Source organism: Ambystoma mexicanum, chromosome 1q, assembly GCF_040938575.1.
Source record: "Ambystoma mexicanum isolate Mex_15411 chromosome 1q, UKY_AmexF1_1, whole genome shotgun sequence".
In the NCBI taxonomy this organism is placed as follows: Eukaryota; Metazoa; Chordata; class Amphibia; order Caudata; family Ambystomatidae; genus Ambystoma; species Ambystoma mexicanum.
Window position 1 is genome coordinate 437,248,987 of NC_090922.1, and position 288,358 is coordinate 437,537,344.

Genomic DNA, 288,358 nt, shown 5'->3' on the forward strand with positions numbered 1-288,358 from the left:
GCTGCCAGGGGGTGGTTATACCTGAGGGGGTCAGGGGCATGGATCGTGACACATATGGCCTATGCCATTTTGAGATACGTTTGTTGTCTGAGGTAGGAAGAAGTACTAGGCCTTTTTTTCCCAATGGAAAAAGCCCAAAGGAAGACCTTTTTTTATCATATGAGGCCTTTTGTTGGTTTTGGGTTTTACCAAGCCATCTTGTACTAAAGCTCGGACAGCGGTCATGTGTTCTTTTAATAGGTGGCTTTCTGGGAGAGTGGTATTGGAGCCTCTTCTCTCTCCTCCCATGCCTCTCGAAGCATATCTAAAATGTCTTGGGCTTCTCGACCACAGAGTAATTCAAAGGGTCAGAAACCTGTACAGGCTTGAGAGGTTTTTCTGATGGTAAACAAGGCGGATGGAATCATCTGATCCCAGTTGGTGCCATCATTAATTATTTAACTTTCTAAAAATGGTTTTGGGGTCTTGTTAAATCGCTTAACCAATCCGTCTGTTTGGTTATGATATACAGACGTCGTAAAGGTGGTTACATGTAGTTGTTCTTTTACTTCCCCCATGAGCTTACTTTTAAAGGTGGTCCCTGATCCATTAGGATCTCTTTAGGGAAACGGGGAGCAGATGTTTTAGTATCTCTTGAGTGGTATTATTCCAGAGAGGAAATGCCTCAGGATAGCATCTAGCATGATCAAGCATTACCAGCACATATCTGTTGCCCAATTTTGATTTCTCAAGTGGTCCAATAATGTCCATCCCAATCCTCGAGAAAGGTACTTCGATGATTGGTAGGGGACTCAAAAGGGCTGGTGGTAGCAAGTAAGCACTTGTACGTTGACAAATCTCACAGGTCTGGATAAAGCTTTTGGTATCCCCATGTGTCCCTTGCCAATAGAATTTGCTAGCAATATGGGCCTGAGTTTTAGCTTGGCCTAGATGTCCTCCTATAAAATGGGAGTGTGCAATCTCAACCACTACCTGTCTGTGACTTTGGGGAATCAGTAGTTTGGTGCTCCCTCTGGAGTAACATCGCCTTTATATAGGAGTCCATTTATTAAGAAAAAGAATGGACCACCTCCCTTCTAACCCTCAGATTCAGTTATAACTTGGAGGAGGGCTTCTGCCAACAAGGGGTCATTGCGCTGAGCAAAGGCCAGATCTGGGAGCATGTCTGAATTATCATCACTTGTTAAAGGGGGTTGGGAAGAAGTAAGTTGTTTATCAGCATTCCTACAGCCTAAAGTGTCTCTCTCAGTGGTATCTCTCTCGGCCTCCTCCTTGGGAATAGGTAAAATTACCCTCTTAAGTATTCCTTGGGCTATTTGATTGCCTGCCTGTATCTAAACGGTTTCCTCCCCGTGATTGTGGAGCAGTACTTCTACGTTCCCTCTAAAATCCGGATCAATTTCTATTGCCAGAATATCAATATCAGATTTCCAGGCAAGCCCTGACTTGGGGGCTAACCGGATGTATGTACCTGAAGGTGTTATAAGGACAGGATCTGCAGGGATAACACATCTTTCTTTTGGTGGAATGGTTTCTGACCACCTGCTACAAAGGTCAAACCCAACAGAGCCCTTTGAAGCTACTGTGGGGTTGGAAGCTTTGCTGCTTACATTTCCATACTTTAGGGTTCCCCAACTTGTTTCAGTTGAGTCACATTCCACTCCTAACACCATATGTGAGACAGGCATGGTATCAAGAGAGACACAGACTCAAGTGTTATAGTTCCAAAACTTTTGTTTACTACAATAATGGGGTTGATGTAATACCCAACTGGCCCTAACTCTAAAGGGATGGGTCCCTCAACTGATGTTTGTAAGGGCTGTTGATGTCTGAAAGTCCAAAACCAAAATCTGCCTGTGTCTAAGCCTATGCTTGCCCTCACGCTCTGATACAATGTGGAAGGAAGTCTCTTAAAGGGAAAAATAGTGATTAAAAAATACATATATACCAAGGCTGTTTTCAGGTGGTCTTCTCATCAGGTGTGGCTTGGTTAGTATCCTCAATGCTTAGCACAATCAAAAAGAAGTTGTTCATCAGCTCTTCTGCACAAAGTTATTATACTCTGTTAAACAAGTCCCAATGCATTCAGCTCCTGGGGATTACCTTCCCCAAGCATCACTCCTTCCTAGTTTCAAATCAAACAAAAATATAACACAGTTTCTTCCAAACTTCTCAGGGTTCCTTTCCCCAAGCGTATGCCTCCTTGTTTCACCAAATAAAAAATTCACCTTGTTCAGGCCTCATCGGGTTGCCTTCCCCAAGCTCAGGCCCCTTCAGTTTCAAGCACAGGTTCAATTTAACAACACAGTTTCTCTAAGGCCGCTCAGGGTTCCCTTCCCCAAGCTTAGGCCTCTTCAGTTTTAAACAAAAAGTTCAACTTGTCAAGATGTGCCTTTCTCTTGTTACAGTTCCTTTCACATAAAACCTTCTCATGGGGTAACATCAGAGACTTTCTAAAATGCTAGGTTCTTGGCTCATTCTAAGCGTGACCACTCTGATCTTTTGCCCCTCTATGTATTTCCTGTACTTGCTTCTCTTCTATCCTTTCCTCTTCCAGGTGCTTCCTGCACCGCTTGGTTATCATTCACTTGGTTGCGCTCACTTGTACCTTCTTCGTCATGCTTTCTCTCAGCTTGCTGTGCCCCTGACACCTTCCCTTTGAGCTCACTTTCTCTTCGCTGTGCTTCTTGCACATTAATGTATTTGCTTTTGTGCACCTTTGCGCCTGTCCTTTTCCTTTCTGTGCCTCTTGCACACTTGTTTCATTCACTGGTGCTCACTTGCACCTTCACTTCACTTCCGGGTCACTCGCATCCTTCTTGTTTACTTTATTTTACTTTCTGTTGCTCACTTGCACCTTTCCTTCACTTTTGCGTCACTCGCACCCTTCTCATTTATCTTCAAGCCTTTCTCTCTTTCCTTTCCACTCTCTTAGTGCCTCTTACTTGCTTTCTTTTTACTTTCTGCTATCTTTCTCACTTTTCACTTCGTGCCACTTCCAAATTCTGTTTTTTCTCCCTTCCCGCTCCAGCTAGCTGCACGCTCCCGAGCTTGTCATCACTTTCCATTTTGCCACTCACCGGGTAGCATTGCGCTGGTGAGCGGTCCTCTAAGAGCATATGGGAACAAGGTCATGGTCTTGCCACCTGCCCCTCAGAACCCATTCGGACAGGCACACGTCCCAATGGAACGAGCACTCCACACACCACAAGCAGGACACGGGCTGCCTCATTCTGGCTCCCGAGCCACGCTGCAGCCCCTCAGAGGCACCATGCCAGCATCACGGCACGCCGCTCTCCTCCGGATACTCCAGGCCCCTCTCCCTTCAGCTCCCTGCTCCTTGGCTCCTCGGCTTCCTTCAGGTTTCACAGCTCGCTCTCCTAATTGTGCAAAACCACATCTTTTATACTTCACATAAGAGTGAAGTGGAGTCAGGTGTGAGCAGTCAGTGTGAAATGCCTGACCCTGCCTGACCCTATTAAAGGAACAACATAATGGTTGTATGTGGCAGTCTTCCTTTTGTTTCTAAAGGTGTTTCATGCAGGTAATCCTCATTACTCTTGGTTGCCGCTTCTTCTTCCCAGTATTTGTCAGAAATGGGGAGGGGGAGATGGAATGGGATTGCAAATATCCCATGTAAACTGAGGAAGGGGTTTCAGATGGGAAATGGGATGAGGGGGAATACCATGTTCGCTCTCGGGTATTCTCTGCCCAATTCCCTGGGAGCCTCCACTCAGGTGATCCCCCCTCGCTTGCACACCATCAGGGTCGGCATCCAAAAGTGATGACCCTTCCCTGTCAACCTGAATGGAAGATACCGGGGGAGTATGTGAAAGAACACCATCAGGTTTCTCACACTACCCATCGTATGATGAAAACCTACAGTATTTAGAAAAGAGAGTTTATCTTTACTGACCTCCATATGAATTTGACCTGTTCTTCAATCTAATTGTTTGGCCACAAACCTAAGCAGTAAAGATCATATATAGAATATTCACTCACATACAAATCAAATTATATCTTATTGAATGTATCACCAGTATGTTTTTTTTTTATACTGCTCTTTGCTATCGACGCCCAAGGCCCGTCAACAAGTTTTTAGAAAATCTGGATGAGTTCCTGAGAACTAATGTCTTGAAACATTCAAAGTTAATTATTCTTGGGGATTTTAATCTTTGGTATAATATTCCAGACAACCTGGACACAATTACAAAATATCTCTTCACTTATATCTTCTAAATCTAACCATCAAGCGCAATGCCTTGACCTAATATTATATAAAGGCCAGGCGCTCACTTGCCACGAGACTATACCAGTTGCATGGTCTGATCACTATGTCGGGATCTTTAGAATCCAAAATGACTGCTCTTCACTAGGCCCAGTCATATCATAGGCACTGCATCAAAATCTCAGGCCAGGAACTCACTTCAGTGTTGCTGCCCTGCACACCAAATCTTGGATCTGAAGATTTTTTTCAATCAAATGTGACTAATCTGTGTAAATTTTGTAACAGACGTGCCCCTATTAAATCCAGATGTATAATAAATAATAAAACCAACAAGTCGTATTCTACCTCTCTTTGGGCCCTTAAACAGGACTACCGCAAGAAAGAAAAACTGTGGCAAAATAATAACGGCCCTCTTATCGTAATGCTGCAAATATAGCTCTTAATATCTATTAGTACCCCTGAGGGGGGTATCCCAACAAATGAGGTGGCTCGGAGCGGGGGCTTTACCACGCGGTACAGCCCCTGCTCCGAGCCACCTCAGAGCGGGGGGCCACCATCTTCCCTAACTGGGTTTTGCAGGTAAGTGCACCACACCCTCCCTTTCCACACAATAAGGCACCCTCCACCTACTCCCAACTTACCTTCTCCCTCCTTGTCCGCTCCCTGCACCGGGAACAGTAGTGTTCCCGGCACAGCTCTTACGTCTGCAAGGCTGCCATGGAAAGGGATATGGGATAACTTAGACTCCCTCCGCCCTGAGCTAAAGCCGCCATCTTTTTGTTTCTTTTTTGTAAGTTGCGAAAAATTTCACAATGTACAAACTATTAGTATCCGGTACAACGTGCCAGGACACTACTAGCAATAAACTTTTAGCTGAGGGCCATTACTGCGTCCGGTAATGTGGAGAGGCTGCGTTAAGGCCCTCGTTTAACTATGGCCCCGGGGCATTAATGATCTGACGTGGTAATGCACCCCCAGCTCGGGGCTTATTGCTTAATAAAAAAGCCATCCTCTCTGCCAAAGCAAGCTTTCTGCAAAACCCATATTCAAACAGCGATTAACACACCAAAAGAGCGTTTTGACGACATCAAGCAATTGTCCACTCCATCATGTATATTGTCAACCTTGCCACCATCTCCGAAACTGGCAAATGAGTTCAATTTGTTTTTTCTGGAAAAAGTCAATATAATTCGAAACAGCAATGAAGCATGTTTCCCTACTCCTTTCACCCCCATTTCTGAAATAATCCCTGACACATACATTTTGAATTTTAGCCCAGTCACTACTGAGGAAATACTTACCCTAATTATGTTACTGAAACCTACAAATCATAATTATGATTACCACCTACCTGCATGTCTGGCCAAACGTCATGCTACTGATTTAAGGAAATGTGTGACTTGCTTAGTTAATTCCTCCCTTTCCCAAGGTATTGTTCCCAAAGAACATAAAGGATCAATCCTAAACCCCTCGCTAAAAAAATCCTCACTGGACCAAAATATACTTAAAAATGATTGGCTGACATGGCTTTCGAAGATTCTCGAGAAGGTCGTTACCAGTCAATTACAAAGGTTTATGGAGGAATGCTGCCTTCTCGCCCCTTTTCAATCGTGTTTCATGCTCCCTGTCTTGGAAATGAAACAGCACTTCCTACCGTCTGGGATAATATTCTGAGATCGACCGATGACAGGGACCTTAGTTTGCTGGTCATGCTCAACCTTTTTGCGACATTTGACATAGTTGATTTCAATATTCTTAAATCTAGATTGACTGAATCTGCTCACGTGTCAGAAGATTCTTTAAAATGGTTCACCGCTTTTTTATCTGAGCAAACCAGTCATGTCAAGATAGGAGCCTATTACTCTAGCTCTACTGGTCTCATGCAAGGTTCCACCGGGTTTCTCAATGTTACCTCTGTGGTTTAATATTTACAATCAGCCATTCCTGAGTATGTTTTCTAAATTTGATCTGCATTTTCCGTTGTCCGCAGATTTATGTGATTTTCTTAGGCACATTTGTGACTGCGCTTTGGAAATAAAAAGATGGATGATGTATGCTGCAGCTGAACCCCTCTAAAATGGAGGTCATTATTTTTGACCAAAAAATCTCTTGGACAATCCTTCAGAGCTACCATCCTGCTATGACTTATTTGACCTTCCAACATCTTGCGTACATCAGGTAAAAAATCTTGCACTGCAATCAGCATGCCAGTGAAACAGGGAAGGCTATTTATTACCGTCTCAGGGCCTGATTCATGGATTATTTGCGCCAAAAAAAACAGGATTTGCGCGCCATTCTGCCCGCAAATCCCCATTAGTTAAACGGGGATTTGTGGGCAGAATGGCCCACAAATCCCGTTTTTTTGGTGCAAATAATCCATGAATCGGGGCCTCAGACTCCTATGACCTATTCGACCAGTGGTTGTCAGCTCACTGAAAAATTCGAAACTAGTCTACTGTAATGCCATTCTTTCAGGGATCCCAGTGAAACAAATCCACTGTCTGCAAAAAGCCCAAAATGCAGCTATAAGACTTCTTTTTAGTGTAGTACATCTATTTCCTCACACCGCAGAGCAGAGTGCAACAGAGGACATGATACTCTGGGTATGTTGTCAGAAGGCAAAGAACACGTTTACAACAGCCTGGATTGGACCCCTTAACAGCAGGCTTGCTTTGGATCAATCCTTCATGACATTTTGCCTTTCAAAAGGAGTGGAACCCTCTTCTTAGTTGATTCATCTCTGGACTGTCGAAAGAACGAGAAGGATTCACTGGACCTCTAGTGGGAATACAGCCTATTCCAATGTCCTCTACCATAGAGGTGAAGATAGAAGGTATGCAAGGCAGAGGCAAGCTCTGCTCCCTAACCCTCCCCAGGGAAAAGTGGAAGTGCCGCTGATGTGGACCAAGACCTCTCTGCTGGCTTTTCTTTGAATCAGGAGCCTGCACACTGGAGGAGCCAGACAACTTCCTTGAGTGGAAGTGTGAAACAAAGGGCTCGCCTTGTCTCTGGGAACCCTTGAGTTGGCCTCCTAGAAACTCAGACATTCATGCGCAGCTGGAACCCTGCTTCATCAACTTGAGACACCTTTGAGCCAGTTCAACAATGATCGACTCAATTTGAGTTGCTATATCGGCCGCAGTGCTGCTTTTGAAACTCTTTGAATCTTCAAACCACTTACCTGCCTTTCGAAACATCCAGATAATGGCTCAACACATTGGAGCGGTCCCCAATTGCCAGCTCAACTCTGTGGAAGCATCTGATTCAAAAGCTGAATCGACCTGCTGAAAGACATCAACTCATCGATCTCAAACGCTGACTTGATCCAGCAGACGCATTATTTCGCCACTGTTTCAACCATAGCCTTTAACTGTTGGAAGCCATCAATTTGGCACTGTCGAAAGCTGATTCGATGTCCGATAGTTGACACAATGACTCTACGCTGACTCGCCAGTGGGACCGCAATTACTTGAATCTTTCGACACTGGCACGATTGCAGTAAAGGCACCTAGAAGCCCTGACAGATGCTGTCAAGCAGCCAAGACAGGAACTAAAGGTATTTTGATTAGGCCCTGCCGTAAATGGTCCAATTTAAGAGACAATATGGACTGTTAAGTCCCCCTTCTCTGGCTTTTTGAACATCCGTGAACATTGACTTTATTGCAGTACTCTTTTTGCCTGAGCACCCCAGCTTATAATCTGCATTATCTGTGTTTCTCTTACAGGGGTGGGTTTTTTAAGTTTTTAAGTAGTTGACGGCATTGTTTTTTATTAAAGTTCTTAGCTTTCTAGAACCGTGAATTTACATTTTTTATATTTTGGATCCATTGTACTAACGCTGTTTGAGTTGTTACTGTTGTCAGCTCACACACCTACTGAACATATAGCCTGAGCTCAGCCTGTGCTACCAAAAGAGGTGGAGCAGGTATAAATGTCAGGCTGTGGCTGTTTCAACTTTATGGATCAATGCTGGTTTAGTAGCGTGGGGCTGAGAAGACAGCTTTGCTGCTTCTCAACTCTGAACTCCTGCAGAGCAGTAGTAATTTCATCACAGGCTGAGCGAATAGTCTGTCTCATTTAAGATATGATGTATTCAGCCAGCCCTGGCTTGAAGTCTAGTACTGCATGTAAAATGCGGATTTGCACGTGTTAATGAAATGGACCAAGACCAAAGATTTCATATGAAAGAATAAGGAATCTTGGAGACAAATGGTGACAATCCACTTTTTCAAGCATAAGGGTGGTATAATGGATTTAATGACTCCTTTCTTTCAGGTGGTGGGGTTGTTAAATGAATAAAAAGAACCAATGAAAAGGAGTGCATTCCAAAAATCCAAACCAAAATAGGTGCCACTTAAGCGTGAGAGTGCCCCACGGGCAAACATGCCAATAGCTTTCTGTATAGCGCCCAGCTGCTATCGAAATATCTTCTTTGCGGCATTGTTTCATTCCCTGGCCATTTGCTTTTTTGTGACACTGGGTACACATAGATCATGTTTTCCGCTAATCTGCAGAGAAATCACCACGTCTGCGTCCATGGTTAGTTAGGATGGGCTCATTTGGGGATCTTGGCGCCGCCAGTCCCTTTTCTCTGTCTATGCCGCTTTCATCCAGCTGCTGGCCTTCCCTGATTCAGGGGGAGGTGCTGGAATGTTTCCTTGATAAACTGCCCCAGATGTGCTGGGTTGGCAGAGGAAGACAGCGCTGCAGCAGACGCACACAGTGTATGTACCATGTCCACTGTTCTTATTCCCTGTTTCCAGAGTCTATGCAGCGAAGTGAGAAAGTGTGTCAAAGAACACATCTAGTCGCCTCTGTTGTATATTTCTCCGATTTGGAATGAGTTATGCAGCATCGAAATGCCCTTAAATGAAGGGCAGCTTTGCCTGACTATTAAAACAGCAGAATTCTTCAAAACTTTAAAAGGTAGATTTTTTTATTACAATCCTCTCTGTCCCACCCGTTGTTTTTATTAAATTGTTTGTCTTTAGTTGTCGTTCTTTTGGTGGACGTTCCGTGCTTTAACAACTGTGTCCATTTTTGGAATTAAAAGCATGCGCCCTTTATCCTGCGCCCCCCCTTCCCCGCTCCATTCCCCCTGCTCCTTTAAGTAACCCTTTCCCGGGGGTTAGTATTCGGAATTTAAGGCAGATTCAAATTTCAAAGCTGCGACGTTTTATCTGATACAGTTCGACCAGCGAACTGACAGCGTTGGATAAACGTCCCGAAAAGTCCCACTCCTCTTCCCTTTTCTCTTCGGGGACAAAACGACACCCCAGATTCATGTCTTCTGGTGATAGGGTCTGTGTAACTTCTTCCCACCCTATCTTTTGTCATACTTCGTCACATGCACCAATGCTCGGACACGCCCCCGGTATCGGTGTAACAGTCGTATCCCGAAATCCTTAAAAGGCATCGCTTTTGATGAGCTTTGATTTTTTTCCCGCTGTTTTATTTACACATTGACCTTATCACCCCGTCTCTCCACCTTTCTCGGGGAAAAAGAACGCGATGGGAGTAAGAGAGCGATACCCCTTCCTTTAGTGCCATCCTTCGGTTCTTAGTTGTGGCTCACGCAGCCTGGACTGGTGCAGGCGCCTCTATCCTCTTTCCCGAGAAGCGCTTCGGCAGCTCGTGAAGCATACAGGGCTCCAGCTGGCACTGAGGGAGCTTAAGTGGTGGAAACTTTGGTAAAAGGTAAAGTGTCAATTACCCCCAACATTCTGGCAGACTTCTATGTGCACCTGGGGGTGTTACGCGTTGCCCTCCCGTTGACCGCGATTCCTAGAACTACTAGCTGGTGGGGCTGGTCCTTTAAATACTGGCGCCTGCTCTGCTCGTGGCTTGTTTGCAGGCTTGAAATGGTCCCTGCAAGGGGTTTGTGTTGGGGTATGAACGTGTTCAAATGTGTCGCTCTTAGAGGAAGCACTATATTGGTTATTTGCCTGCCCAGTTAAAGATGAGACAGCTACTTCATGTAAGGAGTTCGACATGCACACGTGTTGAAACCCTTACATGGACATTCTGTTATTTGTGTGCATGTGTATGGAAACTCTTGATTCACCGAGCGTTTTCCAACGGGGTTTTGCCATTATAAAATGCTTGTGTGAATTAGGCCATAGGATTTTGAAGCATGCAGTTCTTGGAAGTTCATACTTCCTCTCCCACTTGCATGCCTAGGTTTGTTAAAGGGAGCTACTGCCTTGTAGTTGGTAACCAGAGGCGAACATCCACTATGTAACAACTGGAAGTGACAAGGGTCACTTAAGGACAATAAAATACTGGTGAAAGCCTGGTAATTTAAAAGGGCCACCCAAAAGGTGTTATAGGCCATTATGCTAAAGGAGGTTGCGACCACCGCCATGCTCCGTTTTGTTTGTTGACTCCAATAAAATGTGATCTGCTTTTTCCATTTTTTAAAATGGTCTCTGTGGTCTATTTTGTAAGTGCATATGATCTGTGGTTCTGGGGTAGGGGGCGAAAGTAGGGGATGGCCGCGCTATGCGTGGAGGTCCATTTCTAGGTGCTTTGTGTCGAGAGCATAGAGGCATTTGTGTCTGGATAGGAGACTTGTGTGGCCGTGAAGCTGGAATGCAGTTTGCAGGGCTGTGCTATATAACGTAGTTGCAGTAGAGGAGCAGTGCTTGGATGTTTGCTGCCTGTGTGGGCTGGGTGTTGAATTGACATATGTGGATGGCTTATTTGGTATGTGTATTGCGTGTTGGAACACAGATTTTGAAGCGTGCTAGTGCTGCGATGAGTCGGTGGAAACCCTAATGGGGAGGTTGGTGAGGGGCACAGACAATCTTAAAGACATGCATCATTACTCCTGGGCACCAGCACTTATAGTCTCAGACAGTTGTATTATGATGTGGGATTTTGGAAACTTTTAATTAGAACTGTCGGCATGTTGTAGTCAAACGACAGTGTGCATGGGCCACATGGCTCTGTGTCACCTGCCGGAAGATGGCGGTTCATGCTTCTCAGGCATCCATTCTTATGAATAACAACGCGGCAGCTGGCAGCGCTGGTCGCAGATGCAGACACAAGTCAGCCCACATTACATTGGCACACCTCTGCTACTGTAATAACCACCAGAACTGTTGCAGTAGACAGGGGTGGACTGGCCTATACGGAACTCTGGAGATTTCCCAGTGGGCCTCTGCACCCTGGCCTCTTTCCTGTGGTATTTCCAAATTTTCTCATAGGAAAAGCATTGGGCTTGCTGAAAATGTGTCATTTGGGGCCACTTTGAACTTTATTTCCAGGGCCTCGTTTGGTCCCCAGTAATTATTTCCAGGGCCTCTTTTAGTTCCCAGACCAGCCCTGGCAGTAGAGTGGGTGGATGGACAAGTTTGCAGGTGGCAGCCAGACAGCCACTGTACCAGAGTGTCAGTGGCACAGCTGGTGCAAGGTATGCAGGATGTCATTTAGGGGTCGCCAGGGGCCGCAACTGCGACCCCTGAGGTCTCCCTTGCTACTTGCAAGCTCCTGGGCTGTGACAAGCGCTCTTTAGCCTTGGAGTAGCCGGCTTTCTTGTTCAGGCCTCTTAAAAAAAAGAAAAAAGAACAGGGGTTCCACAAGTCTAACACTTTCTGCGGTGACCCTAAATAAGAAAGAATTGGAATATCAAACCATTTGTCTTTCTGAATTTCTATACAATAATTGCTAGACTCATTAATGGTTTATTTCAGGCACACTTCAGGGGGTGAGTCACTGATTTAATCTGTTCTTAAACACCTCAACTCAGCCTTTCATCCTTCTGAGGTCGATAAATGAGTACCAACACAGGTTGGGTGATATTGTATGTATATTTGTTTTATATAAACCGCTTAAGCGTAAGTGCTATATAATAACACATCATTATCATTTGGCCATCGATGTCTGCTCTTGCATGCAGAGTCATTTGGTAATATGGGCCTATACAAACTGATCTTAACGATACATATGGTGATCCATTTTTGTATGAAATGTATATCAAATTATAGTGATATCGTAACCATATTTTTCGTAGTGTACTTAGGAACAATGCTATATGATGCCACTTCCTGTTTTGTCAAGGGGTGAAAGGTCATGTTCCATCGCTTCCTGCTATATCACTTCGGGCTGGGGTCAAATGACATCACTTTCTGTGATGTCAGAGGTCAATGGTCATGTGATGTCACTTCCGTTACCCCTGGCATTTTGGTGAAATGACGTCCCTGAGGTAGGGGGGACTGTAGGGTTACTGATACAGACCCACTTGCAAGGGTTGCCGGGAGGCAGTGCGGGTGTGCTACTGGGCAGGCAGGGACCTGTGCCCAAAATCAGAGGGGAGCCAGGTGACCAGTATCAGACAGGAAATCAGCAGGGGAGAGGAAGAGAGAAGGCAGAAGCAAAGAGGAAGGTCTCTAGGTGCTTCCGGAACCCGAGATGGTTCTCCTCTTGATTGAAGCCTTAGTGACAGGGGACCAATACAATGGCATCAAGCACAGTATAAAGGCCTATTATATTGCTTTTTCTTTTATTTGCGCATTTAGCTAAACAAAGCTTTTTGCACCATGACACAACAAAAAAGATTAAAAATAAAAGACCACATTTATTACACACACACAAATAAAATCATATTCAGCTTAAAAACAATCTTCAATAGACATTCAATTACAATTAATTCATATTTACATTCCCGTATGCCGGACCTTTGTGCATCCCATTCGAGTTAGGGCTGTGGTGACTTTAAAATAAGTGATTTTTCAATTCTGCTCTTCGTATAATGACATCAATCGCTTTTGAGAGGACAACCAGATGTGATAGGCTGCTGCCGTGATCGCTATCAAATCGGCAGAATATATTGCAGACCAGAATTGGTCAGTTTGCCGGCTGTTCCCTGATCTACCAAAGTCACTGTAGTTCTTCTAATCATGTACCCCGAGCTAGGAACATCCTGTAAGAATGTGCCTGGGTGTCTCCAGCTCAGGATTGCATAATCGTCACAGAAGTTTCTCAAGCTCTATACCACACCACGTCCCGGTGTATTCAAAAACTGGCAATAGATTTAGGCATAGATAAATGATAAAGCGAGGGATCCTGGGGCAGAAAAGTTTTGTTAGGTAAGTTCTAGGGGCACCTGGGACATGGTCCTGCTTGGAATACTCTACGGATTGCTTTTTCCTAGCCAATGCGTCGATGTTGTGGATTCTATCCCATTGAAGCAATTTACTTTTGAGTAATTTCCCAAAAATACCATAGGCATTTTCTGCTGGTAGGGCAAGTCCGAGTTCCTCCGAGTGTTGACAGACAGTTCTAAATTCACTGTATGCTAGAATTATCCTCATAGTTCTTTTGCCCTTTACAAGACCATTGACGTGGTCTGACATGATAGACATTTGAGTGTCACAATGCTCTTCCCTGTGCAGGAGTTTAACAATTAGCTTACAGCGGGCAATCTTCCAATACATATTGAGGGAGGTCTACCCTAGTTCTTACCGCGTGGCCTCCACTGGGACTGAATTTGGCAGACCCAACACTGACCAGAGCTTTTTCCCCTCCAAAACCTTATGCCATCCAATATGCCTTTCCAATAGCATTTCTAAGGCGTATAATATGCAGGGAACTATACCAAGGCGTCCACTGATCCCCCACATTTGTGATTGATGAAGTTCTTTAACTCCTGCCAACACCCAATCACTTTAGCATATGTCATGTCTTTAAGGTGGGACACTGTTGGATATGTGTGGAGTGGATGTCCTACACACATAGGATTTACCAACCTCCAATTTCTCCCTACCAATGTAACAGGTAAAAGGTAGGGTTCGATGTTTACTGTCACTTAGGATCAATATCTTTGTCTTGTTGTGACTTACCCTCAAACCATTTTCTGTCAACCTTTGGAGTCCCACCAGGGTTAGGTCGATCAAGACTGTGTCATCCACATACCATAACCGGCCTATACTCCGTCCATTCAACTTGGGTGGGAAGTTTGAACAGTTCTCTTATTCCATTCCTAGATCAGATATGTACAAATTATAAAGGGAAGGGGCAAGAACGCAGCCCTGTTTTAATCCCACATTTGTGTTAGTATAGTTGGTTAACACTCCATCCTGCGAAGCTCTAACTGAAGCACTTGTGTTGGTATATAGAGCCCGGATAAAATATAACAAGTGTGGGTCAATCCCTCACTTCATGAGTTTTGCCCACAAACGGTCTTGGATGACGCAGTCCAATGCATAGGAATAATCTATGAATCATAGATAAAGGAGGCTGTTTCCTCTAGGTCTTGCTTCTACCACCAGCAGTTGTAGTGCCCATATACTATGCATCGTGCTGCACCCTGTTCTGAAGCCCGTTTGCTGGGTTAAAAGCTACTTTTTTCCTCCACCAGTTTGTTTCTTTGTTTTAACAATATTTTAGCATTTATTTTACTGCTGGAATCCAGCATTACCAGGAGTCTAAAGTTGCTAGGTTCAGCAAGCAAACCTTTCTTATGTACTGGTATCATGATGGAACAACACCAACTATCAGGGATATACACACTCTCAACAATCTGCCTAAAGAAAGATATTATACAGTATTTTAGCCCATACCACCAGATTTTGCTTTATTACTATATTAGGCTGTTTGTCAGTGCCGAGGGCTCTGCAGGATTTGAGTTGCACAATGATCTGATATATGTCATCTTCATCAAATATAATGCTTCTCACGCTCCGTCCCTCCGCTATTTGTACCTTGTGTCCTCCACATGGCGTATTCCAATACAAGTTACTGATGTATTTGCACCATCGCTTCTCCGATATGGGACTTATTTCCTTGGGAACCTGTCTCAGGATATAAGTCTGATACAAGTGCCACATTTTGTTTGTATCACAGGCTTTAATCAGCCTGTTAACTAATTTCCAATTGGCCGGATTTTTGTTTGATTTGTGGGACCTTAGCCATTGATTATAATTCACTCTGCATTTGTTTAACTTTTTCTTTTTCCTCTCAGGGCTTAAGTCCTTGGAAGCCTTTATGCTGCGAATACATCCGCAATGCTCTTTCTTAGCTTTATGTATTGCGATGCCAAATAGGGCGTGATATTTACCCTCAGTTTTACATATAGATCTGGCCTGGTTTAGTGTGTCAATGATATCTCTTACTTCAATATACATGTTCGTTACACTGTCCTTAACTGTCTGGACATTTTGTACAAGAAACTGAGACAATAAATTGTTGGCTCTGGTTATATCTGTGACTGACCATCTCATTCAATTTCCCTGGATGTTACCAAAGGCCAGACCCATCGGCCCACTCCGGGCCACCATTTTGTATGGTGAGAACATGACTAACAGGGCTGCATTATCGCTCAATGTGTTGAAGGAGACATTGTAGGTCTGTATTTGTGTGCGGGCATGATAAGAAGCAAAGATGGCATCCAGACATCTCTGAAGATTCAACAGAACTGACTTATTGTATAAGTGCCTAAAAATGCACAATAAATAAAATAAATTATAATGTTATTACACGGCTAGTCTGGCATAAATTAGTGGTGCCAGTCTGCATTCACTTTCTTACTGTGGCATGGCATTTTTTTTACTAGACATCTAGGTAAAAGCAAACATAATAATTATTAGGTGGCTAGACATCCCTACATTGGTGGTGCCTGTCTGGTCATATATTTTTTGTGTGGCATGATGTTTTTGTACTGGTCGTCAAGGATACAAAGCAAACAAGTCATTTCGTGGGTAGACTGGCCTACATTGTTACAGTCAGTCTAGATATACCTCTTTCTGTGGCATAGAATTTCTTTCCTAGCGGGAAGTTCTGATATGGTAACACTAGCATATATTGTCACAGCCTCCATGGACATGTATCGTGAGGGCCAGCATGAAAATGGTTCTTATACTGGCATTATGTTGTCAGCAAAGGCATCATGAAAGAATGTTGGAAAAGGCTCCTGTGCACTGTTGGGGAGTTGCAACTATTGGGCTTTTTCATGTACTTCCATATAAAACTGAGTGTAAACTGTGTTGCTTTTTACCCAAATTCGCACAGAAAGTGTGCTGTAAAATGTACTATTTTAACCCATTATTTTAAAAATGTTATTGAGGTAGACAAACCACCTTAACCACCTGTTGGTTGGTTGGTCCAGGCTCCCTCGCTATGCTCTGTGACTCCCACATATTCGGAGCAAATATTTACACCCTTCCAATTCAAAAATCACCAGTCGCCTCTACTCATTGCAGTGTTCCTATAAAAAAATTGTCATCTGATACTTTGCCCATCTGGCATTTGAATAATGCATAAATAAGCAAGGGGCTAACCAAATTGTTCATGATTGAATACACTGCATGTGCAAATTCATTTCTTGTTTATAATGTGTAGTTAAAATGCCAAGGCGTTTCTCCAAATATCAAAAGGTAGAACTATCAGACCACTCTGTACAGCAGTATTTGAATGATCCACTGTTTGACCAAAATGACTGGCCTAACATGATTACAAATGCATCATTTGCTACTCTTTCTCAAATATTTCTTGGACAATAACTCTAAAGCACTAGTAAAGTACATTTCAAATTCTATATGTTAAGACCAATGTTAATGGTCTTTTGTGATTACAAATGCTCAATGTGTCACTTTGTCTCCAATTCAGTTATTAACTGTTGCAAAATCGCTTAGCCTAGATTTGGACCTTGATTTAATAATAAATTGCTGCACATTAACACGTTCTATTTGTAAAATTCCATTTACTACAATTACAATTTGGGTTGAATAATGTTGCCACCACCTGAAAGACAATATGTTCCGTCGCAGTACGGCTGTTGCTCACCATTTCATTTGATAAGCAAATATTGCTCATTGCTGACAAAAGGTTGGGGACCCCTGACCAATTTGCCATTCCGGTTTAGACTGTACCACCCAAGTAGTAGCTTATGTTTGAGGGGAATTGCAGTTTAAATTCATTGCATGTGTAGCATTGCTACAGGCGACATCTTCAGATGCGCCGAGGGTGGGGACAATTCCTTTTTGGTTTAAGATATCCGGTCATTGGTCCCCGCTGCAGTTAGAAGTAGAGTTCCCTGCTGAGTCCCTAGATATTTTCACCATTTCTGTTTGGTTTTAACCGCTTTAATTACGAAGACGTGCAGAGTCGCTCGCCCCTTGCAGCCTTATTCAGAGTTGGGCTCTGAATGTGAAAACCCGTTCCATTGCAAGAAGCACAAGAAACTAGCACAACGGAAAATGCAGCCATTTGGGCAAAAGTCACGTGGGGCATTAGGCCACGAGACGTTAGCAATTAGTCCTGTTAGTTCGAATACACGATTATTCTAAAGCAATAACCCAGACCAAAACGACTCAGAATTGCTTTTAAAAATGTGTATGAACAAATTCAGAAGGACAATTCTCCCATTATTTTATATACATTTATTGCTATGCCATTCATTTGTGACTATCCTAAATTGTGCCCATTTTCACCCCGGTTTTAACACATTTGGCCACAGTTCCACTTAATGCGCCATTTGTCCAGAATCCAGATTGTGGTTGTAGGATGGCAGCCATGAGTTGCCTTTGAAGCTCTCCTTGCTGAACTTTGAGGGTGCCTATCAGTTGCATGTTGTCAGAGGTTGGTGGAAGATTAGGAATTATGAGTACTCATGGTAGAGTTATACAGATAACTCCGGCCGCTGAGCAAATGGACGAAGGCCTTCCTTGAAATACATCTTCCTCCACAGGCTGTACTGTCGTTCAAAAGGGGTTGATTTTTTAAAGTTTTTGCTTTTCAGTGCTCTTGCGCACTAGATGTGTACGAAGTGCATCATTGAGTTGCTGTTATTGATTATCTGGTAGAATTGTGTCAGATATTGCAATGCAACCTTCAAAAATAACCTGCTATTGTGATACGCTGTGAAATCGAACAGTGCCAACCTATGTTTCACACAGCATATCGCCAGAGCAGGAGCTGTGATGCATGTAATTTCATTGCAACTATAAAACTAATAGTTCTGGTACTGACTAATGAGATAAAGGAAGTTCAGCCTGACAAGTTCAACTGGTCAAGTGCCCTACATTGGTTAGTGAGAGAAGTCCACGAGGACGGCGCGGTGTAACTCCATCAGTTTTGTCAGGGGATAGTACGCCTACTAATAACTGGTTCAGCTTGTGCTAGAAGAAATCATTATTTTTGTGTTGTATATTGCCACACGAGCGAATGTCCAAGTATGTGTGGGAGCTTGAGGACAAAGGGAGAATCATTTGACAGGGGCTTGGTGAAACTAGCATCTCAGCATCATCGAAAAACAGATTCAAACCACCGTCAGGTCACACAACGTCTACACACCGTCAGGTCACACAACGCCGACTCATCGTGGCCTAGCAGTGGCAGTGCTCTGCCCTCCAGGAGCCAAGCATCCAGAGTCCTGGCACCGTGCCCCAGATGGACTGAGAAAGGCCACCCTTTTAACAGAGGCCAGCAGATCAATATACATGTTTCGGAAGGATCGGCTTCCTTCCAAATTTGGCACAGTCTTTTCTAACTTCAAAATCTACACTCTTTGCAGATGGTCCTTTTAAAGCAGAAGCGGCAGGCACCCTCTCTAGTCCACTAACTATACTGAACAAGGGGGCTCTGTAAACAACTCTGAACTCCTTTAGATGTTATACCTTCAGTGAATATGCTTGTAGGGTCATCAGAACTGGACTTCATGCCTCCCCAACTGGGCTTTGTTGCCCCTACCTCACATTCTTGCTGCCTGCGTCCCTGTAAAGAGCCCCCCTGGGAAGGAATGCCAAGCAGAGTAGTCCTAAGAATGACTTAGAAGCACATCCAGCTGTTCTGCGTTCTCCTCCATGTTGGAGATCTCTGCAAATGAAAGACAACACTGACAAGAATTTTGGCAATGACATAGGGCATGAGGCAAATGTATACTGCCTACATATAAACTGGCACCATGGGTAGGGGTAAGGGTTGGCCAACCCCCCCATAAAAACGCCCCCCCCCCCTCAGGACCAGGACTGGCTCTTTGTGGTGAGGCGGCCCTCTCTTGTCACACATGCTAACCGAAATCCAAGGAACAAAAGACACTTTCCATGTTCTAATTAGTCTCCACTGGTTGCCAATGGAGAAACAAATTCCCTTTGATGCCCACAGTGCTTTTTATGGTAAAGGCCCCAGATTCATTAAATACATGCTGACCAGTCTATTTTACCTGTAATCTGGTTTCACAAATTAATTGTGAAGGCAACTGCCATTTGTCATGTGGTACACATCGATCAACACACCAGACAAAGTCTGGGTTAAGGTTTAAAGGAAGTTTATTCTTGCTCCAGAAATATTTGGAAAAACTTCCGAACAAACGTCGGAGACCCCTATTGCTGAAATTCCACTTGAACGCATTTAAAACCAGAGAAGTACTAGCATACTGGGATAAGAGTACGACCGAAGACAACAAATATCGCTTATGTAACACACAAGTGGAATCCCTAAAACATCTTATTCTATTTTGTACTACATTGTGAGAAGAAAGAACAAAACAGCTAGGCAAAATACTAGCCGAACATCAAACACTGAGAGCAGACGAGCTGTGGGCTCTGTGTTTCGAAGACTCAAAAAGAAAACTAACAATTGCACTAACATTCTTTTTGGAAGACATAATTAAGAGATTTAACGAAAAATCAATTGTCATTTAGAAACCTTTAATTGTGTTGTAAGAACGTATGATCGATGAAAACTGATTTGAACTGTACCTCTGATTTTTGATGCAAATAATTGTGAAATATTTTAAAGGTTTGTATAAAACATAAGCAATTATTATAGAGAAACAACAAAATAATTGTGGTATTTGGACAGAAATCCAACCTAAATTCCTTTTAACTCAGGTAATCTTAAAAACAGATCTGGACTATTTCTAGCTAATAGTTTTACCAGTTCAAGACTAATGTTTCACAGTTCACAAGATTTCGAGTTCCACCCCGACACGCAGCCTCTTTGGTTCTTTTTTAAAAATAAATGTTCTCCCATCTGTCTCATGTTGATGACAGGACAAAAACCCCCGCGGTTCATCCTGTAAGTGCTATGAATGGCCCTTTTTCTCTCTGATGAGCAGTAGAAAGAGCTGGGGCTATTGTGGAGAGAGTGAGACTGGGTTTCCCCTTCCAGTTTCTCCCATGGACATTAAGAGGGTATATCACACCCTTAGTTGCGTATTTAGTTGCGTATTTATAACGCGCTTAATACCCGGAGGTTTCTAAGCGCAGACCCGGGGATCGAACCTGGGTTGCTTCGTGTCGTCTTTTTCCCAAGGCGAGCACGTTGCTGCTGAGCTATCCTCCCTCCCTTTGCTATGGTCCTGAGTTCTATCCTCATTCGCTTCTTTCGTCTTTCTACTCCTGTGCTTGTCCTCTTCTAGTCCTGACTCTCCTTGATGCTGCACCATATGCTTGTTTCTCCACCCACTATGAGTTCAACCTCTTCTGATTTGGGTCTTATCCCTACCCCCACCTTGGGTGATGCATGACCTCTCGTTCTTTCCTGCTCTTGCTAGTTGTCACTAGCACTGGATACTTCCTCTTACTTTTCAGCTTCCTTCAAATGTTTCCCTCTTGTCAACTATGTATGCTTCTCTCCTGCCATCTCTGGTTGTTTCCCTCCAACTGCCTCCTGATATTCTCCTTCTGTAACCTGCTAATAATCTCCTAGGAAGTGTCCTGCTGCCTCCTGACTTTCTCATCAACACCCCCTGACATTCCCCTCCTGTCACCTACTGATGATCTCCTAGTGTTCTCTTCCTGCTGCCTCCTGATTTTCTCCTCAACACCCCCTAATATTATTCTCCTGCCACATCCTGATTATACTCTCCGCTTGTCACCTCCCGATATCCTACATGCACCTCTGGATACTCCTGTCCTGTCACCTCTTGGTACTCTCTTCCCACCACCTCCTGGTGCTCTCGTCCTGCTACCACCTTCTTATGTTTCTTCTCCCCCTCCTGCCTCCATTCTACTCTGTTACCTTCTCTTTCTCAAATCTTCTCCCACTTCTATCCTGAATTGTCAACTTGCTCCAAACTCCTACAATGACCTTCTCTAATCACCTATGCTACTAGCGCTCTGTGTGCGTATTATATATTCTGTTGTTCCCTCCCGCTGGACTGGGCTTTTGGAAAAGACCTGCATCTATATGGCAACATTAATGTTGGTTTGTGATTGGGCTGCTTGGATTAGTTTTCCTGTTTCAGTTGTGTGGGAGTTTTGGGTGGGATTTCCTTCTTTTACATGGACCAAGGCTCTACAAGCATGGTCCAAGGCATCTTGGAATTGTAGTTTTCATCTTGGTGACTGTGTGCACATGCTCAGGGCTCTGGGAGAGGAGCCAAATCTTTATTTGATCTCGTGGCAGCAGCATGCCATGGCCTGTATCATTGTATTGCTGGTGAGCGTTTGTTTGCATGATAAGTTTGCTGTGGTAGTGGCACATCTCTGTTTAGTTCACGTACAATTGAGTAGCGAGTAGTTTAACAATTGCGGTCTACCTATTACAAGATCTGTGGTGCCATAGTTCATCTCAAGCATTCTTATACAAAGGGCCAATAGTGATTTAGTTGTGCATGTGGCCTTACCGTGCCAGGTTTGGTCACAAAGTGAGAGCATTCTCCCTATACTTCACTTGAGCCTATCACCCACTGAGTTGGGGCAGCACCTGGTCTCCTTGGACAACCCACTAAATGGCCCTAACTAACTTTCCTTGGTCAACCCACTACATGGCCCTAACTAAGGCAGAGGACTTGATCACATTGTTTAAAAACCCAGAACAGAAGTTCTCTCTTTTGCTGAACAGGCATCTGTGCTGTGGATCTCCCTGCAGCTTATCTTACCGAACATGGAAGATCACCTAAGGTTCGATAAACTGTTGAAGACGTAGTTATTAATCTGACATCTACCTAATTTGCCTCTATACCAGTGACAGTGTGCCACTAGTTGGTGAACGAGCACTAAATAAGTAATTAAGGACATTTTCCCAGTAAGAAAACAACAGATGACAGTTCAACACCTGTCAAGGTGTGCCGTTCGCTGCACCAGAATACCTAGAAGCTGGGCTCGGGGTCGATCAGAGGTGTCCACAATGTCTTCTATGGTGCAGGTCAGGGTTCATCAGGGTATGGAGAACAGGCAGTGTAACAAGACCTTTAGGTAGATCAGATGTGTAATACCACCTGAACCACAAGGAAGTCAATCTCCCAACACCACGGTACCTACGTCACCCACTTTTAATGGGGGATCAAGACAGAGCGGACACTGGTAGCAGATCAAATTTCCTGAAAATGGCCATTAGCGGCTGCAAATATAGATTTTTAGAACAAACAATCCCCTCTTGATAAATGAAACACCTCACGGTTATGAGAATAATCAAGGTGAAATGTCATACTTTGTTCTGACAATATTTATTCTTTTAAAATCCCAGTTTATAGTAGGAAAATGTATTCATTTTAATATATCTGCACACATACCGTAACCACATATAACATATTGTATAGTGTCCAATAAGTGATATTAAGATCCCACCATCTGTTTAGTGACAGTACAGTACATGATTTTTTTAAAGCATTTAAAAACAATGATGACTCTTATATCGATTTCTTCTAAAGAATAAACAAGACACACCTAGTTTCGGCTTTCTGTATTTAAAGCCTTCTTCAGGGGTACTATTTACCACAAAAGACAGTAGGGGAAAGTCACATCCCCACAATGTTGGGTACTGAGAAGATTCAGGATAATTCACTGCTCTGATGATTCACAATAGTTATGCCTGTAAATAATCAAATACACTCAATTATTATCCCAAAACCCAGCCATCATAAAGAAATGAGTAATGAATGCTATAATGTGTTACCTTCCATATGACCGCAACATGTCTTATTCTTATGGAGAAGGTAACCACCTACAAGAGAGATCATTATAAACCAAAACCACTCACTACTCCTTTGTGATCAATGGCATGATTTACTCAGGGATAGCATTTCCAACAAATACTTATAGTGTGTCTCGGGGTATAGATCTACAAGTATTTATCCATAAATCCACTTAGACATAGACCCTGTTCAAACCAGCCAGTCAATAACAGGATAAATGGCCATGCAATAGATAAAAAAGATATAAAAGAAGACGAAAATACAACATGGAGTGCAAACTCAATAACTATTTTGCTATTTGTCAATTTGTAAAATGTAAAAGGTTATATGTTTTATGCTTATCAAAATCATTACAGCCATAGAAAACGGTGCCTTATGGCATGTGTGTAGCGCACAACATCGATACTAATGGCAGACGTCCTCACCTTGGAAGTATACTCTTCCTAAGGGGGCCGAAAAAGAGGATTATCCAGCTCTCCTAAAGACAATGGAATTCAGTGCTTACTACCAACACAAAGCTCACACCAAATAAACATTCCCCACAAACTGAGTGGTCATAACCCTACTGAGCCATGTGAATATAAATAATCAGCTCACCTCTGGAACAACTGCTAAGTGAACGCAGTCTGCCACAGCCGCATACAAGCATCTATGCTGTATTAAGCTTGTTACTCTGTTTCCCTTCTACTAAATGTGTTCATTGTGGCTCACGTGACAAATGACAAGACGTCATGACGTTACGTGGGTTGTTGCGGCGTATCACATTGATAATGTGTAAATGAGGCGGCCATTTTAAAAAAAAGTGTGGCGTATTTGGTCTAATATGTGATGTGATGTTTTATAAGGTTATTGTTCACCATATAAAGTATGAGTTCTGCTACATATCCTAATGCTGGTGTACAAATACTGCGGCCATTTATAAAAACTGTGGGCATCTAATATCCCATTGTAGGATATGTTGTAAACAGTTATTACCTGGATTTTAATGTGTGAATTCTGGAGTTTAACACTACACTTTTTCATATTATAGGATCCAGTTGATTTCTTCATTAAGACCATTAATGCCGCTGTCTGTCAGAAAAATTAGATGCTGCTCCCATCGCTTAAATCTTTTTTGTGCATTAGTTCCCTGAATTTGTCATAGTACTGTCCAAGATAAATCGTCATCTGTATGATTTTTCAAAAAGAAATGGAATCCCATGAGGGTACTGTGATACCGACACCAGCAAGGAAGTAAGTGTGGCCCCCCAGCGCGTATAAAGGCATTACTTACCCTCCCGGGTGATGTCAAACCAAGTGAGCAGCCCATTGATCAAGGAAGCGGCCCGACCTTTCAACAGCTGGTGTATGAGTGGGGGGTCCACTTCTGGGTATTGCATTGGTAAAGCTCCCCTGAATCACTACACAGACCTGCAATAATGGACCTCGGGGCCTCCCACCCTGGGCCACAATGGGATGATACTTCAGCCGCCCACCAGTTGCAACATACCCTGCACTCCTAAAGGTGAATAAACTCTTCCTGGGCTGGTATCCCCCAACAGCAGTATGACCTCTTGACATTCACTGGCAATTCATGCAGCTGACCCCATGGGGTGAGTAGGTTGGGCCCCTCCAGTTGATGCAAGATCTATAAGGGGTTGGTCCATCTACAGGTGCAGTAGTTCTGGGCACACCTAGAACCCTGGGAGACCACGGAGCACGAGCGGAGGAAATCATGACCAAGGGATCAGGGAATAAGAAGGGAGGCACCATCGATCGTTTTACAAAACCCACTCTAAATCTTTGGAGATGGCAGAAGGAGCGCCAAGCGACCATATGCCCACTGGGGAGCCTCAAGCTTCGGCACCCATTGATCTACAGAGTGTAATGGACTGCATGCAGCAGTGGTTTGCCGCTATAAATGATAAGCGAGACAGTATAACAGCAAATCTATCCTCGATCCAAACCCAACTAGAAAAGGAAACCCAACGTATAACTGAGGCCGAACATCGTATTAGCAACACTGAGGACACAGTGGCATCGCTACAGGAGACGGTAACAGCACTAACCAAAGATATGAAGCACGTTAAGGCCAAATGTGAAGACCTAGAAACAAGATCATGTAGAAACAATGTGGATATTGTTGGTGTCCCAGAGGATGCACTCAAAGGCAATATGGCGAGAGCAGTGGAAGAATTGTTGCGGGAACTGCTGGGGATCCTTGGTGGTCACCACTCTTTACGATTGAGCGGGCGCACATAGCATTGTCAGCGAAGCCCAAGCCAGGCGATTATCCGAGACCAACAATTGCTTGCTTGATGAGCTACTGTGATAGGGACTTGGTACTGCGTGCTGCCTACGAGAAACAAGAGCTCAAAATGGGCTTGAACATTGTGCGCATTTTCCCAGACTACAAAATAGCTGTAGAACAAGAGAGGCACACTTTTTTTAGGCGTTAAAAAACTGCTCAGAGAACGCAACACTGCATATGCCATGCTTTTCCCTGTGAGGCTTCGCAGTCATCACCACAACAAAACCTACTTCTTCATTCGCCGGAAGAGGGAGTGGCGTTCATAGAAGCACAAATCCCAATATCATCAGGACGGGGCGCCACAGAGCATTGATGTATAAATGGAAGTTCCCATCAGCCCAGATCCAGCGGATGGAATCGGAATGGTCAATATCACACAACAATTAAGCATAGCCTGTTACTGGGCAACTGTTTGGTTCCCCACTCGCTGCGGTAACTGCTGAAGGGATGGGGGAGAAGATGAACATAGACTATGAGGAAGGCGGGGTGGGATGGATGAGTTCGTTGGGAGAAAAAGTTACAAAATACACATGGTGAAGGGCATGAAGACTGACAGAGCATGGAAAGATACACTAGCAATTATGGGTATGGCAATGGATACGGGATGATGCATAATGGGAAGAGTGGCTCAGCTATTAAAGTGCTGAGCTGGAATGTTAGAGGCTTAGGCTCCCTGATAAAAACATGCAAGATCATCACGTATGCAAACAGACTAGGCACAACGATTCTATGGGCCTTATTAAGACCCTGGCAGTAGCCGTGCCCTTATTAAGGTGCACGGCTGCTGACGGTAATGATATTTTACCGGGTCCAAGAAAATGGTAATAACTGGGTTATGCCGACCTTGGCGGACCCGGTAATTGTCCTTTTCCTGGACCAGGTAAAAATCAATCCCCATTCCCACTTGAGCCCTATAGGGATCAATGGGAATGTGGAGGATGCTAACAACGGGCCTGTTAATGACGGGCCCGTTGTTAGCATCCTGGCCTGCTAGCGGGTCCCGCTTTTCACGTCTGGTCAGACCAGACGTGAAAAGCGGGACCCGCTAGCAGGCCTGGTAATAGGGCATCCTGCAATGAACGGTGCCGGTCCCGTACTGGCACCGTTCATTATGGGAGCGCCAGGGTCCTGATGAGGCCCTATATCTCCAAGAAACTCAGATGCTTAGCCACCTGGCCAGTTGAGTAGCTCTGGGATGCGGAGAACAGAGATACTATACTTCATACTCCTCTAGGGCAAGTGGAGTGATGATATTGATACATCGCTCCCTTCCATTCAAGCACTTTGAAACAGTAAGGGATGAACAGGGCTGTTTTCTGTTTGTGCACAGTAACTTATGTGGGCACAAGGTTCTGTTGCTTAATGTGTATGGTCCTAATACGGATGACACTGAATTGTTTTAATGAAGTGTTCAACAGGTGTGTGAAATATCCAAAGCTTTGGTATTATGTGGGGAGAGACTTCAACACAATGAATTTTGAATTTTGAAATATTTGTACTGCGCACACAACAAACTAAATCGTATCCTGGCGCAGATGGTAAACAAGTTTGAGAGAAAAAAAAGAGGCAGAACACTAACCTAGCCGAATAGTGTCAGAGTGATCAGGGAATTGAGCAAAGAGCCAGAAACAGTGGATTTACTTAAAGAGATAGGTTTTCAGGCCTGTTCTAAAATCATCAACGATTTAGCCTGTCTCAAACTCGGTGGGAGACTGTTCCATTATCTAGGTCCAGTCACTGAGTAGCACCGGTCTCCTCTTGATCTACATTTCATCCTAGGGATAACAAGAAGGAGTTGATACTCAGACCTAAGGGCCCAGGTAGGTTGATACTGTTTCAATTTGTTTATCAGATAAACTGGTGCCATCCCATGCAGGCATTTATAGACCAAGCAGCCAATTTTAAATTGAATCCGGTCTTCCTCTGCCAACCAATGTAATGAATGGCAGAGACCGGACGTATGACTCTTCTTGGCTACATCAAAAACCAGTCTCACTCCCGCATTTTGCGCTTTTTGTAGGTGGTGGATCTGATTGCTCGGTGCTCCTGCTAGGAGTTCATTGCAATAGTCGAGGTTGGAGTTAGCCAATGCTCCGACCACCGCCGCACGATCTGCTAAGGGAACATAAGGTAGTGCTTGGCGCAAAAGGCGAATGTTATAGAATACGGACTGAACCTTGGCTGAGACCTGGGCATTACATCCCAGATCACTCGGCCAGATACAACCCAAATTCTTTACTTTGGTGGAATACTGGAGGCTATCTCCCAGAAACTGGGGAGCAGGGGGTCATTTTTGGTGCTTAGGCCCAAACAAAATCGCCTTTGTTTTCTTAGGATTTAATTGTATCCAGTTTTCTTCCATCCATGTGCCTATTTCCTCTAAGCACCTTGTGACCAGGGCAAGGGCATCCTCCACATCATCGAGCTTAATGTATAGCTGGGTGTCATCAGCATAAGAATGAAATCTGAGGTGATGTTTCTCCACAATATTCATCAGGGCACGAAGGTAAATATTAAAGAGAAGTGGGGACAGGACCCATCCCTATGGCACAACTCAGCACTGGACGAGAATCTCTGAGAGGAAACCTCCAACCTGAATGCTTTGCTGACGATCAGTGAGAAATGATGTAAACCATTGTAATGCACCAGAATCCACATTTACAAGATCCTTTAAGCGGTCCAGCAGAATGCTGTGGTCTACCGTATCAAATGCGTCAGAGAGATCGAGCATCACAAGTAGGGAGAGTGTCCCTGCATCCCCAGCCTGCAACATCTCATCCCAAATCACCATCATTGCAGTCTTAGTTCCATGCAAGGGGCGAAAGCCGGATTGCAGAGGAGGGAGCAAGCAATGATCTTCGACATAGTCTTGCAACTGTTTAGTGAATACTTTTTCCTGAATTTTACCTGGCCAAGGAAGGCCAGAAATTGGATGATAGTTGCAATAATCCTCAGGATCCAAACCAACCTTTTTCAACAAAGGAGTAACGACGGATGCCTTCAATGCATTAGGGACTGATCCCTGGGAAAGTAAGAGGTTGACAAATTTGGTCATAAACGAGGTAAGTTCCAGAGAGAGTCATTTGGCAACCAGGGCAGGAATTGGAAAGAATTAGTCATTAGTGAGTTTCAGTTCCGACAAAAGAGTTGTGATGTCATTAGCTGAGACTTCCTTAAAGCAAAACTGGGTTGTTGGTCCCAGGTTTTCTCCGATTTGACTAGCATCCTCACATTGCGAGGCTTTATCTGGATTTCTGTGAGTCCTAATGTTATTTTGAATGTTCAAAATCTTGTCTCTAAAAAAAATATTTAACCCATTTGCGTGGGTTGCAGGTGAAGCCTTCACTGGTGCATATGTGTTTTGGTTGACAAACTCAGCAATAGTTTTAAATAACTTTTGAGGATGATTTATTGCTGTTGTAATTTTTGTTGATTAAAAAGTGTGAGTTAGCTGTAAACTATGCTTTTTTGTAATTAGTTAGTGCTTTTCTAACTAGTATACTAGACTTACAACTAGATCGAAACACTACAACAGGTAGATGCCCTACCAATGCAGCTCGCTCAATTCTCACACATATTGAAGACCTAGGGCTAGGGCTAGAGGACGTGTTGCAAGCTTTGAATACAACAAGCCGTGGGTACACATTTTATTCCTCAGTGCATGATATGCATTCATGCATAGGTATGTGGTTTGTCTCTCACATGCTGCTGAACTGAGTTTTAAGTTGCCAGATACTTCCCAGAATATTATCAGACCATTCACCGGTCCTACTAACTATACAACTGCCAAGACACACTGGTAGGAAAACACAGGGGTGTTTTAAACCAGCGGCCTTAGAGGACCTGGTATTCCGGCTAAACATGAGCGAACACATTACGCAATACTTTGATAGTAATGATGGCTCAGCAACATTACAGGAAACATTGTGGCAGGCATTCAAGGCCTACATCAGGGGTGTGGCTATCTAGAAAGAATATGGGGTGTTGCAGGACATCAGAAGGGAACTGGGACAATGTGAGTTAGAGCTATCACGACTACAGCAGGTGCATGCCACTGACCCTTCCACCGAGAAGAGGGTGAACATTAAGGTTGCCGATAACAAATACCCTGAAATACAGGACAAGGAATTGAAGCACTTTGATAGACCTGCTGCTGCTCGGAGGCAGACAGACCAGGCAAAATGTTGGCACGCGCGGTCAGGACTGATAGGGGCAGCCCACATGTATCAAGTATAACACGCACAGATGGTTCAGTGGCAAATTTAGATAGAGACGTGAATATGGTGTTATGACTTCTATGCTGCATTGTACTCCCCGAACGTTGAAACTGTGGCTTCAGCAATTGATGACCTGGGGAAGATACCCACGACACTCCTATCGGATGGCACTAGAATGCCATTAGAGGAACCTATAAATGTGGCTGAGGTTGAGAAGGCTGTTAAAGATCTGCCCAATGGGAAAGCACCGGGATCAGATGGGCTTCATGCCAAATTTTGCAAAGAATTTGGGGATGAACTCCCCCCTTCTTAATGCAAGTATGGTCAGAAGCCCTGGTGTCGGGGTCTTTACCTGAATCAATGCGTGAGGCAATTACTATTCTGTCACTTAAACCCAAAAAGGCTGCAAATGAATGTGGGTCGTATAGGCCCCTATTGTTAATAAGTATTGATGCCAAAATATGTGCGAAAGAAAGTCTGGCAATGCGGCTGACCCCCATGATGCCGCACATGTGACATGAAGATCAGCCAGGTTTTATACATGACAGATCGTCAACATTAAATATACGCAGAATGTATAATATTATCGCACATGTCCCGCAAGATAACCAGGCGGTAGCGGTGGCCTTGCAAATGATAAAGGCATTTCGACACTTTCTCCTGGTCATTCCTTTTTAGGGTGTTGAGAATTATGGATTTGGGCCTAATTTTATAAGATGGATACAGATACAGATACTGTACTCACAGCCATATGCAAGGGTATATACGAATGGTATACTGTCTCCAATACTCCAGTTGAACGGCGGCACCAGGCAGAGTTGCCCATGCCGAGTGGAATTAGTGAAGATGATAATCCTCCCCATATTTCTGTCTTTTTTTCATAATATACTGATGTGGCCGGGAAGGGCGTTCTTCACTGATCTAGCTGGGGTGTGTGCCTCATTTGTGTGGAATGGACAGGTTAGGGTGACTACCTTACGAGATCACTTTCTTTCTGCCCCAGACTTTGAATTATATGACTTGACATGGTAAACACACTTTGTAACATACTGGCGGGATCAAGATCCACGTCTTCCACATGTGAGATTAGAGAAACACTGGTGCAATTGATGGTAGGTAACAGGTACCGCCTCACGCATCAATTAGATCCGTAGAGTGACACACAAGTGGTGTGGAACAAGTTATCACTTTGCTCCAGTGGCGCTGCATCGTATAATAAGGCAATACCTCTTTGGGGACTGACTAGGTTGAACCCCACCCTGGATAAATGAATAGCAGCTCACTGGAATGCTGTGGGCATAAGGGTACTGGGAGACCTGTTTGCTGTGGGTAATTTTATCACATGAGACATGATTAAGGAACATATAGGAGACACACCTTTACAGCAATTTGAATACCACTGGGTCCGCTTGGCGGTGGCATCTAGATTGTCGGTGTTCCCATTGGAACTAGATTCGCATCTGAGCCTCACGTACATCAGGTCCCAACGGACTGGGAAGAAACCCATTTCTGCCTTGTACAAAATAGCACAAACAATCACAACCCTGCAGAGAGTGGACATTAGGGGCAAATGGGAAAGAGACTTTGGTGCACCATTTCAGGACACACATTGGACACAGATTTGTTAGCTTATGAAACAGGTATCATTGAATTCTAGGTATAGAGTGATACAGTTCAAGGTCCTTAACAGAATGTATTATACACTGGCAGGGCTTTAAAGGCTGTTTCCCATGACAGAGCGGGAGTGCCCCAAGTGTTGAGACACAAACTCCCACTTATATCATATTCTATGGGACTGTAAAGCAGTGAGCCCCACACTAGACGACATATTGGGGCAACTCTTGATGCTGAATGCGATTGATTGTGTACTGGGTTATGTTGGGAAATTAAATGTATTGAAGCATACATTTGTTAATGTGGGGCTCCTGCTTGGCCAGAAGGCCACTCTTATGAGGTGGACACGGAAGGAAGCACCATTGCTTACAGACTGGTTGGAAGATGCTATAGGGGCTAATGGCATGGAAGAAATATATGTTAACCTGCAGGCAGCTGTGAGTCGGCCACAAGACATTTGGGCTGACTTCCGAGCATTCTTGGCACAGGAAAAGGAGAGAAATGGGTAGGGCTTATACGTGGGAACGTTTACCCGCATCTTTGTGAGACTAGAAACATGTGTCTGTTCATTTGTGAATATGTTTCTGGAAAATGTTCCACCACCATGTTCAATAAATAAAGTAAAACAAAAAAAAGAAATGGAATACCAAAGGAGCATTGGCATTAGCTGGTCTTATGCAGCCCCAATGTTCCACTATCCTGGTGTGGATTTTTCTTGTAGTCATCCCAATGTATCTCCTAGTACATGGTCATGTAGTCAGATATATGACCACAGAAGAGTAACAATTAGTAAACGATGTGCACTCCTAAATCGTAGAAGGTACTATACACTGCACACCTGTGGAGGACGATATTATGGATATCAATTAAATGTTTTGGTCTTAGTTGGTGGACATTAAAGTCTTAAGGTGCAGTGGAGAAAGGACGGTCCTGGTACATGGGCCATAGAGATATGCAAAGCAATAGGGGAACTCCCACCCTTGCACACTCTGAATGGCCGAAATCAGCCATGTAGTAAAGGCAAAAGTATCTACATGTGTGTGCCGAGTAACTTGATCTAAGTCAATGGGAACTGAGGTAGTCATTAAATAAGGCAAATTAGTATATACATGACAATCAATATATATTTTATAGAAACATTTCCAACAAGGTTCTTTGTTCTTAACAAATTCTCCTTTAATGGGAAACCCAACGCGTTTCGAGTTGGAATGCTCTTCATCAGGGGTTCATATATGTGAAGTATAATTGTAATGTAACAAAGTATATCAGTTTTTGCTAATCGTGTCAAACAAGATTTCAAAGCACCCTATGCTTGATAAGTCACCTTAGGTATAAGAAAATTCCAGAAGTATATAGATATTATGTCCATCCTGTGGACATGGTCCAAATAATTTCATCCAGTGTGTCCACAAAACTATAAGGGAAAGGAAAGGGACTAATGTAACTGTTATCACTGGGTGCATTCTGACTTACTTATTAAATAATCGAAACTATGTGCTAATCACACCTGCGCGGATCTTGTGTTGTGTATAAACTCAGAGAAAACCTCAGGTTCCACGCTGTATAGAAGCTGTGAAGTAAGGAGATGAATGGGTATTGAGTGGCACGTACAGCTCCATATGGCCCATTATGTGCAGGGAGGGGATATTCACATTAACTCACGTGGCATTCTGCAATGTGTGGTGCTGCGTGCCGCAAAGACAGTGCCTCTGGCCGTGTTGATAGGGGAAGTAGATGCAATGCCATGTCCAACCGTAGATTACCGCCCTGTGTGATTTCATCTCAATAGAAAGAAATAGCAGAACACCTGGTTAGTAATCTGGACACTATCTGATGAGTTCTGCTGCCGCTTACTGCGTGCGCCGTGAATGAGGTGTAACTGGCCGCGTTGCTCAGGAAGGTTGTTGCTATTAACAGAACGGGCATCTGACGTGTTAACGTCATCGCACTCGTGTCCCGAAATGTAAGTTAGTCAGTCATGTGGATAAAGGGAATCTGTTCTGTACGGTCTATGGTAGAAGAGCAACAAGGTATAACAATTGTTAAGAAGGATGTTATGCTGTCGGCCCTCAGATATTGGAAATAGTGTTGTGATTAGAGAGACTTGTGACGTAATGATGTCATCACGCTTGATGCTCAGCCGTGTCAAAGCACTGTGTGTATGTAAGTAACGAGTATATGTTGTGTGTAAGAAAAGTCCTCCATCTCACATGGGGTGTGGAGTGATGAAGGTCTATTAGGGAAACTAATAAGGATCTCATAGTGGGTCGGAATGCCCTGGATAGTGTCTGCACGGCTTAACAGATATTACCTAGTGTCACGTTTTAATGAGTTTAGTCACCCAATGTTGGACCGAATTAGAGTGTAAGACTCTCAGAGTGGGTTAGAATCCCCTGAATAGTTTCTATACAACTTAAAGAATATGACAAATCGTCACGTTGTATTGAGTTGGGTCACCCAATGTTATACACAAGTAGAATGTAAGGACAATTCCATGTTTTTCAAATCTCGATTTGAAAAACATTTAGGGAGTGGCTGATGAAACGTTAACCAGACTTTTTTAATGAGATCAGGGACTGTGGAATAGTGGAGGATATGGGGGTCTCCACAACATCACTTTTGCTCAGACCTGGGAAAGACGCGACGGACTGCGCAAGTTATTGCCCTATATCGATGTTGAATGGGGACGCAAATAATGTATACTAAAATCCTAGCAGCCAGGCTGGTGGGGGTGTTGCCCAAACTGATCCACATGGACCAGGCGGGTTTATCCTCTAAAGACACACACAGGGTAATATAAGGCGGGCGATTGATGTAATAGAGCGCGGGACTAAATCTGGGCAGCACTTTTCTGTGGCAGCTCCAGATGCAAGGTGAGCCTTCGATAGTTTGGATTGGGGGTTCCTGGAGCATACACTGAGGGTCTCTGGGTGTGGTCTTACCTTTACCCGCATGGTGCTAGCAAATTTTAAGTTCGCCTCCACGCAATTTGTGTTAAATAACCAGCTCACAGCACAGGTTCCAATCAGGCACGGTACTCGCCAAGTCTTTCCTTCTTCCTCCTCATGGCAAGAGGAGCCTTTGAAGTTTCCGCCACGAGGCAGCAGGGAATTCATCCATCGGCACACGAAGTAAGCCCCGCATGGCTCGTAGCGCAATGTGTTTGCATTTTACACTGAGCGCTGCAAGGTTTGCTTATTGTTGGTGCCTGCCCTGACTGGGCTTTATTTTTCTGATAATGCTGCCCTGTAGCATCAGGGCTGGAGGCCTTCTTGCTGGCCCTTTTTTGTTTGACCTGCCTACATATGCAGTGGCTGCGCGCCTCCCCAAGCTCCATAGTGCTCCGATGCATTCCCTGCCCACCGCTTGGTTAGTGCCCCTGTGTATCTTACATCCTTGCACCTTATTGCGGTATGTACCTTTGGCAAACTCTAACCCTAGGCTTTGCTCTACACCCATACATCCTCTTATCTCCTTCTTGTCTTCGAACTCCTCCTTCTCACCTTCTTCTCCGTCCTTTCCCATCTCCCCCTCTCCCCTACTCTTCTCATTTATGTCACAGCACTTTGCACTCTCTGAAACGTTGTAAGGCCTAGTACAAAAGTTGTATTCTTGTCTGTCCCTTCACTCCCCCCCCCCCTCCGTTCTCTCCTTCATTTGATTCACTGCATTGCACTCTCTGAAGCTCCGGCAGGCTTAGTACAACAGATCTGTTTCATATTCTTCAGTTAAACAATCTCTCTGTTCTGTGTCTGTGCCTCTCTAACAATCATAGCACTTGCGCATTCTGAATGACTCATGCCCCTGTAAGAATGTTTATCGCTTTGAAACTCTGTTCTGTGTAAAAGCGCTTTACAAATGACCAATAAAGAAATAAAATAAATACGGTTTCCCTCTATCTCCACTGATCTTTGCCATGGCAATGGAACCCCTGGCAATTATGATTAGGCAAAATCTGGGGATTCGGGGAGTAGAAAGCAGAAATAGCACAAACAAAGTTGAGTTATACGCGGATGATGTGTTCTATTCATGAGGGACACACAGACGACACTGCCTAGAGTGATGTCAGTGCACCAAGACTTCAGAGAGGTATCGGGGGTTGCTATTAATTGTTCTAAATCTAAAGCCTTGACTATCACAGAGGTATCAGGGAATATTACGATTCTACAAGGGGAATTCCCGCTGGTTTGGGAGGAGAAGGAGCTGGAATATCCGGGGATAACTCTGACAAAGGAATATAAAACACTATATGGGGCAAATATTCCCCTGTTATGGAACGGTTACAGGAAGACCTGAAGCGATGGGATTCGCAAGAACTCTCATAGCTTACTCGGATAGCTGCAATAAAAATTACACTATTACGCCACCTGTTGTATGTTACGGGTTTGCTCCCGGTTGGAATCCCACCCCACATGTCCAAAATGTTGCAGTTTGAAGTCCTGTCTTTCATCTGGCATAAGACACGGCCAGGGGTTCCCAGATGTCATTTTTCGTCCACCAAGGCTAGGGAGGCTGGGAGGGCCTGAAAATTAAGCAGTATGTGTAGGCATCTCAGTTGGCCCCTATGCCATATTGGTTCGGAAAGGAGCAGGGGAAAGGGTGGTGTAGGCCACTTGGGATGTTGCAGTTTTTGAAAGGTCCAGTAGGAGGGGAAGGGGACCCACTGATGGAAGCCACTAAGGCCACCCTGGGTTACTGGGACCAAGCATTGCGAGGGAAGAACATATCCCTGGGGCTTGGACCATAAAGCCCGATGGGTTATTATAAAAACTTTTCTCTGGGATAGAGTAACGCCTTCTGGGAACATTGGGGGGACATGGGGCTCTATCTATACAGGACTTGTATCAGAACGGCAAACCTCTGAGGTTTGAGGACTGCAATGGGAAATGTAATATTGGGGAGAGTGAGCGGTTTTGCTATATGCAGATAAGGCATTGGATTTCTCAGAGGGAGGTAAGGGTAGCGGGCACTGGGGCGCCATCTGGCCTGGAGTTGATGATCTGAGAAGGGTCAGGGGGCGAAAGGAATCTCAAGGTTATACCGGCTACTGGATAAGGCTGAAGTGGGTGACAGGCTCTCATATATGGTTAAGTGGGAATAGTGATTGAAAAGGAGGATTGGACCCAAATTTGGGAACGGGCACACAAGGTGTCTAGGTGTACGGCTATCAAGGAGTCCGCATGTAAGATCTGTTATAGGTGGTACCTGACTCCACAGCGAATACATAAAATGAATGACCAGTTCTCACCCTTGTGTTGGCAGCAATGTAGGGAGGTGACCCCTTGGGACACATGTGGTGGTCCTGCCTGAAGGCACAGTTTTTTGGGAAGGAGATCTTGGGGCATATTAAGCACATAGTTGGGGTTCGCCTTCCGGAAGATCCTAAGGTTATGCTCCGCAAGTGGAGCCTGATCACGCACCTTCTGACAGTGGCCAGAATGACTTTAGCACAGGGGTGAAGGACAAAAGAGGGGCCGGTGGTGGCTCTGTGGCGGGTCAAGATTTGAGGGGTTCTGGCCTTGGAAAAGATTTGTGCTCTGGCACAGTTTGCCTATTTGAAGTTTCTCAAAATATGGTCCCCCTTTCATGATCATGTTAAAGACAGAGAGCAACAGTTCTTCAGACGGGGGGGGGGGGGTGCTTAAAAGTTTCTCCATCGTGTGAAATGGGAAAGAATGAACCTATGATTTAATAGGCGTATGAAGGCCCCCGGATAATGGGAGTCAAGCCAAGCCTAGTTAGTTATTTGTTGTTGGGTGTTGGGTTGGGCGGTGGTGGGAGATTGGTCTGAAATAACTGAAAACTGTGATGGTCACTTGTCACCTGACACTTGTTTATTACTGAATGTCATGCAAAGGGCTGAATTCGAAAATATAGCTCAATGAACAAAACATTGTACTGCTCTGGTGACATCACTTGCTTGAATAAATACAATACAAAAATAAAAATAAATGACACCACATTCAAGGGCCATCTGGACCGTCGTTTCGCATTTCTACCTTAAGTTCTTTTGTGGGGGTCCTCTCTAATGCTGACATAGTATTTGTTGACCATTTGACAATCTCCGTAGGTGCTCAGTGATATATCCTGTGAGTTCATTAACACAGTGGCTCCACTTTTATTGGGCAGTTTTATGGCTAATGTCAGAATAATTTTTGAAGTCCGCCAGAGCTGCTCTTTCTTTGTTGATATTTTGAAAAGGAGCGTTGGACTTTTGTTCCAAAACAACAGGATCCTCTATTATACGTTTTTCAAATACTCTTAGTTCTGATGACATGCAAGACAAGAGAGGCGTAAATGTGGAAGGCCACCTGAAGGCTGTTAAATTTTCAGATAGGTCGGGATTTTCTGTGGCAAAAAATTATTTTAAATTAATTTTACGAATGAACTGTTGAAATTCTGTTCGAAATGAAAAAGGATCATTTGAATTAGTCAACATAAAACCAAAGCCTTTATCTAAACATTGCTTTTCACTAGGAGTGAGCAGGTGCAATAACAAGCTAATTACCTACGTTGTCCACTCCTTGTGATTCTGGGCTCCAGGATTTGCCATTGTTGACCCATCCTTCGGTCTCTGCCTACAAAAGGCTGTGCTAGGCCGTGCCCACGTAAAATACCACCTCGTTGACCTCTGTTACTTCTAAGTTGATTATGGTCTGAAAACGAGTCCTGATTTTCTTCCATTGAACCATCCTTGTGCATCTCTAGTTGAACTGTAAGCAGTACCTCTAAAATAAACCCATCTTTGTTGTTGGATTCTGTGTTTCTAAATCTATTCTGTAGTTTAGTTTAGTTTATTGTTTGCTTGTTAGTTCTACAGTGAAACTTTCATCCGATTGTGGAAAAGCCACTCCATGACTAAACTTGTGTAAATCCTTATGCATGCGTTTTTATTCTATCTGCAGTTGTGTATTCATTAAATTCAGCAATTTCCTTCTCCATCTCTTCTAGGTGTTTCTTGAAAATTTCTAATGGCACTATTTTTTTTTAATTTCTTTTTTTTAACAGATCTGTCAAGATTTCTTGTGTAACTTCCAAGGCAGTCTCTATAATTAACACTAGCCAATCTCTTCTGCATTTGCTTGTCGCATGATTCCACTGAGTTCTAAAATGACTGTTGCCCAAAAATATTCGGGGCTAATTTCTAACGATGAGTCCCTGTGGGAGAGCATTACTTCTTAAATACTTAAGCATTATAGTGCCATGGAGTTCTGTACTAATTAGTCTTTTTTCATCTGTACCATTTCGTCCCATTCTACTATGTTCATGCCTGGTGTAACCACCCCCTCTTCGGATAACGGCGCTACAGAGCCTAATAACTGATTGATATAAACTTCTGAAAAAGATAAACATCTGTCTCTCGTCATGATTAAAGGTGCTACAAGCAACACAGTCCCTTGTAGGAAATGGTTAAATGGGTGTCTGAGAAGCCAGACTACCAAAAAACATCTTCGCAACCAAATGGCTGCACTTCAAACTTCCAACACGATAAGAGGAACCCGTAAGGGGGATTATACTGGGTACACTCTGAATTTTAGAAAGAACAAACAATCCCCTCTTGATAAATTAAACAGCTCATGGCTATGAGAATAATCAAGGTGAAATGTCATACATTGTTCTGACACAATTTATTCTTTTAAAATGTGAGTTTATTGCAGGAAAATATATTCATTTTAATACATCTTCACACATAGACTAACCACATAACACATTGTATTGTGTCCAATAAGTGATATTAAGAATCCACCGTCACCACACCATGGGCCTGATTCATGGAAAGTTTTCCTATGGGACTGCGCCATTATAGAACACTTTCATGAATCAGGCCGAATGTGTTCAGTGACAGTCCAGTACAAACATTACTAAAAAAGCATTTAAAAACAATTATGACTATCAATTTCTTCTAAAGAGTAAACAAGACCCAACTAGTTTTGGCTTTCTGTATTGAAAGCCTTCTTCAGGGTTACTATGTTCGACAAAAGACAGTAGAGGTAAGTCGCATCCCCACTATGTTGGGTACTGAGAAGATACAGGATCATTCACTGCTCTGACGATTCAGAATACTTATGCCTGTAAATAATCGAAATACACTCAATTGCTATCTCAAAACGCAGGCAGCATAAAGAAATTAGTAATTAATACTATAATGTGTTACCTTCCATAAGAACATTGACGCGTCTTATCCTTCTTCTTATGGAGAAGGTAACCACCAAAATACCTACAAGGTATCTTAATCCAATATCACTCACTACTATTTTGTGATCAATGGTATGATTTACTCGGGGGGCATTTCCAATAAAACGTACGTATGTCCTAGGGTATGGATCTACAAGTATTTATCCATAAGTATGCTTAGACATGGACCCTGTCCAAACCAGCCAGTCAATAGCAGGATAAATGGGCATGCATTAGATAAAAAAGATAGAAAAAAGGATAAAAATACATTATGCAGTAGAAACTCAATAACTATTCATTAGCTTGATGCGTCGAGGGTATTAGGCTAGAAGACATGCTTGTGGGTGTAGCCATTTAGAAATAGTAGAGCAATGTTCTCTGTGTTTAGTCAGTGAAGTCATGATTTTTTTCTGTAGAAACTGCCTTAGCCTTAAATATCGCTTTCCTGTACATTTTGCACGTGATGACATTTTTAGATTTTGTTAATGCTCTTTCTTTATATGCAGCTGGTTCATTATAGCTGGGGTAGGTGAATGGATGGATTCAACCGTTTTGTAGATTCTCTAGATTGGCAAGGAGCAATGCAGTCACAAATTAATTTAACCTCTATAGGGCCTTTAGCTAAGTACTCATCACTTATAGAGTAAGTGTTACTGGCTACTAAGGCAGTTGCTACGTCAGTTCCGGAAATCTTAAGTAGATCTTTCTTACTACAGTTTCTTTACACTGCCTTATGTAGGTTGGAGCTATGTGATTTCCTAGCTATAATAAAAGAAAATAATCTAATAGAATTATCAGACCAGGAGGTGGCCACAGTACTGAGCATTGAAATTCGAGAACAGTGTAATAGCACTAGTTGAAGACAAAGCCCAAGTTGGTGGGATGGGGATGTGGTTAAAGGTCGTTGACCATGGCTATTCACGATCTCCCATAGTTCAGCTGAAACAGGAGTAGAAGGATTCTCTAGCCAAATATTTCAATCGCCAATAATCTGTAGTTGGGTATATCTAAGAGCAGTAGTAGCCAAAAACGGGTCTAAGCTAGCTAAAAAAAGGTCTTTGCCGGGCCTGCGGTCTATAACATAGAATAATGTTAAAAGAAAATGTGGGGGATAACGTAAAATTAAAAGAATCCAATTTTTAGATTCCTCGTCCCAATTTAGCATCTCAAAGTGTGATGTATTCCAGTGGTTCTTATATATCATTGCAATACCCCCTTCTCTATGCGTAGAGCGATGTATCCATTTAATAGAATATTCTTGGGGGACCAACATATGAAACAAAGCAGAGGAAGCATCATTGAATTAAGTTTCAGTTATAAACAGAAGATCCAAATTGTGTTGTTCCATCAAGTCATATAGCTCCAATGCATGAGTAACTTCCAATCTAGATTTGATTGGAAGTTGCCTTAACTTGGTTTATCGTGTTACCTATGGAATTAACTGTTGGCTCAGGTGAATAACCATAGATATTATATTCCCGGATCTTATTTAGTGTCCTTAAGGAAATAGATCCGGGATTGTGTCTAGGGACATAGGCATATTGCTAGAGTAACATACCATGGTACCCGGTAAGATGTCTAAGGTCTATACAGCAGTTATCAATATTTCTCACTAGCCAAAACCCGCACTAATGCAGGGTTTGAGACAACATAGAAATGATGGGTCCCCATCATTCGATACATACCACCGCAAGAGTAGAGCTGTGCCGAATGAGCACCCGGGGATTAGAGTGTTCAGAAATCAATGCACAATGGATTATCTACTCCTAAATAAAAACGAGTAAAAAGATCCTACTTCCTTAAGCATACAATACATATAATCACAATTAATTCTTAATAGCAATCCAAACAATAAATACATTTTAATAAATAATACATTCTCGCCAACTGACCTATAGTAGTAAGCTGGCGTCGGAAGAATCCAGCGCAGCGCCCCGCAAGGGTACAACTCTGCCAGAGGCAGTCCCCTGCTCACTAGTGGGAACTAAGTGGGGGTGACCACGGAATCCCCCACACACCACTCTCCAGCCCATCATCCACTAATTTGGGGTGTTGCGTGGCCGCTTTGGTCGACCCACTAGATGCCCCCAAAATAAGATAGGTGACTTTGTCATAGAATCCACCTGCCTGGCAGAGTTTCAGTTTTTGATGCATGGATGTGCAGGCATCTGACACATTTAAATCAAAGTTCTTTCCGTGTAGCTGCCATTCTTTGATCACACATAGCTTTGTGGACTGGTGAGGTGACAGATCTTACCTGAATATTAAAATACCATTACTGCAGTGTGGCTGTGTTTGCCAGTGGGTGTAGTACCTCTATCTTTACTGCTCCCACGTAAGAATATGTTTTTTGGTTCAATTGTGTACCTGAAGATTTCTCACTCAGGTTCCCGCTACTGACCTACTAAGGAAGGTAATGTTTGTGGGTGGAACAGACCTTACCTCATGGAGAGAGATAAGAGGTGGCTGACTATGTATAGCACAGTGGAATATCTCCACATATGGTATGTTACTGTCCTTGTCAGGATTGTTTCAATCATGCTAGAGAGAGCTTGAACTCTGCTAGAGTTCTTGAAGATACATGTGAGAAGGACTCTGGTGCCATTCAGAGTGAGTAGCCTGTCTACGATGGGGGGAGATCTGTTGACTGGAGTGTTTAAGAGCATGTTTTGTGTTCATGCTGCTTGGTATGTTGATATTTGTTCACTTTTGTGTTGCATAACATTGTTATTGATATTACGTTTATTGGATAGTGTGCATGGTATCTGCAGACGTTCCCAAATTCCTTAACCCACTAAATGCACACAATCATCCTTCTTATTCTGGCTCAAGCCCTCACAATGGTAGCTCACTCTTCTTCCATGTTTTGCCATTGTGGCTGTCTTGTTGGAAAAGACAAGTCCTGGTTTATCATGAACCCTGTAGAAAACAGCTCAGCTCTTAGACGTAAGAGACACGGGACTCATTACAAGTCTGGTGGTCTGAAAATATGGGTTCCGGTAGCAACGTCCCAGCACCCTTTCCGGACCGTCAGACTACGAGTATGCCTGCAGGGGCCGGTGCTCCTGGCAGGTCTGACCTCCCCCCATGTTCTGCCTAAATCTCTGAAGGCTTCAACGATCTCCCCGCCCGACACAGACACATGACCCTAGGATCCCAATGAATACAGGATAGAATAGAAACAGGATATCATTTATTTTACCTGAGGGTCCTGTCTAGGCCGTGGGAGGGTGAGACATAGCGGCAGTCTAATTGCTTATAGAGGAAATACCTGCCAGCTTTCAAAGTCACCACCTGAATGCCGCTACCTTCACTTATAAATTGCCCTGTTGATGGCTTGCCTGGTTTCTTCAGAGGAGGCACTTGGCCCCAAGCCCTGTACATCCTTGTCTTGCCTCTTCCATGCTCCAGTCCAAGGTTCAGCAGCTCCTTGAACTCATGCGTTAAACGCTTGGTTGTCCCAGTGGAGATTTGGTGCTATATACGTGTACTCATTACTCATATGATACAAATACTTCAAATGTACAATGCTGTTCAGCGAGCGAAGCTTTCATTTCCCCTTCAGTGTTTGTAAATTACAGAAAAACCCAGTTCTGAAAGATTTATTTTGAACGTTCATTGATCTGTCATTTTCATCTGAAACAGCGTTCATTTTAGATCCGTGTATCACACACGCGTTTTCTGTATCCACGGATTCTTGTAAACATCGTTCTAAAGAGCACGTGCCCCATTGTAGGCTGGTGGGATGTCATAGCACATGAAATGGATGAGAAAGGGCAGGCGTGCATCATGTGCACAGACAGGCTCGGCTCGGACACACTCCATCCATCGGCTCCAAAGAACACATCTGTTTCTTTTATCAGTTGCCTAAAGTTTCCAAGGCCTTTAACCCTTTAAAACTTCTTTATATTCCTATTACTTACATTTCTGCTCATTTTCTTGATATTAGAGTGTGTGTGTATGTGATTTACTCTTACAGAATAGCTGACTGATGACTTTCATGAAAAGTAAAAGTAGGACTAACTCTTGAAAGTGGCTTTCAAGGCACTACACTTCAGTAAAGTTGTGAGAAGGGATTAACGTGTTACTGTTCAATGAAACACATATCATAATTAATTTATCCCAAACTAACACGATCTTAAGTTGTAAAGTGCAGCATTTCTTCTGTGCGAAATTGTGCATTCCTGCCTGCCAGCTACGAAGACCTACTACAAAAAACCGGGACCATTGCAGTTTCCAATGGGAATATAATCATGAGAAAGGGGGACACAGAACCAAACACCGGGACAGTCCCGGCAAAACCGGGACGTCTGGTCACCCTAACTGCTGGGTGGTGTTACATGTCACACCTCCTGGGAGCATGGTAGCTCCCAGGGCTTGTGCTTGGGTCACATGGGGTTAACCATGTGACCCACCTAATAAAAGGGACGAGCCATTTCCGGCTTGTCAGTCTAGCAAAGAACTGACTCTGGTGTAGTTTCTAGAGCACCATGCTGGGGCTGTGGCGAGCTGGGTGCCCTCAGCCCATGTGGCCGGCTCCGGTGATCCGGAGTCTGCAGGGTGACCCTTGCTGGGGCTACGCTGCATGAACGCAGCTCTATGGTACTAAGTCGGGTGATCCTGACATCGGCTGTGACCCGCTCCGGAGATCCGAGAGTGGCCCGCAACAATGGTGACGAGGGGTGGTCCAGGGCTTTAGTGCGTGCTATGCACACGCTGCCTGGTGCCCAATAAGATGAGGGAGTGGCATGAACCGCTGGTGCGCGGGTAGCCCAGGGTCCCGAATGTGTGTTTGCACGAGCCGCCTGGTGCCGGTGTGGAGGAGGCGGCGTCAGCTGTGTGTGTTATGGAGGTGGCGGCCAAGCATTGGCCTGGGGCGGGAGCGCCGAGAACCACTGGTGTTCCCCTGCGGGTTTCCGACGCAGGGAAGTGCACCGGCGGGTCCTCGCGTGCCCACCTCCACAGAACAACGACCAGCTGTTGTCCAGTGGTGGCTTGGCAGGAAAGAGGCATGGCCGTCCTCCTCGAAGCCAGCTGGTGACTCCTGCAACCCTCTAGGCACTAGCGTAACAGGGGCCCCAGTAGCCCCCGCGGTGCGGGGGACCCCACCAGCACATGTCCTGGGAGGGGGCCCCACTTGGAGAAAAAAAAGAACAATATTTCCCCCCCCCAAAACGTTTTTTTTTTCTTTTTGATTTCACTTTGCATTCATGAAGAAATTATTTCTGTAACAGAAATAATGTCTTTATGAAGGCAAAGTGAATACAAAAAGATATTTTCTTTTTGAAGTCTGAGGGATCCCCCCACCCCATGCAATGGAAGACCCTAGGCTGGAGGCCTCCATGTCATGGGGTGGGGAAGCCCTATGACTTCAAAAAGAAACAGTGGGCCTCATTATGAGTTTGCCGGTCTGGAAATAATGGTACCGGTAAGCTTGCTGGTACCGTTGTTTCCGGACTGGCAAACTACGAGCTCTACAAGTGGGTGCCTTTCAGCCCACCAGGTGTGACCTGGCAGGTGGAACGGCACTGGTGCGCAGAACCTTACGGATGTACCGGCACCATCTATGAATGGTGCCGGTGCTTCCAGCCTCCCCATTCCCATTGAGTCTCCAATCAGACTCAATTGGGAATGGGGAGTAATATTTTCCAGCATCCGTGAATGGGCAATTACCGGGTCTGCCGGGGCTGTAATGCACCGGTAATTGCCAATTCCCGGGCACCGGAACATTCATGACTCCGGTATTTACTGGCACGGCCACTGCCAGGGTCATAATGATCCCCAGTATCTTTTTGAAGTCACTCTGCATTCATAAAGAAATTATTTCCGTTATGGTTCAGTCCTTAAAGGAACTCATTTCTTTATGAAGTCAACGTGACTTCAAAAAGAAAGAAATTCTTTTTGAAGTGATAGGGCTCCCCTTAACCCCATGACGGGTGCGTGTGTGAGTGTATGGTGAAAGGGTGCACACTTAAATGTACAGGGGACTGCCTGGGTGTGCCTGCATGGTGAAAGGGTGCACACTTAAATGTATAGGTGGCTGCCTGTGTGAGTGTATGGTGAAAGGGTGTACACTTGAATGTATGGTTGGGTGCCTGGGTGTGTGTGCTTGTATGGTGAAAGGGTGCACACTTACATGTACGGGTGGCTGCCTAGGTGTGCCTGTATGTTGAAAGAGTGCACACTTAAATGTATGGATGGCTGGGTGTGCATGTGTGTATATATGGTGAATTGTGGTGTGTGTGCTTGTGTTCAGGGGTGCAACAAAACCTACATTCCGGGGGGGGCTAACCCTTTACATGTTGGGAGAGGCGCTAACTTCATGGGAGGAGGGGGAGAGGCAAACTTATTTGTTTGGGGGCATCCAATTTCATTACACATTTGAATGAGACTATTCTAGTGCAGCTTCAATGTTACTAGCTGTTAACTCTCTCCTTTAAGGTTTAAAGCTCCCACTTATGGACTGCACAGAGAAGTCAGTGGTCTCCTGTTCCCTCTCTACCCTTCCTATCACTCCTCTGGCATGCAAGTACTAAACCCACATCACAACTTCAATTGGCTAAAAAATGTTGCGTTTTAATGCAGGTACTAACAGTGAAATGCTTTATGTTAGTAATTGCTAGGCTCTTGTTAACAGCAAAACCCAGGTGCCGTTTAACATCTTTGTCCTGTTCTGTCTGGCAACTGCTCTGAAGGTCAGCCAGGTCGAGCAAAACATAGCCTAACAGTTTGGTGGGGAGGAGTGTTGAATCCCAGTCAACTCAATGGCGTTGCACCACTACTTATGTTTAAAGCCTTGATTACTTATTGGTAATCTTCATTACTCCTAGCCCTATTCCTCCTCGTCCCACTACTTGTGTATGAGGCACTCTGCCTCATACGCAAGTACTGGGATGAGGTAGAGGTACATGGAGGTAATGCCTCACTTAGCTACCTGTAACCTTCATTACTCCTAGTCCCACTCTTCCTCATCCCTGTACTTACCTATGAGTGAAGGAGCCTCATATATAAGATCTGGGACAAGGAAGAAGGACATGGAGGTAATTCTAGGCCAAGGAACTGATTTTGCAGGTTGGGGAAGGGGTGTGAGGGAGAGGGGATGTTTGTGGGGGGGGGGCGGGATTGTGTGACAAATCAATAACGGTTGTCCATGTCCAGTCTAAGCAGGCATGATATGTGCTATTAGCGACTAGAGAGGCATTTTGGTGCAGTCAGTCTAGTCATTCCTCAGTTTGGTATGACTTTTTTTTATAACTGGGCATTTCTGACAAAGCAGTCCTGCTAAGTGTAATTACCTGGCTAGACTGGCATTTGGGTGCTGCCAGACTAGTCGTTTCTTACTGGGACATTGTATATTTTTCTGGGAATCTGTGATAAAATGATATGATATAAGTCATTTATAACGCGCCTGTACACAAGTGTTTCTAGGTGCAACAAGACACGGGAGGGAAGATAGAGGGAGGACAACACAAAAGATCTTACTAGGGCTTGTGTCATTCAGATTGTGCATGTGTGAGAACGAGAAGTGCAAGGGGAAAGGGAGGAGGGAAGTGCAAGGGAGAGGGGAGGGAAAACAGGGTAGCAATTCTCTGAGTAAGTGCAGCCAGGGCAGTGCAGCTCTGGGTCGCACAAGGAGAACAAGGGGCTTTAGGGTTACAGTTACAGCTCCTAAGTGCATGGTAACCCCGGAGGCAGTGCAGGGGTGACTGATCAAGAAAGAGTCTGGACATAGTGAGACTCTGAGGGTAGCCCAGCAACCAGTTGGTACAACAGACAGGTAGGTCAGGTACGTCAGGAGGGGAGGGAGAGAGAGAAAGCAGAGAAGAGGAAAGTTTTGAGCTGCTTCCCGATCTTCACGTGGTCCGGCTCAAGTTTGAGAGGGGCAGGGAGGCCTTTCCAGACTGAAGCACCTACATAGAAGAGATATCTACCCCCTCCCCCCACTCTCTGCCAGGGGAAGTGTCTAACCCTTAGAGAGTTGGAGGTAGCTGAGTGAAGGGTTTGAGAAGGAAGGTATTTTGGAAGACAGTGATAGATGTAGTGTGGCCCTGGGCCCAGAAAGCTTTGTGGACAATGCAAAGGGTCTTGAAGTTGATCCTTTCAGCAACCAGGACCCAGTGGAGAGATTTCAGGGCTGGAGGGATATGATCCCTGGGTTTGAGGCCAAGGAGAAGTCTTGCAGTCCTGTTCTGGATTAGTTGCAGAGGGCAGAGAGTAGAGAAGGCAGGTTGAGAAAGAGGCTGTTGTAGTAGTCCAGCCTAGAGAGAATAAGGGCTCTGATGACAGTGAGCTTCTGGGGGAAAGTGAGAAAGGGAAGGGTCCCTTTGAAGAGGAGCAGCTGGTAGTGGGACTTCTAGGCAATGTCCGAGATGTGAGGAGAGAAAGAGAGAGTGGAGTCAAAGATGACAACCAAGTTTTTTGCCTCGCAGGTAGAGGGCCCAAGGTGGGCAGAGAGAGTGCGAGAGGGAAAGCAGTGGCAGGGGTCCCAATGAGAAGGGTCTCCATCTTACTGGCATTAAGGGAGAGATCGGTGGATGTGCACCAATCCTGAATCACGGATAGACAGTCAGTAATGAGAGCGAGAGGAGAGGAGTCTGAGGGGAGCTTGAAGGAAAGGTGAGTGTCATCTGCATAAGACGAGAAGGTAGAGATCAGATGGGCCAAAGGAGCCAAGAAGAGGTTGAAAAATTAGGGTGAGAGGATGGAGCCCTGGGGAACGCCACAGGTATGGAGAGATGTGGCGGAGAGAAAGGGACCAAGTTGCAACTGGGAAGGGCAGTCCAAGAAGGAGGAGGTAAGCCACTCAAGGGCCTGATTTGTGAGCCCAGGTTCTCATGGACTCGATTAATCAGGATGGCGTGGTTGACCGTGTCAAAAGCAGAGGAAATATCAAGGAGGATGAGGACAGAAGGAATGCTGTAATCAAGGTTAGAGAGCAGATCTTCACAGGTTTTCAGGAGAACAGTTTCCATGCCTCTGGCAGCTTTAAAGCCAGACTGATAGTCATGGAGACAACCAACCGATTCAGTGTGGAGAGTAAGCTGGGAGATGGCCAGTTTTTTCCAACAGTTTGCCCAAGAAAGGTGCAATGGATATTGGGTGATAGTTTGCCAGACAGGCAGGAAAGGCAGACGGCTTCTTGAGGAGTGGGTGCACAAGGGAGTGCTTAAGGGAAGAGGGGAACGTTCCAGGGGTGAAAGAGTGATTACAGACATCGGCCAAATCTCGAGTGAGGGTGTCAATATGGTCCTTGATGGTTCTAGAGGAGCAGGGGGGCACCTGTTTGGACAACACTTCAAAGATCGGACTTGTCTAGAAACCTCACCAGGTATTGTCAGAGAGAAAGAGGAGAAAGGAAGAAGAGAAGTAGAGCTGGCCAATGGGGGGGCCAAAAGAGGAAGAAGGAGAAGAAGAGGAGGAGATGGGGGACTGGATGTCCTGAGTTTTAGCGGAGATGTGAGAGAACAGAGCCATACAGAGCGCCTGGGAGGGAACAGGAGAGGTAAAGACCGCAACAGGATTGACCAGTTACTTACAGTTTTTAAGGAGTTTGGCCGTGTTGTTAGAGGCTACAGAGACACAGGCTTGAATGTGTGTTCTCTTCTTGATGAGTGTTATTGCTTCGACTGGCATTTTGGTGCAACCAGTCTAGGTATGTCCAAATGTGGCCTTGCATGCTTTACTGTAATGTAGTTACACTGGTCTACATTGAGCAGCCAGTTTGACATGTTTTCATTGTAGTATGGCATTTTTAATAGCAAAGCATTAATGTTCCTGGGCACTGTTGGTGACTTGCATGTATTGGATTCGTGTTATCCTACAACACCATTGCAAACACTCTGGCTTTTTAGCCAATTTTTCTCAGAAAGTATGCTGTACATTGCATTAAAACACATATTTATATCTTTCTCTTAGTGCAGTGTGTGGCATACCCCTTCAACAGCACATTTGGGTGTATTGCGCAAGCGTGATAATCTAGGCTGGCCCAGAGTGTGGCGTGACCCATGATTTGTTGCTGAGTTGGGGGGCCCCCTCAGCATTGCTTGCAGCGGGGCCCCCACATTTTGTTTTCCGGCACTGCCTGCAGGAGGAAGAAGGAGGCAGAAGCTGCGTCAGCCACTGGTGTTGCGAGGGAGGAGGAGGCGGGTGCGGAGCATGGAACAGTCTAGGCCACAGAGAAGGGATGTGGCCTGCGGAGCTCCGCTGTTGCCGGTAAGGTACGGCAGGCTCTCTCACATCCGCTCCGGTGACTGAAGAAGCATCGGGAGCGGGGCGGGGGAGGCCATGTGTGTGTGTGGGGGCGGGCCGCTCAAGGTCCACAAAAGAAAAAAAAAAAAGTGGGCAGAGTCTTTCTGACCCCGGGTCGCTGTGGTGAGAGTGCGGCACAGTGGACCGGACTGTGGTCAGGACTGCGTGCAGCCCCACTGAGAAGGAAGGGGGCGTGGCCTGTCAAGACCCGAACCTGCAGTAGTGAAATGGAGGAGCTGCAGATGATTGTGCAGCGCAGCGGACCTGTGGGTCCTCCAGCAGCCTTGGCAATGGGCAGCCTCAACAGCCCAGTTGCCCAAAAGGAGACCAGCCTTCAGCAGCCCCGGAAGAAGAGTGAGTCGCCTGTTATCACTGGGCTCGCGGCAGTGAACGAGAAAAAAAAATGAGCTGCCCTGGAGGGAGAGTGAGGCACTCAGCCATGGCGCTGTGCTGGCCATGGCTCCAGACCCGTGGGATGTGCATGCCATGCAGGCACGTGGCGCCCAACATCCCAGGCTGTTTGCAAATGGCCCCCAGCATTCATTCCTGTTTGCATGTGGCCGTCCTGGGCTGCATCAGTGGTGTTTACTTTTGAGGAAAGTGCTCACGATTGGAACATACAAAAGGGGGTGTGGCAGAGAGCGCTGCTGGATGTGTGGAAGTCCTCTTACCTGTGACGAGAAAGGAGTGCCAATGCAGGGACAGTGGCCCCTGCAATACGCTGGGCCCAATTGAAGGTGTGCTGGCTGCCGGCTACAGGAAGAAGCGGAAAAAGGTTTCAGCTCTTGAGAGTGCTTGTGCACCCTCTGACATCAGAAATGTCAGGCCAGCGGTCCCTGTGTGGAGTGGGAAGTGAAGTGTGTGGTCCGCCATCTTGCCACCGGTGTCCTGTCAATGTTCGTCCAACTGTCTAGAGACTCGGCCGAGGTGGCCCCTGGTGCCCCCAGGTGCGGCTTTGCCGGCCCTGAACGTTGAGCTGGCCTGTCATTTTTGCCACCAGCATCCGGCCACGATTTTGTCCCACCATCGAGAGGTTAGGCCGAGGTGGTTCATGGTACCCCCAGGTGCGGCCCTTGAGCTTTGACCTATCCTGAAAAGAGCCCGTGGAGGTTGGACTTGTATCCTGCGGGTGTGGGTTGTGGTGCAAGTGTGTTTTGTCAGTGGTACAAGTTCCACTCACCCAGGTTAATAAAGGGTGTGCTTGCATGTGAAGTTTCCAACAGGTTGTCAGTAACCCACCAACCCTGACTGTCTCCCCCATGGGTACCAAGACTCGTGGGGTGTGTGTGTGTGTGTGTGTGGGGGGGGGAGGGTAACCTGGGCTCCCAAGTGTGTGAAAGTTAGTTGCATTTATATTCCTAGAGTTGTTGTTTGTATTGTGTCATGGTGTCATGTTTTAAGCGTTATTTGGGTCTTATGGAAAAGGAGGAGTGTTGCATGTCACCCCTCCTGGGAGCATGGTAGACAAGCATCCCCGCGAGAGCCTCAGAGACAAAGGCCCCAGGCAGAAGGAAGTGCCGAAATGCTATAGATGCACCAGCACCAAGCACATGGCGAATGATCGCGACTGCCCCGCAAGGAATAAGGAGTGCTCCAAGTGCGGACGCATTGGTCACGTGGCCCCGGCATGTACGTGGCGGGAGAAAACCATTTCCCGCATCGAGGGCGACTGTGCTTCAAGCGATGATGACGAACTACGGGACAGACACATGGTCATCATGGTCAACGCCTCACATGCCAGGAGGGAAAAGCCCCACTGCACCATTAAGGTGGACGGGATGGAAACACGTGTCCTGGCAGATTCGGGATCTGACCTCACTATCCTTCCCATCGACACGTACAAGGAGATGATGGGACAAGCACAAGTAGAAATCAGGTCGACCAAACAATCACCGACGGTGTTTGGAGGTGGAACTGTCGCCCTCCTAGGCTACATCAGAGCCCGGATCGACTTCAAAGGGAGGTCTACCGCCACCAAAGTGTACTTGTCTCCTCAGGAGCAGCGCAAAATTTCAAGGAGAATTTCCCGAGCCTGTTTTCCGAGAAACCTGGGAAAGTGAAAAAATGTGTCCACAAGATTCACCTGAAACCCAACGCGGTCCCCGTGAAACACAAAGTCAGGGCGGTACCTGCCACGGCGAGACCCGCGCTAGATGCCCACCTTCGGAAGATGGTCGAAGAAGGAACCATCGAGACTGTGGAATCCTCAGAGTGGCTGAGTCCAGTGGTGTTGGTCAAAAAGAAATCCAGCAAGGACCTCAGGATACGCATCGACCTGAGGAGCCTGAATGTAGAGGTAGTCACGGATGTTAAACGAGTCTTCACGAGATCGCTGGTTACCTTTTCTTCCTGGAGACCGTGGAGTTGAGGTTGCCAGTCTGTCGGAGTATCTATTGCCGATGAATGGGTAGCGCGAGAAATTAGCCCAATACCCTCCTGACGATATATGACAGGATGGCACTGAACCAACTCCCAACGCCACGGGTGGCACTTCTCAGTATTTACGTGACGTCGGGACAGTGTTTCCACTGGCAGAGAAGGCTTGATGAAGACACCGATAATAGTGGAAGCTGAACTTCGGAACATCCAAGAAGGCAGCAAGGCACAGGTACCGGCAGGGCACAAGACAGGTAAAGGAGGAAGGTCTGCAAGGACAAGCAGAACAGACAGGGGAATCCTACTATCCTAGCAGAAGGGAAGCAATCCAGGAACCCAGACAGAACCTCCCCTTACCCTTAACCAGAAGGCCGGCAAGGACCAAGTAGAACTGGGAAGCAAGGGGTAGGAGGACTAAGGAGCAGGGAGAGGACAAGGAGGAGAGGCTGGACAAGGCAGGATAAGGCAGAGCAAGGAACTGGGGAGGCTGAGGCACGGACACCAGGGCTCCAGCAGCGCATACACAGTAACAACCGTGTTGAGACGCGTTGTCCCTGTGCATGCGGTGCTCTTTTAAAGCCCAGCATCAAAGCGAGGCTTGGAACGCATGTTCCGACACTGCGCATGCGCGGGACGTCGGATACTGACGATCCGCGCATGCGCAGATCCTCGCAAGATGGCGGCGTCCACGGAGCCTATCCGGACCGCGGGTCGGCGTGGGGAAAGACGCCACCGCGGGTATAGCCTCCATGAAGGAGGAGACCGCTGCGGCCATGGACCCGGGACCCTAGGACAGGTAAGTGGCGCCCGCGAGCGAGCGCGCGGTGTGACAACGGATAGCTTCCCACTCCCCAGCATTAACAAAATTGTCCTCATGATGAAAGAGGCGGCAATCTTCTCGAAGCTGGACATGCATGACGCCTATCACCAGATTCCTCTACATAAATCTTCACGCCCCCTGACAGCGTTCATCACTCCTTTCGGCACCTTTCAATATATCCGCATGCCTTTTGGGTTGTCATCGGCAGCGTCCGCATTCCAGAGGATGATGAACTCGCTACTCAAAGGACTCGCAAATGTCTCATTTTTCCAGGATGACATCCTTGTGTATGCCAAGGACAACAAGACCCATGACAAAGCACTTAGGGCAGTCCTGAGCAAGCTTCAAGAGGAGGGCGTTCATCTACGCCACAAAAAATGCGTTTTTGGAGTGAGCAAGGTAGAATACCTTGGGTACTGCATCTCAAGTGAAGGGGTCAGCCCCAAGAAGAACCTCATGGAGGCCATAACAGATGCCCCGGCCCCGATGTCCAGGGAGGAACTACGCTCGCTCCTGGGCCTAGCCGAATATTATGCTAAATTCATCCCGAGATTCTCCGAGACCACGTCCCCCATGAGGGAGCTCCTGAAGAAAGGGGCAGCCTACTCCTGGTGCCCAGAGCAACATGAAGCTTTTGAGGAAATCAAAAGGAGAATTCTACATGCACCATGCCTCAAACCGTTCAACCCTGAATGGGACACCTGCATTACTACGGACGCCAGCGCATACGGGCTAGGGGCCACCCTGACCCAGAAAAAGGGTGACACTGAAAATATCGTGGCGTTTGCATCGAAAGCCCTATCATCGTCGGAGAAAAATTACTCCACCGTTGAAAAAGAAATGTTGGCATGTGCCTGGGCTGTCGACTACTTCAGATCCTATGTTTGGGGCACGAAATTCAGGCTGGTCACTGACCATAAACCCCTCATCCACATGTTGAGCCTGGGCGGCACTAGGACTGCCACCCCGAGGCTGGCCAGGATCGCCGCCAAGCTTCAGGAATATACATATGAGATAGCCCACGTTGCGGGTTGGAGGAACGCACAAGCGGACTGCATGTCCAGGCTCCTGAACCAGAGCGCCCCTGGTACCACATTCTTGGAAGATGAATGTGTCGTAGCCTCCATCAGCGACTTGAGGAACGACGATTACATGGACCTGAGTGAGCGCCACTGGCAGGAGGAGTTCGAGCAGGACTATGCCCTACGGCGCGTAGCAGCTTGGGTCAGCGACGGGTGGCCCAACGAAAGAGCGATCCCTGAAGGCCTTCGCCCCTACTGGAAGGTGAACGAGGAAATCACCACCATGAACGGCCTCATTCTCAGAGGCGACCAAGTAATTCCGCCCAGCGGAATTCGCAAAGTGATACTGTGCAGAGCACACTCGTGCCATCTGGGATGCAACATGACCAGACGGAGGATACGCGACGCCTACTGGTGGCCAGGCATGGACCAGGACATACGACAAATGGTCGAAAGGTGCCATGAATGCACTAACAGTGACAAGCGCCTAACAGTGAGGCAAGCCCCCATGCTGCCCACCGAAGTCCCCAAAGGAGTGTGGCGCAAGCTAGGGTTGGACTTCATTGGGCCCCTAGACAGCATGCCTCCGGAACACAAATACGGGATAGTCACGGTCGACTATTTCTCCAAATGGGTCGAAGTCGATTTCACTTCAGACATCACCACAAGCACAGTCATCGAAGCTCTCACTGCCATATTCCAGCGGGAAGACCTCCCAGAAGAAATTGTCACGGACAACAGAGTCCAGCTGGTCTCTCGAGAAATGGAGAAATTTCTCAAACTCCACAACATTCAACAGCGGAGAGCAAGTCTCCACCACCCACAAGCCAATGGCCTGGTTGAGCGGGCAAACTGTTTCATCAAAGGGGCGCTACAACTGGCGCAAGCCTCGGGCCTAGACCCGTACAAGACAGTCAAGGAAGCCGTAGCAGCCCACCGCATCACCCCCAACGCCGTCATCAGTGTTTCACCATTCCATCTGCTGAGGGGGAGAAGGGTAGCATCCACACTGGTACCACCTTGGCTCCATCAAGTGAGAGCTGACAAAGACGTGGACATGGATGACGTGGTCTTTCGCATGCAGCGCAACAAAGAAGCCATGAAGGCTCAAGGGGACTTGCGTCGAGCCGCCCACCACACAGCAGTTAGCAAAGGCGACCTGGTAAAGATACGCCTTCCCCACAAAGACACTGCAACTGGCTCCAGGTACAGCAGCCCCATAGAAGTCCTGGAGAAAGGGTCAAACCACATCTGCACCAGTGATGGAAGGAAATGGAATTTAGAAAGGGTGGCCATGTACCGCAGGAAAGGATCCATCGGACAGCCACACTGGGAAGTAGGAGAAAATCAAGACCGCCAGGAGACATCCGAAAACCCTCGCCTCTCAGAAAGTGATGCCTCCGAGTCACACTACGGCAATGAGTCATCAAGCCCCAACTCTCCTAATCCACCCAGGGAGTCACAGCGAAGAGCAAGACAAGGAGAACCCAAATCACCTGCAACCCCCCAAGAGTATTCCAGCAGTCCTGCCCCATGTCCAGACCTAAGCAGACCCCAGAGAGAGAGAAGAAAACCCAGCAAGTTTGCAGACTTTGTCATGGAATGACTTTCCATCCTTTTCCCAGCAAAGGAGGTGTCTGGGGCCTCTCAGAAAGTGATGCCTCCGAGTCACACTACGGCAACGAGTCATCAAGCCCCAACTCTCCTAATCCACCCAGGGAGTCACAGCGAAGAGCAAGACAAGGAGAACCCGAATCACCTGCAACCCCCCAAGAGTATTCCAGCAGTCCTGCCCCATGTCCAGACCTAAGCAGACCCCAGAGAGAGAGAAGAAAACCCAGCAAGTTTGCAGACTTTGTCATGGAATGACTTTCCATCCTTTTCCCAGCAAAGGAGGTGTCTGGGGACATCACGTGACGTGCGGGAGCGTGTTCTCGCAAGATCTCGAGAGAACAGGATCTCGCGAGCCCACGCTCCACGGGACAACGCTCCCGCGAAGGTTGGCGCACCGGCAGCAGAGCTGGTCGCGGAACTGCTCTGCTCCTGATCAGGAGCCAACAAGCTCAGGCCCTGCAGAGCTTGGGACCACAGCTTCTAGGGCGTAAGTCCACAGCCACAGGAGGCTACATGGGGGCCCTAGAAGCTCTCAGCGTGCCGTTGTTGTGCACACCCTTCCCACAGTGAGTTAGCTGGGAAGCACTGAGAGTGAACTAAGCTGAACTGTGAGTAAATGCCCGCCCTCAGTTAAGGAAACCTAGGTTTCCACGTTTGTCTTACAACAAAAACATTTAGAACCCAAGTACAGCATCCTGTCGTTTGTAAGGCCACAACCGAGTGGCCTGTTATCACCGGGCTCGCGGCAGTGAACAAGAAGAAAGAAATGAGCTGCCCTGGAGGGAGAGTGAGGCACTCAGCCATGGCGCTGTGCTGGCCATTGCTCCAGACCCGCGGGATGTGCATGCCATGCAGGCACGTGGCCCCCGCCATCCCAGGCTGTTTGCAAATGGCCCCCAGCATTCAGTCATTTTTGCACGTGGCCCTCCTACCGTCCTGGGCTGCAACAGTGGTGTTTGCTTTTGAGGAAAGTGCTCTCGATTGGAACATACAAAAGGGGGTGTGGCAAAGAGCGCTGCTGGATGTGTGGAAGTCCTCCTACCTATGACGAGAAAGGAGTGCCAATGCAAGATGCTGGGCCCAATGGAAGGTGTGCTGGCTGCCGGCTACAAGAAGAAGCGGAAAAGGGTTTCAGGTCTTGAGAGTGCTTGTTAGGCCATCGGTCCCTGTGTGGAGGGGGATGTGAAGTGTGTGGTCCGTCATCTCGCCACCGGTGTTGTGTCAATGCTCGTCCAACTGTCTAGAGACTCGGCCGAGGTGGCCCCTGGTACCCCCAGGTGCGGCTTTGCCGGCCCTGAACGTTGAGCTGGCCTGTCATCTTTGCCACCAGCATCCGGCCACGATTTTGTCCCACCATCGAGAGGTTAGGCCGAGGTGGCTCCTGGTACCCCCAGGTGCGGCTTTCCCGGCCCTTGAGCTTTGACCTATCCTGAAAAGAGGCCCCCGTGGAGGGTGGACTGGTATCCTGCGGGTGTGGGTTGTGGTGCAAGTGTGTTTTGTCAGTGGTGCAAGTTCCACTTACCCAGGTTAATAAAGGGTGTGCTTGCATGTGAAGTTTCCAACAGGTTGTCAGTAACCCACCAACCCTGACTGTCTCCCCCATGGGTACCAAGACTCGTGGGGTGTTTGTGTGTGGGGGAGGGTAATCTGGGCTCCCAAGTGTGTGAAAATTAGTTGCATTTATATTCCTAGTGTCGTTGTTTGTATTGTGTCATGGTGTCATTTTTTAAGTGTTATTTGGTTCTTATGGAAAAGGAGGAGTGTTGCATGTCACCCCTCCTGGGAGCATGGTAGCTCCCAGGGCTTGTGCTTGGTTCACATGGGCTTAACCATGTGACCCACCTAATAACAGTGATGAGCCATTTCTAGCTCGTCAGTCTAACGAAGAACTGACTCCGGTGTAGTTTTTGGAGCACCATGCTGGTGCTACACCGAGTGCAGCAGGCCCAATGGCGGGGCCCTACACGTTGATGGTGCCCCTGCTGGACAACACTGTCCCACCTGAAGGTATTGGCTGTGTGACCACGGCTTTTGGAGCAACCCCGGCCTGGGTGCCCCCAGAGCCGGGGCTGCGGTGAGCTGTGTGCCCCCAGCCCATGTGGCCCGCTCCGGTGATCCAGAGTCTGCAAGGTGACCCCTGCAGGGGCTACGCTGCGTGAATGCAGCTCTATGGTAGTACGTCGGGTGATCCCGACATCGGCTGTGGCCCGCTCCGGTGATCCGAGAGCGGGTCACAACAGGTGGAGTGTTCTCTTAAGGTCATTTGGCTCCTGAGTATTAATAAGGCGGGGCGGTGTTGTCCTCCATGCATCTTGTTCTGTGTAACCTACAATGACAAGAAGAGAATACACTATGTGAAATTGTCTCAAATAAGAGTCTCCAGCATGCATAACAGGACTGACCCCTACTCAGCCCCCCTCCCAAAGGACACAAAAGCATATTCATACTTTCTTTCAACTTCAATAATTGCACAGACTCTATCTAATGTGTATTGGAAAACATAACAGATTACTGCATTGGAGTCATCACATGGGCGGTACTAGCCTTGTCCTGCTCCTGAGCGGTCCTGGCGTAAACCATTCCCGTGCATCCACCAATTGGTAGCCTTTCGCTTCGGTTGTAATGTCCATTGCGTTGAACCCGTCACTTCAGTTTTTTCAGTTCCTACAAGTCAAGCCCATTTTCTGGATGTTATACTGCAAGGACACCTGTATAGAGCGATTCCCTGGGCCACTGCAGTTGGAGAGGAATCCTAACTGTCCATAAGGGTGTCAGTGCCTGTCAAAACCCCAACCTGGTTCCTGCAGCCAGCCGGTAAAGCTTATGGCAGCCTCCACAGCGTATCTCCTCCCCAGCTAGGACCGCCCCGTAACCCTGCCATGCATTGGGGGTGGTCCCCAAAGACCCCTAATGCCCTTATAACCTTTAGCTCACATACACACCTTAGCCTCTTAAATCGTAACCTTTGGTTCACATACTCACCTTAGCTTCGACTTGCATCCTGCCCTCGGGGGGCATCAAAAACATCCAGTAGAAAAACACCATATCTTCTGTCCGATAGGTGCACCCATCCTGCAAGAAATGAATCGGGTGCTTCCCATCCAGCCTCCTATGCCCAACACAGCCCGCAGGAACTCGGTCTGCAGAAAGTCCACTATTGACCAATTCAATCACCTTCTACATTTCCCACTGGATAATCCGATCATGCTCCTTGCCCCTCCTGTCTGGTAATTGTTTCAGACCAGATACTCAGTGTCACTCAGAAATTGCACCGGGGTCCTACATCTGGTGTAGCAGCCCTCCCATGCCAGTGATGCAAGGTCATTAGCCCCCAGGTGGATGCCAAACCATCGGAGCTGCGGTCACTCCAAACTACCATCACACTGTTTACAACACATACCTGACGTAAAATCGGTCACCTACTTGCCATAAAAACAGTCACTCCATCTAATAGTCAACTAACGGCTGATCCCAGCTCCACCCATTGCTCCTGGGTTGCCCTTTGCCATTTCCGTTCATCCACCACCAGAGACACAGGTCTCTTCCGGGTGGCTGTTTACCATTCCTGGGAAGTAACTCCCATACCCTGCATGGAGCTTATCCCAGGGCCACTTAGCAGTTATTGAGGGGTCCAACTGCCCCCTATGGTTAAAAGTGGCAATCGATTATCCCATACTCACTTCCGGGTGGCCCTTAGCCATTCCTGGGAATTCCAGGTGGCACTTTGCCATTGCCGTTGTAGAGTAACCCCTCAACACTCACACCAGGGAAAATACAACCCACTAGGGAAAAAAGCCTAGCCGGCCTCTTGAAAGGAGAACATGGTTTAATCGTACAAAAACACAAATACGTGCCTAAAAAGAACTCTGCCACAGAGCTCTCTAATGAAAAACAGCATGAGCAGTCGTTTTTTAAGGATACACTGCGTCACGCATGATGTACATCACATAGGTTACAAATCTAGGTGATTGGTTGGTGCGAGCCTATACACATATAGCCTGCTCCATATGGGATGCCAGGTGATTGGTCCCATCATTTCCTGTCCATCTTCTTTCTTTTTTTTAAATTCAATTTTTATTGATTTTTAGAAAACAACAGCATAGGTACACAAATCACAAGATTTGGGCAATCGCCCTCAACAAATCAAACTATAGGGCATTATTCCCTGTGTTTATTCCCTCCCCTCCCGCCCACCCCATACAGTATCTCAAGCGATGCAGTCTGCTTATAGAAGTGATGCGGCATAGGGCAGCGTCGATCCAGGTTTTCTCTGCCAGTGGTCGACCGGCTTTCCAAGTTCTAGGGCCATTCGTTCCATGTCAGGGCTTGTTTTTGGGCCGGGCTAAGGACGCTTGAGGGTCTCAGGACGTGGCCTCTGTATTGCCAAACACCTCTTGAAATTGCAGCCAGTCTGTCTCTATTTGGGTGATTGAACCATGTAAGGCCACTGTAAGTCCATAAGGAATATGTCTTTGGCTATCATCACCCATTCTTTCTTCGTGGGGAGGACGGGCCTCTTCCATGTTCTAGCGCAAGCCGCTCTGGCTGCCAACAGTAGGGAGTGTGAGAGGTCCGGTAATTTTTCCCAGTGGTCATCCCTATGCTGCAGGCCAAATAGTATTAACGTCGGGTCCAGTGGGAGCACACCTTCTCCCGCCTCTTTCAGCCAGCTGAGGACTTCGGTCCAATAGGTTCGGACCTTCCCGCATGTCCACCACATGTGCCAATAGTTTGCCCTTTCCCCACACCCGTGCCAGCAAAGGGGAGTACATCTGGGAACATCCTAGAAAGTGTGATCGGGTCATACTGCCATCTGTGCAAGAGTTTAACAGCATGGGTTTTGTATTGGCAGGAAATCGAGGTCTTAAATGATCTACTACAGAGTCGCCCCCAGAGACTGTCTCCAATCCTACAACCCAAGTCTCTTTCCCATTTCCCTCTGAGGCTTTTGGTGGTTCCCTCCCGGGGGGTTAAAAGGGCAGAGTAAAGGAGTGAGATGAGGCCTTTCATTACTACATGGGTGTCTAAGATTTTCTCAACTGGGGTGAGTTTTCTTTGTAATTTGGGCTTTAGTTTTGGTTTCATTAGGATTCCCTTAAGTCTCAGGTAGAGGAGTGGGGAGAGCCTGCCTATTCCCAAGGATTCTTCAAGCTCCTGGATACTTATATAGGACTCCGCCCTGACCAACTGACCAACTCTGCATAGGCCCACGTCAAACCAGGGCTGATAGTGTTCGTGGCCTGGGATTTCCTCTAGAACTGGTGTGGACCAGATGTGACCCATGGGGGAGGGCCAAGTGGTCACCTTCTCACTATGTCCCTTACTCTTCAGCGCCTTCCAAATTGTTACTAATATTGGGTGTTCCCTAATTCTCCTTGGGAGATTTTTCATCGGGACCCATAACCACTCACCCACTGTGACAGGGCTCAGGAGGGAGTTTTCAAGAAAGACCCATTGTTTGTTGGGGTCCTCTCTGAGGTGGGGGCCAGGGTTCGGAGCTGGGCTGCTCTATGGTAAGTTCATAAGTCTGGGAGTCCGACCCCCCTCTATCCTTGGGGAGGGTGAGTGTTTCATAACCTATTCTGGGTTTCTGGCCTTGCCATACGAATTTCGTTATGCGTTTTTTGGCTTCTTTAAGGAGTGCTTCTGGGGCTTCTAAAGGGAGCATCTGGAAAACATACAGGACCTTGGGGAGGAGGTTCATCTTTACAGCGTTTATCCTTCCCATCCACGAGATTTGCCCCCTACCCCTTGTCTCCATAACTTTGAATAAGTTGTCGAACAGCGGGGGGTAATTTGCCTGGCTTAGATCTTTGTGGGGCCGGACGATGTTGATCCCCAGGTATTTGATCCCTTCGGTACAAATTTGAAAACCCAGGGGGGACAGTTCCGTCAGGTCCCTGTCTGCATCTGGGGCAAAGGGGAAGATCATAGACTTCCCTATGTTTATCCTGAAGCCTGAGAATTGGCCAAACCGTTCAATAACCCGGACGGCACCCGGCACAGAACTAGTAGGTTCCCTCAGGTGGAGCAGTATGTCATCTGCATAGAGGCAGAGCTTGAAGGTCCGACCTCCAACGTTAATACCGCGGACCATCGGGGCACATCTGATGTACTCTGCAAGTATTTCCATGGTCATGGCGAACAAGATTGGGGAGAGGGGGCAGCCCTGCCTCATCCCCCTTTGAAGGCTGAATGTTCGTGACAGGCGACCATTTACCGTGACTCTAGCAGAGGCGTCTGTGTATAGGGCCTTAATGGCTCGCCTGATTCCCTTGCCGAAGCCCAGTTGGACAAGGACTCCGTGTAGAAACTCCCAATCCACCCTGTCGAATGCCTTTTCAGCGTCGATGGCCACCAGGACGGGGTTGTCTCCCTTCGGGCCGCTTCCCTCATGAGGCGCAGGGTTTTTCGGAGGGTGTCCGCCCCCTGTCTCCCCTGTATGAAGCCCACCTGGTCGGAATGGATGAGTACCGGCATATGGCTGTCTAGTCTCGTGGCTATGATCCTGGTGAACAGTGTAGCGTCCACATTCAGGAGGGAAATTGGTCTATATGAATGGCAGTCTGCCGGATCTTTGCCCTCCTTCGGGATCACTGTTATCAGTGCTTTGCCAAAAGACGGGGGTGCACTCCCGGTCCTCATGATATTTGTGAATAGGCCCGCCAAGAACCCCGCTAGTAGGCCTCCAAAGGCCTAATAGAAGCCTGCGGTGAATCCGTCTTCCCTGAGGGCCCTGCCCAGCTTAAGACCCGATATTGCCTTGAGTACCTCCTCGCTCGTTATTGGGGCGTCTAAAGCTAATGCCTCTGGGGGGTCCATCACAGGTAGTCTTACTCCTCTGAGGTATGCTCCCAGTGCCTCCGCCTCCACTTCTCCTTCCCTCCCGTAGAGAGTCTCATAAAACCCCGCAAATTCCTCCACTATTCCCTCAGGATCCGTTTTTGCCCCCTCATCCCTGCTTGAGATCCTTGACACCCATCTATCTCTCCGTTGGCCCCGGAGTTTGGCCGCCAACATGGCGTCGGCCTTATCTCCTTTTTCGTAATACCATTGACGTAGGTGTTGGAGGCCCACTACAATTTTCCCCATCTCCAATGCTCTCAGCTCTTGCCTTTTCTCTCTTGCATCCCCCAAGTCCCTGGCCCTCTCCTCTTCACTCTTCTCTTCAGATCCCTCCAATGCTATTATCTCCGCCCGTAGCCTAAGAGCCAGGAGGGTCCTGGTCCTTTTTTTGGAAGCCCCCTCTCTAATCAGAACACCCCTCCAGGACGCCTTTGCTGCCTCCCAAACTGTCTCTATGTTGACTTCGCCCGTGTTGTTCAATTCGAAATATTCATTGATCGCCTTCTCCATCTCCTCCTTAAAAACCACATCCCTTAGTAGGAGGTCATTGCATTTCCACAGGGATTCTCTGGGCTTCAGACCCGATACACTAATATCTGCCCAGACCATATCGTGGTCCGACCAGCTAACCGGGCGGATGATGCAGGACTCCACTCGGCTCATGTTCTGGTGCCCCATGAAAAGGTAATCTGTTCTCGTTCTGGTGCCATGGACCGCTGAGTAAAAGGTGTATCCCTTTCCCTCCGGATGCAATTCCCTCCATGTGTCCATGAGCCCATAGCCCCACATCAGCTCCCGGAATTTCCCCTGGGGTCAACCCCCTCGGCTGCCTAGCGGGATGGCCCCTCCACTATGATCTAATTCCCGATTTGCCCACATGTTAAAGTCTCCACCCAGTATAATGAGCCCCTCTGCCCTGGCCATTATCTCTCCCATTGCCTCTTTGAGAAATTCAACCTGGCCCACATTAGGACAATAGATAGCTGCTAGGGCGACCCTGGAGTTGTGCAAGTCACCCGATATAATCATGGCCCTACCGTCCTCCCTCCCCCACCTGGTTACCTCTGTAAGTCTCTGGTTTCTCTGCAGGATGATCCCGACTCCACTCCGTTTCGTGGGAGCGGATGCCCAGAAGGTCTGACCCACGTGTGCTCCCGGGATGGCCCTCTCCTCTCCCGTGACCGTTCTAGTTTCCTGGACGAAGAGAACATCTATTTTGGCATTCTTCATTTCCCTCCCCAAGAGGGAGCGCTTTGCTGGGGAGTTCAGACCCTTTACATTGAGTGAACCAATTCTCAGTAACTCAGCCCGGCCCCTGTTCTCATTGTCTGCCATTGGGTCCTTGGCTTGTGTGTATCGTCTTCCCGGATCTGTGCTTGCTGCCACCTTCCAATGTGGTTTTGAGACTGTGTGGGTCCCCCAAATCTCCAACCCCAACTCCCTCCCTTCCCTCCTCCCCCAACCCCCTCTTTATCACGACGCCTGCCAACGGGCAAGCCACCAGGGTGAATGCAAGTCCATCCACCGCAGTCCCCTTGTTAAGCTCAGCATCCCCGACCGGGGCCGTTTGATTCAATCTCTCGGTTTCTCTAATAGCAAGCCTCTGACCACTTAGTCCCCTTCGGCTTCCGTTGTGGGGGTGTTTAGTTTCTTGAATTTCCTTCTGCCCTTTATCTTCATCTTTGTGGACCAGGGGCCCTCTGGCTCCCTCCTGGCGCCCCGAGGCTCCTGCACTTCCATCTCGTTTCCTTCCTCTGTGGTATCCCCTTTGAGTACCTGCAGCACTTGGGATGCCTCCTTGCCGCTGGTCACTCTATAGTCCACTCCTGAGCGCTCGAAAGACAAGGCGAATGGGAAGGACCACCTGTATCTTATGTCCTGACTGGTGAGCCACTGGGTGAGTGGCCGGCACTCTCTTCTACGGGTAAGAGTGCAAGCCGAGAGGTCCTGGAAAATCCTCACTGTGTCTCCTTCGAACAAGAAACTCTCCAGCCTTCTCGCTTTCTCGAGGACCTCCATTTTTTCTCTGTAGCGGAGGAAGCGCACAACTATGGACCTTGGGCCACCCCTTACTCCACCTCCTCCTCGGTGGGCTCTTTCCAGCTGGACTTCCTTGCCCCCCTCGAGTGTGAAGAGTTGGTTGATGAGGCCCTGAACCTTTCTCCCCACGTCTGTGGCAGTCTCGCCTCTCTGTTGAGTCACACCCAAGATGCGCAGGTTGTTTCGGCGTTCTCTGTTCTCTAGGTCGTCCATTTTCAGGGCTATGTCCTCCTCTCTGATTTCTAGGTCCGTTAGCCTCGCTTCGTATTTCATGTCTAACAGGTCCATTTGGAGGTGGTTGTTTTCCATTCCCTCCATTTTTTCCTCGAGCTTCTCCACTCTCCCTCTGAGATCAACTATAGAGGCTTGTATGTCCGTTCGAATCGCTTTTATCTCCTGCAGGATATCCTTGAGGTCGTCCTTCGTTAGCACTGCGGGAGGGGGGTCGGCACTCAAAGGCATGGTGACTTTGTGTGGTTCGCCGAGGGGTGCGTTGGACCGGCGGAAGCGTTGGAGGGAGCGGATTGCGCACGTGGGCCGGGTCGGTTCCAGGGCTCCGGTCTCTGGGTGCACTTTGGAGTATGGGTGAGGGCGGGGGCGCCTCTCACCCTGCTTTAATGGCTTGAAGTTTCCTCTGGTCGTCTTGGGCCCTCCCCACTACTGCGGTGGCAAGCTCGCATGTGGGGGGGACCCCGGCGATGGCTCAGGTCCTCACGAGGGTGGCTGAGATTGTAATTGGGGCCTGTTTCCCCAGATGCGTCACGGCTGAAATGTTCCAGGGGGACCCTTGTACTCCAGGGGGGGAAGGCCGTGCCAGCTTTTACGGGGTGAGTTGTGCTGGTCCGTGCCCGGAGGGCGCCGGAGGGGGGCCAAACACAGTCCGCCGAGTCTCAGGTATCAGTTCTCCCCCCTGCGCTCCTCACCTTCTTCGGGCCATGGGGGCCGCCACCCGTCCATTGTGGGCTCGGACCCCTTCACTGGAGGCCCCTTTTCGAGTAGGCCTCCGTGCGCGGGGGATGGGTCGGGAAGCTCCCGGAGTCCTGATTTGCTGCTGGTGGTGATTTCCCGGGGAGGCCCCGCACAGGAGCGGTTCTTGGTGGTGGGGGGCTCCCATCAGGACGCTCCACTCGCCCCCGGCCCCGTGCGATGTCCACACAACACCGGGGCAGAGCTCCAGGGCCCGCTCGGCGTCCGCGCACGGTGGGGGGCGTGCTCCAGCGTCCTCCTCTCGATGTTATGGGCGCGGGCCGCGGAGGCGACGACCGGCGGCTCCGGGTTCCGCGGCGGGTCTGGTCGAGGCCTGGGGCACCGCGAGATGTCACTCCCACAGTCGCTTCGCTGTACGGCGTCCGAAACGGTGTCCTCTCTGTCTCTCAGCGAGCGGGGCCTCAAATCGGGGCCGAGCTGTGTCCACTTTCGGAGGAGCGCTCGATTCGTTGGGCCGCTGCCGCGGGGGCGCACGTTTCCGTCAGGGTTACTCCAAACTCCCGGCCGGGGATTGGCTCAGAGTGCTAGGCCCTGGGATGGTGGAGGAGCGCTGGTCTCACACGTCCAGCATGCTCCACGCCCCCTGGTGGTCTCCTGTCCATCTTCTTTCATCAGCGAAATACTAAGCATTAATTGGTAATTTTAGTTACACACACAACTCAATATTTTACAGTTCTACAGTGCACCTGGTACCAAGGACATGAGCGAGGCGGCTACTTTAGAGGTCGCGATAACTCCTCAGAACTGAATGAATCCCGCTCCCTTCTTAGACACGTTGACGCCTCCCCAACTTTCCCACCGATGGCATACATTTGCTACCTTCTCCACTGGTACCTTGCAGCACAAATTACATGAACTCATGGTGGGAGCAGCCAGTCACTTTACAGTTTTATGGTCAGGGGGCTTAGGCTGATCAGTGTACTGGAATGTTTATGTCTTGTACTTGGGGTCTCGGCCACTATAACTTAAAGATCTGGACTGGCAAGTGCCTAAAGCCCTCACCCGTCTTCTCGTGGGATTGCTCTTCAAATATTCATTTGGCCCTCTCTTGGCCTTGCTGGGCACATTCCTTCGGGGTTGCCTGCACTACTGATAAGATGCAATAAAGGACTGTGTGTATGTTCAAGGAATTAGCCTCCTGCAAAACTGCCGGGGCTGCGTATAAAAAGCGCACGCACACCCTTCTACCTTTCTGAACTAACTGTAAGCATACTGGCATAGCCATGTCACCAGACCTCAATTTCAAAATGGCGTCTACCTTCTAAAATGGAGTTTGATTACACACGTGATTCTAATATTACACTTCATTACGTTTCCATGAGTGGGCCCCCGTTCGTTCTCCTAACGCTCCTGCAACGTTTCCTTCTACAATCGCCTCATCCATTTTTGTTCAAACCCACATTCCAGTTAAAGATCATGAGTTATTCTTTAAATCCCAATTACTCCTTGATATTCTTCCCCTCTCTACATATCAATTAAAACAGTGGGACAGGTCTCCCTAAAGATCCGAATATCTTGAGCATTCATAAGACCTAGTGCCTTAGGAGCCTGTCTTAAAGGGAGAGGATTTTCATTCTCAATTCAAAGGAGGAAATGCCCCGAGAGCTGGATATCTGGCGTTATAATTCCAATCCACAAGAAGGGCGATTGTGTGGATCCGAGTAGCTACTGCCCGATCTTTATGCAGACAGCAAATGTTTTGCAGGAGCAGTGCTATTGCAACTGGTAAAACTGGGCAGAGAGCAGGGGTATCCTGGATAGAGCACAGCTTGGTTTCCGATGTGGCATGTCTACGACCCTTAATGGGTTGGTAATTAATGCACTGAGAGATGCTGCCTGGCAGGCAGGGAGTCCCCCGGTTTACGTGATATGATATGACATTTATAATGCGCCTGTACACAAGTGTTCCTAGGTACGACAAGACAAGGAGGGGTAAACAAAGGGAGGATAAAAACAAAGCACTAACTAGCCCTTGTGTCATTCAGATCGGGCAAGTGCGGGGAAGAGGAAGGAGGAAGTGCCAGGGAAGCAGGGGAAGGGAGAAGTGCAGGTAACGTAATAAGTGCTGCCAGTGGGTGGCTCATAAGTGCAGAGAAAAGGGACTCTAGGGTTGCAGGTACAGACCCTTGAGTGCTGGGGGAGCCCGGAGGCAGTACAAGGGCAACTGGACATGCACGAGCCTGGGCCAGAGTGCAGAGGGTATCCAGGTAACCAGTGCGCAGGGAAGAGGAAGAGAGAAAGCGGAAGCAAAAAGGAAGGTCTTGAGTTGCATCCGGAACCGACCGGAGGTGGTTCTGCTCAAGTTCTGGCCCATTAAGGCCTTTGACACAGTAAATAGGAACAGTTTGTGGCAAAAGTTGAGAGCCTGGGGCATACCCTTGTGTTTACTAGCAATCTTGGTCTATTTACATCAGAATACCAGGACCCAAGTTTGTTTAAACTGCCAGGGAGATCTTTCCAGGAACATTTCTAGAGAGGGGAGTGAGGCAGGGCTGTATCCTCGCTCCTTTTCTCTTTATTTTGTTCCTCGCTGTTCTAAGGAATACGTTAGATAAGCATGCTTTAGCAAGCACTAAAATTGGTGGGCAGAGAATCAATTGGCTAGCTTACGGAGATGACGTACTGCTCCTTGATTTCATCCTCAGGGGAATACAGCAGATGTTGGGAACTATGAGTGAGAACACATCGGCAAACGACCTTGTGATTAATCCTGAGAAGACAAAGATAATGAGATTTTGTAATGGAAAAAAGAAACATGTAGCATATAGCAGGTTTATGCATTTAAATAGTATCTCACCAGCATTAGAAACAACATATTTGGGTTTTAGATTAGCAGCACATCCTAATGTGGGCCTGGTGGAAGAAAGGCTTGGAGCAAAAATGTACCAACTGGCAGCACAAATGACGAACCTCGAAGCTAATTATTGCCATTTTCCCTTGGTTCCCCTAATAAACTTTTATAAGGGTAAAGTAATCCACACCTTGCTATATGGCATGGATGTTGAATCCCAGGCATGGAATCTGGACTGGGATCATCTAGAGGGAAGGACTTGGAAAAATGCTCTGAACCTATCCATGTCCCTCCCTATGGCGGCTACAAATTGGGCCTACTGTCTCTGAAGGCTGCTTTGGAATGGAGACGTCTGCAACTGTATAGGCTTTTTAAGTTGCCTAGTGAAGATTAACTTTATGTAGATGTCTCCAAGGAAGAACAAAAGCAGTCCAATCCTTGGTTGATAGGCTTGAGGAAGAGTGTAACTACCACTTTAACAAATGTTGGTAGAGCAGTGATAGATGTAACATCTACTCCAAGCATTGTAAAAAGAGCTTTGAATGAATTGAATTAGATAAGGACAGTTGACACTATGCGCGTATTAACACTGCATAGGAGTCTTCACTTTATAGACAAACAGCTGGGGGTTCTACTTAGTTATTTATGATATGATATGATAGTTTATTTATATAGCGCTTATACACAACATGCTTCTAAGCGCTTCAAGGCAAGGAAGGGAACAAAGGAAAATACAACGACATTCTTACAGGCCATGGACAGTAAGGATGTGAAATTAACTATCATACTCGGCCTGATGACATTTCAGATAGTGCAAGAGATAAGACATAGATAAGGAAGGGAGGGGGAGAGTGGGGAGGAAATGGAAACAGACAGGCGACTACCGTACTAGGCCTGACGACATTTCTGGTAGAGCTGGAGGAAAACAAAAGGTGAGGGAGAGGGGTGCAGAAAGGTAGGAGAGGAACAAAACAAGTGACTATCGTTCTAGGCCTGACAACGTTTCAGATAGTGCTGGAGGGAGTGGGGGCAACAGTAAGGGGATAGGGGAGCGACAGACGAGGTTGCTATCATAGTAGGTCCAGGGACAATTCTGATAGACTAAGTGCATAGAAAAAAGTAAGGGGAGGAGGGGAGGAGATAGGAAAAGGGAGGGGAGGAGAGAACAGAGATTAAGCAATCAAAAGAGTGGAGAAGCAAGAGAGGAGAGCTAATACAATTGCAGAAGTCAGTAGTAACACATAATGTTGCAAGCCAGGATACAAGATGAAGATGGAATAGCATGATTCAGGGCCACCATGAGTACAAGATGCAAAGGAAGTCCAGCATGAGAGTTGAGAAAGGGTGACGCACGTGAACCAATGAAGTCCATAAAAGTAAAATGCAGCATTGACCACAAGATGATGATGGTGAAACCAGAATGTATCAAGACACATTAACTAGATTCCCAGATGGAAAAGGTCGAGATGTCATGTTAAGATTCATGCAAAATTGTCTCCCGGAAGTGACATTTAAGGATGGTAAGGATGTGTGTATTTACGCTACTTCCTGGCCGAGAGGCGTAGTCCAGCTCCACAAATGAAATGAATGTAGCTCGTAGGATTCTCCATTGAAATTGCAGAATTCTGCCAAACGTGATATCAATAAGGTAGTCGCTGTCTGTAGAGTTAAAGCACTTCAGTTAACACTACCGGCAGCCTCTCGTGACAGCACTCAGCAGGCACTCAAGCCAGTGTGTGCTCGCGGTGCCTGTATTTCGCTACTTCCTGGCCCAGAGGGCGGGCCTAGTCCAGCTCCACCAATGAAATAAATGAAGCTCATAGGCTTCTCCAATGAAATTGCAGTTTTCCGGCAAACGTGAGATCAATAAGGCAGTCGCTGTCTGTAGCGATAAGGAAATTCAGTTAACAATACTGGCAGTCTCTTGTGACAGCGTAACAGCACTCAGCAGGCACTCGAGCCAGTGCACACCACAATTGATGTAAAATGGATCATGGGGCAAGTTCACCTTAAGTGACCCTTTCATATGCAAGACTACAACTCTTCGTGCAAAGCTGTAACGTAGGGGCTGTTAATTTTGATAGCCCATATGCATTTTAATGGCAAGTTCAGACAACAGGTCTCCCAAACGATTTGGTTCATTCGTGAAAGAAAGGGGCCACTTTATATTTAAAGACATCTACAAAGCTGCCTGCTTGTTTGAAAGCATAACAACAGTTTTTTTTCTTCAGAACTGCATATTTTATTTACAGATATGCAAGCCAATATGCTAGGTGCCTGATTGTAATAATAAAAAAAGCACTGTTTATTAATATACATCTCTGCTTCACAACCACCATATAGAGTAAGGAGGCAGTGGAGGGAAAGACGCTGACAAGTCGTCAGTGTTTGCTATTAAGCCAATGCCAATTTGCATTTCATTTGTGGTACAAACATTTAAGTAAAGCTAAACTACAAGTCCCAGAATGCAAACAGCTGTTGAATGAACCGCCAGTGCTTGATGAGGGGTGACAGCCATTTTATAAGATCATTTCTCAATGCTTTAGGCTTTCTTGGAATGTATTCCCCTCTCTGCAGATCTATAAAGCTAATCAACTTCATGAGAGTTAGTCCATTATTATTCACAGTTTATTCGTTGCTATCTAGGAAATGTGTTATTTATATAGACCTTCACCAAAGCGCTTTACATAGACCATATTTACATACAATCTCACCCAACCGAAGTTGGAACTCATCTATCGACCTCGGAAGCATGAAAGGCTGAGTTCGCCTTGCAGGGATTCTAACCTGCGACCTACAGATCACACACAGATCGCAGCAGCGAGTGCTCAACATGCTGAGCAATCCTATCAGTATTCATGGCCTCCAAACCCACATCATACTTCAAGCTGGATACTTATGGAACTGCATTTCATTGGGAAACTTAAAGTTCACTGTTGTGGAAGGGAGCAAGATGTCTATAGTATTCCTCTATGATATGCCTAACGAGTACAAAAACAAAGATAACATGGAGATATTTAATAACAGGTACGTTTCTGCAAAAGGCTTGGAAGGAATGGGAAAAGAATCAGTCAAAAGTCAGTGTAACCGGCTATGCCTCTAAAGATTGCAACAGACCCATTCTCTTATTGCTAAGCACTTTCTAAAATGAAAAAGCCGCATGCAATAGCATGAAAAGGAGTCCAGGAAATTGCGCCTTGTTTCCAGTAAATTTATTTGTATTAGTTTACTTTACAGGATCTCACTTGCCCTTGTTTATTTACACATGTTTCAGCCACCAAAGGCCTTTCTCAAAATAGGGCTTGTCAAATTAGTACGCAAATTAAACTGAAAAACATTAACATAGCAATGTATTACATCATACATATTAGAAATCAAAAAAGGTAAAATACATAATTACCCAAGTGGTGTTGGGGAGGCAGGAGAAACAAACAGGACAAATGTGATGTAAGTAAGGTACAATATCTAATATTATATACGAGAAGACATAGGCCACTGAGTTTATAGGTCCAGACTTACCCACTAGGGTGTTCAATAAATCCTTACTCTTCACAATTATAAAGGGTTAGATCCCGTTGTAATCTGTTACATACGAAAAGAAAAAGGATGGAACAGTATATACCATACTCCTTCAAAATACCATTTTGTTATGTTTCAACAAATCTATTAAATGGTGCAATTCAAAAATGTCCTATTGGTTAAATGATCAAGTATACTACAAATATGGGTAAATAAAATTGTGCCCTATATCTATCCAAACATGCGGTACTACCCCATATGCAACATTCTGTGTAATCTGAACAGAACAGGTAAGTATAACCATAAAAGAAAGTTTATACTTTGGTTAAGTGCGCCAAAGCACTACAATTGTGGGCGTGTGGTAATACGCCATGTATTTATCTAACACAAGCATGCGGTATTACCCAATTACAACATTCTAATATTTCCGGACTCTCAATAAGAGCATGCGGTATTACCCAATTATAACATTCCAATATGTCCAGATTCTAATAAGAGTCATGTTACGAGGAAAATCCTCAACTAATTTAAGAAATATGTGTTGTGAGCTGTACTTACTCGCCAGGTAGCAAAACAGTCTCTCGCGTCGGCTCCTCTCTGAGCCTGATCGGCTCCTCTCTGAGCTGATCTGAGCCGGCGCCATCTTGGAACTACTTTATGTGTCCCCATGGAAACTTGACGCCGTAACCACGCGCCTCAGATTATTGCTTGGCAACATGTCCGTAACGTTGCCATACCTTGTGCGCTTGCGCATGTACTCAATATCTCTCTCTCTATCGACTGCAAAACTAAATACAGTGTATAATTTACTCTAAGTTATAAATTCACTCAGGAAGTACCTGAATGCCTTAAGTAATATATGATAAACAATACTCATTTGTTTAAAAAAAGACTTAAAGGGGTATACACTTTAGCTGGTACTGGATCCAGATATCCCAAGTTAGGTACCCTAAATGCATGGCTATTTCGTCTGCAGCAGAAAGAAGTGATGTTGAATCTCATGATACATTAGTAATATGAAACAACATATTTGAACAGTTAAGTTCACCTTCGTTATAGCATATAGTGATAGATACCTTCACAGAAAAGATGCCATTTCAGCATCCAAATTCAGACCCCATATAGTCGCATTGAAAAAACAAATAATTCTCGCTTCCGCCTGGCGCAATGCCCTCAATCTGTCACCACCCCTCTTATTCATAGTAACATGCTTTATGCCGATGAACTGTATATCAGATTTATCATCTAGTTGGTGGTTCTTTTGCCAATGTACCGCTAGTGGCAGGGTGGTATCCTGACTTCCAATTTTTGCCAGGTGTTCCCTGATTCTAATGCGCAATTCCCTTATAGTGCTCCCTATGTACAATTTCTTACAGGCACATCTGATTGCATAAACCACATATTTAGATCTGCAATTAATTGCCTGTTTGATCACAAAATTCCGTCCATTATTGCCCTCTACATGAGTAATTTTATCTCCAGCAAATTTGCACATGGAACAATATCCACATTTCCTAAATCCCGGCTCCATTTTAGTGAGCCATGTAGTTTGATGGTTAATCGATGGTTCTGGTAGCAAAGATGGACAAATCATTGATTTGAGAGTATTAGCTCTCTTGAATATCATGGTTGGGGTATTGTCAAGGAATTTGTTCAAATGCTCATCCAATTGTAACAGATACCAGTGCTTTTGTAACGTTTTTCTGATCTGGTGGTGGTCTTTGTTATATTGAGTCACAAACATAAGTTTCCTCTGTTGGTCTTGCTCACTCTTTCTTGGAGTCAGTGTATCCTTTTGTTGTACATTTTTAGTCTTCTCGAAGGCTTTTTGGATCCACTTACTGGGGTAACCTCTCTGTTGGAATCGACCCCTCAACAGTTTGCATTCTTGATGAAAGGTTTGGTCATTCTGACAATTACGTCTAGCTCGTATGTATTCTACTAACGGGATGTTCTGGATGGTTGAACATTGATGGCAACTGTGTGCATGTAAAATTTAATTAACCTCTGTTGGTTTACGAAATGTTCTTGTCTCCAGGTGATCTTCCTTCACATAAATGTTAAGATCTAAGAAATTGATAGATTTGGCATTCGCTTCTCCCGTAAATTCAATCTCAAATTGATTGTGGTTCAATTTCTCAATAAACTCTTGCAATGTAGTTACAGGTCCATCCCATATTAAAAAAATATCATCGATGTAGCGGGTCCATAATTTGACATGTTCTTCAAATAATATGTCCGAATATACAGTGTATTCCTCTAACATACCCATAAAAATATTAGCAAGTGAGGGGGCATATTATCTTGTTAATTTGGTAAAGGTGCAACAAATTCTCGCTTCTCCAAGCTAATCAATATTGTAGTCGCAGATCACTGGACCGACGGTAAGCCACAGGTAAAACCGTCTAATATATGAAAAAGCAGCATGCAATAGCATGAAAAGGAGTCCAGGAAATTGCGCCTTGTTTCCAGTAAATGTATTTGTATTAGTTTACTTTACAGGATCTCACTTGCCCTTGTTTATTTACACATGTCTCGGCCACCAAAGGCCTTTCTCAAAATAGGGCTTGTCAAATTAGTACGCAAATTAAACTGAAAAACATTAACATAGCAATGTATTACATCATACATATTAGAAATCAAAAAATGTAAAATACATAATTACCCAAGTGGTGGTGGGGAGGCAGGAGAAACAAACAGGATGAAAGAAAAAGCAGCCGGTAATACCATTGCTGGTATTACCGTACCCAGAAATAATGGCACCGGTAGTAACAGAAGCAGAAATAATGGCACCGTCAGAACAGGAAGTTCCAACGCAGCCAACTTCAAAAACAGAATCCACAATGAATCTACCACTTCCACTTTCCATTTAGTTCTAAAACCTGTTGAAGCACCGTGGCAGAGCAGAAGACACACCTCCCCTATATGCACCAGCGGAAGCCTAAATTCACAGAGGCTGAATTTACAGCACTTGCTGATGCTGTTATGGCACACTCAGAGGACGTGTTTGGGTCCAGGCAGTGCAAGACCAGTGGCCAAAGGAAGACAGCCATCTGGGGGGAGATCATGTCATGGGTGACAGCAGTGGGCACTGCACTCTGCACTGCCGGAGACTGCCACAAGCAGTGGGATGACCTAAAGGTGAGGGTGCGCAGTATAAACGCAAGACACAGGAGGGACACTGCATCAACTGGGGGCAGAACAGTGGAGCTTCTCTGTGAGAAACCTGAAGGTGTCTCCATAGCTAGTCCCCGGGGATCTGTCATCCAGGTGGCCAGGACACGGTCATCGCTATTGGATCCAGTTCCTGGGGAGGACCAGGTAGGGAGGATCACCTGGATGGGAGGTCCAAGGGGAGTGGGATACCAACGGGTGAGACATGGTATCCCCCTTCTTTCAACACATTTTCCCAATCCTACCACATAGGACATTCAAAACCACCACCCCACCCCCTTTTCCGACACAAAAACTTTTGCATGACACAATAGGGAACGGACTAACACCAGAGCCGTTTACCTGACATGTCCCAATACAAGAGTCAGGCAAAGTCAGGCAATTGATCAGAATCACACACACCAGATGGCCCTTTCCCTTCCCCACAGGGATAAAAGGCGGAGCAAGAGAGCACAGTACGAGCAAGGCAGACTGCACGATGAGACAGCTATCCATATGTCCGGCAGTTAAAGAGGAGGAGAAAGGTGGCGAATATCAAGAGGCTGACATGGAAAGACACGACCTTGCCCTTTCCGACGCAGACCCGCAAAACCTCTGCAGAGGGAATCTTTAGACCGAAGACAATAGCCCAAGTGTGCTGCAACAGATGTCAACGGTACCAGGAGCATGTCGACGCTGATAAGCGTGAGGGAGGGAAACTCCTGCTACCATGGTTCCGGCCTTGAACCGTTTCGCGTTCGTCGTAACTGGAGTCATCACAGCCAGTGTTTCGAGAGAAGAGCCAATAAGAGCCAGGCTGTGGCGAATGAAAGATGCAAAATGGCAAATTGAACCAAGTTTAAAGAACTGGAAAAGTGTTGAGGGGAGACTAGCTGCAGAGGGAACGGCACCACGTGGGGGCTAACACCAGAGACTCTGGTCGATCTCCGCATGAGTGAAACTACAGAAACCAGGAGGCCATAGGCAAGCCGCCAAGATAGGTCAAAGTGGTCATACAGAAGGTCAACCAAAATCCCCATACAGTTGAAAGCCTTTGATCTATGAATTATAAAGAAAGCAAGGGAAGTGACTCCCGCCGCATGATAAAGCAAGGGAAGTGAATCCTGTAACCATTTGTGAATGTGTAGTTGGTAAGAGTGAACCCGACCAACGGATGCTGACTAGAAGGGGGCAAGTCTAAAGTCCTAAGAAACAGTGTGTTGACAAGAGTGAGCCCAGCTGAGGGATGTCCACTGGAACTGTTTAAATAAAAAGAGATTAAGATTTGTGAAAGAAGGATCTAGCCCAGAGGAGGGGGATACATGGGCGAAGAATGCTCAACCTAAGTGAAACCAAGAAACACACTTTCATTTTGACTAAGGACCTTCTGTTTTGTTATGTGAACATGTCAGGCCCTCGAAGGCAAGAGACTTTCTAGGAAAATGAGACTTGGCCATCGAGGCTCCTGATAAGCTGCAACAGAACTGTTGACTCATGCCGAGGAAGCTTAAGTGTGTGCTGTGCTCCAAGAACCCACTTTACCCAGTACTTAAAACATGGGGAAGCTGCCACATCCGGACAGATTATTTGAGAACACTTCTTTCTTTTCTTGAAATTTATTCCACACCCCTTTTTGTATTAGCTCTGAGGTTTGGCAATAGGTTTCTTAGTATAGGCCCTTTTATTTTGACACAACGCCACTAGACTGCCTTATGTTCATTTGATGGTCGACGCTTGCTCCCATCTTAGATTTAGGTGTCACACCTCAAGGAACCTGGCGGCTTTGAACTAAATGGAAGCTGCCCCCTCCATTACTGGTTCCTTCACATACAACGAAGCGCAGAGTACGAGTCTAGTCTTTTTCTACGCATTCCGACGCCCGTATATAAGCCACTCACTTCCGGGGTCGGATGCGTTGCAACGAACAGTTTTCCTGATCGCCTGTGCTGCCGTACTCCTTGCACTTCGCTCATCAGTGTTTTGCTCTCTTACTCGCCTCGTTTCCTCCCGTCCTTCCTCTTTGTATTTCCACCTTATCTTTTCGCCTCCGTTCCCTTTACCCTTCTCCTTCTACCTTCCGCTCCCATCTTCCTCCTGTCCCGTCCTCCCGTCTGGTGTTCATTTTCTTTCAGTCTTACCTTCTTTCATTTCTTTCCTTCCAGTCTTTACCTTAGAGTTGCCTTCCCGTGTATCGACCACCTTCTGTGTAACGGACTGCCTTGCCTCATCCCCATTGGCGTTTTTATTTGTACTTCCTGTGTACCGACTCCTGCTTGCCTAATGGATTGCCTGCCTTTTCCTGTACTGTATTGTTGCTATCCAGACTTTCTACTACTGGACCTACACCCAGGTTAACCATCTCCGGATATTCCTTGTCCACTCATCTCTTCAGTTGAAGCATTCCTTTCTGGGGTTTTTTATGCCGCTGGCTTTTTCCCCACTATTTAACGGCTGAGGAGGGTAGCCACAGTTCACCCATTGGGTGTCACTGTGGCGTCCATTCACGGTCGTCCTTCTCTGCTAAAAAAAAAAAGGGAAAGACTCGAACACAAGATAACCCGAAGCTTGCTTTACATCGAAAGATCAGAGGTGAGGAGGAAGGGGAGGACAGGGGATCAGACTCTTCACAAGCAGAAGAAGATATAACAGATATATCTGACATTAGGTTTCGTTTAAGTGTTTTTCCACCCTGTAAAACATTGTTCAATAAGCACCCTTGAACTGCGATCACTAGTGTCTGTCTTTACTGTTGCCACCATGAGTTCCTCACATTTGGTGTCAGGGTGGGATGTGACTCAATTGAAACAAATTGGGGAACCCTACATTTTCAAAAACGTAGTCAGGGATCCTCTAACCCTTCCATCACCACCAAGGGATCAGTAGGGATTTGATATCTGTAGCAGTAGGGATGCTATTATACTCCCTGGGAAAAGAGGAATGATTCCTACAGACCTGGTTTTGATACCCCCTCCAGGGGGTTACATACGATTAGCCCCAAAATCTGGCTTAGCATGGTAGCTCAGGATAGACATCTTAGCAGGGGTTATTGACCCAGACTTCAGGGGAGACGTAAAGGTTCTCTTACAGAATCATAGCGAAAGTCCAATTTGAGGTATGTCGGAGAGATCAAATTGCACAGGAAATTTTGGAAATAGCTTTGTTCCCTCAGTTTAAAGAAAGTGAAACAGATAAAACAGAAATAGGTAACTTAGCCTTTGGCGAAGTTGATAAATCTCTTAACAACGAAGACAGGAAAGGAGAAGAACCCACCATCTATCCCGACCTAGCCTTTGCCCAAGCAATCCCAGAAGAGGAAGGCATAGAGAAGAGACGCCCTTTTTTCTTCTTAAAACTTGGGTTACTTTACGAAAGAGAAACCTCCCCAGAAAGTTTTATAAAGACTCAACTAGTAATACCTAAAAGCCACCAAAAGGTTGTGCTAGAGATCTCACATTCCCATCTCACAGGAGGGCATTTGGGACACGTTAAAACTCAGACACATATTAGTGGAAAGTTATACTGGCCAAGTATCCACGCCGATATAAAATCTTTCATACAAAAATGCGAAATATGTCAGAAGACCAGCGCGCACATCCCAGTACTTGCCCCTCTGAATCCGCTGCAGATCATAGAAGTGCCCTTTTCTAGAATAGGTATGGATATAATAGGAACTCTAGAAACATCTAGATTGGCTAACAAGTATGTCCTGGTGATCGTAGATTATGCAGCCCGATATCCGGGTTTTGCCCATGCAAAATAATACCACTCAGCAGTTCCTAAAACATCTTCTACCGTATTTCTCTATGGTCGGTTTTCCCAAAGAAATACTAACAGATCAAGGTTTGAATTTTATGAGTAAGCTTATGGTGGAAGTCAAAGAGCTACTCCACATCACCACCCTGGAAACTTTGGTGTACCATCCTCAAACTGATGGTCTAGTAGAGAGATTCAACAAGACCTTGAAACTAATTCTACAGACACTGGTAGACAAGGGCGGGAAAGACTGGATCGAATGATACCATGGGCACGATTTGCAGCGAGGAAGTCCCCCCAAGCTTCCACGGGTTTCTCTCCCTTTAAATTACTCTATGGAAGAGAACCGATAGATGCCTTGGACGTGCTCCAGGAAACCTGGGAAGAACGAGAGGATGCTCCCATTCTAATATCACACACCGCAACTAGAATGCGAGAACACATTAATTTGGTTCAGGAATCAGTTTGTACTCAGAGCCAACAAAATGCCAATTATGATAGAAAAGTAAATTTAAGATCTTTTTCTAACGGACAGAAGGTACTAGTCCTTTTACCCACCTCAGAGAACAAACTTGTTTCCAAGTGGCAAAGACCTTACACATCCTGACATATTATTTGAGAAGACTACTTTCATTTCTTGAAAACTATCCTGCACCCCTTTTTGTATTAGCTGTGAGGTTTGGCAATAGGTTTCTTAGTATAGGCCCTTTTATTTTGACACAACGCCACTAGGACTGCCTTATTTTCTTTTAATGGTCGACGCTTACTCCCATCTTAGATTTAGGTTTAGTTTAGGTGTTTTTCGCCATGGGAGGAGACAGCCAGCTCCAGCCTCCACACGGATGGCATTGAGGGGATTGGTGGCGGGGAGGCAGGAGCCGGGACATATGGCGAGGCAGGTGAGTCCAACTGACCGCATGTACATGTGGATATTGTGACCATGATCCAGTTTCCGCCAGCACTGCCACACACCATGGGCAAATGTGACTGGCACCACATGGCCACCCCATCAAATGCACAGTGAGGACACAGGAGGTCAGTGGATGTGGGGAAACAATGCTTTGCAATAGCACCTTTTGGGCGTTCTTTTGCGCATAATGGGATTACCATATTACACGATCTCTGACCCAAATAACCAGACAGACTCAAATAATATGGCAACATACTACTTTATTAGCAGCGCAATAAAGTAGGGAAACCTGTCGAACAACAAATTGTAGCTCACTCATTTTCAGTCATATTTTAATTACACAAAGGCTTTATACTTCGATGTGCGTCAGCTATGATGCCATCCTATGTGGCAAAAAATAAAACCTATCAGAGGGAGAGATTGGTTAAGGGAACATATCTACTTATAGTTTATGTGGGTGTTAGTAACATGATTGGCTGCTCCTCATTTGTCAGGTAGGCCTTAAAACATCCCTCTAACTACATGTAACACAGGTTATGGCAGATTATGGCAGAATAACAGCAACAGATTGGCCCCTGCAGCAATGTATGTTAACCATTGCACAGGCCCTTGTGATTGGTTGGCATTCTTTCCCAATTTTGGACGTTCGGCTCGTTAGCAGCATGTAAGCAAAAAGAAACCCAGGTGCAGTGAACAACATCAGACAACTGTCCACTTGCCTAATTAGTCTAACATCTCTCATCAGTTAAGCCTTCAGCCAAGGCTTCTTCTTTGCACTTGACCTTGCTGGATGCAAGGCATAAATTAGTTTTCAAAAATTGATTAGCAGAATTTTCTAAATAGAATGTTCTTGATTAGCAAACAAACTTACTTGATTAGCAATGTTGTACTATTTTAAATGTAACCAGAAGTTATTTGTACCCAAGAAATTAAATTAACAATATAGCATTTTAGTGTACCACTGAGATAAGACATAAGAGGAGGGTCTGTAAAATGTTAACTGCATGAATGAACTTAAATAGATATGATAAAGGATCTGGAAACATTTTCAGTTCAAGGGCAGTGCCCCAAATATTATATGCTTGACCCATCATTTGCTGTGTAAGGAGAAGTATCATAAAACTAAAAAGTTCACAATGTTAAAGGAAAGCCATAGCATGATACGAAGTGCATAGTATATATTTGTGTCAAGCAAGGTAATTGTCAACTTTAGGTGGACAAGATGGTCCTTGCCAGTCATTGATATCAACTGTTTTCAATATAGCGTTAATTACCACTTTCAGGGGCAGGGTGGGCCACTAATGACCCTCAAGCTAGGTAAGCACAAGTGCAGCATTCTAGCCCTGCGCATCCATGAAAGCAGTATTTATCATTATCGCACTCAGAGCCACCCTCGGGGATGTGGATACATTTTTATGTTTGTTTTTAAGAGGACCCAGGTATGATGTAATTCATGCTTCCTTTAAAAAAATGACCCATATGTCTGAGATTGTAAATGGGTATCTTCAGTACCTGCATGTGAGCAAGGTGGTGTGCAGTGGAGTTCGCAGGGAGTCGAGGTGTGGCACTCCAGTGGAGACTTGGCCTCAGGCACTGTCCAATGACAGGGTCAAGGCTGGGCAGAAGTGCAGCGGCTGGCATGAAATGCAAACAGCTACTTGCAGATATTGTTTGTGCTCCTGGCCTCCGGGTTGGCCAGCTCTCTCCCACAAGTTTGTATATACAATGCAATTTTAATTGTAGACCAAAGCGAGCTCTGAAGGCCAACTACACTATCTGGTATTGCAGTACATCCATAGATGTACAGACTGGATGGAACTATTGAGCACTTCCTTACGTAAACATCTAGTTAGCTTTGTGTATTCATTATATAAGAGGATAGAAATTAAGCAACTAAGCATAGTGGACGGCATAGCCGGCAGAGAACTGGGCAACCTAGGTTGAATATTGTAGTTTTGTGTCTATCTCACTTTAAAGGTTGCTGGTGTATTGCCACAGGTTAATCAAATGGAATGTTAAGGAGTTCGGGATCAGCTCATGGGTTGAGCACCAGTGGCACAGATGAATGCAACCAGAACTAGGTTTTCTACCAAAAGCATTTGGCCATGTGAGCATGTACATTTTCAAAAGTGTTCACCCATCCACATGATGCACCTTCCCCAACAAAATGAAATATAGTTCACACCATGAGATTTAGATAAACTAACCTAAACTTTACTGAAAAACATGGAGACAATGCAGTGTTATACAGTAGAAATACTGTAAGAATGCCTTAAGGAACATACATTTTTAGAAAGGGAATTGCAGCCTGTCTTTTAAAAACAAAGTGAACAAATACTAATCTTTGCCACACAGGATATAGTATGATAAAAATATCCTGATTACTTCTGGTTTGCAGCTATTTGAAAAAGAGAATGTTTGCTACACACGCCGTGGGCACTTATCAGAGTGGAGGAGATTACTGCTGCACTCCCTCTTCATTAGCCTCTTTGAACTTGCAGTGAACATATAAAAGAGGGTGGAGGGAGCTCTGAGGGCAAGAGAGGAATGCTGGGTGAGCTGTGCTTTCATTGAAGGAAATTTAAATAGCTAGCTGTGCTATACAAATGTCAATTTATTTGGTAAACAAACAGAATTGGATAGCAAATTGCTAAGCGACACTGCTCATTTTATGCCTTGTGGATGTTCTCTTCTCTGGGACTTTAAAGGGAGTTGAGGTACATTGTTATCTTTGTCTGAACTTTATGCATAGGCCTTGTTTTCTGATCTTGCAGCACGTGTAAAGAGACCATGGGCCTCATTACGAGACTGGCGGTAGCCGTGCCTGTAATACAGGCACGGCTGCTGCCGGTATTCATTATTGTCCGGTGCCCAGAAATGGGCAATTACAGGGTCATTAGGGCCTTGCTGGACCCGGTATTTGCCCATTCCTGGGCATCGGAAACAATTCTTCCCCATTCCCATTTGAGCCCCATAGGGCTCAATGAGAATGGGGAGGTTGGATGCACCGGCACCATTTATAACGGTGCTGGTGCATCCGACATGCTGTGCTCGCGGGTGCCTATCATTCCGCCAGGTCAGATCTGGTGAATGAAAGGCACCCGCCAGCACAACTCGGAGTTTGCCGGTCCGGATACAACGGTACCGGCATGCTTACCGGTACCGTTGTATCCAGACCGGCAAGCTCGTAACAAGGCCCCATGATTTTGTCCCTCTCGGCTTTCTATTTAGTGTTATTTGATTCAATTAGACTGGGTGTCATTAGTCTCTTTGGCCTCTGGAGACTTGCTTGCTCCGTCTTACATAGGCTTTCTTCATCTTTAACTGTCCAATACTTGGCATTCGCACACGTTCGCTCATTTACTTAATCTAAGAGAAATATGTCCTGTGCACATTGCTTATCCTCGTTGACTCCCGCTGTACTCTGCAATTGCTTCTTACTGTGGCATCTTCGATCCTTGACCAACAGCTATTCTTTGTTGATGAACAAATTTGTTTGTCCAGCGTTTGGTCTCTCTCCTTGAAGCTTTTCGCTTACTTTTATTCAGAGTCGACGTCCATCTTTTCAACATGGCCGCTTTACCCGTGTTATATTTTCTACTGCAGCAAGCTTCTACATAACTCATCTACCTTGCGTTTCTGCGTATATCCATTTACTACAAATCTGGTTACTTATCTTCTTTGTATATATGGTTTCTTCTTACTCGTACGTATGCTTGCTCTCGTTTTTTCAGTTACAGCTTCATTCTTTAGACATTCTAATGTTGTTTCAGTGCATCATCGTGTCTTCTCCTTATGACATCACTTTGCACTTGTCGGATTTCTTGTACAGCTCTTTAGTATCCAGCAGTGTCTGCAGATTTCCCGCTACCACTTCAGTTTGAGGGTTCATTTGGTACGGTTATCTGAGTGCATAATGCTCTCATATACTCAATGCAGTATTGGAATGATACTTATTGTCATGCAGTGTCTTCTTGATCTTCATCAACTATGTTGGAGTTAAGGGAGTGGGTTATATCAGTGATGTACACGCCTGTGTCTCTACATTGCCATGTACATGCACTGTAGGTGACACCTGTATACAAATCCAGGGACACTTGAGAACCACCCATGTGTGCCATTTATGTCCATGTTAGCACATGAAGCCCCAAGCCACACATGAAAACACCCCCAACCTGACAGCTCAACAGTCAGTGAGCACATGCATCCACCATGTACATCCCCAGCAGGCACCCCCACCATGTGTGAGTGGCAGCACCCATTGCACCAACACCACTCATGCCAATCTGGCCAACAATGCATCACTAGAACACGCGTAAATGTTGTATGAACATTGTGCAAGCTCGCAAACGAGTTCACAACATAACTAACGGCTTGTAATTTCATTCTTGAGAGGTACACAGACCACAGACAGTGACAGGACAGGACCCTCCACTGCAGGCACCTTAGCTGGCAACATCCCTGCACACACCAAATTTTTGCCAGTGATGGCAGTCAGCAGAGCAGAGTGTTTGGTTTGTCAGGAAAGGTCCCAATGATGAAGAGGGGTTCATTTTGCATGCGCCATATTTGTGACCGGGGGTGCGGCAAAGTTGATGCGATGTTGCAATTCATATGTATCCAGTGTAGTTAAATGTGAATGGGATATGCTACTTTAGTGTTACTTTGTGTTCAATATTGATACATATTAGATTTGCACACAGGTAGAAAGATAAATGCCAAAACCGTCAAATGAAATATAAAACACGATTCAGGTATGGTGTGCTATGAAGTGGCTAGAAGCTGGGCAACGAGGAGTTTTATAATGCACATGCAAGGAAGGGAACTGGTCATTCAAAACGTTTCATGTCAAACCTCTATTAAAAAAACCTTCCTTCAACCCTCTCGAGCCCAAAAACTACTGCTCCATCTCAAACACAAGGTTCCTTGCCAAACTCATCGACCGAACCGGCTACGCCCAACTAAATGCCTTTGTCGAAGCCAACAATCTCCTAGAGCCTGCTCAATCAGGTTTCAGAGCCCGACACGGAACTGAAACCACCCTAACCTCAATTTAGAATGACCTTAAAATCACGGCAGATGCCGCGGGATGCACTGCATTAATCCTTCTTGACCTAACAGCCGCCTCCAACACAATCAATCACCCTATCCTCCTTGACCGCCTGCACTCCCTAGGAATTAGTGGAACCGCTCTAAAATGGATAGCTTTATTCCTCAAAGATAGGTACCAAATAACGCTACTCTCCACCTATTCCTCCCAAGCCCGACCAGTCGACACGGGAGTTCCACAAGGAGCATGCCTATTTGCCCTCCTGTTCAATCTCTACTTGATCACCCTCCCACCAATAATTCGCTCACACAACATCCTCTGTTACAACTACGCTGATGAAACTCAACTAATTCTAAAACTCATGAACTCAAAACCCAACTGGCGACCTGACCTCGCTTCCTGCCTCCTCGACATAGAGCTCTGGGTGACCAGAAACCCCTCCAAAACCGAAATCATGGTATGTGGCAACCCTGAACGTCTTCCACACCCACTACCCTGGCCATCTGCAATGGGCAATTCACTGACTCCCTCTAAGTCAGTAAAAAACCTTGGATGCACCCTTGACTCTGACCTAACACTCTTGCGCCAAGTCAACAACGCCTCAAAGTCCTGCCAATACTACCTTAAAACTCTTAGGCGCATCTTTCCATACCTCTCCTTTCCCAACAGACTCTCCGCGGTCCAATCAATTGTTATATCAAGACTGGACTACGCTTGCCCACTCTACCTCGGAATCCACGCTTACCAACTGAATAAACTACAAAGAGCACAAAATGCTGCAGCCAAACTGCTACTAGCGCTCGGCCCGAGAGACCACATCTCCCCAGCCCTCAAAACATTGCACTGGCTTCTGGTGGCCAGAAGGGTGACCTTCAAAACCATATGCATTTCTCACCGAGCACTGCATAAAACCGGACCTCAATATCTTCAAGACAAGCTAAAACCCTATCACCCTCCATGTACTCTAAGATCTAGCTCAGCCGGCCTCCTAGTCATACCTAAAACAAACTCATTCAGGTTAGGCGGATCATCATTCTCAGCCTTGGCCCCCACGCTGTGGAACGCACTCCCACCCCACATCCGCCTGATTGAAGATCTAATGTCTTTCCGCAAATTACTGAAAACTTGGCTCTTCCCCTAAAACCAACCCTGTACTAAAACTAACTCAAACTGAATAACAGCATTACAATTACACCAACCCAACAAACTACTAGATCTTGAATAACAATAAGACAAATAACAATACAACATAAAGATCCAAGCGAGAAATCGACAACTAATAACCGCTAATGTAAACTAAAAGGACAAACAAAATAGAATGAGGAAAGTAGATCAATGCAGTGAAATCGATAAAAAGAATAAATCGTACGAAAACAGTAATTGCAGTTTAAATTAATGAAATGGATGTAATGATTGCAATGGACAAATGAACAAAATGAATAAAGAGAAGACGATGGAAAGATGAATACAGGAGACTGATGAGTACACAGACGGATGACATGGAATGTATGAGTGCATGGCATAAATGGAAAGTACAGAATAGACAATTCAAGTACATGAGACGGGTGTAGTGCATGAAACAGATAGAGAGCACGGAACGGATCCAGTGCGTATGGCAAGTGGCATGGCCTGAACCGATAATGCATGATGAATGAACAAAGTGCGTAGAGCGGACGAAATCGGTAGAATGGTTGAAGCGCGTGGAACGTATGAGTGCGCTGAGCGGATGAGTGTGTAGGTCGGATGAGTGCGTAGATCGGATGAGTGTGTAGATTGGATGTGTGTGTAGAGAGAGTATGTAGAACGGAGGAGTATGCAGAACAGATGGGTGTGTAGAGCGGATGAGTGTGTAGAGCGGACAAATATGTAAAGCGGAAGGGTGCTTAGAGCGGATGATTGAGTAGAGCGGACGAGTGTATAGAGCAGATGACTGTATAGAGCGGATGAACGTGAAGAGCGGATGAGTGCGTAAGAGCGGAGGAGTGTGTAGACCTACAGGAGTGCATAGAGCAGATTAATGTGTAGAGCAGATGAATGTATAGAGCGGATGAGTGTATAGAGCAGATGAATGTATAGAGCAGATGAGTGTATAGAGCGAATGAGTGCGTAAGAGCGAAGAACTGTGTAGAACAGATGAGTGCAAATAGCAGATGAGTGCGTGGAAAGGACGAGTGCATAGAGCGGATGAGTGCGTGGAGCGGATGAGTGCGTGGAGCGGTAGAGCGGACGGGTGCATAGAGCAGAGGGGTGCATAGACCGTAGGTGTGAGTAGAGCGGATGAGTGTGCTGAGCAGATGAATACATTGAGCAGATGGGTGTCTAGAGCGGATGAGTGCTTAGAGCGGAAGGGTGCTTTGAGCGGACGAGTGTGTAGACAGACAAATTTGTAGAGCGGACGAGTGTGTAGAGCGGACGAGTGTGTAGAGCGGACAAGTGCGCACAATGGATGGGTGTGCAGAGCCGACGAGTGTGCAGAATGGACGAGAGTGTGTAGAGCAGACGAGTGTGTAAGAGCGGACGAGTGCGCACAATGGATGGGTGTGCAGAGCCGACGAGTGTGCAGAATGGACGAGAGTGTGTAGAGCAGACGAGTGTGTAAGAGCGGACGAGTGCGCACAATGGATGGGTGTGCAGAGCGGACGAGTGTGCAGAATGGACGAGTGTGCAGAGCGGACGAGCGTGCAGAGCGGACAAATGTGTAGAGCGGGCGAGTGTGTAAGAACGGAGGAATGTGTAAGAATGGAGGAATGTGTAGAGCGGATGAGTGCGTAAGAGCGGAGGAGTGCGTAAGAGCGGATGAGTACCTAGAGGAGATGAGTGCGTAGAGCCAATGGGTGCGCAGAGCGGATGGGTGCGCAGAGCGGATGGGTGCATAGAGCGGGTGAGTGCGTAGAGCGGGTGATTGCGTAGAGCAGGTGAGTGCATAGAGCGGGTGATTGCATAGAGCAGGTGAGTGCATAGAGTAGGTGAGTGAGTAGAGCGGGTGAGTGAGTAGAGCGGGTGAGTGCGCAGAAAGAACAAGTGCTTGGAGCCATTGAATGCGCCTCGAGTGGACGAGTGCCTAGAGCGGACGAGTGCCTAGAGCGGACGAGTGCCTAGAGCGGACGAGTGCGTGAATGATGGAACAGGGAAGTATGTGGATAGAACCGGTGAAATATGTGGATAGAAGGGGTGAAATATGTGCATGGAACGGGTGAAGTATGTGGATGGAATGGATGAAGTATGTGGATGGAATGGATGAAGTACGTGGAAGGTACTGGTGTAATATGTGAAAGGTACGGGTGAAATATGTGGATGGAGTGCATAAATCACCTTGGAATACACGGACCGGATCGGAGTACATGGAACAGATTAGAGTGCATGGAACAGATTAGAGTGCATGGAACGGGTTGGAGAGCATGAAACGGATTGGAGTGCGTGGAACGGATTGGAGTGCGTGGAACAGATTGGAGTGCATGGAACAGATTGGAGCGCATAGAATTACGCGAAATACATGGAATGGTTTAGAGTGCATAGAACGTTTGAAAGAGCATTTAAACCATCATATCACATCACCGCGCTTACTCTCTTCCTTACACCACCACTCAACTAGAACACAGAGATACTATGACACCATTCGGTATAGCTGTTCTCATACCTACATCCGCCTCATACTCCCCATCACTCTAACTAAACACTGCTGGTTACACACCCTCCAGCTAGGCGTTCTCCTCAGGCCGAACGCAGCCAAAATCGGTCTGGATAAACCTGCCAGAACGAACACATACTCTTGATCTCTCAACCACCACACCTAATGCTAAGAAGCAGCTACTACACGAATGCCACACCAACTGCACACATATATGGTGCTCACACGCACCTTTGACTCTCTCTACTCTCTCTACTGACTTGAACTTCGGTTGCTGAGGGAGTTCAACCTACCAGCGCCTTGAGACTATACCAATGGTACATAAGGCGCTATATAAATGCAAAGTAACATAACATAACATAGAGAACCCACTGTAAAGAAAACAGGTCAGTTATTAAACATGCATGCACAGTGACATACATACACAGAGAATGTATAGATCTACATTTAGTGGGCATTTTTTTATAAATACATTTCAGCCAGGAGTTCGCAAGGGGAATTCTAAGTGACTGGACAACTAGTTTTGCAAGGTTTCAGAGGCCAGAGAGGAGAAGTAATGATTAGCAGAGCAGATGGTCAGCTAACAAACCGGGCATGTTTTTTTATGACCTGGTCGTTTTTCAGAAAGCAGATGTAATCTTTTTAACAGCATGAGAGTTTGAAAAGGGTTTTGTCCATGTGTTTTCGCCAGCTACAAACATGGGGTGAAGTGACGCTTGAGGCTAGAGTGATCAAAACTCCCCGCATTTCGATTGTTATTCAGGATGCGGCCAGAGGCCATGTGTGTTGAACTGGTAGTCGTATAAATTAGAATGTTCCAATGACGCCAGTAAAGCCGGGGTGGATGAGATGGCTATCGACAGTTCAAATGAAACCTGTTTATTCTGTTCTTCCACATGTTATTTGAAGTATTCGTGCAAACCATGTGCTATTACATTTTAGGGTTAGGAGGTCTCAAACCACCTGGGACTTGTTATGAATTGTGTTTGTATGTGAATGTGTCACTGTGTGATGATGTCATGACCTACCACAGACGAATCCTAAAAAGGGGTGTGCTATGAATATGATTTGAAGATGGCGATTAAGAGTATCATGGCCAATGAGAATGGGAGAATTGGAGAAGGATTGGATTTATTTTGTATATGTCTTGTCCAATCACATGTGGGGGTAGATTGTAATAAAATATATGGGAGTGTTTTAACAGTTGCAAAAATGTTTATAATGTGTCAAGTTATGTGGTTCAGTGAGAGTTGGGTTAGTTTGACTCAACAGAGTCATCTAGCTCCTCCTCAGACGATTGTGCAATAAACTTGCTTTATCGTACAAACGTGCACTCGTTCCTTAAGCAGTGGGCCTGCTTTGGGTTAAGGTGATTAGGGACACATCCATACATTAGCGACAAGGCAACCACCACATGCCCTCGATCACCACCCAGAACTACATTGGACACTCCATCGGCCATTGTGGATGAACCAAAACCTATGGTGGTGCCGAGTGACCCCACCAGCAGCCAGGCAGGTGACACAGCTGTCTCTGCAGCCACCACTCCCTTGCCACAGCCACTACCTGTTGTGTCACAAACCATGGTCGTCCCAGCAGTGGTGCACGGCCATCAGGGTACCAGCACGCCCTCATCCCCAACACATACTTCACAGCCACTGGAACATCGTAGCAGGGCCCATTTACCATCCTCTTATGAGAAAGAGGGGGACGAGTAGATGCATGACATGGCTGAATTTTCTCTGTGTATCAGGACATAGCCACCACAGAGCCCATGCAGCCCGACACCACTGCCTGCGACCAACACAGCAGCAGTATGTGGCAGGCTGGAGGCCATAGAGAGGCACGAGGCTTCCATAGAGGCACTTGCGGGCCAGCCGCTTAGCGAAATGCAGGCCATGCGTGAGTGCCTTCAGGGGTTTACCCAGGGGCAACGCTCTGGTCTTGGAAGCAAGATCACGCAGAACAACAGAGGTTCGAATCCTGGATCCACGCTTAGAAACTGAACTCAGGTATGGTATTAGAAGTGTTATAAAAAACTATTAAATAAACTGTACTGTCACTTCGGCATGCCACCGCCGCCATGTTGGCACTGAGACAGATGGTGCGGGAGCCCACTGAGTCCTCCTCGACCTCTGCAGAGGCAAGCAACCAGGCCATCCAGTTGAACCTGCAGTTCATGCGGGCCAAGGGGTCGGATCCCTCCACCTCTGCAACACCCACTGATGGTTCCTTGCCAAGCACCCAAGGCGCCACTCAGAGCACCACCTCACAGCCAAAGGGCACGAGAAGGCACCCATGCCAAAGAGGTGCAGGAAATGACTGTCGGACACTGCAAGGGTGAATTGAAGGTGTATCTGGGGAGTGGAGTTGGGTAGGGGAGTTGGGAAGGGGTGGTGGGGAGGGAAGTTGGGCAGGGGAGTTGGGGAAGGGTGGTGGTGAAGGGTAGCGGGGAGTGGTGTTGGTGTCCTGTGGAAGGTCACATCACCTTAACACATACATTCCATTAAACCTTGAATAATGTCGGGACATTCCTTATTGTGTCAAAGTGTTTCATGTGACAAGTGACTATATACAGATGTACAAATGATCTCCTGTGGGTTGGTGTCCAGAGGACGTTTTCAATCCGTTCCTGATGAGCCTGGTGCCTCTCCCTGGCCTCGGGCCACTCAGTGCTTGGCCCCACAGCACCCACACGCACTGTGTCGTCCTTCTCTGGGGGTGGCATATCCTCATCCGTGGTCAGGGGAATGTTGCGCTGAACACATGTATTGTGCAACATGCAACATGCGAGGACCACCTGTCACACCTTTTCCGGCCTATATATCAGCTCACCACTGGAGTGGTGCAGGCAACGGAGGTGTGCATTCAGCAGACCAATGGTGCGCTCCAAACACACCCTGGTGTGCACGTGTGCCAGGTTGCACGCCACCTCCTGTGGCGTCTGGGGATTTCTGAGTGGTGTCATCAACCAGGGGAGCTGGGGGTATTCAGAGTGACCTGCAAGTGGAAATGACATAGGTGTGAACCACACCGGTCAGCTGCTATGTTGCAAGTAACAACAGCAAGTTGGTGAACGGTTTCACAGTGCATTTCATGTGTCGATTCACGTAACATGAACTCTGATGGAAGTCCTTGCATATGTGGTGTTTCACTGACTGTTATACTTGGAACGTCTTGCTCACAGCTCATGGCTGACACTCGAGTCTTTCGGGGTCTGTGCCTAACAGGGAAGAAAACCCATGGTGGCTGGTTTGGGCCTGTGCACTGCTCCCATGCATCAGCCTTGATGGGTGCATGGAGTGTTACAGGGTGTCATGTGCAGGTCCCCAGCATGGTGTACATGCTTGGGTCAATGACAATGGTGGCCTCTGTACATGTCATGCCATCTGCCAGTGTGCGTCCTTTAGTACATCTTCAGCATCATGTCATGACATCCATGGCAGTGTTATTTGGCGCTACACATTCCCAACGACCCAGGAGTTACAATGGTGTCAGTGGCCATACACTTAGCCATTTCACACCCCGCTCATCAAGCACCGGGGATGTCGGGGGCAGGGCAGGCTTTTGAGAATTACTGTGTGTCCATGGTGCTAATGGTCGCCATGTGCATTTTTGTTTGGTGTGGTTGAACTTGGAATGGACATCAGCCTTGCTCATTGGTCATATTGCCAACTGTCATCTTCTGCCTTTTTCCCTTGCACTTGGAGGGCCCCCAGAGACATGCTTTAGACACCACTAGGTGGCCTGGAGACCCTCTTTCTAGCCCATCCATGTTTTGGGATGTGTGGCATTGCATTCTGGTACCTGGAAACCAGGCTGCTGTGGTCACACCTTATTACTGCGCCAGAAAAAAAATTATGCTGGAGACTAAGTCCAATTGCTGTTGTGTGATAAGAAAGTTTAATTGATCTGCCCTATGGATTACACGTGTTTCGGCAAGGTGCCTTTCTCAAATCAGGTACAACCGCAAATATTAGCAAATTAGTCTTAACTTCTATTAAAATGGAACCAAGGGCAGCGCGAGCCTTTTAACATGATGCAACCCGCATTCAAAGTAAAAGCGCCTTTTTGCAACTTTAGCTGACAATGTGCATAGAAGTGTTCACAAACCGCCACCTTCTTTCCTTTCTCTCCCACGCCCTTACCTCACAGTTGGGATTGATCCCCGTTATTACACTTCCAGTAATGATCAAGAGAAATAAAGTTGGGCAAGAAATCTTTTCTCACATTACAGCACATTTAGCACGAGTTTGTTCAATCACAACCACTCACCAATTATTAATTTCTAATGTGTTTTCCTTTTTTCCTTTTGACTTTTCCAAACCTAAACATCCATCCCTTATCCCCTACCCTCTCTAACTGGGAATGGGAAACTGAAATGGAAATGCATACGTTTAAAAATGCCATTTGCTTTTGTTTTCTTCTCAATAATGTTTGATTGAATTACTTAACTTTCTTTTCTGGATATTCCGTTTTACCTTGATTTTTACAATGGGCCTCATTACGACCCAGGCGGTAAGTTACCGCCTGGGTCGTACCTTTACCACCATGGCGTAAACTACGTTTACGCCATGGTGGTTGGCGGACTTACCGCCCCATTCCGAGGTGAGTGGGGCGGTAAGTCCCCATTAACCCATTTACCCTTCCCCATTCCCATTTTTGCCCCATAGGGCATAATGGGAGTGGGGAAGGCGTTAATTACGCCAGCGTAAATTACGGTGGCGTAATTAACAACAAGGTCCCTTAGCGCCATGGATTTTAACACCTACCTCCATGGCGCTAAGGGACCTCGGAATCAGGCGGTAAGGGTCGGCGCTGTTTACGCCGCCGTAAACCCCTTACCGCCTGGGTCCTAATGTGGCCCAATGTGGTTTAGTACATGGGGATTGGATGGTGCATTTATTATTTTCACTTATGATGGGTCATAATTAGATAAGCCCTGATTTGAGAAAGGCACCTTGCCGAAACACGTGTAATCCATAGGGCAGATCAATTAAACTTTCTTATCACACAACAGCAATTGGACTTAGGCCCTCATTACAAGTCAGGCGTTAAGGGTTTAACACTTTAACGCCTGCTTTTTGCAGGCGTTAAAGTCCAAGGCGCTAAGCGACCTTGGTGCTAATTACGGTGCCGTAATTAGCGCCTTCCCCATCCCCATTATGCCCTATGGGGCAAAAATGGGAATGGGGAAGGGCAAATGGTGAATGAGGAATTACCGCCCCACTCACCTTGGAATGGGGCGATAATTCCGCCATCCACCATGGTCCACCGCCTGAGTTGTAATGAGGGCCTTAGTCTCCAGCATAATTTTTTTTCTGGCGCAGTAATAAGGTGTGACCACAGCAGCCTGGTTTCCTAATTAAACAAACAGAGTTGAGGAACTCGAAGTCTCCGTTCTATGGCACACAATGCGACAGTGCACATTTTTGCATTGAATCAGGTCGCGGGGGTTCTAAGTGATATCAACCCAAAAGTTCCTTCAAAATCTGCATTCTGGTACCTGTAGTTCAGTGTATGAGGCCGGCCTGTTGGGGTTGCATGTCTTGGCCATTTCCTGCTGCATCTTGGTCCATGTCCTACTCCTGTGGATTGTAACCTGTCATGTGTGGGGTGCGTGGGTGAGTCCAGCAAGTACAGGGCCACGTCAGTGCATGCATTCACAACATGTGCCCCTCCCCCAATTGCATGTCACTCGTACAGCAAGGTCAGTGAATTTGGACATGTACTTACCCAACATCCAGGTCCGTTGGCCACTGTGCCTCTCCATGTGCCCCGACACAGTGCTGTTTCGCAGGACCTTCGTGTTGTGTGTGGATCCTGGAAATCAGGTACAGCAGGGCATGATGGTGAGGGGTGTCATAGGTGGCCTGGATTTTGAGGGAGTGGTACTACTTGTGGTTACAGTACGCCACCAACTCAGAACGGGTGCAAAGCAGGGCACCAAGTGCATTGGGCATGTGTGCCATGATGCAGAATCTGGTCTTGATGGCGTACTCCTGTGCCGGAGTGGTCGGGAGTGTGATATAACGTCCAACATGGCGTAGGAATGCTTTCCGCTCTTGATCAAGCACAATGGAGAAGGCTGGCTGTTAGATGCCATGCAGCAAGGTCACTGTGTGATGAAACGTGCCTGTAGCAAGGAAGTGCTGGACCAACACCAGCTTTACCAGCGATGGAATGGCTGTGCTGATGTTGATCCTACTTCCAATATCCTTCTGGATCAGGGTCAGTAGTTCCACTATGGTCTCCCTGTTGTGACGATACAGGGTTAGTATCTGGCATCTGTTTGCTTCCAGGGCGAGGCCCTGTCCTGGGGTATGGATGCTCTCCTTGTCCTCCATCTCCACCTCACCATCAGCCTCCTGCTCCTCTTCCTCCTCTCCTCTGGTGTATGCTCTCTGTGATGGTCCTGCTCCTGCAGGTCAATGTCCAACTTATACAGCTGCATGCTCATGTACCCTTCATGTGTGCATTGGGTGCACCTGGGTTGAACGGGGTACATGTGGCCTGTTTTCCTCCAGGTTGCAGGTGAAAGTTTCTCCAGCTTGCTTTTGCCTGTATTACTGGCAGGATATGGCGGTATTACCACCGTTTTTCCAACTCATGATCAGCCAGTAATAATGTTTTTCTGGTAACACCATCGGCCAAGGTATCAGCGTCTGGGATTCCGTCACCGGCAATACCGTCACAGTGTGCACAGCAACAGCATTACCGGTGACCGTGCCACCGACTACTCATAATTGGCCGGTATGGTAAAAGTGGTGGTAACCGGTATTACCGTCACTTTTGCTGTATAATGGCAAACTTGTAAAGAGCCCCAATTTGTGTAGATTTGCAACTGCCTGTACATACACTTACCCAATAGATTCCACGCTTAAGGTAGCATTTCAAGTCCCCCTTCCTGGATACTTCATTGCGACCTCGGCGGTAGCCATGCCGCTATTGGCTGACGCCGAAATCGAGACCGGGTCCTCAGAATGAGGAATTACCGGGCCATTCCGAATTCGGAAGGCCCGGTAATTCCTCCCTCCAAGGAGTTGCGGTAAAAATATGAGGGACTCTGGCACAGAAAACAACCTTGTAATTATGCGGTGTTAACCTCATGTAACATTTGTGGACCACTGCATGAGGTAAATACGTCATGAACCCGCAATCCGGTGAACGGTAATAGCAGGCGTATTCGTTTTTACTGGTATGGTATGATATGATATTTTATTTTTATCGCGCCCATACACAAGTGTTTCAGAGCGCGACGAGGCAAGGGAGGGTCTAGTCTAACTCATAATGAGGAATCCGTGTGTCACTCCTCAGGGCTGAGTCAAATGGGCCTCATTACGACCCAGGCGTTGGACCATGGTGCTATTAGCACCATGGTCCATGCCGGTAACTTACCGACTCCGCCATGGCGGAATGGGGAATTACCGCCCCATTCCGAGGTTGGCGGGGCGGTAATTCCCCATGCCGCCATGGCCCTTCCCCATTCTCATTTTTGGCCCATAGGGCTCAATGGGAATGGGGAAGGCGCTAATTACGGCACCATAAATTACGGTGCCGTAATTAGCTCCTAGGTCCCTTTGCGGGTTGGTTTTTTAACACCTGCTTAAAGCAGGCGTTAAAGTGCAACCCGCAAAGGGACCTCGTAATCAGGCGTTAAGGGTTTAACGGCGCAGACACCTTTTACGGCGCCGTTAACCCCTTAACGCCTGGGTTGTAATGAGGCCCAATGTCAGTTGGAGTGCTGTCAATGCTCATCCATTAGTTGGGACAGTGCTTTAAGTGGGATGAGGACTCATGGGGGACTCTAAAATGGGGGCATGACCTAGGTATGGGCAGCTAGGGGGCAGATGGGGAGCTAGAAATTGCTCCCAAGAGTGGAGAGGCAGGCACATTTCTGTAATTCTTTTTGTTGCACCCACGACTCCTTTTGTTTCTTAATCACAGGCGCCAAGCCCCACTGTCAGCTCTTTCATTCAACAGAGATACTCTCTGCCACCTGGTGAAGGGGCTGCCTGCGGTGTTCAGAACCACAGATAAAAAAAAAAGAGGCGAGGCGAGTGCACTAAAATGTAAGATAGCAGTGCTCGTGCCTCTCCTTTTGATTCTTAATCAGAAACATCAACCTGCACAGGCAGACTTTTCACTATACGGCAGAGACTATGGGCCTCATTACAAGTGTGCCGGTCCGGTAACAACTTTGCTGGTAAGGCTACTAGCACTGTTGTTACCGGACCGGCACACTATGACCCTGTGGGTGCGTGCCGTCCCGCCCACCAGTGTCTGACCCGGCGGGTGGAACGCACCCGTCCGCAGAATTTCACGGAAGCCCCGGCATCGTTGCAAATGGTGCCGGTGCTTCCATGGTCCACAAAATTACTGGCACCTGACTTCCCGGTCACTGGGGTTGTAATACCCCGGTGTTACCGGGAAGTCAGGCGCCGGTTATTTTTTTCGAGTCTGGCGGCAGGCCGCCGGTATCACCGGCATGCTTACCTCCAGACTATAAATGAGGCCCTCTCTCTTTTGGGTTAAAGGGCTGACTCGGGGTCAGCACCTCTAGGGCTAGTGGGGGGAACCCATCAGACGGTTGGCTAGGGAGCAGCTTTGGCCCGATTAAAGCCTTAGGTGGTGTGTTGTGTGGTAAATAGGGGAGGTGTCTATTCGCACAGCGTTAATTCTTGGAAGCATGAGGGGTGTCTTTTTTTCCAGACTGCCATTCGCAGGGCAGGAATCGTGTCTTTTTGGGACATTTGTGAGCACATTTTTAAAGAAAAAAAGGGCATCTTATTTGAGTTCCCGCTGAAACCTGCCCCATGTGTGCACTTTACTGTAGCTCTGCTAAATCCATCACCATAGGGTTGGCAGAGTCCTCAAAGCATTGGCGCAGGGACCTTTCTCTCACTAACATGTATAGTTTCTAAGGAGAGTGGTAACATGGTGACAAATCTGCTCTCGAAACCTCAAACGAGCTTGTGAAGGACGAAAGCCCAGAGGCTTCTGTAGCTATACTCCCATTTTCTTAATGCATTCTACTGTGAGAAATTGACGCATCTCTTCGACCAAGAGCGCTTTACTCGAATTCCATTTTTATCGATGCATGTAGCAAGATAGTAATTCTTTTTAACATTTAGGCAAGGCTGCTGCTGGCAGCGTATGCGTTTAAGAGAGCCAAACTAGAGCTCTTTGGCAGCATAAACGAGTTAGTCATGGAAACTGGCACACAACTGCATTCAGAACATGAAGAAAAAAAGAAAAGCGTAGTAAAGACAGCAGCCAGACCTCTGCGACGTGCCTGGATATTGCCAGATTGCACAGTTTGCATGACGAAACATGGATTTTGCATACTTAGGGAGATTCTTGTGCGAACAGTGTTGGATGGATGCAGTGCCGTAACACAAAATGTGGGGGCCCCCCTGCGAGCAATGCTGAGGGGGCCCCCCAAATCAGCAACAAATCATGGGTCACGCCACACTCTGGGCCAGCCTAGATTATCACGCGCAATACACACAAATGTGCTGTTGAAGGGGTATGCCACACACTGCACTAAGAGAAAGATATAAATATGTGTTTTAAAGCAATGTACAGCATACTTTCTGAGAAAAATTGGCTAAAAAGCCAGAGTGTTTGCAATGGTGTTGTAGGGTAACACGAATCCAATACATGCAAGTCACCAACAGTGCCCAGGAACATTAATGCTTTGCTATTAAAAATGCCATACCACAATGAAAACATGTCAAACTGGCTGCACAATGTAGACCAGTGTAATAACATTACAGTAAAGCATGCAAGGCCACATTTAGACATACCTAGACTGGTTGCACCAAAATGGCAGTCGAAGCAATAACACTCATCAAGAAGAGAACACACATTCAAGCCTGTGTCTTTGTAGCCTCTAACAACACGGCCAAACTCCTTAGAAACTGTAACTAACTGGTCAATCGTGTTGCGGTCTTTACCTCTCCTGTTCCCTCCCAGCCCCTCTGTATGGCTCTGTTCTCTCACATCTCTGCTAAAACTCAGGACATCCAGTCCCCCATCTCTTCTTCCTCTCCCTCTTCCTCTCTTGCCCCCCCCCCATTGGCCAGCTCTACTTCTCTTCTTCCTTTCTCCTCTTTCCATCTGACAATACCTGGTGAGGTTTCTAGCCAAGTCCGATCTTTGAAAGTGTTGTCCAAACAGGTGCTCCCCTGCTCCTCTAGAACCAAAAGGACCATATTGACACCCTCACTCGAGACTTGGCCGATTTCTGTAATCACTCTTTCACCCCTAGAACATTCCCCTCTCCCCTTAAGCACTCCCTTGTGCACCCACTCCTCAAGAAGCCGTCTGCCTTTTCTGCCTGTCTGGCAAACTATCACCCAATATCCATCACACCTTTCTGGGGCAAACGGTTGGAAAAAACTGGCCATCTTCCAGCTTACTCTCCACACAGAATCGGTTGGTTGTCTCCATGACTATCAGTATGGCTTTAGAGCTGCCAGAGGCATGGAAACTGTTCTCCTGAAAACCTGTGAACATCTGCTCTCTAACCTTGATTACAGCATTCCTTCTGTCCTCATCCTCCTTGATATTTCCTCTGCTTTTGACACGGTCAACCACGCCATCCTGATTAATTGAGTCCATGAGAACCTGGGCATCACAGATCAGGCCCTTGAGTGGCTGACCTCCTCTCTCTTGGACTGCCCTCCCCAGTTGCAACTTTATCCCTTTCTCTCTACCACATCTCTCCATACCTGTGGCGTTCCCAAAGGCTCCATCCTCTCACCCTGGTTTTTTAACCTCTTCTTGGCTCCTTTGGCCCATCTGATCTCTACCTTCTCGTCTTATGCAGCTGACACTCACCTTTCCTTCAGGCTCCCCTCACTCCTCTCCTCTCTCTCTCATTCCTGACTGTCTATCTGCGATTTAGGATTGGTGCACATCCACCGATCTCTCCCTTAATGCCAGTAAGATGGAGACCCTTCTCATTGGGACCCCTGCCACTGCTTTCCCTCTCGCACTCTCTCTGCCCACCTTGGGCCCTCTTCCTGCGAGGCAAAAAACTTGATTGTCATCTTTGACTCCACTCTCTCTTTCTCTCCTCACATCTCGGACATTGCCTAGAAGTCCCACTACCGGCTGCTCCTCTTCAAAGGGACTCTTCCCTTTCACACTTTCCCCCAGAAGCTCACTGTCTCCAGAGCCCTTATTCTCTCTAGGCTGGACTACTGCAACAGCCTCTTTCTCAACCTGCCTTTCTCTACTCTCTGCCCTCTGCAACTAATCCAGAACAGGACTGCGAGACTTATCCTTGGCCTCAAACCCAGGGATCATATCCCTCCAGCCCTGAAATCTCTCCACTGGGACCTGGTTGCTGAAAGGATCAAGTTCAAGACCCTTTGCATTGTCCACGAAGCTTTCTGGGCCCAGGCCCACACTACATCTATCACTGTCTTCCAAAATACCTTCCTTCGCAAGCCCTTCGCTCAGCTACCTCCAACTCTCTAAGGGTTAGACACTTCCCCTGGCAGAGAGTGGGGGGAGGGGGTAGCTATCTCTTCTATGTAGGTGCTTCAGTCTGGAAAGGCCTCCCTGCCCCTCTCAAACTTGAGCCGGACCACCTGAAGATAGGGAAGCAGCTCAAAACTTACCTCTTCTCCTCTGCTTTCTCTCTCTCCCTCCCCTCCTGACGTACCTGACCTACCTGTCTGGTGTACCGACTGGTTGCTGGGCTACCCTCAGAGTCTCACTATGTCCAGACTCTTTCTTGATCATTCACCCCTGCACTGCCTCCGGGCCTACCATGCACTTAGGAGCTGTAACTGTAACCCTAAAGCCCCTTGTTCTCCTTGCGCGACCCAGAGCTGCACTGCCCTGGCTGCACTTACTCAGAGAATTGCTACCCTGTTTTCCCTCCCCTCTCCCTTGCACTTCCCTCCTCCCTTTCCCCTTGGACTTCTCGTTCTCACACATGCACAATCTGAATAACACAAGCCCTAGTAAGATCGTGTGTCTTGTCCTCCCTCTATCTTCCCTCCCGTGTCTTGTCGCACCTAGAAACACTTGTGTACAGGCGCGTTATAAATGACTTATATCATACCATTTTATCACAGATTCCCAGAAAAATATACAATGTCCCAGTAAGAAACGACTAGTTTGGCAGCACCCAAATGCCAGTCTAGCCACATAATTACACTTAGCAGGACTGCTTTATCAGAAATGCCCAGTTATAAAAAAAAGTCATACCAAACTGAGGAATGACTAGACTGGCTGCACCAAAATGCCTCTCTAGTCGCTAATACCACATATCATGCCTGCTTAGACTGGACATGGACAACCGTTATGATCTGTCACACAATCCCGCCCCCCCACAAACATCCCCTCTCCCTCACACCCCTTCCCCAACCTCAAAAATCAGTTCCTTGGCCCAGAATTACCTCCATGTCCTTCTTCCTTGTCCCTTATCTTATATATGAGGCTCCTTCACTCACGGGCAAGTACGGGGATGAGGAAGAGTGGGACTAGGAGTAATGAAGGTTACAGGTAGCTAAGTGAGGCATTACCTCCATGTACCTCTACCTCATCCCAGTACTTGTGTATGAGGCAGAGCGCCTCATAAGCAAGTAGTGGGACGAGGAAGAATAGGGCTAGGAGTAATGAAGATTACCAATAAGTAATCAAGGCTTTAAACATAAGTAGTGGTGCAACGCCATTGAGTTGACTGGAATTCAACACTCCTCCCCACCAAACTGTTGGGCTATGTTGACTCGACCTGCCTGACCTTCAGAGGAGTTGCCGGACAGAACAGGACAAAGATGTTAAACGGCACCTGGGTTTTGCTGTTAAGAAGAGCCTAGCAATTACTAACATAAAGCATTTCACTGTTAGTACCTGCATTAAAATGCAACATTTTTTAGCCAATTGAAGTTGTGATGTGGGTGTAGTACTTGCATGCTAGAGGAGTGATAGGAAGGGTAGAGAGGGAACAGGAGACCACTGAATTCTCGGTGCAGTCCATAAGTGGGAGCTTTAAACCTTAAAGGAGGGAGTTAACAGCTAGTAACATTGAAGCTGCACTAGAATAGTCTAATTGAAATGTGTAATGAAATTAGATGCCCCCAAACAAATAAGTTTGCCCCTCCCCCTCCTCCCATGAAGTTAGCGCCTCTCCCAACATTTGAAGGGTTAGCCCCCCGGAATGTAGGTTTTGTTGCACCCCTGAACACAAGCACACACACACCATTCACCATATATACACACATGCAAACCCAGCCATCCATACATTTAAGTTTGCACCCTTTCACCATACAGGCACACACACCCAGGCACCCACCCATACATTCAAGTGTACACCCTTTCACCATACACTCACACAGGCAGCCACCTATACATTTAAGTGTGCACCCTTTCACCATGCAGGCACACCCAGGAAGTCCCCCGTACATTTAAGTTTGCACCCTTTCACCATACACTCACACACGCACCCGTCATGGGGTTAAGGGGAGCCCTATCACTTCAAAAAGAAATTGTTTCTTTTTGAAGTCACGTTGACTTCATAAAGAAATGATTTCCTTCAAGGACTGAACCATGACAGAAATAATTTCTTTATGAATACAGAGTGACTTCAAAAAGATACTGGGGATCATTATGACCCTGGCAGTAGCCGTGCCAGTAAATACCGGAGTCATGAATGTTCCGGTGCCCGGGAATGGGCAATTACCGGTGCATTACAGCCCCGGCAGACCCGGTAATTGCACATTCACGGACGTCGGAAAATATTACCCCCCATTCCCAATTGAGTCCGATTGGAGACTCAATGGTAATGGGGAGGCTGGATGCACCGGTACCATTCATGAATTCAGGTCAGACCTGGTGGGCTGAAAGGCACCCACTTGCAGAACTCGTAGTTTGCCAGTCCGGAAACAACGGTACCAGCAAGCTTACCGGTACCGTTGTTTCTGCACCGGCAAACTCATAATGAGGCCCACTGTTCCTTTTTGAAGTCATAGGGCTTCCCCATCCCATGACATGGAGGCCTCCAGCCTAGGGTCTTCCATTGCATGGGGTGGGGGGATCCCTCAGACTTCAAAAAGAAAATGTCTTTTTGTATTCACTTTGCCTTCATAAAGACTATTTTTGTTACGGAAATAATTTCTTTATGAATGCAAAGTGAAATCAAAAAGAAAAAAATTTTTTTTTTTTGGAAAAGAAAATATTGTTCTTTTTTTTTTCTCCAAGTGGGGCCCCCTCCCAGGACATGTGCTGGTGGGGTCCCCCACACCGCGGGGGATGCGGGGGCCCCTGTTACACCAGTGTATGGATGTTATACTCTGGCTCCCGGCCTTCCTATATGTGGAGAAGGATCTGGTTCGCAAACCATTCCCTGATTGAAAGCTAGCTATATTACTAGTGTCATTGTAAGCAGGACTTGGAGCTGTGGCAGCTTTCCGCTCAAGCTGCCAGAAGGAGCTGAACTAAGTTTAGCCGTTTGGGTTCTTCCTTCAAGCAAGCAGACCAACATCAACTGAATGAACCAAAGAATAGCATGAGTCATGGAGGAAGCTTCATTATATCAAGAGCAGCGTTGAATCAGAAGTCTTTCTTCAGTGACATTGGTCAGGTGACAAGACCTGCGGAACGGCAGTTGGAAGAAAATGACTCTACAGCTGCAAAGGGGGCGGGGGTGGTCATCGTTGGGGAGTGGCACGGGTGTACAAAGAACTGTATGGTTTCAGATGTGAAGTGTGAGACTATGCAGCATCAAGGAAGAATGGACCATTTAGCAAAAGTGAGCGGATGCCAGACACTCTTTGCAGCAGGGGGACAATATGGGACCCACAACTAGATGCCAGCAGCCTGGAGCAAAGCAAAGAGGAGGCGAGAGAGAGGCAGAGGAGTGACAACAGACTCCCTTGCCCAATGGAACACTAGAGAGTGTCTTGATAGGAAGGTGTGTTCTCAAGGTGAGCACAGCGGGGCTAACCCCTACTGTGGCCCCACACCAACCCCAACATTATCACATCATTTTCATCTCAATAAATTGCACAGACAATTTTTACATTGGAACCAACCAATCACTTTTATTGAAGTCATCACAATGTGCGGTCCCAATCTTGCTCAGGCCACAAATCTACCTGGCCTAGACAACTCACTGGGTGTCTCTTTGCCATTCCTGGCTTCCACGAGGGTGACTCTCTGCAGCACCGGCTATTTAAGTGCCATAGGAGGCACGCACCTTCCGCCTCCCCCAGGAGAGTGGAGGCGACCGGATACGGGGCCAGGGTGGCAGCCTGCTATGCCGGCTGTACAGTTCCTCCTGCGTGGGCTGTGACATCTGCTGAATGGGAGATGGCGAGAGGGCAGCAGATGGAACTGAGAACAGAGTGAGGGTTACCAGACAGTAGCCAGCTGTGAGAAAGAGAAACCAGGGAGATGTGTGAAGGCATCATGAAGCAAGACACAGACAACAGACTTAAACTTCAAACAAAAGAATGGTTTACTGAATGGGGACTTACCGGGTCCTCCAAGGTCCTCCAAGGTCAGAATGACCCAGTAAGTCCCCATTCAGTCAGACCAGACGCGGACTCGGGTTTGGAGGCAGCCATGGTGCTAATAGAGCCATGGCTACCTCCAAACTCGGAATTACCCACCATGCCTCGCCTGCGGATACCACACTCCTAATCTCCGAGGACCCTCCATCCAGGTGATCCTCCCTCGCTACTCCACCCAGAGGATCAGGATCCAAGAGCGATGGCCTTTACTTGGCCACCTGAACAGAGGATCCAGGTGGGTTAGGCATGAGGATACCTTCAGGTTTCTCACAGAAGATGACAGGATGGAGGAAAAAAGTCTCTGGTCAAACACAAAGTGAAACTTTGAGATCAGTAAAATAAGGAAAATACTGCATGCTGGGACTTGAAGTCAGAGTTCACAGAGAACATTGAGAACATGATTATAATGCTGCCAGTTGAATACTGGGACCTGACGTCCAAGGTGTTGTGTTCGCAGGGACAATGATCCCCGCCTGTGGTGCATGTGCTATTTCGTTAACCCAGTTATAATAAATGGAGACAGAAAAACCCTCTTCAATATGGTGTCTCCCAGGGCTCAGTCTAAGGTCTATTCTCTGTCTACACAATTCCCCCTGCTTTATCATTTCATCCTCTAGTCTTTCCCACTTTTATATGGAGGATACTCAGCTCCTCCTTTCTTTCTCTTCGTCTGTTCATTCTACTCTTACTTCCTGTCTTTTAGCTTTCCATTCTTGGATGGCAGACCATTGCCTCCATCTAAACCCCTTCAAGACTGAGGTTCTTTTCTTTAATGCTGCTACTAAACCTCCTCCTTTGCCTCCTCCTTCCATCTCTTTTCCTCCTACTTCCCTTAATATTTCTTCTTCTGCTCTGAACCCTAACGTTATCCATGACTCTTTTCTTACGTTTTGTTCTTGCATTCCTGCTATTGTCCACTCTTGCAGTTTCCAGCTTATTAACATTCAGAAGGCACGGCCCTTCCTTGCTCTCAATGCTGTGAAAATCCTTGTTCTCTCTCTTATTTTTCTTGCTTATTTTACTGTTCTTCTCTTATCTTCTTCTTGGGTTTCCTGCTACCCATCTGACACCTCACTGTGCTATTTATAATTCATTTATACGTCTTCTTTTTCTTTAGCCTCACGCAACTCTATATCACCAGCACTTGCATCACTCCACTGGCTCTACTTTGAATTGTGCCTTCTCCTTAACATTCTGTGTGTTGTGTTCAAATGTCTCGTAGCTCAGTCCCTCCCTATCTTTTCTCTTTGATTTGCTTCTACTCCATCTCTTGTTTGCTTCACTGTAAATCTCTTTTTCTACTTGCAGTCCTGAGTGCTCCATGCCATGTGCTAAATCCTGCTTTCGTTCTTTTTCTCTAATGGCCCCTAAACATTGGAACGCACTCCTTCGCCCCCTTTGCTCTCTCTCCTCCTCTTTTCCCCACTTCTGTTCCCATGTCAAAATACATTTGCTTACTTGCTGATTTGGTTGTTTCATTTATTTGCAACTTGAATTGTACCATTTTATTTTACTTATTAAGCTCTTTGGCGTATGGCACTCTATAAATAAAATAAAATACAAAAATACAAATACAAATGCCTTGTGACTCTTTCAGCCCTCCCTTCAATGTCTCTGGGCCGCAGAACTGCATTGCTGGGCTTACAACTCAAATGGTTTTTCACTCTTTCTTAGGTTGTCTTTGTCATTAGACCGCATTTCTTAGCATGGAACTTAAATGATTCTTTCTTCTTTTTCAGATTATCTCTGGGACTGAGGACCACATGGCTTGGCCTGAAACTCAAATAATGTGTTTACTTGTTCAGTCCTTTTTGGACTGTGTGGGTCTTTGAGCCACTTTACCCAACATGTGTCACAATTTACTTCTTCTCCTTAGTCTCTCTTCTGTTCCGTCGTTGACTGCCTTCGCATGTCCTGGGTTGGTTGCCTCTCTGGCATTTCCCACTTTCTGGCCCCCCTTCACATCCTTGGGCTCCAGATGATTCTTCCATTGTAGTCATTTCTCAATGACCCGTTTTTCTCTTCCCCTATCTCTCTTCAACCGTGCTGTCCGACACACTCTCCAAGCAAGTCTGAGGGTCCCAGTGTGGTACCTTCCCCTTTCTCAGCTGTTAGTCTCTTCTCTGCTTCTTGGATGTGATGGCATCCATAAGCATCTTCTGCTGCTTCATTGCTGCATGCCTTGTTATGCCTCCTTCAGACTCCCCATTCAAAGTTGTCTTCCTGGAGCTGATGTCTACTTCAGTTGTAAAGCCTGAAGCAATAATTTCTTCCCCATTGGCGGCAGCCCCTCTAACAATGTCTCTCCTCCCTACAGTGAGCCTAGCTGTCTGGAATTTCAGGCATACCTTCCTCTTCTAGTGTTCCCCATTTTGAATGGTTCACTGTTCTGGCCATGTGATCCAAAAAAGGAAAGACAAATTACAACTTCTTCTGTCATAGTGATGACTGCGCTTCGCCTTCCTTGAGTTACATCATCATTTTTATTTTAGTTACAATTCCATTACTTAAGCTCCATCCATTGTCTGCTAGGAAATGGGGGGTTTGCTGTGCGGCTCACTACTGTTTTTGGTAGATATTGACTGGTTTAGCATTTCATCACAATTCAGCTTTATTATGCTGCTGCTTAACCATTTAACATAAAAACCAGACTGGTACTTCTTGGTAGTGAATATTTTTAGGTGAATGTGACAAGACTGACCGACAAATAAAGTCTTTGAGGCGAGACAGAAGAAGGACACAGACTCTGAGGACATGATTCACAAAGATTTATTAAAGTAAAGGGTAATGCCAATATGACAACAGTCTGTGCTTATAATTTGGGTGAATTCCCCTTCCCCAGATTCAATCAGGATTCTGTTCCACAGTTCCAACTGTTGTGGCTCCAACTTTACCACATAAACAAGTTCAATACTACAGTGATTCAACAAAGGTTCTTTGCCTTCTTCTTGTGATAGTAAGACTCACAGTAATGTTTTTCTTACATAACTAAAGAATATTTCCTCAGTTCATCATTGGCAACAGAAATTGTCTCTGTCAGGATGCTTTGCAACAACTAATTATCTCTGAGATATATAACACTTCTGCAGCAGTTTTATATAGTTCTTTCTTCAGCAATGTCAGTTTGTCAGGATAATTTGTTAACACCACTTCATAGCATGTCATCATCAAGTTTAACCTGTTTTACTCCCCTGCCAGTCCTATTACCACAAGTTTGCTATTCCGGTATACTCCCCTGCCCGAATAGTATTTTACAAACAACAAGTGCTTCTGTGGTTAAGATCAGCTTACACACGCTTTGCAGTGTTCATTACTGGTGCTCTTTAGTATTCTTTTGTACTTTCTAAAACCTCTGCAAGTTATGCTCCTCTCCTTATGAAAATTATTTTCCAGAAGGGTAGCCTTCTTGTCAATCTTGTTTTCCCACTGTGTCATTAACCAAACACTGACAAGGAAATGACCTTCTCCTGCTCTTTCCTTGGCTTTGGCAATGTGGGTTTATACCAGCTTTTGCTATATGCTTCTTCAAATGTGGGCAATAAGCATTACAACCTTTGGAACTTTTACTAGTCCACTCGTGACTTTGACAATGTCTATTGGTTTTGAATTGCCTTGCTTTTGCATTCTTTTGGCTTGGGTAATGGTTGTCTGCATTATGTTTAAGAGTATTGCCCCATCTTGTTGCTGGGTTTTACATACACTTGCAGACTTAAAGACACAATCCTTTGTGTTTGAAAAACAATGTTTTCTCTGGTTACTAATAGTTCGGTATTCAAAATTACCTTCTGCTTTAAGTTCATACACACGCAAGCGTTGTCTACTTTGAAAACCCTTGCATCGAGCACGCGAGCGGTCTCGGAAAGCTACGGTGTCACTATCAGCTGATGGACTCTCCGGGTAAGACATGCATGACCGATTCCCTCGCTGCTCACAGGCACTTTGCTTCTTGCGACCCGGCAATCTGCTAAATCTGGTCTACCATCCCCCCCCCCCCGCACCACTTGTAAATGGAGCTTCCTTGGCACAGCCACCCGAAAACAGCCTTACAGGGAAGAAAGCTTTCCCCACTTTCGCTTCCCGCTGAGCAGCCCCTGCAAAACAGGTCTTCGGGGGGCAAGCTTCCCTCTCACACTTACCGCTGCGCAACCACTGCAATCAAGAATACTGGAGGCAAAAACCCTCTCAGGACCAGCTACTGTTCTCTGCTTGTCAGTGGTCCCGGTGTCTTCTCCCTCCTTCAGTTTCTGCTTCAGCTGCTTACACTGCTCTCCCTGCTCACTCTGCTCCCATGGCTTACTAATGGCCTGCACCTGAGGGGGCCTTTTAAGTCTCCCAGCCTCCCTCAGGTGTGGGTCATTTCCACTAACAAGCAGACCACTTCTACAGTTGTGTTCCTCTTTAGCCCTCTTCTTCATCCAGTACTTCGGGAATGATGGGGTGGAATACTCACCTTGTTTCCCTGGGAGCGCTGATCCGTCAGGAGGGCTACTTCTGCTTAGGCATCTGGAATTCCCTGCTACTATGGTTCGCCTAGCAGAGGAAGGTGTACCTGCAATGAGAGGGTTCCTAATCAGTTCAAGCCAATGTTGTAACCTTGGGCCCGCCTCCCTTCTGCCCTTGTACGTGACTTTATTGCTCAAAATACTTCTTCTTACCTTCTTTATAGTGAAGGCGAGCTCTCCATCCTGCTTAATTCAGCAGGGGCGCTGTTTGTCCAGTTACGTCACTGGAGCTTCGTGCAGTGTAAGGTGCCCAAACCTGCTGTGACTCCTCTCAGGTATTAGTTTTTTGATCTTGTAAAGTCTTTCTTGGATTGACTTTCTCACTTCCACGTTCCTCTCACGTGTTGTGTTTTATGAGTCTTTTCTCTGCCAGTCTTTATTGTACTAATGTCTTTCCCCTTTCCTTTGACAGTTGTTGCTCCGGTACCAACACGTATGCCTGCTGTTGCTATGATACCAACATGCGTGACAACTGTTGCTGCGGTACCAACACATGTGAAGCACTTGGTGAGATCGAGACTTCAATACGTGGAAAGTATAGCTTTTTGTTACGAGCGTTAGCAAGTATTTTCCATGTTCACTAACCTTGTTCTTTTTTCTTTCAGGCACCAGGTGCGGAGCCGCGTTCCGGACCGGATCGCAGATGAGCGAGGATGCGGACAGGAAGCGTGTGCAAAATGTAGCGGTTGCTGTATCGGACGCCACTGGTAAGTTGATCCGGATTGTGAAGATGTTGCGGTCATGCAGCGGTGATCCTGATCAAGGTAAGCTGGTCCAGGTAGATGCAGAGATGGCGGATCTTGGATGCTGAGCGGCTGTGAGCGCGTGCTGCTGCTTGGAAGCAGAACGCGAAGCACAGATTGCTGGAAGGGTGTGAATTATAGAGAGGGCCCCGCCCAAGGATGCAGCCACACCCTGAACACTCAAATGCATGAAGGAGTTTATGCAGCTCTCTACGTGCCATGTTGGATCACCAAGAGTGTAGTGCTGAAACACCTGAGCATTTCGTATGAGCCTGGCACCAAAGGTGCTAGGACTGGGTCCAGGTGGGCCCTTTTCCATTCCTAAAGGGGCTTATACCCTGGCCATATTCCTGATGTCGTGCCATGACCCCTATTGTTGTCTTGGGGCAACACTGATTCGTGACATGGGGCTTGAAAAAGTTAGTTTTTCTAGCTTGATTTGTGTTCTCACATTCATTTCTGTTCCTAATAATATTCTTTAAAGGAATATCATAAGGATTAAACATCGGCCTGAATTGTATAGAGGAATGAAGTTCTTTAGAGTGTTAATTGGTATTATTCACAGGCTTCTTTTCACTGTGCCTTTGAGAGTTATAAGTATCCACGGTTTTAGAACGGTTGTCATTTCTCTCACTGCTTAAACATTTATGATTGTTTTTACCCCTATTAGGATGTTCAAATTGGGAAACAAAAAGATTATTATAACAACAAGCCATTACATACTTTGGCATGGAGGCGATGTCCTCCCTAGAGCAAGACAAATATAGCGTCTCACCCAACAGAGTCCTCTCACGTCCTGGCCCTTTTTCCTCCCAGGTGATCCTCCGGCAGAACACTACCTCCAAGGTCAGGATCAGAAAGCATCTGCTTTTCCCTGGCCACCTGGGAGGAGACTTTAGGCCAGCACCCTGTGAGGATTCTGTAGGATTCATCACATTTCATATCACTCCTTCTTCATATCACTCCTTCTTCTACACCCCAACACCCCACCACTAAACTCCACACCAACACCACCAAACACAACCCCAACTCTACCAAACAGAGCACAGACAAACCTTCCCAAATCCAGCTGGCCCTCATCAACGCTAGATCCCTACAAGCACACGGCACAGAAATTCACGACCTAATCTCTGACCTCGAGCTAGACGCTCTAGCCATTACAGAAACCTGGCTACATGAAGCCTCTGGACCTGCCATATGCCAGGCCCTCCCCCCTGGGTACATCATCCTCCGGCAAGATAGACCAACACACAAAGGCGGAGGTGTGGCCCTAATAGTCAAAGAAACACTGAAGGCTAGACAAATTAAACCCATCACATCCGAGAAAATGTTCGATGCCCTATCAGTAAAAATCTCCCTCTCTCCTAACGACACCATGACAATGCACCTTATCTACCGACCACCAGGCCCACTCATGAACTTCCAAGCTGACATCCTACACCTTTTAGGGAACAACTTCAAACCCAACACTAAAGCCATACTCCTAGGAGACCTTAACCTCAGTCTCAACGACACAAAAGACAAACACAGCAAAACCCTTGCTAAAGCCCTTCTAGACCTACTATTCATCCAGAGAGTTGACTCTGCCACTCACACCAAAGGCCGCATACTAGACTGGCTAGTCTACCACAACTGCAGTGTAGACATCAGCTCAAACACGCCGCAACCATGTATCGACCACCACCTCATCCATTTCTACATCCCAACAAAGACAGCTATTAGTCAAAACCCCCCTATGCCAGCTGCTCTAGCCAGATCAAAAAAGCTACTTTCCAAAGAAAGGATGTGTCCACTCCTAGAAGTCTCAGCACTAGCATCACCCACCTCCAACAACCCCAAAGAACTAATAGTACTTTACAACACCACTATCATAGAGATCATGGACAGTATTGCCACACTCGAGACAAAAAAAGCTAAAAAGCTCTTCCACGCAAACTCATGGTTCAACCAAGACCTACGTGACCTAAAAACACTCAAAAGACAAGCACTCAAAAAATGGCAATCCCACCCCTCCGCCCCTCTACGCGAATCATACCTAACTATTGTCAAACAATACAAAAACGCCATAGCCAAAGCCAAAGCTGACGCATACAACACTAGAATCGACAATGCCCAATCACACTCAAAAGAATTATTCGCTATTTTTAACGAACTAGTCATACCGCCCGCATCCAAACATCAAACAATCAAAGACAATAACTGGTGTAATGACATCCAGAAGGCTATGCTCGACAAAATAGACTTACTCCATAAGAAAATCAAAGCCAACCTGTACAATTTACCCAAATCTCCACACAAAATGCAGACTGCCCCTAGCCTTAAGCACCCTCCCCAAAGCAAACATAACAATCCTCCACCGCCTTTCACCTTTAGAAAGGTAACCGCCCAGGAGGTCCTATGCATCATAAAACAAATAAAACCTTCACTCTGCAAGGGAGACATCTGTCCAGCAAACATAATCAAAGACTGCGCTGAACCCCTAGCCCATTTCATTGCCACCTTTATTAATGCCTCATTCGCCACTGGCTCAGTACCTTCCTCCCTAAAGGAAGCTTGGGTTCGCCCATTACTAAAAAAAAAAAAGCTAGACCCAGACTCACCCAACAACTACAGGCCCATTACAACAGTGCCATTCCTGCTGAAAATCCTCGATAAGGCCGCCTATCTACAGATACAAGCCTACCTTGAATCTCACAACATCCTAGGCAAGAGACAGTCTGGTTTCTGCCCACGCCATGGTACAGAGTCAGCACTACTCGACCTAAAGAAGCAACTCTTAAAAAATATGGACAAAGGAAAATGCGCCATCCTCCTACTCCTTGACCTGTCGGCTGTGTTCGACTTAGTCGACCACAAAACACTAAGGACACATCTCACCAACTCAGCCCACTTGTCGGATAAAGCCACAGCTTGGATCTCATCCTTCTTGGAGGGCAGAGCTATGAGAGTCTACTCAGACCAAGCGTCAGCCACCTCCTCCCCCATCAATTGCAGAGTACCACAAGGGTCCTACACCTCCCCTACTCTATACGACCTATTCACACTCCCTCTATTCAATGACTTGGACGAATTTGGCATAACGTTCACCAACTATGCTGACAACACTCAAATCCTCCTCCCACTAACTGGTGACTACGAGCAAGACCTAAAAACCCTACAAAACACGTATGCTATCATCTAAGCATGGATGGCAGCCAACGGCCTCTGTCTCAATGGAGACAAGACTGAGATCCTACTAGTGGGCCCTAAAGAAACCCTCAACAATTTAGACAGCAAATACAGTACTTTCCTAATCGAGAACTCAGTAATCTCTGTCTCCCCTGCTATAAAAACACTGGGGGTTTACCTAGATTCCACCCTGTCCATGGACAGACATGTCAGTTACATCTGCTCCTCAGCAGCTCTTACAACCAAAATAATCAATGAAGTAAAGCCTCACCTGTCCACTACAAACCGCCTCAACATAGCCAGAGCCACAATAGGCGCGAAACTGGAATACTGCAACGTCCTCCTACTAGGTACCTCTGCTAAAAACATGAATAGACTCCAGATTGCACAAAACAACGCTTTGAGAGCAGCCCTCAATATTCCAAAGAGGGAACACATCTCCTTAGCAAGACAAAATTCACACTGGCTCCCAGTTAAAGAGCGCATCCAGTTCAAGACTCTCACCATTACACATAGATGCATATCCCAATCTGCCCCTAGCTACCTCAATGAACAGATACAACCAGTCCAATCACTCAGACCCAAAAGGGACCTATATGCCAACCAACTCGCAATCCCAAACTTCACTAGAGTCAAAGCGGGCGGCTCGAGTGTCGAAGTCCTAGCGCCAAAAGCCTGGAATTCCTTACCGCCCAAACTAAGAGCTGAAACATCCCTCATAGCTTTCAGAAAAGCTCTGAAAACCACCCTATTTAAGTGAATCCCGCTTATAATTCTATTGCATGCAAGAATGTCTGTAAAATTACAACTGTACCATGACCACGGTTCCCCTGTAACCTTGGAACCATAGCCATGCCTGTAACCAAATCACCATGTCAAGTAAACTTTCTTGTAACAGCGCCACGATGCCCGAGGGCAGCTGCTGCGCTTTAAAAATGCAAATAAATAAATAAATAAATATGAGATTTTATCTTTTGTGCAGTTTGAGATGTTGGCAACAAAACTTATTTCTTCTCCTCCCAGGTTTCTTTTAATATATCTAGGATATCTCAGGTTTCCCTTCACACAGGAGCTCAAATGGAGAGTATACTAGGGAGGCTTGGGGAGTTTTTCTGACTGCAAAGAGTGCCCACGGTATCATCACATCCCAATTTTTCCTGTTGACCTGTAAAGGTTCTGCAATATCCTTTTTAAGGTTTAGTGGAAACGTTCAACAAGACCGTTGGTTTGGGGATGATATACTGACTCTTCTCAGAGTTTTGATATTCAGTATTTCTTTTACCTCTTGCATTAGGTGTGACATAAAGGTGGTACCCTGACCCGTAAGGATTTTCTAAGGGAACCCTACCCAGAAGAGAAAAAGTAAAAGGTGTTTCAGAATCTGTTGCATAGTGTTGTTACGCAGAGGACAGGCTTCTGGATAGCCAGTGGCATAGTCAAGAATTACCAGAATGCAACGACTCCCTAGTTTAGAGGTTTCTAGAGGCCCCACGATATCCATAGCAATCCAGGTAAAATTGAACTTCTATTGTTGGTAAGGGTTGTAATTGGGCTGGTGGTACGGGAGTGTTGGCCATCTTCTGACAGATTTCACAGGTGAATATAAAATGTTTGCCTCTTGAGACCATTTGTGGCGAGTCAGAAGAACACACACTAACAGATGATATGTGAGGACATAATTCATAAATATTTATTAAAGTAAAGGATAATGCCTAATTTTTCCTATCACTATGGGTGGTCCCTGCAATATTTCGAACAAAGGTGCTCACCAATCAGTCGTGAAGTCCAAAAGGAAATAGTCCACTGTCCAAAACTATCCTAACTGACCCTACCATTACAAGAACTAACCTATATCCGGAGAATGACTCCTTTCTTCTTGAGGGTATTTTAATACCAATCAGTAGATGTGTTTACTGATGGTATTTTGATCTCTTCATTGCTTGGTAGGTCTTACCCTACGGACTCAGCTGCGACTATGCTGGGGTCCTTTACCTTTAAACTTAGTTTGGTGAATTTTATGAGTCCCCAACTTCTATCAGTTAGTGTAGATTCCAATCCTGAGACCATTTTTGGCGAGTCCGAAGAAATATATGGGGCCTCATTACGATTTGTGTGGAATGCGTTTAACGGTGCCGGTAATGGTGCCAGTGCCATTAAATGCATTCCGCACTATTACGAGGTTCCCTCACGGAACCCGATGTGGACGTCTGGTTTTACCAGACGTCCAGAGCGGGTCCCTCGAGGGAACCAGGGAGCTAACAAGGGGCTGGTCGTAATCGGCCCGTTGTTAGCTCTCTCACCCGTTCCCATTGTGCCCTATGGGGGCTCAAATGGGAATGGGGAACGTCCGGGCCCGGGTTCCCTGAAGGAGGAATTACTGGGCCCTCCAAACTCGGAGTGGCCCGGTAATTCCCCATTCAGGGAACCCGGACCTGATTTTGGAGGCAGCCATGCCCTTATTAAAGGCATGGCTGCCTCCAAAGTTGTAATGAGGCCCATGGACTCTGCGAGGACATAATTCACTAATATTTATTATTATGGGATAATGCCTAACTTTCCCTATCGCTATGGATGGTCCATGCCTATATTTCTAACTAAGGTGCTTGTCAGTCAGTCGTGAAGTCCAAAAGGAAATAGTCCACCATCCAAAACTACCCTAACTGATCCTACCATTACAAGAACTAACCTATATCCAGAGAATTACTCCCTTCTCTTTGAGGGTATTTTAATACCAATTGGTAGATGTGTTTACTAATATGAAATTCTCAGATAGTCTCTTATGACTTCTTTTGTTAGTCTCTGTCATTCTTCCAATACATGCTGTATTTTCCCCTTGTCCTTGGGATCTCCTGTTGGCTGTCTTTTCCAAGATATATATTCTTTGCTGCTACGTTCCGGCGTATCCTAGAGGATACTATTATTCAGGTGGCCTTTCTCTCTGGGCGAATAAGAACACAACTTGCTTTGTCCTATTTGCTTATTTAGCTGGCTCTCTGTTATATTTTCTGATTTACAATGTCCATTCCTTTTGACATCCTCATCTGATATGAAATATCTTATGGGTTCCCCCTTCTCCCAGGATATTGCTATTACTGGTTTTAATACTTCAGCATCCAGGTTTTCAGTCTCTCTGTTGCTGTTTTCCTAATAATTTAAGTTCTGAGCTTTCAGGGTTTGTTTTCTCTCTTTTCCAACAACAGAAGTTCAGCTGATTCAAAGATAAGTCTCTTACATAATTTCTACTTGGATGAGTTATCTGCACGATATAATGATCTCTCTTAGGCCTCCCGTTCTCCCCACTACATTCTCTTACGAACAGCAACGTCTCCGGGAGCCTTGTTCCTTGGTGACCTTTTCACAAGCCTCGGCCCATGTTCATGTTGATGGGGTTGCGTATCGGCGCTGGTGTCCCAGTTTCTCTTCTCGGGTGCCTGTGGGTTTCTCATGTTGGGACTGCACCAGTACTTTGGCGTCTCAGCTTCTTTTATCGGGATCCTGCCCTGATGCTCTCTCGTATCATGACTTTGGCATCTCAGACACTTGTATCGAGCGAGTTCCAAACTTGCAGCTCTCCTCTCTGATGCATACTCAGCCTCCTTCCAATCTTACGCAATGCGGGGCCTGCTCTAGGCCGCGTATGCATTCCTCTCTCTTTCTGCTCTCCATACAGAGTACATTATTTAAGATCCTTGTCTCAGTGAGTTGTATGTTTTGATTAAAAGGAACTGGCTCATTTCAAGTAAGTTAATGGTATCTCTGTGGAGTTTATTTGTCCCAGTCTTTATCTTTATAGGATTCAGATATTGTAGAGCTTATCATGTAGGCCACAGTGCATACAGCTATAGGGAGTTCCTCACGGGAATGGGAGTCCTTGCTTCCTAAAGGGGTGTCTCTCCCAGTGAGTTCCCACTTGCCTCAACCCCTAGGAACGGTGCTGCGGAGCAGGCCCATCTCCCTGGCCTCACAGGAAGGGGCTCCCCCTTGGGGAGAAGGGACGAATTCCCTTGATTCATCATAGAATGTTTAAAGTGACAGTGAGCCTCATTACGAGTCCGCCGGTCCGGAATGCAGTGATTCCGTGATGACGGTGACACAGTTTCCACGTCCGCAAGGTTGCGGAATGAGTGGACGTTTACGGCTTGTCGGTCGCGTGCACCACATCAACGTGAAAACAGTGTCACCGTCGCCACGTAAACACCCACGCAAACAGACATTCTGCCATAAAAATCAGTGCAAAACCCGTGGCCACCCCCGCTGTCACAGACACAGAATCACCGGAAGCGGAAATACCATGACCGCGAAAACCGGAAACAGAAAGGCGGCCATTATTTAAACCACAATCCACTGCCATCCTCAGACACCACAGGCCGGATAACCTCCCTGAGCAGCAAAAACCATCCACCACCATAGCTTCCAGGATCCGAGCACGAAGACAGCGAAAGCAGCGCTTAAGTGAGGCAGAGCTGACAGTGCTTGTGGACCATGTAGTGCAGCATGCGGAAATGCTCTTCAGTGCAGACCAGCGGTGCACCACCTATAAACGCCGCAAGGAGGTGTGGGTTGAAGCAGCACGCAAGTGCACAGCAGTCGGGGTGACAACACGCAGCGTAAAGGACCGCCACAAGAGGTGGGATGACCTCAGGCTCAGAGTGCGCAACCTCATTGCTGCACACCGGCAGCACAGCACTGGCACTGGTGGAGGCCCTGCATCCCCACTGAAGCTGCAGTCGTGGGAGGAGCGCTGCAGCAGTGTCCTCCACCTTGAGGGCATACACGGCATTGGCGACGCAGAGGCAGGAGTGAGCCCACTTGTAGATGCCGGTAAGTGCACAGAGTACAAAGCCATGAGTGTGAATGGACCCCAGGAGTGACCCAATGGACCCACTGGTAAACCCAGCCCCAGTCAGGGCAGGAGTGACCCAATGGACCCACTGATAACCCCCCTCCCAGTCAGGGCAGGAGTGACCCAATGGACTCACTGATAACCCCTCCGCCCCCCAGTCAGGGCAAGAGTGACCCAATGGACCCACTGATAACCCATATGAGAAGCAACACACCCCAATACATGGCCCCTGGACATGCACACAGTGCGTGACTGAGTACAAGCAGAGACACATACACCTGAGTGCATCAACAGTCATATGTGTGTACATGCAAGTGCTCACCGATCGTCCAGTTTGATGCATGTGATGGACCCATCAAGTACTAGCACACAACTTACAACATGCCCTCTGTATCCCCCACAGCTATGTCAAGTGACAGCGACAATGCCCAACAGGTGAGGCAACATCCACCTGCACGTATCCAACGCAGCACCCCTGCCCAGGAGGACGAGGCAAGCTGCTCCGGAACACAGGCACCAGCTGCATCTGGCACGGATGCACCAGCCGATGCCACCATCCCCATGCTGCCTGCCGCCACACAAGTGGCACACACACCCACCGTGTCCACAGATCCCATCCTGGAGACCATCTGCACTGCGGAGGAGGCTGCATGCAGTGACGACAGTGACCCAGCCATGCAGACTGAACTAGGAGGACAGGGGGAGGGGGACAGCATGGATGACCTGTCATCCCTCCACAAACTACAGTTCAGCCCCCCCCCTCAATGCATAGTCCCATGAGGTCACCAACGCCCTCCATGGCAGAGCTGAGTGCCTGCATGCAGTGGATGGAGGATCAGCATGCCACCCTAACGCAGCTTGTGGAAAGGCAGCTGGAGGAGGTGAGGCAGCAGCGGGAGGAGGCGAGGCAGCAGCGGGAGGAGGGGAGGCTGCAGCGGGAGGAGGCGAGGCTGCAGCTGGAGAGCAATGCCACATCAGTGTGTCGGCTCTTCAGGGCCATTGGACGTTTTGCCACCACCATCGTCACCTTGGCACGCCATGTCCAGGAAGGCATCAGTGTCACATCCACCATTGCAGAGTCCATGTTGGTTGCCCAGCAGGTGTACCTTGGACGTGTGCCAACAGTAACACCAGCTGTGCCGTCCAGCAGCACCACCCCATCAAGCGCCACGCCTGCCATCCCACGGAGGCCTGCTAGTCGGCTGACTGGACTCTCCGGCAAAGACGTTCATGCGCACAAGCGCCCCCGGAAATAGTGCCATGGGGGAATGGCTGTCCAGAAGACATTCAGGGATGCAATGGGTGTATGGGGGTGGGTGCGTTTGGGTGGTGAGGGAGCTCCATTATGGGGTGTGTTTTGGGGCCTGGTTGGGGGTGGGTACGTTTGGGTGTGGGTGGGCACGGGTGTACAGCTTTCCTATCAATACACCTTGTTTCCTGCTTTGTTAAAAATAAATCATCTTTGAAAACTCTTTCACGAGTGGACATCCTTAATTTCATTTGCAATCAATCCATTTATTTACCTGCATCTTCATATACATGCAATGCTGTTCTTTGTGCAGTCTGTCAAAAGTAAATGCGAATGAGTGTATCCTGTGCATGTTGTCCATCTTGTGCCCCCCCTCGAGGGAGTGCAGCAAGGGAAACGTGCGCAGCAATGTGTTATCACTTGTCCAGCGTCACATACCATCTGTACATTCAGTGAGTGGTACAGTTTCCTATTGCGGTACACCATCTCCATTGCACGTGATACTGTGAGCTCTATGTGGGTGCAGTCTACTGCACCAATGCAATTTGGCATGGCGGCAATGGCATGGAAGGCCAACTTGGTGGCAATGACCTGGGCAAGGGTACTGGGTAGGGCGATGTGTTCCGACACATGGTGCAGCAGGGCATCCAGTACCTGGCCCAGTATTCTTGAAAAACAGGGTTGTGAGAGCCCTTGCAGCTCACCAACAGTGTGCTGATACGTCCCAGTGCCAAGAAAATGCAGTACCGACACCACCTTCAGAAGGGGGCGGGGGGTTACGGTCGAAATGCCAATGCGGCTGCTGATGTCGTCCTCAATCATGGTGGTGATGTACATGATTGTTGGACGGTCCAGCCGGTATAATGTGTGGATCTGTCCTGGAGTCAGGTTCCAGGGTGAGGCCCTGATGCGGGGCATTGCAGGCTGCCTGCGGGGTCATGCCGCCTGCACAATTGGGTTTGGCATGGGCACACGGTTTGCTAACTGCCGCCTGCACCTCCTCCGCCTCCTCCTCCTCTGCACCATTATTGCCACCATGTGCAGTGCTGCCTGTAGGTTCAATAGCCCCAGTCCCAATGCTGCTACTTCAGCTGCCTGCATAGTTGTGTTTGGAGTTGGCCTGGGTGTGGCCCTTTTGTAGGCTCCCAGTGGCCTGCTGGGTCCAGCTGGGCTCATTTGGTGCACCTGTGGACTGATTCAGCTCACCAGGCACTGTTCAACGCCATGTCCGCGGTGGCGCGGATACCGCCACCGTGTCCACAGAATTTCTGCCATTTTTATGGCGGCGTTTCCATGTCTGTGCTACTTGTAATGCGCACAATGTTACGTATTGCCGGTAACGGGGGGGTTTCTGTGCAGACGCAGTTTTTGGCTACATTGACTCTGCGGTGGCGGTTTCTGGTGGTGGTATTTCCGGGTTCGATGGTTAGAATTTGCGGATCCGGTAAACGGTGCCGTTATACCGGCAACATGAAGTCCGGACCGGTGGACTCGTAATGAGGCCCAGTGTCTTTGCATTTTGACAATATTATCAGCTTTTGCTTAGAATATTTGAAGCAATAAAGTAATCAAACCACAATGAAAATCTGCATGCAGTCACCTATTACTCAGTGCCTTGATTATTGAACACGTCTAAGAGCTGCAGGGTTATGTGGTTTGTAAATGTTCGACAGAGGGGCTCTTTTTAATACACGCAGGGGATGGTTGCATCCCATGCTATTTAAATCAACATGAAAATGAAGTTATCTCCAGTTACATGGGGACGGGAGAGCCTATAAAGAGCAGATAATGCATCAAGTGGGTGACAAAAGACAACATGTTGTAGAGTGAATTGTTGGGTTGAAGCAATAGAAAGGACTGTTGAGTAGGCATTCCTGTTACTATACCTTTATCCCCTGAGCAAACAATGTTTACTGATGTAAGTGAAGGACTAGTGAATGGGATTTGGCTCTTATTCAGTCTGCAGAACCTATTGTTTAGCATTACGAGCAAGAGACTATCTTGACTTTCTAGATACTTCTTATTGCCAGAGTTATTGCTTGTTCATCCTAGAGAGTATAATAATTAGCACACACTAGTTGGTACATTTCAGTGGTCCTTATTACTTAAATGGGCGTTCGCTACTGCCTGGCAGTAGACCGGGCTACCACCAATCAGCAGGGACGAGCCATTGCGCAAGATGGCCTTAATAATTCAAAAAGTCCAACTGAAGTTTAGGGGTTTTTATTTTCTGAAAGAACAAGAAAACATAGGATATGGACTGTTTCTCAAAGCATGGATTGTTCAGCACAAAACAGGCAGATGGTTTAATAGGAATGCACAGGCTGGAAAAGGATTTTGGGAAGTGGCGCTAGGGTTGTTCCTCTCTCTTTCGTCCGCTGTAGGATTCCCTCTCTAACCCAGGTGTCTGTAACCCCTGGTTAGTGCTACTAATAGGTAACCCCTACTGTCTACCACTGCCTTTGGCTAAAGATGTCTCTGTAAAACATTGGCTCTCTAACTCCCTGAGGGACTTCCTAGCTGGCTCTATATTATTAATGCTTAGTTCTAAAGGAGTGGTGGGTGTGTGCAGTTCGATTTTCAAACCCTAACTATCCTATGACAAGACATGCGTGAAGGCCCTGTCAGGAGAGGGAGGGAGCCCAAACAGCCAACAGTGCCTGAAGGCGCCCACCCCACACAACCCACGTACAAGCCCTCTCCCCACCTTACCTGTGATGATGGTTACGTCCCTGCCACAGGAGATCACTGATGGAGAGAAGCCGCACCGGGGAGCAGCAGAAGGAACACACCAGGCAGCAGCAGTCCACACTTTTCTGCAGGATGTGGCAAGCTGCATAAAACCCTCCACAAGAGATATGGACGCTGCAGAGACTCTACAGCATCCAGAAATTGAGGACTTATTAATGAAACTCCAGCCAGCCTACTAGGGAAATTAACATTAAAAGGCCCACCATAAAGCATTAACAAATGGGGACTGCAGTCCCTCAGAAAGGCTTTTTCTTTTCTTTGTAAGAGATACTCCCACAAAAGGCGATGGGGCTTACAAGTAGCCTCCCTAAGTATGTCCCCTGCCAGACCCCCTGGAACAAGTTAAGTGATTGGACAGTGTGAGTATTCAATCGTGGGGGGGGAGGGTATTTATGGCAGTGCTTGTGAGTTGCGCAGTGTGGTTAAGTTGGGTGAGGACATGAGGTGGAGGAGGATGTCCGAGAGACCAGAGGAGGCCAAAGCGAAAGGAGTGCGGAGGCTATTGGTGAGAGGGGGTCTGTGGAATGTTTGTGTGGGAGAGGAAGGAGTGTGTGAAATAGCGATAGAGTAGAAGGTAATAGTTGAGAGTGGTATTAGTTTCAGGAAGTGGTAGTTGGTAGTAGTGGTAATAGGAGTAGTAGGAACCATGGGGAGGTAGTTGTGGTAGCGTGGAAGTAGTGGTAACATTAGAGTGGGCATAGAAGGTGGAGTAGTAAGGAGGAAGGAAGGCAATAGTAGAAGAGGTATTGGTCGTAGAGAGGTGGTTGGAGATAGAGAAATAAGGAGAGTTGTAACATCTAAGGGTGGAGGCAGGAAGGTGGAGTCTGAGAGTGGAGGGACAGTAGTGCAGCGGGAGGGGAACATCCTGCGGCCCAGTGCAGAGAAGAGTCAGGAGAGACTGTGTGTGCTAGGAGAACAAGTGGAACTGGGTGGAAGGAAGCACCAACCCATATCTCCCATAGAGTACAAAGCGGGAATAGGTCAAGGACAGCTGACGGTAGAACCTAGCGGTCACCCCACTTTATCGAGTGTAGACGGCTGTTATATTGGGTGGATGTGAACCAAAAGGGCAGAGGTACAAATTATTACATATTTCCAACTGTACCAACATTTAGGAAAGTTGCCCTGGAACTGGCACTGATACTGGTACACTCTAATCTGCTTTTGTTGTGTTTTTTACTAGTGGTGTGAATACATTGGGTGTTGGTTTTGGTTGGAGGGTGGACAACCCTCAGTGATGCTGCTTTCACCTCTTTGTTTAGTTCCCAAGACATCAAATGATTGATGATTTTATCAGAAATAATGTTTTATGCAATCCATTTTTACGTTTTCTGTGTAGATATATCCATGTATTTGATCCAATGTCAAGCTCACATAGTGCTATTAAACTGTGCATTTTTGCATTTATTAAAAAAGCATTCTAAAAATAGTTTTGAAAGTGCTTGAATATTGATGGGCATGGACCCCACCATGTGTACAAATTGTTTCTAACTACAGGACACCATTCCTGTTTTTGTGTTTCTTGTTTGACCCTACTTTTGGGCTTCTTTTATTTCAAGTAATTACTTGTGGGCTATCTCTTTAATTTTGTTGGCACTCTAATCTGACGGCTGGTCATTTGGGGCTGGAGAAAACACTAAAGACCCTTCTTACGAAATTCTATTAGCCCGGCGTCTGTGCCAAGGTGAAGCAAGTTTGTGCTACCTGCACGGTTTGACAGAAGACATCCCCCGCTGACGTGCCCAGGGCACAGCTACAACCATTCCCCATCAATGAGGTACTCTTCTTTCAAATTGGGATGGACATCGTGGGGCCCCTTGAACCTTCAAAAGCAGGGAATAAATATATTCTTGTAATCCTGGTTTATGCCACCATGTATCCTGAGGCATTCCCTTTGCGAAGTAACACTAGTAAATCCTAAAATCCTAAACGTCTGGATACCATGCTTTACCCAAGTGGGATTCACCACTGAAATCCTCTCGGATCAGGGGACTAGTTTCATGTCAACACTGATAGCAGAAATGAAAAAGTTGATGAAAATTCAGACCCTCCGCATGTCTATCGACCATCCTGAGACAGACAAGCTCGTTGAATGCTTTAGCCAAATGCTGAAGCGTATAATGAGGCGACTCTTTGCTGAGGATGGCCAGAATTGGGCGGACCTCATCCACTGCACCCTTTCTGCTATTTGGAAAACCCTAATCCGTCACCGGGTTCTCACCTTTTGAATAGGTCTTTGGACGTAAACCCCAGAGACCTTTTAGACATCATGAGGGAAGAGTGGGAAGAGCTGTGAAACCGGCAGACCAGTAACCATCCTTTGATTCGAAACACCTGCTAAAATATGATAGAAAATTAAGGGAACTGTTATGGTCCAATCTGCAGGAAGACCGAGATCGCCAAGAGAAGGCCTGTAACAAAGGGGCCAAGCTTCGTACCTTCCAGTCTGGTGATATGGTCATGGTACTATTGTCCAGGCCAAATATAGCTCCCCCATGGACCTAACTAAGGGTTATTGCCAAGTTCCATTTGTCGAAAGCGATAAACCAAAAAAACTGTGTTTTCCACGCCAGATGGCCTTTTACAGTCCTCCCTTTCGGACTACACAGTGCCCCAGCAACCTTTCAAGGGCTAAGGGATCTGGTGTTAGCTCCATGCTGACAGTTTGCAGGGGTCTACCTCGATGACATAATCATCCATAGCAATTCCTGGCCCGACCATCTGAAACACCTTAGGGAGGTATGTGAGCAACTCTGCAAAGCTAACCTTACCGCCAACCCCTCCAAATGCCATTTGGCTCGTTCGTCGGTTAAGTATTTAGGCTTCCAAGTGGGAAAGGGTCAGCCATGCAGTGTGCACCCTAGCCGGTCACCATGCAAGATATACAAGCCTTCTGGGACTGGTAGGTTATTGCCAAAGATGAATCGCACAATTTTCAGAAAAAGCAGCACCCCATACAGATAAACTAACTAAGAACCACCCCAACATCATCCGCTCAGACCAAAGTGCTTGAGAAGGCTGGGATGGACTGAGAGAAGCCCTCTACAAAAGTCCTGCCCTGGTGATGCCAGATTTTGAGAAATAATTCATATTACAAATAGATGCTTCCACTGTGGATCTGGGAGCGGTGCTCTCCCAACTTCAGGGAGGTGAGCAACGGGCCATCATATTTATCAGCAGGAAATGATTTCCTCGAATGATCCCATCATAGGGTTCGAGTGTCTGGCAACCAAATGGGCTGTCTCAAGTCTCTGATATTATCAAGTAGGCGGCCATTGAAACTTGTTACCGACCATGCTCTGTTAGTATCGATATCCCAAAACGGGAGACTAATGCTTGTATCCTCAGGTGGTTTTTAGCCCTACAGCCCTATTCTTTCTGGGTAGAACATAGGGCCGGCAGTAAATGAGCTAATGTAGACTTCCCATCCCCATACCCTCTGCCAGTTAGAACTCAGCGAGAGGAACCTGTGGAAGACAACAAACAAGAAAGGGTGGAGGTATGTGACAAGGCCTGCATACAAGCTCAGTCAGAGGAGTCAGGTAGCCCATCCCAAATAACCCACAATGCCCACGTGGGTGTGCACAGGCCCCCTCCCCTGACCACCTTACCGTTGATGATGGTGGCTTCTCCCCACTGCAGGAGAACACTGACCGGAAGAAGCTGCAAACAGGGAGCGGCAGAAAGAAGAAACCACACAGCAGCGGTCTGAACTTTGTTGCAGGATGCACAAAGCAGCATAACACCAGCCACAAGAGAAAAAGATGCCACAGTGACTCTACGAGTCTATGCAGTGTCCAGAAATAGAGGCTTTATTAAAAAACTCCCACCAGCCCACCAAGGAAATTAACATTAAAAGGCCCACCAAACGGCCTTATCAAATGGGGACTCCAGTCCCTCAGAAAGTCTTTTTCTTTTCTTTGCAAAAGATGCTGCCAGAAAAAGGGGGCGGAGCTTATAGGCCCTTTTTGAAGCCTACCTAAGTACTTCCCCAGCCACAGCGCCTGGAGCCAGGTAAGTGATTAGACAGGGTGAGTATTCCATCCTGGGAGGGGGGTGGTTATTTAAGGAGGTTCATGTGAGTTGTGCAGTGTGGGTTAGTTGGGTGAGGACAGAAGGTGTAGGAGGACGTCCAAGAGACCAGAGGAGGTCGAAAGGAGTGCAGAGGCTATTGGTGAGACGGAGTCTGTGGAGCATTTGTGGGTGTGAGTAAGGAATGTGTGAAATAGCGATAGAGTAGAAGGTAGTAGTTGGTAGTAGCAGGACGTGGTAGTTGCTAGTACTGGTAGTAGGTGTAGTAGGAACAGTGGAGAGGTAGTTGTGGGTGTGTGGAAGTCGTTTTTAACAGTAGATTGTGAGTAAAAGTTCAAGTAGTAGTGAGGAGGAAGGAAGGAAATAGTAGCTGAGGTATTGGTCGTAGACTGGTGGGTGGAGATAGAGGAGTAAGGAGACTGGTAACATCTATGGGTGGAGGTAGGAAGATGGAGTGTGAGAGCAGAGGGACAGTAGTTCAGTGGGAGGGGAACATCCTGCGGCCCAGCGCAGAGACGGGTCAGGGGAGACTTTGTGTGCAAGGAGAACAATTGGAATTGCGTGGAACGAAGCATCAACCCATATCTTCCATAGAGTACTAAGTGGGGCTAGGCAAGGGACAACCAGCAGTAGGACCCAGCGGTCCCCCCACTTTATTCAGCGCAGAGGTCTGTTATATTGGGTGTCAAGTACTAAGCGGGGCTAGGTCTTTGACAACTAGAAGATCACTATGGAGATAGCGAGCCACCATTTTAGGGATCCCCCTTTTAGCCGAAGGAAGAAACACGGGCAGTGGGGGTCATCTTGTGATATTACTTGTGTTACGGACAACTAGGTTAGGGAGGAGTCGAGTTCAAGTGGGATGACCCTAGCGCCAAACATCCTAAGAACCCAGTAGGCCCTAACAGCTATTTTGATGGTTGGAATAGCTACAATAAAGACCCTTGGAACATGTTCCCATCTCCGGATTGGTTCTTTGTGGCGGGTGCCCCCCTGTCACAATCTCCTTGCTACACTCCTCCTCCCCTACTCTCCTCCTATGTCCAACACCACCCTCCTTTTCACCTACCCACATCCTTCTCCCCGTCTCTCCAATGTTCCTCTCTCTCCTTACACCTACCTATGCCCTCTGATGATACTACCTTCTTTCCTACCATTCTCCCCTCTCCACTCTACGATGACTACTCTACCTTCTCTGCACTACTACTATTATCCCTTCAGCTCACTACTCCTCTCCCCACATTACCACTGCTACTACTCTTAGCGCTACTACTCTCCCTTCTCCACATGATCCGCCATTGACGTCCACATTTTTAGTCTGTGCCTCAACATTTTGATGTTACTTCTTTATCTGTCCTACTACTACCATTCCCTGCACACTACTACTGCTCTCTTTTCCCCCAAACCCAGGGATATGGTGCCCTGCCCACCCTCACACTGCACTCACTCTGACTACTCTCACCCCCTTCCCACTTCTCTCCAACACCCTTCTTCTTGCACCCCATTCCTACACCCATCTGTGCTAGCCTCACTCTCTCCCTACTATCTCACACACAATCTCTGTCCCTCTCTCACACAACTTCCATACACTCCCTTCACACTTTCACAAAGACTTCACCTTTACTAAACCCTGCCAAAAACTCTCTGATGTTCCACTCCTCCGTCCATCCTCTGCCTGGTTCCCTCAGTCCACCTTCAGCTCCTCCTTGTACCACACCCTTACAACCCACACTCTGCCTCTCCTACTGTCTGCTTTTATAGTGAGGGGCTGGTGGTTCTGTGCCTACCTCCCCTTCCCATTGGCTGACGCGATCACCTGATGTTATGAACCAGTCGGTGCCTGTCTTTTCCCCATGACCCAGGTGTGAGGCTCCACCCGACTATTCCATCATGGTTTTCGCAACCATCTATGATGTTTCTTTGTTGTGCTTTGAGAGTAACCTGAGGGCGTTCTCACAAGTAGTGCCTGGGGATTCTTTGATCCAGTGGCTAGGAAAGGGCCATCGCTCTTGGATCCCAACCCTGGGGGCAGACCAGCGAGGGAGGATCACCTGGGCAAGGGGTCTTTGGGAACTGCAGGGAGAGTGTCCGAAGACAAGACATGATATGCCCCCATTCTGTGCCCCAATCCTTCCTACCCACTCTCTTCGTTTATGGGATATTATTACTCAAGTCCCATCCTGTCCCTTAACCTTCCCTTTAGAAGCGGGTAGATAAACCATCTAGGGAGACCAAATCCTTCCACAACCATTGACACTAAGCTCATCTCTCCTTCCTCTAAACCCAGAGAATATACTATAAACCCAAATAAGACAGATAGAAAACATCACCCACAACAACTCCCTCTCCCTCAGTCTTAATGGCGTATTCTCAATTACAGCCCATCTCCCCCTCCCCATTTCCAATAAATACTGAGATGAAGAAGAGGCAACCGAGAGTAGTGAGGATTACCTGTACAAAACACCTTGAGAAACAAAAGAAAGAATGCTACTTACTACCATTAGATTGTCGCTTTAATAGAGTCTGTCAGGGTCAGGCATTTCACACTGACTACTCACACCTGGCTCCACTTGACTTGCTGGAAGTATCAAAGGCGTGGTTTGGCACTATCAAGGGAGCTGCAGTTAGGAGCACAACAACAGGGAGGCTGCATGGCTCAGTCCAGCAGTGGATCCCATGGTGAACTGGCATGGAGGCGAACCGCGAGAAGGCAGGAGCAACTGGAGAGACGGTCAGGCTGAAGCGCTACCCTGTGGCCGAACATTACCGCGTGGCTGCAGGAGCAGCGCCTGCACTCTAATGGATTAGGTAAAACCAAATGGGCTTTATCCAGCGAGTTACACTGAAAGTTTCAAATCTGAATGGCGAGCGCTCTTCAAAGCCTGTATTTTGCCATGTGATCCTCTTTACCCTCTTGTGGCAGCACTATTTGTTGTTTTCGAATTTCAAGTATGTACCACCTTGCTGATCTCAGTGGGTGCATCAACAGGATCGATTCCTTTCCGTCACGGCTTTTGACACTCTTCTCCCTGAGGGCTGCACGATCCTCTCCAATCCCAGGCCCTCCCACCCTGGTGGTTGAGTGGCTCTGATCCTCCCTGCGTGGGTTCCTGCCTCCATCATCCCCACTCAAACCTACTCAAACTTTGAGAGCCTAGTCTGTAGGCTGTCTGTCTCTCCTACATTCTCTCTTACTCTCGATACCATCTACAGATACCATCTCACTACTCTCGGTTGCCTCTTCTTCATCTCAGTATTTATTGGAAATGGGGAGGGGGAGATGGGCTGTAATTGAGAGTACGCAATACGCCTCTCAGAATGGGCTGACCTGTCCTCCTCGACTCTTGATGTGGCCACTGTTCTCTTCCATGACCTCTGCAACACTCCTTCCCTCTCTTTGCTTCCCTCTGGCCCAACCCACTTTGCAGACACACCTTGGATGCTCTCATCTCAACAGATATCCCTCTCTCTAACCCTCTCACTACCCCTCTCTCCTGGTCTGACCACTCTCTCCTCTCTTCCCACCTTGATCTACCCTGTCGCCTGACGCCTCCGCCTGCACTGCAGTCTCCTTCTCTGTCATTCGACTGATGACACTTGTGTCAGTCACTGCATTTGCCTCTTCCTTCATCCCTCCTCCTCCCCCTTCAATAGACTCACAGTTTGACTCTGTTCAAGCTAACCACCATCTCTCTATCTCTAACACCCTAGACATCCTTGCCCCCGTCATAAGGATCAGCATGAAGCCTGCCTCCAAATGCGACTCCTGGTATGACTCTGACTTGGCCGCTTGGAAACGCAAGTGCAAAGCTGCAGAGCGGAAGTGGCAGGCATCTAGTTCATTCTCTGACAAACTGGCCTGCCACCTACTCCAAAGGAAATTCTGTCTCTCAATCTGCTCCAAGAAGAGGACTCATGTCCAAGTCTGCATCTCTGGAGCCACCAATAATACGGCTGAACTCTTTCAAATCTGCAAGGAACTTGCCAATCCTACCACAATCTCTTTCTGTCCTCTTCCCTCCCAGGCCCTCTGCTCTGCACTGGCCGACCACTTTTCCACATCCTGTCCTCTCTGTCATCTGGTCGCCCCACACCCCCTTCTCTCGCCTCCTTTGGCCCTGCCCAACCCCCCCATATTCTCCACTTTCTCGCCCATTGCACCTGATGAGATCTCTAGAGTTGTCCACTCTATGAAAGTCTCCTCTAAATAGGTGCTCCCCTGCTCCTCCAGAACTATCAAGGACAACACTGCCTTTCTCGCTCCAGCCTTGACTGACCTCTGCAACCACTCATTTGCCACTGGCTCCTTCGCTCAACCCCTCAAGCACTTTCTTGTGCCCTCTCTCCTATACAAGACGTCTGCTAACCCTTCTTGCCCGGCTAACTATCGCCCTATCTCTATCACCCCTTTCTTGGGCAAACTCATGGAGAAGCTGGTCATCCCCCAACTGACCCTCCACACCAAAATGGCTGATTGCCTCCATGACCGCCAGTCCGGTTTGAGGGCTGCCAGAGGCATAGAAACTGCTCTCCTGAACACCCGTGATGACCTACTCTCTAACCTGGACTCTAACACTCCCTCTGTTCTGATCCTACTCGATCTCTCTTCTGCTTTTGACACCGTTAACAACCCCAATCCTCATAAACCATCTCCATGATACCCTAGGCATCATGGACTGGTGTGGCTGACTTTCTTCCTTTCAAACAGACCCTTCCAAGTGCAAATGTGCCCTTTTCTCTCCTCCACCCCACTCTCTACCTGTAGCAACCCTCAGGGTCCTATCCTATCGCCATGGCTCTTCAACCTGTACCTGGCCCCTCTGGCCCACCTGATCTACACTTTCTCCCCTAATTTCCAGTGTTATGCAGATGACACACATCTCTCTTTCAAGCTGCCTTTCCTTGCCTCCTCCTCCCTCATACCTGACTGCTATTCAGGCATGGTGCTCTGACAATGATATATCTGCCTTAATGCCAGTAAAACAGAGATCCTTCTCATTGGGACACCTGCTCCTTGTTTCTATCCCACTCTCTGGACAGACTCCCTGGGTCCTCTCACCTAACCCAATTGTGAGGCAAAAAACCTTGGGATCATCTTTGACTCCTCTCTCTTTCTCTCCACACATCTTGGATCTTGCCAAGAAGTCCAATTTTCAGTTGCACCTCCTAAGGTGCATTCTACCTTTCCCCAGCTCAATGTCTCCAGAGCCCTGGTTCTCTCTACCTGCTGGCAACCTGGGACGTGACAGCCCTCTATACTTCTATTGGACACACCCTTGCATTACAAACAATGGACTACACATTTAAGGATAAATCAGCATCACACTTCAGCTATGTGTGTATGCTAAAGGAAATGTTGCTTACTGCGCTGGAAAATAACATCTTTATATTTGACAATGACTTCTTCAAACAAACATGCGGCATCGCAATGGGCATCAAATTTGCACCAGCACTTGCAATCTTGTAATGGGTATGTTCGAAGACCAGTTCATCTACCCATTAACCACATTCAAAAACCATGTAATCAAGTAGACTCGCTACATTGATGATGTGCTACTTATCTGGGAGGGCACTAAGACAGACTTGGACAGTTTCTCAGGACAAGTTAACAACAATACCTTTGGGCTAAAATTTACTGGAACATCAAGTGCCTCAGAAATTACCTTCTTAGACCTCACGATTTCCATCTCAGGAGAAACAATAATCACTAAAACCTACAGAAAACAAACTGAGGTTAACTCAACCCTTTATGCCACCAGTTGTCACTATAAACCGGTCATTAAAAATATTCCCAATGGGGAATTCATTCGAGCAAGGAGGAACTGCACCAACTCATCATCATTTGAAGCAGAGTGTGAACTACTTTCCAATAGATTTCTCGCCAAGGGGTACCCCAAAAATACAATAAAAAACGCTTGAATCAAAGCCAAATCCATGGATAGACAAATGACATTGACTCCCAAAACTAAACCAACAGAACAGAAATATATAGTACCATTTATCACCACCTAATGTGAAAACAACAAAATAATCAGAAAGGCATTCAAAAAGAACTGGTATCTTCTGCAACTCGATCCTCACATCGCCAGCTATATCAAAGCTCAACCAACTTTGACCTTCAGAAGAGCCAAAACTCTAAAAATGAGCATCAGTCCTTCACTACTACCTGACCAGGAGAAAGAACAAACACCAACAAATTGGTTACAACAATCACCAATTGGCTTCAGAAAATGTGGATTTTGCACCATGTGTAAACATGCCGTATCAGACACCACTACCTTTACAGATCAAAACAAGATCAGAACATCAATTAAACAACAAATTAACTGTCGCTCAAAATACATAGTGTATGCAATTCAATGCACATGTCAACTTATTCACATCGGAAGTACCATCCGAGAATTAAGAACGCGCATCAGAGAACACATTTCAGCCAAGACAGCAACCTACCTCTGTCACAACACTGGCAAACTGCCCACCAGATGGACAACAAACAGAATATTAAATTTGTGGGTCTACAAAAAATTGCAAGAAATAAGAGAGGTGGAAACCAGGAACTTTTTCTCAGGTGAGCTGAAGCCAAACTCATCTGGAAACATCGTACTGTGGAGTTTGGTCTGAACTCTGACAATGAAATTATCCATTTTCTTTAATATATGCAGACTTTTATTGTCTTAGTACATACTGTATCGATATGCTTTTAAGCAACATATTATCTACTACTACTTTATGGGTTCAGCATCAATCTAACCAGTGTACATACTGCTATATATTGACTTTCTGATCACATAATAGTTACTTTTAAATTACACCATTTGGGATGTTCTCATACTTCCCTGTCAAACAGTCAGCAGAGCACAGCTGTCTGATTAAGCCCATAATTCCTAAGCCCAATGGCTTAGACTATTCTGATGAATTGTATCTGCATTTTTTGGCCAACTCTCTCTGGCCCCGCATCAGCCTATTTTTGAAATCCCAAATTTCCTAACCACCTTGCCATACCAATGACAATTTCTATCTCTTTTTTCCAAATACTTGCAATGCAGCCCCCTCAAACTTGCCGGGTGAGAGCCCTGATAGACTACATTACCCATACTGCTGTTCCCATGGCTTCCCTATATCTTGTAGGCAGCCTAGACTGCCCATGTCTAGATTTTTTCTAACGACATCTGCGTGCACTATTTGTATCTTTCTTTTACATTTCTTGGTAATTTTGAGTCAATAATCCCATTAGTATTATCAGTTTCTATTTTTTTGAACACCAGTTAAGCCTCCATTTTTGTATGGGACATATACTATCCCCAGAACCAGGCAAACACTTTTCGCGGTCCCTAAACCTGGCCGCCAACATAAACACTGAGGTAGGACTTATTCTTCTCCTACTTGCAAGGGTCAGCGTTACCCATCGCGGACCACAGTACGATCGGAGGACACTCTGGCATGAGGTAAGATCCTTCTGCACAACCTACTCTTACATGGGGGTGGTCATAAAGATGCCTCTCTGCATTCTCTTTATGTACTAAGCATTTCAACGCTGAACGCATGGACTAGTTTTCACTCACTTCATTCGTGTAATTTGTAGTCCGCATTATGCAGCTAATGTAATTCTAAAGTAGTTCCATGAGCACTGAATAAAAATGTCTTTATCCTGAGGTTCCGTAATAACATATCGAACCACGATGTACACGAGATTGGGGATCTTTAACACGACGAGTCTATTTGTGATTACCAATCACGGCTGGTATTTCTCTTGGTAATTAATGAAACTTCCCAGCACCCTTTTGAACTGCTATTGACACTATCTCATGACAAACCTAAATGAACCAAGGTTGAACCCATTCTGTTATCTCACTATACTGCATGCCTGCATACCAAATCTGAGCCCAATAATAAATAGATTCACCCCTAATTTTTCTACATAGGTGGGATTGAACCCATGACCTTTATTTTCCCCGCATTATGCTGTTATATACGAACATGAAAATGGGTAAGCAATTTACTTCACTGTGCTACATCACATGCCTTGTATTTCTAAATCACTCTAACTACCCACCTGTCAAAATAAACTCTCATTTAAATAATATGATTTGAAGAAATCTATTTGTGACACTTTTCGGGCTACTCCCCCCCTCCTTTCTGATTAATTCGTTTCCTCCTATTTCCTCACCTCCCCTTTCCCTCACCTCTATTTTCTTTTGGGCGTACTAATCACCGAATATAATATGTACACTCATAATCTCCGAGGATAGGAGTCCTATACTTGGAATCAGTGCCAATATCATAATTGATGCCTTGGAAAAAATGCGTACTAGTGAGCTTACCGATTTTCTTTTTTTTTTCTTCTCTGTATTGTCTCATGTGATTGTACCACTCAGCCTGGATTTGAAAAAGGCATCTTTTCTTGCCGAAACACGTGTCATCCAATAAGGCTATAATACTGAAAAATGTTCAATAAAAAGCAAACACCCAAGTCAATTGCTCAAGACGTCTTCATTAGATCATTTCATGGCGCACCAACCATTGTAAGCTTACCAAACCATTATCAACTTTCAACAAACGGAGTGGAGGGGCTCCATGTCTCCGTTCTAGCTTACACGGATGCGACAACTGCTCTGAATAGACTTTGATCTTAGATTCAATCTTAATCTAAACATACTCATCTATAACAGGTCGCGAGGTAGCAGAGGTGTCTACCAAAAAGTCCCCCAATAGTTATTCTGGTTCTCTCTAGGCTACTGCAACAGCCTCTTCCTCAAACTTTTTCCCCCTTCAACTAATCCAGAATAGGACTGCAAGAATTATCCTGCCCTCAAGCCCAGGGACTGCATCTCTCCAGCCCTAAAATCTCTCAACTGGCTCCCGGTGACTGCAAGGATCAAATTCAAGACCCTTTGAATCATCCACAAGGCTGTCTGGGGCCTGGGACCTCTTTACATCCAGATTTCCCTCCCTAAATAACTCCCGCCCAGAGTACTTCAGTCTTCTGGCTCCAACTCTCTGCAGGTCAAACGTTTCTGCAAGCAGGGAGTGAGAGGTAGAACCCTTTCCTTGGCTGACTCCTCTCTCTGAAACCCCCCCCCCCCCTCACACTTGAGGCAGATCTTCTTAAGTTCCGGAAACCTCTGAAGACTTTCCTTTTCTCCTATTCCTTCCCTCTCCCCTTCCCTTGCTGACTCTCCATCTGCCCCTGCGACTGGGGACTGGTCCCTTCAGAGTCATACATGGGCCAAACCACCCCCTACCAGTCCCCCAAACATCCTTTGCCAGCATTTGCCCTCAGGCTTCTTTCCTACGGACTAGCCCAACTTGGTCCCCCCTGTCCACCGCACTTGCCCCTTTTTCCCCCCTCTTCCCCTGGCACTTGCATTCTTGGCATGCCCAGCACTTGCCACCCCCACCCTGGTGGTACCCCGCACCTCTCCCTCTACCACCTCCCCCTTGCACTTACCACCTTGTCAGGCACTTGCACGGAAGAATTGTCACAAGGCCAATATAACCGTTTTGTTGTTCTACTTTTTGATTCCGATTGTTAAGGATTTCAATCAGGCAACACACACTTTGGTCTCGGCCTAGTATGTAGCGCACAACTGAGATGCTCTTCTCCTTATTTTATGCAGATTCAATTTGAGATGGTACACAACTCGTATCACACCCCCTTTATCAAATACCCCGGGTCACAATGGACCATTAACCAGGCTGGTTGGTAAAATGCTATATTTATTTATTTATTTTAAAATTCAAAAGAAATCATACAATTTTTAATATGAGACATCAATTACCGATGGGGTGATGATTACAATGAGGATGTAAACAATACACTTGGTTTAACCTTCTGGTGGAACATATACAAAACACCAGGGAATACATGAGCACTTTTTGATTTAGGAAAGATAGCTCCCAAGGTAGGATTTCCCTGCTGCAATGTTCCCTCAACCCACAAATGATCAATTTGGAATGGATAGAAAGATACAGCAGGTAATCAGGAATAAGATGCAGAAAACGGAATCCAAATCCGATCTTCCCTCACCAAATAAGAGCGGAAAACGGATTTTAAACCCCTTGAAATGTTATGAAATGACACTCGGAAATGGACAAATAATTAATTAATGTGTGGTTAAAACTTTAAGGTAAATACAATTTCTCACTAAAGCAACAATGCATAGACACCAACAATCACCAGCAATGGATTACCAAGAACATACAATGGAAAACTGAGTGGAAAGTTTAAAACGGATTGCAGCAGAATGACACATGTAAAAGTTACATTTCCTTTCAATTTCTGTGTAAATTTACACAAACGTTTTTTTTAAAAAAAACGGGTGAAATATTGCAAATCGTGGTGCGATTTTTAGTCTGAAGGACAGAGGTACATCAGAGGGATATTACAGAAGTGAAAGAATGGGGGTAGCTGGTGAAGTGAGAGAGATTTGGAAGGTAGAGAGAGGTTAATTTTCAGGAAAATATAGCAGAGAGAAATTCGGTTTTAAAAGTGAAAGGCAAATTTTACTTAAACTATATTTAATGGCTAAGAAAAGAGGAATGCCATCCGTGATTATAAAAGTTAAGCTGCAGTTGTAACCCTTCACGCAGTATACCCCTTTTCATTAGGGAAAATGTATTTATTTAAACTAGGGCTGTACCGAACTTCGGCTTCGAGTAAGTATTCGGCCAAATTTCGGCTGAAAATCAGCTATTCGGCTTCGGCCGAAGGTTCATGAAATACTTGCTCGAAGCCGAAGTTAAAAAAAAATGTATATATTTATATATATATCTTTTTTTTAAGTCCTCTTTCTATGATTGCCAATCATCTCTCAATGTGAGAGACGATAGCCAATCCTAGAAAGTAGGAGAGTGGGAAAAGCAGCAGTAGCCAGTAAGCTAATAGCTTACTGGCTGCTGCAAGCAGCACAAGAAAAATACCCTGCACCGAGGCCGAGAAGAAGACGACCAGAAGGAAGACGGACATCGATGCGGCATCAGGTAAGTCTTTTGTTCGTATATTTATAAAAATGTATAAGTGTGTTGTGACTGTGAGTCTAACTCTACTGACAAAGCGTACTCTCCGTGTCTGTGCCATTCTATGTGCTGTGGCGCCCTGCAGGAGGTGGGGGGGTATGTGGGGCGGGAGGTGGGGGGGTTATGGGGGCAGGGGGCGAGGGGGGGTACGGCATAAAAAAACAGTATCACCTTTCTATTGTTACAAAAGAGACGCAAACGCTGTAAAGCTTCCACATTTCACTGCGAGGAATAACGCGGTCTCCGTGCCGCACATGTTGCGTGTCTCTTGTATGTATTCAAGCCCTTGCTGGTTGGGTTCTTTTGCTAAAAAGAAAATGTGCAAACCCCGTAACGCTTCATTTAAATGTTTTAGGCCACCAGTAGGTGACTAGAACAGAACTACCTGGCTATACGATGGCAACAGCTGGCCCATCGTGAGTGCCTACTCATATAATGGCAATGCCAACTGCTGGCTTTTCCCCTTCTCATTTTGACAGGAGTTAATTGCAATAACACATATTGCTCGTCGGGTGGCTAAAGGCATACTTGGTTAATACATTGTATTACAACAGAAGCTGACTTTCAGCTCCAGAGTCATTACCTTTCAGAAGGTTACTTTGAAAAGGCTGTGGCAAACCCATAAAAGCCTGTTTGGTGTTGCTGAGCGATGTCTTTATCTCAAGACAGCATGACTGTGTTTTTGGACACGGAGGTGAGTAGTGGGTGGCAATGGAGTAGTGGGTGGCCATGGCCAGTGGGATTAGCCTCACTCCCTCCTTAAACCCGATCTACCCTCCTCTCTGCACTCTTATGCTATACATTTGGCTTTATAGGCGGTCCTAAGAAGCCACCTAATAGCCAAAACTAAAGTGTGTTGACTATACTGCCCTAAGCATTCCAAAAAGGGAGCACATCTCCCAAGCCAGAAAAGAAGCACACTGGCTACCTATAAAAGAACACATACTATTTAAATCCATGGCCATCACACACAGATGCCTCTCTGCCAATGCCCCACCCTATCTTTCTGAAAGGATCACCCTCCATACCTCCACTAGACCTACCAGGTCACACCTGACCAACCAGACCTATGTACCCACTTTCAAAAGAAGCAAAGCCGGAGGGTCCAGCTTCCAACACCTAGCACCCAAAAATTGGAACGCACTCCCCACCGCCTTAAGAAGCGAAAACTCCTACCATGCCTTCCGTAGACTACTCAAAACCACGCTGTTCCACTAACCCCGCCTCACCTGTATTCTCACCACTGTAATTATGGAAATAACAGCAAATGTATGAAAAAACGCGTCTATGCTAATCTGTATATCTGTATATTCACCATGTATGCCTGTAACAAGTAAGACTTCTTAGCGCCACGATGCCCCCGGGCAGATGTGCGCTCTACAAATCCAAATAAATAAATAAATAAAAATACTCTAATGTATCTGCAATTTGGAAAAACGACTTGAATAAAATGTTAACGCCCTGAAATCTAACCAAATACGGAAATATATAGAAATGCAAGATGGGCTCCAGGTGGAGCCCATTTCTGTTTTTATGATGCAGAGGCAGAGAGGAAGGTGGTGTTCAGCCAGTAGCCAAAGGGGGGGTCTTCCGGCAAAGGTAAGTGAGGGTATGGGGATTGAGGAGCAAGTGGGTGTGGGATAGGACAGATGGCAGGAGGTGGGTGAAAGGCCTCTGAGGCAGATTCTCTTGTACTCTGGGAGTAAGGTGTTTGTCTTATGCTGGAACGCAGACTTGTATTGTGAGATTCAGTTGTGTTGCTGCAATCCTGACTGGGTACTGCCTTCTCCCCAGTTGCCAATAGCAATTAAGGCAGCATTTTAGGGGTTACGTATGTTGCTTTCAACTGTTCAGGAGCACCATTGACCTGCTGCTCGCCATTGCTTACTTTGTTTGCCTCAGCCTCCAATTCTAATCCCAACCCGGGTCTCGCAACTGTTTGTTAGATGGCTGGCTATGGCCCGGTCAGGAACCAGAGCACACAACATTTTGGCAAGCCACTTGGAGTCCGATCTTAGCAGGATCCTTGCAATGCTTTTATTTTTTATTTTTATGGTGCCCCCCAACCCCTCCGTTGTTCCGCAATGTTCTCCCATGTCCCCCCACCCCCTCCGTTGTCCCGCGATGTTCTCCCATGTCCCCCCACCCCCTCCGTTGTCCCGCGATGTTCTGCCATGCCCCCCACCCCCTCTGTTGTCCTGCGATGTTCTCCCATGTCCCCCCACCCCCTCCATTGTCCCGCAATGTTCTCCCATGTCCCCCCACCCCCTCCGTTGCGGCGCATCACAGTATTGGCCAAATTTTCCCATAGGAAAAGGGTTAGGCTTGCTGAAAATGTGTAATATGGGGCCAATTTAAAAGTTATTTCTAGGGCCTCTTTTGGTTGTGCAAATGCTTAAATGTGGTTGAAAAAGGGCAGCTGAATGTGTGCATCCATGATGCGTGCATTCACATGCTCTTTACTGTCTTGCGAAACAGTATTTCCCATGTGCTGGACAATGTATTTAAAAAACCAACTATTCGGCTCACTATTCGGCTTCGGCCGAATAGTTTTGCTAACTATTCGGTATTCAGCCGAATAGTAATTTCACTATTCGGTACACCCCTAATTTAAACACAATATCGCTAATGACTTATGATCTATGCAAGACAGAAATGAAGAGAAAAGTGGCGCTAACACTTGGAGATCAAGGGCAAGAACACAGAGAATTCTGACCATTTTAACAAGTTACCAGGATAAGGATAGGATGGCTTAGAGAGTGGGATAAGGACACATGCAAGAAAAGGTAGACTATGGATTTCTATGGGGTAGGGATTATACTTACAGTCCACTTTTAGTTTTGGGATTTTTGGACCGTCAATGGTTCTGGTCACTACACGGCAGCGTGCCTGGCCAAGGACAGCTGGACAAGGTCGGGTCACCGGGTGGTTATTGTGGTTACTGGATGGCACAGGTACCTCTGGATGCAGTTAGTGGACAAGCAGTTAGTGAGCAGCAAGCCAGGCTGGTTCAGGATGCAAAAGGTACCACAGCTTTCCCCTTTGTAATGGGAGATTAGTGGGTTGATTCTGGATCAATGGCCTTGCTGGGAATAAGATCAGCAATGCTTGGGTTTTGCAGTGGGCCCTGGAGTAGGGTCAGCAATGCTTTGGCCTTGTAGTTGGAATCTGAACTCAGCAGGATGAATGGAACAGGAACACCGGCGCAGGAAAACCAGGAAGAGTGTGTGTCTGTAGAGTCTTGTCAGGGACTCTTATTTATAATGCATAGTGACATCATCTAAGTATATGGCTGGGCAGGCGTAGCTAGGCACACCTCTAACCCACGGGATTGGTCGGGGTGCTAGTCTCCACCTTGCTCTCAACTGGTTGGATTTCAAAGCAGGAGGGCAGATTTATGATGTGAGTTTACAATGTTCAATACCTTCCCACAGTTATTTTAGCCCAAAATCCCATTTTGCCACGAACAGTACATTTATACAGTGGGAATCTCTTAGCAAATTATATACACAGGTTACATATTTTATATAGAGCATAACACTCCAACTCTGCAATCTGTGAGACATTGTTTCACCCTTCCAATACTTTTTGGTAATTTTGAGTATGAACGATTCGGCGTAAGCTTCCATAACTGTATACACATGTGTGGATTATCATAAGGGATGTGATTATACGAATTTGCATTGGCATCATGGATACACTCCTTGTAATCCCTGATTATTTGCCATTTCTATTCCCAAGGGGTCAGTGAGTTCTACCATGTCTTAAATGAAAGGCCATAAAATCGCTTTTAAACTGCACAAATTTTAAAATGTTTACAAAGTCTTGCTGCAGAGATAAAAGTATTTACATTTTTATTCATAAATAGTCTTTGGGAGCAAATGGCAGTCCTTTGTCTGTCACTGGACCATTTATTTCTTTCTTCAGCTGCCACCAACTGTCATTTCCTCCAGAGCAAGGTGGGGGTTTCCCATCTTGATTGAAGGTTTATTGCCCCCTTCCCCACTTCACACTTCCTTGTCCTGGAAATTCCATTGTCAGTGGGTTCAGCCTAGACTAGATTCTGTCCAACCTAACCATTATCACTGGGGTATTAGTATCTGCTGAGAGAGGCCCTTCTGTTGGTAGCATCCCCCCAAGCAGAAACCTATGTTGCTTTTGGAACTTGCAAAAACCAACAGACAATATAGTTTAACAGTTTTACTTTTGTATATTTTGTTCCTGAATTAAATAAGCCAGTTGAGTAAATAAACCATGTGTGTTTTTTCCCCAGCAACAAACCTCTTCACATTGCTAGATAATGGCAGGCTTTCATTCAACAGTTTACTTTTTAAAATGGGCATTTTTCTCCTTGAGTTTGCAAAGCCCATTTTACATGTGTGGGGAAAAGCTGGCATTTCTTTTTAAATTCGGTTTTGCATCTCCCTCTGGATTTACCCACTGTCTTGCAGCTATAGTTATTTTCTGGTATGCAGGAGTTTTGTTTGAAGCACAGATGCATTGAAATTGACATGGCTCAGATAGCTGGAGTTTCTCTGAACTACTGAGCTTTGGTACTTTGTAAAGAAAATGAACACGTATTCCTGTGCGGGTAAAAGTGGAAGAACAGATGAAAATCGCGTCAGCAGCATTATTTTAAAGGTGAAAAAGTGTCCTTTTTAATGGGGATTTTGGGCTTGCAGCAAGACAACGCTGCTTTTTTACTTTATTCCATTTGTATATGTCAGAACACACTGGCACGCCCCCTCAGTCTGTCCCCTTGTTCTATCCTGCCCCATGTGTGCTTTGCAAGACAGTGCAGCCTTCTTTTTGTTGCTGCAAAACGCAGTTTTAAGCCCATGGTGCTCATAGGAGCCAGCGTGACCATTTTGCTGTTTCTGCACAAATGCAACTTGGTTTTGGCGAAATTCTGTTCAGGGAGGTCAATGTAGCCCACACGATGTCCCCCCTCCAGAGCCCCCATCTTGCCTTGTGGCACCTGGAAATATATGTGTATATGCGCCGTCAAATGTCCAATAAATAAATAAAATGATTGGTTTGTCTTTACAGGGGACTGGCAGTTTTCCGAGGGGAATTCATATTCCCAATAGATGATTGATTATGACAGTTTTCACCACCATCAGGATTATTAGCTTTGGGAAAGAACAGCTCCCTCCTACAACACACCATTACATATTCTGGTATTACAGGTACTACCTCCTCTGAGGAAGACAAATAATGCGTCACTCCCAACTGAGTCCTCCTGTTCCCCTGGGGCCCTTCTCCTCCCAGGTGATCCTCCCGGCTAATACAACCCCCAGGGTCGGGATCAAGTAGCCACTTCCTTCCCCTGGCTACCTGGGAGGAGACTTTAGATAGGGTCTTTGTAAGGATTCTGCAGGATTCATCACAGCACTGATTAAAAGTGGAGGGACAAGTGATCAATCAGTGCGCTAAAAGTGTAGCTAGTTGTACGTTTAACTAACACAAGCTTGCCGTGTAGACGCATCTTAGACAAAACAACTTTTGACTACAGAAGTGGCCCTGCAAATTGCACCTACCGGTTTCTGTGTGTCTTACATTGTAATTGTTTTTCCTTCGTTGAAAGAAAGGGGGAACAGCCCTTGTATTGAAAAACAGATTTGAAATGGCAAGTGTCCGTTTGCAGGGCACAGTCTGTTTTTTTCCTTTCACTTCTGGACTGTCAGTAAGACGTGGAGCTTCTAATCAATATGCTTCTGTCCTAGAGTACCTTGCATTAATTGGACCCCCACACCACAACTACAAAACACAGACATTTCAAGCCTTACCGACGGTCTGCATCACAGTGCCATCTTTTAACAGTTGTATGGACAGAAGCAAAAGACATTTGAGCCTCAAGTGCAAGCGGGACAGTTGGCTCAGCTTGTTTCATCGTTCCCTTTCATGCTCAGCAGTAGCTCCTTCTTTTGAAGCTCAGCCACACCCATACATCTTCAGTGCCTCCCCAACCCTCAGTGACTGCCGCCTGTGTGCTTTCCTTGACTGGCCCCTTCAAGGGGTTTCAATCATCTGGTATTTCAGCTATAGGAAGTAGCTCCAGCAACAGAGGATTCCAGGAAAGTGGGGCCCTGGTTGCTAGGAGTTACTACATAGCAAGTAGCTGCCTCAGTCCAGGCCCCATCTTCTTAGAGTAATGAACAGCGCAAGCGAACACAGTGGGATGATCACAAATTGATGGCTATGGAGGTCGCCACCTTTGCACATTTCAGAGCCACACTATTCTTACTTCGCCTTGTTGAAAATGTTCCTTGTCAATCGCGAGTGGCTACTGCACATTTTACTGCCTGTTTACAGTGACGATTACTGGAACAGATAGTGTCTGCATCCAAATGCAAGTGATTGACGGTGAGCATTACTGACATATATAGTGGCCACAGCCTCATGTGAGTGAATTACAATGACCATTACTTGCATAAATGGCTTGGTGTCGCAACTTAATGAAAGTGTTTTATAATGGCCTTCCTTCTTCCACCTTCTAATGTCACCCTAATACCACTGCCTGATATCTCCCTCCTCCCTCCCTCATTCCCCTGATGTTTCTTCTCCCCTCTTGCCTCCAGCCTCCTTCTAGCTCCTGTATATTTCCCAATGCCTTGCACTGTCATCCTCTTGAATCAACATCTCACTCCAACTCTGGCCATAACATTCTACAAACGCCCACACTGCTCCTTCCTGAGATGTTCCTTTATGGACTAGCGGATCCAGCACTTGAGCTGGCCTGAGTATAAGGGGCTGCACATGTGTATCCTTATTCGTGCAACCATGTGATTGCTGGCTGTGGAAGTGCCTTTGCCCAAAGATGCAGCGTATGTCTTAGTGGGTAATGTGAATAAATGCTGGACTGTGGCTTTAAGAGGTCAGTCCACCATTTTCGATTTCATGTCTCTGTGAGTCTGCGGATACTCATGGGTGACTGCAGACCATAGCAGAGCAGCGTATGCATCAGGACCTGCATTAAGCATGTCAGAGTTGTGAGTATGGTTGTTGCTGAGGTCTTGCATGGTATCTTGATGCATCCTGTTTGGGGAGGCAATGCATTGCTGCACAAGAGGTCATGGGTATCCTGAGATGACCTTTAAAGGGAAAATAGCACATTTTGATTGGAATGTGTTTGTCTCATGCCCGGTGGTGGGGACTAAATGGGGGTGACCAGGGGATTCACTTGGTCACCCAATTAAAAGTCCCCAGAATAAGACGGGGGACTTCGACACAGTTATTAAGAAAAGATATTGTTGAGTTGTGATCAAGTGCTTGACAACCGTTACTATATATTTCTTTTTCTCTTTCAATTATTTGAGTCCTGTTTTTAAGTAACCCCACTATGTGTGGTTGAAAAAAAGATATGGGCCCTCATTACGAGTCCGGCGGTAGAATATGCCGGTAAAACCGGCAGGCTGCCGCCGGACCCGCGGTGAATTACTGGTGCCGGACTTGCCGAATGTATTGGGGCATTACAACCCCGGTGGTCTGGTAAATCCGGTGCCAGCAATTCTGTTAATCCCCATTCCCGTGGAGTCACATAGGACTCCACCACAGGAATGGGGACCACGGAAACACCAGCACCATGCCATAATGGTGCCAGTGTTTCCGTGCATCTCTGTGGGCCGGTGCCGGTCCGCCCACCAGGGCAGACCTGGCGGGCGGTACGGCACCCGCCCGCAGAACTCATAGTTTGCCGGTCCAGAAAATGGTGCCAGTACAGTTTTACCGGCACCGTTAATTCCGGACTGGCAAACATGTAATGAGGGCCATGGTGTTGATTACACCCATTTGGAGCTTGTGAGGCCAGCAAAAGTTGAAAAATTGTGGAGCCTTAGTCAATATTGGGCAATGTAAATTGGTCTGCATAGCCACTCCACTATAGGAAGCCTCTGCATTACTCCCTTCAGCCTCCTCGTCTCAGTATTTTTATATGTAGGGAAATGTACTCTTACTGCACTTTCCCCTCTCCCTTTCCCCTTGCACTTTTTTCCTTCCCCTCTAACCTTTGCACTTGCCCGATCTGAATGACACCTGACCTAGTAGGATCGTTGTCCGTCTCCCCTTGTCCCCCCGCCTCGTCGCGCCTTGAAACACTTGTGTATAGGCGCGTTACAAATGCCATATCATATCATATCATATCATACACTCCTAGGTTTTCTTTCTGCATGATACTGGAACAGATCTTTAGCAGGTTTTGTGGAAAATGTAAGGGCACTTTTACAATAAGCCATAAAAGCTTGGGATACAGAGGGAACATCGCTAAAAGGGAAAAGGGGTTATGTGCCTTCATCTGACGATAACATATTATCCCCCTGAGGGTCACCTTCCACATGTGGTCCTCCCTCATGTAGCTGCCCCTAGGGCCAGGATCAGGTAGCGGCTGCTGCCCCCTTGCCACTTGGGGGAAGACCCCCTAGAGAAAGATTCCTCAAAGTAGACACATATATGAGGGAAGAGCGTTTGAGGAAGCAGGCTTCTAGCTCCCCAAGAGGAGAGTGAGCAGCTCCTCACTCCTATGCTATCCACTGTGTAATACGTTTCATTGTGGCGTTAAGCCCTCTTTTCAGTTAACGGCCGATCAAAAGGGGGTTTAAGGCCACTAGCACTCTGGGCTACCAAAGCTGTAACCCAGGTGCTAAAAAAAGGATTTTCCTTTGGACAACGGGACGCCACGCGCATCCCATTGAATGAAAGAAAATCCTTTATAAAGATGACCGCCATGGAAAGGCAAGGCGGGGCCCGTCTTCCCTTTCCATGGTGGCCTGCGGGAGGCAAGGGAATGGAGCGGATGCGGCGGCGATGCTCGCCACTACCGGATTAAGGTAAGTAAGGGAAGGGGGGATGAAAACAAAATTACAAAAAAAAGGGGACGAGGGTGGGGGGAAGGTGGCAGCAGGGGGAGCCGGCCGCCAGGCGGCATGGAACGTTGGCTTTCACCGTTGGTTGAAGCTTGCGTTCCTAGCCACATGATTGGCTGCCATCCCCTGCCAGCGTGCTAATCACAGTTAAACTGAAATTAATATTCGTTAACCCCCCATGCAACAGGACCTGTATCCCCTTGAGCATATTATCTGACAGGAAGAAATGAAGGCTGGATAGGGATGTAGACTAAAAAAAGGGTGAACGTGGTCAATTTCATAAAACAGATATGCATACATATTCATGGCCGTCGTGGGATAGGTGGGCAAACCAGAATGCCTGACACAGCCCTAGAGGTGAAGTGGTGAGAGTGTTTTCCTCCGATGGCAAGGAGCCGAGTTACATTTCAAACTCTCCTAACGCTTTTTGGAATGAGCCTTTTGTAAAATGGAGTTTGGCGGTTTTGTTTTGATGTCCTAAATACAAGAAACAATAAGACAATAATAATGTCTATGGTAAAAAAAAAAAAGAAATGAAAAAGCTAGGGCAAATGAAAGCCGGAAAGCATTAACACAATATGCTGTATGTGTAAAATGTACTAATTAATTAGCGTGTTAGGATGTAGAAGCGGTGGCCAGATCAAATCCTGAGACCCAGTTGATTGAGGGGCCACCCAATGGATGGGGCGTTTTCCCGAGTTTCTGAGGCTCACAACAGATGTGAACATTGGCCCACAGTCTATGATTGGTACAGCAGAAAGGCGTTCAATCCAGCGTCCACTGCTGGTTTAGAGAATGATGGCTGTATAAGCGCATATCTGCTTGAAAGGATGCCTACTTCACACTCGTAGCATGTCTGTAACCAGGGGCAGAACATGGAAGGGTGGGTGTTCCCACCCTCAGTTAAATGGCAAGGTGTCACCTAGTTGTGAATTGATAATCAGCATTTTAAAAGCCTGTGCACAATCAATATTGTAGATAGACTGGAGCTAAAATCACTCTGAGGCTGATGTGGCGAATGCCCTGATTAGAAAAAGTGATACATTCAAAACTCACTGTGTCTTTCAATACATATTCGCAGACCTTTTTTGACGAAAGCTGCACTTTGGAAGATCTGGTGATCAAACTTCCGAACTAAACCCATTGTCTTATCATACTCTTACGTCCGGTCCCCTTTCCTCCATACTGCATGGACGTTCCTCGCGAGGGACGGAGACGGAACCTTTTTCACCAGGAAAATCTACTTCCCTCTAAATTTAGAGGTGTGTGGAGGTGCGGCCCTGGGAGCATGCGCTGCCCTGACTCTGCCCTCCGGCGCCACACCTCAGTCCCCTTTTCCACGCCGACGGGAACAGGCCGAATTCACCAGCGCTCCTGGGTTTGGCTTCGGCCATGTAATTCCACGTGCAGATTCTTCCTCTATATCTTCTTTTGTCTTTTTGTTCAATAGGTACTTGGTCCTCAGATGCCACAACTCCTCCCTGGCGCATGTCGACTTCAACAGGGTTCAGCAGGTGCCCATCCTGCAACGGGCCTTTTCCAACTTCAGACCCCCACGCCCTCTGCCTACGTTGCCTTGGCCCAGACTACGGTTCGCAAGCCTGTTTGGCGTGCGGCTCGCTGTCCTCGAAAGTGCTGAAGAACAGACTAGCCAGGCGGTCTCCTTCTGAGGACCTCAAGAGTTTCGTGAGATGTTCCAGGCCAGAGGTAGGGCCTATATTTTCATCCGCACCTCGCAAGGGAGACTCCTTCCCAGGGACTCTCCTATGTGGGAGGGACCGGTCAGGTTCTTTTACCAACTGGCGCACCGAAACTGTCACAGCTACCGGCCTTTGGGCTGAGGGGTCCTCGGATCCTCCCGGTGACAGGGTTGAGGGGCTGCTAGGCTCTATTACCGGGCTTGTGCCCGAGGGGCTCTACCCTTGTACCGGCAATGTGTCCAGGGGCTACACCCTGTTACCGGTAGTAGGTCTGAGGGGGTGCCTGAACACAGTTCTAATGAACCCTGTGTCGAGGTTGGTACACCTACCGGGCACGTGCCCGAGGAGCGGGGCAAGTCGCACGCCTCACACATAAGTGACTTGGCAGAGGCTGCCCAAGCGAGCCGCTCAACAAAATGGCCAACGTGTCAGAAAAGGACACCCGTTCGACGCCTCTGCATGACTTCGCCGAAGAACGAGTATCAAGGTGGGACTGGCATCAACCAGGTACGTGGCCTACGGCCTACCCTTCTTATGCGCAAGGCTGTTTTCCTTTGCGTCCATATGTCCAGGGTTGGCAGCGGCCTCAGTTGCCTGTAGTAACCCCCTCAGTGCCCTCCTCCTCCTCTTTGGCCAGCAAGGACCGGATCTTTGAGAGGTTCCTCGGCCTCATGAAGTCTCCAGATATGGGGCTATCATCAAGGACGCAGTCCGGGAAAGTCCTTCCCGCTATGCTAGCTGCACCACAGACGCCTCAGCTGACGCCTCTGGCCACGGCGCAGCTGCCTCCTCCGGCTCCTCAGCCTACTCCACAGGCGGTTCCATACCAGCCTCTGCCTCTTCCTCAGCCTCCGGCGGTGGTCCCCGTGCCCCAGCTGGATACTCCTCCTCCTCCTCCACAGGATCCCCCAGACCCTCAGGGTACTGATGAGGAGGAGGAACCTGAAACACCATCATCGGCCAGCGCCTTCCACAAATGTATCGCGGGCCTGGCGGAATACCTGGGCCTCCCACAGCCCCAGGTCGAACAGCGGCAGAGGGTGTCCTCGCTGAAGTCCTCACGAGGCGCCCTTCTGCCAGAACGGGAATTCCACTGCAAACCGATGTAGTCTCCCTCGCCAAGAAGGATTGGCTCAAACTACACTCTGTCCAGCCAGTCAACTGCCGCCTGGACGCCAAGTACAGGCAGATGGAGGGAGATACACTCTTGCTCTCCTCCCATCCTCAGCCACACTGCTCGGTGATCGTGCAGCATCACTGTACTCCAAACCTCAGTCGTCCTCGTCTTCTTCATCGACGACGCTGTTAGGCAAGGAGGAGAAAAACTTGGAGGCATATGGTAAGAAGCTGTATTCCAATGCTTCCTTGCACCTGTGACAGGCCAACGCAGACGCCATGCTGGCAGCCGCTAACCAGAGATTATGACAGGAAATTGCTGACTTCCTCCCGGAACTCCCCACCCACAGCCAATCACGTTTCAAAGCAGGGCTAGCCGAGCCCAAGCTTGTGGCGCAGGATATCATGGAGTCCACGCTGGCACACATCGATACCTCTGGACGTGCCATCTGTATTGCCACGGACATGAGAAGGATGGCCTTGCTCCGGGCAACCAAGTTAAACCCAGATGTCCAGGAATGTATTCTAGATCTGCCCTTCGAGGGCAGTGACCTCTTCCACTCCAGCACATACGAAGAGCTGGACAAGAAGAATAGCTCTCAGACGGCTAAGTCTTTATCCATTCTGACAAAGGCCACGCCCAAAGCATACTCCCAGTCTCAGCAACACTCGCATAAGGGTCACTCATCTGGAGTCTTCCGCGGCTTCCAGGAACGGAGGTCTAGGCAGCCGGAACGCTCGCCGACCCCTAGTCGGCGCAAGCATCAACAGTGGGGGAGAGCTTTTTCCAGTCCCCCTCCTCCGCCTCTGCCTCAGAGGGTAAAAAGTAATGACAGACCCACTCGGGTCCACGTGTCGCCAGTGGGAGACAGGCTTGCTCTTCATGCACACTTCTGGCGACAGAACTTCGCGGACCCCTGGATTGATTGATTGATATTTTATTTCTATCGCGCTCATACACAAGTGTTTCAGAGCGCGACCAGGCAGGGAAAGGGAACAGGGGAGAACAAAAACAACGATCTTACTAGGCCCAGTGACATTGAAACTGTGCAAGTGCAGGGTAGAGGGAGAAGGGGAAGAAGTGCATGGAAGGGGGAACAAAAGGAGAGTGCAGAGCGAGAAGGAAAAAAAAACAAAAATAATAATGAAATAATAAATAAAAAGGCAACAAACAATGGGAGTGCAGCCAGCAAGTGGCAAGTGCTGGGTTTATGGCAGCAGGCCGTGTAGGTCTGAAAGTGCAGGAAGAAAAGGGGAGGGCTGTATGGGTACAGATACAGACCCCAGTGCAGGGGGTGGTCCGGAGGCAGTGCGTGAGGGTGGCAAGATGAGCAGGTACCTGGGCCCAGAGGACAGAGGGTGGCCAGGTGCATGGTGCTGAGGGAGAGTAGAATCAACAGGGGAGAGGGGAGGAGAAGGCAGAAGCAAAGAGGAAGGTTTTGAGGTGCTTCCGGAACCAGAAATGGTTCTACTCAGGTTTTAGAGTGGCAGGGAGGCTGTTCCAGAGGGAAGCCCCAGCCGAAGACCGAGATCTACCCCCAGCTCGTTTCTTTGAGAAACGACTGACCCTGAGGGAGTTAGAGGTAGAGGAGCGGAGTGCTCGAGATGGGAGGTATTTGCGGCGGGATAGCTGAGGGTATGTTGGACCCAGGCCCCAGAAAGCCTTGTGGACAATGCAGAGGGTTTTGAATTTAATCCTTGCATCCACAGGGAGCCAATGGAGAGATTTCAGAGCTGGAGAGATACGATCCCAGGGCTTGAGGCCAAGGACAAGTCTCCCAGTCCTGTTCTGGATAAGTTGTAAAGGGCGGAGAGTAGAGGCAGGTAGATTAAGAAAGAGGCTGTTGTAATAGTCCAGCTTAGAGAGAACCAGAGCTTGGGAGACAGTGAGCTTCTGGGAGAATGAGAGGAAAGGAATAATACCTCTGAGGAGGTGCAGTAGGAGGTTTGACTTTTTTGATACATCAGCGATGTGGGCAGAGAAGGAGAGTGTGGAATCAAAGGTGACACCAAGGTTCTTGGCCTCGCAGGTGGGGATAGGAGGAGGGCCAAGGGAGGCCGGCCAGAGAGTGAGGGGAAAGGAAGGTGATGGTGTGCCAATTAGGAGGATCTCTGTCTTGCTGGCATTAAGACAAAGATCGTTGGCGGAACACCAATCTTGGATGGCAGTTAGGCAATCAGTGATAAGAGAGGTGGAGGAGGTGGCCGAGGGCAGCCTGAAAATGAGTTGATTGTCATCTGCGTAGCACTGTAAGTTTGAGCAGAAAATGGCAATACAGCGGGCGAGAGTTGCCAGGTATTGGTTGAAAAGCCAGGGCGAGAGGTTAGACCCCTGGGGAACACCACAGGTGGAGAGGAAGACAGATGATAGGAAGGACCTGGGAGGGTTGATCAGAGAGGAAAAGAGGTCAGCCAGGCCAGAGCCTGATCAGTGATGCCCAAGTTATCCCGGAGACGGTTGAGCAGGATGGTATGGTTGACCGTGTCGAAGGAAGAGGAGAGATCAAGTAGGATGAGAACAGAGGGAATGCTAGAGTCAAGGTTGGAAAGCAGATCTTCACGGATGTTCAGGAGAGCAGTTTCCATGCTTCTGCCAGATCTGAAGCCAGACTGATGGTCATGGAGACAGCCGACAGAATCAGAATGAAGGTTTAGCTGAGAGATGGCCAGCTTTTCAAGGAGTTTGCCTAAGAAGGGGGTAATGGAAATTGGGCGATAGTTGGCCGGACAAGAGGGATCCGCTGTGGGTTTCTTGAGGAGAGGATGCACAAGGGAGCGCTTAAGAGGGGAGGGGAAGGATCCTGAGGCAAAGGAGTGGTTGCAGAAGTCGGCAAGGGCCGGAACGAGGGTATCAATGTGGTCCTTGAGAGTTTTGGAGGAACAGGGATAAACCTGTTTTGACGAGGCTTTCATAGATCCTATCAGTAGCATCCCCAGGGTACAACCTACCTATTCCTGCCTCTCCTTCCTCCTCTCCCCCTCTTCCGCAAGTTGGGACAGCAACTCTTTTGGCAGAGATTCGGTCGCTCGTCCTGAGCCAGGCCATAGAGGAAGTCCCAGCCTCAGAGCGGGGATCGGACTTCTACTCCAGGATCTTCGCCATTCAGAAAAAGAACCAGGCTGGCCTGAGAGTTGTGCTGGACTTTTCCACCCTCAACCTCTCCTTACCTCTCCAGAGGTTCAAGATGGTGACGCCTGCTTTTATTGCAGAGACACTATGCAAGGGAGACTGGATGTGCTCCCTGGATCTGAAGGACGCCTATCTGCACATCCTGATCTGGCAACCCCATCGGTCTTTCCTCTGTTTCAGGATCATGGGATGCCATTTTCAGTACAAGGTCCTCCCTTTTGGCCTTAACTCAGCCCCCAGGGTCTTTACCAGACTCATGAATGCGGTGGCAGCCCTCCTCCGGGCTCAGGGCCTCCATTTATACCTCTACCTAGACGACTGGCTCATCAGGGCTACAACTCAGGAAGCAGTTCACCACTCCTCCCATGCACTGATGAACACGCTACACGACCTGGGCTTTTCGCTCAATCTCAAGAAGTCACAACTGCAACCCACACAGTCGTTGACCTTCCTGGGCCTCATCTGGGACACGTGCGCTGAGAGGGTCTTCCCCTCGGAGGACAAGATCTCGGCCATCAGGAGGGCCACGTCTCACTTCCTCAGCCGGGGCTCTACTTCGGCTTGGTGGTACCAGCATCTGCTGGGCCTCTTTGCAGCGGTACTGTTGGTCGTCCCCCACACAAGACTCATGATGAGGAGAATTCAGCTACACTTCGCAGCATCGTGGAACCAGGAGAGGGACTCTCAGGCAGAAATTATCAGGATCCCCATCTCTCTCTACCCGGACCTCACATGGTGGTCCAGGACTGCAACCTGCGGACGGGCAAGCCCTTCCGGCCCCAGACCCTCAGGTGACGATTACCACAGACTCCTCTCTAGAGGGCTGGGGAGCCACCCTGAAGGACCTATCGGTCCATGGCACGTGGACCTGGCAAGAACAAGAATACCACATCAATTGGCTGGAACTGAACACCATCTGGTTAGCGCTCAGAGCCTTCCTCCCACGTATCAAGGGAAGAGTGGTCCTCATCCAGACAGACAATTCGACCAGTATGTACTACATCAACAAGCAAGGGGGGCCCAGGTCCCCTTCCCTGTGCAGACTGGCGATCAGCAGGTGGGAATGGGCCTTGGAGAACGACATCTACCTCACGGCAGTACACCTTCCAGGGGAATCCAACCTGGGAGCGGACAGGCTCAGCAGGTTGGGAGCGGACAACTACGAGTGGCAGCTGAACGACCTCGTTGCACGGGAGATCTTCCACTGTTGGGGCTTCCCCCAGGTGGATCTCTTTGCCACCAGGCACAACAAGAAGTGCCCCCAGTTTGCCTCCTGGCAGGGGCAGGGCCTAGGCTCCCTGGGCGACGCCTTATGGATCCAATGGAACGGCATGTCAGCGTACGCCTTCCTGCCCACTCCACTGATTCACAGAGTACTTTGCAAGTTCAAGGAGTCTCGCCAGCTCAACCTCATTCTGATAGCTCTATGGTGGCCAGCACGGCCATGGTTTGTGGAGCTGCTCAGCCTCTTGGCGGTCCCGCCAATCCAGCTCCCGACGGGCCCAGCACACCTTCTGACACAGCAGGGGGGCAGGATAGTCCACCCCGCCCCCCAGAAGCTGGCCCTCACAACATGGTTCTTGAGCAGGTGACGCTCAGCCACTTCAACCTATCCCAAGCCAACCTGGAAATCATACAGGGGGCTAGGAGCAAGGCTACCAGGGCCTAGTATAAGAGTAAATGGACCAGGTTCTGCCACTGGGCTCACTCCAAGGACATCGACCTGCTGGCTTGCTCATTGGACGACGTGCTGTCATTCTCAGCGCACCTCGCCAACACTAGCGTGCAGGTGGACACCTGCCGCACATACCTCTCAGCCATTGGGGCCTACAGGAACTCGGAGGAAGGGGTCTTCTCCTCCTCCAACCCGATTGTCAGGAGGCATTTGGCCGGGCTCGCTAGGCTCTACCCGCCAATCAGTGTGGGATTTGAATCTGGTCTTGGGCACCCTCGCGCACAAGCCTTTTGAGCCTATGGCGACGGCAGACATCAGGCTGGTCACCATCAAGACGGCCCTGTTAGTTGGCCTCACATCGGCATGCAGGGTCAGCGAGATCCAGGCCCTAGTCGCCTCAGAACCGTACACCACCTTTCACAAGGACAAGGTGGTCCTGCGGACCCATCCGGCATTTTTACTTAAGGTGCCATCAGCCTTTCAATTAAACAAGGAGATCGTCCTTCCTACATTCTTTGCAGACCCGAAAGACGAGCCTCAGAGAGTTCTGCACTGCCTGGATGTCAGGCGTGCCTTGAAGTTCTACCTGAACAGGACCAAGGGCTTCTGCAAGGGGATTCCCTATTTATCACCTTTGGAGGTGCCAGGCCGGGCTATCAGGCCTCCAAAGCCTCCATCTCAAGCTGGATGGTCTCGGCCATCAAGGAAACATACGAGGGCCAGCATAGACCCCTTCCGGGGAACATGCATGCCTACACGGTCAGGGCCAAGGCAACGGCCATTGCCTTTCAGCGCCATGTCCCCTGGCAGGTCATTAGCAGGGCGGCCACATGGGCCTCTCCCTCGGCTTTCTGCAAGCATTACTGTTTGGATGCCAGCTCCAGATCAGATGCAGCTTTCTGACAGGAGGTTCCCCGGAACCTGTTTGCTTAAGGAGGGTCTCCTCTCCACCCTGGGGTTACATTCAGTTGTAATCGCCCATGCAGCATGGAGGAAAGGGGACGGGACGTAAGAGTAATTATAAGTTACTCACCGTAGTGGCTAACGTACTCTTAGTCCATAGTCTCCTTTCCTCCATATGTCCCACCATCCTCCCCCCTAATAATCTGGTGTCATTAGGCAATGGTAATTCTATTGTCGACGTGACTTTGGGGACTGAGGTGTGACACCGGAGGGCGGAGTCAGGGCAGCGCATGCACCCATGGCCGCGCCTCCGCATGCCTCTAAATTTAGAGGGAAGTAGATTTTTCTGGTGAAAAAGGTTCTGTCTCCCGTCCCTCGCGAGGGAGGCCGATGCAGTATGGAGGAAAGGGGACTATGGACTAAGAGTACGTTAGTCACTACGGTGAGTAACTTATAATATTTCTTTCAGATGATGTAGTCTTTCACACCTGCTGTGTACCTAAAACATGTTCGGATACCAGGTTGCACATGGCTTTGGTTGTAACAACATTGTGGAGCAGTTACGGTTACTGCTACTAGGCGGCAAACTTCCCAAGGGCTATAGTACTCAGAGAGTTTTGAGGACTGGGATTACTAGATTGATCTTTTTTGTCCGAGACTACTGCTGGCACACTTCATGAATTGCCACCGGTAAAAACAAGGCAAGGTCAGTAGCCAAGATACTTTAACATTTATTCCCATAAACGGACAAAAAAAGTACATCTCACACAAACAGAAAAATAAATGTGTCTCACATTTCCAGCAGCCGGAGAGGGTCTGCTTTCTATGGGATGGTTATGACTTCACATTAAAGAATGTTAGGGACAGGTAAATAATAACCTTGTAAGATGGTGAAGGTGGTTTATTTGGGCTGTGTTGATGCAAATTAGAGATGGTTTCTTTTGAAAATATTGTGTATATGCCCCTACAATTGTATTAAGACTCTCTCGCGATCTCTTCATTACCATTAATGAATCCATGCATTGGGCGAAACAGCGTATGAGCTTTTTAAAAAAGTAATCTCCTCCACAACATTGTTTGTAGCTAGGTCATACAAACCCCAGAGAAAATAGACGCTTTTTGGCTTTATTTTCTGTTCAGGTGAGATGTACTTTTTTATGGGAAGAAATGTTATAATAACATGTCTATTGACCTTTGCATTGACGATACTGGCTCTAATTCACAAATTGTTAAAATTGATGTTATCCATGATAACCTTTGAGTTTGATACTGCACATTGTTTGTACTAGACTGAGTTCCTCTTTCTAGTGTAGGGGTGTCCAGTCAACATAGCCCATTCTAGGGTAGACCATTGACAGTTCTTCAGAGATGGCTATCAAAGCAGGCGCATTTCTGGAGCTTGAGTTTTGAGGATGGCAGTGTAACATTGAAGTAGATTGAAGAAATGTATTGCCCGCTGTTAGCAGCTGAAAGATGGCTGACTGTTAGCTGAAGGGGTTGAAGATGGCCGGTGTCTGCAGGTTCACCAGGCGGGAATGGATACAGGAAGCGAAGCCATAGTGCCAGACTTTGGATTCACTATCTAAGCCATCTATATAGAGTATTATAACGCTATCCTGTACGCATTCTTTTGTTTAATATATATTTATTTTGTTTATTTTCAGAAAGAAATTGGCATATTGGAATCCTGTTCTGGAAAAATGAGAGTTCATCTGAAGGGGGACGCACTGTGCACCCTAGTGCTCTTTCTTGCACTTTTTACTGTACTCTATTTACACTTTGGCAATACATCTACAGGCAGCAACCAAAAAAGAGATAACCGGACTCCTTTGACTGGGCCAGCTGTCGTTGCAGGCCCCAGGGTCCGTTCAGTACATACAAACGAGCAGTGGACATTACTTGAAAATGAACTAGAGCCAAAGCCAGATTCAATGGCTGATTACAAGTTCCAGCCTACTGTTTCTGCAGCACTGACACAATCTCCCTTTGACTTCCAGCAATACTTAAGGCATAAAGATGATCGCAATTACACTCTACTTGTCAACCAACCCAACAAGTGCAACAAATTCCCCGGTGGCCCTTTCCTGCTCATTGCCATAAAATCTGTGGTAGAGGAGTTCGACAGGCGTGAAATCGTACGAAAAACGTGGGGCCGGGAAGGTCTCGTTGACGGCCTGCGAGTCCGTAGACTTTTCCTTCTGGGAGTTCCGAGGAATAGAACGTCAATTAGCATGTGGGAGACCCTTGTGCACCAGGAGAGTCAGACCTACAAGGATATTTTACTATGGGACTTTGTAGATACCTTTTTCAACTTGACCTTGAAGGAGGTCCACTTTCTCAGCTGGGCAGCCAAGTTTTGCTCAGAAGTTAAGTTCATTTTCAAAGGGGATGCGGACGTCTTTGTAAATGTAGAGAATATCATTCATTTCTTGGGTGCCCACCCTTCCACTGAGGACCTCTTTGTTGGTCACATTATTAATAATGCGAAGCCCATCCGATCTAGAAAGAGCAAATATTATATTCCAGAAACAATGTACGGGCTTGGGATGTATCCAGCATATGCTGGTGGTGGAGGGTTCGTTATGTCTGGAACAACCATGAGAAAACTGTCTAAAGCTTGCACACAAGTGGAGCTCTTCCCCATTGATGATGTGTTTTTGGGCATGTGCTTGCAGAGAATCAACCTCAAACCAGTGCTGCATGAAGGATTCAAGACGTTCGGGATAGCCAAGCCATCCGCGGCACCACACCTGCAAACGTTCGACCCATGCTTTTACAAAGACCTCATGGTTGTGCATAGTTTGAAAGTGGCTGAAATCTGGCTGATGTGGAACCTTCTCCATAATCAGCAACTATCCTGTTCTCGAAAGTTGCGCGTCAGGAGATCTTTTCATTGGAGGAGGAAAAAGGAAGCAGCGAATCAATGAGTCCAGACATTTTGGTTCTGAAACCATAGGCAAGGCCACTTAAGTGAATCAGCTCGGAATCACACCAGTGTGAATGCTCATTGGTTTGGTGTGTCTTGTTTGCACTATTGGAAAACAGGGGCGAGATATTTCATGTGCCAGATAGTTTATGTTGTCTGATTTTGCTAATTCTATTTATGATGTTTAGACCAGCGGCTTCCTATTGCATGGTAGAGTTGCAAAGAAGATGTTTCAGAACAACTGATCACATTGGAAAACTTTGCTCAGATGCTTTCAGACTGTATTAGACCGTTATACATTCAAATCCATGAAAACAGGAGGGGGTACGACTGCACAGCAGGACTGTTGCAGCTAATTAGCCTGATGTCGGAGTTAATACAAGGGTAGTGGAATAATGCTGACGCAGTCATCTCCGACTGCACATTTGCCAGGGAATAGTATGTGTATGTTTCTTATGTATGTAAGCAGTTCTTTGCAGCATCCTTCATTGGAACCTCTTGCTGGTCTAAGACAACCCGCATGTCAGGCAAGCAATGACGTCCGGCCTTACGCACAGTCAGTTGATTGCCTGAGGGGGTTGCCATTTTTTATTTTTGCCCATCCATTGGTTTATCCCTTAGTATGATCTAGGTGGATGAGTGTGTTTCCCCATTAAACAAATATGTTAAGAAATGTTAAGCAGCAACACTCGACCCTGTTTGCACTCTGGTGTATATGCGAGGGATTTGCACAATCGAAACGCCTTGTAAAAATCAACACATTTCCATGTTTTGTATCGACAAATATAAATGCCTAGAACACCAAACTCATAAGAATTGTAACGCCGTGTGAAATGGTTATTTGAATCATGAAATAGGAAGTGGCAGATAAACAAATACAATCATGAAAAACATGTGAGCACACACACCAAGTGTTCATTCGGCCGGTAAGATGCTGAGATATTTGTAATGACTTCCATAGGAAAACCTTTTTGACGGAGTTCACAATGGCTTCTGCATAAATAAACACCGCCACACAGATCATCACCACCACCCATCTGCAGATGTCTTAGAAAAAGTACATATATTTGATGCCTGGTTCTTTTCCAATACAACACGGAGGGGTTTTCGTTTTTCTTTTTGGACTCAAGGCGGTGACGTATCTACAACAAAACAAATCAAGGCCAAACTGAATGCTAAGGACGTGAGAGGGCTATGGGATAGTGTCTCTATGAGGTATCAGCAATCCCTCAGACTTCCGCCAGAAACACAAGGCCAGTCTTTAGTCGTCTTTTATGGAGGCAGAGTTGTAGTCCATCTTCTCTTTCTGAATATTTTATGAAACAAGAGAATAAACAATAAGTCTCTTTCCCTAGAAGTCGTGAATACTATACCATACATGCCAACATTCCGTGACCAAAAATCTGTAGGAATCTTAAAATTTTAAAAATAGTAATTAGCACAATGATGACATCACAGGAAATGATGTCACATCAGTCTGACCCAATGAAATAGCAGGGCATGAAATCACAGGAAATTAAGGCGCATGAACTTTGACCTTATGTTATCACAGGAAATGAGCTCAAGTGACATATGGCCCGGAAGCAATCACAGGAAAGTTCAACATAATGTTTGGGTACCCCCTTGTGTAGAGCAGAAAACAGTCAGCGGCACTTGTGAGGTGCATACATTACAAGGGAGACAAAGAAATACAGCTAGTGGTTAATAGCTGCCGATTATCACAAGATGGCCAGCCAGCAGGAAGCTGAAACAGGAAATACCCACTGAAAAGCTATAAATCCTTCTCTGTCAGCAAGTGCCTGCTGTGGAGGAACCGATGTGAAAAGTCGAGGCATAACACTACTGTATACCCCAAGGGAAGTGACGGCTGCAAAGGCTCCCACAAATGCAGCTTGTAAGGCAAACTCCAGAACAAAAGTAATATTGAGAGACATATATTTGTATTTGTATGTCTTTATTTATATAGCGCGCCTGGCCCAAAGGCATCTGGGCGCTTGGCATAAGGTTACAATGCAGCACAATTTACACGTTACAATTTACAGTTAAGACAGATCAGGAGAAAACAAAGTATATACATTATAGATTTACATATTGCAGTGTAGACTACAAGTTACACAGCAGTGAGGATAAGTGAGAGGAATTAATACCTTGGTAAAATAAATAAGCCAAAAATACAGAAAAGATAAGCCTAAAATACAGGATATATGCAGTACATAATATTAGTACCCAATAGATACTATGGTGCAGATGATTAGGAATAAACATGTATGAGCTGGACTGAGGCAAGGCCCAAGCAGTAGCTCAAGCCAATAGAGGGATGTCTGAAGAGGTGAGCCAGAGTTTCGTTTTGTGTTTGAAGGAAAGGTAGGAGGGTTAGGATCTGAGCAGGTTGGGAAGAGTATTCCAGAGTTTGGTGGCTAAAACTGGGAAGCTGGACCCGCCAGCTGTCTGCAATTTAAACCTAGGGAGGGCCAGGCATTTAGTTTGGGCTGATTTTAGGGGTCTGGAGGCTTTGTGGGGAGTGAAGCGGCTTGCCAGATAGTTGGGTGTCTGGTTGGCTATGCACTTGTGGGTGAGGGCAAGTGTTTTAAAATAGATTCTTTGTGCAACTGAGAGCCAGCGTAGCCAACGTCTGGTCTCAGAGATACGCTGCCCCCTAGGGAAGTTGAGGGCTGACCTAATAGCATTGTTCTGTGCAATCTGTAGTTTGTTTAGATTTTGTTGACTCATCCCCAGGTACAGGGCATTCCAATAGTCAATCTTTGACATGATAAGAGTTCTGGCCAGTATGGTGCAGTTAGCAGTAGACAGGAAACGGCGGGATGCAGTAATAAGTTTGCATACGTAAGAGGAAGCTGAACTGATGCCATTGGTTCGTCTAGCCAGTGAGAGGGTAGAGCTAAGGTAAATGCCTAATCTTTTGGTATTGTCTGAAACTTTGATAGTATTACCGTCTATGATGAACAACTTGAATGCTGGGTCCAGTTTGTTCAGCCGATGATGGGAGCCCAGAATGAGGAACTCAGTCTTATCATCGTTGAGGCACAACTCATGTTGTGCCATCCATGCTTCAATGACTAGATAGACATCGTTCAAGGATCTGGTGTCAGCTGCATGGTCACCTGTGATAGGGATGAGTATCTGGGTGTCATTCGCGTAATTAGTGTAGGTGACACCCAGATAGTCAAGAATATCAAAGCAAGGTTTGGTAAACACATTATAGAGAGTCGGCAAGACACAAGATCCTTGAGGGACACCACATAGGACAGGTGAAGGTTCAGTGGAGGCTATGGTGTAGAAGACACACATAGACCTATTATCGAGGAAGGATCTAATCCAAGATGTGGCTGAGTCAGAAAAGTGAGCGGCAGATTTGAGATGCTTACAGAGAATTTGGTGATTGACCAAATCGAAGGCTGCCGATAAGTCTAATAGTAGTAGGAGCGCTAACTTCCCTTGGTCTTTCAAGTCTTCAATTTGGGTTTTCAAATCAATGAGGGCAGTTTCAGTACCGTGCCTGGGGCAGAAGCCTGATTGCCTAAGGCTAAGTAGTTTATTGCATTCCAAGTACTCCTGAATTTGGAGGAAGGCGGCACAATCAAGTATCTTGAGCAGGAACGGTACCGTGATGATGGGCCTGTAGTTAGTGGGAATGCACGGTTCGAGGGTGGCTTTATTAAGGAGGGGGATGACCCAGGCGTCCTTGGGGTTGTCAGGGACGACGCCTGTTTGGAAGGAAGAATTTATGAAGATAGTGATAAAGGGGGCTAACTCGTGTGCATCCTCTTTGATGATAGGGGCTGGACAAGTGTCCCCTTGGCAGTTGGAGGGTTTGAGTTTGTTAATGATGTTTTCAACTTCGGAGATCGTTAGTGGTGAGAAGGCACAGGGAGAGGGAGTAGGTCTAGAGGGGACAGTGGTATGAGAGGAAGTGTTGGGCAAGTGGTCATAGTGAAGGCTGTTTTGTTTGATGTTAATTTTGGCTTGAAGGGTAGCGATTTTACCTAGGAGTGCGTTTTGAATGCTGGAACACCAAGTGCTGTCTTTGGTGCAGGAGTCTGGAGGGGACGCTGGGGATTCAAGTTCTTTCAGGATATTGCTGGTCAGATAGCACAGGGGTAGAGCACTTGCTTTGACATCCGTACAGAGCCTGCCGACACAGGTTCGAATCCCGGCAGGAGCAAACTCAGCCTTTCATCCTTCCAAGGTTGATAAATGTGCACCACACACCGTGGGTAACAAGCAGCGCTCAGATGCCTGAGGGTTTGTAGTGCTACATAAATGCAAATTATTTGTATTATTATATTGCTGTGTTATAACTGCTGACTAGCAACATGGGGCCGTTGCTGGTAGCTTCCCTGAGGCTAATGGCCCCTTTCAACTGAAAACCTTGAACGGCCCTGATGCAGTTCTTGCCCTTGACAAATCAAATATTTAAATAGGTAACTCATTTACCTGCCTCAGAGAATCGATGTTTGCAGCTGTGTGTATACAGCACAGATGCTGGGAAGTTCACTATTATCCAGTGAGAGACAGAGCACCAGTTCGGAACTCTGAACAAACACAGTAAATTATCCCATGGTAAAATTAGCTCAGGCAGGCAGCTCTCAGAGGCACAGATCATGTGTGCTTGCTTATAAAATGCCTCCCTTTTAGAGTATGGTCGTTCCAGTCTGCAGTGGCTTGGCCTATGTATCCAACAACACTCCCTTTCCAAAATTCTGTTTGCACTCCATTTTAATCACGCAGCAACGGTCACGTGTGGGCAGGCAATGCATTTCCTTCCTGTAGCGCCTAGTGTCGTGTTTGGACAGCGAATGGAAAGCAAAGTCGTATACATGGGATACAAACCTTAATCTTCTAGCGAGCCAATGCTTGGAGTAGCAGAGCCCATACATTTGTAAGAGGTGCACCAACTGAACAGGAGCCTCAAGGTTCTCACAAACCTTTAATTTGAGTGAAATACAGATCTTTAGATGACACCTTCACATTTGCTAAATAAACACTGGTGTCGTGTCGTGTTGTGATGCTCTGACACTTGCCCAGACCTCACGGTGCCCAGGGCCTGGGCAGAGTTGTTTCACGTCATCCACGACCAGGCAGCAATGCATCCATCAAATTAATGGGCCATTTAACACGCCCACATTCATGAATTCCGGATACTGCTCTCATTGCTCACGCTGGAAAGGGTCTGAGGCAGCCAGGCCTGGAAAATCTGTAGGCCGTAGGAATGCGTAAAAAGCAGTAGCCTACTGCCCAAATCAGTAGGGTTGGCAAGTATGCTATACAGGCACAACCTTTGTCAAGACCCGGGGCTAGGATTATGCTTTCTCTCTTCTTTACTTTCTCGAGCAGTAAACTTTAACGATGAACAATATATCAACACAGCATGAAAAAACGACACCCCCCAACGTAGTTTGAAACTCATTGGCCCTTAAAACAAGTGATCCTCTTTAACCAATAGTCCATCACCAGCCATATAAATACAGTCCACCATCTTATTTCCTCCTCTTTCTTTGCAGCTCGGGCAGCGAGTTATGTACACTTTTGCTTTTCATTTATAAATGTGTGAATGTGCTTAAATTGAACTGGTGTCTGCGGTAGCATTGGGGGGTCAGCACGAGTGCAGCGCTTCATTAGTGTGTGTCAGAGCTTATCCGCAATAGGTTATAGGATAACTGTTACGTCGGAGCGAGGGCTCCGAGGACCGCAGTTGCCAAGGACTGCAGGCAGGGGGCATTACGCTCACGGAAGTCGGCAAGATCGCATCAGGAACCTCATAGTTCTGGCACGCCTCTGCCAGTCTCCTGTCACCGTTAGTACGGCAACGGGTTGCATAGTCCTTCGCCAACCCCCCACCCCAGACCTTCCTGAGAGTGGAAGAAGGAAAATCGTGTTTTTTTGATGCGCACACGTGCGCATTACTGCTCTGTGAAGCGTTAAGCTCACGAGACTTGCAGTCCTTTTTTCGATTCCTCAGACAGCTGCCAGAGCGGTTGACAGATTGGGACAGCGCCACCTGCTGGCTGTGGATAAAAAAGTTAAATATAACATTGACGTGCACAGTTACCAGTAAAAACTGTGTTGCAATACAGTTAGCCACTGAGTGATTCACTGCTTAAATATATATATTTCTCCACGTATATTGTTGGAAACAGGCCCATGAAACCTGCGTTGATATTGTCTGTGAGCAAACTCCCTATAAAGTATTTACACAGTGTCCAGCTCCAGTGAAGAACTAAGGGCTCAAGTCAGCCAAAAGAGAGTCCAGCCCAGTATGGGGTAAGTCATACAGAAGGCTCTGGGAGCCTGTTTTGGGCAAGGGTACCACTAGTTGTCTCTCAGTTGTCCTTCCGCACCACTACCTTTGCAACCTAGGCCCTGCTTCCCTGGTCCCACCACTGCTCCCTTGCAACTGTCCCTGCACTGCTCCCACGCAACAACCCCCATTCCACTGGCCTAGCACATCCTGCTCTACATTGCTCCCTGCGCATTAACTCTGCGTTGCTCCCCATGCAACTTGTCAGAGTGCTACTCCCACGCAACTTTCCCCGCTCCCCTGGCCTAGCGCATCCCGCTCTGCGTTGCCCCCCACGCATTAGCTCTCTGCGTTGCTCCCCACGCAACTTGTCCCAGCGCTGCTCCCACGCAACCTTCCCTGTTCCCCTGGCCTAGCGCATCCCCCTCTGCATTGCTCCCCACACATCAACTCTGCGCTTCTCCCCACGCAATGTGCCCCAGAGCTGCTGCCACGCAAAGTTCCCAGCTCCCCTGGCCTAGCGCATCCCTCTATGCGTTTCCCCATGCTACCCATTTCCTTTCCCCTCCTCTCCTTCCTCTTCAGACACCCCTGAGCCACGTCCAGCACATTTCCCTGCCTGTGCCTTGCTTCCTATGCCCTTAAATTCTGTGACCATTGTACTGTTCAGTCCACTGTTTTTGCATTTCACTACTGTATTGTCTTCCATTGCATTGCCTGCATTGCTCTTACTTCCTGGTTTCCTTGGACTACCAGTGTTTTGCTTTGTTGGGTTACTATTGTACTGTGTACGTGCTGCACTGCTTGCATTTGTTTTCTTCCCCTCTAGGGAACCACCAGCTGTGTATTCTGTACTGTACTTGCACGCTCACCCCTTGAGTTCCATTGTAGTGTTTTTTTGCTGCGAGCATTGTTCTCTCCACTCACGCCAGGACCTCGCAAGGCCCTAGTGTGCTTGTCCTGTGTTGTACCTCTTGCTGCCCCTCCTTGTTTTGATCCCCCTGTGTGCCTCCCTCCGGTTTGCTCCTAATGTGTGGTTTGCTCCTAATGTGTGACCCCCCCCTCCTGCTTGGGATACCCCCTTACTCTCTGCCCCCGCACCCTCTATGGTGCTCTGTCTCCCCAATCTTCTCTAACTGCTATTCTATCGACTATCCTATACCCCGCACTAGGTCTGGTAGGAAGAAGCTCAAAAGGGACATCCTGGACTCCAACCCAGGCCGCCCTATCGTTGATACGTTCAACAGTGCTTCCACCAGAGAGACCCTTACTGACATCCTCTTTGTCGTTCCCTCTCCAGGCCTATGGACCCCACATATGGTCTCTGTTCTCTCTCCTTTTTCCTCCTCTCCCATTAATGGTGGTACCCGGTGGGAGGCCCTTCTTGCCCCTTCCACTCCTCCAAGACCATCATTAATGTCTACTTAAATAGTACCATCTTGGTTCAGGGCCCTCAGGCCAATCTCATCCTTTTTGATAGACACTTGACGCGTCTTATCAACTTTCTTTCTTCTCCCGCTACTCCCATCTACCCCCTCCTTCCTTTGCCACCTCTCTGGCACCCTCTGCTGCTTCGCTGACCGCTCAGTGTTTTCCTCCCTCCACCATCCCTCTGGCACCCTCCCCTGCTTCTCTGGCCGCTCTGCCTTCTCCTCCTTCCAGCACCTCACCAGCACTCTTTCCTTCCTCTCCGACTACCCTTCCACCTCCTCCTTCCTCCTCTCCCAATTTCGGGCTCCTTTAACACTTCGGCAAGGAGTATCTCATGCCTGTTCGTCTCCACAGAAGTCTTTCAAAGGTGACAATCAGTTCCACATCGCTAATCTTAACTCTTGCTCTGATGTCAAACACTCCTCAGACATCTGCAGTCTCCTGGAAGAGCTTGATTTGGATGTACTCGGTCTGACCGAGACTTGGTTCACAGCCAGCTCTGCCACGAGTTTTGACACTCTTCTCCCTGATGGCTACAAGATCCTCTCTGAACCCAGTACGAACCGTCCTGGAGGGGGAGTAGCCCTGATCTTCCCGGAGTGGTTCCCTGCTTCTGTCCTTCCTACGCAGGCCTACTCCTCTTTTGAATGCCTGATCTGCAGGTTCTCTATCTCTCCTGTCCTCTCTCTCACTGTAGCCACCAGCTACAGGTCACCTGGCCAGGTCGCCCTCTTCCTCTCTGAGTGGGCTGATATCTCTCTCTCTACTCTCTCCTCTCTCCTCTCTTTCCTCTCTTTCCTCTGTCTCCTCTCTCTATCGCCCCACCCCACACCCCCTCAGGCTAAGCCATCCCCAGCACTGCCACCCACCTTCTCGGTCATCTGGCCCATGAAGCAGGTGTCAGTGGAGGCTTTTGTCGCTACGTTCTCTCCTCCTCCTACTCCTTTGGCTGACTGACACTCTGACAAAGCCCTTTCCAACCTTCATCTCTCTATCTCTAACACTCTTGATGCCCTTGCCCCTGTCATGAGGATCCGTTGGAAGCCTGCATCCAAGTGCATCTCTTGGTACGATTCTGACCTTGCCACCCTTAAGCACAAGTTTACGGTTGCAGAGAGGATGTAGAGGGCATCAAGAACACCCTCTGACAAACGGGCCTGCCGCCTGCGCCAAAGGCAATACAGACTATGTGTCCTCTCTAAGAAGAGAGCACACATCCAAGCCCACGTCTTGGCGGCCTCTAACAACTCGGCCGAACCTTTCAAAATCTGCAAGGAGCTGGCCAATCCTGCTGCAGTCTCTACCTCTTCTGTTATCTCCCAGGCCCTCTGCATGGCCTGGGCATCTCATTTCACCACTAAAACTCAGGACATCCTGTCCACTCTTTGTTTCTATACCTCTTTTTCCTCTCCCTCTATCTCTCCAGGCCACTCTCGGGCTGGTTCTCCTCTTCCTTTCTCCCCCTTCTTGCTGTTCACTCCCAATGATGTTTCTAGACAAGCCGATATATGAAAGTGCTTCCCTGCTCCTCCAGAACCATCAAGGACCACATCGACACCCTTGCTCCAGCCTTGGCCGATTTCTGCAAAGACGGAGGTCCTGGTGGTGGCCCTCCCACACCCCTCTCTCTGCACTTCTGTTTGTTAATTAGGCTCTTCTTTTTGGTTGATGGCCTGTTGGCCCCTGGAACTGGGCCCTTGCCCCTTACCAATGCCTCAGGTTAGGAACTTGGGGTGCATTTTCTCTGAATCCTTATCAGCCACACCCCAGGTTAGTCCCATTTGTAAAGCTGGCTATTTCCAACTCAGAGTACTCCAGAAGGATTTGCCCCTCCCCTTTCCGCCCGCTGTTGGTCTCCTCTCTCTTTTTTTTAAAACTCATTTAGACTATTGCAACCCACTACTCCTGGCTCAACCTATCTATCTTTTGTATCGTCTTAATTTACTGCAAAATTCTACGGCTCGCTTGGCCAGTGATACCCATTATGGGGCCCATATTTCTACAGTTTTACGGACTCTCCACTGGCTGCCGGTGCAAAAATGTATTCTCTTTAAGTCCCTCTGCATTGTTCACCGGGCCTATTATGGCCAGGGAGCCAAATATCTGCAGGAGAAATTCCAGACTAATGTCCCGGCTCGTTCTCTTAGATCCAACAAAGCCTGTCTGCTGACTATCCCTCATGTTCGTCTTGCACAAATGGGTGGCCGCTCGTTCTCTGTGGTGGCAGCCAGAATGTGGAATACCCTCCCGTTTGCCCTTCGTGCTACTGAAAGTCATCTCAGGTTTCGGCAACTCTTGAAGACTCACCTGTTTTAATCATCTGTTTTTTAGCCTATAGTATCCTTAGCGCCATGATGCCTTTTGTACGACCATGCACTTAATAAAAATAACATAACATAACTCTTTTGCCACTGGATCCTTCCCATCCCCCCTTAAGCACTCCCTTGTGCACCCACTTTTTAAGAAGCCTTCTGCCTATCCTTCCTCTCCGGCAAACTATCGCCGATCTTCATCACTCCATTCCTCAACAAATTCCTGGAAAAGCTGGCCATCTCCCAGCTTAATCTCCATACTGAATCGGTTGGTTGTCTCCATGACCACCAGTCTGACTTGAGAGCAGCCAGATCACAGAAACTGCTCTCTTGAACATCCATGAAGACTTGCTCTCCAATCTTGACTCTAACCGTCCTTCTGTCCTCATTCTACTTGACCTATCCTCTGCTTTTGACATGGTGAAACCACGCCATCCTGCACAATCATCTCTGAAACAACTTGGGTATCTCTGGTCAGTCCCTTGCCTGGTTGACATCCTTTCCCACTGATCGACCCTCCCAGGTCCAACTTGGGGTTTTCCTCTCGTCTATCCCTCTATTCTTCTTGTGGTGTTCCACAGGGGTCCACTCTCGCTATTTAACTACTCCCTGGCACCTCTGGCCCGCCGCATCTCTACCTTCTGCTCTAACTTTCAGTGTTATACAGGTGGCACCCACCTCTCCTACAGGCTACCCTCTGCCTCCACTGCTCCTTCTCTCATACCAGACTGTCTGTCCGCTATTCAGGAATGGTGTGCCTCCAACAATCTCTGCCTTAATGCCAGTAAAACTGAGATCCTCCTCAATGGGACTCATGCTCCCTCCTTCCCTCTCTCACTCTGGCCGCCTACCCTGGGCCCTCTATCTGCTCCTTCCAGTGAGGCTAAGAACCCTGGGGTCATCTTCGGCTCCACACTCTCCTTCTCTCCTCACATCTGCGACGTCTCTAAGAAGTCACGCTATCAGCTGCACCTCCTCAGAGGTATTATTCCTTTTCTCACTTTCCCCCAGAAGCTCACTGTCTCCAGAGCCCTGGTCCCCTCTAGGCTGGACTTCTGCAACAGCCTCTTTCTAAATCTGCCTGCCTCTACTCTTCGCCCTCTACAATTTATCCAGAACAGGACTGCGAGACTTGTCCCTGGCCTCAAGCCCAGGGATCATATTTCTCCAACCCTGAAACTGATCCACTGGCTCCCTGTGGCTGCGAGGATCAAGTACAAGACCCTCTGCATCGTCCACAAGGCTTTCTGGAGCCGGGACCACACTACATCAAACATTCTCTTCCTAAGCATCTTCCTTCTTGAGCCCCCTGCTCATCCCTCTCCAACTCTGAGGGTCAGACGCTTATCCAGGCTGAGAGTGGGCGGTACATCTTTGTCCTCGGCTGGGGCCTCCCTCTGGAACAGCCTCCCTTCCTCTCTCAAACTTGAGCAGGACCACCTATGGATCCGGAAGCAACTCAAGACGTTCCTTTTCGTTTCCGCTTTTTCTCTCCCTCTCCCTTGCTGATATCCCTGTCTGCTGCGCATACTGGTTACCTGGCCACCCACTGAATTTACAGGACCAGTCTCTTGCACAACTGGTTGACCTTGCTCTGCCTCAGGGCCTCCCAACCACTTAAGGGACTGTGGGCCTCATTACGACTTTGGAGGCAGCCATGATAAGGCATGGCTGCCTCCAAAACCGTGTCCGGGTTCCCTGAATGGGGAATTACCGGGCCATTCCGAGTTTGGAGGGCCCGGTAATTCCTCCCTCAGGGAACCCGGGCCCGGACCTTCCCCATTCCCATTTGAGCCCCCATATGGCTCAATGGGAATGGGCGCGGGAGCTAACAACGGGCCGATTACGACCGGCCCATTGTTAGCTCCCTGGTCCCCTCGCGGGACCCGGTAAGGACTTCTGGTAGAATCAGACGTCCACATCTAGCTCCCGCGAGGGAACCTCGTAATATTGCGGAATGGGTTTAACGGGTCTGCCACCATTAGCGGCACCCATTAACCCATTCCGCAATACTTATAATGAGGCCTTGTATCTGCAACCCTACATTCCCCAGATTCTCTGCACCTATGAGCTACCTCCCGGCTGCACTTCCTAGTTACTTGCACTCTCCCCTCCCTCTGTCCCCCTGGCACCTCTCTGGTGCACCGCACTTGTGCAAACTGAATGACACAAGGTCTATTAAGATAGTTGTTTTGTCCTCCTTCTGTCCTCCCTTCCTTGTCTTGTCGCGCCTATAAAGTTTTCTCAAGGTATAGAAGACCTCAGAGGAACAGGTGGACATGGGAGAGAAAAAGGGTGACAAAAAAGAGCCCGTAAGGCACGAGAGGTGAAGACCTCTCCGGGGCGCGCTACAGAAATTGAAAAGTAAGAGAAAGGCAGTGAGAAACAGAGCGAAAGAGAGCAGTTGGCAGGATGTATCAACTGAGATCTCACATAAGTATGATGAAGACGGCTGGCAGAGCCAGTCCTCTGAAGAAGTGAAGGTGATATCGTCCTCCACTGGATAGGGGCGTAAAAGAGCTCCCAAGAAAAAGAAGGCTGCAGACGAGGAAGAGGAAGCCAGAGATGATTTTGACCCGGACACCCTCATTCACCCAAGGTCTGCTGAATGGGAACTGCCAATAAAAATAGCGGCATATTTGAAAAAGCATCTTAGAATGCTGCTAGCGAAAGAGGCCAGAAACAAGCTCAGGGTGGAGTGCCCAAGGCTTCATCTCCCGGAAGGGGTAGCAGAGACACCGGAGATTGACGACTGGATGGTTATGTTTATGGGAAGATATGTGAAGGATATCAAGAAAGGTCTGGACAGATCCTGGCAGTCATGCCAGGACAAGATGCTTTATGTGGTTGTACCACTTACTAAAATATTACAAATGGCTGAAGAGGCCAAAGAGAAAATGGAAGCCATCTACCCAGTGATTTTGACAGGCTGGTCCCAGACAGTGGTTTGCCTGTTGGATAATGCTGACAGCACAATAACGACAGAGAGGCGTAGATCAATCCTTGTGAAGATCGACCCTAAGCTAAGTGAATTGGCCATATCTGAGGTAGAGGCTGCTGCTACAGGAATATTCATATGCCGCCATTGACAAGGATCAAGCATCCCTAAAGAGGGTGTTTGGTAAACACATTTTAGGGTGGGCTGGCAGAGGAAGGGGCCGCTCGGCCATCCACTATACATACAACAGGTCCTTCAATGACAGGAACCAGTGGAAACAGGACGATCGGATACCCAACCCATTTTTCCCATCTAGAGGAAGAGGAAGGGGTTGGAGACAGGGAGTTCGTCAGCAACAACACAACTCATTTGAAACCAGAGGCTCATGCGGTTGAGAGTAGAGGAGCCCACGGTAGGCGGGAGACTAGTGCAGTGCATACAGAACTGGTACCTCATATCCTCAGATGCTTGGATTATAGATACAGTCCAGGGGTTCTCATATAGATTTTCTTACCATCCCTGTACAGGAAGGTGGCCAAGGCACTACTAGACACAGAAATAAATGGTCTAGCGCAGAAAGCTGCCATTGTACGAGTGACAGAGTCATCAGAGTGTTTCTTAAGCAATATGCTTTCGTAAAAGGATGACACAAACTCAGGCCAGTCATACATCTGAGGGAGTTAAACAGCTTTGTAGTCTACAGGCACTTCAAGATGGAGGATACACACCTCCTAAGGCACATCTTAGACCTATAGGACTGGCAAGTCAGGATAGAGCTCAGGGATGCTTACTTGACGGTACCCATTGCACTAGAGCAGAGGAGGTTTCTAAGATTCCGATGGAAAGATCAGATATGGGATTTCACATGCTTGCCCTTCAGGCTGCCGTCAGCCCTCTGGTGCTTCACAAGGTTGATGAAACCAGTGGTGACTTTTCTGAGAAAGCACGGGATACGACTGATAATTTACCTAGACGACATACAAAATGTGTCAGGATAAAGTTGTGATCAAGAAGCAGACAAACAATTCAATAGACCTGCTTCTTTGATTAGGTTTTTTGGTCAACTGGGAGAAATCTATCCTTCAGTCAGAACAGACCATGGAATTTTTGGGGTTCAGGGTGGACACATCTCGAGGGACGCTTAGCCTACCTCTGAACAAGGTAAACGACACCAAAAAAGAACTAAGGAAAAAAAAAAAGAAATAAGGAATACTCTATCGAAAGAGGTGATGTCATTACAAGAGATAGTCAGACTGGTAGGACACTTGGCATCATCAATCCAGGTGATTTTTCCCGGTCCAGTCTACCACAGAGCTCCCTAGAGATTACAGATCCAACATCTCAGGAGGGGAGTATCATACGAACAAAAGGTGCCCCTGTCGTGCGATGCAAGAGAGGAACTGGAGTGGTGGCTACAACAAATGGATGCCTGGAACGGGAGAGCAATATTTGGCTCATCCTCGGACCTAATAGTAGAGCCCGATGCCAGCAGGTGGGGCTTGGAGTCCCGATGCGGAGATCAGTCAGCAGGCGGTCGGTGGTCAGAGAAAAATTTGGATCTACACATGAACTGCCTAGAGCTGCTTGTGGGCTCTTCACCGTGAGATGCTGGACACAGGAGTGGGCACAATGTTGTGTACTCCTCAAAATGGACAATGTGAATCTGGCAAAGATTCTTTGGCACTTATGCCTCCAGATGGAAGTGTCAGTGATGGCAGAATATCTACCAGGCTGCCAGAACAAAGTAGCCGATTGGAACTCCAGGTTCCTCAGAGATGCCAGTGATTGGAAGCTGGGCGGGAGGGTATTCCAGCAGCTGTTGACAAGATAGGGTTCATGTCAGAGAGACTTGTTTGCGTCGAGCTTGAACAAACAAATACCTCGATTCTTCAGCTGGAGGCCAGACCCCAAAGCAGAGGCGAAGGACGCATTTCTGCTGACTGGGGCCCGAACACTGAATATGCATTCCTGCCATTTTCAATGATAGCGAGGATGCTGGCCCAGGTGAGGAGCAACGGGTGTCGCTGATTCTGATAACTCCGGATTGGAGTTGATACCCGTTGATACGCAGAATGCTGATGGGTGTCAGACTGCTCAGGCCACCTAAAGAGAAATACAACTAGTTGTGGGATGTAAATAGGGTTCTAAGAATGTTCACATCATGGCCTGACCACTGTGAGCTATCCAGGAAAGCATTATCTGCAAAGTTGACAATGCTGTTATGTATCTTGTCATGCAAGAGAGTGTCTGATGTGACAGCTTTGGAAGTTAACAGAAAATCATTATCCCCCTCGGGGGTCACATTTTATATCACGAGAAGAACAAAAACGAATTTGAAGACAACATCATATGAGTTATTCCCTGATCAACCTAAATCCTAAATTATGCCCGATTTGATGTTTACTGACTTATGAAAATTGATGAAAGACCTGCAACCCGCTAGGGTGTCTCAGCTGCTCATTGCAGTAAGGAGGCCCTTTGGGGCAGTGGCCTCTGCAACCCAAGCAAGATGGGTAAGATGGGCGATGAGCCATGCTGGCATTGATATAGAGTTCTATGGTGCTCGTTCAGTGAGAGGAGCAATGGCATCTAAGGCTTTTAATGTGGGAGCCCGACTGGAAGACATCATGGGAGCAGACTGGTGGAATGAATCGACATTCAAGACATTTTATTTCAAACCTGTCGAAAAGTGGCAACGTTGGTGATAGGTAAGCTTTGAACAAGTATAATCCAAGCGTCCGGGTCATGACATAGAATTCAGATTTTCAACACTACCGTTACAGAAAGTCATAATTCTATTAAAGACACAGACACGAAGGATTATCCCACCCTAATAATCATGAACAATGATAACTGATGTGATGATGTTATGATGTAACTCTGTTATGCAAATGATATTGTGTTATGATTACCCAACCAAATAGACCAAATGTCTGAGATATGGTTTATGTTGCAGGTTCCGTTGTGGACAACAAACTGACATTTTGACTTGGAAGTTGAATTCAGTTAGCGTTAACCGGTTGGGGCACAAACGTTTTTAAGAAGACCAGCGAAAGAAAGAGGAGGAAATAATAAGGTGTACTATATTTAGATCACTGGTGTAGGACTATTGGTTAAAGAGGATCATGTGTTTTATGGACCAATGACAATATGAACTACCAAAGTTTCAAATTACGTTGGGGAGTGTCGTTTTTTTCCTGCTTTGTTGAACTATTGTTCATTGTTAAAGTTTGCTGCTCGAGAAAGTAAAGAAGAGAGAAAGCAAAATCCTTCGCATCTGGGTCTTTAATAGAATTATGGCTTTCTGTAATGGTAGTGTTGAAAATCTGAATGTTACTCTCCCTGCTGTAATGGATAAGGCACCTACTCTGCCCCACACTGTGGTAGTCATCCCAAGCATAAAGGTGAAACAGAAACAGCCCCACTTCCAACCAAAACACACTAATCAGGAACACTATAACCCAACCCGGGGGGCGCTCTGGCTCTGACAGGGGTGCACAGGCAATTATTTCAGCAGCAATGTCAAGTTCACTAGTCAATAGGGTCATTTAAGGTAGGCCACGGGGGGGGGGGACACTTCTAATATCCTTAATGCTTGTTCTTTGGGCTAAACAGCATTAAGCAAGGCTTCTAAGTGCTTTGTAATGGGTTGAGTCAATGTTGAGAAATGTTGTGTCAGTTGTTTCCAATGGATCATAGGCGTTGAGACAGCCAAGACAGCATGAAAGGGCCCTGTAGCAGTGAAAAGCTCGATTTGAGTAAAGAACGGGCAGGCAATGGGTCGACTCAGTATATCAAATCGTCTCAAAGAGGTTCCATAATGCAATGTGGTTTTTCAGGGGTGATTGGCTATAAAATGGCTGGAGCTCAGACAGATGATGGGTTGAGTAGTGGTTCGACAGTGAATCAAAAGCAGCTAATGCCAAAGGCAGCTCCAGTTGCTTGCAGTTACTCTATAATCGTATAAAGATGGTTAAACCATTTCGAAAATGGATGGAGGCTTCAAAACAGGGTCTAGAGTGGTTTCTTGACTTCTGGTGGCTGGGGGCCGTGTCAAGGGTGTCCAGGGACAAGGTAAGTCCTTTGTTATGCACTTTTCAGCCAGGAAGATTTTTAGAGAGCATTTGCAGGATATGCACCTCGAGTGAGCAGGTTCCTGGTACCAGTGATCTCAGCTTTCAACAGGCCCTGTTACAATAGTCAAAGAGTCTTGTTCTGTATATATTTGTGGGTTTATTCTAATATATAATCACGCCAGCTGCATTCACCAGCGTTGTCACCAATAGGTTACTCGAGCGGTCCGCCTGCTCATGATGACATTCTACTAGAACACAGAGATTGTCATCACGCACTATACTAGCTCCTACATTATATGCTTCTCCTTGTCCTTATATACAACAAAATATTAATGCAACATTCTTTAATAAAATTACTTGTCCTGTAAGTCACAGTTTCTACATACATCTTTTAATGCATAAAGTAGTCACTGAACTTTGCTGGTCTTTTCCTTATACGACAACAACATCCAACTTCACTACCCACTCCTTCCTCACGCTCATTCCCTTGTTCATGTGATGTGAATTGATCCGCAACTTGTCCGCTTTCTACTTAAACATGCCCCCCTATGTTCATTCATCAATTCTTGCTCACCTCCTTCAATCCACTAGGTTTGCCCACTGGAATCGCTTGGCACATTCCTATTCTTCCACCATTCATCTTCCATGAACCCATCCACATTGTTGCCTGCTTCTTCAGAGGCAACTCTTGCTGCTTCCTTGTTTCTTATTAGCGCCACACGATCTTTACTCCATTTTTTCCCATATAACGTCTCAATACATCTTTTCCCTACCTCTCTTACTTTAATGGGTCATAATACCGAAAACAAACTTTGCGTACGCTGAACGGTTTCTTCGCTCTCACTATGTCCCCAGCACACACTGGGTTTCCCCCACACCTCCTACCGTCATAGTTTTCTCAACTCACACTCCTACCAGTGCCCTTTCCTCTTTTGTCCCTGGCTCTCTCTTCTCCTACAATCCACTAACGTGGGTACACCTTTGATTGCATTTTTCTCACTCTCATCTTTTCAAATGGTGTTGCTCCCATTGTCACATGGGTGTATCTTTATATGCCAACACCATCTCACGCACCATCCCCTTCCAATCCATTCCATTTGCATATGCCATTTGTATGGGCGCCTTAATTATTCTATTTACTCCATGTACCAATCCATTGGCTCTCGGATTGTATAGCGAAGTTCTATCATTTTTAATGCCATGCTCAACTAGGTACTTTTGCATCTTGTGTGATACCAACTGCACCCTGTTGTATGACACGATCATTTGGGATATCCCTCCCTCACAAATCTCTGTTCCATTAAATCAATCACCCTTCTCAACGTTATATTGTGAACAAACCCTACTTCGAACAATTGCAAACCGACTCTCGTGGCCTTGCACTCTCACCAGGTCCATAAAATCTATCATAACTTTCTTCCACACCCGCTTGATTATTTCAACTTTAACTGCCTCCTGAGTTTGTGTTTTCAATGATTTATCACTCATCATACACGGAATGCATGCCCCCACCTCTTCCTCCACAATTGTATCCATGCCGGCCACCAGAAGTATACCCTCAGCCTTCTTTTGGTCAAACGTTCCCTATCAGCCCATTATGTGCTAATTTGATTAAATCTTTCCAGAATTTTGACAGTGGCACAAGTCTTTCACCTCTCGAAACAGCAAATTCTGAGCCACTCAATTCTTCTTTCACCTTATAGTATGGCGATGCTTTCAATACTTCAGATTTACACCCTTGCTTTATCTACAACATTACATGTACTATATCCAGATCCTCCTCCACCTCATTAAACCATGTCACCATTCTATAATGTTAGATGCAGTCACTCCTACCTGCGCAATCCATTCCTCACTCACATAGTCCACTGTCCTATTCTCTCCACCCAGTGATCTGCACAAACCTTCTGCTACAGGATTACACTTCCCTGGAATATGTTCCACCTTAAATTTATACTCCTCCATTTCTGCTAACCAACTCGCTATCCTAGGAGTTCACAACCCTGATCCCCTTGTTGTGAACAAACGCATGAGCAGTTTGTGGTCTCACTTCTGATAGAATATGGCACATCCCATAAAAATTTTCTAAAATATTTGTATGGCCAACAGCATGCCAACGCCTCCTTCTCTATAGTGGAATACTCTATCTCGCTCTCTGACAAGACTCTTGATGCAAATGCAATTGCTACCCCAGTACCTTCTCAAAACGGACTCAAAACAGCTCCCGATCCTTGCATACGTGCAGCAACAGTTACAACCGTCTTAGCCACACTGTCAAACCTATATAGCATGGGTGTATTTGCCACTTCGTTCTTCAACTTCCTGATTGCCTTAACCTCCCCAACACAAATTTCTTCCTTAATTTGAACACATCCTCCAAAACTGAACTCTTTGCAAGCAAAATTCTCTCCAAATTTAGCATAATACTCAATCATCCTACGAAGTATCTGAACTCGTCTTTGTTCTCAAGTAAATTTAGCTTACGATTTGCCTACCATTTTGGGACAGGTTTTCAGGCCATCTTTCATCAACACGTGCCCTGGATATGGCACTTGCTCCACTTTAAATGGACTATTTTTACAGTCAGACCTGCCTCCTCTAGTCTGTGTAACACATCACACACTCTGTTGTCATTTTCTTCCTTATTCTTGGCCGCCAACAAGTCCTCCATCACTCTTTGGAATACCACAGATGCAGACGCTAAATCAAATGGCATTCTTTATACTGGTATGCACCCATTGGGGTAATAAACACCACCAGAGCACGTGAAGCAGGGTGTAATTCCACCTGGTAGTATGCTGATGAAAAATCCAGTGTGCTGTACCATCATACCTCGGCCATGGTCATCAACATCTCGTTCACTTTAGGTAATGGATATCTCTCCACCCATATGCTCCTGTTCAGGCCTCTTCAGTCTACACGTAACCTTATATATCCATCTGGCCGTTCGGTAACCACAATTTGAGATAACCATTCACTGTTTTTAAGAGATTAAATTATTCCTGCTTGGCAAAAGCCTTCTAACTTAACCCTAATTGTTTCACGAACGCTCGAAGGCACTGGTCCCACTTTGTGCACACACTGCATAGCTCCAGCCCTCAGCTTTATTTAGTGACAGTAACCTTTACATTTGCCTAACCTTATAGAATTTCTTCAACGTCTGTACCACCCCATTAGCAAACAAGTCTAATTTGTTCTCCTGTATTGTTCTCACTTGCTGCATTTTACCAGGGTGTAATTCCATACCCAGTCTCCCTTGATGTCGCCAACCCAACAAACAATCACTCCCACTTGTTGCATCTTACGAGGGTGTAATTCCATACCCAGTGTCCCTTGATGTCGCCAACCCAACCAACAATCACCCTTCTTTGCCACGGTATTTTGCCTCTCACTATTTCCTCACCATAAGCTGGTTCCATGTAATAATGTCCCCGCAAAAAGTTGCTGTTTTCGTGGAGACATTATTACATTGAACATGCAGGGGACACCCCCGCAACCCAGGTTTTTAATTTTGGAAATGGTAGCAGGTGTTACTCACCGAACCGGAAGGAGTACTTGATTCCAACCTGGATCGAGATGTGAGGTGAGCCGTGGAAGTCTTCAGAAAACCCAGATTCCCTGATTTCAAAAGAATCAGGCTTCCTCTTAGAGAGGGGCTCTTTTTCACGACGTACCACTCTGCTATTATGTAAAACAAGACAGAGTAGTCTATAATGTAAAAGAGCGGAATTGAGCGCACCACCAAGCAATGCTGCAAAGAATACAAAAAACTGTTTTGAGTATAACGCCAACCTGGTGTGAAGGGTATACAATATTTGAATACAATAGAATCACTGGTACCTGAGGTAGTGGAAATGAAGGCCTTGAGAGGAAGTACCCTATCAGTTCAGAAGAATGTTCAGAGTTCCAAATGAGGGATGACAACGAAAGGATAACTGCTTTTAAGGAACAAGGAGGCGTGGCTTCCGTGAAAGCGAGGCACGTCTGGTCAGCTGACTAGGAAATCTACGTGACCCAAACAGTTTCCAAGGCAACTTGTAACGCTGCAAGAACGAATTCCCTGATTGAGAGATACTCCGTGGGAACGATCTTTTTGGTAACGTTCTTTGTTGCTGCCGTAGCGTAACAGCATCCGCCGCCAAAAACGCCGGCAACCCCCGGGCGGCAGGGAAATCCCGCAAGAGATCGGGGCAATGCAGATTAGATAGAGGCTCCCAAGTATGGTCCTCAGGTCCAAACCCCTTCCAGTCCACCAAATAGAGAGCAGAACCCCTCGAGATCCTACAATCAAGGATGCGGGAAACCTCATACTTCTCCTCCCCATCGACCATGATGGGAGCAGGGCGATCAGGCAACCGCGTGGACGGAACGAATGGTTTGAGAAGTGTTACATGAAACACTGGATGAATACGCCAGCGCTTAGGAAGATCCAATTTAACCGCAACCAGATTGATTACAGAGGAAACGCAGAAAGGACCAACAAAGCGCGGCAACAATGAACGTTTACCCGCAATGTTCAGGTTTCGGGAGGACAACCAAACCTTCATTCCAATTTGATAGGCTGGAGCTGGCAGTCGGTGTGCATCCGCCGATTTCTTGGCGTGCTCTTGAGCCCTGAGCAGATGGCATCGTACATCTCGATGAACTTGATCTAAATCTCTCACACATGCCAGTGCAGCAGGCGAGGCCTCAGGCAAGGGTGGAGTCAATGGTAAAGACCTAGGATGTAGACCATATAAAGCAAAAAAGGGAGACACCCCCGTAGAACTGTGCATGGAATTGTTATATGCAAAATCAGCTTGTGGCAGGGCGGTATACCAGGTCTGTTGGAACTGAAGACAAAGACAGCGTAAATACTGTTCAATAGTGGAGTTGAGTCTCTCGGTTTGGCCGTCGGTTTGAGGATGATAGGACGAAGAATATCTGTCTTCAATTCCCAAAGAGGTAGTGAGAGCCTTCCAAAATTTAGAAGTGAACTGGGTACCTCGATCCGAAACAATAATGGAAGGGAGACCAAAATACCGAAAGATGTTAGCCATGAATAGTCTGGCCAAACGAGAAGCAGAAGGCAATCCTGAACATGGCACAAATATGGCGTATTTAGTGAAGTAGTCCACGACAACCCACACGGTATCATGACCCTGGACATCTGGTAATTCCACAATGAAGTCCATTGATATCATATGCCAGGGTTCATGAGGCACCGGTAAAGGACGCAACAAACCAACTGGTCTGGATCTGGCAGATTTGCATTGGGCACACATAGCACACGTAGTGATGTAATCCTGCACATCGCGAGACATGTTAGACCACCAAGCCCATTGCCGTAGGGATTCCTTTGACCTGGATGTGCGGCAACCACGCAATCATGAGCCCATTGAAGTGCCAATAAACGAGCCCGACCAGGAGGAATGAAAATACGTTCTTGAATGATGGGTAACCCCTGAGACAGGTCCATATTAAGTTCCTGAACCTCCTTCGGATGTTCAATTACCCATTGCGCAATGACATCCCGTAAGGAAGGCTCTACCATGCATCCGCAAATGACCTTGTCCGGGAGGAGCATAGGAGGTTCGGATTTGGACGGGTTACCCGCCGAATGGAGACGTGAAAGTGCGTCAGCTGATACCTAAACCCTGGCAGGACGATAGGTGATTTGAAACTGATATTGAGAGAAGAATAAGTGCCACCTGGCCTGTCGGGCTGTGAGACATTTCATAGATTTGAAAGCCAAAAGACTTCTGTGATCAGAAAACACAGTGACAGGATGGCGCGCTCCAAGTAGATGATGTCGCCACTCAGCGAAGGCATCCCTGATGGCCAACAACTCCCGTTCCGTGATGGAGTAATTCCTTTCGTAGTTTGTTAATTTACGAGAAAAGAAGGCAACGGGATGCATTTCCCCAGTCTGTGGGCATTCTTGGGACAAGACTGCTCCAATAGCTCTACCGGAGGCATCCGCTTCCACATAGAAGGGTAGATCAGGATAGTGGTGTTTAAGTACAGGAGCGGAGGTAAAGGCTGATTTCAATTGGTCGAAAGCCAGTTGTGCCGCAGATGACCAAACGTAGGGGGTTGTGACACTGGTTAATGAAGTTAGAGGCGCTGAAAGAGCAGAAAATCCATGAATAAACCGTCTATAAAAGTTGCCAAAACCCAAAAAAGATTGAAGGGACTTAACCGTCTTGGGTGCTGGCCAATCAAGTATGGCTTTAACTTTGGACTTGCTCATACGCACTCCTTGACTGGTAAGATCATATCCCAGGAATTCCACCTCAGAAGCGTGGGCTACTGAGACCATGCAATACTACCTACACTGATGCTGTCTCAAGATGGTCACCGATCATTCACCACTCACCTGGCTACCCATCAATAAAGACATCGATGCTCGAACCATGAGATGGTTTTTTAGTTTGCGGATCTACTCGTAGACATTTTTCAATATATAGGAAATAAGCTGTTGCCACAGTCAATGTTTTATGTTGGCTATTATACAAATGACCTCCCTGCAAAAATGACTCACTCTCCTGCTGCAGCCCTCCTCCCTCTGCCTGCACTTTTCTCCACTTATCACAAAAGTCAAAACTATTGGCTATGTCAGTGCTTGTTACATTATATTCATAGTTTTTTGCATTATCGTTATTTGGTTAACAAGTAACCTTTAACAAAACATAGAAAATTGTTTTAAAAAGATACAAAAAGATCGCAAAGTACAAGTTAAAGCAGAATTAAGTCAAAATCAGAAAAGAAACATAGAGTGCAGCAAAGTACAAAAATAAATAAATCAAATCTTCATTTTTTTCCTACTTCTAAAACTTCTCTTAAAAAGTGAATTGCTGCAACCATCCGGTCATTGCGACCATAAGAATTCATAATAAGCTGCCGCGCTCTTTCTGTGGGGACCTGGGCATAGCATTGAAGGAGGTGACCAAAGTAAGACATACGCCTCGCCTCCGAGGCTCCACAATGCAATACCATATGTCGCAAAGTCCCCACCACTTCAGGTAAGGAGCAAAATCGACACAGTCTTAGTATTCTCTGAACATTTTTCCTGGCACCCATCATTTCATTAGTCTGGATCAAATTTAGCCGCAGCCTCATCACCCTAGATTGCCAATATCTAGCAGGTGATTTATTCAAGTATTCGGGACAGGTTCTGACTGGTCTCACATCAATCAGCAAATCAGCATATAAATGATATGTTCTGACTTTGCTGATTGTGTCGATCCAGTCCCCTTCTTTAAGTCTCCTTTTGAGGACAATTGGACTATGCAAAGCTATATCGTTCGAGATGCCATACCTCTCACAAATCAAATAACACTCTGTCTCCCAAGTGCTTACGGCGGACCAAGATTTCTTGAGCAGCAGCTGCTTTAACAACCTCCAAATAGAACCTTCCTTTGCACAGAGGACATTCTTCAATAGTGAGAGATCTTCCAATTAAGGTAGAATTGTATGAAAGATAGGCCTAACTTGCAGAGAATAACGGCTACAGGGACTCCCTTGGGTAAACTCAAAACCTTCCTCCAAAAAAGGCCCTCCAACGCATCACAGTTCAATAGAGTAGGGAGAGCCCAGTTCTCACCCACGTAGGTTATGGATGGCAAAACCTTGATCTTATAAAGTTTTAGCACAGGGGTCAAAGAAAAGTGACCACATTTCCGATTCGCATCACATGCTTGTGTGGCAAGCATCAACATTTTGGAACGCTGGTGACTTTGAAACTTCGCTTTGTTCTGGAGTTCGAACAATCTGCAACCTGGATAACAAAAGTATGAGACTTATTCCAGGGGCGTATTGCTGACATTGTAGTGGAAGTTCTTGTATTTTAGTTTCATCCCTGGCCTGAAAGTAAGTATCTGGGATTTGTTTATGTTCATGCTTAGATGGTTTAGTTCCGCATATGCAACCAGGGCATCCAGATTGTGCTGTAGCACTATCGGGGCGTAGTCAAACAGGACGAGATCATCCGAATAGAGCAAATAATCCATGCTAAGGTTAGCCAAACTCTGGGAGAAACTGCAGATACTTAGAAAGATCTCGGCAAGGTCAGCGAGAAAGAGACTAAAAAGTAACGGGGCCAGAACACAGCCTTGCTTAAGGCCACACATGGTCGGAATTGATGAGGCGAGTTTACCCTGGACGTTGAGGTGCACTCTAGTAGATGCATTGGAGTGTAAGGCCGCAAGAATCTCTAACAGGTGAGCAGGACACCCCCATTTTCTGAGTTTGGACCATACACAGGTTCTCTCTACGCTGTTGTATGCACTGGTGAAGTCCCTGAATGCCATATATATAGGCTTCGACCTCACCATGGCTTCCTTTTTCAGCGTACCCAAAATAAAGATATTAGCATTCGTACCCGTTCCCTTTCCTGTAGCCAGTTTGCAGTGGGTCCAGTCTTTATAAATAGCATTTGAAAACAACACAGCTGGTATATTTGGTTGTTCATAGGGGAAGCCGTTCGTCAACGGTGCATGAGAGAGGAGGGGGTAATAAGTCCAAGGGATACTCACAGCATCATCAGATGCAATAGAACAAGCAACAGGGGGAAGGTGTGAAGGAGCTCATCAGTTCCTCCGCCTGATGGGAGATGTGTCAAATAGCAAAATCAGTGTCCACACTTCCTCCAAGAAATCCTTAGTGCCAAGGTCAACACAAAGGAGGGCCTGACACCCACTCTCAGGGCAGCCTGCTTCAAGTTCTCCGTGAATGCTCAAGCACTTGGTCCATTGTGAACCACTTTATATGGTTTTTGCACCAGACCATTGTTTTATCTCTTAGGATTTACCTGTGCATGTGAGATATTTGGATGCCTTCTTAGGCATGGGATTACGTTTATTTTAACAGGACTTTGAGTGAAGTAATTGCACATGAAACAACGTCCGAACACATCAAAATAACATCTACTCCAACACTGCGTCTTTCTGATGCTCGACCCAAAATAATTCGGTAGTCAGAGCAGGAAAAATGAAGTGGAACACCTGGACTTTTAGTAAGTGCTTTCTAAGGTTGTTTGCAGAAAATTCGCAGGTGGGAGTTGAATGAAGAACATTTGAAATGACAAAGCTTAGGAAATCAAAATGTATTATTTTGTCTCTCCTAGTTCACATCTGCAAGTTGATATTTCGCTGCGAGGCAAAGGGTAGCCGCAGAAATAATGGAATGCAAAATTACCAAATGAGAAATTACTGAATTTATTGGATCGAATTTTTAGGGATTTTTGCAGGTTTGTATTATTATATAGGTGGGGGTGGAGTAAGGGAGCAGGATGTGGGAGCTGGAGGGGGTCTCTCCCGCATTATTAAAAACATTTCGACCAAAATAAATTTGGTCATTTCTCATTAGTTATTTTATTTTCGATCTTTTCATGGTAATTCGTGGCAAGGCCCTTGCTGAGTAGCCGTTAGCATAATAAGGATACTGGACATTCAGTAATCAAAGCATCCCCCTTCGTTGCACTTCCCTCAGTGCAGCTGTCTGGTATGAGCATTTCCGTTTCTGTTCTCTTACCATAGTAGACAGTGACTATTTCAATCCACTCAGAAGAACATTTGTGCCACCTGTTATAATATGCTGAGAGAGATGGGAAATCACGTTCATTCTTAATTTCCTGTCGCCAAAGCTACATGCCAGTCACATCTGGGAACCAGCAGTTCAGCTTAGGGTCTTTCTAATATACGCATAACAAACAGCATTTTCCAGGCATTGTGTAGTTTCTGCGCAGTGCCTTATAGTCTGGGGTCCGCACCACACTCAAGGCCAGCCGAGCACAGAGTATTATTGCTCTGCATCCGCGTGCAAGGTTAAAAAGATCGGTCTATTAAGTGGAAACCAGTCCATGCGACGAGGCCAAAACCTGTCTGTGACTGTTTGTGTTTTCGTGTAGAAGGGATGTGACCTAGACGTTCATGGTCTACCCCTTTTGCGTTGGAACCAGGCATGTTTTCCCCTTCCAAAATGGCACAGCAGGCTAAGCTAAAAATCGAGGTGTTTGCAGACTGTTGTTATGCTTCTAGTGACAATACGTTCAAGGCCTTCCATCCAATAGTCTTTGGTTTAGCTAACAACCTTGCAGCAGAATCTGCAAGGTTCATAAATAACTGTCCACCAGGTCAGGTAACCTGTGGCACACCAATGCTGGCACAGCCATTTAGAATAGGTCACTGGGGCCCCTAGCCACTTTGACACAGGTACATAGCATCACTGGGAGCAACACACTGTTCATGGACACGACAAGGGCATACATATGCCTCCAGCACAAACACTGTGTTACACTCTTGTTTGATCTTTTTACTGAGCTTGTCTGATATGCAAATGGCAGTGGTGCACGGTGTAAATCCCAGTAACGTTACATGACATTGGGGGTCATTACAAGGTTGGCGGTAGGGGTTTAACGGGGCCGGTAGAGCTGCCGGCCCGTTAAACCCCTACCAAAGCATTACGAGGTTTGCTCGCGGGACCCGGTAAGGGTGCCTGGTTTTACCAGGCGTTCTTAGCGGGTCCCGCGAGCAGACCAGGGTGCTAACAACGGGCCCGTTATTAACGGGCCCGTTGTTAGCACTCTCCCCATTCCCATTGAGTCCTATGGGGGCTCGAATGGGAATGGAGAGGTACTGGGTCCGGGTTACTTAAATGAGGAATTACCGGGTCCGCCAAGGTTGGAATGGCCCGGTAATTCCTCATTCAAGGAACCCGGACCCGGTACCCAGTAAGGAGGTAGCCATGCCGCTAATAGCAGCATGGCTACCTCAAACCTTGTAATGACTCCCATATAGTTATGGATCTAAGCAGCTTTTCAGCACCACCTTGAGTAAGTGAAAACTAATGTTATGGGGTGTGGAAAGAGTGGAGGATGCCGTTTGTGTATGTGTCACCACCGTAGTGTTTTGGCCATGCTCCCTCCACTTCACATTTAATTTGTCACGTGTTAATTAAGAGGAAAGGACCTTCAAAAAGGCATCTTGCACAATTTTTCAATCTACATCATGGGACATACGTTATATCATGCATGCAGCATGACTGAGGTCCTATCATCTAATGGAAATTCATCAGAGAAAAAACCTCAATAACGGTAATGGTGAAAGTCAAGCCACCTTACGAGTCAAAGAAGAAAGAAGTGATGTGATACTCCTTGTCTTTGTGCAGCATCTGTCTTCTGGCCAACCATCCCACCTCCCTAATGTAGCCCATGGTCCCAGGGGGCCTGGCTAGTAGGGGCTACATGCTCGCCCGGCATCTGCATCTCACAACGCATTGCTGAGGGTGCAGGCCAGAAAGCCCCAAGGTCGTGGGCGCCTGGCGGTTATCGCGGCCGAGTCCCCCTTGCCATGAGGATTCCACCTGAAGGCAAGATGTCCTCGGAGCGCTGGGGATGCCACCCAAAATAAAGATGGAGGCTCTGTGGCTGCAGCGGGGATGTGGGGTGCCACCCTACAGCTTTTGAAAATACTGCAGGTGTGACGGTGAGCGTGGTTGGGTCCCCCAGCCAGAAAATTGACAAGTGCCAGGGGTGCAGCAGTGATCGCATGTGGCTCCCATGACAGCATGGCCACCCTGAAGCAAATAGAGGCTTTGGGGAGTGGCAGTGACAGTGGGTGGACCCCCACAGCCTAGAAGACCAAAGGAAGCGCAGGGCTGTGCGGTGAGTGCGAGTGGCCCGATGTGGTGGACGGGTCACCCTGAAGGAAGAAGAGGGGCAAGGGCTGCACTATCGTCCCTACACCCCTTCTAAAAAACTGTCCCAACCCTGGTTCTCTCCTCCTCTTCGTTCCCTTAGCCCCTCCGAAAGGCAGAGCGCTGGTGGAAGGAGTCCAATTCCCCTGATGACCTGCACTGCTTATCTTCTCTTCACTCCTCCTACGACTGTGTCTTGCTCTCAGCTACAAAGCAATACTTCTCTCCGCTCACTTTTTCTCTCTCCCATCACCCTCGCCGTCTCTTTCAGTGGCTTAATTCGATTCTCTCCCCTCGTCCTCCCGATCCTGCCCTTTCATCAAAACTCTCTGCTACTGACTTTGCTGACTTCACCCTATTTCCTACCTCCTCTATTTCTCCACCGTTTTCCCCTGCTTTGTCCCCTTCTCTTTCACCCCCTTTCTCTTCTTTGCCGTCCCTGTCCTCCTTTATTCCTCTTGCTGACTCTGACGCCCTTTCTTACTGGAAGCCTGCTCATCCTACAACCTCCCTCCCCCTTAGAGCCTATTCCTTTCCTTCCTCATCTCCTCTGTCTACCCTGCCTTGATTCCTTAAGTGACTGCTCTCCTAAATCTGTCTCTCACTTCTTCTACTTTCCCCTCTTCTTTTAAACATGCTGCCATCAGTCCTATCCTCAAACAGCAAACCCTTGACTCCTAATCATCTTACTTCCGTCCAATCTCTCTCCTCTCTTTCCTATATAAACTTCTCAAGAGAGTTGTCAACACTCATATTTATGCCTATCTGCACTTTCACGCTCTTCTCATTAATCTGTCTTTCGCCCTGCCCACTCCACAGAGGCTGCTCTTCTATATGTCTCTAACTCACATCTCTCTGCATAACACAAGCTATCCTCGATTCTTATCCTATTCAATCTTTCCGCTGCTTTTGATGCTGTCCATCACCCTATTCTCCTCTCTTCTTTTTATTTCTTCCCTGGGTTTCTCTGGGTCTGTTCTGAAGTGGTTTGAAACCTATCTTACTACTGGTTCTCACTATGTTTCCTGGGCTGTGCAACCTTCCTTCCCCGCCTGCTTCTTTTCAGGGTCCCTCAGCATTCTGTCCCCTGGCCCCTTCTGTTTTCAATGTACACAATTCACCCCTCGGCACTCATCAGCTCTTTTAATCTCTCCTGTCACTTTTATTTTTTTTCTTTCTCCCCCTCCCTTCAAGACACCTTCTTCTTGCCTCTCTGCTGTCAAGGCTTGGATGTATTTATTTATTTAATTGTTTTTTTTTAATAACATGCCTAATATCGTACCGGGGTTAGGTTTCTAAGCGCGGATCTGGGATTCAAAACTCTGCTGCTCTGCATTGTCTTTCTTCCAAGACCAGTGCGTTGCCCCTGTGCTATCTTCCGTTTGCTGGGCTCCCGCTACCTTCCTTTACCACAACCCTTGCAAGACGGAGGTCCTCTACTTTCTTTCGGCCTCACATTACCCCTCCCCCTTTCATCCAGTATTTCTTTTCCATCATCAATGCTCCCTTTCGCTTCCTCTTCCTGTAATGTTGGGGTCACTGTTGACCCCTCTCTTTCCTTCTCCCTTCATATCTCTGCAACAGCTTGAGCTCGCTCTGCCACGCTAGATCACGTCGGGTGAAAGGAGTAGGAGTGAAAGAGCACTGGAGAACGAGGTAAGGAAAAAGAGAAAGAAAGAAGCAGTTGATCAGAGGAATACATGGGATAAGAGGAGACGGGGGATCAAGAGGAAGGAAGGAGAATATTAGGTCCAAAGAAGACCCGGAAATGTGTGAGGGGGAGTAGACAAAGGGGAGAGAGTAAAAGCCTTAAAATGAGACAAAAGAGGTGAAGATGAGTGGGTAGAGGCAAGACGGAGGGTAAAGTCCCCAAGCAGATAAAAGATGGAAGATGAAGGAAGAAGGGTAGTAAGAAGAATATCTAAATTGCCATAGAAGGAATAAGTAGGGCCAGGAGGGTGGTAAATAGTAAGGAAAGTTAGAGGACATGGTTTAAAGAAGGCAGCAATGTGATATTCAAAGGAAGGAAACATTGAGAGATTAGAAGGAGTAGGAGATGCAAGCCAAGAAGAGCAAAAAAGGATGGCAGTGCCACTACCCAGACAGGTGGGGTGAGGGGTGTGGCTGAGCCTAGTCTGGCAGAAGGAGAGTAGAGCAGGAATGGAAGATTTACAGTGAGTAAGCCAGTTTTCTGTAAAACGCAGAAATTGAAGATTAAGGTGGCAAAATAAGACAAGAATCAACTGAGTTTTATTACAGATAGATCAGGCGTTCCAGAGGCCAACTGAGATGACGAGTAATGAGGAGGAGCTAAGAGGGTAGGTACGGTTTGAGGGAATATGACAACGGAGGATGCAGAGGGAAGAAGTGGAGTGAACAATGAATGGGAGTCAGACAGGACATAGTGAGCACAGCAGAGAGCAGGATAACAGCGAGAGGGGACAAAGCAAGCATGACAGATTAGGAAGTGGGTACAATGTGTGGGCAGTAGAATAGATATGGCAGAGGAGAGTATTGATGGCAACAGGCGCACACAGGGAAAAATGGAATGGAGGAGACCCTTAAATATGCTGCCCTTTGATAAGACGTTCAGATCAATGTACATGATAGAGACTATGTGACAGCTGCACCAAATTATTTGTAGTATTCATTTGTAAGCTATGGGGTGCAGTGCTACAAGAGGAATGCAGTGGGAATTAGAGGTAGTTGAACCCCTGCAGCAACTGTCTGTTGAGGGCTCTGCTATACTTTACATGCAATATACATGGATATGGTGGAGACTATGTGGCAGCTGGACCATAATTTTCGTAAGACTCAGCTCCATGCTATGGGGTGCAGAACTACATGCAGCGTACATGCACAGAGCATGACATACAGTCACATGCAATAGATTTTTGGCAGATCGCTTACCTATGGGTTGGCAATTCTAATTTAACGGCCACTGGATTAATTATGGCCGTAATTGGATATGGTCCCAGGTATTTGGGGTTGAAGGTGCGAGGCCCTTTAAGCGATAAATGTTTGGTGGACAGCCAGACTTGATCCCCAACCTGGTATTGAGGGGCATTGCTTCGGTGTTGATCTGCTCCTTTTTTGTACCTCTCTTTAGCTTGTTGTAGATGTGCAGTCGCTTCCTTAAAAGCTTGGGTAATAACGGTGTGCAATTGATCCACGGCGGGTGTTCCAAGATCTTGAGGTGGATCAAGGTTGGATGTTCGAGGATGAATCCCATACAAGATGTAGAAGGGACTCTTCCCGGTACCCGAATGAACTGAATTGTTGTAAGCATATTCAGCTATCCAAAAGATGTCCTTCCAGTTACTCTCCGACTGTTGTAGCATGCATCGTAAATATTGCTCGAGAGTCTGGTTTGTTCTCTCGGTTTGCCCGTCGGTCTGGGGATGATGGCTGGTCGAAAGTCTTACATCGATTTGAGCTAATCGACAACAGCTACGCCAAAAGTGGGAAATAAACTGGCTCCCCCTATCTGAGATTAGTACTGACGGGAAGCCATGTAGCCGGACGATGTTTTAAAGAAATACTTTGGCTAGGACTGATGCTGAAGGTAAGCCTTTTAGCGGAATGAAGTGGGCCATTTTAGAAAACAGGTCCACAATAACAAGAATGGTGTTGTACCCGGAACAGGAGGGTAAGTCTGTGATGAAGTCCATGGAAAGGGTATGCCAGGGACACGGTGGGATGTCTAATGGTTGCAGAAGACCAGCCGGCCTCTTCTTCTGACCCTTGTTTTGAGCGCACACACCGCAGGACATCACAAATTCCTTTATGTCTTTTCTCCATGAAGGCCACCAGAAGTGTCTCTTCACCTTTTCTGTGGTTTTGGCAATGCCAGGGTGACCCTCAATTAATGAATCATGATAGCAGGAGATTACCTGTCTTTGTAAATCGGCGTGTTGTAGGAACAATCGTCCTTGGAAATAAGGCAAGTCATTGCTTACGGTGAAATCTTTTCCTTTTTGTAACCAGTTCAGTAAGTCTGGTGAGGTTACAAGTTTTTTAGTTTTTTCTTCAATATCCTCAATGGATTGTGAAGAAATCAGACCCACGATCCTTAGTTCAGGAATTATTGGTACAGGTTCTGGATTGGCAACGTTATCTCCCATTCCAATTCGGGAAAGAGCATCCGCTTTGCCCTTCTTGCTGCCGGGGCGATAAGTGATCACGAAGTCAAATTCAGCAAAGAATAGAGCCCAGCGAAGCTGTCTGGAGGATTGAGCCTTGGCGGTTTTCAGATACTGCAGATTTCGATGATCGGTGATCACTGTGACGGTGTGTCTGGCCCCAAGGAGATAATGCCGCCATGCCTTAAAGGCTGATTTAATCGCTGGAAGCTCTTTGTCTGTGATGGTGTAGTTGATCTCAGGCGCCGAGAACTTCCGAGACCAGAATGCCACAGGATGCAGTTGGTTAGTCTCTGGATCTCTTTGTGATAGGACTGCTCCCATTGCTAAGCTGGAGGCGTCGGTTTCAACGATGTAAGGGAGGTCCGGGCGTGGGTGTTTCAGTATTGGCGCCGAGGTGAATTTAGCCTTTAGCTCTTGGAAGGCTTGTTCTGCTTCTGCGGACCATTCAAAGCGTTTATTTTTTCTTAAGAGGGCGGTGATGGGTTGTACCACTCGTGAAAACTCTGGAATAAATCTACGGTAAAAATTGGCAAAGCCTAGCATGCTTTGAACGCCTTTCACGGAAGTAGGAGACGGCCATTTGAGGATAGCATCTACTTTTCTCGAGTCCATGTGGACTCCTTTGGGTGTCAGAATAAATCCCAAAAATTCGACCTCAGTGACATGAAAAACACATTTTTCGAGCTTGGCAAAAAGTTTATGTTGGCGAAGTTTTTCAAGGACCGCCCTAACATGATTTCGATGGTCAGCTTCTGAAGATGAGTACACAAGAATGTCATCTATGTAGACGACAACGCAGACATCAATGAGCTCTCTGAGGACATCATTCATAAAATATTGGAAGGCGGCCGGTGCATTGCATAGTCCAAAGGGCATCACTTGGTTCAAATAGCCCATACTTAGTGCGAAAGGCCGTCTTCCATTCATCTCCTTCCTTGACCCGTACCAAGTGATAAGCTCCCCGGAGATCAAGCTTAGTATAAATACAGGCGTTTTTTACCTGGTCAAGGAGTTCCGGGATCAGAGGTAAGGGGTACCGGTTTTTTACTGTTATCTGGTTCAGAGCACGATAATCTATACAGGTTCTGAGGTCACCTTCTTTTTTTGGTACGAAGAACAGAGCCGAGGATGCAGGGGACTTCGACGGACGGATAAAGCCATTGGCCAGATACTGGTCTAAATACTGTCGCAGATGAAGGTTCTCAGGCTCGGTAAGGGCGTAAATCCTACTCCAAGGGGGAGTTGCACCGGGTAGCAAATCTATCTGACAAGCGTATGATCTGTGGGGTGGCAAGGTGTTAGCCTGTTCCTTTTGAAAAACATCTTGGAACTCTCGATACTCTAGAGGTAATTGTGGACCGTCAGCCGTTACTGACGCTAGGCCAATGTTGGGTCGTGGATAACAAGTTGGTGTGCACTCTGGGAACTTTATCGTCTTTGCTCGCCAATCAATCTGAGGATTGTGTTTCTCCAACCAAGGAATCCCTAGAATTACTTGGAATTGAGGAGCCTTGATCACGTCGAACACAATTACCTCCTGATGCCCGTCTTGGCCTAGTATCGTCACTTCAGTAGTGGTATGGGTCACTGGTCCGGAGGCGATTTCCGTCCCATCCACCGTGGTAATGACGTCTTTAACCACCTTTGGACAAAGAGGTAAGTTCATCCTGGAAGCCAATTCGCGGTCCACATAATTTCCAACTGCTCCGCTATCAATGTATGCCTTAATTGCATGCAAACGATCCGGTTGCTCTGGGTTTACGAAGACCATTGGCATTATGAAGTGCGAGGTCAAAGAACTGGTTTTTACGCTCGGCAAACAGACCTCTACACTTGTCGGGCGAGGTCGTTTCCCGGCTCAGGCTTTTCAGAACTCTTATCAGAAGCTCCCACTGTCTTCTTAGGTGGTTTCACCGTGCAATCTCGAAGAAAATGTCCTGAATTTCCACAATAGAGACATAGTTGCATTTGTCGTCTCCTGTCGCGTTCTTTCTGGGTTAGGGGACCCTTTACAACCCCAATTTGCATAGGCTCGACGGCTTCAACTCCTTTGGTGTGACTTTGAGGCTTAGGGAACACTCGTGCTTCAAACCTGGATCGATCCGCCTTTCTGTTTTGTAGTCTGTGATCCAATTGGACCACCAAATCAATGTACTCTGAACAATCCTGAGGAGGATTCACTACCTGGGCAAGGACGTCTTTGAGTTTGCCATGCAAACCCCTGTGAAAAAGCGTGATTCTTTTGTCCTCAGGCCATCTGGTTTCCACGATTAGCCTATTGAATGATGCAATGTAGGCCAAAAGATCTTGATTGCCCTGTCGTAGGGAAAGGAGTTCGTTGTCCAGGGCCTGCCCCTGGGAATGCCTTGCAAAAAGTCTTTCCATATTTGCCTGGAAGGTCGGGAAATCACGAAGGATCGGGTCATCCTGTGTAACCAGAGGGATCGACCAATCAGCGGCACTGCCGCTAAGATACGAAAGCACAAAGGCTACCTTAGTCTGGTCAGTCGGAAAGGCTGCAGGTCTACAAAGAAAGTGCAATCGGCATTGATTTATAAAGACCGCAAACCTTTTAGGGTCACCAGAGAAGCGTTCAGGCGGTGCCAATGGCACATTTCCGGGTAGGTTGATTTGAACAGGATTGGCTGAAGCCGGTGGGATATAGCTCCCTCCTGAATTAGGTAGCGGGGTTTGCCCCGCTTGTGTCTGTAATAACTGTCTGGCGAGATCATCAGTTCGTTCTTTTGATATTATCAATTCCCTCCTAAGGGCATTCGTTTCCTGGTGGGCAGCATGAACTTCAGCTCTTAATTCCCCTAATAACTGGGCCAGTTGGTCTGTGTCGGAAGTTTCCATAGCGCCTGGGTAAGAGGTTATTGGTGGGCTTCGCGTTCTGTAACGCTCACCTGATTCCCACGGAGGCGCTGATCCCGGCTGGGCTGCTATCGTTTCTTCAATTGAGAAGCTTAGAGCTCGGACGACTCTCAGGACTGGGCTTCCTCTTATCGAATGTCTGACTTGCAGGGTAAGTTTTCTGCAGGTGGAAGAAAAAGGGTTAATCACCGTTTGATGGGATTCCTTCTCCCACCAATCGCCAGTTTCTCCCACAGCCTAGCTTTCTACTTGTCTCGGCGAGCTCTCACCTTAGGCGTATAAATGCTGAGCTCTCCATCCTGCGTCTGGTGCAGGGGTGCGTGGATTCCAGTTACGTCACTGGATGAGTTCAGTGTTGAGGCTCAAGTCTTTTGCGGCCTTAGTTGTGGCACTGGTGCTGGGATGCCGAAGAGCGATGCCGCCGTTACTGCACGAGCGGATGCCTGTAAGTATACTGTAGTCTTTAGGCTTTAAAAGATGGGCACCTCAATAATGTCCCTTTTCCTTTGTTTCAGGCCTCGGGATGCTGTGGGCGTAGTTTTCCGTTGCCGCTGCACGTGCCGATGCACGTAAGTATAATGTTCGTTGGCCGCTTTTAATGGCACCTCTAATAATGTCCTTTTTCTAGTTTTCAGGTGCCGGGATGCTGCGGGCTTTATATCCGTTGCCACTGCACGTGCCGATGCACGTAAGTATAATGATCATTGGCCGCTTTTAATGGCACCTCTAATAATGTCCTTTTTCTAGTTTTCAGGTGCCGGGATGCTGCGGTTGATGCGGCCGCTTCTGCACGTGCAAAAACTGGTAAGTTAAGATGAATGCGACTGCCTTCACCCGAACCCCTTTTTAATTATGTCCTTTGCCTTTCAGGTGCAGAGAAGCTGCCGAAGAGAAGGCCGCGGTTAGCTCCGTTGCAATCACGGATGGATCAGGTAAGCGGGCGCGGCTGCGAGCGAGTTGCACTTTTCTAACCTTATGTTTATTCTTTGCAGGTTTTGCCGGTGACTGGATTCCGGGATCTGGTAAGTATTGTTCTGTGTCTTTCTTCATCCACAGGTTGCTGCGCGGAAGCTGAAGATGACTCTGGACCTGGAATGCAGGAGCCGACTCGGTGAGCGTCCTGCTGCTGCTGCAGAATAACGCGAAGCACGTGTTTTCCATCGGGCGTGGTTTAAATAGCGGAGAAGTGCTTCCAGTGTGTGTTCTTCCACCGGTTCCACCCAGGTAAGAAAAGAGTTCCTGAATGGAGGGAATAGTTCCTCCCAGCCCTGATGGCTGGGGACTTCAACCAGACTGGATTGTTCTGGGTAAATATGCAGCATGGTCTGCCTCAGGTAAGTCCACCCAAGCATTATTACACTGTTTATCAATATGAGCCCGGCGCCTATGGTGCCGGGACTGAAACCCTTCATGAGCCTGGCGCCAAAGGCGCCAGGACACAGTCCAAAGGGCCCCTGTAGGGGTCTGCTGTGTCCGGAGTAGTGGAAGACGGGTCTGCTTCCGAGGGCGCTGGGCCAGTCCTGGCCCCTCGGGAGTAGCGCCCATGACACACTGCCCCACTTGTACCTGTGCCCCTTCTCCCTGTCCCAGCCAATCATTGCCACCAAATCCCTTTAATCAACAATGCTATGATGAGACCTCAATTCTTTCGTCCCGTGATGAGCAGCCTGCGGAAATCCCCAATTCCCCCATATCCCCTATATATGTTTCCCATTCTGCTACCCCTTCCCTGTGCGCATGTGCATCCGATCCCCTGTGCCGTGCGAACATCGCGCCTGTCCGCAGATGTCCATAAAATTGTAGAGTACTTTTAATTAGTACCCCTGTCCAACCTGTGTCCTATGGACACCTTGGCGCATGCACATCTTATCCCCTGTGCCCTCCGAACACCACGCCTGTCCGCAGATGTCCGTGAAGTTGTGACGTACTTGTAATTAGTTCGGGAGTCCTGCCCTTGTCTTACGGACACCTGGGCACATGCGCATCCGATCCCCTGTGCCCTCCGAAACACTGCGCCTGTCCGCAAATTTCTGGCATACTTTTTATTAGTTCAGGGATCCCGCCCCTGTCCTATGGACACCTGGGCGCATGCGCACATCACATCCCACGCAATAGGTGTTCTACGACCAGCCGTCCTATGCAGGGACGTCATAATGTGACGCATCTGCGCTGAGCGTCAGGCCTATCCGCGGACACAGTCCTTACCCCTGAACAGTTTAAAAGTGCATTTTGGGCCAATCCAGGGTGTTTTAAGCTGAAACTTCAACCTTGCAGAGGTCCTAGAGCATGCCCTGGTCGATCTATAGAGTTGTTGCAACTTTTTGAGCCCAGCCTGGGGCTCGAAGTGTCCGCAGAGCGTGCAACTGTCTGCAGAGCGCACTCTTATAAAAGGCCACACTCCACTGCTGCCCCTCATTGTGTTTCTGGCAGACCAGGACTGAACACTGCCTACATTGCTGTTTCTGGTGTGATACTTTTGATGTGCTGCTTTTCATCTGAAATAGCATCCATGGCTGCTGCCTCAGCACCATGACCATCTCCCCAGCCACCATGACGATCACCATCTGAAGGGCCTGGAGAGGGGATCAGACATGGTGAAGCAGAGGGGGATCAAGAAGACAAAGAGGATGAGGTAGTGGAAGTCCCTACTACCAGCGTGAGTCTTGGGTGTGGGGCTGTTTACCACCGTTGGGGGAGTACCCAAGGCGCGTGCAGCCAAAGTTCGATACTCAGTCGTGGAAAACCTGGGCTGTATAGCTACGGGACCACCTCCCTGCAGCGACACCTAAGGTCTAACTACAAGGCAGCAGTTCAGAGGGTCGTCCCTTTCAAAGGCAATAGCAGGTTGACTTCCTCTATGGCATCCTCAACATCTGCTCCTGTCAGCACAAGAGACACTCTTGAAGGGCAGTGGATCCCTGCACATGCCTCACAGGCCATACATAACGCAGTGGACGCATGCCTTTCGAGTGTCACTGTACTCTGTATGTACTGTGATGCAGTACTCTGCAGGGGGGAGCAGTTTCAAAGTGCTTTCGAGGCTACGAGAGCATGAGAAACCTTGGCCCCTACCTCTAAGTGAGGCCCACCCAGCATCTTCCTCTCTTCACCTGCCCCTTCGTCCCTGTGGTTGGTGCCCCTTTCCTACCCTCCCTTCCCTTCCTTGTGTGTCCTGTATAAAAATGCTAACAAAATCATAAAACACCAAAATAAAAAATGAAACTGTTCTTTTCAGAGCCACCTTTCACAGTTCAAAAATATAAGTACCAGAAAAAGGTTGCAGGCCCCTGCGCAGCCTATGAAGTCCGCGTACAACGTGGTAGCCCACGGACATCTAAGAAAATGTAGGTGGTGGCAGCATATAAACCATTGCACTCTTTTGTGGGAGTCTTAACAGGTCTAAAACGTACATGAATATGTGAGATTGTGCGCAATGCGACATTGAGAAAGTGCCTTACCTAACATATTATGCTGTTTGTTTCACAGAGAAAGAAGCAAAGATTTCTCCTGCATTACCATGTACAACAAACTCAATCTGTGCCCGCAATGGTGCATCAATGAAAAGTACAATTTCCACTTCAATGGTATTGTGTCTCTGTGTTCCAAAAAGTATACACTGCCTATACAGTATGTATAATGAATATGCACATATTATTGTAATGGTTCTTTCCAATGGCCAAATTTCATTTCTGTCACATATTATTACAATGCTTGTGGCCAGTGGCCAGATTCTTGGGTGCATGCCCAGATTATGCTGTGGTGGTTGTGGCCAGTCCCTAGACTCTTGAATGCATGGCCTACGGTGTAAGGCATAGGCCATGCACTCAAGAGTCTAGGGACTGGCCACAACCACCACAACATAATACGGCCATGCGCCCAAGAATCTGGCAACTGGTCACAACCAACACACAACAATTTCCCCTTAACTTCGCAATTTAAACACCATCTGCAGATATCAAAATAGACCGTCAACCCTATTTTTCACCAATGGCAATATCACCATTTCATCCAGACTCCACTCCCCTACTCTAAGAAGCCCTCTTGCAGTCACCAAATAAATCCAAACATGTTTCTCCAACTGCCCACCAAACACTACCTACTGCAATAGTTGTGGGTACATTCTTGGTTGCATGGCAGTATGATATTGCAGTAGTTGTGCCAGTGCCTAGATTCTTGGGTCCATGGCCTATTTTTAACGTATTCAAACATCCTCATATCATCTACATTCCACTCCCTTACCCTAATGAAGCCTCCCTTCATTCACCAGACAAGCCGCCTGCCAAGGCCCTGTCTGCAGACTACTGTGGTGTCCGCGGACTGCCGCACCCTGCACGCTCTTCTTCCACCTAAACAAACACATGATATCAACCATCTTTCACTCTCCCACCCTTTCCAGACCCTCTTCCCAACACCAAATGCTCCAAAACATGTTTCCCAGCCCTGTTCCCCACTGTGCTGTCTGCGGATAGAACAAGGCAGGCATTTTGGAAAAATATGATGCACATCATGCTTTTCACCAACCAATCAGCGTGTGCGTTGGGTATCCGCGAACATCACACAACCCGGACCGATCAGAGTCCTGTCCACGGAACGGACCCAGATATCACAATTTCTGTCGGACCTACATTTTGCCTGTTTTAAAGAAAACTACTGGATGGATTTACACCAAATGTATGAAAGCATGCTTTCCAGACCAAGGCACCACTCCAGCCGCAGATTTGGTGAAAATCCGTCCAGCGGTTTGGGCTGCAGACGTGAGCAAAATATCTTTTCCATTGCGTCTATGGAAAACAACATTTTTTGGGACCCCCCTATAGCTTTGCCCCACCTTGACGAAATCTCACCAAACTTGCCAAAAACATTGAGAGCAGGCCATATACTTTTTTTTGCAAGTTTGGTAAGGATTCGTCCAGAGGGAGCAAACTTATAAGCCGCCCAAAAAGTGCTCTTCCTATGAGTTGAGCAACTTAACCATAACTACACAGCCGCTACCGCGGGCCTTGTAATATATAGTGTCCACCAGTGAGAAGAAGTCCACACACAAGGAAGAAGAGGAGTTGAAGTGCACCTGATTCTTGTAACCAGACTCTTGTGTAAAAAGCACTGGCCAGTGATGGGAGGAGGGTGCACCCAAAGGGCAGACACACTGGAACAGGTAACCTCTAGAGCAAAGCCCTGAACAGGAATCAGCAATCAGAAAAATGGTAGACATCTTTAGTGTACGAAAAATCAGATACTTTTTCTACTGTTTAGTCGCTCACAGTGTGAGACATCACCAATCCTAGCCCTCAGGGATATCATGCACAATACACAAACACTCTTCAGGTTGTAATGTTGCTAGGTGTACTGACACAAATCCACCTACCAGTTGGCTAAATCGGTTATTGCCAAAAGCATTGAGAGTACCTAAACATATGCATGATAGTATACACCCCTCCTGACATATCCCTCAGTTTACCAAAACATTGTCATTGTTGATGATGGACATTACCAACAATATAAGGTTCTTACAGCACACCCAGAACTTTCTTCAAAATAACTAAATACTATAAATGTCCACAAATAGCAGACATCTCAAAACTCTTCATGACCATCTGCTAGAAAAGATAGAGAGCATGACCTTGCTGAAAGTGCCCTGAATCATTGGTATCAAACCAGGCGGAACCTCCAATATGTCAGAAACCTACGTTGAAGAACAATAGGCTTAATACAAGGTTACATCACAAAGAGAACAAAAAGCCAAGGCATCAACTTAAGTGGCAGCAGGCAACCAAATCTTGCCACCCACAAAATATCCGTGAGCTGGATTTTCCAACCTATCAGTATTCTTTCTCATAGTTTCCTTCAATGCATTTCAATAATCAGCAACCAAAATACACGTCTGTTGTATTTCTCATATGAAAGAATCAGGTGCAGGAACCTTACGTTTCGCGGGAACCACTTCTGGGCACAGATGAGGATGCACAGAAGAAAGGAGATACTTGCTTCGCATAATGTGTTGAGTTATAAGCACACTCTGCAGTAGGCAACAAAGCCTTCCAATTCGACTACATTTGTCAATCAATGAAGAACTTGATTTCGGGACATGGGTTCACATCAATTTTAATAGAAATAGGAAATAAAGCACAATACATACAAACGTATTGTAATAAAATAAAATATAAAAAAAGAGTTGAATGCAACAGAATGCCATTACTCTTACTTTCAGTTCAACCCATAAAACTAATAAGAGATTGTACTGAAGTATTCATACAATTATAAACTGCTAAATGGAGGAAATGATGAAAAAGGATGTAAATGCTCACATTCACATCCTATGCTAAGCACCTGACATATAATGCTCCCCAAATTTAAAAATGTTTGCTCAGGTCTTTAAAGCTGATGAAATAAACGAGGCCAGAGCCTAACAAATCAATTCATCCTGCAACAAGAGGTCTGAGACGGTGCTCTGCCTGCCAACATGCATACTAAGTAAGTTGAAAGGGGTGCCTGGGGTCTAAATAACTCAAGCAGCTGTTCCTCTAAACCAAAGGTTCTTGCCTCCCATAACTCTTTGCAGCTAGCTTGCGGTTATAAGTGGAGTCTCCAGACAGCCCTCTACTCGCATCTTACAATTCCCAGATCCTTGTGGCAGATAGGGTAAACTGTATTTATTTATTTATTGGTCATTTATCTAGTGCCTATACACTTAACAAGCGTGCCAAAGCGCTGCAAGGCAGGGAGGGTGAGTAGTTAAGCAAACTAGAAATTCTTAATAGGCATTGGAACATTCAGAATGGGCAAGTGCTATGAATTTAGAGGTGCACCATAGAACAAGGAGGAATACAAACTGTTTACAACATATGAAATAATGATTGTACGTGCCAGACGGTCGTTTCAATAATGTAAGAGCTATACATGGAGAGAGGGGAGGGGGGAAGAATAGGTTAAGATGAACAGAGCAATGAGACAATCGCACGTGCCTGACAGCGTTTCTGATCGTGATAAGTGCATGAGACATGTAGTAAGAGAGGAGATGAGAGGGGTGGCAGGGAGAGGCACACTAGACACACAAAAAACGAAAGTGGATGCAGATGTAAAGTCACCTAAATTCGATTTTCAGCAGAGACACACAAGACACACTAAAACGAAAGTGGCTGTAGATGTAAAGTCACCTAAATTAGATTTTTAGCAGAAGCACACTAGACACACAAAACCGATAGAGAGTCAGGAGTAGAGAGAGTGATAGAGCCCGACAGTGGCAATGTGAGAAAGTGAAATCGGACCTGTCTGAAAGTGGTAGTGCTAGTGGCATGGTGACAACTCCAGGTTTTAAGACCTTTTCCATGCTGTCCTGTGACTTCTAATGCTTTGTGATGTCGTTGATGCATCTTCGCATGCCATGGTAAGATGCGCTATTTGTGGTTTCAGGTTTGTTGGCCCATTGTCGTATTTGGCTTCTCTCTGCACTAACACGCTCAAATTCTACATTCAAACCAAAATATGCAAACCAATTTAGCCAACCCTCACAACAGACATCAAACATCAGAGCACTATACCTCAGCAACCTACCTACATACCACACCCCTAAACAATGCATCTTTAGCACAGTGGGGGGCAAATGTGTCTCTATGCTCTGGACACAGAACACCTAGAGACAGACCCCCATGCAGAGCTCAGGGTACTTCCAGTTTGCATGCATCCACATAACAGCAAAACTATCTTGCATTTTTCCTTCTCTCTCTGCTACCCCTCCCCGCTTCAGATCTACAAGAGCACCTGAGACCATGCAAATTGCATTGGAGCATGATATAAATCCCAATAACATGACATATACAAAAGAAAAAACCTACAAAGTTTTATACCACTATCCACCCATACAGGCACCAGGTAACAAGCACTCTCTTTTTTATAATGAGGGCAAAACATAATAAAGTGCATCAGAGTTTCAACGTCACTATTAAGAAACAAACATGTACCTGTAAAAGAATATAGAGGAAGAATACCCAATCTTTCATTGGTTAGCAAGGAGCAGATTATCTTAGATGGAACCAATGTAAGATAATCCACCACACCCCAGGAAGGAGCCAGTAGCCCGCATGACCTGATTAAGGGCATATCCTTCACCTCTCGTTACCGGTGCGAAAATTAAAAACAGATAACACTTCAGTACTACAAGAGTAGCTGTTATCACTGGGTATGGTTTCAGGGCATACAAATTAAGACTCTCCTAATCGATTTCAGACTCCTCCATATACAGTTTTATCAGGGTAAGGGTGTTCCATCATCACTCAATAATAATCTGGTCAGAGCAGCCTCCCTATTCTTCCATAGCTCGTGCAAAAATAATACAGGTCCAATGCTTTCCTGATCGGATGTGTATATGGCAGACTTATGGAGGCTGTAAGTGAGCGTAGAGCGGGAAACACCCAAGACTTGGCAGATAAACAAATTCTGGGCCAGCTGTAATTCCCTAGCCTCAGAATAGTCTCCGATCGTAGCCCTATAATAGCCTACTGCAGTCGGATCTGCTTTATGAATCGTCAAGAAATGATCCACCGACTCTTTACCCATCTTTTTTGCAAACTTGAATATGCAGCATGTTCACCTTTTGTTTAAGGAGATAGTCCACCAATGACAGAAACCTATTAAATCGCATTGTAAGGAAATCATACTTTTACACTCTTGCTATTTGAATTAATAGGTCTGCACTTGTATTTTTGTATTTATAAAATTTTTATATAGCACTTTACGCCAAAGCGCTTTACAAAAGGACAACAAGAAACACAACAAGCATTACATAACATTATAATCAAGAACCAGAAAACAGTATAAGGAACAATTTGCATAAGTGATGTGATAAAGCATGAGTGGAGAAGGACCACAGTGAGAGAAGCATTAGGAGGTGTGGAATGTGGAAAAGACCGAGATGAGAGAGGAAGCAAAAAAGGTGTTAGGGAGGTGAATGGAAGAGATAGGATTTTAGAGAAGTGCGGAAAGCAGAGTAGGAGGAAATAGAGCGGATGGGGAGAGGGAGGCGGTTCTAGTGGAAAGGAGGGAGTAGTTGGTAAGAGTTGAAGCAGGATGTGGCACAGGGTGGAGGAGGAGGAGTGAGTAGGAAGAGATCGGCAGAGCGGAGTGAGCGAGAAGGAGTATAGAAAGTGAGGAGGGAGGAAAGGTAAGGTGGGGCAAGACCATAGAGGGATTTGAAGACGAGACAGAGGAAATTGAATTTGAGCTGGGAGTGAAAGGAGAGCCAACCTAGTGAGGAGAAAGAAGAGGAGATGAAGGCATGAGGTGACAGAAGTCAGAGAGAGCGGATGGCAGAGTGGTAGACAGATTTGCGGTGGATTAGGTGAGTGGAGGGGAGTTCGAAGAAGAGAGTGGAGCAGTAGAAAAGTCTGGAGAAGATGAGGGAGGTGATTAAACGTTCAGTAGCATGGCAGGTTAGGAAGGGTCGAATTTTACGGATGTTATAAAGGTGAAAGCGGCAGGATCTGGCAGTAAGAGAAATGTGGTGAGAGAGAGAGAGATTAGAGTCAATGTGAAGACCAGGGTTACAGGCATGGGGAGAGAAGGGGAGTTGGGAAGTGGAAAAGAGAATGAAAGAAGGAGGGGAGGGAGGAGGAAGTGTGTTGGCAGGGAAGAATAGAACTTCAGTTTTGTCCATATTTAGGGTAAGGAAGTGAGAGGACATCCAGGATTTTATAGTAGAAAGGCAAGAAGAAAGCCTTAGATGGATGTCAGAGGAGAAAAAAGAGAAGGAGAGGAAGAGCTGGGTATCATCTATGTAGAAATGGTGTGAAACACCAAAGGAGGAGATGATAGGAGCTAAGAAGGAAGTGTAAAGTGAGAAGAGAAAGGGGCCAAGGACAGAACCTTGAGGGATGCCGTGGTTGAGAGGATAGGTGCAGCCACCCCAGGAGACTGCAAAGGTGCGGTTGGAAAGATAGGAGGAGAATCAGTTGAGGACAGAGTCTTTGAAGCCAAAGGATGAGAGAGAATTAAAGAGAAGAGGGAGATCGACAGTATCAAAGGCAGCAGAGAGGTCGAGGAGGATGATAATCGAGGAGTGCTTAGAGTAGCAGGCAGAAAGGAGAGAGTTGAGAACAGACATGAGAGCAGTTTCAGTGAAGTGGAGAGGGCAGAAACCAGATTGGGTGGGGGGGGGAGGAGAGAATGGTTGGAGACAAAGGCAGAGAGTTGAGAATAGACAATACGTTCAAGAAGTTTAGAAAGGAAGGGTAGGAGGGAGATGGGTCGATAGTTGGATGCAAGGTGGGGATTAGCTGAAGGTTTTTTGAGAATGGTGATGATTGTTGCATGCTTAAAAGGAGGAGGAAAGGTGGATGTAGCTAGACAAGTGTTGAAAAAGAGGTAAAATAGGGTATGAGGAGGGGGTAGATTTTAGGAATAAGGGAGGTAGGAATGGGGTCAGAGGAGGAAGCAGTAGGATGAGTTTTAGATAAGAGGAGGGCTACTTCAGACTGAGTAACAGGAGTGAATGAGGACAAGGTAGAGGGCGGGGGAGGAGGAGAAGGTGAAGGGGTTGAGTAAGAAAGGGATGGGAGGATAGTTTGGCGGAGATTGAGGACTTTGTTAGAGAAGAAAGTAGCAAGATCAGTGGCAGAGAGAGGAGAGGCGATGGAGTGATCAGGGGTAGGAGGATAGAGAAGTCAAGTTAAGGTTCGAAAGATACGGCGAGGGTAAGAGGATTGAGAGTGGAGAAGGTCAAAGAAGTATGTTCGTTTAGCGGAGTTAAGGCAGGAGTCATAGAGGGTATGATAAGAGAAGTATGTAGATTGGTTGCAGGGGGAGGGGTGTTTGAGCCAGCGTCGCTCAAGGCATCTGAGAAGGCGACGCATGGAGGAAAGATGAGCAGAGAACCAAGGTTGAGTAGGCTTGCGAGAAGGGCGGAACGAGGAGAGAGGGTAAAGAAGATCAAGCGTAAACGTGAGGGAAGAGGTTAAGGTGGAAGAGGCCTTGATGGCCGAGAGAGAGGAGAAGTGGGAGAGAGAGGGGAGGGAAGAGGAGCAGGAGGCGAGGAAAAGAGAACGATCGCAGTTGCGCAGGTCACGTTGGTAAAAAGAGTTGGAGGATGGAGGGGAGTGAGAAGAGGAGGCAGGGGGAGTAAAGGAAAGGGAAAGTAAGGAGTGGTCAGATAGACAGTTAGGTAGGGCAGATATTGAAAAAGCGGTGAAAGAAGAGGTAAAGATCAGGTCGATAGTGGAACCAGATAGGTGAGTAGAAGGGGAGGGGAGAGGAGTGAGAAGGTAGGAGTCAAGAACGGATAAGAGAGGAGAATTGGGAGGATTAGAGGAGAGATGGAGATTGAAGTCGCCAAGTACGATTAGTGGGGTGCGACTGGGGGTGATGAGGCTAAGGAGATAGTCAATGTCCTCATACAAGGAACCGACGGGGCCAGGAGGGCGGTAAATAATAAGGAATGAAATGGCATGAGGAGAATAAAGATTTTATACATAAACTTAAAGGAGGAAAGGATAGACAGAGGAGTGGAACAGGGAGAGAAGATAAAGTTAGGGCAAACAAGAATGCCTAAGCCACCAGCCCAACCTGAGGATCGAGGGACATATGCGAAAGAAGATGAGGAAGAGGTGAGAGATGCAGGAACAGAGGTGTTGTGGGGAGGGATCCAAGTTTCGGTGATACAGAGAAAGTGGAGGTTGAGACGTAAGAATAAGTCAAGGACAGCTGTGGTTTTGTTGCAAACAGATCTCGTGTTCCAGAGGGTGACGTCGATGGAATTGGAAGTATTAGAAATTTGTGGGTAGATGAGGTTACGTCTGATTGGGGTGTTAGGGAGTGGGGTAGAGTAGGGGTGGGGGTGAGGGAAGGTTGAAAGAGGAGGTGGTCATGATGATAAGGCAGAGAATTTTGAGGAGGGAAAGGGCAGGGGGGTGAGTGGGTAAGGGAAAGGGATGGGGCTGATGGGAGGTACAGAGCATAACAAGGAGCAATAGCCAACAAAGAGGCGGCCTGAAAGTTAAGTCAGGAGGACGAAGTACACCAGGCTAGGGGGCAGTAGTTGAGGTAAGCAGGGGGCAGCTAATAATTCTGGTCAGGAGGAAGGAGACACAGCGGGGGTGGCTGTTGTGAGGGTGAACAAGGAAAGAGTGAGGGGGAGCAGTGGAGGAGGTATGCAGGAAGTGGATAGTGAGTCAGGTTGGGGTTGAGGGCAAACTGGGGTATGGGGAGTAGTGGGTGAAATATGTAGGGGGGCCAAATTGTGGGCAGGAGAAGGAAGGAAGGGGGGGTAACAATGGGTGAGCAAAGTTCGGAGAAGTAGGGCCTCCCGAGTTGAAGGGTGCAGTGCTTTTAGTGAGGTCCAAGTTGCTGGTGACAAAAAGAGGAGGAGGTAGGTGACTGCAGGCCACAAAGGTGAAGGAAGAGGAGGAGGCAGGAAGCTGTAGGCTAGTAAGTACAGGAAGGCAGGGTCACTGAGAAGATGGGTGCAGCACACCCGGTGTAGTCCATGTTGCAGGTGAGGAAAGAGGAGTAGGCGGGAAGCAGTAAGCAAACTGAGTCCAAGATGGTTGGCCAGGGGGAGGAATCAGCCGGGCAGCAGCCGGGTAGAGTCCGTAGGGTGGAACTGTGGTCGCTCGGAGGAGCCGCTACGTGGAAGCGGTCAGGGCAGAGAAGGGCACAAGGAAGCTGTAGACTAGTAGTGCAGGAAGGCAGGGCCACTGCGATGATGGGTGCAGCACACCTGATGTAGTCCACGTTGCCAATGAGGGAAAAGGAGGAGGCAGGAAGCAGAAAGCAAAGCGAGTCAGGGATGGCTGGCCAGGAGGAAGAAGTAGCCAGGCAGCAGAGGAAGCGTCCGTTGGGTGGGACAGTGGTCCCAAGAGTAGCCGCTGCATGGAAGCGGTCCGGGTAGAGCAGGGCGCAAGGCGGCGTACCCCAGGCAAAGATGTAGTACTAATTGCGGGAGGAGTTGGTGATGGCCAGGCGGGGCAGCCATGCCGAGATGGTGACAGCAGTATCCCGGTGCGCTCAGGTATGGAGAGTCGGCAAGGCTGGCCTAGAGGAGGTATCAGCCAGGCAGTAGAAGTTGCGACTGATAGGTGGGTCCGTGGTTGGAAGGAGGAGCCGCTATGTGGAAGTGGCCAGGGCGGAGCAGGGCACAAGGTGGCTCATCCTAGGCAGAGTCACAGCAGTGAATACAGGAGGGGCTGGTGTTAGGCAGAATCATATGCAGTACCCTTTGGAAACACCACATACAATTAAGACTACAAGTGATAGTACAAATTCACCTTCGGTACAAACCTGTACTACACAGTAAATTGGTAGCAATGGCTGAGCAGCCAGACTTATCTCACTGCCACCAGCCAAATCTTAAAGAAAGGGGAATGAAATAATGTTCCATGAGAAACAGACAAAAGGGGATAACTATGAACCCTTTCCAGAACTCTATGTAAGATAGTTTGTACTGGGTCTGTGAATTTAAAAAGACTAACAAAGTCAATGGCAACTTTACATGTTCTGGGAGACAGTAGTCAGTCCCAGAAAATGGAGTTTAAAGTGGGAAGTCTGAAAAAGACAACCCTGTGTGGCTGCACTAAAGGTGCTGTGTAGCACACAGTAAAAAGATGATGCCCATGGAGTAGGTGAGGCTCCACAGTCTATGAACACAAAAATGTTTAAGCACACACAGTAAAACACATGTAAGAGTGGGAAGAAAGGCTCACGCTCTTACCAGGTGAAAAAAATAAATCCTAGAAATCCAGCAAAGCTGCTGAGGGACTCAGTAGGTAAGGGAAATTAGCCATTCTGGAGAATTCTCCCTAACAGCTGGTGACGGCCAGGCAGAGCAGCCACGTAAGATGGTGGTAACAGGACCTGGAGCAATCAGGCACAGAGCGCTGGCAGGCTGACTTGGAGGAGGAAGCAGCCAGGTCGTCAGGAGGAGCCGCGATGTGGAAGCCGCTATGTGGAAGCAGCCAGGTCGTGAGGCAGCGTACCTAATCAGAGTTGCAGCAGTGGAAGCAAGAAGAGCCGGTGACAGCCAGACGGAGCAGCCGTGCCAAAAACAGGCCGATGGAGGGAGGGCCCAGTCGCAGGAAACAGACTGAAGAACGGGCTGAGGAGCGCAGAAACCCACCCGCTCAGACACGGGGAGCAGGTGACGTCGTTGATGGTCGGATGGAGTGGGCTCTGTACTTCAGATTAAGTGATCAGAATCGTCGGCGCGGGACTCTAGCTGACATTCGAAGGGAGCAGGTTCCAGATTCCAGGTGAGTGGTGGGAGCAGACGGGGCTGAGTCATGGAAGTGAGACCGAGGTCATCATGTTGCCGCCCACGAGGCGGGAAGGGAGCATAATTGGTAAGAGGCGATCTGGTAGAGTACGGTTGAATTTTTAAGGAGGTGATCGAGAAAAACACGAAGCTTTAGAGAGCAGAATCATGCAGCGGCGGAGTGGAAATTGTAGATTATTATGCTCTTAGGTGGCTTGATTCAGCCTGAGGAAGGGAGACGCCAGATCAGGCATCCGATGCTTGTGCGCCCCCTGATGGTATTTGCCCTGCACTTGGAAAAACACATAAGTGAAAAACATATAAGTGCTCATATTTGAGTTCTCCGTAAAGACACGACGGGGACCTGTTACATTTGCACTTACACGTAAACATGTCCCTGCTGTGTACCTTTCATCATTTGCACAGCGGAGTGCAATAAGGAAGGGTACACATTTGGTGTACATGCTTGCACGCTGCCCTTTTGCACTCCGCTGTGCAAATTGAGTAAACGCTGCCTGCCATGTATACATGGTAGGCGGCGTTTACAATCGATTCCTATGGAGTCCGCATGCTTTTTGTTGGTGTTAAAAGCCGTCAAACTACATTGGCATACCCAGCATTTGCACCAACATGAAAATGCATGCTGACTTAAATGTTGGATTATTTGTATGGTGGAGAGGAAGGGGGAGGCTGAATAGGAAATTACGATCCGTCCCTCCTTTCCACCATAAAAATGAATGAAAAGTGGGGGTGATGTGAATGAAAGGCGTTAACCAGAATTTGATGAGTTTTGGAGTCTCCATAGCACAACAGATGCTCTGTTTATATCAGCCTCGGACTCTGAAGTGCGGGACATCAGAAGTACTCCTTGTCAGGCGGTCACTCAGTCAGTTCACTTTAAAGGATGAACAGTAGGGGTGCCAGGACGCAAACCTGATGCACAGTTTCCCCAACTGTGATCTCATCAGTCATGCTGCCATCATTCTCATACCTCACTCTGGCGCATGAATCACCATGAAGCTTTATTAAGGTGGCCCAAAGAGAATGAATTGGTTGCACTCAACTCAAATAAAATTTGCCCTAAAATGTGCCTGTCCAAGAGGTCCAATGCGGGCAACCGGTCCATGACCGCCAGGTAGACCATGCGCTTACATGGACAGGATCAAATCCAGGTGTAAACCCTAATGTGTAGTCCCCATTCTCTCCTTAAAGCCCAATTGTGTCTCAGATAATATGTCCTTGTCTACTGCTCAGCTGACCAACCTGGTATGACTAAGGCGTGTTCTAGCGCCCTTTTTATAGATGGGGATTATAACCAGTCTTCCAAATTTGAAGGACACAAGTTCTGTACAGCATTCAAACCTGTTATCAACATTGACAGGCCTAACTTAATATTAGCTGTTAAAAGATCAGTGCTTGGGCTCTTGCTCGAGCGCTGACCGTGGCTACCGTCAGAAGTTGTAAGGGTTCTAGTTTAAACTTATTAGGCCTATATCTGTTCAAGTCAAGAGAATTCACCAGGGTCGGTCTGTTATAACAAGAATATGAATTGGATTATCTGTTGGCATTTCTACCTGCTTGGGTCCAGACCGTCTTGTTTTTTCTGTCTCAGTCTCTAACGATAAGGCTGACTGCTTCCAACAGCAACCATGTTGCTCACATCACTGTTTGGAGATGGAATGGGGACTTCGATGAACAAGTGTCTAGTGAGTTGACGGGGGAGCGGAATCCAATGGCAGAAAAAAACCTAAACATTCTGGAGTGTCCCGATATGGAAGCAAAGTGTCAGCTGGTATGAGGGACGCATCACACAAGTAAGTGGAAGAGTTATGATATCTTGATTATATCACCAGTTGCTTAAATAGAAAGCACCAGACAACAGTGACGTGAGAAGGACACACTCAACACAGCATCAATACTGGAACAGGTCATCCTTTACATCAAACTACTGATCAGGCATCCGGAAACAGGAATCAGAAAGATGGCAGATAAGTAAGCCTGGGTTCAGCCCAGTCCCATTTTTTTTTTAAATCTATATTTTCTTTGGGAACAGAGGTACAGTTGAAACATCATACAATCAAAATTGTGTCTTCAGGAAAAACTCAGTCATCTGCACCTCCGTTTCCTATTTTATCCTTTGCATATTAACTAATAATATCCTCCCCAGGACCAATGAGGAATCCGTGAAACAGTAATTCCCATTCAGCAGACTCGAAAATATAAATGAAGGAGAGAAAAAGAAGAAAGGAAAAAAAAAGAACACAATTTAAATGAAATTAGGGGAAGGGAATTCGGATTACTGATGCTACCATTCCTTAAACCCAGGACTCTCTTACACCAATGTAAATTGTTTCAGGAGCAATGGTCTGTGATACCAATTTTATTTGTCTCTGACAATCTATGAATGGGGTCCAGGTACGGTAGTATTTCGGGAAACCATTGTGTAAAAGGCCCGTAATCCTGTCCATGGCTATCACCTCACATATTTGTACACACTGCAGTGCCATTATCACCCTCACCCCCAGGTCTTCCAAAACTGTGCCAGGTTTCATCTAGCTGAGTCGAACAGGTGTGTGATTAGGGAAGATGTAGCCCCTGACATATGATACAAGCTCTCCTCGTCCACATCTCCTGGTACTATGACAGTCGGGGACATCGGGAACTCATGGCCAGTAATGTCCTTAATCTTCCTTATTATTTCCTTCCAGTATGTCTTCGCTTTGGGGCATGTCCACCACATATGGGTCATGTTTCCTATCTGTGAGCAACCCCTCCAGCACGTCGGTGGGAAATTGGGAGTTATCTTGTTAATCTTTTCGGGGTTCAGATACCATCTTTGTTTAATCTTTTACATCCACTCTTTAATACGAGTGCACTTAGACACTCTATAAGCTCTCTCCCATATCCAACCACATGATTCTTCTGGTATTGTGATCCCCAATTCCTGTTCCCACTTTGCATATATGCAAGCTGCTTTTTATCCAATTCCGTGTCCAAGAGCCTATATAATTTAGAAAGTTGTCTCCCCTCCATCCCATCTGCCATTGCCAATTCTATCCCCGGCACCTCTCTAGTGCCCGCTTCCTTGGTCTGTCTCTGGGTAATGCAATGTTGAAGTTGGATGTAGCGAAATCTTTCTACCTCTCCTATCCCCAACTCAGTCTTGAATTGTTCAAATGTCTTTGGTACCCCCCCTGAGGACATCTATTGTAGGCGCATTGTCCCCTGCGTCTCCCAAGCTTCCCATCTTGTCTTGTTAACCCCCGGGCGGAATTCCGAGTTGAATAGAATCGGGGTCATTGGCCCTTTCAGGATATACCTTTGCTCCTCAGTCCCTTGTCCCAGCAGGCCTTTGAGTGATCCAGGAGGGCAGAAGTTTCCCTTCCCTCTGTCGCGATTCACCCGTGAGAAAAGGTAATATGTTCAAGGGGATATTTGACACCCATTGTTCCACATCCTTACATCTTACCCCCTGCCCCTGAGGAGATACATAATCCGTAATTGGCTTTATCTGTGCCGCTAGGTAAGATCGCTGAATATCGTGAACCCCTAATCCACCCTACAGAGGATTCCTCATCAGAACTTTGCAGCGTATCCGTTGATGTTTCTGCCCCAATATTAATAAGAATATTTTCCCCTGTAGTTTCTGAAGTTGTTTTGACGCGATCCGAATCAGGAGTGTGCAGAACATGTATAATAATATGGGTAGGAGGGTCATTTTAACTGCTATAATTCTGCCCGCCCAGGAGATTTCTTGCGTCTCCCATTTGGTGAGGTCCTTTTCTGCATCACGCAATAACATTGGTATGTTTGCCTTATAAAGTCCCTCATATGCAGGGGTAAGAGTCACTCACAAATATGGAACCTATCCCTTTCTCCATTCTAATGGACCGGTCTAACAGACTCTTTGTATTACCTCTGGGTTTTTCAGTTATATAAAGGGCGATTGATTTTCCTGGATTAATCGAGAATCTTGACACCTCGCTAAAATCTGCAAGGGCCCAAAATACTCTGGGGATAACATGCTCCGAATCTGAAGCATAGATAATTAAGTTGTCCGCATATAGTGCAATTTTGTAGCCTAGTCCCATTTCTATAGTCTAATCGCACAGGTGGCCCCAGACGCCAACTGCCTTAAGGGATCAAAGCCATGGACCGCCAAAACCCTGCAGATCATGATGCACTGAGAATGAGGGCCACAAAGACCACAGTGCCCCCCAGTGGCCAGCTGGACCCAATGCTCCTAAACGGTATGTTGGAGTACACCCCTGTGGAGATATCATGGTCACAACACTCAGGCAGAGAAACCCTAGAAAAGGCTGGGAAAAGATTGGAACTTGTGGAGGCTCCATTATGTGTAGGCAATCTTATGCTGTTGTTCTACAGTGTTGGCCGCCATGGCGTCCTTTGTACGTTCTCTGGGGCCTCCTAGTTCTGTACAAGGGAAGGAGAGCAGCCTAACACAGGAACCAGATCTAAACATTCTACAAACGTCTGTCACCACTTGCAGCATACGTTTAGCACCTCTCCAGTTGATGTTCCTCAAAGCTGCCTTGTACGTAGCAATTAGGCAGTATTTGCTCCATGTCTGGCCATTGTAAGGCCTATTTAGCACCCTCTGTTGGTGACGCCCTAGGCAGCTGCATACTATTGCATGTCCCTACATGTGAGGGTTATTTGGAGAAAACACTAACTTTTGGAAACTGTGTAGCTTTTTACCCAATTTTTCAGAAAAAGTACTGTAAAATGCACAATTTGAACCCATTATTTTAAACATTTCCATGAGGCGAGAACTGCCGAAATCCTCTTGTTTGGTTCGGGCGACTGAGTTGTGCATTTTGAGCTTGAACATTTACGCCCCTCCAGTTCAAAAGTTCACCAGCCACCACTAGAGAAATCTCCTACCAACGCAGGGCTTAAGAGCAGGAGGGATACCTGCAATGAACATAAAGGGGCGGGGGGCAGGGTGGACACATTTATGAACTCGAGATGGCAAACACAATTTGTTGTGCTATTAATAAAATTAGCAAAGATGCCTAAAAACAGCTGCTTCTGGAGATCAGATACCTGATCGCAAAGCTCACAGAAGCAGCACTTATACTCATTCCTTGGAGTCAGTGCAAGCTGGCCGACCAAACAATATCTAAAAATATCTAAACGTATCTCAGGCATCGTGATCTGGTAATCTCCTGTCCCGTAGACAGCACTGGCTGTGATGCTGCCCCTTTAAGGGTTTCAGCACGCGGCGGAGTGACGTTGCACTCCGCCGCGTACCCTATAAATAAAAGGGGCGTTCCCGGCCGCTGCGGAGTGACCGGGGAGCCCAAACTGAACACACCAGTGTCCGACTGTGTCTGTGGGTGGGAGGAGGCTCACAGGGATTCCGATGGCCGCTGCAGACCTGTAACAGTGGCAACGAGGTCTGATCTAACACCCGGGCACAGCAGTGACAAGGCGGTGAATTTCTTTTCTCACTTTGGGCTGATTTTTACTGTCTACATGCTGCGGAGAGGGGACGGACCACGCGGCTCGACGGCCATTTTGGAGATTAGGCCTGCGATGGTCGCAGCTCTGTAAAAGAGTGCCTGTTCGCCATCCAGCCTTAATTTTTGGACACATTTGCAGCGGGCAGCTGATACTGCACGCACTGCACGTTGAAAGTCATTTTGGTGATTTTAAAGTGCATTTTTCGTCAAGTTGCGGTGAGGAGCTAGGGGAGGCCTGCTGTTTTTCTTTTTTGTTCCCCTGGGCCCACCCAGCTCAATTTTTGGCGTCACTGTGGTGACTCATTTCTTCTGTGGCAATTTAATCTGCCCTGCCTGTACTTCGGACTGGGATACATGTCTGGTGCCCCAGTTTTGTTTCTTTTGGACATTTTGGAGGTGAAGTGAACAGGATCCTACTCTGCCATCTGTTTGGGTGTGGAAGGTGCCCAACTACGTCTGGAGGGTTTGTCCATCATTACAGCAAGGACATTGTGAGAGGACTGTGTGGGTAAGTTGCGGCCCCATCTGTAAACTTGGTGGGGTGCCTGTGCGTTCACTGCCCTGAGTGATGCCAACAACCAAGTAGCGCCTGCAGCGCACCTCCACCCCCAGTGCCACAGCCTCTCCCCCGAATGAGACCACCAGGGGTGCTGCAGCCAATGCCTGAGTTTGACATCTCAGGTGCCCCTTCCAGCCTGAGACCCCGATGGAAAATGTGGATTGATCGTCTGCATATGTACTTTAGAACCACCATGGAAACCAATGATGACAGTAAGCTGGCTATGCTGCTGTATTATGCCGGTCCTGCAGTACCTGAAGTTTTTCAATCTTTTCAAACCGCTGACAATTCGTACGATGCCGCGAAGGCTGCCTTACACAATTATTTCCTGCCCTTGGCGAATGTGGACTACGAACATTTTGTGATGAGGTCTACTCGGCAAAAAGACGACGAGACGCTAGACACTTTCTATGGTCGCCTGCGCCAGTTAGCTGTGTCCTGCGCATGGGACAACCCTGACACAATGATCCGGGACCAGCTGATCCAGGGATGTGCATCAGGCAAGCTACGCAGACAGGTTCTGCGGGAGCCCGGCATCGCGTTGCCTCGCATCCTTGAGTTGGGTCAGTGCCAGGAAATATCTGAAGTTAGAGCGTCCCGGATGGAAGCAGGAGTGCGCACTGGCAAGGCAGAGAGGTATGTGCCGTAGGCCGTGGCATAGGTGGCAGGGGTGCCAGGAGGCCCGGTGGCAGCCAACATGACCGCAGCAACAGGTCGGGGGATTCATTTTTGAAATGTGGGTACGACTTGCCTCACCCAGCAGAGTGCCCAGCAGCGGGGAAAGCGGTGTGCCGCTGTGGGTTAGCGGACCACTATGCCCGCATGTTCAGGGCCCCACTTCCATTGGTGGTTCCACGAAGTCCAGTCAGAGCCAGATTACTTTCGCCAGTCATGCCCGCCCAATGTTGCCCAGGTGGATTAAGGGGAAGAGGGTGCCTGCTGGAAGAGGACGAGGAGGAAGAAGAGGAGAACGTCTGCTTTGTGTCCAGTGTGGGTGTCCTGCGCCCAAACAACAGGCGCCAACCTAGATGTCTAGCCAGGGTGAATGAGTCATTGGTTCCTGTACTAGTAGACACCGGAGCCTCTGTGAATGTCATGGCGAGAGAACATTATGACGCCATGGAGTGTCCCCTGAAACTGGTCTCCCCTAAATCGCACATATTCAGGTTTGGGGGGGGGGCACAACCGATTCCACTTGATGGGGCCTTCGTGGCTGATGTTGGGCATGGGGATTCCTTGATCAGAGCATGCTTTTACGTCATGACAGTGAGCAGCAACACGCTGCTGAGCTGTGCTGCTGCGGAGGCACTGTGGATCGTCAGCTTTGCATACTCTGTGTATGTGGAAGACATCCAAATGCTGCTGGACAAGTACTCTGGCCTATTTGAGGGGATTGGGCGAATGGCAGGTGACCCTGAAAGACTACACATAGATGAGTCAATCCAACCGATTGCTCTAAAACATCGACGGGTGCCATTTCACCTGCGGGATTTGGTCGATTGAGAGCTGGACAAGCTGGTCAGCCTTGACATCATGGAAAAGGTGGAGGGCCCGACTCCTTGGGTTTCCCCAATTGTCATTGCCAGAAAGCCAAAGCAGCCGGACACAGTCAGGATATGTTTAGACATGCGGCTCCCCAACAAAGCGATCAAAAGGGAACGACACTTGATGCCTACCATTGATGACATCATCACAGAGCTGCAGAGTGCCCGCTTCTCTTCAAAGTTGGACTTAAGGGCTGGATACCACCAGGTGGTGCTGCACCCTGACTCACGGTACATCACCACGTTCACCACCCATCGTTGCTTGTACCGCTACAAAAGGCTGAGCTTTGGGGTGTCATCCGCAGCCGAGGTGTTTCAGAACATCATCCGTGGGGCCCTCGCTGACCTGGATGGCGTCCTCAATATAAGTGATGACATTTTAGTATTTGCCAAGTCGGAGGCGGAGCACCGGAACAAGCTTGCCAAGACGTTCAAGCGGCTCCAGTCGCTTGGCTTAACCCTACACTGAGACACGTGTGAGTTACTTAAGACCACAATCAAATTCTTTGGCTTTGTGTTTAAGGAAGGGGGTTGTCACCTGATCCCAGGAAGGTAAAGGAGATAATTGAAGCACAACCACCTGAGAATGTATCGGAGGTGAAGAGTTTTCTCAGGATGGTCACCTACTGTGGCCGGTTCATCAAGAACCTGGCCTTGCGGTCGGAGCCACTGTGAGCCCTCACTAAGAAGGAGGTCACCTGGCAGTGGGGGCCGCTGGAGCAGGCTGCATTCAAAGACATTAAGAGTGCCCCGACGGCTGAGGATACCATGGCCTTCTTCAACCCCGCCCTGCAATCAGAGATTGTGGTGGACGCTAGCCCATTCGGTCTGGGGCGGTGCTCACCCAGGTTGATGCAAATCTGTTTGTCCGTCCGGTGGCCTACGCCAGCAAGACCCTCTCAGAAACCGAACAAAGAAATTCCCAGATCGAGCGGGAGGCCTTGGCGGACCTATGGGGCTGTCGACACTTTAGGCTGTATGTCCTGGGGAGACCGGTGACGGTGGTCACCGACCACAAGCCTTCATTGGCCATCTTGCCAGGATCTTCCTCCAAGCCACCAGCGAGGATTGAGCAATGGATGTTGGTGTTACTAGAATACGGGGTCTCCCTCGTGTACCGACCTGGGAGCAACAACGCAGCGGATTATATCTCTCGACATCCAAGAGGGGAGCCGGAAGGGCTGCTTGACATCTGTGAGGAGGAGGCAGACGCGCACGTTCAACTGGTGGTGGAGGCGGCAACTCCCAACTCAGTGCCAGTGGGCGAACTGTAACAGGCGGCCACAGAAGACGAATGCTTCCTCATCCTACAGACGGCCATTCAGCAAGGGTCGTGGAAGGCTGTACTGGACACTCTTGCCCTGAGAACTCAGGAGGACAAAGCCACTCTGGAACAGCTATGGAGGGTGAGGGATGACTGACGTTCTCAGAGACTGGCCTTTTACTCAGGGGCGAACGAATCGTGGTCCCGCAAGGGAAAATACAGCAGGTCATCGAGATGGCCCATCAGGGACACCAGGGCGCGGCCAAAACAAAGGCCCAGGTTTGGTAGAAGGTCTGGGTTCCAGAGCTAGAGAGGCGGGTGGAAGAGTTTGTCGCGGAATGCGTGTGATGTCAGGCGGCGTCACCAGCCCAAAAGGAGCCCGCCATAGAGACAATGTCGTGAGGCACAAGACAATGGGAGGTGGTCCATGCAGACTTTGGCTCTACAACCCGAGACACACACTTCTTGGTCATCGTGGCTGAGTGGTCCAGATACCCGGAGGTGGAGTTCCTTGAGTCTGTGGCATTCGAGACTGTAGTGGTGGCAGTCGAGAAAATCTTTGCTACTCATGGGCTGCCCAAGGTACTGTGCTCAGACAACGGAGCACCCTTCCAAGGTGAGAGCTTTGCCAGATTGAAGGAGGTGTATGGAATCCACCACAGAAATGTCACTCCGTTGTGGCCCAGGGCCAATGGCGAGGCAGAGCAGATGATGAGGACCCTCAACAGAGTGTTCTGCATCGCCCAGGGACAAGGCTAATGTCTGAAAAGGGACCTGTCTCCATTTCTGTGGGAATACCGGGCCACTCCGCACACATCCACAGGGGTGGCGTCTGCAGAAGCACTGTTCAAGCGGTGCCCCAGAGGACTGTTGCCCGAGACGGGGGAGCGTGAGCCCGCTGTGATTGATGATCAGCAGGTGGAAAGGGAAAGGAGGCAAAGGACTGAACAGGAGAATCTTTGGAGGGGACTCAGGCCTCAGCAGTTTGCCCCCGTCAATGAGATATTGGTAAGGAACCGACAGCCCCACGGGAAGTTGTCACTAACATATGAGCCGGGTCCAATGGACTTGGTGGCCATGAAGGGGTCGATGGTGACAGCCTCGGATGGAAGTGCGTCTGTCACTCGCAACACCAGCTACTTCAAGAGGCTGGGGGAGCCCCGAGCTGCTGCGGCCTGAAGCAGGGATATGATGGAGGTTCGAGATGAGGGCAAGGGTGTGGTTCCACCACCCAGCTCTCCAACTCAGAAGATTGTCAGCGAGGGAGTACCAATCCGGAAGGTCGGCAGGAGGTAACCCCCGAGGGCAGGGCGAGGGAAACCTGCTCACCTCACTGCCTATGTGCTGGAGTCCTGAACCGGGAGCAACACCAGGGGACCCGACCGTTGGTGTAGGGATCCAGGGTAGTTGCTATTAAAGGGGTTTTTGTGGTTTTGGTTTGCAGTGTGTTATATGTTTTTAGTCAAGCAGTGATCCTTTGTTCATCGTTGTCATTATGAAAAAAGAGGAGTGTGGTGCTGCCCCTTTAAGGGTTTCAGCACGCGGCAGATTGACGTTGCACTCTGCCACGTACGCTATAAATAAAAGGGGCTTTCCCGCCCGCTGCAGAGCGACCGGGGAGCCCGAACCGAACACACCAGTGTCTGACTGTGTCTGTGGGCGGGAGGGGGCTCACAGGGATTCTGATGGCCGCTGCAGACCTGTAACCCTGGCTACCGTGGACTCTTTTGTGCACTCTATGAGGCCGCCAACCTCTGTAAGTGGGAACAAGAGCAGCAGAATATTTAGGAACCAAATCTATACCCCCACCCCCAAACCTCTGGCCCCTGATTGCAGCAGCACGTGTGAAAAAGATGCTATGCAGGGGCCTGGCCAGACGGCACCCAATGTGGTCGTGCCTGCTGTAGGCTCCTTAAATCAGCACCTATAAACCCTGTAATGCCGCTATATTAATAATTTTTAACTCTCACGGCTTGGAAAGCTACATCCCTCGACCCTGCAGATCTCACCTAGAGGTGAAACGCTGTCCTGGAAGTGCGTGAAGAGTGTTTAGCAGCGGGCCCCTGCTGAGACCATCATCATCATCATGGCGGCCGCCTCATGGTCAGTGATGGGATGCTGAGGCGACCTGCTCTGGGCCGGAACAAGTGAGGCCTGTGTGGTGATACTGCAGTGATATATGCCAGGATCTGAAACGCTGCAGCTGGCGGGCGGCAGACCGATCCCTACCACTCTACGACAGCGCTGCGGGTCGTTTGCGACTCTGGTAGAGCCCCGCAGCACTGGTGGTTAGTGCAGCATATGCTGATGGGCTGAGCATGGCGGGGAGTTGCTGAGCCTGTCGGGTGAATAAGAGGTGGCATAGCGGGATTGAGCGCAGAGGCCCGCCTCCTTCATTTCTCCTCGCCTAACCGACCTAGGCACCGGGAGCGCTGTGTGCTGTTGGAGACCAAGGCGCAAGCAGTGACCTGCCGGCCGTATAGTCTGGAGTCTGTGCTGGTAATGAACCCATAGGGGGCTAGCCTGAGCTTACTGAGCAAGTGTAATGCTGGCCCCTGGCTGTTTTGTCATTCTGCTGCGGTGTGGAGCCAAGCTCTCTGGGAGGCGTGGGAGAACCTCTGCAAAGCGAGCAAGTGTCTGTTTCAGCTCCCCCTGAGCTGACTGCAAAGCAAAAGCCTGAAGCGGGCAGCGTAGCTGGCTACTGAGGGTGGCCCTGATCTATGGAAACTCTCACTGCGCCCGCTGCCTGTGATCTTTTCAAGGAATACAACAGAAGACAGCACTGAGACCTGACTGGTCCACCTATGCAGGCAAGTGCTTCCAATATTGGCCCATTTCCAAATTGCTGTTGGAGGATGGCATTCGGGTGCATAATACCAGCACCCCTGCCTGGGGTGGACAGGAAGGCGGCTGTCCGTCTGTCTGTTTTTAAAAACGGTGCACACTTGGGGTTCCATCTTTTCCTGCGATTCCCAGATCTGGGGCAAAATCTAAATCAGGAGACATCAAAGCACTTCTGACCATGCAAGACAGCCAAGGAAAACATGCCCAAGCAGTCACTGCTGAAGTCCACTCTCCCTCTCCCATGGGGTACACACAGACCCCGCGTTCACAAAACAAGAGATGCTGTCCACCCTGAAGCAAGACCTCACATTGGAAATCAAAACCACTAAGGAAACGCTAGTGAAATCTATTGCAGATCTGAATTCCCAAATGCTGGGTCTGGAATCTCGGGTGAGCAACATCGAAAAATACAGTCTGCGGACAAGCACACGACCAGGCGGAGCTGGCAAACAGAGTAGTAGTCATTGAGGAACAGCTAGAGATGATCTGGGACAAACAAGAAGATTTGGAAAATAGATTGCGGAGAAACAACATCCGCCTACGCGGGATCCCGTAGCACATCAAAAACCAAGAACTAGCTGAGTACGTCCGTGACTTATTTTGGTCCTTGCTACACATCCCGAATACTGCTGCTCTGGAACCCGACAGAACGCGTTTATTCCTCTGCTCAACGAGGCTGCAACCTACTGCCAGATGTTCTCAAAAGAGTACACTACTTCCAACAAAAAGAATCAATTACGATGGCAGCGCAGAAGAAGGAGCCAGTGGAATTTTGGTGGGCAAATCTCTCTTCATTTCAAGATCTTTCTCCTCGAATGCTCACCAACCAGAGGAAATTACAAGTCGTTTTGGCCTGGCTGCAATCGGAGAACATCCAGTATCGCTGGGGCTTGCCCCCTGCAAGCTGTTATTTTAACTTCAGAACAGGCACTACGCCATCAGCTCGTAGGAAGAGGTGGCTGAACTGATTGACACCAGCCTGAATGCTCAGGATGACAGACCTGCAGCGGCGTCCCAGCAAGGTTCTAGACCTCACAACACCCTCAGGAGGCCTAGGGGGAGGCATAACTCAGTGAAGGCACCTCCTACGTCTGAAGTGGGGCCTCCCTCTGTTGACCCGGCGTGATGGTTCAGAACTTCCCTCATGATTCTTATCTGTTTGTTATCACCATGTTATAATCTCACTTCTTCTAGGGTGCGATGCAATGACTGCTGTTTCACCATATTCTGAGGGGGTTAGAGGAGGGGTGGATACAGGGTGCCCCAACGGAATGGCACCCACATACGATATCCCACAAATGTGTTTAGTATTACTTTCAATGGGTTTATGTTCCTATTTCAATGTATTTGGGGTTGCTTTTCATTTTACTGTCACATGATGGGGCTTTGTAGCTAATCTCACGGGATACTGCCCTAAAGGATTTTTGACAGGCCTCTTCAGGGTCATCCCTATTCATCCCTGGCCTGAAGGGAAACATGATTGCCTCCCCTGACTTGCCCTACATGACCCTGAATGTGCAGGGCCTTAACTCACCAGTAAAGCATAAGGCGCTCCTTCATAGACTGTCCTCCTTGGATGTAGTTATTGTCTTCCTTCAGGAGACCCACCTGCTGGCGGAGGATGAAGCCCACCTCAGTAAGAAAGTGTACAACAGAGCTTACTTTGCTTCTAGTTCCTTCAAAAAACGGTTTGTCGCCATCATGATCCGTAAAGGAACGCCCCTAAGGGTGGTGAAAGTCCTACGGGATATGGAAGGGAGGTATTTGCTGATTATAGCCCTTATTCGAGAACGTAAGTTCACACTAGCTTCAATCTATGTCCCTAATGACAAATAAGATTACTTTCTTGCTAAGTTTTCGGGAACTATAGCTAACTTTGCCAAAGGAGAAATACTTCTGGGTGGGGACTTCAGCTGCGTTATTGATCCGACCAAGGATACAACTTTATCCCCTTCTGCTAACGATAAGTGGAATTTCCAAGCCATGACAACGTTGCTCAGGGTGACATTCTTCTATTGAGGCATGGAGGTTTTTTCACTCTGGGGAAAGAGATTATACTTTTTACTCAGCGGTTCACAAGGTGTCTCTAGGCTGGACATGTTTATCATTTATAACACCCTCATCCTGACAGTGGTGGCGATAGCTATTCGGCAGCTAACATAACAGCCCAGGAAGTGGCCCAAGGGATTTGGTTCCTCCCTTCAGGTAAAGCCCCCAGCCTGGACGGGTTCACCAACAAATTCTATAAAACCTTTGCCTATGTTCTGATCCCACAGCTTACCAAGCTATTCAATTAATTCTTAGATTCCGGTAAGGTGTCTGACTCAATGGTGGAATTAGCCACCACCACTGAAACCGGGGAAAGATCCTGCCAAATTTACTTCCTATCGCCCGATACCCCTCCTTAATACAGATGCAAAACCTTTTAGCAAAATACTTGCATCCAGATTGGGCAAGGTCTTCCCTCATATAATGAATGGCAACCAGACTGGCTTTATTAAGAGCAGAGGTGCTCATGATAATATGCGGGGGGTGATAGATTTTTTTGCCTTGGCCCTGGAGGACTATCTCTCCTGTCCCAAGATGCACTCCATGCCTTCAACAGTATGTCTTGGGACTATGTGAAATACTCCCACCTGCTTGTGGATTTCAGATCCCAGCCACCAAGCTCAAAATAAATGCCCCCTGGCCATCTCCGATTCCCTTGGACAGAGGAACTAGGCAGGGTTGCCCCCTTTCCCCTTTAGTATTCACACTGGCAATGGAACCACTGTCCCAATGGATATGCCGCCACCCCCGTATACTGGGATAAAACTTATGGAGGGATCATACAGAAGGTGGTGTTATATGCCGATGATGTCCTGTATTTTCTCCAGGATCCGGTATCCTCTCTAGACCAATGCCTTGGTGTCAGGGTTTTGCATTAATCGAGATAAATCGACAGGGCGGACTATAACAGAATTACTACATGCCCTGAAAACCTCCTTCCTCTTTCGGTGGGCTGATTGCGAGATCACATATTTAGGAGTCTGCACCACATCCACCTACCGTGCCTTCCTGAGAGCTTACATCCCAGCGCTGTGGAAAGAGGCCAAGGATATGCTTCACCGATGGGAGATGCAGGAAATGTCATGGTTGTGCGGGATCAGCTCGGCCAAAATGACCTTGCTCCCAAAGGCTTTTCTACATATTTCAGCCCCTGCCAATTCTCATTCCTGAGCGGGACCTGTTAGAGCTACAGAAGGCATCGGGGGCAATTCATCTGGCAATGCCAAACTCCTAGAATTCCTTGTAAATGTATCCTTTGTTCCAGGGGGTTGGGAGGGCTTGAGGTCCCAACCCCATACTTCTGGGCAGCACAGATTGCCCTGATGCTAGATTGGGCAGAGAGGACCCCAAAATGGAAGACATATAGAGTATACAAGTTCACCCTATCCACTGGCTCACCCCACCTTCCTTCTCAACTCAGTGAGATGCCACCAACTAGGAGAAGGCATACATCCAATGGGGCTGCACATCTGGGTTGGGTCCCCTTTCTCTGCTACTTCACAACCCAGCGTTTTCTCTGGGCATGGGTAACAGGGCATTTGCACATTGTGATTCACAGGGAACCGCTATGTCTGAGGGATCTATACAAAGATGGGGCACCGCTTACCTTTATGGAATGCAAGCGAAGTTCAACTTAACTGAAGCAGAAGGCTTTCGCTATATACAGCTTCAGCACTGGGTGTCCAATAATCAAGTCAAACAGATTGGAAGTCGTCCGCCTTTCGCAATAGAACTGAAGGTGTTGGAGGGCCAAGAATCACAAAAGCTGTCCACCTCTTACCGCCTACTGGAGCGTGCCTCCTTAGAGGATAAGCTTCTTTATGTGGCGAGCTGGGAGAGGGAACTTGGGGTAGACATATTGGTAGAATCCTGGCAGAAGATCTGGACACGCACCCACAAGAGCTCCCGCTGCACCTCAATCAAAGAAGGAGCCATCAAATGATGTTTTCTCAGGTATATGACCCCCAAATATTACACGCGATGTGTATGAATTATTCAGACCATTGTTGGCTTGGGTGGGGCCAACTAGGCGATCTTGCGCACATGTGCTGGCATTGCCCAATTATGCAAACATGTTGGCAAGAGATCCGCTCAAGAATAAAAGTTATCACGGACAACCTCCTCCCAATGTCCGCACTAACCCTGCTCCTGGGGGATGTCCCTGAAGATGGCACTTTCCCAATCACAGACCCTAGAGCAGACTTAATATCACACTTCTTGATGGCTGCGAGGATCAACCGCGCACACATTTGGAAGGCCCCAGAAGGCCATTGCATCTCCTACTTGTGGGTGAAAGTGTGGGAGATTATAGCCATGGACAGACTATCTGCACTCGTATCAGACCGAATGGTTAGGTTCTCCCCCACTTGGGCACCCTTCCTGGATTTTTCTCAGGGAAAAGAGCACATGTTTTTTTGGGCACAGATCATGGAATACTTATTCCAGATCTAACTGGGATGGTAGGGGTATCGCAGAGGGTTGTGACTGTTGGCGGATTGGTCGGAGGACGTGCCGCCGTGGGCAAGGAGGGGAGATTGTCAATGTTGCATGGCGTGTATCTGGAAAGCCCTGTTCTCAGTCGTGTGACCTTTCCTTTTTTATTTTTGTCCATGTCAGTTCCTTGGGGGATCTCAGTTGGGGGTATTATGAAAATGAGATTTCGATGTTCCACTTTTATCGCTTGGTCAACGACGAATCTTGAATTGTAACATGTTCATAGAGCTTTCCATAAAAAGATAACATGGAAAAAGATGAAAAAAAAAGATGTTATGCCCTTTTGGATTGGAAACTGATTGTGACAGAATAATAGAGGTCAGAGAATGCCTGGAGGGAATACAAGCAAACAATGGCATGGCTCTCAATAGAACCAGCGGTATAAAGGCACATAAGAGGCAAGCGGTCTCATTATGAGTTTGGCAGTGCAGTGAAAAAGTGGCGGAAAATCTATTCTGCTAAAGAATTTACTGCCTCTTTTGCCACACTGGCAAATTCCGAATCACCATGAGCCACCCGCGGTAATTCATCCACATTCACTACGGGATCCTTTGAAGTTCCAAAATCGGGATTAACACTGCCATTCCGCCACTTGTAATCGGGCAAATTTAATTCGAATACAAATGGCATAAACACTAATCATGTTTAATTGGATCTATCTCACATGGGCGCGGCATAGTCAAGTCCGAGAGGGAACTGCGAGTAATTTGTCCAATAAGGCTAGTTCGTCTGAGTCAGTCAGTTCACTGCCTCAAAGGGAAACAGCTGTTTGCAATTTCGGTGCCACATTTACTCTTTGAAATCAGATGAGCACAGTCGCAATAGGATTCGGTTCCAAAACTGGAAGTTAAGCATGCACAGTTCTCTGGCAGTGTCAGTCACTAATTGTGAGGCAGGTCTAGGGAGGAGCCGAGGAACAAGGAACGGTCACCAGAAGAGAACACATTTGAACTCCCTGCAATAATGACGTTGCTGCAGTCTTGCCTCTTCCGTCAGGATATCCATTTGGAGGCTGATCAAGTTCTGCTGCGCCATCATTCACTGTGTGCTCTGGGAAAAGATCTCTTTATGCAATCCATTCACCCGCCGTCACCCCTCACACTCTGACTTTGGTGCGTTTTGGCTCCTGGCTGGCAGTGCTCAATTAAGCACCTGTATTTGATCAGTCTTTGTTCATTGTCAAGGTGGAGGCTCATCATGTAATAGACATCCACAGCCATACAGGGCCAAACCATTACTTCTGTGTCCGTTTTCCTTGTCACAGTCCTTACAAAATGAACAACACCTGCTTGCGACACAAGCACTCGCTGCTGCTACCTAACAAAAAAGATAGAAGAGGGGGCAACAAGGAGAGCCATATTCTAGTTTTTGACCCTCTTCGGGTATTGTTTCCTTTGTTCCATCACTTCCTGTACAAACATGAAACAGCCCTCCCCTTCATCCTGTAATTCACCAGTTATACCTTTGTGGACCAGGGGTACGGTTGTAGTACTCTGTTGCGGAAGACCAGGTCTTGGAGTAAAGTCCCAAAGAACATGTATCACTGTAATAACATTACAAAGAAAAATGCAAGTGGTTTAAGGTTTACAACTGATTTGCACTGAATGTTTACTTTCGACATTTTCTTTACCCTAATTTGAGTTGAGTTCGTAGGCAAACTGTAGTCATCTGATGTGTGCTTATGTCCTAAAAGGTTCTGGGTGAACCATTGATAATCCATTAATCATTGCTGACTGAATTACAAGTGTTCTTGACACCATCTTCTAAGCACAGGTAGACAGAGAAGTAGCCTTATTTGAATCCAAGAGGTTTGAGGTCATTTGTAATCCAGGAGAACATCATCTGCACACAAATGAGAATTATAACCCTAGAAATACATTGAAAAATACATGGCAGTGTTTCTGGTAGGTTGCAATATTCATCTATGAATGTAGCTGAAATCCCCAAATGTTGGTCTTCTAGCTATTCCATAAAAAAATCTTGCATGGGCAATTGTTTATGGGCCAAATTACAAGTTCGCCCACTTGATTTGGCAAATTCTCTACCAAGGAAGAAACTTACAAAAAGTTTGGAATGTGGCATCACTAAAAGAAGTGCATCAGCAGGTCTGAAGATTGATTCCACCTTCAAATGTGAAGCATGCATTGTAGAATGCAGCTAATTTGTGGGTCACCATGAGTAGCAGCTTGAACCCCTGTCATAGCCCTAGGTTCTCCTGGCAGCACCCTTGCCAGCCCTGGCCTGGAGGTCTCATCTGCTGCTTCCTTTGAAGGACGTTTGAGGATGAATTTGAAGACTAAATTAACGATAGAATCAATAACCCAGGAGAGACAAGTTCTATATTATGGCAATAACCGCCGAGCCGGCGGGCCAATACCACGTAAGGTAATGCCCCCGGGACCTTAATGGTGGCCCGAGGGCATTACCTTAAGGCGGTAATGGCCCGCCAGCGAGGCGGTTATTGGCATTAGTATTCTGGGGTTTGCAGCCTTGGGATACTAGTTTTCCGGAGTTTGCAGCCCGGAATACTAATGTGCTGACGAAACCTTTTCAAGCAGCATTTCCTTTTCTGTTTGAAAAGGTTTGCAGCAGTACACGTTAGTTCTAGGAACACTAGAACACGCGTACAGCTTCATTAGTTCGGAGCAACAGGGCGCCATTTTGGGACAACTTGCTCCGTACTAATGAATGGGAGGAAAATAAACATAAAAAATTGGCACTTTGGAAAAGGGAGAAGGGACTACGTGTGGTCCCTTCTCCCTTTCCATGTTCGCCTGAAAAAAATAAAAAGAGAGTGTACCTGGCGTGCGATGCACGCAAGTGCGTCCACAGGATTACACTCTGGTCTGGCTCGGAAACGAGCCAATCCACGCTAAGTGTATCCCGTGGATTCTCGCCGCCGGGTACTAATCTAAGATGACAAATACTTTTATACTTAAGACAAAGTCTTAAGACAGAAAATAATTTTGAGATGACAAAGAAGCTAAAGAAAAATGATATCCAGAAAGGAAAGCAGAAAACTAAACATCGTTGCACGCATCCAGGATAACACCACTTGTCCAATGTCTGCCTAGCAAGCAAACTTTGCCCCTCACCCAAATAGTAGGAACACAAAAAGCAATACAATTAATCCAGATAATCCCAATACATATATAATTAAGACTGTGTATTAAAATCGTGGGTAGAGCAGTGCAGAGATGTCATAAGGAGTGTGGGTGCAACTGAACAACTGTTAAAAATGAAACCTGATTCCATAAAAATAAATGCGGTATAAAGAGTTGATGGAACCAGAGACCAGGAAAAAGGAATTTAAATTATTTGTAGATCTGAACAAAGATATTAAATTCTTGAATTTGCCCCCCGAAATATATGGCTACATGTCCTAGCCCTTACCATCGGAATTTGTTTTTGAGGTTTCGTTTGAATATATTTAACACAAAGGAGATTTTAATATCTCAAAACCAAGTAGATTGTTTTAGACAAGTTTGTAGACTGTGTAAAAAGGCGACAGAGACCTTACAGCATTTAACCTTATTTTGTTTAGCGCTGAGAGCACTAAGAACAAGTTATCTGGGCAAATTTATTTTGGAAAAACCCTCACTAGGTGTCGACGATTGGTGGGAGTATATGTCCAGGGGTGCCGATTTACAAGTAATATTCTCTTTGACTAAATACCTGGATGAACTCTTTTAAGATCTTGTCTACCCTTTGTTTCATAAGTCAAGAGAAATTAGGTCATAATTACTTTTTATCTGATTTTAGTTTTAATATGATGAATTGTGGAATTGTAATGTTTTGTATGGATAATGTGATATTGATGGTAATAGTTTGAAATAATCTAAATCCCAATTGAAAAAAAATATATATATTTACTCATTAAAATATTGATAATTTACTAGACATGCAGTTGACAAACTGCATTTCACGAAGTGAGTAGCTGCACAGATAGAGTGGAAAACTGGCACCATTACATTTTGTTCACCAAAATGCCTATATCAGCCATTATTTTCCCCCCAAAACAGGTGCCCAACTTGAAGATGGAGCAGCTCACTGCTATGACTGCCAGAAGATGGCACTTACTTGGCACATGAAACTGAAAAGGCATTTTAAGTTTGCACCCCTGGCTTATCAGAGGGCCAAGGGTACACCAAGGAGTACCATCATTACTTCACACATGGCACATCAAAGAAATACTCTAGACAATAAATGTTTGGTAACTAAAACAGCATTTTATCTGCTTAAGTGACAATTTGCCACTCCATGTGATGTCAGCAGAGTCAAAGGTCATGTGACATTTAAAAATGTATCAGTTCTACTTTGCCTTTGGAAACAAAACTGTTTAGTAGCTGTGTTAAAATCAGTTTCCTTTCCCTCACTCCTGGCCTCTTGCCTCTTTTCCTTTCCCAATGCTTAATTTGTAAACAAATAAGTGCCAGGGCCAAATATTTGCCAGCACGCCTGTATCACACCGGGGCAGCAGTTCACTACCCACTGCTTCTCCTCACAGTGACAACTTATTTGGGGTTACAGCTGCAAATCCAGCTGGCTTTATTTGGGGGGTGATGTGTGCACCAACTATGTGTGGCGGGTCAGAAGAAGAACACAGATTCTGGTTTTCCATCTCACGTTAGTTAATAAATGAAAGGTGATAACTCCTAACTTTCCCTAAACTAGGGTATTCCTTACCTAACAAAACTAACTAGGTTGCTTGCCAGTCGCAGGTGAGAGTACAAATCAAAATCAAAGTCTGCCGTTCAAAAAATGTAGCTATGCTGACCCTACCACTAATTTAACAGCTAAGGCATAGGAGAATGAATCCCTTCTCCTGTGTGACAGCTTTCTCAGCCAGTTCTGTTCAATAGCATATCCTTAGGTCGTTCTTGGTGACTGCAGCTATTAAACGGTACTGTCCAGATATTGGGTTCTTCAAGCTTTCAACTGTCGCTTTCCTTCCACAAGATATCTCTTTTCCTTTCCTGTTATTTAAACCAAAGATCTTCTCTCTATTTGATGTCCACTTCCGTGGATAAGTCTGAGAACTCAAGCATTAATTATTATACCTTTCATTCACTCTCGGTGAGGTATCTTGACCGGGACTAATATGAGCTCTCCAGCAAGGATTTTTCGTCTCCTGATGCACCCTTGACACTTTGTACCGAATGGGATGAGTGTGAGCGTTCCAGTAACGATTCTCACTCTCTTCATATACCCTTGATGATTCGCCATTATTGGGACGAGTATAATGCTTGAATGAATGATTCTTACTCTGTTTATGTACTTTTGACAGTTCATCTTTACTGGGTTGAATATGAGTGTTCCAGTACTGGTTTGTATACTCTTTGTATCTTTGTAAGAGCCCTCCCGGTCTTAGACGTGCAATAAGAATAAATGAGACACACCCCTGATGGGCAATGAGGCTAAGAGAACAGGTTGCGAGAGTTCAAAAAACGTTTTATAGAATTGGCATCCAAAGAACTCTGCTGCCTGAGAGCACTCTGGCAAATGTTTCAATTACATCACAATGTAAAGAGAAAAATCGTCATAGATGACGCAATTAACATAGGGTTCTAAGTTGGCGCAGGATTGGACAGTCATTATAGCTCTATATAGTTGTAGAGGCACTGTTTCATCCGGATTGGTTGCTCCTTTGGCGGGAAGGTGGACATCACATGGTTCAGCTGTCAGCGTCCAGGAAGTGGTGAAGGTCAGGTTGCTGTGAAGCGGGGTGTCCACTAACTAAGCTAATATAATACATCCTTGTGAAGCATGCACTAAATAATGATCATTGCAATTCTTTTAAACAAATCATTGTAAACCTATAAACTTCATTCATGTATTTGCATCATTAATAATTGCAGCTTAAATGGCGCATCAGGTTAAGGGTTTTGACCATCATGATAACATTGATTGAAGCGAGGGTCTGGATCGTAAAGAATCTAAGGCATTTGTTAGTAGTGAGAGACAATGGGGGTCATTACGAGTTTGGAGGTAGCCATGGCTGCCTCCTGTCATGACCACAGGTTAGGTTTCCCATACTAGTCCTAAGAGATACAGGTTCATATGGAATTCATGTTGCCCTAGCTGGTTATTGATTCTAATTCCCCCACGTTAATGGTTGGTTGGAGTTTCCTTAATGCCCGCTAGGTGGTGCCTCTTAGTCAGTTAGCTAGCGGGTCTAGTTGTTTTCATGTGCCGGCTATTTAAGCCCCGCCCATCAGGAGGCTCGCGCTTCGCGTCGTTCGTCTGAGTTCAGATGGAACGCTCGCCGCGTACCTCCGTTTTCTGTCACTGCTCAAATATTCCCTGTCCACATACAATTACCGTTCGTTCCATTAGTAACTATTACTAGATATCAGTTCCCTTCCTGTTTTTTCCAGTTTGCAGTCGCTCCGGCTCCAGTCACAGTCCGTAGTTCGGAGTCCTGTCATAGCGATCTCCTCACCTCACAGTCCGTTGCAGTTTCTCTCACGCAAGTACTCCTAGTGATATGCAAATGCATTTGCTTCGTTTTGCTGTCTTATCAGATACTTCGAATTGTGTATAAATGTTATTAGGCTTCCTCACGCATTCCATGGTATTACGCTGTCATTAGCGGGTTCTTGCCTGGCTGTGGAGTTTGCCTTGGAAGTTTGTTTCTAGTCAGATATTTTGGTCACACTTATGTTCATATTAGGTCATAAAGTGCTTCCATGTTTCCGGCTGAGTAGTTCTTTGACCCTTCTACTTAGTTTAAGGGGTTTACTATTCTGTCACGAATTGTTGTGAGGAAGTTGGCAAGTCGTAATAGTTCTTCACTGCTCATTTGTCTGTATTTTTACACACGTATCTCACCACAGCATATTGCCCCTTTTTAGTTCAAATTAGGATATGGTTAACCTTCATTTTGATCATTCCTCTTCCCAGTGATAATTGCTCTCCATCACAGAGCCCATTTAGCCTCTTCCCCTTATAAAAGAAAAAAGAAACATTCTCCTGTGCCTCATCTTCAGGACTTGCGCCCCTGTATAGAACAGGATGGAGAGCTCAACAAATTAAATACCAAGGTGAGCTATTGCTGGTCCTATAGTTACAAGTCTGTTCCTCCTATTTAAAAAGAAAACTAAGGAAGGGACAATTGTTATTTTCTTCACAGAAATTCCGTGTCTAGCTCCCAGGAAGGTAGAAGTCAGTTGGAGTTCCAGAAGGTTCCCGCAGAGTTCAGGTGAGCGTTACACCTCCAAACCCGGGTCCAGGTCCGGTGTCACTGAATGGGGACTTACCGGGACATTCTGACCTATGCAGACCCGGTAAGTCCCCATTCAGTAAACCATTCCCCATTCCCATTTGAGCCCCCTTAGGGCTCCCGCAAAGAACGGCTGTAGGGGCTTAACGGCACCGCCATCCTTAACGGTGCCGTTAAGCCCCTACCGCCATATTCGTAATGACCCCTAATATACTGCATAGAGGTCTGATGTTAGTTGGGGGCCTGCTTAGGTGGGCACCATGGCGAGGTCGCATATCTGGTACATCAAGAGAATACCTTGCAGGGACACAGGGTTACACTGGCAGTAATTTTCCAATAGCGAGGGTGAGGGGGCATGGATAGATTTGTGGAGATGGATGAGCTACAGCGCTTGGCTCAAGCCGGTTCATACGCGGGGCAGTGATCTCAGAGGAAGAGTGAGATGTTACATTTGTTCTTTGTTGCAATTACCTCCGGCTTCAGCGTGAGAATGGGGCTGTAGAGTTTTCCAGACACAGTGAGAGAAAAGGTGGGGGCCATGTGTGCTGTGTGCGCGGCGCTGCAAAGGGGAGATAAGCCTTTTTGTATTATCGCAGTGAGGCCTAGTTACCAAGATGGAGTCAAGGGGGCACAAAACGGATGCCCTGTGTCCTGCGCAAGGGTCCCATCTACGCAAGTGCCAGCCGATGCTGGCATCACATAAGGGTAACCGGGGCACTCCCCACCATTGGAGGCACATGGTCCAAGTTTGTACTAAGGAAAGGAGGGACAGGGGGCCTACTGGCCCCTCACTCCCACACATTCCCCCCTTTCGTTACATCTAAAGTAACAAACTATTAGTTCTTTTGTTCTCTCTCAGATAATACTCAGCTTCAGCTATTGCTTCATCGCAGGCTGGTGTACCTTTTATGGGCATCCATGCCCTACATACACTCTTCAGGCTGTGCCCTTTCCTTGTCTATTCATCAGGGGTACATGTCATATATATCCCTCCATCCCCATCCAAGTCCACCCACTTCATTGTACCATTGCAGCTCTCTTGGTTCTTTTATGGTGGTGTGATATAGGTTATCCACCCTGTCCCCATTTTGGCGGTATACTGCTGTCATGCGATATTTTGCGTGGGTTAGGTTCCCCAGTTTGCTTTTGTGCATCTATCATAGTTGTGACCATTGCCTGTCGGCCCATTGTTACCATCATCATAGTTGAATTAGGCATAGATTTTGCACAACATCGGATACCTAATTGGCACACACAGAAAAATAGCATTATGAAGACGATGATAGAAATGAAAATGTTAATTGTGGTGTTGAACCAGGACGGTATCCAGCTGAACATGTTGTCAAACCAAGTGCTTGGTTCTACTCCCCCTTCTTTCGACATCCTTTCTCCCAGGCTATGTACTGCTGAGATCACATGGGAAAGTGTTCCATTATCTGCATCTTCAGATGGCACGAATGTGCAACATGCGCTCCCGATTTTTCGGAAAACACAGCCGTCCTTCGCCGTGAGGAGATCTAGGACATACCGGTTCTGAATTGTCATTAGGCGCAAAGCACAGAGTTACACTTTTATGACATTGAACCCTTCTTCAGTGTCATTGGCGAGTTGGATCAGCTCCCAGTGGTCTATCTGTAACTACTTGGCGTTAGTTCGGGCCTGGAGACCTGGCGTTAGGCGCGAAGCAAAGAATGTCTCTGCGGAGTTGAAGAGTTTATACTTTGGCAGGATCTCAGTAAGAAGAGCAGATGATTCAGAGGAGAAATAATTGGATGATCTTCTTTTGCGAGAGAGTTTGTCTTTTAAGTCATTTTCTGACAACAGTTCATATGCTGGAGGCTCTGTTACCACTAGTTGGGGCGCTGCCGAAGTGTCAGCTGATTGCCCTGCTGCCGATATGCCAGTCGATTCTCCTGCTGGCAATTTGCCAGCCGATTCTCCTTTTCCACCTTGGATGTGGCTTTCTGGGATTACCATCAGAGCCGCATGTAGGGTGGCTAGGGCGCAAGTGCCCTTCCACGACACCGGGAGATGCAGGTATGCTTGTTTGCCACAGATCCAATACATGTCCATAAGGGCCGCCATGCCTTTCTTCATGTCTGGAAATATTATTGTCTTATTGCATTGCTTGTTGGCGCCCATGGGCACTTTTCCTTCCCAGTGAAAGCATAGTTCATGTTGTATTTCTTTTTGCGTCTTGATTGGCTTTTCTAGTGCAGTGACCCATGTTAGTTTGGCAATGTGCTGGGACCAGACGGGGGCACACGTTTCTTTTACCCATTGAAAGTCCTCTTCAGTGAGTTCTCTGAGTGCCTCAGCTTTGCACTCGATTGTTTCATCATGCCATTTGTTTTCTGTGAATCTTGTTCTTTTTATGATGAATAATGGTTCCTTGATGCTTGTGCATGTTCTCTAATTCTGCAGCATCTCTATTGTAACTGTGTGTGCCTAGAAGGTGATCCGAATTCTACACAATATGAGATGAATTAAACATTGGGCGTCTGACAAGGGTACCTCTTGTGGCACTAGTATTTTGGGAAACCCTGATGCGTACGGTATGAGTGAGCAGACATAACAGCTCTCATTTGTGGCTTGTTTTGCTGTGGCACTCATGTCTGAGTACCATTTATTTGACTAGTCAGGGTGGCGGGGGTCTTCTATTTCGTCTAATCCCAGGCAATGGTAGATGTCATATCATTTTCCACCCACCCCCCTTTTTCCTATCCTTTTTCCCCTCTTGCAATAACTTCTAACCTTTCAGTAGTGTATTGGGAAAACCCCAGCCCATGCTGTGTCATTAACATTATTCACTGTGTGTTCAGCTAGTGGTTCTGGTGATTCATGAGTAGCAGCAATATAAAGTGAGGTAGGGTCTCTGGTTGTCTGTGCATTAACATTCATTTCATTAAGTTCATTTGGCCAAAAGTAGTCACCATCATATACATTGGTTTCATTGTCATTATACAGGTTTTTAGCAACAAGTGGAAGGAGAGGGACTGTTGCTCTGTCATTAAAGTGCATCGTATTGTAGGTTGTATTAGCATCGGAATTATCATCAGAATAGTTTTCCTTCCACATGGTTTTTACCCCTGTCCATTTAGTACCGACCATTCCCGTATTAGCTGGGCCCCGCTGCCCCCTTTATTTATATCATGGACAACACATAAGATGGTGTAGTACCAGGCCATGAAGAATAACATTACAGACAACAAGACAGCAGAATACCTCAAAGCACACTCAACATTACTGTACTTATTGGCTCTATTGGCAATCCTATCACTAACTTTAAGCCATTGTCTGTGAGCGCGTTCCGTTTGGCCATTGTGTTACCTGGAGGGGTGATATAAAATGGTTAAGTGACGGGTATACATTAATTATTTACATTACATAGTTCATTACCATTTGTGATATTCTCCTTATCAATCTCTTATGTGTTGCTATAAATCTTTCAATATAACATTTTTCTACTCATTCAATATTTTACTTATACTGAGCTACTGGCATCATTTCTTTATGTACACAATTTATTTTACCTTTTATTCAATTTGATGGAGAGTGCAAGACATAAGAGCGAGAGAGAGAGAGAGAGAGAAAGAGAGTCATGCAAGCACATTCATATTCATTGTTTGTTTTACCCTTTTTGCAATTACTTTTCCACTTAATTGTCTATGTCAGTGTTGCTTATTTGCTCACACTGAGAGAGTGCACTATCGCGTGCCTTTCTCATGTTTGAGAGATGCACCCAATATTTCAGTCCCTTGATTTTTACTGCGGTGTGTGTGCAAAAAATGACCTCATAAGGTCCATGAAACCTCGGTGAGTTCCACCGCCGAACAAAACTCCTTACATATACATTGTCGCCTGGCATTAATGGGCCACATGGACTGTCTGGGGCCGGCATTGCAGTGCCTGTCGCAACATTTTCAGTAAAGGGTGGTGCAATTTGTCGCGCTATGCTATGTACTGCGCGTCAACTGGGTAAGGTATTCCTTTAATTCTCCCCCAGCACTGTGGCAGCCCGGTGCGCATCTGATGCTTTTCTTACTGCCCGTCACAATTTCATGGGGGCTTAAGTGGTGGTCTTTGCTTGGCTGCGTTCTGAGTTCGAACAGTGCTAGGGGCAGGCAATACAACCAGTTTTTCTTGAGTGTGTTGCACAACTTTAACAATTTACTTTTGAGCAGGCCGTTGATCTTTTCCACCACTCCGTTAGCCATTGGATGATAAATAGAACACAGTTTGTGCTTAACCCCCAGGAGCGATGTCACTTCCTTGAAGAGGTCATTCACAAAATGTGTGCTGTTGTCTGATCTTATTACATCGCAAATTCCCCACCTTGAGAACACCTCCCGCACTAAAAACTTTGCAGCACACTTCGCGTCTGGGTGAGGACATGGTGCTGCCTCCACCCACCTTGAGAAGGGGCATACCACTACAATCAAATACCTTGCCCCATTACATCTCTCCTCCATGTCTGCATAATCAATATGGAGCTCTCTGAAGGGCCCCACAAGACGTGGTAGAGTTCCTCGCAATGTTCTTAGGGTCATCCCTGAGCTGTATGTTTGGCACGTGGTGCATTCTATGGTGAATTTGGAAAGATGTTCCTGCAGGTTGGGAACAAACCAGTGCTCTTGTATGTCTGCTGCGATATGTTGTTTCGCTACATGGGCCGGGAAATGCAGCTGCTGGAATGCTACTTCCAATAGTTCCACTGACATTACTACCTCCCAGTCACTTCCTGTCTCCAGATCAGATCTGTCGGTGATTGCTTACACCCTCGTTTGATCCATACCTCTTGCTCTTCTATTGGTGCTCTCCTCTTCAATTCTATTATTTGTGTTATTGGTGTGTTGCTATATCCTTCTTCTAATGGTTGTGCGGTGGGTGTTTTGACAATGCATTCAATTGTTGGTGGTACATTGAAATACAAGGAGTCTTTCACTGCTGCGTCTGCTGCCGCGTTTTCCCAATGAGATTGCGTCTGTGTTGTTAGTATGGGCTTGGCATTTCACCACCGCCACTACTGATGGTTCTGCTAGGGCTTCTATTAGTTCATTTAGTAATGTAGCATGTTGAACTGGCGACCCATCTGCCCTTCAAAACCCTCTCCGTCGCCATCGCGATAATCCTGAATGTACTGTTGTTGTGGCATATGCTGAATCCGAATATATGGTTACTGCACATCCTTTTGCTGTGTGCAGCGCTTCAATTAATGCCACCAGTTCAGCCGCTTGTGCGGAGTAATGAGAAGGGAGGCGTTTTTGTACAATTGTTTCATAATTGTCTTCTTCCATTCTTACCACTGCCATCCCACATGTTTTTCCCCTTTTTCAGTAACTATGGATGCTGACCCATCTATGAAGTATATTTCCCCTTCCTGTAACGCATTCTCGCTTGATTTGGGGATGTCATCGTCCTCTCCTTCATATGTGGCACAATCGTGTTCCTGCATATCTTCTACAGTGCATGGTTCTGTAATGAACGTAGCTGGGTTTACTGTTTTGCATCTGACCACATGCACATTTGGGATGGATATTATTATTTCGTATGCTGTTGCCCTCTGTGTTGTCAATGTTGATTTGGATCTTTCTAAAATCGCAAAGAGTGAATGCTCTGCATACAGCATCACTGAGCAACCCATTACAATTGTGGCGCTTTTTTCAATAGCGAAGGCTGCTGCAGAGAGTGCTTGTTCGCATGCAAAGTGGCCTTGCATTACCGCATCCAGCGTTCTGCTGTAGTAGGCCAATGGCTTGTGGCCTAGTGACATTTTCTGTGTCAATACTGCTGACATCAGTGTGCCGTTGCAGTGTGAAAATAGGTAAAATTCTCTGTCATGATCTGGGTTCGCGAGAACTGGTGCGTGTGCGATCAGGTCTTGTAACTTGAAGTACTGCTTCATCATTTCATTTGTCCATTTTATTGGGGCATTTTTCTTTTGGGATTCTTTTAGTGCTTGTAGCAATGGGTGCGTGTAGGCTGCGTAATCAAGTATCCAGGCGCGGCAGTAATTACAGATACAGAGAAACCTTTGCATGACTTTTCCTGTTTTCTGTATTATCATGTGGCGTATAGAAGCTGCTCTGTCGGGAAGTATTCTTTTGCCATCTTTGGATATTAGTTTCCCTAGGTACAGAACCTTGACTAGGCAGTATTGCAATTTCCCTTTATCTACCTTATATCCTTTTGTATCTAGCAAATTCAACCGGGGTAAAGAGTCTTCTCTACACTGTTCTTCGCTTTTGCTACAGATGAGCAAATCATCTACATACTGTATTATTGTGCTATCTACATCAATATTTCCAAGATGTTCATGTAAGATCCTATTGAAAATGCTAGGGCTTTCACAATATCCCTGTGGTAACCTGCAGTGTTCGTACCTGTTTCCCCCCCCCCCTAGCGTGAATGCTGTGAGGTACTGGGAGCTTGGGTCAAGTGGTAATGAAAAGAAAGCATTTTTCAGGTCCACCACCGTAAAACACGTGGCCTCTTTGGGTATGCTACATAGTATTGATGCCGGGTTAGGCACTAATGGGAACTCTTTCTGTATGACGTCATTGAGTGGGCGGAGGTCTTGTATCATCCTCCATGCCCCTCCTTTTGCTTTTTTTCTCGGAAAAATCACTGTATTACATGGGAAATTGGATGGGACTATTATTCCCTGTTCTAATAGAGCACATATTGTTACTCTGATCCCTTCCTTCACTATTTTGATAGTGGGTACTGCTTAACCCTTGGTGGTATGGCACCTGGCTTCAATTTTATCTTAATGGGTGTTACTTCATGCAATAACCCTACATCATGGGGACCTGTTGTCCAAATCTCAGGCAGTACTCTTTCCATGTCTTCCTCAAATATTGTGGGCGGTACATTGACACTAGCCATGAGTGGGTTGTGTATCTCTCTGTATTGAATAATGATGTCACATGGTATACTTATTTCCATTATTATTTCTCTATTACTCTCATTGTCAGTGAAAAGCTCTTCATCAGTTAAATCGCGCAACATTATGTTTGGGTCTATGCATAGTACCGTTCTCCATTCGCATCCATGTGTGTCCAGTCCTATCACTGTGATACGCTTGCCTGAGACCTGAACCCCCTCTAGATCAATAGACAAAATGGTTCCTGGCACAACATCTGTGTTTACAGTTGGACGAAAGATAAAATCTGATGGCACCCTCCATTCCTTCCTCGTTATTTCTGGCACCACTCGGGCCAACACTGATGCCGTAAACGAACATGACCATGCCAATGGGCACCCCTCTTACTGCAACTTCGTTTGTCATAGTACTTATCATTAACATTGCTCGTACAGGGCACACTCCCGGGGTTGAACACACTATTCCCCACCCGGTAAAAGAGATAGTCATATTTAACTTACCCAACAAGTCTCTTCCCAGCAAATTGATTGGCGCGTCTTCACGATACAGTAAGGGTGCGCGCACTGTTTTCCCCCCACTGTTATGTCAAGATCTTTTGTGTAAGGAACTTTTAAAATAGCCCCAGAGAACCCCTGTGTTTCCAAATTTCTTCCCGAGAGCGCAAACCGCCCTTCCATGAGACCAGATTTTTCCGCTCCTGAGTCTACCATGAAGATAAACTGCTTGTTTCCTATCTCTTCTCCCACTAGTGGTTCCTCTTCTGCATGTAGGGTAGTGGATAGGACTGGACACGCAAGTGCTCTCTGTGGGCTGTCCTAATCTGCATGAGTCTCAGTTCCTGGCACCGAGAAAACGTTATCTCCTACCACCGCTGTGCCGCGAAAAGGTGCAGGCGCACCATTAGCTGATGTTGCAAAAACGTAATTGTTCGCGTTACCTACTGTGTTTTGTCTGACCATAGGCTGTTGTGCTCCTCTCTGTTGTGGCTGCTGGGCTGCTGTCGCGGGGGTGGCTGTCTTTGTTGCATTTGGAGCTCATTATAATATTGATCATTTTGCCCACCCCCTCCCATAGGTAACCTGTAGGGGCTACCTGGGTGTGGATGTCCGTATTGCTGCTCATTTCCCATAGGGGACTGCCCTTGAAAGTATCCCACGGGTCGCATTCTACAATTTCTTGCCCCCATCTTCCACAATTCCAACATGACCCTTGTGGTCCTCCTCTCATCCCGGGCCCACCGAACCCTCTGTTTCCCATTCCTCCAAATCCCTCTCGTGGCCCCCTGTACCCACCTCGTCCTCTTGTTGATCTCCCTTGCCATTGGGGCCCTCCGTATTGTTCTTCTCCATCCCACTGTTTTTGTCCTCCTGCAGCCCATGTTGCGGCCATCCTGACTGGTGCATTTCCTGCTCCGTCATCCCCTTCACTGCTTCTATCAGTTGATGTGGTTGTTTTCAGCGCTGCAACCTTCACTAACTTATTTTGTACTAATTTCGCTTCGTCTGCCAACCTTTTCTGCGCTATCTCCTTTTCTCTTTCTTTGATCCTCCTACAATGGTGTACAATTATGCTTTGGATCTCAGGCCAGCCCTTGGCTTCTATCCCAGCTATTTTATCCAAGGTCTTCTGTACCTCCTTCGGAAGCCCCTTTTTAATTATGAATTAAAACAGGGCGGTGGATTGATCCCACGCCATACCCGTTTCAATTCTCCACAGGTCTTGCACCCGGAGGATGAATTGCGTAGGCTCCTCCTCCTCTCCCATCGTGCACTTCATCACTAAGTGTAAGTCTGGAATGTCTGGAAACGTCCGCCCATACTTGAGCTCTAACTTTATTGAATGGCGATCCATCATGGCGGTGGCAACTCATGGTCACTCCCGGGAACCCCGCCTTCACCCACACTGCGTCTGCCTGGTCATCAACAGTAGACACCAACACACTTTTCACATCCCCTATTGCTAATGGAACTCCTGCTGTGTTCTTTTCAAATGCATGTATCCATTTCCCCACCCTGCCCGAGAGTGGGGGGAGAAGCTTCAACAAATTGCCCACTGTCACCTGTTCCCCTTCTTCCTTAACCCTTCTCTTACCTCTTGGGAACTTTCGCAACCAGTACTCACATGTTCAGTCGGGTGGTCCGAGAGTCACCGTTCACGGTCTATCCACAATCTGCTCCGCACCCTAACCAAGCCGTGGCCTGCCTCAGCGAGCAGCTTTTACAGTTGGTTATTCGTTAACCGGGAACCCTTGGCCCTTTCTCGTTGTGCGCACAGGCTGGTCGACCGCGGAGACGATGGTTTTGCTGGGTGGCGTCTCGGATCTCGCCGCACGGCACGGGCCTCGAGGCACCTGTCCCAAATCACGTCAGGGTCACCAAATGTAAGAGCCCTCCCCGTCTTAGACATGCAATAAGAATAAATGAGACACACCCCTGACGGGAAAGAGAACAGGTTGCGAGAGTTCAAAAAACGTTTTATAGAATTGGCATCCAAATAACTCTGCTGCCCGAGAGCGCTCTCGCAAATGTTTCAATTACGTCACAATATAAAGAGAAAAATCGTCATAGATGACGCAATTAACATAGGGTTCTAAGTCAGCGCAGGATTGGACAGTCATTATAGCTCTATATAGTTGTAGAGGCACTGTTTCATCCGGATTGGTTGCTCTTTTGGCGGGAGGGTGGACATCACGTGGCTCAGCTGTCAGCGTCCAGGAAGGGGTGAAGGTCAGGTTGCTGTGAAGCGGGGTGTCCACTAACTAAGCTAACATAATACATCCTTGTGAAGCATGCACTAAATAATGATCATTGCAATTCTTTTAAACAAATCATTGTAAACCTATATGCTTAATTCATGTATTTACATCATTAATATTTGCGGCTTATATGGCGCATCAGGTTAAGGGTTTTGACCATCATGATAACATTGATTGAAGCAAGGGTCTGGACTTGTAAAGAATCTAAGGCACGTTGGCATTTGTTAGTAGTGAGAGACAATATACTACACAGAGGTCTGATGTTAGTTGGGGGCCTGCTTACGTGGGCACCGTGGCGAGGTCGCATATCTGGTACATCAGGAGAATACCTTGCAGGGACACAGGGTTACACTGGCAGTAATTTTCCAATAGCGAGGGTGAGGGGGCATGGACAGATTTGTGGCGATGGATGAGCTACAGCACTTGGCTCAAGCTGAGGCCAGTTCACGGATATTATGCGATTATTTCGTATTTGGACCTAATGAATGATGGAGTTTCGGTATGATTACATGTAAACTTGTGTTTCAAGGTGTTTAGAAGACCAAAATGACTTACCCTTGGTAATGTTCTTTCTACTGGATGCTCTCCCAGGGATTCCGGATTTCTCATCTTAGATATGTATTCTCCTGCTTTGCAGCTATTGGAAACTTTTTTCCCCAGCCGGAGGTGTCGTGCTCACTGGCATCTATGGCTATCAAGTCATCATCTTCATCACCAGACGTTACGTTGAAGCGGGTACAAGTAGCTCGCTCTGCGTTCCGTGACCTCAGTTGTTTTTTCCCTATTGCCCAGCTGTGTTAGGGATGTGAGACACAAATTAATTATTAGCGTTAAAGGACAGTCCTTGTATAATTGCACTAGAGAGCTCTGTAACCGCAGGGTAGGCTGGGAGGGCGATGAGGAATTTGTGGGAGGAACATCCAGTAGAAAGAACATTACCAGGGGTAATTTGTTCTTCTAATGGATTGTGTCCTTCCCCAGAATCCTCATCTCAGATAAACTCCCATAGCAGTAAGACAATTACGCAGGAGAGACGCGGCAAACTCCTATGCGATTGTGTCACACCCCTGCCGAAATAAGACTCATTTGCAGATACTGGGCCTCATTACAACTATTGCGGAATGGGTTTATCGGTGCCGCTAATGGTGCCGGCGCCGTTAAACACATTCTGCAATATTACGAGGTTCCCTCGCGGGACCCGCTCTGGACGTCTGGTCTCCCGCGAGGGGACCAGGGAGCTAACAACGGGCCGGTCGTAATCGGCCACTTGTTAGATCCCGCACCCATTCCCATTGAGCCCTATGGGGCCTCGAATGAGAATGGGAAAGGACCGTGTCCGTGTTTCCTGAAGGAGGAAATAGCAGGCCCTCCATACTCGGAATGGCCCGGTATTTCCCCATTCAGAGAACCCGAACCCGGACACGGTTTTGGAGGCAGCCATGCCCTTATTACCTCCAAAATCATAATGAGGCCCACTGTGTCTAGGCAGTAGTGTTTTGCAAATGTGTGTATTGAGGACCACGTGGCGGCCTGACAGAATTCTGTTACAGGTACCCCTCTTTGGAAAGCAGAGGCAGCTGCCACACCTCTAGTGGAATGGACCTTGAAGCATTCAGGGATTTCCTTACACGCTCTGGTGTAGAATTCCGACACATAAAGCACTACCCATCTAGAGATGGTTTGCTTCGTTATTCCTTTACCCGTTTTCGTGCCTGTAGGTATGATGAACAGCTGTTGCGCCTGCCTGAATTGTCTTGTCCTGGTGATGTAGAAACTCAGAGCCCTCTTGGGATCAAGCCTATGCAGCCTTTCTTCCTCCTTGGATGGATGAGGCGGTGGATAGAAGGCTGGTAGAAAGTCTGTGACAGATGAAAGGACCTTTAGAAGGCTGTAAAAGACTGTAAAAGGTGGCTTACAGGACAGGGCCTGCAATTCGGGTACTCTGGAGGAAATGGCCACCAAAAAGGCTGTCTACGAAGATAGTAGCCTTAGAGGACACAAATGTAATGGCTCAAATGGGGTAGCCATGAGGAAAGTTAACACTAAGTTTAAATCCCATACCGGTTCGGGGGAGCTCTGGAGACTTAAAAAGAAAACAACGGCAATCATAAATACAGCAAGCTTGTATTTATAATTGCTGGTACTTTCTTTTTAAGTCTCCCGAGCTCCCCCGAGCCACGGGAGCCCAGGGGACTTAAAAACAAAGCCACGGGAATCATAAATACAGCAGGGTTATATTTATGATTGCAGTGGCTTCTTTTTCAGTCTCCTGGGCACACCCGGCTAAGGGGAGCTTGGAAGACTTAAAAAGAAAGCCATGGCAATCATAAATACAACTTTGTATTAACAATTGCTGGTGCTTCCACTTTAAGTCTCCTGGGCTCCCCCGGCTTGGGGGAGCTTGGGAGAACTGTATCGGAAGGCACGGCAATCAAATACAACAATGTTGTATTTATTATAATTGGTTATTTAATATGCGCTTAATACCCAGAGGTTTCTAAGCGCAGACCCGGGGATCGAACCTGTGTTGCACCATGGCGTCTTGCTTCCAAGGCCAGCGCGTTGCGCCTGAGTTATCCTCCCAAGGCGATTGCCAGTACATTCTTAGTAAGAATGTCCCCCCGAGATGGGGGAGCCCGGGAGACTTAAAAAGAAAGCCACGGCAATCATAAATACCACGCTGTTGTATTTATAATTGCCTGGACATAGGAAGGAGCCGGACAGCATTCTCTGTTCTCCGGCTGTAATAAACAAACGCTCCAAGTTGGGTGCTTTTACTTCATTATTGGCGCGAGAGCAGAGCTTAACACAAGCACAGGCGGCTCATTCATTTCACAAAGTGGATGCCTCCTAGTGCTTGACATTTTTTACTCTGAGCCTCATTTGCTCAAAAGTTTACATTCAAATAGTAAAAGTTTCTTTCAAAATATTTGTTTACATATTCTTTATTATGGCCCATCTTTTGAGACAATAACATTTTTGAGTAAACTTCCCCTTTAAAGAACTGAAGAGTTTGATTCAAGAAATCACAAGGGACTATTTACGGATTACGTATTAAGAAGACTGGTACTAGAAGTACCCTCTGGAGAAGAGATTAATTCTCCATGCCTAAGTTAGTTTTCATAGTGGTTGTGTCAGGAAAGGGTAGTTTTGGACAGTGGCTTATTTCTTTTGGGCATTCACGACTGACTGACGAGAGAAAAAGAGGTTTTATCATTTTCCCTAATAAAATAGACACCATGTCCAAAGTGAGTCCATGTCCTCCTTCTGACTTGCCACACTCTCCAGCATTTATTTTAAAGTGTTTTTATTGGGATTTCAAACAAACAACAGGCATTAATGAATTATAAGTGCATTATTGAGGTTGGAGGGAAGGGGAAGGGGAGAAGAAGAGGGGAGAGGGTGGAGCGAGGGAATGCCTAATTAAAACACAACTTTAAACAAACAAACTAAGGTCATAACAGTCTCGCATCTTCTTCTGGAGCTGATCTGGGGGCAAATCAAAACAGGTGCAAGACCTGTCTTTCGGAGGAGCTGCTTCTACTGAATAGCGGGGATCAGATTGTAGTGGGATGTGGTCTCAATTGTGTGTTCAAAGTTTCGGGCAGGGTGATGTTGTTCATGGGGGCTTGTCGTCGGATGGGTGGAACATGTCCTGTAGCAATGATTTCCAGGCTTCATAGGTCATGATCTGGCCTTCTCCATTCCTGGCTATCCCCTGTCCCCACAGCCTGGTTTCCGCCTCCGACCAGTGTTCCAGTTCTTTGAGCCATTTGGCGTAGCGAGGTCCAGTTGAGGTTTTCCATGTCATAGCAATTGCTCTTTGGCCAATATGCAGGCCATGTCCATGAGTTTGACGATGTGCCTAATCTTACATATCCGAGGGTAGGAACCCAACAGGCATTTCTTAGATGTCCATTCGTAGCGAGCCAGGCCGGCTCCCCTACTTGCCACACTCTCCATCATGACCTCTCTCTGTTCCCCTATCATGCTTACTAATATACATCCCAACAGCCTAGCAGAAGACAAACACGGCAACAATGGGAAATATTGAGTCACATTTGAGAGGGTGCACAGATTATCTTGAGGGGTCACCTGCAGCTGGGATGTCTTCCCTGAATGGGGAGGAGGTAAATGCTTATGTTAGGAAATGGCATCACGCCACTATAAAGGCAGATACAAAAATGTGACCTTTGATGCATACTCTGCTAACACACGAGATACGCGTCAAAGCCTTGCTCAGAGAATGGAAAACCTACTCAGAATGGGCAAGGGAGGGGGCAAGCAGGTAGAAGCAATATTTGAGAAATAGCCAATTGTAGACAAAAAAAACCGGAGAGAAACATTGCAGAAAAGAGTCAGGCCGGCAACAAAAGGAAGACAAAACTTGTAACCTGCTGTACCCTCTTGTCCCAGCAGCTACGCCATATAGTGAGGACATCCTAGACTACCCAAGCACAGCTCCACCTCTGTATGTACACTCTCAGCTGCCCCCCCCATCTCCTCCTTCAGTGCCACCCTTGCCCCTGCCTGCACTGGTTCTCATTCCCAACACGCTTCCTCCACCGACATCCCCTTTATTCATTCCTGCATTACGTACTGCGCCAACAGATATCCTTCCCATAGCAACTGACACACAGGATCACCACCCTTCTTATTCCCATCAACCTCATTGCTGACACCAGAAACCAAAATGCCAGTTGCTCTGTCAACCAGCGACTCTTCCTCAAGCGGGACATGGCAATGTCCATATTGTCCTTCAGTCCCAGCTGGACACAATTAATATTGTCCAACTCCCTTAACTAGAGAAGAGCAAGAAAGAATTAAACAGGCAATCGAGAGTCAATAAAAGTTGCTCCTCTGCATGTTGGCAGATCACCTGATGGACTCCCCTAAAGCAGCATTGCCCCATAAGCGTATCAGCACCAAAGCCCAGAGATACAGTCCTGGTAGTCCCATCATACGGTCTTATTCCAATAAAATAGAGGACACGAAAAGGCCTGAGACTAACTTGTCACAAAAACTACACAAACCAACAAGTAAGGGGTTAAAACCAGGGGAAGTTGAAGAATATTTATGCGATAGGGTCGCAAAGGGGGAGGCATTAACCAGTAGAGAATCTAGCAATGAGGAAGAAGAGACACAGTTTAGCTGCACCCGTGCGGATCTGCTGACCCCATGCATGAGGTAGCCAGACCCACAAAGTATAAACTGGCCACTGACCAAAAGCCATGGACCGCCCAGGACATTTAAATTCTTAAATCTCAGTTCCCCTATATCCATCTGCAGCCCACAGATCTTGCCTCTCGCTTAAGGGACATTGCAGCCACGTACAACCCTTCATTACCAGACATGAGACATCTCCCCAGAAGGCTTCTCCCCTATGGTCAGTTGGCCCCTGTAATGTATGACGCCCACTGGGAGGGAGGATCAAGAACTTAGGAACTTACCTTCAATTAAAAAGGGATGAAACTGCCCCAGCCAACCCCTTGTTATCTAACCAAGTATAAACAATAGTAAAGGGAGTGGAGAAGCTGGGCCCACACGTAGTTGACTGCGACCGCATTAAGGCATGCCGAATAAGATTTTTTAGAACGGGTGAACAATTGCTTTAAACAGTATTCAGATCTCCCAGATTCTTTTACTAATGCCCGCCCCCTTTAGTGACCCGGTTCGTAGAAGGGCTGAATTCAAAACCTGCAGCTGAGATGAAGTAACATTTCATAGGTTGAGAAAGCATTAATTTTGATAGGATTTTGGCCTAGGCCCGACATTACTTTAGTATACGTATTAAGCGAAAAGAAGAGATTGAGGAGAAACTGATGGCATTGCAAATGCAGACTATAGAGATGGCAATGATAATTATGTGTTATTTATGTAGCGCTTACACCTAAGTGCTTTACATAGAACATACTTACATTCAATATCACCCAACTGAAGTCGGTACTAAGTTATCGTAAAAGGATGAAAGGCTGAGTTAGCCTTGCTGGGATTTGAACCAGCGACCTGCAGATCATACACAGATCGCAGCAGCGAGTGCTTAGCCAATATGATGGCCCTGCAAATGGCACAACAGGTAGCAACTGGAATACTTGCCATCAGCTTCCCCTCCACCCAAGGAAAAAGACGAGGCAGAGGAGGCGAAGGGCGCAGAGGTGCCAGAGCCTTTTATGTGATGCTGGGCCCCCAAAGATACCAATAACACCCACAGAAGTGTGCATATTGCCCAGCAGATGGGCCACTGGAAAGCCGAATTTCCACTAAAGTGAAAGCGGAGAGAACAAGGATGCCAGCTACACCATCAGCCTCCCACGGCCCCTTATGCCATCACCTTGGACGCTGCCTGCCCACCGCCATCCTCTCATCCTACACCCTACCATGGTCAGCTTCTGCACCTCCACCCAATACCCAGTTTTGGCCTGCCGGACTACTTCACAATCTTGGTATGCAAACCAGGGCAACCATTTCCAGTCCCAGGAGAAAAGAATAGATGGCAACACAGGGAGGCACAGGGATACTGACTTGACCTCTCCTCTGCACCATATGTGACTGCCCAAGTAGAGGGGAACGTTGACAATTTCTGGTTGACACTGGCGCTGCTCGAAGCACCCTAAAACATGCACTTTTTCCAGAAGCCCCTTTGCCCTGTACTACAATCCAGACGGTCAGTGTTGAGGGAACAGTAGAGAATGCACGACTGTCCCATGAAACTTTAGTAGCATTAGAACCCCACACAAATTCCCAGGCATTCCTTGTCAGTGCTACTAGCACTGCCAATCTTTTAGGTATGGGTTTCCTGTGGAGTAAGTGCTGCCATATTCTGCAAAGAGGGACACAATGTGCGATACATTCTTGACAATCCAGCTGCTAACACAGTCTGCCAGCATGCACATGTTCCAGTAGCTCTTCCCTTCCATTCTGACCCCCATCTCTGATGACGACTTGCAACCTTGCAACATTTAGAAAAGGTGCCCTCACAGTTATGCACTATTGAAGCAAATGAAGCCAGCATAATTAGATCGGATAAACCCTTACAAGCAAGAGTTAAACCTGGCTCTGTGCTACACAGGATTCCTCAGTATCAAATGAAACCCAAGGGCGACTTACCTGCCATCAACTTTCTTCTCCAACAGGGCCTCATTGTTCTGACTGTTCCACTCAGCAGCCCAATTTTAGCTATCAAGAAATAGAGCTCTGGCAAATATAGTTTAGTTCAATGACCGACTTCCCATCAACGCCATCGTAGAGCCTGTCGGTCCGATAGCCCCAAACCCAGCTACTGTTCTTTCCTCTATTCCAGCAGATGCCACCCATTATACCATCATTGACCTCTGTTCGGCCTTCTTAAGTGTACCCCTTGCACCCAGACTCTTGGTACTTATTCTCCTTCAGCTTCTAAAGTCTTAAAGTTTACTTCAACACGAATGACACAACATGCACACATCGTCTTTCTCAAAATTCGACATCAAGATTTATCAGACATTGCTTTTCCTGGGTTCTCAGTCCTGGTCCAGAATGTGGACAATTTGTTTGAGGGCTCCACTCCAAAGGAGCTCTGCATCATAGACACTGTTCCCCTTTTGATTGAACTGGCACACAATGGTCACAAGGCTTCTAAAGACAAGTTACAGTTTTGCAAGGGATACGTAAAAATCATGGGGCACATTCTTAAAAGCAGGACACAAGTGGCATGATCCTAAAAAAGTACAGGCAATTGCAGGCCTGCCTCCCCATCTGCACAAAAAGAACTAAGAACATTCCTTGGCTGATCTTTGCTGGAGAGGGTACGGGGGGGAACAACATGCAGCATATGTAGTGGCATTGCCCGATAGTCCAGATATACTGAAAAGAAATGCTAGCAAGAATTACAGACGTCCTGGGAACGCACCTCCCATTAAGTCCACTGATGCTTGTTCTGGGAAGCAACAGCAATGAGGGGTTTTATCCAGTATCTGGGCACAGAGTGGCTTTAATTACGCAACTACTGCACCCAGCCTGATTAATTTTGGCACAGTTTTGGAAAGCCCCAGTAGGACCATCTATACGCAGCTGGCGGATAAAGGTGTGGGAAATCCTCCGCATGGAAACAAACTCGGCTTTGCTTTCTAACTCCTATGCCAAAAACATAGCAACATAGTCCCCGTTTATTGAACACGCAACTTCTCCCTTCTTTAAGATCCCAAGGCCCGCACAAACAATCTCAGTCATATTGCAAATATACAAGACTCCTGCAACCTCTCCCCTGGTGCCCAGACATGTTTATTTATTTTACATTTCCCACACACCTTATGTTCTTTGTGTATTGCATAAGATTGCTTTGTAACAGTAATTTTGGTAAATTGGAAATCAGAGAATGCTTGATAAAAACAAGGCTAATTCCTTGGAATCTGTGTATACTGCAGAATCTGAGTAATAGGTGATGCGCTACAGGAAGACACTGCTAAGTTAATAAAGTTAATAAACTGAACTCCAAGACCTCAACAGGCATTTCAAAATGTTAAGCAGGCTCTCTGCTCTGTTCCTGCCCTCGGACTGTCTGCATATGACCGCCCCTTTAACCTTTACTGCAGCAAAAGGAACAGGTTCACCAGAGGAGTGTTGTTGCAAGAACATGGGAATAAGCTAAGACCACAGGCTTATTACAGCACCACTGTGGAACCTGCTGAAGCCACTCTAGAAACATGTTTTAGCGCAGTTACAGCATATGTGTTGTTTGTTCAAAAAAGCAGGAACATTGTTTTGGATTCAGACCTTACTGTTGCCTCATTCACTGCATGCTTTGCTGAGTCACAGTCACACACAACACGTGTCCATGGCCAGGAAACTAAGATACAAAGAGGTGTCATTTAATAAGGACAATGTTAAAGTGGAAAGAGCATCTGACTCCAATCTTACCTCTCTTGTTCCACTGTTTGATGATTACCTCTATGACCAGGATTGTCTTGAAATTGTAAATACTGTGGTCGCTGTTCATCCTGATCTTACGCACCAACCTGTTCCCCATACAGTTCTATCCCTTTTTGTAGACGGCTGGGCCCAAAGGAAGGTCACAGACGGAGCGTTGGTCACAGTGTATGCTGTTGTATGTTGGGATAACACAACAAAAGTTTCACTGTGTTAGAAGCGTGCCACATTGTTTCTGCAAAAGTGGCAGAACGGCTAGAGCTTACTAGTGTGTGCATCAGGGCAGCAGAGAAAACTGTCAATATCTATACAGACAGCCAATATGGCTTTGGTGTGTGTGTGCCACGATGTTGGGGTGATTTGGAGAGAAAGAGGATATCTTACACCATCAGGTAGTCGATTAAAAGTGCACAAGTAAGCTTCCCTTCTAGGCGCCTTATTATTATCCCTTAAAATTGCTGTGATCCATTGCAGAGCCCATTAGGCAAATAACTCATGGGAGGCCCAAGGTACATATTCAGCAACCCTACCAGGTACCCATATGGTAACAAGGAATCCTATCAGCACTGTGATGAATTTGGACTATCCGTCCCTTCTCCCCAGACCGGAGTGTGAAGAACCAGAAATGAGACGCAGACACAGAGAACTCATGGTGTATCTCATAAACCTTTATTAAATAATAAAGGGGCTGGAAAATGCCTCACTGTCCCTAATCTAGAAGGTATTTCCCTACCTCAAACAAAACATAAGGTCTGTCATGCGTCAAGATGTCCAAAGCAAACATTTCCTGTGTCAGAAATCCTATCCTAGCACTCTCACTCTAAAAGTAACTCTAAGGTGCTAAAGGTAATGTCTCTGACTTTCAAAGTACGCAAATGATCAACAAAAACTCATGAATCCCCAAAAAGTTCCAAATAAATAATGTTCACAGTTCCAGGGAACGACTCCCTCCCCAGGTTTATCTCCACCAAAACAAAAGTTCAAAAAGAATAACCAAGTTCTTTGTAGCTCAAGAGGACAACTCCCCTCCTCTTGATGTTGCAACTTATTCCAGGGAATATGTCTCCCTTCCCCAAGTCCTTCTTGCATTCAACAAAATTCATAAATCCTAAGAGCATGAATCTTCTTTGGGATTCTCTAAATTTACACAACACGATGTGGTATATTCCCCTGCCAGGTTCTTTCATATAGTTCCTCAATACAAGTTGAGTGCGGGTCCCAGACTCGCAAAACACCTGGTATACTACTCTCCTGCCAGGTTCCTTCTCTTTACACATTCACTACAGTTCAGAATCCTTAGGGCATGGGTCTTCTTTGGGAGTCTATGATTTACAAAACACCTAATATATTCTCTTGCCAGGTTCCTTTTCACATTCACTCTAATTCACTTCACACACTTGGCTTTTCCTGGTACACTCTACTGCTATGACTTTGTTTATGTAGTTCACTTTATACACACTTACTTTCAGCTGGTATACTCCCCTGCTAGGTCTTTTAATATTTATTACATTTCAGTATTTTCTTGCCACACTGTTTTCCCCACGTGAATTTTATAATGTGGCCGTGGGCCCTAGACCCTTCTCCCTGGACTTCTCAATGTGTAACTCAATGTCCCAGGGGCCCTATAATGCTGCTCAGGCACTCCCCCAGCTCTCACAGTGTTTCCTTCGGAACGCAGTACATCCCCCAAGGGCCCCGGCAGCCGCATCCCTCTCAGCAGGCTCACCGGTTCTCATCAATGGCTTAGGAGTTGGTCGCGCCTCCCATGATACTCTGCGGTTTGTCATTGGGTCTGCGGACGCTTCGTTCGCTGGTCAGCTTACACAACGCCTCTGTCTCCCCTGGTAGATTCCCCTCTTCTCAGTGTCTCGGTGGCAGTGCTTCGACCCATGAGCTTTGCTGGAAATGTTCCCAGGCATTCCATAACCCGGTAAAACCGTCCATTTCCTCTGGTTGCCCCGACCGAAGTCTAAAGCAGTGAATCTCCTGCGCCGCCAGCCACCACAATCCCGGTCTCTCTCCATGGCTGTCCTCACCACAGCTGGGCAAGGAAACGAACTCCTTACTTCTTTTCCCGGCATGGTTTTAAACCATGTCAGGCTAATTGCATTCTTCCAGCTAATAGACTGCTGGCATTGGTTCGTATTAGGAGCAATCATCATTGCTCCTTGCCTCTTCCTCGTTTCACTTTCTTTTCCTTTATTTGCTCTCCGATATTAAGGAATACTGTCAGTAAAATTGCGAAGCTGTTGAAGGAGATGATGGCAATATGGGCATGAGGGCTGGAGGGATTATAACTAAACGGAAAAGGGGGATAATGTGACTCACCTGATGATGTCATGTCACCCCCTGAACCCTGAAGGTCATTCCCCTATGTGGGCCTCCCTCAAATAGCCGCCCCCCAGGGTCAGGATCAGATAGCGGCTGCCGTCCTCTGACCACATAAGGAGAGGTTATCCCAGGGAAAGGATTGATGACCTCAGATTCATTACAGGAGCCCACCCTTTTGAGGCTAGGAAGGTGAGCCCACTCAAGAAGAACCTCCCCTAGGGGTCTGGGCAAGTGGGAGCTCACTGGGAGTGACCCCCCTCTAGGGGACACAGACTCCCATTCCTGCAAGTAACTCCCTTTCCAGAACACACTACCCACCTACATGGAGTCGGAAAGACTGTTCTTAACCCTGTTTTGGATTTACCGAATAGTGACATTTCTTGAATCTCTTTAGATTCAGGTAATGCTGAATTACACCTGAATGCCACTGGCAAACAAGAACAACAACCCTCCCATTTTGTTTGTGATGATGTACATAAAACCACAAGAAACCTTGAATAGAGGAGAGTAAATCCTGTGCAAAGATTTGTCTCTGACGGGAAGACGTCCTTGAGGGGAGGAGCCATGCTAGACCACAGAGCCAGCAGTAGCGTAGAAAGTGAATGAATTGCTTGCAAGATGCCAGAAGGCTGCTGTCCTAACCGGCAAAGAAGCCAAGATCGAGAAGGAGATGGAGACCATAGAGTGACCATCTGACCTGGTGGTGCAACTACATGGAAGCCATGGTGGGCATGGGGCCTGTTAACTGATGCCAAGACCATACTACAGCTGAGAGACTGGACCTCCGAGCTCCGCATGAGAAGTGCATTAGCTGTCAATCCGAGCAGTGGAAGGGAGGTGAACACTCCTGAAGAGCTAACGCTGTTGAGAGGGGCGAACACTGATCTTCGAGGCTGGGAAAGACACAAAGTTTACAGGAGCCTGAAAAACTTGAGTGGGCAGACGTCCTACCTAAGTCGGGGCAGAAGGCTTTCTAGAGCCCTGAGAAACCGTGTGACATTTATAGTCGAGGCTGAGAAAGCCAACAGGGTTATGGGAGCCTGATAAACCAATGTGGGTTGACGCCCTACCAAACTAGAGCATGAAACACGTATATCAGGGGGCCATGGGGCTTTGGGAAGCCAAAGAACCACTAAATATAACGAACAGAACAAGAGAGAGAGAGAGAGAACCTGGAGGGTTCCAGTCCTTAAGTACAAAACAAGGACATTGTAAAGTACCAAGTCGGGAATAGAGGAATTGTATTAAGAAAACCTTTTCTTTCAGGGAAGAGTGAACCAGATGGAAGTAAGATTTGGCATACAGAACCTGTAGAGAGGTTTTGAACTGTCTCAATGAACTTTAAAAAACCTACTGAAAAGAGATCCAAGTGATTGGGCCAGGCAAAAACCAAATACAGAGGCGATTGCTCCGGCCTCCTTTTTCTGCTATTTTTTTTCTAAGTGGTAGGGCCAGTTAGCTAAGATGATTTGAATTAAAGACTAGTTCTTTTGGACTGTGAAGAGCACCCTTACTTTTGTTTGTTTAGGCAGGGAACTTCTCTCATAGCTTTCGGACTAGGTAGGCGTTTTCTTTTTATTTAAATAAGCATCTACTTAAATATGGCATATCTTAGTCAGAGTGCTTCTTCTGGTTCACCACAGCACTCAGACTGGGACTGGAGGTAACCTAACCCTGAGCAATGTGTGTAGGGAAGTAATCCTTAGCAGGCTAACACCGAGATACTGAGGGCCCTTGGGAGGAGTTGCTTTACAGGGCCCTGGAGTCTGGCAGTGGCAGAATAGTAGGTCAGACTGAAGCAAGTTGGCGTATATAATATGGAAATAGTGACATGAATCGCCCATTAGGGGCTCATAAGTGGTGCTTTACTCTGGAAAACAAACACCTGCGAATGAAAGATGAGGGGGAGAAAACATTAGGTTTTCCAGTTGGCATAAACCGCCCGACGCAGCTGGGAAGTTGAAAAAACCTCTGCAGTCGTTACAGCCCCAAAGTGCAAACAGTGACATTGTGGGAAGTATAGAAAGACAGGCCAACTGTCTAGCATAGATCATTTTGAAGCCAGACTGTTTAATACCTGAAAACCCCATCATGAATGCTGCTATTCTTCCAATGAGTCCCAAACTCCAAAAGGTGGGACAAGGGAATGTTTTAATCTTTTACTTAATACCACCGGCTGACCCAAGATATAGAGAGAATACATTTATCAAGACTTGCCACCTAACTACTTGGGAATTGATTGTTAGTGATTGCTCGGTATGTGCCCGCCTCCTTGTACATCATGGGGACGATTTTACACTGACCGCGGGTTCAGTATCAAAAGAGCATCTGGTAGATTACTCTGCTTACCAGCCTGTTTCTCCATCTGACAAAGAAGTGCTGAGGGTGAAGAATATCCTTACATTCAGACTCTGTTTACAGATGGAAGGAACAGAGGGGAAAAGAGGACAGGACCTGGTGAAAGCAACGCTATATTGGAATGAAGAGGAACTGTATGGCCTATGGGCAAAGGGAGTGACTAATTGCTCGGCCTGGTGTAGTGACAATGTTTTATACCATGCACCTAGGAGGCTGGTTAGCTATATAAAATCCCCAAGAATCGTGCCCCACCCAGAGACATGACTTCTCTCTTTGTCAGAGCGATCACTCACAGCCAGTTACAACGTCAGCAATGATTCCACATTCTGGGATCTCACCCCTGCCGTAAGACTGGGCATAGCTCTTTTTTGGACATGCCGATCAACTCTCTCTGATTGTCATATCGGCGCCTGTATTGGATCTGTGAAAATAATGGATAAACAGAGTTGCTGCAAGACTGGACCAGAACTTGTGCCTTGGGTCATGTTGTACCTGCCCTCAGGGGCTCCAAGAATCATCCCAGCGGAGCAATCAGGAATGCTAGAGACATTAAGCATTCCAAGGACATTGTGAATACTTATTCTCCTTTGTGTGACTCTCTTAATCCTCCAGTAGGAATTCTTTATACTGGTTGGTCTATTCTATTATTCATCTCCAGGTTGTTGTTGAGATTGTAGCAAAGGACACTGCCAGAGTGGTGCAAGAAGGGGCTGAGAAGCAATAACAGCGGAGTAGGCTGAAACTCCAGAAGCACTTAACTCTTGATATAATGTTGGCCTCAAAGGGAGGGGCTTGCATGTTCATTAACGCGACTGCTGAACTTGCTTACCAGGCAACTACGCACCATCCATGACCATGCTGCCCCTATTGTTTTGGTGGCTGCTTTGTCTTTGGCACTTTATCACTCGCTGACCTCTGCAACCACTCTTTTGCCACTTGTTCTTTCCCCTCCTCCCTCAAGCACTTCCTTGCACACCCGAACCTTAAAAAACCCTCAGCAGACCCTACTTGTCCAGCCAACTACTGCCCCATCTCCATCACCTCCTACCTGGGGAAACTGCTCGAGAAGCTGGCCTTGCCCCAACTCAACTTTCACACTAAACTTGTTGGTGGTCTTCACGACCATCAATCTGGACTCTGAGCATCCAGAGGAATGGAAACTGCTCTTCTGAACACACGTGAAAAACTGTTTGCATCTCTCGATTCCAACTCCCCAGCTGTCCTCATCCTACTTGATTTCTCCTCTACCTTTGACACAGTCAACCACTCCATCCTCATACACGTGCTCCACGACACCCTTGGTTTCTTGGATCGGGCACTGGACTGACTGACCTCCTTCCTAATTGACCGCTCCTCCCAAGTCATCCTGGGCACCTTCTCCTCTCCTACTTCCTTATCCTCATGTGGTGTCAGCCAGGGCTCCAGACTCTCTCCCTGGCTCTTTAACATCTACCTTACTCAGCTTGCATTTCTCATCTCCTCCTTCTCCCCCAGCTTGCAGTGGTATGTAGACGACACACAACTCTTTTTCAAACTTCCTGGTGATCCTCTTGCACCTTAGTTCATCCCTAACTGCCTATCTGCCATTCAGGCCTGTTGAACTTCCAACGATCTCTGCCTCAATGCCAGCAAAACAGAGATCATTCCCATTGGGATCCTTGCTCCCCTTCTTCCCTTCCCTCCGGCCTTCCTCCATGTGCTCACCCCCTTCTCCTTCTTCTGAAGCCAGAAATCTTGGAGTCATCTTCGACTCCTCTCTCTCCTTCCTCCCTCACACTCAGGACATTGCCAAGAAGTCCCATGTTCAGCTCTTCCTTCTTAAAGGAATTCTACCTTTTCTCATCTTCCCCCAGAAGCTCACTGTTACCCGGGTCCTGGTTCTCTCTAGACTGGACTATTGCAATAGCCTCCTCCTGAATCTACCTTCCTCCACTCTGCGACCCCTCCAGCTAATGCAGAAAAGGGCAGTGAGACTTATCCTTGGCCTCAAGCCCAGGGACCGCATCTCTCCTGCCCTAAAAAGTCTTCACTGGCTTCCGGTTGCTACACGGACTAAATTAAAATCCCTCTGTATCATCCACAAGGCTGTCTGGCGCCGGGGACCACACTATCTGCAACTCTCTCTTACTAAATATTCTACCTCTAGACCTCTGCGTTCCTCTGGAACCAACACTTTGTGTGTAAAGTGTTTTGCTAAAAAGATGGCAGGAGGTCGATTGCTTTCCTCCGCTGGCTCCCATCTATGGAACAGCCTCCCCATCCCTCTGCGTCTTGAGCAGGATTTTCTTACATTCCGGAAGCTCCTCAAGACTTTCCTCTTTACCTCCTACCTCCCCTCTTCTCTCCACTGCTAATTTGACAGTTGTTTTGATTGGTGTCCAGGGCCCTTATGCATCCTCGTGGCCCTGACCTCCAACACCAATCACCCACAGCTTCTGTCTATCCTCAGCACTTGCCTCAGCACATCCTCTGTCCTAACTTGCACTTCATCTGTTCCTCACCCACGAGCATGGGCACCCCAGCACTTAACCCCACTGCCCCTCCCTTCCGCACTTGCACGTTCTGAAGATCCACCAGGCGTAGTAGGTTCATCCTTTTTTTCCCCTCCACTGTATTTAATATCTCTATGTATTTAATGTGTCTCATTCCCATGTCCCCTTCCTGATGCCCTGTGGGTGCTTTGAAACATAATGTACTTACTTTATAAGCACCTAACAGGTGAATAATAAATAAATGGTGGGAAGAAATGAAAGCGATGTTTGGTCCATTTAGGGTGGAAAATAGTCAAATACCTGCTTTGGATTGTTACGATCAGACTATGTGGTCTTTTGTATTGCAAAGTATGTTGTGAAAAGATGCCGCAGCTGCTCTAAAAAGCTAAATAGGTATGCCACTGTCATGATGAACATCCCACCCCATTCTCTAAGGGCCCTCCCAGATTTGATTATTGCAACCTTGTTCGTTAGTTTATGTCCATGAACGCGGCCCACTCCTTATTCTCTTGTGGCAATTCTCCAGTTTTCACTTACTCTTTCCTTCAGAAGGTAAATCATAGATCACCTGCTACAGGGATAATTAACCTGCACGAAAATCTCATCTTACCACCCTCAGTTGCCAGTTTATCCTTGCAAGCCGGCACTTTAGTCTCAGATCCCATCTGATGTCCCTAATCTTCAAGACATGAACATTGATGAGCTGGAAGAAATCCTGATCTCCTTGGGTTTCCCCCAATCCGGCTTTTGTAGAGACAAGGGGAGACTATGTCACTCCCCTACCCGCCCTAACAATGTGTATAGAGTTTCCCTCTGCTGAAGCCACTATTGACACCGTAAATGCTGTTCCTGCAGGTCAGGTATCCAAATTAGAGGGTGTGATATCCGATTTTGATGGTGCGTTGTCCCATTTGGGAGCCATTGCAGTTTGAGGGGGGCACCCCAAAAGAGAGTTGAAAGGGGGGCTGTTAAGAGTGCGTGGCCTAAGGTATTGGCTTTGCTGCTGAGACACCATTTTGATTCAAGCAATTGGCTTCATTATGGCCATGCCCTTTACAGAGTTGGCGCTTGAAATGTGGTGTCACAAGCAAAGGTTTAGCTATGTCATGGCAAAGCTCGCCATATGAAATGATGTTCCAGCATGTCCAAACTTGGCAAGTGACAGGACAAGATAAAGGCCAGGCTGTATCAGGAGACAGAAGAAAAGGTGCAATTGGCCTTATTATTAGCCTGGTTTACAAAGTTGATCGAAATGTGCGTTTCTTTCCTTCCAGATTCCTCATTGTGTCCCGGAAGACAGGTGTGTTTTAGGACAAGAGGACCTGCAAACTACATCTACATCTAGAGAATTTGACAGCAGAAACTATTAAGCCGAATAGAGAGATCTCCTAGCGTCTATTTGTAAACATGACATTCTTGAATTGGTCGGTGCTCTAATTCAGTGTAGAGCCTTGCCTGCCATTAGGACTATATTCTTCTGGTCAGCCAGGCTAACTCATTGTCTGCTTATTTTCTACCTGGGATCACAAAGGAGGTGACCTCTGCCTTTGCTTTATCTTGTGAATTGTGATGTCTGGTCACCAATCCTCGAGTTCCAGACAAGTACTCTGGGTGTGCTGGCTGTGTTCTCGTTTTCTCACTCAAAGCTCGTCAAGTGCACGGTTTCAGGTGAAGGCCGTATGTATTGATGTTCCAGCCCATCGGTTACTTGGTAAGTGGCAAAACAATACATGGGTCAAGCTTTATCAGGAGACGGAAGAAAAGGAGCAGTTATTATTATTAGCCTGGTTTACAAAGTTTCTTGAAATGTTCGATTCTTTCCTGAAAGAGTCTTCCTCATTATCTTGCTGATGTAAAGTGTGTTTTAGAACAAGTTGACCTGCCAAGAGCCTCTGCAGGCCTTTATCAAACTACACCTGGAGCATTTGGCAAAAGAAACTAATACACTGCATAGAGAGTTCTCCTACAGTGCATTTGTAAACATGTTGTTGAGTTATATATCTGTATTTTGTTGAATATTTGCACCTGCTAATGGAGCCATAATTCAGGTTATTATCTTGGCCTAAGGTAATCAATTTATGTATGAAATAAAGCAGGTCCTGTTATTCAGTCCACATTTACTTCGAAAGGAAGTCTGTGGTCTGGTCTCTGTGCTCCTGCATCTCAATTTGACTAGCAGGTACAAGGGCTTAGCTGGGCTGGGCTGCGAACGCGGCTGGCATCAGAGCCGCGTTCCATCATTACCTTCTGCAGAATTGTTTCCTTCATTCCCTCCTCAGGGTTTGTTACTGGTTTATTTTCTCTAGGGTTCACTTTGCATTCCCGTTCACCCAGGATTGCCTCTTCCTTCGGTCTCCTTATTCTATCACAGTCTCTGTTGAAACATTTAATCTCATTCTGTGCCTTTCCTCCATCTGTTGTCTTTAATTCCCCTCCTTCTCCCCACTTCAATAGTGTCATTTTTGTTTCCTCTTTTCAGCCCCTCCAACCTTTTTTTCTGCAGACACAGTAAGGTTCTCTCTTACTGGTCCTGAGTTATTGTGCTCCGCTTTTCCTTTCTAAAAAGATCCTAGTTGATCAGATAGATGTCTTGTCCAGGGCTTGCTGTGTTTTTTCAGGTGGTCAGTTTCCTCCCTTTTGTTCACTACTCAGGAGCATGGCCTCACAGCTTCTCTCTGCCTGGATTGGTTTCTCTTGTCCTCAGCTTTGCCTGATGTCACCAAGCATCTCGCTGCATCTGGCAAACTTCTGTTGACAACAACTTCTTGTATAGAGGTCTCTTTGCCAACTGGATTATTTATGGGCTTATAGATACATGGCCTACTTGAGTGCTGGCTCCTTTCTAGTCTGGCATTTGTGCTTCCCTTCTTTACTGTGATTCATCTCCCACAATAACAGGGTGTGCCCAGGAGCCACCCGCAACTGAGGAACTTGACTGGTTCCCTTTATTACACGTTTGAGTATGTTCGTACTCAGTCATAGGGTTTTGCTCATTTTCTTCTCTCCTTTCTCCTGGCTCTGCCCACCCTTCCATTGAGGCAGCCTATTGCCCCACAGGTCTATTACATTCTGGATAGTAATCCATTTTATAAGGGAATAGTTCAATCCTTTCACTTGTTCTAGTCTTTTCCTAAATCTGGAAGACCGGCTATGAGCAGAGTGGAGCCACGATTCTTCCTACTGCGTTGTTCCTTGCCCAACCTGTCAGATTATTATATTATAGAATTGGTGAAGCGCAAACTATGGCCCATGGGCACCTAGGCACTAAGCGCGAGGGAGGGCAGACTCCTATAAACTCAGATGCCAAATACTCAAACAGAGATGAAAAAAGAGATTAAACAGATGCATCTTCAGGGCTCTATTGAAAGGAAGATAGTCGGCCAACGTTCTCAGGCCCAGCGGCAGAGCATTCCACAGGGTGGGTGCCAGAATGGAAAAAGAGCAACCACGTAGCCGCTTAGGCCAAAATTTGGGGATCCTGAGAAGCTGATGAGAGTCCGACCACAAATTTCTCGTTGGGCAGTATCTCTCAAGCTTCTGTTTCAGAAAGTGGGGGCCTACATTGTGCACGGCTCGGTGGACAATAGAGATAACTTGGAACTCAATATGAGCCGCCACCGGTGACCAGTGCAAACAGTGTAGCAAGGCGTGAGATGGGGACAATCGAGATGCCCTACACGCCAGAGGAGCTGCAGCATTCTGGAGGACCTGCAGTCGCTGGATCTGATATTTAGGTTGTCCCAGATACATACCTGTACAGTAATCTAGCGAACCAATTATGGAGGATGTCACCTGGGCTGTCCGGCTTTCAGGGGGAAGCAAAGAGGGAATTTTTCTTAAAGTCTTTAGTTTTCAAAACCCAGCTCTGCTTACGGCAGAAATCTGAGCCTCTTGTGACCAGTTAGGTAAAAGTTGAACTCCGAGGCTTTTCACAGAGGAGCAAGGTGATGGACACGGACCAAGTGACTCTGGCCAATATTGAAAGTTCCTTCTCCTGAGGGCCAACCACCAGGACCTCAGTTGTACTGCCATTTAGTCACAGCCAGTTGGCCGCCATCCAGCTTCCCACTTTCTCCAGGCAGCCACGCAGCTTCTCGGGAGGTGCAGCTTGAGAGGAGTCCAACCGGAATACTAACTGCGTGTCGTCCGCATAGGAGTAAAAAAAGCACTCCACATTCTGTTATGAGATGCGCCAATAGCCGAACATCTACATTAAAAAGAAGCGGGAGAGAACTGAACCTTGCGGGACTCCACAGAGTAATTCTACCAACGCAGAACGGCAAGACTGAAAGGACACCGTTTGAGAACGACCTGTCAGAAAGGACCCCAACCATGCCAAAATGGAACCGGATATACCTGCTTGCTCCAGCCTAGTCAGTAAAATCTCATGGTCCACAGTATCAAATGCCACGCAGAGATCAAGGAGGATAAGAACTCCAGTCTCTCCACGGTCCTGAAGCAACGCAAAGTCGTCCAGTAAAGAAATCATCACTGACTTAGTCCCCATTTTTGGACCAAAGCCTGACTGAAACGGATGTAAGCAGTCATTCTCCTCCAAAAACAGGGAGTTCTGGGGGGTAATCACTGCCTCCAGCAGCTTCATCATTGCAGGGAGATAGATTTGTAATTTACCTGCAAACTAGGGTCCAGGTTAGTTTTCTTCAGAAGGGGCAGTACCACCACATGTTTAAAGGCATAGTCCAGTAAAAAATTGTATTGTCCCTACGGGTCGGCCATGTTTTTTTAAGCCTAAGTGGCTCGATTTTAGAAAACTTTCCTATGGACCTTACCCGAGTTTTCATCCATTAAACACACGCGAAAACAGGCACCAGGGAGCCGCCATTTTGTGATAATCCTATCACTTGCCGCATCGCCATGGCTGACCTGCTTCTGCGGCACTAAATCAATTCCCCCGCCCCTGAGCCTGACATTATCAAAACATTCATATTCCCCGCCTCTCTCCGTGACGTTACTGTGCTGCGTAGGCAAACGCGCCCAGTCGTCTTCTACGCGACTCCACACAGAACCCGGAAACCAACAAAGACCATCTCACAACACAGCGCGCCACAATTTGGAATATGAAACTGTACTTTAAAATCAAACAGCAACACGGTACATTTGGTAAAGTACATTTATTTGACATTAAATGTTTAGAGAATATTCAGCAATTGCCATATGAACTCCTAAAGCCATTTATTTTCTTTTATCTGTATCCGCAATGGGACACAGGGTGTTGCTTTTCGTTAAAAGAAGCACTTTGGAAGCACGGTGAACCGCAAGGCTGTTCCATCAACTAGGCACTAGTCCATCGTAAAGGTTGATATGTTGCTTCTAGCCACTAGTACAGCGTAAGGGCATGTGGGCCCTGGGCGATCGTCCCATAAAATTGTCAGTGTGCTCCAGTTGTTCACACGAAGCTGCTGGTGTCTGACGAAAAAACCTTCTGCCGGTGTCTCAAACCGATGACAGTAGCAGAAGGGGAGCAAATACCTGTTATGAAAACAAAAAAATTATAATTAGTCTCGCCAGCCGATCTTCAGTAATATTACTCATTTTATTTATTACGGCCGATCAGAAACTATTTGCTTGCAAGGATAGTTCAATGGAGTATGTTTGGCTCTAAAATCAATGCAAAAAGTAACGAAATAAATCGAGGCCAACACACAATGAGAAACGACAGTTAGTTTACATGCGTGTGGAATGATATGATATATGATATGGCATTTGTAACGCGCCTATACACAAGTGTTTCAAGGCGCGACGAGGCAGGGGGGGAACAAGGGCAGACAGACAACGATCCTACTAGGCCAGGTGTCTTTCAGATCGCGCATGGGGAAGGGGAGAGGGGGGTAAAAGTGCTGTACATGGTTAGTAGAATACAAGATAAATATTAGGGCCAGCTGGTGGCAAGTGCAAGGTAAATGCCGGGAGAAAGGGCCTAAAGGATACATAGACAGTCCCGTAGTGCAGGTAGACAGTGCAGGGAAAAGTGGCTGGGCCAAGGACCGAGATCGGTGAGACCAGTGGACCTGCATGCCCATGTGCCCACTACGAACACGTTTTCCTTGCTTTTCCTAGCTCTTCATTCATTCATTTATTCATGCATCCATTCATTAATTCTTCATTCCGGTATAAAAGCGTCCAAAGATTTACTCACATTATATTTGAAATTTCCATTGTGTCTCTTTGTAATGCAGTCTGTAAAACGGACTGTGCTCTTGACAACGATTTTTCGTATACTGAACTAAAATGAAACTCGGTCTAGTTTCTGAATTTTCTGCCTTATCGTCTCTTACGTTATTGCGCACCCCCTTCAAATGAAGTTCTTTCGGCATGGTCCCTGTCTCAAGGTCAAAAAACAATAGACCCTTATACTTCCAGTCCGACTTGTGGGCCTCTTCTGGGCGCAAGCTGAAAATCAAAGCCGCTGTCCTTCGCATTCTTTATTTGCAACATCACGTAGTTAAGGCATCTGTGAGAACTTGAAGTTTAGAATCCCTCTATGTAGTGCGCCTCAATGTGCAAATGCGAACTGGCTTCTCTCCCAAATGCCACGGCCCGCTTGGCGCGTTCTAAGGCCCCCAATTTTGTCCCCGTTGTCTGCGAGCTTTGCAGCCCCAAAAAATCATAACTATGGAGACATTTAATTTTTGGCGGAAGGTCAGGGAAAGTATAAAGTACCACAGGAGTTGAGTTACAAGTGAGATTTATTGTTTGTTTGTTTGTTTTATTATTTGCAATACGCAAGCCTCCCCTCCGTTAACAGTGCGCAGCATTTACATTTACATGAGATGTGAAAAATATATACATACACATATATGAGGTGAATAGAGAGAATTCAAAGATGACACCCAGCTTGTTCGCCACCCATGATGGTGAAGGTAGGGGTTAGGGTTACAGGTACACTGTACAATAACATTTATTTACAAAAAGACAATCGTATTGCAATTATTTAAACCAGGATTTGTACTTCACAACCAGCTGTGCTTCTGGTGGACATGGCACAGTTGCAATGTTCGGTGGCAATGGATCACTGCTCTGCACAGAAACGTCCAAAATTCCATATCTGTGCTTCTCTAACACAGCAACAATAAGTCCTTTCACAAAGTCGAACTGCATTTCATCATAGACTGGTTTGATCACCCATTGCTTACTTCGTTTTGAAAACACCTTAGTGTAGCGAGGCATCCTTAGTTTACCCCTAGTCCTACATTGTTCACGTCCGACATTGCTGTTATGGGCCAAGACCGCTAGTAGAGTGCGATGTTTCATGCCCCGAAAGCTAAAATGCAAGCGCTTTGGCCTGTACTTTAGGCACATATTGTGGAACACCTCCAAATCTCCTGTGTGACAGAATTCTGTCAGTCCTCTCAAATCTCTTGATAGAGTTTTGTCGAAAACAATCTTCTCAATGGCTTTGTGTGTCAGTGAAGATGGAATCAACCACTTCTTCTTCCGTGCCTCCTCTGGGGACAAAGGGCCATGTTCACATTGGTGGAAATGTAGGTTTTCTGACCAGCAGTGAACATTGGTACAGTGGTGCATCAGTGACCGCCATTTTTCAAGTAGTATTTCCACTGACCCTTCACAAGTTTTTGAGCTCCACCAAAGATGGTTGGTGATAGACTGGGACCACTGCAAAATACTTTCAAAACCTTTTTTTTTCCTGCAGCCGAGATTTTCTTACTGATTGATTTAGCAAGATGCCATATGTCAAATTGATGATTAATATGTGGGAACTGCTCCCTACTTGTCTTGGCAATTGAAACGTGTCTGTCCGTGGCTATGAGGTCGATGTGCATTCCCCTTGATTGTAGATATTCCACTGATTTTATAAATCCTAGTTTCTCCATGGCCACTGAGGATGTACATTGTGTTACCTGCACGACCACTGAACTCACAATTTTTTACTATCCATGTCCTGAAAGTGGTAGGTGCAGTACTTGGCAGAAAATCCAGGGCTGTCGCACTGTCCATCGCCGGCTAGCCTGAAACGTTTCCCTTCGAATGTACTTACTAGAGACAATTGTTCAATTTTCCAAGCATCACTAATGGCCGGAAACAGATAATCACGTTGGTATATGTAGTACAGCGATTTAGAAATGAAGTGGAGTCCCACAAACTGAAAGAAAGCCTTTAACTTTCTAAAACTGGAGCCACTAAAAAGTGATGCAGCTGCACACAGTAGATTGCCTGCTGGCATTTTCCCCAGCATCGTTTGTGCAGACCATGAGAACCTATGATTTAATCTACAGGCGGCATTTATTTTGACGTTACTGCCTTTTATTTGACGAGTCACATTAATCAATGGCTTCCCACATACTTTCCCTCTAACGGAATGCACACATTTCAGCATACTTATAATTTCCATCAAACAACTGTCGAATACAATGTATTTGCTCTCTTTCATTAGACTGTCATCCTGCGTCAACGTTGTTTTGGCCTGTGACGTTGCGGAGATTTCAACACATTGGAAAGTAATATCACTGATATCAAGTTCTGATGCGTCTATGGATGCTGCGGCTGGTTCATTCTCTGTCATTTCGACATCTGTTACTTCAACATTGATGGGAGAACACAACAATGTCGACAGGTTTTTGGGTGGCAATTTTTTGGCGGGTGTAGATTGTATGAATTGATCTGCAACTACTTCAGAGCTATCTTCAATACATTCAATATCATCTTCTTGTGGTGGTGCGGTCGCACTATAGCAATGGTCCAATGCAACTTTGCTGTATTCTCCAAACACAGTTAATTCATGTTCTGGCCATTGGACATGAGCATCTCGAGCCTGAACAGGCCTCGCCTCAATTAATAGTTCCACCATAGTGTACATGGTCTGGCAAGCAACATCTCTCATTCGCTTCACTGTCTGTGTATGTATAGTTCTGACACCCACGGGTAACTGGAGGAGAGATTGGAAAAGGGATGTTCACTTTAAACACAAGATAAAGTGTAGTCCAATTGACTGGAAAAAAACATAAAATAGTCCCCAGCACAAACATTTTTTTTAAAGTTATGAACTGTTTGTAACTAACCTTTTTTTGTTTTTTTTTCTTTGCAACTTTTTTGACTTGACCTTCAACATCTGCACGCTGTAGCTCCGATTTGTTTCCGCATGTCCTCCCTTCCTCTTGCGCTGCAACGACTATATTTTCTGTATCCGCATAGACAGCACGGAATGAGGCTCCATCGTCTCCCTGAAACATAGTACTTTCATTACTATGTATCAAAATATTGTTAGCATAAAACACACGTGAGGACGAACACACAGGTACATCTCAATAGCCAAACACGATTTAAACATTGTGTGCAACAATCAAATGACAAGTATTCGACCAGTGATGATCTATTTCGATGGAGCTGTCAGTAGCCATACCTCTGGCTCTGCATGGACTGCCATGAATGGTTGTATTGGAGAGGAGGCATCAGCATCTCCCTGAAACACAGTACTTGCATTAGTATGGTTTTCAATATTGGAAACATAACACACACTTGGGGTCGACGGCACAGGTACATATAAAGAGATAACCACAAATGATGCATTGTCTGAAACAATCAAGGAAAATATAAATATGCAGATTTCATTGACTTATTTCTCCGATTCCTTTACATCTGCATCATCAAAATGGGATGTTGTGATTGTAGTGGAAGCTCCGTCGTCTCCCTGAAACACAGTACTTGCATTAGTATGGTTTTCAATATTGGAAACATAAGACACACTTGGGGTCGAACGCACAGGTACATATAAAGAGATAACCACAAATGATGCATTGTCTAAAAGAATCAAGGAAAATCTAAATATGATCACATTTCATCGACTTATTTCTCCGATTTATTTACATCTGCATCATCTAAATGGGATGTTGTGATTGTAGTGGAAGCTCTGTCGTCTCCCTGAAACACAGCACTTGCGTTAATAGGGAAGAAAGTATAGCAAATGGAATCACGTTATATGATCACGCATGATGGAGCTGTCAGTATCCATACCTTGTGCTGCTGAAGAATATCTATGGATGTTGCAAATGTAGTGCGCACTTCCGAAAGCTGTTGCGCCGATTCGTATACGCATGGTCTCGCTTCCACTTCCCCTGGAATTACTTGAATGTCAGGCTCTGCATCAAGTGCAGATGTTGACGCTCCATCAACTGCCTGAAACATAGTACTTGCATTAGTGAGGATTACAATAGTGAAAACATAACACACACCTGGGGTCGACAGCACAGGTACATATCAACGGGTAACCACGAATGAAACATTGTGTAGAACAATCAAACAACAAGAATTCCAGCTCTGATGATGACGCTCGATGGAGCTGTCAGTATCCATACCTCCTGATGGTAAAGAATATCTAGAAATGTTGTAGATGTGGCGGACGCTTCAGCATCTCCCTGAAAGACAGTACTTGCATTAGTATGGATAACACTAATTATAACTGAAAACAAACACCAGTGGACGATAACTAAGGTGTATATCAATTGGAAAGCACTAACCAAACATTCGGTAAAATAATTACATGATAGAATAAAACTATTACTTAACATGCATAAAACAAGTCTGTAGCGGATTAGCCTAGTAAGATTACCTGATACACGCTAGATTGTGGTTGATAACTGCGACCACGTCAAGGATGTAGAATGTTCTTGCTTCAGATTCAAGGGATAGTCAAGAAGTTGTAAAGGTAAATTAATTATTGATAATGAAATGCCAATATTAAAAATAGCCATGTAAGGCGACAGAATACTTGAAAAATACTCAATACAGCACAGTTCCCTGTTCCCATATATATACATTGCGTTTGTGGGTTATGAAATCGAAAAAGAATATATTGATAAACGTCATTATTCAAAAAACTATACACTCATATAAATATCGAAATTATTACAAGGGATAGAACACCTACAATATCAATTAATCCATTCGGCTACCTACACACTACCGCAAGGCCTAAAGCTAAATCCGGACACTTGACTCACCGGTGGCGGAATGTGGACGAATAGAGTGGGAATAGCGTTTGAGCAATTTCCGTGTCGCTCGCCATTTATTCTTCTTTGTTACCCAAGATGTTGTGTACATGTCCAAGGAAAAGTGCCGGCTGCAGATGCGGTATCGATCACACCTCTTGTCCTGTAAGACTTGTTGGACTCTACTTTCCAGCTCATCCAGTGGATATCCACAATGTCTGACCCATTCTCTTATTCGATCAACAGTTTTCAGGAATACATGCATTGTAGTGCCTTCAGATTTCGCATGGGTCTTCGAAGGGCAACCGCTGATCGAACCGGCAGGCATTGTTGATAAATCTGAAAAGTAAATATCGACATTATTATACAATCTTCAAGAATAAAGATTTGATACAAAAGTAAATGAATCATACAATGATCAATGCAAGGTTTGTTTTGGTCGCAGGAACTATACCAGTTCATTATGTGCGGCTTAGTATTTGCATAAGTTGCAGAAATGTATAAATGATGTGACTAAAATCTGAACATGTGACTCGTCCCTTGGATGTTCTGTCTTGCAGGAGAAGGAAACATGCTTACATTATAGACTGGACCCCCGAAGGATGCAATTCGATGACAATAGACACAGATGAAAATAAATAGATCTATTGATAGCATAGCAATGGAAACTCAAGTCAATAGCAATGAGACCAATGAACATAGCACTATTGTGTACTCTACTCGCAAATAGATAGAAATTTAAAAATCTGCGAAATATGAATAGGATACATGGCCTTACCTTGACCAACAAACAGTTGGATTCAGCAAGCAGAGCAGTATGTTGCAGGAGAATAGGTGGGTGGCCACAGGTAGCACACTGATGGGTTTGCTCTAAGCGGTCACAGAAGTTCACGGATAGCACGACGACGAGCAGATTAGCGTAGATCTCAGTGGTTGCCAGGTAGCACGTTCAGGAGTTGACTTGCAAAGCACAAAGATGTTCTCATGAGACATATCAAGTGGTTTATAAAGTATTAGAAACAGGGGTGTGTTTGTGAATGAATGACGTATGTAAGTCGTGGTATTAGGGGTGCGGCCTGCTTCAAGGGGAGGCCTGGCTGGAGACACAGGGTCTGAGGAGGCCATGTGACCGATGGCCCCTTGGCGTGGGATACCTTTTGAAGTGTACATGTAGTTTGGCACCTTGGCCTTTCGCGCCCCTGACAGCGCGCATCCACTGGCGCGAACCGCCTTTGATAGAGGGTGGGTGGGATGGAGGGGCCTGGGGCGTGCAGATAAGGCACAGGAAGACTGCTGCATGGAGACACACTTATGTGGATTGCAGGGGGGTGGCCTGCTTCAGGGGGAGGCCTGGCTGGAGACACAGGGTCTGAGGAGGCCATGTGACCGATGGCCCATTGGCGTGGGATACCTTTTGAAGTGTACATGTCATTTGGCACCTTGGCCTTTCGCGCCCCTGACAGCGCGCATCCACTGGCGCAAACCGCCTTTGATAGAGGGTGGGTGGGATGGAGGGGCCTGGGGCGTGCAGATAAGGCACAGGAAGACTGCTGAATGGAGACACACTTATGTGGATTGCAGGGGGGCGGCCTGCTTCAAGGGGAGGCCTGGCTGGAGACACAGGGTCTGAGGAGACCATGTGACCGATGGCCCCTTGGCGTGGGATACCTTTTGAAGTGTACATGCAGTTTGGCACCTTGGCCTTTCGCACCCGTGACAGCCCCCCATGCCAGCGCTCATCCCCTGGCGCGAACCGCCTTTGATAGTATATTGTTGCTTATCAATAACAAATGCCACATACCGGAGATTCTTGTGAGCACAGACCCACACTTCAACCGGTGTATTATAGTGGTCAAGACCCTAAGGCCTGTATAATCCAATGGTAATTGTTAGTGTAGATATATGTGTGACTTTTATAGAGACATAACCTACTGAAAGACTTTGAACAAGTGTTATTTAGTGCATGCATTATCGAGAATATGTTATGTTAGTTTAGATAGATAGTGACCACCCTGCTTCACAGCGACCAGACCTTCACCCATTCGGAGCACAGATGTCTGACGTCCATCCTTGAATGGAGACACACATGATTAGTTTAAAAAATCGAAACAACCGTTGTTAAAATATATGTGGTGTTTTATTTTGTATCTTATTTTCATGACACAAAAATACAAGACTTTAAAGATTATACAGGTCAGGTTGCAGCACAGCGAGAGAAAATCCCCTGTACTGACCGCTGTCACTCGGGAACGTTTCTCTTATGGCACGAACGGCACAGGCGGGTATCACTCTTCGAACGCGGTGTCCAAGCCTCCCGTGGAGCTACCATGTAAAGGAACGATAGGCCACCAGCCTGTACCACCTGTGAAAAGGAATGAAACAAACTGTTTTTAAATGACCAAGATAAGTTTAATAAACGTTTGTTGTCAATGACAATTCTTGTAACTAATGGCATTCTGCACGGACAAATGCTATCTAGACAATGCACATTATTGAACGACTTTCATGTGTTACTATGATATGAATATATAATTTTGGATATAGTAGAAGACCATGAAATAGGAGTGGCATGACAAGCAGAGTATACTTACTCGTTACTCGGATTACGAGGACGAACAGTTGCGTGAAGTTCGTGCATAAGCACCATCATTATTCTCAACACGGCCCGTGTGAGGCAGGCTGCCCTGAAGTCTGGCAGCTCGGTGATGCATTGCGGTCGTGGCTCGCCTTCTGAAATGTAGGCCAGGCATCCCGAGTTTTCTCGGCAGCAGCAGTTCTCCTCCTCGGTTGGCATTAGCTCGCACCGATTGCATGTGCACCAGGTGGAGACGCCGTCCATGCGACTAGGCCCAGGCTCTTCATCTGTTGATTCGTCCTGCCAACTGCCGTCCGAATCCCCATCGTTTTCGCGTGCTTCCCTTTCCAGTAGTTCCTCCTCGGTATACTCGGGCTCGTACATGTAGAGCATTATTGTAGGCATTTGTTGGTAAACAAAGTAAAATAATTTACCGAGATGGTACAGGTGTTCACACGGGCTACAAGCGGCGAAGGTAGCTGACCAGAGCACAGAAACGAGTCACAAACTACTCTAAGTAACACAGAGAGAGGAATGGAATCGAAAATCTGCTGCTGTGTGTTGTGAAACGGTCTGTTTATACTTATTGAGGAAAGAGGCGTCCTGCCATTTCCATGGCGACACGTCATTAGCTGAAGCACAGCGAATGTTGACACAAGACGTGCTTTGGCGTTGGGAAATGGGCGGTACGAGTCTGCTGATGACAGGCTCAGGGGCGGGGGAATTGATTTAGTGCCGCAGAAGCAGGTCAGCCAGGGCGATGCGGCAAGTGATAGGATTATCACAAAATGGCGGCTCCCTGGTGCCTGTTTTCGCGTGCGTTTAAAGAACGAAAACTCGGGTAAAGTCCATAGGAAAGTTTTCTAAAATTGAGCCACTTAGGCTTAAAAAAACATGGCCGACCCGTAGGGACAATAACATTTTTTACTGGACTATGCCTTTAAGGGCAGGGGGCACCATACCCATTAAGAATGAATGTTGGGACTGCCTCAGTCAGCATGCCCAAAGCTCTGTGGGGCAGGGCTTTCAAAATAGGCTGAGCAACTGCATCTGACGGGGAGGCCGACTTAAGGCTCAATAGGGCCTTCCTGACCACCTCGTCCGGTATGGGCTGAAGTTCAAATTTGCTCAACCGATATGTAGATGGGGAGCTATTTCTAGCCTGGTTCTGCACAGCCAACTCACCAGTTTGACATTCTTTAATACCCCTACGGATGTCAACAATTTTTTTCCTGGAAAAAGGTGCTAATTGCCTCGCACCTCAACTGAGAATCTGGTTGTTTAGCAGAATTCCCAGCGAGATGCACTGATAGCTCCTTGGCTGTCAGGAACAATTCTATGGAGGTGCAGGATGCCTGTAACGCTCACCTGGTATCCACGGGGACGTCCTTGAACCCTTCCCAGGAGGCTATTCGACTGGAGACTCGGCCTGAAACACAGGATTGGTAGAGTTTAACTCCCTATTGCCTCTGTGTGCTTGAACCCCTTCTTCCCCGGAGTCCAAACCTTCCCTTGGATCTACAGCTCACCTTGTTTTCTTGGATAGTGTGCTCTCCATCCTGCTTTCAGCACAGGGGCGCGTTGATTGATGCAGGCATGGTTGCTGGCTTGTTACTTCACTAGCAAGAGTCCAACAGGTAAGTATAATGAGTCTTTTGAACAGTTCTCTAACTTCGTTCCTTTCCTTCCTTAGATGATGGCTGGCGTCCAGGGATGGAAGCGTGCTGCTGAGATGAGTAGCGCTGAAGGTGAGTGAGAGCACGATGCGCGATGCACCCCTTTTGTATTTGTATTGAACTGAGTTCTTTTCCTGTGTCTTTTAGGTGCCGCGAGGTTTTCAGCGTGGATGCCGGTTATGAAGAACAAATGCGGTGAGTATGCGCGGTATGCAGCGCCTCTAGATGTTTCCATGCTAACCTGGAGTGTCTTTTCCCTCTTGCAGATGGATGAGAAGTTCCGGAGACAGAGTTCCCCCAGAGCGGCTGGGATTCAGGTAAGCGTTTGAAGCTTGTACAGTATTTAAAAATAAGTGAAGATTTGCAGAATGCTTACTAATGCCTTTTTTCTGTTCTTTTCCCTTTTCCTTAGGAAGCGGCGTGCCGGGATGGGAATGACACCGCCGAAGATGCTCGCAGAACAGAAGGAGCGATGAATGATGGGCAGAAGTGCCGCAAGGTAAGGCTGTTCCTAACAGTGTTCTTGTTCTTGCAGGAGCTGAGCGCAGAAGAAAGATGCAGGCCTTCTGGAGACCGATCCGAACACGGTGAGTGTCACGCTACAGGTGCAGAAAACACAAAGCATGTTTCTCAGCCTGGGAGGGCTTAAATAGTCTCTGGGTATCCCAGGTGTCTCTGGGCTTAACCACACCCAAAACACTAAACTGCACATGCAGTTCTGGGAACTGAAATATGTGGGGGCATCCATCTTGTCCCCATCAATGCACTACAAGTCCAATCTCCAATGTTATCCTATGGGAGTGAGTGAGTCTGGTGCCACAAGCGCCAAGTCTGACTCCAAGTGGGTCTTTGGAGGGATGGAGAGGCCCTTGAGGGCCATGTGGGTGATCGTGGCCTGGCTTCAGCCTGATATCTTGGAGGGCTGGGGACATGAGGGGCAGGAATCATGACAATGCCTCTGTAATCCGAGTTGCATGATATTTAGCTTTTGCGGCGCGTATCATTTGATGATAGCCAATCACAGATTGCTTATAAAGGTTACGAGCATCTACATCATATGACTATCGCCATTTCCTCTCCAAGCGTCAACACACTTGTCTCTGTGCTCCCAGATCTGGAGTGTATCACATCTCAGAAGGTTTAGTTCTGCTAAAATGGGGCAGTCTCAGGGCTACTTTATCAGCCACTCTTTCTAGGGCATTTAATAGATTGCTCATAATAGACCACTTTGGGTGTAATTTTCAAAGGTCCTGCTCTGCAATCTGTTAAGTATTTCAATCAGGCGATACACCCTGGTCTCAGCCTAGTATGCAGCGCACAAAAGAAATACTTATTTTATTATGTCTATAGGTTCAATATTCTGAGTGATATACCACTCATATCACACCCCTTTTCAAAATACCCCAGGTCACAATGGACCAGGAATCAGGCGGGTTACTAAAGGTAATATTTATTTATTTATTTAAAATTAAAATTAAACATACTTTTGAATAGGAGCAGCAATCACCAATGTGGTGGCAATAACAGATAATAAGGTATGTAAGGCAGTTAAATTCACTTTTAGCAACACAGAATATAAAACATAAGAGAAAATAACACTTTTGGCTTGTTTGAAAAGATAGCACTTAGGTTAGGATTTCCCCTGCAATATTCCTCAACCTACATATAAGCAATTTCAAACAGATATGAGGAAGCAGCAGGTATTCAGGAATAAAGAACAGTAACAGAATTTAAATACCACCTTCCCTCCACAAACAAGAGAGAAAACGGGTTGGAAATCTTACATTTTTAACATGACATTCGAAAATGACTGTGTGAAACAAAAGTGTGCAAAAGTTCTTAAATCAATACGAATTTCTATAGGAGTAACACTGGAGAGATGCTAACAATCATGAGCTATATTTTGAGCAAAATTAAACACTTTGAATCTTAATAGAAGTTTGAAAATAATTTTAAACAAAAATCACACGAGTAAAACTTTGCAGAAACACGGATTCCCGCCTAAAATTGACCAAACGGTTTCTAAGAAAAACGGGTGAAATATATTGCTTCTGGGTGCAGTTTTTAGGTTGGGATGTAGCTATGGGTCTTAAGTAAACTCCAGAGTTGAAATGAATTCTAGCTATTAAATTGAGTGAGTTATGCAATGTCGAATGAGAGGCGTTTTCAGAAAAATCGGCCAGTGAAAACAGAAAAGAACTGTTTGGACACAAACATATTTACTATAGTATTACTCTATGACTAGAGCCTTCCGGCTAGAATACCAAGGATGGACAAAGCAAGCTCTGGAGTTGATTCATTACTTCAACACCAAATCCCCAGTGTCCTCTCCTGGCGGAACTAGTCGGATCACTCGAAGTAGGATGGATAACTTAAGATTTACACAAGATCAAAATGACTAAAGAAATGGCGCTTAGCAAGATAAATCAATAATGGGATAGCAGTAAGGATTTGGACAATGTTACAAGTTATTAAGGTAAGGATAGGATGGTTTAGAGATTGGGCTGGAACAAAACAAGGCAAGGTATGCAATGATTTTTCTATGCTTCCTATTAATGCTTACAGTCCACTTTAATTTAGGATTTTGGACCGTCAAGGGTTCTGGTCATCACACGGATCAGTCTAACCAAGGACAGCAGGGCACATCTGGCGGGATAGGGTCAGCTGGGTGGTTCTGGTCACTGGACGGACTGCCTGGACTGGAGACTGCACTGGTCACTGGAGACGGGAGATCAGTGTGATGGAGAGTTTGCAGCAGGCATGCATTTAGTAGCAAGCCAGGCTGGATCAGGAATTCTTCCCTTAGGTTTTGGGATTTATTTAGAATTTGAGGCCCAGCTGAAAAAGGAGTCAGCAATGCTTAGGCCTTGTCTTTGTAATGAAATCAGGAATCAGGAACAAGGATGGAGAAATCAGGAACAGGGGGCCACGCAGAAATCAGGATGAAGTAAGGAATCAGTATCTCTGTGTGCTGTAAGATTCCCTTATTTATCATGCCAAATGACATCACTAAATTATATGGCAGGGGCATATAATCCACACCCCTACTGCTAGGATTGGGTAAAAGCATAATCTCTGCCTTGCTTTTTCGCTGATTGGATGACAGAAAGAGATGTCATGTTTTATGAGATGATCTTTACAATGTCTGGAAACCTCCCATAGCTATTGGGACCAAAATCTAACTTTCCCACATATACATATTTATGTAGTTATGACCTCTAACAAAATCAGATGCACATGTTACATATCTCGTGGGTCACATTTCAATCCAAGTCCCAAATCTGTGAGACCTGGTTTTGCCTTTCTGCTGCATTTTGGCAATTTTAACCATGAAAGATTTGGCCTAACATTTCCTAATTGTGTACATAGATGCGCATTTACCCCTGGAATATGTGTACAAAATGTCGAGTGCACAAGATCCATACTTTCCCCACAATTGGTTATTCTTTACAACTTCTGTTCCTTATGTAGTACTGGGTTCAATCACGTCTTCAAAGAAAGAGCATAAAATCAAATTTAGAGTTATGCACTTTTCCAATTTGTTCTCATTCTGGTGGCAAAGTTAAATGTCTTGAAAGTTCAGTTGCAAAATAGGCATTTTAAACACCAAATGTCCTTGCCAGTTTTTTTTCTGTTCTTCAAGTGTAAGCAACTGTCAATTCCTTTGAAGTAGAATGAGGGGCCTCTCCCTTGAGAGTGAAGCTTCCTGCCACTCCCACTGGAAGGGTGAGTGTCTTAATCTGCTATTGTCTTGGCCTGGGGCAAAGACGAATGTCTAATGTGACTTGAAAGGCCCCATTGTACTGGGGATTCCAAGCCTGCAGGCAGCAATTAGCCTTTTCCTGTTCCAGCAGTTGACGTGTCATCCTTTCTCAGGGTCAAGTTTTTTTTTCTTTTAACTATAGTTTGCCATTCAGACTGGGTTGAGCTTTGATTTATACTTTTAAATCTTAACTTTAAACATATATAATTAAAACAGTTTATAAGTGTGTCTTTACCATTACAAATCCTTTTACATTTCTTAAGTTATTAAGCCTTGACACAAGGCGATTTTCCCCCTTCAGTCAGGAACAAGCCCATTTTACTATTCCTTTAAATTCCGTTTTCATCTCAGCAAATATACACTTTGTGCAGCATATAGTTCTTGTCTTGAGTGCTAGAATTGTTTTGCAGCATGGATAAATGTATCAGACATTTGTTTAGAGTCTCTCTCTGCACAGCTGATTCTTGATACTTGCTGCAAAGTTTTAGCCGCGTTTCCCATGGAAAATGAAAAACACAGTCCCTGGTTTGCTTTTCAAAGGACCAAGCAGCACTTTCTAAGATTGGGAAAGTGTCAATTTAAAAGGCATTTGTGGGTTTTCAGCCCAATGAGGCTGCTTCATTCACTTTGCTCCATGTAAAGGAAGCAGAGCCCACTGGCATACTCCTGCCATGAGGACTCTGTTTTTACCCCCCCAGCCCCAGAAATGTGTGTGGCAGGGGTGTGCAGCCTTTTTCCGGTTGTGATAAAAACGCAGTTTTAAAGATCTTGGCGTGCACAGGAGTCAGCACAGTCATTTTGGGCTGTTTCTTTCACCATTGCAGTAAAGTGATGTAGTGAGGCACATCTGAGTGGGTCAAAATATATCACAATTCCAAAGACTGCTTTGATGTTATGTAGTGGGGCCCTGAGAACACCCAAAAGAATTCCCACATTGGCACATGAGAAGAACTGCCATACAACCAAAGTCTTGAGTTGGTAGAACTCAACAAGCACAAACAATGCGCAGCTCATCGTGCCTGTACTCAATATGGAGACAGACAGGACGACGACAGGTCAAATAGTCATCGAAATAGAGCCAATACTGATAGCATTTCTTGCAGTCCACAACCTCAAATGAGATGAGATTTGAGTGTGGCACCCGACACACAATAGCTGACCACACTTGTACAATACCAGATTCCTATTCATTCTGTGTTCTACTGATTTCAGGACCCCGTCCACAACAGGTTTTGTTGTTAGTAAGGGACAGATAGGAGGAATACACTCCTCCTGGCCATGGATGAGACTATAACCCATACTATCATTGTCAAGTCTGCCTCATCAATAGACTCTTTCGACTGGTCTACTATTCCCAGCCTGGTCGAAGAAAAGCCTGGCGAATTCTCATTCACGTTTAATTAGGGATAAGAAGGACTAATTGTGGGAAATCTGATACCCTATATTCTTAGATTAATACCCTGTTCTTTGCATTCAAAGCTGACCCTCAAGCCTGGTTGACCACAGCCATATACCAAGACCTCTGAGCCACCAGGTAGTTGAACTGTGGGGGGGTGGAGGAGTGGAGTTCTGTAAGATCCACTTAACTGACATTCTGGGACAGAAAACCCCTTTGGTCTAACTGCACATTTCACCCTGCTGCAAAGATTCCCACCTGTCCACCCTGTATCTTCCAACTACTCAGTGTGAAGAGTCCGTAATGAAACTCGGACACAAGTTAGCCATTTTTATTGAAAACAAAAGGGGTAGGAAAATGTCTCCCTGACCCTGCTCTAAGAGGAATTACCCTACCTAAAACCAAAAACTAAGGATCCGTCTGTGTCAGGATGTCAAAATCAAAACTGTCCTTGGGTCCAAAAGTTCTATTCTGACCCTCACACTATAACTTAAACTATAAGGTGTAAAGGTAAATGTCTTTAATCTTAGATGATTGCACAAAGAGTTTGTAAAGGAAAATGGACAGCTCCAACACAAAAGTTCCCCAAGGTAAAATAGCCTTGGTTCCAGAGGGTGGCTCCCTTTACCTGGATTCTTCATTGTTATGCTGGAAATGCATCGGAGGGACAGGGCCTCCGTTTCCTTGTCCTTTACTGTTTTTATCGTGTGTTCTGTCATGTTTTCCGCATAGGAGTTCATGTGGAACTCCTGGCAGTACAGCTCTCCCCTTTGGTTTGGTGTACAGGCCCATGGGATACCCTTATGACACCCATGGGTGGGGGTACAACCCTGTACTCCTAGTGTATGTTTATGGGCACCTGTGTGTGGCCCACAGAGCAGGGTGCGGGTTGGTGGCAACTCTGTGCTAAATTGACAGGTGCCCTGAGCGTCCTCCATTTAGGGATGCCCAGGCCCTGTCATTGGCATCAGTAGATTCCTAATGGAAACAAGATGGCCCCCGTGGCCTCTTGCCTTCCATCGCCTTCCATTGCCTGTTACCTTATTTTCCCAAAGTCCTGGGAAGCCGTGACTCTGTCCCTTCCCCTGACTGGCTGTTGGGTGGAAGTTCCATATATGGTGTTGTTGTGAAGTCCAGGCCCAGTGACTCTATGTTGTGGGTACACCCTGTGGGTGGGACCTGGGTGAATGGAGTATGTGACCAATATGCACTTCTTGTTGTGGATGTCTGGTTTCTGGTGTTTGACACAATGACTGAGACAGCCCTGCCCGAAACTGTTATGAATGCAGTGTGGAGTGTTGAATGGCTGGGTTCTTGTCCCAATACACATAACTTGTTCTGAGTGTATGGAGAGAAGTGAATGGCCTGAATGCACTATGTACCTGATTGGCTTCCTGCCAGCATGAATGCCCTTCTGACCAATTGGTTGCCTGAGTGCGATCCAGCAGAATGAATGGGAGATCAACTAGTATATCTGGGTGCCTCTCACTGCTAGAATTCGTGTTCAGAAGCTGAAGAGAAACTGGAGTTGAAACTGAAGCTTAACCTTGAAGCCCTCCTGGAAGAGAAGTCTTGCTGCTGCTCTACTTTATCGATCTGAAAGCTGCTTTGTCTCCAAGGACTGACCTGGTAAGATGCCCTCTTCCCGAGCTACGAAGGACCATCGTGCACCAACTGATCTTTGCCAAAGCTCCCTGGTAGACAGACCTATGACAGGCTGCTGACCGGAGACGGGGACTGCCGCGGAGTCCCAAAGAGAAGCACCCGGACTGTTGTCCATCACCGTCGCCGACCACCATCTCCGACCGGAGCCACCGTTCACCCTTTGCCTAAGTAACATTTGATCCAAGGACGCTCTCGCCTTCACCGTCGACCGCTTTGTCCCGCCGGAGAAAGTCGAGGCCGCCGACACGCCAGTAGCATCCGCCGGTGGGTTTCCTGCCAACTGATGACCGTAGAGACGCCAGACGACTCAACGCCCTTGCTGGGCCACAGTTCTTCACAATCTCTTTGCAGTCCTGAACTATCGTCATCGAGGTGCCCCGCACACCCCTCCCTTGTAGGACGCCAACGCTCAGTCGTCGCTGAGCACCGCTAGGAACGAAGCTGCCGCCTCGCCATCATCGTTCACCCCTTTTTCCTCGTGGGATCTCGATGATCCATGGCTCCTGCTTTAAAGGGAGCCGCTCAAGAAGGATCTGACGACAAACTCTGCTATTCCAGGTACATTGGGGTTGTAGAACTATATTAGACGGAAATAAGACTTATAGAACAATATATGGACTGGGCTTGTGGTATATCTTTACTTTACAGGTTGCCCAGGTGGGGGGGATCTCCACACAGAACTGTGTCTAGGTAACGGGGCCAGTATTCTGCCAATTGTTCTAACCAACTGCTTTCCTCCTATGTCAATTGTTGGTTGCCTTTATTAAGTGATCTGTGTGACATTTAATGTATAGTTGATGCACTTTAATGAGATCTGATAATAACTGTGGTACCACTTTAGAACTGTATACATTTACCATTGTAGATTCACTGAGCAAAAAGTGAGATATTGTGATGGTGTACATAACCTTGAATATTAATTATACAAAGACTGTGTTTTAACTAATACAGTGTGTGGAAATTCCTTCGTGGAGGCTTGGGGACTCCACTGTACTTAAGAACCAGCCTGCATCACCTCCTGAGAAGCTAGGCCTTGATTGCTCTCCCACGTTTACCAATAATAGAGAACCTTGGCTGGGGTCCTCTGTGCCTCTCCTCTGCAATACACAGAGCAGAAGTCCAGACCCCCCTCTCCAGTCTTTACATTCATCAATACAAATGATTTTTCAACACAAAGGTTCTCCACGGTTAGAAAGCCTTGGTTCCAGAGGGTGGTTCCCTTAGCCTGGATTCTTCCTCAATTGTGTCTTTCTTGGTTCACAACAATACTGTTATTTACAAAGCTGCTTAGCCTTGTAGTTCCCAGCTCTAAAATGTTCCTTCCTGTTTAGCAAGCACAGTTCTATATCTTTTTTTGTGACTTCCAGTAGATTTGTAACTGCCTGGTATACTTTCCTGCCAGGACTTTTTATGCACTTGTGGTTTCCTGGTATCCTCTCCTACCAAGGCTTTTGGTATTCACACACACTTGTAGTTGCCTCGTTTTACTCTCCTGCCAGGACTTTCTATATTCACATGTGGTTCCTCTTTTACTTCCACAATGGTGTATACCCCATTTCGTATATTACATCTCCTTGATAGATCATTCCCTTTGGTTCCCCCCATATTTGCATTTCATACAACTCATATGGCTGGCATCCTTATTTGCAATATGCCTTCTTGGTTTTCAATCAGTTGCTTTATTGTTTGTTTCTGTGGCTTTGTTATAGTTTGTACTTGGCGCGGCAGATCAAAAGCCCACGGGTCCCCACTATCCCTGGGTTGACTCCCCGGCTTTGCTTGGTACTCTCAGTCCCATTCATGCCTATGTGGCAAAGGTTTGCCACCTGCTTTCCACCTCAGACTGCTTTTGCGTTGTTTCGGTCTCTCTCACGGCTTTGCCTCAGCACGCCTGTCTCGATTCAATTTCCGGTAGGTGAAATGCTGCTTTCTTTGGTTGCCGAATGCCCAGGAGTCTTCCCCTGGCATATCTGCGGCGCATTCTGTCCTCACAGCGTTTCTCTACTTCCCCTCTGGCGAGCCGCTTGACTCTGCTACATCGGTTAATGCTTCCAAGCTCCACAAGCCTCGCAGAGAGGTGCAATGACTTTTCCCAGACAGCAGCAGCCTCTAAGAGTTTGCTTTCACTCTTCAAATGTCCCACGCACAGGTGCATTCCGAAAACAACTAGAATGTTCATTGAGCTTGAGGCTTCTTCTGCGCTGCATTGTTCTTTCCTTCTTCCCGTCTCACTATTTGGGTGATTGTGGGAAAAGGAGTGCATTGATGTTGATTGATAGAGATTACTTGGAAAATCACTTTCAACAGTAGGGAATGATGGGCCAGATCTATATGGTGGATAATTAGAACTGGAAAAGGTAGTCTTGGAGCGTTTACATTTTAGAAAAGGGATGGAAGTTTGGCATATAGGGTTTTGGGAAAAGGTTTCTCTATTTTCCCTAAAGGGGGGTGTAGATGTATGGTAATAGGCCATTAGGGTATTGGGTATCAATGGGTTTCCTTCATGGGCAAATGGGGCTACCATGCCTCATCCAATGAAGCCATGATATCTCCTCCCATGTGATCCTCCCAGCCGTCCCCTGGCCGCATGGGAGGAGGTTACCATCGGGAGATCAGTGATGACTCCATTGAATTCATCACATCAGGTACTGACATTTATTCTCGTCTGACTGAGCAACACCTCATCAATCCTGCACTTGTCCGTCAGGTTGTTGAGACTAAGTGTTAGAAGAAAAGCACATGTGACACTGTTGCATACCTTCCTGCCTATTCTAACTGGTTCCCTCTTATTCCAAGAGCCAGGCACCCCCAGTCTTTCGGCATGGACTGATTTACAGGAGCGAGGAACATCAGAGGCCTTTGTGAAAACAAATCCCTGGGTAGAATATTTTTTTTTCACTTTCCCGTGCCACCTGACAATGTTGTGCATTTATTTTGGCTTCTTTCAAGGTTGGATTATTTGTGGGTATCAGGAAGGACCTCTGCCTGCCGATACTTTTTCCTAACATCGTCAGACCACTTTCCAAAATATGGCAAGTCTGGGCTTATAATTATTTCTTCTGGGATTGTAGGAGCAGGAGCAATATTTAGGGAATAATTGTTCCCCCTCCCACTGAATTCAAAGGAGGGTGTTTGGGTACACTTGCCCCTTTTGCACAATTAATAGCGATGCTGACATCAGATTCTCCCAACTGAGGAGAAACTAGATCAGATTTGGTAGAGCTGGGCTTTTATTTTTAGATATACCCGCAACTCACACTAAACAGAGATCTTTGGGTTGGGTATTTGCAACAGCCAGTCGATCTGGGTTGTGTGGACCAAGCATGCAATTCTTGCCTTCACAAGCCCATGGAAATATGCAAACAGAAATAAGAGTAATGCCAAGACCGTTACAGAGGCCACAAAAGCTGAACTATCAGAGCAGATTTTAAAGGCCTACAAGAGCAATATTTAAATTTGTATAGGTGCAGAGGAGTATTGCAGATAAAGAATAAGCCATTGATTCTGATAACTAGTGCAGTCAGATACAATCGTCCTTTAGTGTAAAAATGTATGATATTAGGAAAAGGATCCGCACTTCCTAACCCCAAAATGTTTCCCCAGTAGGATTCATCAGTAGAATCACTATCAACTCAGTGCATCTAATCAAATAGAATAGAGAAGAGGATAAACATTTATTAGAGCAGCAAGGGGAGGATTTGATTGGCAGCAAGAGCTTGACCTTCACAGACATCACAGTAGGAGATACAAAGGACAGTGTTGAGCTTGAACTCTTAAATTGTATAGGAGATCTATGTATCTCACATACCATCAAACTTTGTAGGAGGCGGGGGTGCTGCTGAGCCACTGGTGAACATCCTGAGATAAATTAATCCAGCATTGAGACCTGATCCTGCCTTCAAATTGCAGCAAACTGGAGGGTATACTGCAGGGAAGGCTGGGTTCGCTCTGTGACTGAATAGGATTGATTTACAGCCCGAGGGAAGCTCCTACCCATCAGCGGTGTGAATGCTGATGGTGTGCCGTCTGTGGTTCGTATCCGTGTCCGTGGCTTGCTGCAGCTTAGCGAATCTGAAAACTGTGACTGCCTGTGATAGGAAGGTACAGACTGGTGTTTCCTGTGCTGAGATCGTGCTACAGACAATCTGCAGACATTGCCACATGTGATGCCGGGGCTTGATTGCCAAATTGCCTTGCCTTTCATATCCCTGAGAGCTATCCAGATTGTTTTATTTCCTCAATGGCGTTAACTCCCAGACTGGTTGCTGTGTCCTTTACTGCAACCGTGATTTGATGAAGGCGGCAACTATCAACTGACCTTGTATCATTCCTTTGGTGATAGTTTGGAACTCCTGGGTGAGAGAGGTCTCCCCGTAAGCCTTTTGGTCTTACCATTTGGAAAGTGGAGACTGTATCCCTGCCTGGTTTCTGTATGGATGGCCTGTCCCTTGAGATGCCGGCTCCTTTTCATTCCATAAATAGTGCATTGATCACCTGCTTTCCCCTTCCTGTTTGGGCGCTTGCAACTGGGAGGCCACCTATATCCTGTTTTGACTTTTCAAGGCCACATTTGTGTGTAGAACTATGACCAGAGTAGGTGGAAAGAAGCCGGAGCCAATGCACTCGTTTAAAAGCACACTAGTTAAAGACAGGGCTATGTAGGTTGATACTGCTGTATTGGATTAAACTGGTAAAAACGTGGCATGCAATGATCCACTGATGGCTGCAATGCAGTCAGGCTTTTTGTCCGTCAATTCTAAAGTTGATGACATTGCTGCCAACATAAGTTTGTTGTGAGCAAAGCTTGATAAAGAGAGTGGACATATCACCATGGCCGAAATGCGCATTGGTGACCAGGATGATAGGTTTGAATGACACGATCAGGGAATATCTAGAATCTAAAAGGATCTTGCGACAGTACAGCGGAAATGCAAGGACGCAGAGCCGTGGTCTGTAGAAATAATATTCGCCTGGGGGCGTGACTTGGAGCCATGGCTGTCAGATTGGCTCCGTGAGAGCTCCCAACTGGTGCCACGCATCCAAAGAGAATGCGCCGGTGAAAATACATCTTTGAATATGAAAAGCAGTGTGAGCGGTAGCCCATGACACAAGGCACGTCCTGTCTGACTTCTGCCCTCCTCCGACATCAGGGTTGGGAGATTCTCCGTATTACAAACCTGCAACGCGGGGTGAAGAATCACGCAGCAAAATGGCACCCAAGGTCCCGAGCCCATTCAACTAAAAGCTCTGAACGAAGCTGGGTGCCCGAGCCTCTAGAGCGCTCATAGACGGACTCTCCCCACCCAGCCTCCAAGTGCCTCCCTCCGCTTCATGGCCGAGTTCGCTCTGAACATTGGCGCTGACCTGTTCGGCCACCTGCCCGAGTTGCTCCCTCCTCCACACCCCGGCTGCCCGATGTCAATCCACCGTGGTACAAGCCCCTGAGACCACATGCACACAGCGAGCTAAACTGCCACCGGCCTGGAGGAACATCCACACCCTTGCCTCCCCAGGCGCTCACAAGCACAGTTCTGGCAACCCCACCTCAGGAGCCCAATAGCGAGACCGTCCGGCTCCAAGGCCCGTCTCACATAGTCGTCTTTGGACCCCAGTAATACAGAGGGCCCCTAATTTGCCTGACTAGGTCGCAAGCATCTCACTCAAAATGGCTAAGCATTTAAAATCAATCAAACAGACAGACATTGCTGCGCTGTCTACCCCAGCCTCGCAGAGGCCCAAAAGAGGGGACCGCACTGAAGCCATAAGTATAGATTCCCGCACTGAAACCGACCCTGGATCCTCGACACAGGCGGTCACGAAATCCGATCTCCAAGAACTACTGTCGACCATCACTAAGGAGTATCAGAGAGGGACAGAGGAGGTCAAGAGTAAAATCACAGTCCTAGACAAGCGAGTGGGAGAGATGGAGGTGAGATCGGCGGAAGTGGAAACAACCCTCTGTGAACACAGCTACGAGATCAGCATGGGCTCAGCCAGACTTTCAGCACTAGAAGCCAGATGCAAAGCCCTCGAGCGCTAGCAGGAGGACACCGAAAATCGCTCCCGGTGCCACAACATCCGCCTGAGTGGGATTCCGACAACTGTACTAGACGCTGACCTGGAGCAGCATGTCAGTGACCTCTTCCACTTCATCTTGACTTTACCGGACGACTCCCCCCTGGTGCTCGATAGAGTTCATAGAACAAGAACAAGAACGAACACATCTACCCCGCCTGCCGTCCTAGCAAGGCTACATTATTATAAAGTAAAAGAAAAAATAATGCAAGAAGCTAGGAGTTCCCCCGCATACTCTTCAGAGACGCTTCCATCTCCCTATATCAGGACTTTGCAGCTATCACGCTAATGAAAAGGAAGGCCCTGAGAATGGTCACGGATTGGCTCAGAGGAAAGGAGATACCTTATCGCTGGGGACACCCTACATCCCTGACCTTCAGCTGGGAAGGTATCCCCCGCTACATAAGTAACCTAAAAGAAGCAAAGAAATTGCTGAACCCAGAGGAGGGGGAAGGGGTCCCCGACGGAGACTCGCCTTCCAGACAAGCAGTGTCACAGTATCCCAAACACTCCTGGACTCGGGTGGAGAGACGCCGCAGGATCAGAGGCCCCTTATCTAAGGGCAAGTGGTATGGCAAAGCTTGACAGAACGGAACTAAACTCATACGCTCAGCCAGCATGCCGCAAGGCTCTTCAGCTCAAGACCAACAACACAGGCCTCAGATCTGGAAAGAGATTTCAAAGCAAGGGGTCTCCCGCCCACCAGATGTTTATATTTCACCGATTAGCAGAAGAGGCATAATTGCCTCCACATAAATTGGTTGCGTTGGCCCAGCTGGATGCCCCGTCTACAGGGAGCAAATCGACCAACGACCACTCTGGATCTATAGCGTCATGCTAGGAAGTGCAACCAAAGGAATCTACAAACACAGACTACCAAGATCATGGACAACGTTAAGGAACTCACCATGATCCAAGGACTGAACTCGCCAAGAAAAGGCAAATCAATTGAACACCGACTAGCCCAACTCGCAGCAGAGATCGTGTGTCTGCAAGAAACTCATCTGCTGTCTTCCTATGAGAAACGAGTCAGCTTCCAATGCTACCCCAATCAGTTCTTTGCCTCCTCTGGCCAGAAGAAAGGCGGCGTTGCCATATTACTCAGCCGCACAGCATCCCTAGTGAATGTTACGGTCAAAAGTGACCCAGCGGGGAGATACCTATTACTCAAAGGACTGTTAGTCGAACTCCCAATCACTATTGCAGCAATATATTGTCCGAACAACGCCCAGGTCCGCTTCTTATGCACTGTCCTCCCGACAATAACCACCTTCGCTGAAGGTCGTCTGCTGATCGGAGGCGACTTCAACCTCATCCCGGATCTCATCGTCGATAAAACCTTGCCACCCACCAGATCAGATTTTGTCCGGGCTTTGGGGTTGGCAGAGATCGTAATGAAAACCAGAATGATTGATGCATGGAGACTAGCTAGCAACAGCGCCCGAGATTATACATTCTTCTCGCACGTCCACAGGTTTTTTTTCGAGAATAGACCCTTCTGCTGATGTCCAGTGCGCTGTTCCCATGCATCGAGGACATACACATCAGTCTGAGGGTAATCTCTGACCATGCCCAAGTAATAGCCTGACTACGAACGGAAGGCCTACTGGCGCCCCCGCAGATGTCATGGAAATTACAGGACTACATCCTATCAGACGCGGCATCCAACTGTGAACTGTCAGACTCCCTTACAAACTACTTTGAGGAAAACGCAGCAAAGGGCTTCTTCGAGGCCATGGAATGGGATGTTATGAAACCGGTGATCCGGGGTACAGCCATCAACTGCAAAGCGGCACATAAACACCAACACCACCTCCAACTCTCCAAATTAGAGGCAGAGGTGGTGGAACGGGAGGCTAACTTCAAAGAACACCAGACAGTGAAAGCAGGGAGAGACTTGAAGAAAGCAAAAGCAGCCCTTGAAATGCAACTGGCAGACCGAACAGCCCGGGCCCTGGCGTAAACGAAGCAGTACTATTATCTCAATAGCAACAAGGCCGATCGACTACTGGTGCATTGACTTAAAAAGCTGAATTCCGCTACTTGCAAACTATTCAAAGGCCACCCCCACGCACGCGGCTGGTTACCCTGGAACTCCCCATCTCTACCGAGGAGGTGACCGAAATCATCCGCTCTCTGAAAAAGACGGCTCCAAGCCCCAACAGATGGTCTGCCCCATTCTACAAAAAATACGTCCACATCTTGGCCCCCATCTGGCATCCCTCTATAACACCTTTTTGTCAACAGGCAGGACCACCCCTTCAATGGAGGAATCCCTCACAGTATTGATACTGAAACCCGGGAAGAACCCAGAACTCTGCTCGTCATATAGACCCATCGCACTGATGAACGTCGACACGAAAATCTTCTCAAAACTACTGGCTCTCAGGGTTGCAAGAATTCTTCCAGACCTGATCCACCCGGACCAGACATGATTCATCCCAGGCCGCAACACTTTGGATAACACCAGACGCACACTAAACATCATTGAATTAGCGAACAGAACGGGGGAAGTCATGGCTGTCCTGTCACTCGACGCTCACAAATCCTTCAATATGCTCAACTGGGTTTACATGGAATAAACTCTGAAACACTTTGGCTTCGGGCTGAGGTTCCTAAAGTGGATGCTGGCAAACTACCAACATCCAATACAGCACTTAGAATAAACGGCAACAAATCCCCCAGGATCGCGATAAACAGAGGCACTCGACAGAGCTGCCCCCTGTCCCCACTCATCTTTGTGCTGTCCATGGAGCCATTCGCTTCTAGGATTCGCCAGAACCCGCTTGTCTGAGGTCTCTAGGTCAAAGGTGAAACATACAAAGACGCCCTATATGCGGACGACATGCTGCTGACTTTAACCCAATCCGGAAGCCTCCCTGAGGGCCCTGTGGCAGGAACTGGACAGTTTTCCGAGCAGTATCAGGATTCACCATCAACCTCACAAAATCAACAGCCTGGGCATCAACATCCCTAAAGCCTTGGTGGGCTCCCTGGCGGCCAGGTTCCCCATTCCATGGGCCAAGACCCACCTCAACTATCTCGGCATTCGAATCCCGAGAAACATAGAACGAGCTTATAAAACGAACTTCCCGGCCCTGTTCAAAGAGCTACAGTTGGACCTGACCCGCAGGCAAAAACAGGAGATATCTTGGACTGGGAGGATTATGGCAGTACAAATGTACCTGGTACCCAGACTGCTATACCACTGCCTGGTCCTCCGAATCCACATCCCCATCCCCAAAAAAGACCTGCAGAAACTGTAAGCAAATTTTTTGAAATTTGTTTGGGGGAGGGGAAAAGCCACGAATCACCAGAAGGGTGATGCTCAGAAGCCTGAGAACCGGAGGCCTGGGGGCCCAGAGGTTGAAAGGGACTGCCTTGAGGCTCAGCTCTCAGCAGCATTTACATGGCAATCAGGCACCAATCGACCACTGACGCTAGAGGAAGACTGGAGCCGCTACCCACTGGAAACCTTTCCGCATATTGCTTGGCCCAGAAACCTGCCGTGCCGGTCCCCTCAGGACCAGAAACACAGTGAAGAGCTAGAAGAAGGCAGCTCGGAGATGGAATTATAGGAACATGGTGGGCCCGCTGCCCCCAGTCTGGGTGTCCAGAGTTGGCACCGAACAACTTCGTCAGATGGAGGACGGGTGGGCTGAGGTACATTGCGGACTTCTTCACGAATGGCACCTTGCTCACTTTCGAGGGATGCAAAAAGAAATTTCAGGTCCCGGAGAGCTAACGATTCCGCTCAGACATTGGCTATCCCACTACTTGATAAAATCGCATGGAAGCAGAGAGCTGATGGGGCTGGAACAAACCTTGATGGCACTCCCGCCCGCCGTGAAATTATCAAACTTATACAGAGTGTTGGACAGAGGGGCCCCCAATCTAAAGGAGCCTTATATGGAGAGATGGGACTGAGACATAGGCAGAGAGATAGACGCAGAGAGTTGGAACCGCACCTGGACGAGGACCCATAGGAGCTCCAAATGTGTCACAAATAAGGAGGGGACGATCAAGGTCTGTTATAGATGGTATTTAATGCCAGAGACCCTACATAAAAGTAACCCCGCCATCCCACCGCACTCCTGGAGAGGCTGCACTGGCACACAATTCCACCTCCTGTGGACGTGCCTGAAAACGGCCCAGTTTTGGAGAGAGGTCCTGGGGCAGATCAAACTAATAACTGGCCTCTCGATCCCATGGGACCCAGGTATAGACTTACTGGGTGATACTGGCGAGGGTCAATTTCCGATGACGGGGGTGACTGGCGGATCTCTGCTCCCACCTGCTCACAGTCGCAAAAATCTCAATAACGAGACTGTGGCAACACCCCGAGGGCCCAGCAATCCCCATGTGGTGGACAAAGTGTTGGGACATTGCGGTGGCTGAAAAGATCACTGCCTTCCGCTTTGGGAATAGAAGCAAGGTTTACAGCATTTGGGCCACCTTTTTAGACTACGCTCAACAGTTCCCTGGCATGGTGAGGCAACAACCGCCCCTCCGTTGGATGGTGAAATATGACTAAAAAGACATCTGTGATCCTGCCGGAGGCGCCCTCGAATCTCCCCGCACAAGGGTCCTGAAACAATTTGACGCCCGCTGTATTCATCCCTTATCTGGAATTCTGCCACTACTGTCCGACCCACTGCTGACCCTAGAGCAGTTCCTAATGTTCTTAGCCACAAACTGAAGCTGCCTCCCCTCCCATAAAACCCCCTGATAGACTTCCCCCTGTTCTCCCTGATGTTGTCTTTTTTGTTCATCACTACATTATGACCTGAATAATGTATACAGCAATTTGTTTGTTAACAAA

At 46.9% G+C, this 288,358-nt stretch overlaps 1 protein-coding gene across 2 annotated transcripts; it reads left to right on the forward strand.

Moving 5' to 3' along the window:
- The first annotated feature begins 8,898 nt into the window (after positions 1–8,898).
- B3GNT9 (UDP-GlcNAc:betaGal beta-1,3-N-acetylglucosaminyltransferase 9) lies at positions 8,899–157,110 on the forward strand. Of its 2 annotated transcripts, none has more exons than XM_069640025.1 (2): positions 8,899–8,952; positions 155,027–157,110. In XM_069640025.1, the coding sequence occupies exon 2, from the start codon at positions 155,063–155,065 to the stop codon at positions 156,287–156,289; it is 1,227 nt and encodes a 408-aa protein (XP_069496126.1). In that variant the 5' UTR covers positions 8,899–8,952; positions 155,027–155,062; the 3' UTR covers positions 156,290–157,110. The 2 variants fall into 2 exon arrangements, with proteins under 2 accessions (XP_069496126.1, XP_069496116.1); XM_069640015.1 differs by having other exon boundaries at positions 8,919–9,154.
- Positions 157,111–288,358: the final 131,248 nt, after the last annotated feature.

What these genes read in the sequence shown, in the direction of transcription:
- B3GNT9 (XM_069640025.1), top strand. Translation starts at nt 155,063, where the DNA reads ATGAGAGTTCATCTGAAGGGGGACGCACTGTGCACCCTAGTGCTCTTT.